Raw genomic sequence first — 281,240 nt, forward strand, 5'->3', positions numbered from 1 at the left:
GAGCGAGGAGGTTACAGAGAGGTAACCAGGGAGGCTTCTGCACCCACACTCCTTTCAGTACAGTTGAGCCAGATGTGTTCTCTGAAAAGGATGAAACCGGATTCCAATCTGGTGGTCTGTTCTTACTCTCAATAACTGATGAACGATGTTGATTTTAGTTTTTTCAGAACTGAAATACCTGCACAGCGAAACGGCTTCCACAGGAAATCTTCCAAGAAGAGTACTGCCGTGCGACCCTTCACCCCTGTTCACTCCTCCCTTACCTGCCCACAAGTGACTGTGTGAGTACTGGGCTTATATAGAAGGGAGGGAATCACATTCCTTGCATGATATATTGACGTATAATGAAAGAGGTTTGCATTGTGATATATTAACAAACATATTTCCAGCATCCCACTTGGGGTGAAGCTAAGAAATGATACACTGTTGTGCTTTACTGTTCCCCTGACCTGCGTATACTAAAAACAAAGTGAATAAGAAACTCTAAGTAGATAAAAACCCAGAATCAATACTAAAGATCGAACATCATTTTCCACAGTTGTAGATCACTATGCCTATGCTTCTTGCTTGAAGAAACAATGATGTCATCGATGCTGTCTGACGGTGCTGCTATTTAAGCATGCGGTATATTGTAAAGCTTTTTGGCTTGTACCATGCAGTCTAAATGTGTAAGTGACTGTTTGCATAACTGAGTACAATGTGCATTATTCAGTGTCTCACTGAAATGTGTTCATACTTGTAGAGATGTATTCTTCCTCAGACACACAAATGAATGTTTTATTCGAGCGCAATGAAAATAATGGTCCCCTGGTATATGAAACAAGAAAATAACAGCAATTTCAAAGGTCATTATCTGTGTTTGGATGGATTGTAATAGGAAACACTTTGCCTGCCTCGTTCGTCTGGAGTTCAGGTTGATAGATAGCCATGCTGAAATGGGAAACATCATTATTATTTGAATGTTTAAGACAGATAAAATGTGCTGAGGGTAATGGAGTGAATGTATTCACCATGAAGGAACAGAGATAGAAACAGGCATCTCACCGCCTGCTGGCATTCAGGAGGTAGAGCAATCATCTGCAGGTTTGCATTCCTTCTGAGAGGCCAAGAAGCAGCAAGATTTAATCCGAATCTTCTCATCGTAAAGCACATACTATATTTTCATTCCAAAAGTTGTCGTTTTGCTTTGCGATCTGCATTTAAAAATGTTTTGCATTCAGATATATTTATAATTGCATGTTTAATAGGAGGGTCAACCAGAATCACTGGCTAGTTATTTGTGCTGTGTTTCTAATTATATATATATACCTGCAATAACAGCATAAGGCCACATGTATCAAGCCCTGTCACAATCAACCATTCACAGTATTAAAATATAGGATTCCAGTTTCCAATACAATACAAAGTTGCCACTTTTAATTCGTTTTAGGGCAAAAACCCCAATCAATGGAGTTGTTAATGTCAGAATGGGAATGCTAAATTAATTACGTCCCCCGTTCACTTGTATTTTCCTGCTACAACTAAATTGATTGATTATTGACTTGAATATAAATCCCAGAAAGATCCTTGAGCAAAGCACTGTGTTTTTTCTTTTATTGCAGAGAAGCGGTTTTTCGGCAGCTGTGTTCTCTGAACTGACTCTTGGAGGCTTTAACTGCAGAGCCTGCAGGTAGCACAGGGCCTGTCTCTTCCTGCTGGAGTTTAAAGTAAGCACACTTTGTGCGTGCGTGCGTGCGTGCGTGCGTGCGTGCATGCTTGTATGTATTATATGAGCAAGCACAGTTAGACCAGGCTGTGTGAGTTAGGGCATGTCTTTCTTGATGTGCACAATTAAAAGCATTTGGAGCAGATTTATTCACTGTTCTGTGCAATGTGTTTGGACAGGACCTTAAAGTGCTGGGAAGTATAAAGCACAATAATTGGCTTCACGTTACATTTTGCCTGTCCTTTTAACCCTTGCATAACTACAGTCTACCCAACCGAATGCTGCTTTCACAGTAAACTTAAATTAATAAGTGCAAATGTTCATGTTACCACAAAGCCAATCTAAAGTAATGACAATTCAAACCCCAAATAATGTCTTAATACTGTGTAATGAACTTGTTGCAGAGTAAAGATATAGGTTACATTTAATTCCCTTCTGCTTGATAATGATATATACATATACATATATATATATATATATATATATATATATATATATATATATATATATATCATATATATATATAGGTAGTTCATGGCTAGCTTAAAAATTATTGTGCCAAATAGACAGATTCATACAATTCATCACACTGAGAGGAATAACACAATCTGAGCACTACAGAACAGTATATAGCGTGGAATATTAATCTTCAAAGGACTGCAATCCTTACTGCTGAAGCACCAAGCAACACAAGAGCATTCTATGAGGCCCGTATTACAGCCTGAAGCTTTTAATAAAGCACAGCCTGTGCAGTATCCAGTTTTATATTAAACCGTAAGCTTGGAGGGGAAATAACTTGATCATATTACTGGATGGGAGCTTCAGGTGTATTATAAAGGAAGTTAACCCTTTATTACAGGGCTGTAGCTCGGCTGAGGTTTTATCCTGCCACTGTTTCACTGACGTGAATTAGCATTTCTATTTTATAGTTTAGTGCCCAAACCTCACCTTACAGGCAACATAACATTCACTGTTAAAGGACAGTAGGTGTCACTTTTGTCTTATAAGTTCATTCTTTGTTTTGAATTTCTTTCTTTTTTGAATTATTACTATATATTTATTTGTTTAGAGAAGCAAGATGATAGTGAAGAGATTGAATAAAGCAAAAGCCATCGAGACAAAATGTGACCAGTTTATTACACAGCCTAAGGTATTGTCATTTTTCACTGGGATGAAAAGATCCCAGTTCAGGGATTTCTTGCAGGACAACCTGTTGTGTGGGTGTTTACCAGTCTGATGAATGGATTAGTCATTTTGTTTAATTGGCCATGTATGTATTTGATCTATATTCTGTGAATTATCAAGGCAAAATCTGTATTTTGGAAGCATTTATTTATTTTTTTTTGCACTGAATGTAGTTATGTTGAAAATGATTGGAGGTTAATGGAGCTGAACAAGACTGTGCCCAGTCATATATTTCGCATTGTATATATATATATATATATATATATATATATATATATATATATATATATATATATATATATATATATATATATATATATATATATATATATATATATATATATATATATATATATATATATATATACACTGTGTTGGTTCATTTCCAGCACAGGAATGGTCCCTCCAGGATCCTTTGCAAAGTATCACTGAGGTCCCAGAACACCTTCCATTTTTTAAATTTCTGAATCCCAAGCCCTGAAACAAAGAGGAGTTGAAAGATCAATAGCAGCACATACTGTGGGCTTCACTTATCAAACAGGTACAGTAAAGTCTACTAAACAGGTTAACATTTGTACAGAGACACATTCAGATTACAAAACATACATATGAAGAAAAAGCAACAGAATTGCAAATGACCTGAGCATTAGATAAAACACGGGTAATGCAGTAACATACACCCCTTCACATGGAAATGCAAATAACTATGAATGGCATGACTCCAAGTATTCACTGTGTCTGGCCCTTCCAAGATAACCTTCAGGGTAGCAGGTACAGCAGTGTTTGACATGACCTTGCCCACTGTTTCTGAGCTGACGGGTGCTGTCTGGAAAGGGTTCCGGTTGGCTGGAGCGGAGAATGAGAAGTATCAGCGCCCCATCTGTGTTCTCATTCCCAGTGCCAGTCGACAGGAACAACCTTGCATACACCTTAGTGCGGAGCTGGTTGTCATGGGAACATGAGGCAGTGAGAGGGAGACTTTACTCCAGCCAGCCTCTCTGAGTAGAATTAGCTGATGTGGGCACCTTTCTTGGATAATGGAAACGAATCAATTTCAACATTGGGCCTGCATCTGCATGTAATACAAATCTACAAAAGGCTGTTGCAGTTTCTACAGGATTGTACCACAGTTAAGGATTCTCAACAAATGACAAACAAGAACACATATAGGCTATTACGCAATACTTGACTATATTGACTCCAAATAGACCTCACTGTACTGGCAAAAACCCAGCATGCAGCCATATACTGCTGATCTCTTTAAACAAATAGACAAAGCAGGCTGGAGAAAGCTTTTATAAACAAATACTCTGTAAAGGTAGGCAAAAAAAACAAACACATTTTTGTTCAAAAAAAGAATCGCTTGCTTATTTAAGTTATAAAATTGCTTTTGGCGCCACCATCTGGCCGTTGTTGATATTTTAAAACAAATAAATCTTGCCGTGTTTAATTAGACGTACTACCAATCTGACGTTTTGCGAATATGTGTTGGCCACTTGAGGGAGCTGTTCTGTTAATGCTATATTTTATACAGTAGCCATAGGTCAAATTTCCAGAAATATTCACTGAATCTGAATCTGAATAAGTTTAAATGTTCTGAGTTTGCTATAATATACAAATGGTTCAGGTTACAAATTATTTTATTTGAAAGCATGTCTGTGAGTTGAGATTACGGTAGGATTAAAACTCATTACCCAACATGTACCAGCAGTGAGTTTTTTAGAAAACGACGTGCATTTAAAAAGAATTGCAGTTTTATACATTGAAATCACTGCTGTTAAACAGATTGTGTTTGTGCAACAAGACAGTTTCAGGAGAGTGGAAGTGAAGGCGTGATTGTGCACAATAGAAACTCAATTTAATAACATTGATTTCATGCCAACAATAAGCTTTGATAGCTGTGCAGATTGCTTTGGATAATGACTGTTGTTTGCATTGTTCTGCTCTACAGTCATTGAAAGGGTGTTTGTTTTTCAGGTGGACTCTCATTTAATTGTAATAGTTTTTAAGGCTGGAAGGTTTGATGCTTTTTCTTTCCTGTTTCTGCTGCATCCCGTTTCCCCACCTTATCTATGTTAGTGAGCATGTGCACTGAGGCCTGTGCCCACTCCCGCTATTGGAAGCCTCGGGCCACCAGTATATCTGCATTCCTCCCAGCACTTCAGCACACTGCAGCTGAGCACAGCGGATCTTTAAATGTCACTGGATTTATAACTCAGATCAGTAAACACAAAGGTCACACACCATTAATTGCAGTTTTATTTTTTTTGTTTCGTGGCATTTGAATCTTTTTGTAATGCCTGGGAGAACACAGATAAGCACTGGCAGCTGTCATTTCAGATGAATATTGTTGAAACTTTAAACACGTTGTGCTTTCTAGTGCAGATTATGTGTTATAGGAATGCAGAGATGTTCGCTCATTGTCTGGTTTACAGGGATGTCTGGAGTTGTATCATTGGCCTATGTTAGGCTAAAGCTCAGATACCAAGGTTAACATCCCTGCAGGTCTTTTAAAGAGTGTCATGGGATCCCTTTGGGGAATAAATATTGTAATGACTTGTGTCTGCAGACCTGCAGAAGTTGTTAGAATCTGCTCACCAGGCTGTGGACAAGGAGCTCCACGACACAGACCAGGAGAAAAAACATCCAGATCAAAGGTGTGCTTCTGTACAGTAATAATAATCTGGGGTTCAGTGATGAGGAGTAATAGAGATCACGTGGGCTACGTGGGTAAATTTCTTCATGCAAGTCAGCAGAGAGCTGTAATATCTGACAGCAATGTAATCAGCACATTCAGTGATTTCTGTTTGTTTTGTTATTCCATCTTACAATGACTGAACATGCCTATCAAATGAGAGAGAGGCAGTTCAATACAATTATTGATGTGTGATTCATTTCTGTATTGGTGTCACGTCTAGAACCAGCACAAAGGAAATGTTACTTGTGCTAATTGTTTTATTCCCTTTATATCTCATTGTTTCCATCAGCTCTTTAGAATTCAATTACATCAGTGGAAGAGGAAGTCAGGATAAGCAAGTGGGAACGGACACAAAACTATAGAGGCCTAAAAGATACACGTCAGTGTTTCTGCAAGTCTACTGTAAAACTGTCCAGAGATTAGAATACGTTTAGAAAGGAAAGTCTGCATCTGCATGAACATCTGCAAATGATTGAAAATACTGTAAATGTTGCATGAAGCTACATACAGGTTGTGGAGTTTGCCCTTTTTTAATTTGCACTGACAAAACATCTCTAAAAGATGTACTGTATACAGAACTACTCGAGTTAGGCAGCTGGATCACAATATTTAAACTTCCTGGTGCACAAGAGAAAATTCTGCTTGAATTTTTCTTAATTTTATTAAGATCCGTGAGGATGTTTAGAGCCCTTTAATTATATTACTTCAATCCTTGGCAGTATCTGATCTAGCAAATTAAATTAAACACTGGGGAATGCACTTTGATGCTATGTGTGGTATGGGGCTGTATGTTAAATGCCTATGTTATTAATGTCATAGTTTTAAATGTGTCATGGTAAAGCCTTAACTGAGATTTTTGGCAGCCATCTAAAGCAAAGACACGTGTGTGTTGCTCCCATGCATTACTCAAGCTCTTTCTTCCAGCAAAGGTCATTCAAAATGATCTAGACAAGATTCAGAACTGGGCAGACACATGGCAAATTACATTTAATAGAGAAAAGTGTAAGGTACTGCACGCAGGAAATAAAAATGTACATTATAAATATCATATGGGAGATATTGAAATTGGAGAAGGAATCTATGAAAAAGACCTAGGAGTTTTTGTTGACTCAGAAATGTCTTCATCTAGAAAATGTGGGGAAGCTATAAAAAAGGCTAACAAGATGCTCAGATACATTGACAAAAGTGTTGAATTTAAATCAAGGGAAGTAATGTTAAAACTGTACAATGCACTAGTAAGACCTCATCTTGAATATTGTGTGTAGTTCTGGTCATCTCGCTATAAAAAAGATATTGCTGCTCTAGAAAGAGTGCAAAGAAGAGTGACCAGAATTATTCCGGGCTTAAAAGGCATGTCATATGCAGACAGGCTAAAAGAATTGAATCTGTTCAGTCTTGAACAAAGAAGACTACGTGGCGACCTAATTCAAGCATTAAAAATTCTAAAAGGTATTGACAGTGTCGACCCAAGGGACTTTTTCAGCCTGAAAAAAGAAACAAGGACTATATGGAGATTAGACAAAGGGGCATTCAGAACAGAAAATAGGAGGCACTTTTTTTACACAGAGAATTGTGAGGGTCTGGAATCAACTCCCCAGTAATGTTGTTGAAGCCGACACCCTGGGATCCTTCAAGAAGCTGCTTGATGAGATTTTGGGATCAATAAGCTACTAACAACCAAACGAGCAAGATGGGCCAAATGGCCTCCTCTCGTTTGTAAACTTTCTTATATTCTTATGTTCTTATGTTCTTATGTTCTCTGTTTACACCCACACCCACAGCTCTGCCAGCAAATCTTCATTATCATCTGAGATGAGAGACAAATTCAATGAGGAGGCTGCATTGTGTCTGCAAGACACTTTGGAAAACACTGTTAAGTAAGTGTAACCCTGTCTGCAACACCCAATATAAAGTGCCTTCTTTCACAGCGTGAAACGCATGGTTAAGGATTCATTACCTTTGTATTCCCTGGGTGGAGAATGAATGCAGCAGTATGAAGCAAGTGCATCACATGAATCAGTATATCGTACTGACGTGGGAATGGGCTCCTGAGATTATGTACCGGCAATGTCCCCATGTCTTTTTGTTAGAGCTCCATGTTATTGATGTGATAATTCACATTGAAACAAACATTGCCTCACATTTCCTACATCTTCTTGTGCCAGACCTCCTAGTGACATGTATTTATGTTGGCTTTGGGATGCTATGAGGAATCTTATCTTTATTTGCAATTTGTGGGAAACATTGGGAGAACAGTAAGCGCAAGTTTCAATCTCTGGAAAACATGACAGACTTCCACCGAGACATCAGTCTAGTAAGAGCTGCAGCAAATAAATCTGACAGCAGGGATGAGAACAGTCAGCAGAGCATAACATGGTAAGAGTCTATTCTGCTGTCGTCGAGGCAACAACAGAAAAACATCACACAGGAACTGGGTTGCATCTCAAATGAGTAACGCTCTGTATATGGAACCCTGATTACTCTTGGAATTTTGTGCAGTATTTTAAACACTGGCAATTACTTACAGGATGCGTAAAATTCATGAAGGTAAGAAACCTGCAGTAAGACTGTCTGTTTAGCTACCCCTTTGATTAATCTGTGGTAGGTTTTCAGAGCTCCTGTCACATATTCCTAAAGCCATGCTGGAAAGCCACAATGTCAGGAGCATCCTGGAAAAGCTGTCCAGGCTTTGCGACAAGCAGGGCCTGAGGGTTCGGCCCAGTCACTTCCTGAAGGTTCTGAGCGGGATCCGGATGTGGGAGCTGGAGCATACTATTGAGGTATGGTTTACACATACTGCAACACACACACCTGTGTTTCACCAGTCTGATTTATTTATATCTAGAGAAAGAATGATACTGACCCAGTGCTCATGCAGTGGTCAGTGGGCTATTCCTAAGCTTTTAGGTCTCCTGAGCTCAAGTCATTTAACACATGCTAAAAATAAATAAATACATAAATCAATAAATAAAGCAAGCATGGAAAACAAGAAGATCAACAACAAATCAAAGAGGTTCCTGTGAGACTGCTGGCCTTGAACCCACAGTCCATGCATTGACACTGTGGGTCACATAATGCTTCTAGATTGTCCGGGAGCACATTGTGCAGATGTCGAAAGAAGACTATGAAGCCTGGCTCCTGCCTAGAGTAGGACTTCCCCAGAGAGTGAGGAGCGCCCCGGCAGTGAGATGAAGCCTGCCAGAGAGGAAGAGATCCTGCAGCCTCTACTCAGCAAGAGTTCCTATAGGTCTGTAACAGAAGATGTTGCACAATATTTCTGCACAGGCTGAAATCTAATTCACAATTCGTGTGCCATGAGAAAGCTACTAGTCTTCAAACAGATCATACAATTTAGTATTTATTTTTCAAGAATATTTTAGAAATGGCAATTTCCTCAGTGACATGTTAAAGGTAAAGTTTATATTTCATGTATTTTTATACCTTTGTAAAGAACAGGCACAGACTAAAATAGATATCCTCCGCCTGCTGGAAGCACAAAAAAAAAAATCTCTTTTTTATTTTGCTTTCTGACTTATACATCATAAAAAAATGAAATGCTGAAAACAGGGAATTCCTGTAATATAGGACTTACACAGGCATGTAAACATGGCCTGACGGTGAATTAACCAATGCTGAAGTTTCAGGGAGCACTACATTGTATTTTGTAAATATTCCCATCCTGGTCAAGGCTATTTGGGGTTATCTGTGTAGAACTTTTCAGGCTGCAGACCTCGTGCTGTGCGTTGAACCCCGAGGCGTCGGTGACAGGTGCGCTGAACCCCGAGGTGTCTGAGACAGGTGCGCTGAACCCAGAGGTGTCTGACAGGTGCGCTGAACCCCGAGGTGTCTGACAGGTGCGCTGAACCCCGAGGTGTCTGACAGGTGCGCTGAACCCCGAGGTGTCGGTGACAGCCTCTGATGCTGACCGTTTGCATAAGAGATAAAAACTATGACATTATCTAAGCAAATGTATTCCGAGACCATTCCTTTATGCTATTTGGCATTACTTACAAGTAATTGCCACTTTTCTTGCGAAATTGCCTGTCCTTTACAGTGATATAATCATTTTAAAAAAGCAATTTTCATGTGATAATGACATGCACGACAGGAACACTTCCAGTGTTGGAATGATGAAGTATTTTGTTTTAAAATAATCCCTTCAACATTAAAATAAATATTGATAGTGGAACTTGTCGGGTCTATTTAATTTCACAGCTATGCACTGTAGTGTAATTCAGTTTAAAATGGTCCTATACTGTAAGAAATCATTGAATTGCTTTACTCCAACAAATGAAACTGCTTCCGCTTTCCTTGCTGTAACTGTTTAAATGTTTTACTGCTTCAGCTTTACTTGCTATAACAGTTTTGTTTCACTAGGGGGTGTGATTGCATTTATGATACTTTTAATGTTTATTGGATGTACTTGTTTATTGGTTATGTATTTGAATTATTATGCATTTTAAGAATATATAATTAAAAACAATGTAAATGGTGTGCTGTTATGTGTCTTTTAAAAGCTAAATGTGTTTTTCTCCTGCCCATTCAATGTACAAGATTGATATGAGCCTCTGCGAGGAACAAATAAATGTCCCTCAGTTTCAACCTTTACTCTTGTGATTCCCTGCAATAATTACAACCCAAGGTTACAAGTCACAAAAACAAACAAGCAATCTATCTGGGGCTTGGCTCAGCTTCATCAGACACAGTCTAATCAGTACAAAGTGCAATTAGAGAGGCTCTCTTCAGATTAGATTCCATGAAAAATACAAAACAAACCCTCTCCTATCAGTGTTGCTGAGTGGAGCCCTGCACACAATTACAAACCCTCTCCTCTCAGTGTTGCTGAGTGGTGCTCTACATACCACAGACACAATTACAAACCCTCTCCTATCAGTGTTGCTGAGTGAGGCCTTACATACCACAGACACAATTACAAACCCACTCCTATCAGTGTTGCTGAGTGAGGCCCTACATACCACAGACACAATTACAAACCCACTCCTCTCAGTGTTGCTGAGTGAGGCCTTACATACCACAGACACAATTACAAACCCACTCCTCTCAGTGTTGCTGAGTGAGGCCCTACATACCACAGACACAATTACAAACCATCTCCCCTCAGTGTTGCTGAGTGAGGCCCTACATACCACAGACACAATTACAAACCCACTCCTCTCAGTGTTGCTGAGTGAGGCCTTACATACCACAGACACAATTACAAACCCTCTCCTATCAGTGTTGCTGAGTGGAGCCCTGCATACCACAGACACAATTACAAACCCTCTCCTATCAGTGTTGCTGAGTGAGGCCCTACATACCACAGACACAATTACAAACCCACTCCTCTCAGTGTTGCTGAGTGAGGCCCTACATACCACAGACACAATTACAAACCCTCTCCTATCAGTGTTGCTGAGTGAGGCCTTACATACCACAAGCTAAATTCTAAACAGCAGCTGTAGCTCAGCTCCTCCAAAGTTGCTATTTAATTTAGTATCGTACTGATTTGTTTTGTAAATGTTTGTCGCCTGCTGTTTGTGACAAGCAACACTGCCCCCACAATATCACCATTGATCACATCACACATGTAAATGGCAAATGACTAAACTTAGAAACAGGATTATAAAATAGTCAGGCAAAGCAGTATCATGTATCAATAAAATCAGCTACAAATATACAGATGCACCAAAGCAATGATTACATGCAGCTCTAAGTGCACATTGCGAGTGGGTGCAGGGCTTCACAAGCTGTTACCACAGCACAAGTGGCTGTCTCTCGTAATAAACCAGGCTAGTAATTATTAACTTGTTTCCCGTGTTGCACTCAGCCCTGTAGAGTTTGCCCATGTGTTAAGGACACCTGTTTTTTATTTTATTTTAAGGTGACATTGTCATGGTGTTCCAACCTTGACTTCTTGGTAGAACCTGTTATCGAAGTTGATAGTTAATAAAAACAAACCTTGTGTAACCAGCTTCTTATCTTTCCCTGTGACTCCAATTTGAATTGCTAGCATTTTCCAATTGGGGTTATTAAAGCCTCAAATTTGCACACAACTGAGAGTCAAATGAACCTACCGCAAATGAACTGACTAGCTACTGTATGTACAAGACACTTTTAGTATAGTAAAGCCACAACATGGGTTGCTTTATATTAACATTCAAATGACCGTTAACTATGAATGTAAAGAGGATTCCATATAATAAACTAATCAGCAGAGACAATAGCATCACAGTACTGTGCCATCATCCCCTTTGATAAACTTCCATCTCTGCCTCTTGAGCTGTGAGTGACAGAAGCACTCAATTGATTGATTGAGTTTAGATGTGCGCACCTACTATCAAATCCAATGCAAAGGGTGTCAGTGAAGTTTTATGCTGAACCTCGAACCTGTAGATTACATAGGCCTATCTAACAGCTACACGATGACATTCATAAAATAGTGTTTTGTGCTGGTAGAGTTACAATGAGCTGAATCACAGGTGCATTAACTCATGCAATGTGCTGGTAGAGTTACAATGAACTGAATCACAGGTGCACTAACTCATGCAATGTGCTGGTAGAGTTACAATGAGCTGAATCACAGGTGCATTAACTCATGCAATGTGCTGGTAGAGTTTGCCTGGGCACTGTGTGAGAGAGCTGACCTGAACGCTTGCCTGGGCACTGTGTGAGAGAGCTGACCTGAATGCTTGCCTGGGCACTGTGTGAGAGAGCTGACCTGAACGCTTGCCTGGGCACTGTGTGAGAGAGCTGACCTGAACGCTTGCCTGGGCACTATGTGAGAGAGCTGACCTGAATGCTTGCCTGGGCACTGTGTGAGAGAGCTGACCTGAACGCTTGCCTGGGCACTGTGTGAGAGAGCTGACCTGAACGCTTGCCTGGGCACTATGAGATAGCTGACCTGAACACTTGCCTGGGCACTGTGTGAGAGAGCTGACCTAGACGCTTGCCTGGGCACTGTGTGAGAGAGCTGACCTAAACGCTTGCCTGGGCACTGTGTGAGAGAGCTGACCTAAACGCTTGCCTGGGCACTGTGTGAGAGAGCTGACCTAAACGCTTGCCTGGGCACTGTGTGAGAGAGCTGACCTGAACGCTTGCCTGGACACTGTGTGAGCGGGCTGACCTGAATGCTTGCCTGGGCACTGTGTGAGAGAGCTGACCTGAACGCTTGCCTGGGCACTGTGTGAGAGTACTAACCTGAACGCTTGCCTGGGCACTGTGTGAGAGAGCTGACCTAAACGCTTGCCTGGGCACTATGAGATAGCTGACCTGAACACTTGCCTGGGCACTGTGTGAGAGAGCTGACCTGAACGCTTGCCTGGGCACTGTGTGAGAGAGCTGACCTGAACGCTTGCCTGGGCACTGTGTGAGAGAGCTGACCTGAACGCTTGCCTGGGCACTGTGTGAGAGAGCTGACCTGAACGCTTGCCTGTGCACTGTGTGAGAGAGCTGACTTGATCGCTTGGCTGGGCATTATGTGAGAGAGCTGACCTGAACGCTGGTCCGGGCACTTTGAGATAGCTGACCTGAACGCTTGCCTGGGCACTGTGTGAGAGAGCTGACCTAAACGCATGCCTGGGCACTGTGTGAGAGAGCTGACCTAAACGCTTACCTGGGCACTGTGTGAGAGAGCTGACCTAAACGCTTGCCTGGGCACTGTGTGAGAGAGCTGACCTGAACGCTTGCCTGGACACTGTGTGAGAGAGCTGACCTGAACGCTTGCCTGGACACTGTTTGAGAAAGCTGACCTGAACACTTGCCTGGGCACTGTGTGAGAGAGCTGACCTGAACACTGATAACGATGTAAGTAACAGACAGGATATAAATAACCCAATACAGGGGTCTGTGTGATGAAATCAGCAGGTGCCTTAGACCTGTATCCACAGCATGTACAATATGTAAGATTGAAACAAGCAGCTCTTAACTAGTTCCCTTCAATAGCTAACCCAGTTTGTGTCAGTAATGTAAAAACTGCATTCTCTAGGAGCAGCACTGTATGTGCAATACATTCTTGTTATAAATGTCTGTGCAAAATTCCCAAGATATTGCAATCAGAGCTCAGAATTAAGTTGGTTACTATTACTTTGACCAAGTTTCATCTCTGCTGAATCAAAGATTACAATGACACTGTTACATGCCTGCAGTGACACTGTTACATGCGTCACAATGCACATTCAGTATAATCGTTTACTAAGATCGAGTTACTTTGTGGCATCAAAAGATCTGTGAAGCCTATATTAGATACAGACAGTTAGGCGCCTCTCATGCAGCGCTATGGAACATGGAATTATAAAGTGTTCTTTTCATTTCACCCAAGTAAATAACATGGATCAGCTGCAGCTCCAGCCTCCTCTCAAGCAGAACAAGCCCTTCAGTGCAGAGTTAACCAGAGTCTAAGAGATGTCATTGAGAAAGCTCCAGTATATCGGAACATAGCCCTCAATTGAAGCTCCATGCTTTCCCAGTACATGTCTACATCTGTATCTCTGGCACTTCATCTAAAGAGCACAATAAAAACAGGTTGAAAATCAAAGTCAAAATGTCAAAACATCTTTGTTCAATTTGATCCGCCTTCCCAGGGAAGGAAAAAGAAAAACGCTGTCCCTAAGGAAGCTGTTAGCAAACAAGTAGCAGCGTTGCCTGTGCAAACCAACAGACACACATCAGACTGCTACTGTATTCATAGTATTGCTTTTCAAGGGTGCTTGTGCCATGCTTGCACTGACTGACAACTGAAATACAGAAATACATTATTGGATACATAACAGCATTGTTTCTTTTTGCACAAATGAATTGCATTGGCATTGATTTAGATGTTCGTGCAATGCAATATAGCAAGAAAGCATATTCCTAAACTATAATAAATATAGTTATTCAGAGAACTCTAGTAACATTGCCTTCTCATTTCAAACATCGCCATCTAAAGCATTGTCTCTATGGCTGTGCTTTACAGCTCTCACGGGTAGTAAAACAATCTCTCACACCCCTTTGCAAGCTCCCGCAAGATCTGATAACCAGCAAACCATTTACATTTACTAATCTGACTGTGCTTCTATTTAACTGCTATTCAAATTCTTTGTAACTTTTACCATTATATTCTCTAAATGAATACTGCTGCTCATGGGGATTTTTAATGAGGGGGGCAGGGGGCAGCTCAGTGTATTCAAATCAGCTCTTACTATCCACTGATTGCCTGTTGAGTTCTCATCAGTTCTGTGTGTTCAGGAGTGTGAGGGACAGGGAGTGAGTCCATGAACTTGGTACCAGTGCTTCCCACCTCAGCCCCTAATCACTGCACAACAGCACCAGCCCTGCGTGGGCTGGCAGTTACAATACAGAGGCTGAATAGTGGCTCCATTAACTCCTAGTTTACCCCAGCTGCATTTATTTACCTTTACCCATTTCTGGAAGTTGCAGCTTTGCTACTTGTTGCTGCAGAGTGTCCCTCTACATGTTTGATCCTGTTAGCATGTGTGGCTCCAGTATAATTCACAGCTTGGGAAGGGTTTTTAGTTGTGTCAGTTGTATTTTATGAGAATTTCCTAGACATCTCTTTTCACAGTGCCACATGTTCAGGAAGGGTAACCATGGTAACCGAGCAGAGTGTCCTGTAATTTATGCGCTGAGCTCACAGTTTGTGTTTATTCAAGATCACAACAGGAAACCAGAGGTTGTTGTGACCTGATCGAAGAGTTTCATCATGTAAAACTTTCAGTACTGCTCCAGCACTGGGGTGGCATTCTTAACAAACATACAAGCAGTGTCTTATTGCTTTATTACAAACAGCAGCACCAGCATTCCTGAGAAGCAGACTGAAGCCAAACTGTTTAAAAAGGCTGGAAGTAAAAACAATCTCTATATTAAAAGCCTCTCCTGACTCACATCCCACTCATCAGTGACTGACGCAGACACTTTCCACAACAACACACTCCAGAGAAGAAGCAGTGATAAAACAGAGAGCTTGACTCGTTACTGCTAGCAGCTAGGATGGGGGGGAGGCTTTGCTATCATTCTTCTGTTACTGTGCCACGCAATGCCTGTATCAAACAAAAGCCCCTTGGTTGCCAGTGGTAACTTCATATAGGTTAGCTTTAAATTCCATTATCATTTCATAGTGTGTTTTAACTGTGAGGACAGCATCTGCCTCAGTCAATGCTGACCAGTGTTGAGGTTGCGTGAGTCAGGAGAATGTTTTTTTAATGGTTTTTATACGTCAGATTTTAATTTTCATTCTAATTTGATTCCGTTTTGCTTCCCAGGAATGGCCAGTGCTGCTCTAAACAAAGAGGTTGTTTTTTTGTTCTTGTGTGAGTGTGTTTGTGGTTTTTCAGTCACACTGATATCTAAATTGATCTCACTTTGGCAGAAAACTGAAAAAACCCTATTTTTCTTTCCCCACTCAGCTTTTTAAAGTGTGAGTTTGTGACGTTGTGAGCTGTACATTTTTTCGGTGCACCACAAGCTCTTCTATCTTTCTTTTAAAACGATTTTGAGTTGCTGAATAATATACGTGTTAAGATCTGAACTTAGAAAACTGTACATTGAGATTGTGACAAATAGATAGCGCGTTAATACCAACAATTCAGATTGAAAAAGTTCTAGAACATTCTTTACACAGCAATAATCAATTTTATACAACTGGTATACACCAATGCTTTTTCAAATAAAAAAAATGAATGAGTTGCTTTGAATGACAGCAGATTCTATACTATTGAAGCTTGTATCTTTAAGTAGAAATAAGAAAGACATCAGGCAGTAAGTTGGACTCCAGAAGGACAATAATCTTCAGAAGATCGGCTCACATGATAAGAGGTACAGGCCTTGGGACTGGGGTCAGAGGTCAGACTCTTGTTTATTATAATTGAGGTGTCTGTGGGGGTTGTGAACAGCCTCTGTTGCACAATTGTAGTAATAGGGTAATAGTTTATATGTGGAAATGTATGGCCCTTGAATATTTCACTTGAACTAATCAATGTTCAGGCAGGCCTTGATAGAGCCATTGTGTGTGTTTGATTGCCTCACCCCTTCCCCACAAAGACCTAGACAGACACAGACCCTGCATGTGTATACATGTATCTGAACTGCTACAGGGAGGGGCTGGATTGCTTTTCACATGCATTGATCTGAACAAGCTCTTGCTTTTATAACCTGTTTTCTGAGGGAGTTCCTGAGGCATTTTCATTCCAGCGATGAATTTTGTCAAAATTAAACTATAAATTCAAATGTGTAGAAGTTTGCCATGTTCAATTCGCATGACCATTTAGCAGTTTACTAGTTCCCATTTTAATACATTGACCCTGTTATACCATACTCCTCTGTGCTCCACTGTGCTTGCCATTGCCTCACCTTATGTTTCAACTACACTGAACTACCATCATTGCAAAGCCTTTGCCATAATATAAGACAGTAAACTTGAACAAGGGCTTTAACATCCTTATCTACAAAGGATTTGATACATACAGCTATAACTAAAATGAGATCTTTAAAAAAACATTAAAAGTAATTGTAAACACTAAATAACGTACTTCTGCAGAAGGAGCCAAGGAATTCTGTCCAGGCAACAGCATTGAACTGAGGGCTGATAAATGACAAAGCAGGACGTTTCCCCAAATAGCTGTGATTAGAGCGAGTGTAACACCCATGGAAAGAGTAAGAGAGAACATTGAAATATGAGAACAATAGTGCTCTTGTCACAGAATTACAGTATTAATGCTTCTAAACTTGTCTTATGGAATGGTACAGCAGAGGTATTAACACTGCAGATTTACAGCAATCCTTCAAAGGCAGACTGCAGGCTTGTGTTACCTCTTGACATCACTTTCTAATTTAATTCGGGCTGTCGGGGCTCACATTTCTTTAAAATGAAGTGAAGTAACTGGAAACGCTATGGTAGAATGATATACCCCACTCAGTGTAGGCCTGGGTCTGGAGAGTAGTTCTGTAAGCGTGGCCTGCTTACTGTGCATGGAACTTCCCACCAAAACATCTGTCTCCTTTCAAGCTTCCTTTTGTATCTCTTATGACTGAGTGTTTGAAGCTTTGGAGGAACGGTTCTAAATGGGTTACTCTCAGCCTGCCAATGCAACTCTCTATCGAACGATGGTTCCTGCTGATAAACTGTGAACCACAATTGGGTATTGATTCCACACACCATGTTCCCTCAAAGGATGTCCCTTATTATGACGTGGTGTGAGGAAGCGCCAAGGTGATTAAAAATGAGGCAAAGCTTTTGTATTGGCAACAGAGACTGCTTGTTCTACTGGAGAAACATGTACGTGAGAGAGTCCCAAAATAAGGAAACTTGAAGATATAAAATGCTGGTCTAATGTCCTGAATAAATACTTACTTTCATTTCTCTTTTCTGAAAAAAACTTAAAAAAATGACCCACGTGCTCATGGGCTGCGTGCTGACAGCAAAGAGGAAGTGCTGACTAACACCGCCTTGTGGAAACCGAGAGGGGAGCAGAGGGGAAGAAGCAGGGCCTGGTTAACAATGCTTCACGTCACATGATAAGGAGTCGGCAAGAACAGAAAGTGGGAATTACCAGAGCAGGTTTCTGGCTCCAGTGAGGGAGTTATCTTGACGATAATGCTGGTTCTGGATAGGTATACTGTTAATCTCATGTTTGATCGGCAGTTTTTATGCATAGAATTTGAAGTAATACTGCAATACAGTATTGTAATAAAAGCCACTATGTTCAACAGTGCTATAGGAAGAATATTGTTACAGTAGATTCTAGTGTTTGTTTAGTATTATCCAAATGAATGAATGTGGCCCTGTTATCACATGAAGATAAGCACCAAGGACTGCTTTCATCATCACTGGGAACAGAGAGATTAATTGGTTGAGAAAACTATCAGCTGGGTAATGGAAGCTGGGGGAAGGCTGGGAATCTAGCACAAGGCACTGAGAGTACTCTGCACACATGTGATCATCATAAGGCACTGAGAGTACTCTGCACACATGTGATCATCATAAGGCACTGAGAGTACTCTGCACATGTGTGATCATCATAAGGCACTGAGAGTACTCTGCACATGTATGATCATCATAAGACATTGTGCACTCCCAATACTTCCAAAAAAATGAACTTGTGACCTCTTCCATCACATACTGCAGACACAACAAGAGAGATATGCCAATAGGGCTGCCTTGGGTGTGTCCGTGCGTGGGTTTGCTTCTGGGAACAAACTGAAAATAGATCATGTTCGGGCTGTTGTGGGTGTGTCCACGGGTGTGTCTGTCTCAGTGGGCAGACTGGAGCTTCTCGTCTAAGAAGTTTTTTTTAATGAATACCTGTATAACAGGTTTGTGATCGACACGGGATTATAACTCGACTACTTTGAAAAAGTATGGCTACCAAGTCAAAAAGTGAAAAGTGGTCAAATGCCACTTTATGTCAAAATGGTCCCAATTACTAGGACTAGTCAGGTGAAAACAACAGTCATACCAAGAACTACACTGTGTCCTGTTGGATTATACAGCACACTCTACATATAGATGTGTCAACAGCTCCATGAATCTTCAGCAAGCGGCAGCCCTTTAAATGGAGAGGCAATTGGGCAGCAATGCCATTGCATTGTTGTACTCAAGCAGTTATTTTTAATTGCAACTATGAAACCTGCACAGGGCACTAATAATGTGCTTACTTCTCACTGGCAGCAACAGTAGTAAAGAACACATCAAAAATATATGGTGCAGTACCGAGGCTGAACGTGTTTAGATTTGTGTTGAACTGTTGCTGTAGCATATGAGTTTCTTTTAAAAATTGTCTTTTCCAGACTTAACCCTAGATGTATTCCATAACACAAAGCCACAGGAGATGCAATGTTATTGCTTTTTTTTTTTTTTTTTTTTTTTTTTTTTTTTTTTTTTTTAATTGCACAAGCAGCTTAAATATTACATGAAGAAAGCATCCCCTGAAAACAAATCATGAGAAAACAGCATTTAGAGTAAAGTCACATGAAATTAAAACAGAGGACAAAGAGAAACATGTATGCTTCATACATGCAAAAACTAAAAATTGAATTGACAGATCAGGTTATAGTGCTGGACAGCATTAGCAACTCTAGGGGAATTACACAAAACAAAACTAATAAAATAGTTGTTTTATCCAATATAGATGTGTCCACAGGACTTATAAAAATACAGGACACTTGCTCACCTAAAAAAAAAAAAAAAAAAAAAAAAAAAAAAAAGGATTTCATGCATCTTTCCTTTTGGAATAGTAACATTAGCATCAATTTCAAGCTTTGGGAAACATTCTTACAACCTACACAGGAAGCTAGACTAACATCTGCTTTAAGGCTAAACAATGTGATCACCCCCACAAAGTGGGTTATTCTTGAATCTGCGAGAAACAAATCTGGTCTCATTTACAGTGGAATGGGGTTGGGATACCACCAGTGTCAACACCTTCACAAGTTATGAAGTTGCAGTCAACAAAAAGGCAGATCATTTTTGAAAACTAAGACTTTATACAAGACTATTCCGTTTGGGTCGGTCATCATTTCAAACACTGATTAACTGGGGAAAGAGTTCATTGGCAAACGCATCCTCCCACGAGCCATCCGAGCACAGCGGGGAGGACATGTTACTGAAGGGGGAAGGGGACCTCTCGTAGCCAGAGTCGCTGTAAGCATCCAACATGTAGCCTGATTTGTCATGATCGCTTTGGGGAGCAGGAGGAGGTGCAGAGGACAGGAAGTCATCAACTCTCATGCCAGGGATCAGAGCCACATCACTGGGCTCCTCCTTCACACAGACTGACAAGACCTCCTCCATCACTTCCTCCTCCACCTTCACTACTTTGACACTTTCTTCACCCTGCTCAGCATACACCACCTCCTCAGCCAGGGGCTTGGTATAGATGTGGTCAAAGTGGATCAGTTCATTAATGGCTTCCAGCTTAACTGGTGGGGTCCCCAGAGGCGGAGATGGGGAGGTAAATACTGAATCTCCCGCACCCCCAACTTCTGACAGCTCCTTAGGCTCGGAGTCGTGACACTTGAGAAACATTTCTGGGTCAAGGATGTCCAGAAGGCTAAACAAGAGATCAGACTGAGGAAAGAGAGAGAAGGGGCGCATTTAGTAAGCGACTACCACTTAACACTGAATGAGAAATTCACAACATTTCAAAATACACGATGTTCGGTAATCCGATAGAACAGGCAAGCAATTGCTGTGGTCAAATGATCACTACTGTATGGGCTCTCCTACAGCTTACCATGCAAACTGTACACCAACATTGATTTATTGACCCTACCCCCACGCAGAAGGCTTTGTTCAGACATCTGCCATTCTGCCCTGCTCCAAGCTGCTAATTTACATGAACTGCTCTCTACAATATTCTATGGAATTGCTGATGGTTGTAGTAGACTACAAGATATTCATGAAGCCTTGAGACCCTGCATATACCCGTGCAGTTCAGCATGTGCAAGACAATGTGTACAACAGTAGCACAGCAGAATATTGTGTCCTGTAAGCAAGCAGTAAGAGGAAAAGGCAGCTCACCTCAGGGCCTGAAGAGTCAGGAATGTCAGTACCCATGTGGACTTCTTCAGGCTTGATGATATCTGGGCCTGCACCTGCTGCAGAGGCACACGTAGCCTGAGTACTGCAGACTCAGAAGACCCGCTCACCAAACTGACATCACCCACACAGGACTGCACCCGCTGGAACTGCTCCAACTGAAGCTGCAGGGACAAGAACACACCGATCACTTCTACACATGAAAAAGGACAAAGGGCACTCCATACAGTCAATGTGCGTACAGTAAGAGAACAATCAAATACCTTTACATTGCTGATCTGTGTGAGGGAACATACTGGTGAACAGGGAAACAGAACAGATAGGTGGAGTATTTGAAACCTTCCTTCCACAATGAATAAACATTGCCTTTATCTAAACCCCATCCAGCATCTCATAGCCATTGAATTACTGAAAGAAATCAGTGTGGTTACCTTGGTCTCTTTCTCTTCTACTTGAAGGGTATCCAAACCCAGCCTTTGACGCAGTTCCTCATTCTCTGCCTGAAGACCCTCTGCCTTCTCAAGAAGAAGCTGATTTTCAATGAGAAGTTTGTCATTCTAGAAGATGGGTAGAATGCAACATTATTCGACATCTTAGGTTGCACAGCACCATTTTCTTTGTGTAAAAGCATTGCTACAGTATTGCTGGAACGGATTCTTCCATTTCAAGTGTAAATTGCATCTACTTGATAGAATAGTCATGTGATTCTGGCCAATCTGCAAGACCTGCTCTATCAGGAGAGTCAGAACTGAATGGACCATTAATAGCTAGATGCCCCCTTCCAAAGACGCAGTGAGAACAAGCTGCACGTGTGGAGGCAGCCATCATCTGTATTGTGTAGTTAAGCCAGGATTGCCAAGGGGAAAATACCACATACAAGCTTACACTAGTGTGTATTCCTGCAAACTGAACACTAACGCAAACTGCACGATGTGTGAGCAATGTCCAATTAAAACCTTTAGTTACCTTGTAAAAAACTACACTAATTTTGTTTGTATATATAGAAAAAATAGTGTGTGAAAGACCCTCCTTACCTCAATCTCCAGCTCTATAACTTGCTGTTCCAATTCACCCATTTTTGCTTTCTTTCTGTCTCTAGCAGTCTGTGCTGCTACTCTGTTTTTTAGTTTCCTATGGAGGGAAACTGACACGGATCAGGGAGGGATGCACAGGGAGAGCAGGAGAGAAACTTAATGACATGGATCGGCGAGGGATGCTCAGAGAGAGCTGCAAGGCTTCCGCGAAAGGGTTTATTAGCATGCCGGTCAGTGAGCCACTCAGTTCAGGAGATTGCGTAACCACACAGCCATCTTGCCACGCAGGCAGACCAGGATGTGAATCCTGGAGTTTATGAAAACGCAACTGTGTGGCTGCCAATCAGGGAATGCTGTTCCTACCGGCATAGCGGCTTTGCACACACGGGCAATTAAACTCACAATACAGTATGTGTTATAATATTGTTACCGCTAGCCATTACAAAAATGCATTCTTCATGTTAACTATTTCTAAATCTATTTTTGTATTCATAAAATACATGACGTTTTCTGAAGAGATGTCCACCACATTACAAAGAGAGATAAGTAGATTCCACCCGGCCTTACCTTCTAAGTGATTTCTCTTCCGGGCTCAAGTGTGTGAGCCTCTGTCGTTTGCGGAGAGGCTGTCCGGATCCATTTGAATCTGAATCCGATGAAACCTGAGAGGCCGGCGGCAGCACTACAGACATGGACCGGTTAAACCCACCCTGTGCTCCGGCTGCTGTGCCAGCCTGTTTCCCGGAGATCAAAAGCACTTTATGGGCTAAACCTGCCCCAGTACCTACGACAACCATTCTGTATACCTGTTTGGGGGAAATTATGAGAGATTATAATGTAATAGACAGCTCGCTTTAAAAAATAAAAATAAAAATTAAAAAAACAAAACCCCAACACCCGCCCTGTTGTCAATTTCTGTCTGTTCTGCTGAATTCCTGTTGCGTTCAATTTCTACCATCGTGTTCCAAAGCGATTGGCCAATGAGAGCTCTGACATCGAGGGGATCTCCGCTCCTATTGGTCACGGAGCTGATGTAATTTACGTCAGAAATGAGATCAGACGGTGTTTTCCTGAAAGACTGGGCGAGTTTGTTTAGAGTCATGGGGGGGATGGTCTGTCCGGTTAAACACAGGGTGGGGGCCAAATCCGATAGCAAAAGAACTTTCTAGTTTAATGTATTTTCTTTTGAAAGCAGCCAAGGAGAAAAATGTAATATAGAAATATGTGCATGTAAATCGCTGTTGTTAAAACATCCATGTGTATATTATTTAAAAGACAAACAGGTACATGTAGGCTACACTTCAGTACATTATATTTTCACAGGTTCCGTACATGCACCGTCTGGAATACCACTGTTATCTACTGCTTCATATTTCAAATCGAATTGTCAGGTTTTGTCGCTTTGTAATTCGGTGTCGAAGCAATAAAAAAAAAAAAAAAAAAATCTCAATTTAACTTTTTTAAACTACGCCAGTAATAACTGTCTCAAAGGCTATAATGAACATAACTGTTTATAGTATATAGCACAAACCCTTTAATATAATGACTTACTGGGCATCTTTAGAAACGGATAATGTTATATCTTGGATAAGCGGGGCTTTGAAAAACAACGTCATCTTGAGTCAACGGTGTTAATTTCCATTGAGATTGCAGGGAGTTTTTAGTTTCTGTGCGGTGGTCGGCCACTTCAGAATTCTTAAAGCTTTCGGGTATACAGCTGCTTCTTGCAGTTTCAGGGATAATTTTAAAGATTCACGGCCCCTTCTTTTGCTTAAAAATACCTTCACATGAAATCTTTGAGTTGCAGTTTCATGTTCTTTACATATCAGTTTCGGTAAATTCAGATTCTGAATGTGCACGGCAACTCAGTATAATGCAGTTAAATTCATCTCAATGCTATTAAGACACACGGTACAATGCAATGTTCGTTATCAATGCATGTTTTAAAAGATGTATTATGGGATGCCTATGTCTGTGTACCATAGTACTGATGAAAGGTAAACCGCATTGTATATAACATACTTCAAACTCGTAATTAAAACGACTCGAACAGCGTCTTGTCTCACTGTTGGGTGTTTAATCTACTCTGATGAAACTTCATGAAACCTGTCAGTTCATGCTTACCACGAGCTTATCTGGACAGCAGGCAGGGTTTCATCATCTCCTCATTAACTGCCAGTGCTAGTATCAGATAATGTGCTGTACCTCAATGAAGTGGTAAACTCTGCAGGACTGTACTGGTGCTCAGTCTCCCTGCATTACAGCACAACCGAGTTATTGCACTGACTTGTAACTTGTACAACAGAAAGCATTAGAGTCCATTATATATATATATATATATATATATATATATATATATATATATATATATATATATATATATATATAAATGTATATAATGTATTATTATTATTTTTTAAAGCAGGACCTAAATAAACACGGTATATGATTCACTAAAGGATATGCATGTATATGAGAATGTAGTGGTCTAGTAAAGTCATTTGCTATAAAAAGTCTGATGCCTGTTATTTTATGTTTTTCTGACCTAGTGTTTAGAGTTGAGGTATGAGAGACGCAAATGATACATTTCATCAGCTATAGCAATGTTTTAATGGTAATGTTGCAGTTTACCCTGCGGAACATAAGCAATATTTTACACATACTTGGACATGCTTTAACTCGCGCATTAATATCCAAGACAGCAGCCATTCCTGTTCCATTTACTGCATGACACAGTGATGAAAGACCAGGCCAGTTAAACTGTAGAATAGAAAATACTTGTGTCTGGATTTGATGAAAGTTAACAACCCAAAGAGATCCGTTCCCAGATTCCTTCACTCATTTGCAGGCTTCATCTTTTTCAGCGGCTGGTTGTGAGAGCTGATTTGTTATTCATGCCCACAGTGAATAAAACCTTTTGATGGACACGATTTAGCAGTTCCACCCACTCTCGGACGGAGCCTGTGTCCTGGTCTTCTGCGTTACTGTGGTACTTTACATTTAAGCAGATCCGCCCATATAGTAAATATTGACAAGCCTGGTTAACAGGATTTACCACAAAGCTGTTCCAGGTGGTTTGCATGTATCTCTTTGTATTTTGATTGGGAAAATGTGTTTGTTGAAAGGGGCTGCTTCCACCCCTTACACACACACTCACACCCACCCACACACGCCCACACACACTCATACCCACACATTCATACCTTACACACACACACACCCACCCACACACGCACACACACACACACACACACACACACACACACACACACACACACACACACACACACACACACACACACACACACACATACTCACACAAACACACACACACACACACACAAGCACACGCATACACACACACAAACAAAGACAAATCATTTAATCAAATGCCAACCCTTTCGAGCTCTTTCATGATTCACCTGAACTTTGTCCAGACACTGTTTAGGTCAGTATTAATACTAACCAAAGCATGTCAGCAATAACAGGTTGAGAGAATGAAATGACCCACGCAACCCCCTTCCCTTCCATTACCTCCTGCAATTAGGAGCACTCAGGCTCAAGTAATCCATATAAAAATAATTATCCAAAGCGATAGTGGCATGTCACACTATATCTGCTATGAAATGTCATTTACATCACAGTTTAGTTTTAGTACAGTAGATCAAATTATTGTTTCTCCACAGATACCATTAAGAGTGAACTGCGATTTAGCTATAAAATTAAACATAGGTACTCCCATAGGCAATTGCAGTGTTAATAAAGTATAATTATCTGACCTTTGTGCATTGTGTTATTTCAATATACAGTACAGTCATCAAGATATACATTAAAGTTAAGCATGAAGTATAGGGTGGCTTGCAAGGGACACCCAAGTAGGCAACAATACAATAAGGTGGATTACATGCTTGACTTGTATAGCAGCTGGTATGTGTTAGTATGCATAACATATTGAACCAGAGCAACCTTGGCTGTGCCCAGCAGTCAGCCTGACTCCTTTTTATCTTGAGGCACGGGACAGAGGTCAGGGTATACAAACAAAAAGCCCCTCCCTCCCTGACACGTGTGTGATAACATGCAGTCTCATGTGAAGGATCCAGGAATGGCCCAGGGTTTATGCAAACAGCAAGTCATAAAGACAGCCAGGACAACAAGCTTACAGGACACTAGGGTACTGGATTTAAAAGGAAGATTGTATAATGCAATCTTACTTTCTCATCTACACATCTTCTAGTACTCTCAGCTCCCTGGTGTAACTCAGTCAGAGACACTTTACAGGATGAGACAGGGGACATTTTAAAGAGTGTAACGCAAATAAAAACAAGTTATCAATCAAGATCCTGTAGAAAAGGAAATTAAACAGCACCCCCCCTACACACACACACGCACGCACACACACACACACAAACACTGAAACACACAAACACACACACACACACACACACACAGACATACAGAGTCGTCTTGGAATAATCTTGCCATTTCTTCTGTTGTCAGTTGAAATAGTTGATTTGAAGAGGGGTTGTTGTGTAAGAAGATGGTTGTTATCACATCATTTGCATGTTGTATTGGTTGCCTGGTGGTTTACTTTCTTCTGTTTTCTGGTTAGATGGTAGAGCTATCAATCAGCCCGACGGGGGGGGGGGGGGGGGGGGGGGGGGGGGGGGGGGGGAATCTAATTCTAGGTGAGGTTAATTTCTCAAGCATAATGCATTTTACCCAGGCTAAATGTAATGCTTATCTGAAACATAGTGTCAACGCTACACAGCTGGAAACTAGAAACAATATGCATACTGCAAAACATTTTCAATTACGAGTCATTTATAGAAATAACAGGTTAAAAAGGGACTTTATTTAAAACAAAAGCAAATAGCACAGCTTTGTGAATGCAATTATTTATTTTTCCTTTTTGTTGCGTAATTCAATCAATCTTTCAGAAATAAAAGGGCACTTTGTTAAAACAGTCCTGCTTTATGACATTATTATTGTTAATGTGTGTGTGTGTGTGTGAGTCACAGAGCACAGATACAGCCTGTCTAGGCTTTTAGTGTTGTACCAAACCCCCCCACTAGAGGGGAGGCATGCCTTGATTTAGTCTTTTCAAATAACGAAGATAGAATAACTAAAACAGAGGTCAGAGAACCACTGGCAAACTCAGACCACAACATGGTCTCATTTGAAGTGTTTTTTAAATCCTCAAAAGTAAAGACTAAAGCTAAGGTTTACAATTTTAGAAAAGCAAACTATGAAGGCATGAAACAGAGACTAACAGAAGTAGATTGGAGTAAAATAGAGAAAACACCCACAGAAGAAGGATGGTTGTTCTTCAAAAACGTAGTACTAGAGGCGCAAAACAATTATATCCCTAAAGTAGACAAATCTAAATGTAAAACTAAATTGCCAAAATGGTTTAATAGATCAATTAAAAAAAATATTCAGCGAAAAAAGGCACTTTACAGAGCATTAAAAAAGGACCAAAAAGAAAGTACACAGAAAGAGTACACAGAACTGCAAATGCAAGTCAAAAAGGAAGTTAGAAAGGCCAAGAGAGAAATAGAAATGAACATTGCTAAGGGAGCTAAAACCAATTCCAAAATGTTTTTCCAATATTACAACAGCAAGAGAACATTCAAAGAGGAGATTAAATGTTTAAGAGATATAAATGGCAAAATCGTAGAGGAAGAAAAAAAAATAGCAAATATGTTAAATGATTACTTTTCACAAGTTTTTACAAAGGAAGATACTGACAACATGCCCCACATGTCATCCAGTTCCTATCCAGTTTTAAATAACTTTAGCATAACTGAGGCAGAAGTGTTAAAGGGACTAGGAGCTCTTAAATAAACAAATCCCCTGGGCCGGATGAGATCCTCCCAGTAGTACTCAAAGAAATGAAAGAAGTAATTTACAAACCGCTAACCAAGATCATGCAGCAGTCTCTTGACACAGGGGTGGTACCGACAGACTGGAAAATTGCAAACGTAATACCGATCCACAAAAAGGGAAACAAAACTGAACCAGGTAACTACAGACCAGTAAGCCTGACTTCTATTATATGCAAACTTATGGAAACTATAATAAGATCCAAAATGGAAAATTACCTATATGGTAACAGGGTACTGGGAGACAGTCAACATGGTTTTAGGAAAGGGAGATCGTGCCTAACTAACTTGCTTGATTTTTTTGAGGATGCAACATCGATAATGGATAATTGCAAAGCATATGACATGGTTTATTTAGATTTCCAGAAAGCTTTTGACAAAGTCCCGCACAAAAGATTAATTCTCAAACTGAACGCAGTTGGGATTCAAGGAAACACATGTACATGGATTAGGGAGTGGTTAACATGTAGAAAACAGAAAGTACTGATTAGAGGAAAAACCTCAGAATGGAGTGTGGTAACCAGCGGTGTACCACAGGGATCAGTATTAGGTCCTCTGCTATTCCTAATCTACATTAATGATTTAGATTCTGGTATAGTAAGCAAACTTGTTAAATTTGCAGACGACACAAAAGTAGGAGGAGTGGCAAACACTGTTGCAGCAGCAAAGGTCATTCAAAATGATCTAGACAAGATTCAGAACTGGGCAGACACATGGCAAATGACATTTAATAGAGAAAAGTGTAAGGTACTGCACGCAGGAAATAAAAATGTACATTATAAATATCGTATGGGAGATATTGAAATTGGAGAAGGAATCTATGAAAAAGACCTAGGAGTTTTTGTTGACTCAGAAATGTCTTCATCTAGGCAATGTGGGGAAGCTATAAAAAAGGCTAACAAGATACTCGGATACATTGTGAAAAGTGTTGAATTTAAATCAAGGGAAGTAATGTTAAAACTGTACAATGCACTTGTAAGACCTCATCTTGAATATTGTGTGCAGTTCTGGTCACCTCGCTATAAAAAAGATATTGCTGCTCTAGAAAGAGTGCAAAGAAGAGCGACCAGAATTATTCCGGGCTTAAAAGGCATGTCATATGCAGACAGGCTAAAAGAATTGAATCTGTTCAGTCTTGAACAAAGAAGACTACGTGGCGACCTAATTCAAGCATTCAAAATTCTAAAAGGTATTGACAGTGTCGACGCAAGGGACTTTTTCAGCCTGAAAAAAGAAACAAGGACCAGGGGTCACAAATGGAGTTTAGAAAAAGGGGCATTCAGAACAGAAAATAGGAGACACTTTTTTACACAGAGAATTGTGAGGGTCTGGAATCAACTCCCCAGTAATGTTGTTGAAGCTGACACCCTGGGATCCTTCAAGAAGCTGCTTGATGAGATTTTGGGATCAATAAGCTACTAACAACCAAACGAGCAAGATGGGCCGAATGGCCTCCTCTCGTTTGTAAACTTTCTTATGTTCTTATGTTCTTATGAGCAGAACAGATATTCAGTAGTGATACAGTGACCCTAATGTTGGGCACAGTGTGTAGCAACTTCCAGCTCGCTATTGCACTGGGTCTCATTGCAGCTTCCAGCACGCTGTTGCACTGGGTCTCATTGCAGCTTCCAGCACGCTATTGCACTGGGTCTTGTAGCAGCTTCCAGCATGCTGTTGCACTGGGTCTCATTGCAGCTTCCAGCATGCTGTTGCACTGGGTCTCATTGCAGCTTCCAGCACGCTATTGCACTGGGTCTTGTAGCAGCTTCCAGCACGCTATTGCACTGGGTCTCATTGCAGCTTCCAGCACGCTATTGCACTGGGTCTTGTAGCAGCTTCCAGCACGCTATTGCACTGGGTCTTGTAGCAGCTTCCAGCACGCTATTGCACTGGGTCTCGTTGCAGCTTCCAGCACGCTATTGCACTGGGTCTCGTTGCAGCTTCCAGCACGCTATTGCACTGGGTCTCGTAGCAGCTTCCAGCACGCTATTGCACTGGGTCTTGTAGCAGCTTCCAGCACGCTATTGCACTGGGTCTTTTAGCAGCTTCCAGCACGCTATTGCACTGGGTCTTGTAGCAGCTTCCAGCACGCTATTGCACTGGGTCTTGTAGCAGCTTCCAGCACGCTATTGCACTGGGTCTTGTAGCAGCTTCCAGCATGCTATTGCACTGGGTCTCATTGCAGCTTCCAGCACGCTATTGCACTGGGTCTCATTGCAGCTTCCAGCACGCTATTGCACTGGGTCTTTTAGGAGCTTCCAGGAAAAGTGCAGTGACAGAAAGAACAAGTCTGCACCATTAAAGAAGCACTGTGAAATTAAACTGGGCTTTCTCTTAATGAGGGCGTGCTAAGACCGAGGCCCCGCGTATGTCATGCTGACCATGGCTAGTGGAGTGTACATATTTATTTATCCATGGAAAATTCAGTGGGCTGGTGCTTTAATTAGAAAGATAAGCGAATCAGGTGCTAAATGTCACTTGTATTAATGACAAAAGAGCATGTTTTTGTACTGCTCATTTTCAGGGCTATTTTAGACTGTAAATACTGGTAACAAAACCAAAGTTGCAACACCCATTATGGCATGCAACTCATTTATTAAAGTAAAATAATAGAAGCCAACATTCTTAAAACACAGCATAAGTATAGATAGAGTAGATCCAGCATACATACATACAATACACACACACACACACACACACACACACACACACACACACACACACACACACACACACACACACACACACACACACATACATTCACAGGGCTCCTGTTTAATCCTGTGCATTTGTTGAATTGTTTACCATTCCCTGAATAACAGACTGCTCCCCTCTTCTCATTTCTTTGTAAGATCACACAGTAATGTGTGCATTGTTCATTAAGCTGGTGTAATAAAGGCGCTGGCCAACAAGTCCAGGATCCCCTCCCCCTGTAGCTGAGGGGAGGGGTGTGAGAAAAGCAGCTGGGATTTTATCCAGCCAGCAGAGGGATTCAGGACCTGGTCCATGCTGATTCAGGGGCAAACCTCCCAGGCCCAGAGAGTGTTTACCCAGCCTGGCTCTTTCCCACCCTCTCCTTTTAGGGAGGGATTATCACAAGTACATTTACGCACAGGCTACAAAGCTGAGGTGTAACTCTCCTCAATGAGGCCATCCTGGTTTGAAAACGCTAGCCCTCTGGGTATGTTTCGAATGAGGTTCCCATTTAACACCGTGCCAGCAGTATAACCGCTCTGTACGACACTGTGAGGCCTGTGCTGAGCATATTACACAGGGCTGCTATATTTATCCTTGGGTTGTATAAGTTTGAGACCCCATTGATTCACATGCCTGGAATACCTGAAGAACAACTTTAGTGCAAAACCATTAAACAATGCAGAGCATATTTTTATATCAATAAAGAAAGCAGAGCACACGAGACTTGCACAATGCTTTATATCAATAAAGAATGCAGAGCACACGAGACTTGCAGAATACTTTATATCAATAAAGAATGCAGAGCACATGAGACTTGCTGAATGCTTTATAGCAATAAAGAATGCAGAGCACATGAGACTTGCAGAATGCTTTATAGCAATAAAGAATGCAGAGCACATGAGACTTGCTGAATGCTTTATAGCAATAAAGAATGCAGAGCACATGAGACTTGCAGAATGCTTTATAGCAATAAAGAATGCAGAGCACATGAGACTTGCTGAATGCTTTATAGCAATAAAGAATGCATAGCACATGAGACTTGCTGAATGCTTTATAGCAATAAAGAATGCAGAGCACATGAGACTTGCAGAATGCTTTATAGCAATAAAGAATGCAGAGCACATGAGACTTGCAGAATGCTTTATAGCAATAAAGAATGCAGAGCACACGAGACTTGCTGAATGCTTTATAGCAATAAAGAATGCAGAAAACACGAGACGTGCACAATGCTTTATAGCAATAAAGAATGCAGAGTACATGAGACTTGCTGAATGCTTTATAGCAATAAAGAATGCAGAGTACATGAGACTTGCAGAATGCTTTATAGCAATAAAGAATGCAGAGCACACGAGACTTGCTGAATGCTTTATAGCAATAAAGAATGCAGAGTACATGAGACGTGCAGAATGCTTTATAGCAATAAAGAATGCAGAGTACATGAGACTTGCAGAATGCTTTATATCAATAAAGAATGCAGAGCACATGAGACTTGCAGAATGCTTTATATCAATAAAGAATGCAGAGCACATGAGACTTGCAGAATGCTTTATAGCAATAAAGAATGCAGAGCACATGAGACTTGCTGAATGCTTTATATCAATAAAGAATGCAGAGCACATGAGACTTGCAGAATGCTTTATAGCAATAAAGAATGCAGAGCACATGAGACTTGCAGAATGCTTTATATCAATAAAGAATGCAGAGCACATGAGACTTGCAGAATGCTTTATAGCAATAAAGAATGCAGAGCACACGAGACTTGCAGAATGCTTTATAGCAATAAAGAATGCAGAGCACATGAGACTTGCAGAATGCTTTATAGCAATAAAGAATGCAGAGCACATGAGACTTGCTGAATGCTTTATAGCAATAAAGAATGCAGAGCACATGAGACTTGCAGAATGCTTTATAGCAATAAAGAATGCAGAGTACATGAGACTTGCAGAATGCTTTATAGCAATAAAGAATGCAGAGCACATGAGACTTGCTGAAAACTTTTCCCATTTTCCAAATCCGCCCAGGTTGACAGATAGATAGATATTTACCGTTTTCATTCAAAGAATGTGTGGTGTTGTGCAAGCTTTAACTTAAAGGGAATAGCTGTGATGGCATTAAAACAAGCCCATTTGAAGTGATATGTGAAACACAGCGGTCAGGCAGGTTAGACAAGGTGCTGTCCCCTGAAGCGCTGTCCCAGAGCAGGGAGGGGAAATAAAAACAGCTCTATTGTCCAAAAGGGCATGGTCAAATGCCCTCCCCAGTCCCATTTAATTTTGCAGAGGTTGCAGAGGTAGTGGAGGGGATGAGAAAGAGCAGCAAGAAATTACAGACAAAGGGTCAGGCTCAACCTGGGGATACACAAGGGAGTCCAATTATTATTGCTAAAGGGAGGAGCCATTGCTTCACCTGCCAGACGGAGGCAGGACTTCCAAAGACTTTCCAGCAACAATGGTGTACAAATGTTTCAGATTGACTTCTGCATATACAACAGTGCCCCCTGGTTGCCAAATGCAATAATGTCAGTTACTTTGATTGAACCCTGGGGCACAGTTGGAGCAGGTGGACAGATATTGAAAAAGCTGGAAGGTCTTTAGCAAGAAAGTCAAATCATTTTGAGGTGTTTTCGGCACTCCAAGATATTAAAGAGAGCGGAATATTTCCATCAGAATAGTACCCTCTTATGACATCACTTTACAAAGTGTAGTGTAGTGCAGGAGTCTGTGCCCTTGGGGGCTGGGCAGCCTATCAGACATTGCATTGTGTGCTCAGTGAGTGACTGTTACAGTAAGTGCTGCCTCATTTCCTGTTCTCTTTTTTAACCCCGTCCAGATTGGAATCGCAGAACAGCAGTACTTTGCAGAGAGAAAACACTGATAGGGGTCTGGCAGAAAGCCACTCTTTAAACACTGGCTACCAGTAACCTTCAACAGCTTTTAAACAGAGTCCTCTGGAACTTGTAAAGCTACACTTTCTCTGTCAAGAACGGACTGAAGCAAGACTGCCGCAGCATGGTTGTCATTAGACATCTGGTAGCCACCGCTATCTTCTTTTAACATCTACAGAAGATTGCTTGACTGTTAAGAGACATTCCTTCCCCCAGACAGACAGAGCTTGGGGTTTTAGTTCAAATTTCAATTACATTCCCTGGTTGGCTGCTGCAGCTCGCTGTGGTTTCTCTGCCAGTTCTCTTAGGAAGCTGATGCTGAACCCAGCAGACCAGTCTAACAATAATTACATGTTTCATTGTGCAGTAAACAGGGGCATGCCATGCAAACTATGGGAACTATAATGAGAGGAAGCCCTGTAAAAGCATGGTCTGTTAGTAACAGATCCTCTTACCAGTGGGTTAACAACACATAGTACAGTACAGCATGTCTCAGTGAATTTAGGCACATGCTTTTGAAGAATATACAGCTTTCATTAAGCCTAGCCACCATGACCTAAATGACAATCCCCTAATTAATATGTGCTAAGGAAAGTCAGTACCAGGTGTCAGCTCAACTGAATAAGCTGTTCTCATGGTGATCTGGCTAAAGCTGTGAGTGTAGCGTGTGCATGTACAGGCTTTGTATCAAGTTGCCTGGGATATTCATCACCAGTGGACATGCTTAGCAGCTGTCAGCATAACTGGGAGCTGAAACACAGTTTCAGTAAAAGTATAGGGTTATTTTAAAAGAGTCCTTCTTGTTATTTTTATTGGTAATCTACTGGAGTTCATTGGAGCTAGGTGGCCATGCATCGCTCCTCGTTGAAAAACTAAAACAATTGTGGGGTGAATTTGTTGACAGTCCCTCAGTGAAGTGTTGTTTACTGTAAATCTGTCTAGAATTACTGATGAAAATGCCACACACATTTACAGCTAAAAGGATTTGGCACAAAGGTGCATTCATCTAATCAGAAATAACAGCTTTGCAATCCAGCAGCCTACTCATCTCTTTCACTTCAGTCCTTTATATATATATATATATATAGATATATATATATATATATATATATATATATATATATATTAGCTCAAAGAGCCAGCTGCCCAACGTTTCGATATGTTGTACACATCTTTCTCAAGGAAGCCTGTGTTTGAATCAAAACATTGGAGGTATTTATAGGTGTTTGACAGCATGACAACTACTTGTTATTGTTTATATTCAAATAATATTTTATATATATTTCCGGTTGTATACACTAAAGGAGACTTGGGGTTTGATTCAGCAAAGTTGCTTCAAATTAGGTCTCCTGGTCTCCTGGAACCAGGTTTCAAGCCACTGGTCTTGAAAAAATGTCTTTGTGTTCCCTTAGCTTAATATGATTGAATTAATTTCACTCTTATAATGCCTATACAACTCAATATTACTGTGCACATTTACCACAGTAGACTTTGAACCCCATTAATGAGTATGTTATAATCCATCCCCAGGACTTCATGGAAACAGATAACAAATAACCTCATTAAAAAATAACATGTATTAAAAGTGAAGTACGTTAGACCAACCAGACACAGCCTCTTTTCACTAGAGCAGAGATCATGCCTGTAAATACCAGCTCTGCATGAGGAAGCCTGTAGTGGTTATAGATGGAGATCCCTGCTTATCTGATAGTTCACTAGCATAGGGGAAGCACAATGAAGTCTATGAGTAAAAGTGTTATGAAACAGGGTTGGGCGGATAGGTTGGGCTAGAGACAGAACATTAGGATGACTACATTAAAAAGATCAGGGCCAATCAAATTCAATTAGACAAAGTAATACAGGCATTAGGTAAAGGGTTCTCAGTATTTCTGAAGTAGTTCGATGCTTTTGTTTGAACATATGGCTACCCCTGGAAATCCTATTACTAGCTTGCTTGGACTGAACTCATGGATAATTGTTGGACTATCCACTGTTACAGTTACTGAATATCAATCAGTGAAGCATGGTGGCTCATTCAAAGTGTTTCCTGGCATATCCATGTGTGGGTTTAAATCCGTATTAGAATCTGCAGTGTTTTGCAATGAATAAGTATCAGAAGACAAGGTGACATGTATACAGTATATATACCCTTCCAAACGTGTCTTTAACAGCACTGCTGTATTTAGATCAGGGTTGTCTTGTTGTGCCTCTCTGAAATACAATCTTGAGGTGCTTGTGAATCTGTAACACACTGACAGCACGAGACTGAACTTCAAACCCTAATTGCAGGAAACATGAAGTTTTAATACTTTTAGATTGTAAATTAATCGGGTATTATCTCTTCTTATAAAACGCTGAGCCGATCCCAGGATTGTGAAAACTGCACTGCTACACAATTGTCTGCAATCTAATCCCTGAAAAGCCTTTGCATTGATCAGATACTGTAGTGAAGTTAGATTAATAGAGGTTTGAGACATGAGCAGACTTGAGAAGGTTGGGCAAATATATACATAGCAAATACATATCAAATCTTCTCGCTCACGGTGCTCCCACGCAGAACAGCACAGGTGAGAGTCGGCAGCAGAGCTGGTCCTGCTGGCCCTATAGATGGCATGGGTAACGTTTTCAAAGGGATTGCTTTATTATAGAGCACACGTGTTCCAATGCGTACAGTAGAGATGCCTGTGAATTTGTAGATTGCTTGTTGCTGGCCTCCTCAGCACTGCACTGTAAAGAAGAGTCTCAGCCACACTGGGGTATGAATGCCAGTCTATCTATTAACCACTGGACTCTGGGCAGCAGAGAGCTGGGTATATAAGTGCTGAGAGTGCTCCTCTGCTTTGTGCAGTTGGATAGCAGGTATAGAGAACATTCATTAATAGGCTTGGCAAAGTCTGCTTCACCCTCTGTCTTTGTCATTGTCTATCCGAAGGGCTGCAGTAGTGATCCCAAAAGTTTAGAGTCCAAGCAAACGCCTCTGTTTAAAAGATAACTCATTACAGCACCACTGAATTTATTAAATACACTGAGAAACCCCAGACCCAGACCAGGGTGGCGCATGAAATATTTAGATTGGACTGGTGATCGTCACGATCATCCAGAATCGACACCCCTGCAGGAAAGAAAGACCAGTCAAACTATTTAAAAATACAAACACAGTGTATACACGTGGGCTGCCTGATACTGTCTATTCATGTCTTCATCACAAAACAAGACAGGGAGGCATTTTTCAAGCTTTTATAACTAAGCCCATATTGCCCTCCAGTGGTCAATTTTAGGTACTGCATGAATAAACTTCATTAGGAGTTGCAATATGTCAGCCATGTTAAATTGTATACAGGATGATATTGGAGTGATTGTATATTCTGTGTTGTTTATTGCTCATACAGGATGATATTGGAGTGATTGTATATTCTGTGTTGTTTATTGCTCATACAGGATGATACTGGAGTGATTGTATATTCTGTGTTGTTTATTGCTCATACAGGATGATATTGGAGTGATTGTATATTCTGTGTTGTTTATTGCTCATACAGGATGATATTGGAGTGATTGTATATTCTGTGTTGTTTATTGCGCATACAGGATGATATTAGAGTGATTGTATATTCTGTGTTGTTTATTGCTCATACAGGATGATATTGGAGTGATTGTATATTCTGTGTTGTTTATTGCTCATACAGGATGATATTGGAGTGATTGTATATTCTGTGTTGTTTATTGCTCATACAGGATGATATTGGAGTGATTGTATATTCTGTGTTGTTTATTGCGCATACAGGATGATATTGGAGTGATTGTATATTCTGTGTTGTTTATTGCTCATACAGGATGATATTAGAGTGATTGTATATTCTGTGTTGTTTATTGCTCATACAGGATGATATTGGAGTGATTGTATATTCTGTATTGTTTATTGCGCATACAGGATGATATTGGAGTGATTGTATATTCTGTGTTGTTTATTGCTCATACAGGATGATATTGGAGTGATTGTATATTCTGTGTTGTTTATTGCTCATACAGGATGATACTGGAGTGATTGTATATTCTGTGTTGTTTATTGCTCATACAGGATGATATTGGAGTGATTGTATATTCTGTGTTGTTTATTGTGCATACAGGATGATATTAGAGTGATTGTATATTCTGTGTTGTTTATTGCGCATACAGGATGATATTGGAGTGATTGTATATTCTATGTTGTTTATTGCTCATACAGGATGATATCAGAGTGATTGTATAGTCTGTGTTGTTTATTGCGCATACAGGATGATATTGGAGTGATTGTATAGTCTGTGTTGTTTATTGCTCATACAGGATGATATTAGAGTGATTGTATATTCTGTATTGTTTATTGCGCATACAGGATGATATTGGAGTGATTGTATATTCTGTGTTGTTTATTGCGCATACAGGATGATATTGGAGTGATTGTATATTCTGTGTTGTTTATTGCTCATACAGGATGATATTGGAGTGATTGTATATTCTGTGTTGTTTATTGCGCATACAGGATGATATTGGAGTGATTGTATATTCTGTGTTGTTTATTGCGCATACAGGATGATATTGGAGTGATTGTATATTCTGTGTTGTTTATTGCGCATACAGGATGATATTGGAGTGATTGTATATTCTGTGTTGTTTATTGCGCATACAGGATGATATTGGAGTGATTGTATATTCTGTGTTGTTTATTGCGCATACAGGATGATATTGGAGTGATTGTATATTCTGTGTTGTTTATTGCTCATACAGGATGATATTGGCATGATTGTATATTCTGTGTTGTTTATTGCGCATACAGGATGATATTGGAGTGATTGTATATTCTGTGTTGTTTATTGCTCATACAGGATGATATTAGAGTGATTGTATATTCTGTGTTGTTTATTGCTCATACAGGATGATATTGGAGTGATTGTATATTCTGTATTGTTTATTGCGCATACAGGATGATATTAGAGTGATTGTATATTCTGTGTTGTTTATTGCTCATACAGGATGATATTGGAGTGATTGTATATTCTGTGTTGTTTATTGCTCATACAGGATGATATTAGAGTGATTGTATAGTCTGTGTTGTTTATTGCGCATACAGGATATTCCTGCTGTTTTTTCTCAAACCCTCTAATAGGCTGTTTTGTTAACACAGCCCACTGACAGGCAGAGAGAACAAGCCGAGATCAAATATAAAAGACTTCTTAAACTCCTAATCAACAGCTGAGGTTGATTCAGAGTGCATCGTAATTACCATCTCATGAAAATCATATTACCCAATATTCAGATACAGGATGATCACGATTCAACGTCACAAAACAAGCTTCATAGATTATAAAAGAAATATTCATCATAAAACAAGCTTCATAGATTATAAAATAAATATTCATCATAAAACAAGCTTCATAGATTATAAAGTGAATATTCATCACAAAACAAGCTTCATAGAATATAAAGTGAATATTCATCACAAAACAAGCTTCATAGATTATAAAGTGAATATTCAGATATAGGATGATCATGATTCAGCATCACAAAACAAGCTTCATAGATTATAAAAGGAATATTCATCATAAAACAAGCTTCATAGAATATAAAGTGAATATTCATCACAAAACAAGCTTCATAGAATATAAAGTGAATATTCAAATACAGGGTGATCACGATTCAGCATCACAAAACAAGCTTCATAGATTATAAAAGAAACATTCATCATAAAACAAGCTTCATAGATTATAAAAGAAACATTCATCATAAAACAAGCTTCATAGACTATAAAGTGAATATTCATCACAAAACAAGCTTCATAGATTATAAAGTGAATATTCATCACAAAACAAGCTTCATAGATTATAAAAGAAATATTCATCATAAAACAAGCTTCATAGACTATAAAGTGAATATTCATCACAAAACAAGCTTCATAGATTATAAAGTGAATATTCAGATATAGGATGATCATGATTCACCATCACAAAACAAGCTTCATAGAATATAAAAGAAATATTCATCACAAAACAAGCTTCATAGAATATAAAAGAAATATTCATCACAAAACAAGCTTCATAGAATATAAAAGAAATATTCATCACAAAACAAGCTTCATAGAATATAAAAGAAATATTCATCATAAAACAAGCTTCATGGAATATAAAGTGAATATTCAGATACAGGATGATCATGATTCAGCATCACAAAACAAGCTTCATAGATTATAAAGTGAATATTCATCACAAAACAAGCTTCATAGATTATAAAGTGAATATTCAGATACAGGATGATCATGATTCACCATCACAAAACAAGCTTCATAGATTATAAAGTGAATATTCATCACAAAACAAGCTTCATAGATTATAAAGTGAATATTCAGATACAGGATGATCATGATTCACCATCACAAAACAAGCTTCATAGATTATAAAGTGAATATTCATCACAAAACAAGCTTCATAGATTATAAAGTGAATATTCATCACAAAACAAGCTTCATAGATTATAAAGTGAATATTCATCACAAAACAAGCTTCATAGATTATAAAAGAAACATTCATCATAAAACAAGCTTCATAGAATATAAAGTGAATATTCATCACAAAACAAGCTTCATAGATTATAAAGTGAATATTCAGATACAGGATGATCATGATTCACCATCACAAAACAAGCTTCATAGATTATAAAAGAAATATTCATCATAAAACAAGCTTCATAGAATATAAAGTGAATATTCATCACAAAACAAGCTTCATAGATTATAAAGTGAATATTCATCACAAAACAAGCTTCATAGAATATGAAGTGAATATTCAGATACATGAGGATCATGATTCACCATCACAAAACAAGCTTCATAGATTAATAATGTTCAGAAAACCAGATCAAAGCTCAAGTCAAAGAATTTGACTCCACAGGAGCGGTGGCTGACTCCCAGCCAGCCACATTGTTTCCATTTCAAGATGAATAAATAAGAGCGCTGATGCTGCATTTCAATTGAACTCTTGCTTTGCTTTAGGGCCAAAAGATTTACTGGTTATGGTAAAATAAATAAATAAATCTTCACGCTTTGAGTTTGCAGTAGGACTGTATACATAATGGATTGCAGTGCAGGTACACTATGTTGCAGTGCAGGTACAGTATATTGCAGTGCTGGAACAGTATATTGCAGTGCAGGTACAGTATATTACATTGCAGGTACAGTATATTGCAGTGCTCGTACAGTATATTGCAGTGCAGGTAAAATATATTGCAGTGCAGGTACAGTATATTATATTGCAGGTACAGTATATTGCAGTGCAGATACAGTATATTACATTGCAGGTACAGTATATTACAGTGCAGGTACAGTATATTGCAGTGCAGATACAGTATATTACATTGCAGGTACAGTATATTACAGTGCAGATACAGTATATTACATTGCAGGTACAGTATATTACAGTGCAGGTACAGTATATTACATTGCAGGTACAGTATATTGCAGTGCAGGTACAGTATATTACATTCCAGGCACAGCATATTACAGTGCAGGTACAGTATATTACAGTGCTGGTACAGTATATTACAGTGCAGGTGCAGTATATTGCAGTGCTGGTACAGTATATTGCAGTGCAGGTACAGTATATTGCAGTGCAGGCAGGATATATATATATATATATATATATATATATATATATATATATATATATATATATATATATATATTTACAGTGTGCAATTCCTCTTCTCTCCACTTGATGGAGACATACTGTAATCCAACTGCAATTGTCAATCTAAGCAATGTCTCGGCCTCTTCTTAATTCAAGATCCATTCAAGTCAACACATGGCTTAACTATAAAATTAAAAAAAACACATTAAAAGCACACCGTTAAATTGCTTAATGTAAAGAAAAAAAGAAAAAACTTATATATACATATATATACATATACATATATATATATATATATATAAATAGAAGACGCACCCCTAAGATAATGTAATAACATGTACAGCCTTTCATTGGCTGCATTTAAAAAAACAAACATCTAAAGCACGTTTTATTAGAAGCTAGACCGTAAGGGCTGTGTTCTAACAAGTAATTCAAGTGTTATGCTCCCCTATCACTTCATGCATTGGCAACAGTAGGTCCTAGTCTTCATTAAAAATACCCTTAAAATGGATTCTAATTAACCGAATAATATGTCACCAGAGGAAAGCATCTGGTTCTGTCAATTACAGTTTCTATTGTTACATAGTTACAATGGGGTTTGCTGCAGACTTCAGTAAATCTCCCCAGTATGAGATTGTGAAAAGACAGCTGTTCGTCTCTGTCAGCAGGTGTACGTTTATAGAATTCAGGGTTCAAAGGGATGAAGTTTCCAAATCTGAAATAAACAATTCAGAAGTACATTTTTGGGGCTGCTGCCTTCTATCCCTGTGGATGAGGAGTTGGTCTGATTGAACAAGCATCCAAATGGAAAGGAAGTTTGTGCACACCTTTCACTGGGATCCTGAACAGCATCTCTGCAGTGAACACCAGGGCCTGAGCTGAGCTCTGAACAGCATCTCTGCAGTGAACACCAGGGTCTGAGCTGAGCTCTGAACAGCATCTCTGCAGTGAACACCAGGGTCTGAGCTGAGCTCTGAACAGCATCTCTGCAGTGAACACCAGGGCCTGAGCTGAGCTCTGAACAGCATCTCTGCAGTGAACACCAGGGTCTGAGCTGAGCTGAGCTCTGAACAGCATCTCTGCAGTGAACACCAGGGTCTGAGCTGAGCTCTGAACAGCATCTCTGCAGTGAACACTAGGGTCTGAGCTGAGCTCTGAACAGCATCTCTGCAGTGAACACCAGGGTCTGAGCTGAGATCTGAACAGCATCTCTGCATTGAACACCAGGGTCTGAGCTGAGCTCTGAACAGCATCTCTGCACCATGTGACATGTATGTAAGTGGCAAACACTGGAGCAATTATTAAGTTTGCAGGGGAATGGGTTAAAAACGTCTTTGCACAATTAGCTTTCTCCCTGTTTAGATTCTGCAGCAGTTCCAAGAACAAGTGAAAGAATTTTTCAAGTGAAGTGATGCTCCTCACTGGCAACACTACACATGGCATGCTGCTCAAAACCACCTGCCCTGTATCACGAGCCACCAGGGAATTTGAACAGAGTTTCACTTTTTCTCTTTACCTTTACTGCTCTTGGAATGTAGCTATGCAAATGTGTTTAATGATGCAGTCTGGGCGTTGCTGGGGCATGTTTAAAAGAACATCAATTTGGATTTGAAAAGAGAAAGTTAGACTGCTGCTCTCACGCATTCATCTCCAAGGGTGTTTTATCTGTTCCCAGGATAATGTATCCCCACCCCTTGCCTGGTACATTATTGAACTTTAAAGAAACATGAACAAATATTCAATGAAAAATATCCAATGTTGAAGGATTTTTTATTTTATTTAAAGCAGCACTTAAAAGGAAGGATTCTAATGTTATTTAAGCATGGTGATAGAAAGAACGCTATCTGTAATGACCCATTGCTCCTAGTAGGAGTTGCTGTAGAGGAAGGCACACATCTTTTTCACATGCCAGGCTGTTTGTCCTGCAAACCCCATTGTCCACTGATAAAGAGCTTCTCCAGCCACCACAGTAAGGACATTGTGTGCCTATAAAGGCAACAGCATGTGTTGAACTCACAGCACATAACCCTATGAAAACACAAAACTCATAGCTTTCTTAATTGAATTTCACAGCAGTAAACAGAGTTTAATGTAATAAAAGAACACTATGAGTGGGCATATTAACAATGGGCTTCAACACATTGCACATAGATGTGATGACAATGCAGCTACAATCTTTCATTATGTATTTGTTTTCCAGCACTGATGTGCAAGGACATGGCCACACACTCATTATATTCGCCCCCCCCTTATTTTGTGGAGGTGCTGAAGGGCACAGAGGTGTGGCAACTATATCTCCATTGCCAGATTACATTAGAAGCAACCAAGCCTCTTTAATATTAGAAAACTGTGGAGGTTACTGAAGTTTATCATGTGATACCAAAGAACAAAATTAATGTATCTCAGCATACAGAACCAAGGCTGGTGTGTGGAAAGAGAAGGTCTGTGGGAACAACTAGGAGAGTTTCAACATTCAGAACAAAGTCAATGGTGTTCAAATCTGGGGTGTGATGGACCTGATGGCCATTCCGATGTCATTTGAAGGTTTGTAGAACAGCAACTATTGCCATTGCTTCCTTCTACCGTCTCATACACACTGCTGGAGTCCAAACGAGGGGGGATAGGCACTCTCCCTAATAACAAGCTTCAACTGCTCCAGAACTCAAGAGTTCAAACACACTCCAGACTGCTCCAGCACTCAAGAGATCAGACACACTCCAGACTGCTCTGGAACTCAATAGTTCAGACACACTCCAGACTGCTCCAGAACTCAAGAGTTCAAACACACTCCAGACTGCTCCAGAACTCAAGAGTTCAAACACATTCCAGACTGCTCCAGCACTCAAGAGTTCAAACACACTCCAGACTGCTCCAGAACTCAAGAGTTCAAACACACTCCATATCAGTTGTGCAGTGCTTACCTGTGCACTTCTGCCTTGATTGATTTAAGATACTCCTTGCAGGCAGGGACTTTCCTACTTGTTAAGTAGGGACGAGCTGGGATCATCAATGCAGGGTTACTGGCAAAGTGCCCACATCGAAACTCCAATCAGCTGACACTGGCGGAATTTAGTTCTGTGGAAGTCTCTCACTAATGACATCAGGATTGCAATGCCTCCCTTTCACCACACAAAATCTAACCAAGCTTTTAAACTGTTGTTACCACTGTTCTTTTTATCTCATGCACAGAATCTGGGCTACCTGGGGTGAAAGATATTTTAGGAAGCATTGATTGATTGAGCTCCCCACACAGGTGCATATGGCAAGTGCAACATTGAAAATAATGGCGCTTTGAGGGGGTATTCCTATGTCTTACCACTGCATGCTGCCCTTAACTTGTATAACAGTGCATGCTGTTGTTTTGATGCAGACCACACGGGACCTCTAATCCCCACACCTCCCCACCAGCCCACAATATCCCACAGTGACTTGCTGGAAACCGAGCTGAATACAGTGCTGGCACAATGGTATGAAGACTGCACTGGGCTACACCATACCTCCCTCCCCTTCCCTACCTCTTTGCAATAGACTGCTGGATTACAGACAAACCCCTGCAAGACTACTTCCCCCTAGTTCTCAAAGGATATACAAACACTAATCTGCAGCATTATATTCTTTTGTGATGCTGCATAGAGATTTTTGGGTTAAGCTGTCAGAAATATTTGCCTGAGGTAAGACTATTGAGTACAGTCAGTCGGGAAGAGCATTAAGTTTCCTTATTCTCTGGAAATGTACCTGCCCTTGCGTGCTACAAAGTAAGACATAATCCACCCACAGTAAAGGCTTGCTCTTGTATGTCCTTATCTTTTAGATCAGGCAGTGATACTTTGGCTCCCTGGTGTATTAAAGCCCTATTAAAATAACTTTCACTACAATATGCAGTTCAAAGCCGTTAGTTCCCAAGGGTAGTGTTTGAACAAGGGTGGAGTGTATTCTGCAAAATTAGCATTTCAGGTTCCAGATCTTTAATATAATAATTATAACCCTTTTTTTATATAAACTTATAATGATATAATAATAGTGGAAAAGTTATTAGGCGAACAATCCTTTGCTTGCTGAGATTCTTGTTTTTATGCAATGCACAGGTCAGATCTGTCTGTCTGCCTGTCAAACAGCTGCCTTGGATTTCCATGAAACCTTATTTTAGACTGAAGATTTGATATAACCTTATAAACACTGCAGAGATCATGGGTCACCACTCTATAGGGCTACCAGGTTTACAGAGAGAAAAAACAGCACAATTTATTTTCTTCACTTCAACTCTGAAGTGGTTCAAATAAGTAACACAATCAGAATTTAAAAATAAAACATTGAGGGTAGATTTATAGCAAAATAGCAAAACCTGGCTGATTTAACAAGGCTGCTGTTTGTCAGCTGAAAATGGTGACAGTCCCAGTTTTAGTCACCAGTCGGGTCCTCTGGAACCCAATACAGTCACAAACAGTCTGTGCTTATCTGTAAACCTCTAGGTTTCTTTAAATATTACTGAAGACTTAAAAGAAACCACACAGATTGTCAGGAGATAAACTGGCAGCCTTACTAAGAATCCTGGGTTGAATTATGACAGAAAGTGGTCTGAACTGAAGTGCTGCTCGGACATGATGAGTGATGTTACCTGCTGGAAGACATTACAGGCATGCTTCTACTTTACCTGGTCTGCGAATAGACAAAGGGCTTTTGTTGGGTATGCTATTCATACTAAAACTTGAATAGATACCAACCAGCTAAATTCCTTTCATAACATTCGAAAATTACAGCTTACTGGAACCCTGCGCTGTTGTACAAACCACTGGAACCCTGCACTGATCAAACCACTGGAACCATGCGCTGATCAAACCACTGGAACCCTGCACTGATCAAACCACTGGAACCCTGCGCTGATCAAACCACTGGAACCCTGCACTGATCAAACCACTGGAACCATGCGCTGATCAAACCACTGGAACCCTGCACTGATCAAACCACTGGAACCCTGCACTGATCAAACCACTGGAACCCTGCACTGATCAAACCACTGGAACCCTGCGCTGTTATACAAACCACTGGAACCCTGCACTGATCAAACCACTGGAACCCTGCGCTGATATACAAACCACTGGAACCCTGCGCTGATCAAACCACTGGAACCCTGCGCTGTTCACAACCACTGGAACCCTGCACTGATCAAACCACTGGAACCATGCGCTGTTCAAACCACTGGAACCCTGCACTGATCAAACCACTGGAACCCTGCGCTGATCAAACCACTGGAACCCTGCGCTGATCAAACCACTGGAACCCTGTGCTGTTATACAAACCACTGGAACCCTGCACTGATCAAACCACTGGAACCCTGCGCTGATCAAACCACTGGAACCCTGCGCTGATCAAACCACTGGATGCGCAAACCACTGGAACCCTGCACTGATCAAACCACTGGAACCATGCGCTGTTATACAAACCACTGGAACCCTGCACTGATCAAACCACTGGAACCATGCGCTGTTGTACAAACCACTGGAACCCTGCACTGATCAGACCAATGGAACCCTGTGCTGTTATACAAACCACTGGAACCCTGCACTGATCAAACCACTGGAACCATGCGCTGTTATACAAACCACTGGAACCCTGCACTGATCAAACCACTGGAACCCTGCACTGATCAAACCACTGGAACCCTGCGCTGATCAAACCACTGGAACCCTGCGCTGTTATACAAACCACTGGAACCCTGCACTGTTATACAAACCACTGGAACCCTGAGCTGATCTATTATACAAACCAAGCAGTTAAGGGGCCCAGCCCCTAGATTGTGAATGTTTTTCCTGGGACACAATGAAAGATATCAGCTTGACTTCAGAACAAGTAAAGCTAGCTGAGGTGCACTTTTTAATTGTACATAATGTTGAATTACTGCACAGGCCTCTTTGTCATGATCTGTTACAACCAAGGCAGCATATTGAAAGAAGCGTGTGTAGGTTTTAGAAAGAATGCTCTCTTTGAAATAAAGGGATTTTTCATGGTTAAGGACTTGGGTGTGTACGCCTTTGAGGTCTGGTTTAAAAACTGTTCCTAAAGATTATGTGTAGCACAATACAGATCCCTAAGAGCACAGGATCAACAAGTGGTATTGATAATAACTGGGCTGGTGCCAGCCTCACAATGCTAGGCTGACAGCAAGGGAATGTATCCAGGGCTGGGCAGGGAGACAAGCAGCGGAGTTCAGACAGGAGGGGTGATGCCTCTTCTTAATGTCAGTAAGAAGACAAGCCATAGGCACAGAACTATAGTAACCTAACCCTGATAGCACAAAGGCATGGATCATTACCCCAGCTGGGGTGTCAGACAAACAGTCTAACAGATTCAACGTGTCACTGAGAGAAGGGGGGTTTGAGAGATTATCTGTTTAAAAAAAAGACCTGAATATAAAGATGGATTCGATGCTGCTGCCTGTCCCCCAGTCATTGCATTGAATCATTTTGGATCATAGGGTGGGCTTCACAGGCTAGCAAGAACATACATGTTCCTAGAGAAGGTTGAAGTAGGGGCTACAAAATAATGGTATTCAAATGGGCTGTGTGTATATATACAACACACTTTGATATATACTGTATGCATACAGGTCTCTAAAATCTCACATCCTTCAGGCAGACTTGATAGATTGGTGTTTCACCCGACTTCACCTGACTTTGTGGTGAGGGAGGTGTTTTACTTTAGTCTTTTATCTGATCCTCCAGTCACTTATACACGATTTTTGTATATTTATTGGCTTGTTTAGTTTCTTTCCAGTTCTCAAAAAAAACTTTTTAAAATTTTAAAATACACACAACAGAAGATAACGTAGTGCTGGTAAGTAGATGTAAACACTACTGCCACCTGATGCAAAACAACGACACTAATATAGACAGCATGAACACTTGTACTAAAATCACAAGTCTCAGTGCATTTATACAACAGACACCCCCCTGGTGTCTTTAGTTGCCTAACCAGGGCAATGGTAGAGGGGCTTGACCAGGATCTCTGTGTATGAAAGTGAAGGGTTAAAAATAGCCTGATGCATTCTTACAAACACCACTCTGCTCTCGCACACTCCAGGAAACACAAGCACCTCCAGTGTGACTTCAGTGGCACCACTGAGCGTGGCATGTGGCCGTGGCCGATTACTGATGACTGGCCAGAGCAAAGCCCTGCCTCTGCCAGAGCCTGCGTATTGCTAAATTTTATTAATCATCAAAGCACAGGAGCTGATTGCATTGACCTCAGTGTTAACTAAAGCATCTCCAGCCATTCCTCAAGCACTGCTGCCCAAAAGGACCCCCGTTATCACTGGAACCCCATCACAGCCTTTGGAATTATTGACTCTGGGAAGAGCGTTCTTGGTTGCAAGACCAACCTCAGGGCACCATATGCCTTTAACATGTTCTAAACACTCCATTGAATCTTCATTAGCACTTTCTGGTCTTCTTTCAATATATACTGACTAATATATACCGACAACATATACATTACTATACTGAGTGATGTATTGAATACCGAGGGGTATATTTTAAAAAGCATTTACTCTTGCCCTTTACAAAAACTAGAACAACTACAAAAACAACAACAACAACAATGTTGTTTTATATATAGCGCCTTATTATGTGCAGACCCGCACATCTCAAGATGATTTGCACAGTTTATATATATACATATATATATATATATATATATATATATATATATATATATATATATATATATATATATATATATATATATAAAAAAGAGAAATAAACAAACCAATCATAAAATCAGGACATAAATATAAAAACCAGATTTGGCTATAAAAGCTTCTCAAGGGCCTTAACCATGCGTGAGACGGAATAGATAAGTTGAAGAACTTTTCTAAACCTATCAACTGACTAGCAGCTCCTGATGTCAGCAGGGAGATCATTCCATAGCAGAGGAGCCAGGGGGCTAAAGGAACGACCAGCAAAGCAACCCGTTTCACATCAGGAATAACCAGCGGCCAGCCTTGAAGGAGCTAAGGGTACGAATCAGCTGGTAAGGGCAAAGTAATTCAATGAGGTAAGCAGGACCAGTACCATTGAGTGAGCCACAAGTATCTGCATGTTATTTTTGTTACTCCAGTGTTTCTGTATGTGTCTGTCTCTCTGTTTGATTATCTGTATGTTATTTTTGTTACTCCAGTGTTTCTGTATGTGTCTGTCTCTCTGTTTGATTATCTGTATGTTATTTTTGTTACTCCAGTGTTTCTGTATGTGTCTGTCTCTCTGTTTGATTATCTGTATGTTATTTTTGTTACTCCAGTGTTTCTGTATGTGTCTGTCTCTCTGTTTGATTATCTGTATGTTATTTTTGTTACTCCAGTGTTTCTGTATGTGTCTGTCTCTCTGTTTGATTATCTGTATGTTATTTTTGTTACTCCAGTGTTTCTGTATGTGTCTGTCTCTCTGTTTGATTATCTGTATGTTATTTTTGTTACTCCAGTGTTTCTGTATGTGTCTGTCTCTCTGTTTGATTATCTGTATGTTATTTTTGTTACTCCAGTGTTGCTGTATGTGTCTGTCTCTCTGTTTGATTATCTGTATGTTATTTTTGTTACTCCAGTGTTTCTGTATGTGTCTGTCTCTCTGTTTGATTATCTGTATGTTATTTTTGTTACTCCAGTGTTTCTGTATGTGTCTGTCTCTCTGTTTGATTATCTGTATGTTATTTTTGTTACTCCAGTGTTGCTGTATGTGTCTGTCTCTCTGTTTGATTATCTGTATGTTATTTTTGTTACTCCAGTGTTTCTGTATGTGTCTGTCTCTCTGTTTGATTATCTGTATGTTATTTTTGTTACTCCAGTGTTTCTGTATGTGTCTGTCTCTCTGTTTGATTATCTGTATGTTATTTTTGTTACTCCAGTGTTTCTGTATGTGTCTGTCTCTCTGTTTGATTATCTGTATGTTATTTTTGTTACTCCAGTGTTTCTGTATGTGTCTGTCTCTCTGTTTGATTATCTGTATGTTATTTTTGTTACTCCAGTGTTTCTGTATGTGTCTGTCTCTCTGTTTGATTATCTGTATGTTATTTTTGTTACTCCAGTGTTTCTGTATGTGTCTGTCTCTCTGTTTGATTATCTGTATGTTATTTTTGTTACTCCAGTGTTGCTGTATGTGTCTGTCTCTCTGTTTGATTATCTGCATGTTATTTTTGTTACTCCAGTGTTTCTGTATGTGTCTGTCTCTCTGTTTGATTATCTGTATGTTATTTTTGTTACTCCAGTGTTGCTGTATGTGTCTGTCTCTCTGTTTGATTATCTGTATGTTATTTTTGTTACTCCAGTGTTTCTGTATGTGTCTGTCTCTCTGTTTGATTATCTGTATGTTATTTTTGTTACTCCAGTGTTTCTGTATGTGTCTGTCTCTCTGTTTGATTATCTGTATGTTATTTTTGTTACTCCAGTGTTTCTGTATGTGTCTGTCTCTCTGTTTGATTTGTTATGTGATGAAAAACAGATGTGTCTGTGATTGAAAACAAAAATCCACATCAGTAACCAACAAGCTTTATTTCAGTCCGAAGCTCTGGCCGCACTTATCCCATGGGCCTGTTTTAAATGGTCTTGGCCATTGTGGCAGGCTGTCATTCATTTATTCTAAAGACATAAAAAGTGATGTATTAATGTCAGTTTTGACAGCTAATGGTAATTGTTTTTGTCTGCCTTCTTCTCCCCTAGTAATCCTAAGAGTTAAGGTGCAAGGAAACTAAACATTTTCATTATAATCTATTTGCATATGTCACGTTTATTTAAGGGAATGCAATGAGGGCCCAGTGTGACTCTGTAGGTCTTGTTATAGAGCGCCCCCAGTTGTGCTGTTTATGAATTCCCAATTACAGTCTGCCAAGTCCAATCATCTGGATGTTACTGATTCCTGTGCGTTACAGTCTCTAGAAAACGGTATCATTAGCAGTGTATTTGTGCTGTCTTTGCAGCTATGCACTGCAGCTCCCGATTCTATAACCTGTTTACTCCACACCAGTGTCAGAGCAATGAAGCAATCCCAAGTCCTTGGGGTTCATGTATTTAGGCACTGAAAATGTACTTGCAAAACTGAGTATGGTTGTTAAACAAACATGTGCAATTATTGTTGCAGTTTAAACTATCATCTTTTGCCAAGTTTGAAGAGGTAATAAACAAGAAAAGACGGTATGTTTCTTTGATGGTTGTATTTGCTAAATGCAGCATGCATCCAAGTACCAGACAGTGCCAGTAATCCCTCTAACTGCCACTAGTGGGCAAAGTGCATAGAATCCTCTATAGTCTTGACTAGTGCCATTGCTTATTTTACCGTAGGGACAGACAGTTTCTTACAGTGATTGCAGTTTTCAGTTGTGTAATAGAAGGCCACAAGGATAAGCACCCATGTCGGAATGAATGTCGACAGTTTCAGACAGCGTTTAAACATCCCCAGCATGCATTGTAGGGTTTGTAAGAACGCAGTCGTAACCCTAGGCATGACAGGGGGACATCATTGTCTCTTTATATCAAGCATTTTATTAATTAAGACTAGATTTGCCTGAAGGTAAGGAGGTCTTCAAGTTCCTAAGTCATTCATTTTATTAACAGATGATTTCTTCTCATACCTCACAGCTATACTACATCCTATTGCCATTTTATTTTCTATCAACACAATAGATTTTCACAGCAAAAATAATAATAATAATACATAATACTATATGCTATTTTACTTATGCATGGTAAAGTAGGTGTACTGAGCAGGTGTAAGAGCCCAGCTCAGTCACAGCCATGGCCTCTGCGCTCATATTGATGCTGAAGAAACCATGTGTTTTGAGTCAGGGCTCTGGGCTGAGAAGATCCCAGCTCAGTCACAGCCATGGCCTCTGCGCTCATATTTATTGGGGAGCTGCATCTCAGTCTGTGCTCTCCATCAGCTGATTAGAGGAAATGATTTATGTTAAGGTCCAATGTGTAGAGTCACAGGCACTACCATTAATGAAAATTATGTTATAATGATTTTACTATTGACTTTCAACTAGGTTAGTGTCAGAGTCAGGGCGTCCCTCGCTCATGTCTCCAGTACCACTCTGGAGAGAGTCAGTGCGTCCCCCCTCCTGTCTCCAGTACCACTCTGGGGAGTCAGTGCGTCCCCCAGACCAGGATTTATAAAGGAATGTGATGACATCATCCCAGGTGTGCCATTGTTTGGTGTGCTGCTCCACCCTGGGAGTAGGATGTGGTTCATTATTATTATTATTATTATTATTATTATTATTATTATTTATTATTATTATTATTATTATTATTATTATTATTATTATTATTCAATAAGATGCTAACGTTCTACAGATCTGACATCAGCATTGCTCCACTGTACTGTGGCAAAAAATTTAATTTAAAACTGCATCTTTTAACTCTCCCACATAAAGCTCTCAAAAGGATTAATTCCATTTTCCGAGAACAGGCTTTGAGGAATTAGCTTCATAATTTCCTCTTCATGTATACCCACATAAAATGCATCTGTATGAGTCATATGCTTTTGGTGACTTTATAAGAGGAGGCAGAGCTAGTTAAATTGTAAAAGGAAATAAAAAAGTGGTTGTTGCCCAACTGTTATGTTTTTTTTTTGCTTTATATTCAAGGCAGTTAGATGGAGGGACATGCCTGTCAATGAAACACAGACACTGTTTACATCACAGGAGCTTTGATTTCATCAAACCAATGTTGACTGTAGGACAATCATGCATTCAATCGTCTCCAGAGACTCCCAGCGCATGAAATAGTGAATAAAATGTAAATAATTGATTGTTTTAATCTGGGGGGGGGGGGCTGTAAGCTACACAATTGTAATGATTTCCAATTGATGTTTTTAACCTGCTGTCAATGTGTTTGAGACTCCAACACTCACAGGGTGGGGCTGGACCAGTTACCCCTGACAAAATAGATACATACAATACTAGAATGTCCCCTTCAGTCACTGTGTGCACAGCTGTACCATGTTACGTTTCCTATCTATGTATCTATTTTATAATGCTTCTTTAAGGTATGGCAGGGCAACTTCTCAAACTCCATAGAGTTCACACAAACTGTTTTACATTTTCTAAAAATTGAATAAAAAGTTTGTGACCGAAGGGGATATATTTTCAGTTATACAGCAGGCATTGAGATATCTAGCATCTAAAAATGTCTTCACACTCAGGGGTCCTGAGTGGATTCTTCAATTTTGATGTTCATATGTATATAGAAGGATAGCTGGTATATGTGCAAGAGGATAAGAAAACAAAGAAAAACACCACTGCTACCAAGAAGAAAGGGTTGAGTGAAGACGCATCTCTCAGCAAATCTTTCAGCAGAGGTCTGATAAAGGTGTCATTAGCTTACATTTTATCAGGACAGAGATAGAAAAGCACAGGATACAAATGCCCAGTTTTCTACAAAAAGTATGGATCAGTGGGCTCCTGAATATTCAGTCCCATTGATTTGGAATAACATCTGAACACCTCTCAGTCAGGGAATTCCTCCTGAGAGGCAGGCTGAATCAATCCCTAGCAACGGCTTTGTTTGTGCCAATCCCTGTGGTGTCCTACATCCCCCTGGGGTTTACTTCTCATCACTAAGTAAAGCAACCATTTTGACTGCATGGCTGACTGAAATGAAGAAATGTTTCTTATTTAGATCAGAATCTGTAATGATATAACAGGGACCCCCACCCAAGTATTTTAAATGAAACGACATGTACAATAGAGTCATACATAATGCAGAATGCTTTACTTTACTGCCTGCCAGCTTTAAACAAATGCAATATCTCTCTAGGAATCAGGTGCCCTGAAATAGTCATTCTCACATGCTGTAAACAGTGTGCTGTAAATGTTTCAACTCCACTAGCAGGCAATGCAAACCGTGTGGAATTGTGTGTGAAGGGACACATGGATCTGATCATGGTCCAGAACTCAATGATATCACTGAAACATGACCTGCAAATAACTGCCGTGCTGCAGGCACAAAATCCCTGCTTGAAATTCTGCATGACTTTTCTAAATGTTTTGCTTAACTTAACGTTCCCAGCAGAAACATATGGGTACTATTTGCAAACTCCTCTCCCATTTATTATTTTTTTTAAGACAATTGCATTCTTGAGCTAAATAAGACCAGATATCATCCTGTCCAAATGGGTGCAGAGTGAATCAAACTGATTCCAATTGGAGTCTCATGGATGCTGCTAAACTTTTCAAAATAGAAGAATAAAATTACAAGACGTCAAAGTGACACAATGAATATACCCTCCAATACTGCATGTGAAGAGTGGTCCTGTTCAGCACAGTATCCTGCCCTCTATAACTAGAACTATAGGGTTACTATAGTTTCTTTGAAATCTCTTGAGAAGCGGTATCTATCCACAGCCCATTCAGACTCTTTAACCCTTTGCTGTCTCCTGTGCTTTAGGGTTCATCACGTTTGCTGGACTTTGCTTCCTTCAGCATCCCAACTCATATTTCAAATCTAAACAGCTTATAACGACATTAAACAAGAACATCTCTGCATGATAAAACAGTAAACCCAATGCAGCTAATAAAAAGTACAATGTGAATCGTTAAATCTCAGACAGTGATGTGATGAAACCGTGTAACAACTAAGTGTATCAATCTCACAACAATACTGGGAACTGCGATGTATAGCAAAGGGCTGGACTTTATTAAGATATTGTGAGTACTGGTATATATAGGAGCCCAAATGATTTATCTGCATGTTGTTAACATGTAATAAAGCTCTATTACAATATGTGGCAACTCTGTGGCACTGTATGGTGCTTTTCTATGTAGTCTCACTCGTGTAGCTAGGGTACAGGTGTCCATAATAACAATTGACAACAGTGTGAGACCATATCGTGCAGTTTCTAACCATGGGTTCCCTATAGAAGGAGTGCCCCCATCTACTTCTAACCAATCAGAAAACAGAAAGAAGCAAGTCACGCGTAACTTTATTATAATATTCTCACGCAGTAACAAAACAATGCAAACACAGCAGTTTAACAGTGCGTTTCATTTTAGAGAGAACTGTTTTCTCCTCTTGTTTAGAGACAACACTTGTTTCCCTAGTCAGACATGTAACACAAATTGTGTATTATTTATTTGTTTTCTGTTATTTAAGCATTTTGTTTTATTTTTACCCTTGCTTGTTTAAGTGTAGAAACGATTCTGTATTACCGACACAATGTATCAAGAGGCGGTGCTACATTTTACGCGTTTAAGATCAAAGGCTTAATTCTGCCTTTTTGTTTGTCGGCTTCCTTAATCAGCCACACAGGGAATTTTCTTTTAAAAGAAAAAATAATAATTCTGAGGGGTGCTCATAACATTTCGTTTTCTGTGCTTTTTCTGCATGTCATGTCAATCCATTCTTGTGAAAATGACCTAAAGTTGCACTGTAATTTAGGAGACAGACAAAAAATAAAATCCATCTTAGATGTAGTTTTAAAATAGCCTTTGTCACATTGTTAACACTATATTTATGTGTTGGGGTTTTATTTATTACTCTACAAAAAAACAAACAAAAAAAAACGCACAAAATGTCATAATTGACATTTAAAATATGGTGCAAGAACACTGTTTCTTATCAAGTTCACAACAATGAATTTACCACATGAACAACAATAACACAAAGCTGGAAAATAGGAACTTGGTTGTTATTGTAATAGCTTTCTCAGTTTTAACACTCGGCTATCATTGTGCCAGTAAAATGTTAACTAGTTAAAAGTCCCTGTTATAAATGCTCTTATTTTTTTGATTGAGCAGTTATGTGTTAGAAAAGAAGGTCCAGGGTCTTCCTTATGGAACCATATTATTCCTTTGGGCTTTCTCTGGCCCTCATACTTCTCTTTCTTATAAAAGGGTTCTGGAAATGTTGAAGGAAGCATGTGGTTCGATGCCCAGGAATCATTGTTTATAATGTATTCATAGATAACTCTTGTGGTAAACCATGCATATAGCTTCTGTATATGGGTTTGGGTAAAAACACGCAGAAGTTCTGGAAAACACTTGCAGGCTTGAAGCACATGGAAAACCTTGTATAGTCCTTTCCTTCTCAGAGTGTGTACCCAGCCTGGCATGTTCCTTTCATAGTGCTGGAACTCTTCACTGCCAGGGCCAGGTGAAACGAGCCTAGCAAGAGTGCTTCTCGGAGTGTGTACCCAGCCTGGCATGTTCCTTTCATAGTGCTGGAACTCTTCACTGCCAGGGCCAGGTGAAACGAGCCTAGCAAGAGTGCTTCTCGGAGTGTGTACCCAGCCTGGCATGTTCCTTTCATAGTGCTGGAACTCTTCACTGCCAGGGCCAGGTGAAACGAGCCTAGCAAGAGTGCTTCTCGGAGTGTGTACACAGCCTGGCATGTTCCTTTCATAGTGCTGGAACTCTTCACTGCCAGGGCCAGGTGAAACGAGCCTAGCAAGAGTGCTTCTCGGAGTGTGTACCCAGCCTGGCATGTTCCTTTCATAGTGCTGGAACTCTTCACTGCCAGGGCCAGGTGAAACGAGCCTAGCAAGAGTGCTTCTCGGAGTGTGTACACAGCCTGGCATGTTCCTTTCATAGTGCTGGAACTCTTCACTGCCAGGGCATTGAAACGGCCTAGCAAGAGTGCTTCTCGGAGTCTGGCTTTCCATAGTGCTGGAACTCTTCACTGCCAGGGCCAGGTGAAACGGCCTAGCAAGAGTGCTTCTCGGAGTGTGTACACAGCCTGACATGTTCCTTTCATAGTGCTGGAACTCTTCACTGCCAGGGCCAGGTGAAACGAGCCTAGCAAGAGTGCTTCCCGTTCATTTACACTGTTTTGTTACATTAGGAATCCGATCTCTTTACAATTAACTCTATAGCCGCACTATAGGCTGTATTTCAGTAAAGCACAGGTATTTAAATCGAGTGCATACAGGAAGCGTGCATCTCACAAAATCTTACCTAGGGCCGCAAGCATTATTATTATTATTATTATTATTATTATTATTATTATTATTATTATTATTATTATTCAAAATAGAATGTTTTGGCTGCTGCATTCAACAGCGGAAATTTGTGATCGTTTCTGACCCTGTTTAACATTTGAAACTCACCTAGAAATGATTTAGTTTGGTTGCATTACCTTATCGGACTGTGAGTTTGAAATATAACTGCGTCTTTACGCGTGCTTTTAGAAAGATTCTTAAATACATTGGGGATGCTTTGAAGCTCGTTATCTATCTTGGGGCTGCACATTTAAGCTTCACGACTGTGACCGTGGTAAAGTGATATCGTTCATTAAAGACGATCTCCCTTGGAAATATTTGGCAGAGAGTTAAAAGACTCAAGCGATGCAATGCAAATCTTCGGACTGCGTTTGAAAAGTTTTGCTGGTGAAACTGACTACAGTGTTTTGTAAAGGGATACATTTAAGGTAGATCGTATCAAAACAAAAATGCACACAGCTTCCCCTCCCCGAGTTAAATAATAAAACCGTTATTACATATTTAAAAACATTCGTTTCAAATAGCTGCATATGATTTTAATAGCGCACCGCTATTATGGTTTGGTATAATTATTTATCAGAATACAAACCCAAAACATGAAATGTATCGCTAGTTAAGAAGCTCAACAACGTTAAAGAAATAATCCATTCTCGCTGGAAACAGACATTCAAGATGTAAAATACGTGTATTAAAATATCATGCGACACAGATCTGATATCTTTCTACCCGCAGATGAACTGAAACTGTACAACCCTCCTTAACAACGGAATGGCATCTGTGATCTGGGAGTGGCGAGTGAAGGGTCAGGAAGATTAGTGGGTGGGGATAACCCTGATGGAAAAAAAAAAAAAATCACGTGTTTGGAGATCAAAGGAGGTCCGCTTTGTAGCGCTGGAAAGAGAGGGAGAGAGGGACGGAGGGAGGGAGAGAGGGAGAGGAGCGCTGAGCCGAGCAGAGCCGAGCAGAGCCCAGAGCTTTGTAATTGACTAGGCTGCAATGGTGAAATAAACATGTTCAGTCAACAGTGATGAGCTCTCTCAAGGCACAACCAACAGACTAGCAAGATCCGCCAATCAACTTTATTTGTTTTTTCGTGGGAGATTTTCTTTATAAAATCAAAAGAGCTTTACCCCCCCCCCCCCCCCCCCCAAAAAAAAAAAAAAAAAAAAAAAAAAACCAAAAAAAACCAAAAAACAACAACTGGAAATTATGTTCCAATCGGCGCGGATCCAGCCGGCAAGATGATGATTTTACCAAGGAGTGGGGTAGATTGCGTAACGGATTCGGTGGTGTTGGTGGTATTCCTCGTGTCTACTTTTTTGGGGACTGCCTTGGCCAAGGATACTGCTTTTGTGGAAGTGGTGCTGTTCGAGTCCAGTCCTAATGGAGATTATACGACTTACACCACTGGTTTGCAAGGACGATTCGCAAAGGCTGGAGCCATTATCAGCGCAGAAGGCGAGATCGTGCAGGTAAGAGAGGAGGAGGGGGGGGGGGGGGGGGAAAAAGTTTGTGTAACTGAGTCTTCTTGCTGTACCTGGTCTGCTTGCTGTACCTGGTCTGCTTGCTTTGATCGTGCCCTGCAAGAACTTTGCTGGGTCGGAGTTTAAGAAGTTGTGAAGAGAGGATGGTTTATGTGATCACAAGATGGCTCCTATATAGAAGTAGTAGTGAGCAGTTGAGTGCACTTAAATTCACAGTAAAACACGCTCGTTGAAACTTTCTGTTTGCTTGTATTGCAAGTAGAGTTGGCCGCATCTTAGTTTGTTTTGTTGAAGTTTGCTATGAAACCTCTGATGTCTTGGGTCAGGTCCAGGGAGGCCAAATGTGTGAATGAAAGAGTCAGGAGCGGGAGTCTTCATTTAACTTCGAAACTTGTATTGTTATTGTCCATAATAAGTTGGTTTTAATTTCATTTGAAGTTGATCGCAGCCAGAAGGTTGTCTAGTTTAATTAGAAATCAATTACATACCGCAGGTAGAGTTGTATTTTGTGGTGCGCAAAGTTAAAAAAGATCGCTGAATTTCACAATGTAGCTTTTATTTTTCGTTTTAGAGGTCGCTTTTCTTTTGGTTTTATCAAAACACATCGAGGGCATTGCTTATGTACAGCAAAATGTGTTTCACAGTTAAGACACCCAGACAAGATGTGTGTTAATATTTAAAAATCCGTGTTAGCTGTCATGTGCCATGCTTGTTTAGAAACGTCTTCAATACTTTGACTGACAGGCTGACACTGACAGACACGTCCTCAACCAGGTGTAAAACCAACGATTACTGTATATCTGCACTGCATCATATTCTCATATAAAGTTTCACATGAAGTTTGTTTTAAGTGACAATTATTTTACAACTGTATATCGCCTATAATCAGAGTATGTACTTTATTTGTGTTCTGAAAATTTCCATCAGATAAAGATTGACCCCCCCCCCCCCCCCCCCCCCTGCAGTTTAATAATCATCTTAGTGCATTTAAAGCGGCCTTCTTGTTGTGCCTTCAAAGGGTTTGACTAAATCCGGTTTGTCTAGACGAGTTACAAAGTAACCCTAATTCAAACATCAAAGCGAAAGAGTTTTTTTTTTTTTTTCTTTTCTTTTAACTCCGTCGCTTTGCGTTGCTTTTGTGCCGGGTGTGACATGTACTTTAGTTTATAGCACCCTCACCCCCGCCCCTGATAAATGCACGTTGTGATAACATAGGAAACGCTACAATATTGCGGTTGAATCTGGGGAAAGAGGGCATGTAATGGAGGGAGGAGGGAGAGAGGGGGGATCTGTGCGTCTGGCATCATTAAAAGGAGCGACGAGAGGAGAATTCGATCACAAAAGCATTTGCCTCCAAGATAAAAGTTGAATTGTTAACTAGCAAACGTGTACTGCATGAACTGGGGGAGCTTAGTTAGGGGTTGAGGATTTTCAAGGTCAGCTTGTTATTTTAACACTAGAAAGCCGGTTTATATGTGATCTGTTGAAATAATCCGTTCGGTTTGTCTCTGATCAGGAGTTAGTGTTTGAAGTTAGCATTCAGAGATATCAGTCCTTCTCGGCTCACACAGCCGCTTTCTAACGCTCTGTTCTGACCGCCCTACACGGGACACTGTTTTTTAATTCTGCCTTTTTGTTTGTCGGCTTCCTTAATCAGCCACACAGGGAATTTTCTTTTAAAGAAAAAATAATAATTCTGAGGGGTGCTCATAACATTTCGTTTTCTGTGCTTTTTCTGCATGTCATGTCAATCCATTCTTGTGAAAATGACCTAAAGTTGCACTGTAATTTAGGAGACAGACAAAAAATAAAATCCATCTTAGATGTAGTTTTAAAATAGCCTTTGTCACATTGTTAACACTATATTTATGTGTTGGGGTTTTATTTATTACTCTACAAAAAAACAAAAACAAAAAAAAACGCACAAAATGTCATAATTGACATTTAAAATATGGTGCAAGAACACTGTTTCTTATCAAGTTCACAACAATGAATTTACCACATGAACAACAATAACACAAAGCTGGAAAATAGGAACTTGGTTGTTATTGTAATAGCTTTCTCAGTTTTAACACTCGGCTATCATTGTGCCAGTAAAATGTTAACTACTTAAAAGTCCCTGTTATAAATTCTCTTATTTTTTTGATTGAGCAGTTATGTGTTAGAAAAGAAGGTCCAGGGTCTTCCTTATGGAACCATATTATTCCTTGTGGGCTTTCTCTGGCCCTCATACTTCTCTTTCTTATAAAAGGGTTCTGGTAAGTTGAAGGAAGCATGTGGTTCGATGCCCAGGAATCATTGTTTATAATGTATTCATAGATAACTCTTGTGGTAAACCATGCATATAGCTTCTGTATATGGGTTTGGGTAAAAACACGCAGAAGTTCTGGAAAACACTTGCAGGCTTGAAGCACATGGAAAACCTGGTATAGTCCTTTCCTTCTCGGAGTGTGTACCCAGCCTGGCATGTTCCTTTCATAGTGCTGGAACTCTTCACTGCCAGGGCCAGGTGAAACGAGCCTAGCAAGAGTGCTTCTCGGAGTGTGTACACAGCCTGGCATGTTCCTTTCATAGTGCTGGAACTCTTCACTGCCAGGGCCAGGTGAAACGAGCCTAGCAAGAGTGCTTCTCGGAGTGTGTACACAGCCTGGCATGTTCTTTCTTAGTGCTGGAACTCTTCACTGCCAGGGCCAGGTGAAACAAGCCTAGCAAGAGTGCTTCTCGGAGTGTGTACACAGCCTGGCATGTTCCTTTCTTAGTGCTGGAACTCTTCACTGCCAGGGCCAGGTGAAACGAGCCTAGCAAGAGTGCTTCTCGGAGTGTGTACACAGCCTGGCATGTTCCTTTCATAGTGCTGGAACTCTTCACTGCCAGGGCCAGGTGAAACGAGCCTAGCAAGAGTGCTTCTCGGAGTGTGTACACAGCCTGGCATGTTGCTTTCATAGTGCTGGAACTCTTCACTGCCAGGGCCAGGTGAAACAAGCCTAGCAAGAGTGCTTCTTGGAGCGTGTACACAGCCTGGCATGTTCCTTTCATAGTGCTGGAACTCTTCACTGCCAGGGCCAGGTGAAATGAGCCTGAAAGTTCTCAATACATTACCATAGTAGAAGAGGGGGAAAGAAAGTCAAGCATCTGTGAAAATATCAAAGTTTGGTATTTACTGCTGATCTGGACAAAAGTCCACTGAGACAATGCAAAGCAACTTCTGTATATGTTGTTATGATCAGAGTCATTTTACCATCAAGCGGACTGGGGTACTGCAGGTGATACAGACGTCTCTGTTGAACAAAGAATAATCGACACACAGCCTGGTTTGCTGCTTTTGTATCCTCTAGCCAGTACTCCTGAAGACATCTTCAAATAAAATGTGTTTTACGTTTTGAAGAATAAAAAAGCATTTGTTTGTTTCTTGTTACATGATTTTCGTTTCATTTTGTGAACTCGCAAGCTATTAGGTTTTCTATTTCTGCTGCTTGACATTACAGTCCTTGGCTGCCGAACAGTATTCGTATCTTGTGTACTGAAAAAATCTTTACGGTATTTCGGATTGCAGTTTGAACGAGGAGAACAGCTTCGTTCCTGGGAGGACTGGTTCCTAAAATAATCTGAAAGCAGATTTGGCCTGAAATCCTGCTAATTTGAAATCAATTAGTAGCTTTATTTGTATTCTTTTACCTGCATCCAGACTGCTTTCATAGAATCTGGTACAGAGTCTAGCTTGGTTCCCTGGAAAAGGGAAGAATGAACTTTAATTTGACCCCCCCCCCCCCCTTTTTCCCCGTTTGCACACGTGTGAAAACTGAAGAGGGAAGCGGAGCCAAAATAAATAAATTAACTTCATTTTCAACTCCCTTTACATTACATGAAAGCGCAATGACTTATTTTGGCAAGTACACAAGTCTTCACTTTTTTTTTTTTTTTTTTGGCAAATCCTCTAATTGATTCTAACTGTGCTTCTTAAATGACTGGGGATATCTATTTTCTTTTAACATCACTGATGTACTTCACTGCTGTTTGCTTCAGATACACATCTCATTCCTCCCAGCACTTGTACTCAAAGTCAAAAACACTTCAGGTGTGGTGAGTTGTGTGAAATGCTATCCTGACCCAACTCCCCAGTACAGAGATGCCATGTGGCACAGCAGGTCTGTCCTCTGAAAACTCCTTGGTGCATCTGTGCAGTTTCTTTTCTTTTCTGTAGTAGTTCATGTGGGTGAGGGGATCAGTGACGACTTCTCTACTCATTCACACATTTCAAAACAAAGTTTCCTTCTTGAAAGTCCTGTTTCATCGGTGGACTTCAGAGAACACCGGAGCAGCTGTGAGCTTTTGGGACTTTCCTGGTTGCTTTAGGTATCATTTTATTCAAAAGCTGATGCTTGGTCCCCCTAGTAATAAAACATTATATTAAACACCAGCAAAGTGCTGAGCTAGTTAGTGTTCTCAAACAGCTGTTTGGAGTCTTTAGGGCATTATAAACTATTGCAGTGTCTGCTGCTCAAACTACCCTTATTCCAGCAGCACTTGCTTCTAACAAATTTTTTCTTCAGTGAATTGTATTTGGTGATTGCTAAACCAATGATGTAACTGATGCTCCCCTTTTGAAATGCAAATGACTCTGCAGATTACAAGAAATTGATTAGCAGCGCCATGTGAACATGTGAATTGTAAATTGGTACGCTAATCCCTGCGTTGCTGTCCCCATACCCTACCTAGCAAACTGGGGATGCTGCTAATCCATTTGATATGAGGGATCCATTCATTTACATTTGAATGATTGTGATTATGATGGGATTTTCCACCATAGCATAATGAAACACAGAACAGCTTTTAAAGTTGTTTGCAATAATTTTCACAGGCGGTGGAGCCAGCAGAATGGAAAGTTATATTATTACCTGGCTTCTCAAGAACGAGAAGACCCAGTGTGCCTTGAGTCAAGCTTGTTAGAAACAGGGCTTGTGCTGCTATGATGAACACCTGTGAGTGAAAGTGTGAGAATCAGTACTTTCTAGGTGTTGCTACAATCATTAGCGATTAGGAAAAGTGGGAACAATGGCATGTTAATCACCTGCCAGCTGCTCGTTTTAACAGGAAAGCTGTCAAAGTGGGAAAGTGACAGCTTGAGTCGGTCTGTTTGAGAAGTTCAGAAAACTGGGGAAAGCATTCTGTTATAAGACAAGATTTTTCTTACAATTGAGAAAGACCAAGACACTGACTGAAAACCTGAATGTTTTTCCTTTTCTTGTTTACCGTTGAAGTAACCACTAGTTCCTAAAAAACTAGTTTTTACTGTAGCTTATGCCTCTTTCCAAGCATTTACCTGTAAATTTGGCTGCAAACATGACCCATTTTAACAGAAGAGCTCAGCCACTCTGTTTTCTGTCTCATCTGACTAATAGCTCTTATTAAAAAGGAGTGCGATCGATGGCTTCTCTTTTCGCTTGTTCCTGGAAGAGCCGCATGTTGGTGTTGGAAGCACTAGAGGCTGCTTTCAGAATGTGTGACAGCGTTTTTCATTTAACAGGACAAGCGTCGATGTTTTATTGGCAGCTATTGCAGCTCCCTCCTTTCCTTTTATATATTCTTATATATATCTATCTGTGTCTGAAGTGAAGGGGCTCTCCTCATGCACATGTGAACCCAGATGAGCTCCCTTTCTCCTTGGACTTGCATTGATTTATTGTCAAACCAGATTCCAATAGTATGTGCTCATCCTGTGGGCTGGAAACACTTCCTGTAGGTCACAGCCACAGTGTTTCTCAAGGAGGAGTCATGTGGGGTCAGTTGATTTTAGGAGACCTTCGTTACACCTTGATGGATCACATTTCCTTCCGGTTGAAAATGCTCAAGAATGGCTGAGCCATTATCAAGCCGTGTCCACTCCTGTAAAACAAACGCGAACGTGTTTTAAATCAAGTTTAACTAGCTGCAGTCTGTCCTCCCAGTATAGAAGTGATGCAGTGCTCTGGCCATGTCAGTGTGTAGTGATATTTAGTGATGCTGTAACATTGATTTTATCCATAGTGTTCACTTGGGCTTGTGTTCTTATTGTAAAGCAGAACACATGCTGCAAGTGTGTGTGTGTGTGTGTGTGTGTGTGTGTGTGTGTGTGTGTGTATATATATATATATATATGTATGTATGTATGTGTATGTGTATATATATATATATATATATATATATATATATATATATATATATATATATATATATATATATATATATATATATATATATATATATATATATATAATGGAATGAATGCACGGTAAATGAAAAATTTTCCTTCAATGAAGAGTTTCCTTCAATGACTCCCAGTGCATGTTTTCTCCAGTTGTGCTCTGTGGAAGGGGTTAAGTCTGCTTTAAAGGCAGCTGGCCAGTTTACGCCTCTTCTTTACACCCATCGCCATGCTTTACAGAAATACTCCTCTTTTGAAGTGTTCAGCAGCACTGTGGCTGGAGCCAAAACACGGAGAGCTGCGGATTCTGGACTAAACAAATAGCATTGCAGAGCTGGTCCTTTCTGGTTGTTATGGCTATGCGGAGTGGCTCCTCTGCTTCGGGAAATCAAAGAAACAGCCGTTGTATGTTGTTGTTTAATCGAAGTGCATTGATGTCAAGGTTTTAATGACTTGAAGAGAGGAATACTGTAGCGGTTAACCGGAAGCTACCTGAAATTCTTGCTTCTTATTTATTTCTTAGCAGACACCCTTATCCAGGGTGACTTGCAGTTGTTACAATATCACAGCACAGATAAGAGCAGTTACAAAGTACAGTAAAAATCAGTAGAAAATAACATATTACGAAAACAACATATGTATCGACAATATACATTGAAGTATCAAGTGTTCTGTCTTCTGAGATCAATCAGCTTCTAAGAACTGGATGAGCTTAGCTGGGCCGAATGGAAAATGGTCTTCTTATGTTATTGTTATTATTGAAGTGGTTTATGAGCAGCGTTGATGGGAGGGGACTGTGCTGCTTGCAGAACAGTTCCACACAGCCCACAGAGTCTCTAATATGTTCTGCATTGATTAATTCCTTCATCGTGGTTAATTGCAGAAAGTTCTGGCATAACTCTGCTTTCCAGTCGTAGGGGCAGGGGAAGGCATGCATTGGTGTCAGTCTGGAATGTGCTGAATAACGGCACCTGCTTGTTGTTGCTGTGATGAGCAGAGTGAGGGTGAAACTAGGTGAGGCTCAACCAGGGAGGGGGCTCTGGATAACACAAGCTGGACTGGAGCCTGCTGGGTTATCTGACTATCCAGTTAGGAAGCTCTGTAAGTTCACATGTGTGCATTTTATGTGCAGTATACATACACAACCATCAGAAAAGCTCAGATATTATTTCAAGCTCGTCTGAAAAGCACAGGGGCCAGCTGACTGAGGTTTTTTTATTACCAGTCCATTTCTAAGTCTTTTTGAGAGCTGCTTCCTAATGCTTCCTAAAGGAGGCTGCAGGTAATTCTCAAGCTGCAGGATGATAAATTGCAGTATCCTTCTACTTTGCGCTTAATTCTCTCGTGATGATATAGAAATGAATAGCAGCTTCCAACACATTCGTATGCATCAGTCATCAGTTAGGGAAATGAGATCCTTTTCCTTCAGGCACTATAGTCTCCTCCTCTGTATTCCCAATGAACCAATCTCTCAATAGGTGGCTTGCATTAATCAAGAGGTGCCAGTCAGTGTTTCTGAGCGCAGTGTAAGCTCTGTGCTTAACACAAAACATTATATTGAGACTGGTATTTCTCATCTGTTTAATTTTCAGTGCAATTTCTCAGTCAAGGGAGCGTAATAATTATATGCTTCGGCAATGCACACCTTGCTGATTAATTCAGATGCGACTGATGTACTTTTCCATGAGACAAGAAATTGTTGTGATCTTTGCAACAGTATCCAGATTTACAAGTTCAGGAGCTCAGGACCTGCAGTATTTAATACTGAGAGGATCATTGCTTTGGGTGGTGTTACAATAATAGTAATACATTCAGTAAAAAGGTATGTGTTATTAGTGCTGTATCGTCAGTTTAGGAAACAGTAATGCCAATGATTTCTTACAATGCAACATGCCAGTAAGTGGGTTAGGACTCTAACCAAACTTCAGTAAATTCTTTTTTTTTTCTGCCTCTGGACATATGCAGCCAGTGAGTAGAACACATTGCTGACACTTGTTAATGTTGCGATGTTTCAAGTTAATGCCTGGGAGTTCTTCACGTGTGTTCTCTGTGCCCCACAGTGCTGAAGCTGCAGCCAAGCGGATGAGGATTTGAACTGGATTTTTGTTTTTGTTTGAGTCAATCACACATTTGATTATATTTAGCCCTCTCCCCTGTCTAAAGCTTCATGTGTATAGAATAATAGCCTGCATAAAAACTCATATCAAGCGTCTCCTTCTCCTTTAATCCCGAGCCACAGCATTATTCCAGTTTTAAACGCGCTGGCAGGGATGGGCCAGGCATGAATGGGTGCAGGAATCCTACTGCAGGGCGCCTCCCCAATGTGCACAATCACTAGATATTATCACCTGGCCCTGAGGCTCCACAATGCAGAGATCAAAGGAAAAGCACAGCCAGCGAGGCTCTTCAAAGTAACATTTGAGCACTGCATGATTGATGCAGAATGCTCCAAACTGCTGATGATATAATCATATCCTTCAAGTAACACACAGCTTAGACAAAGGCTGCTGGTGTGCATTGAGTAAGTGGAGAAAGCCTTTTTACACTATTGCTTCTTTTTCTCTTTCGCAGTATTGCCTCTTTATAATTGTGCCTCTTTTTGTGTGGGGGGATGGGGTGGTGGGGGCTGCATTTGTGTCTGCTTTTACAAATAGGGTAATAACAGTGGGTATCACCAAAGTATACACAGGTGAAGAAAGTTGACTGCCTCCTGTATAAAGTTTATACAGGCTTCTTGTTTGCACTGTAGCTCTGCTGAATGCACTGCAGATACAGGACTCAGATAAGCACTGCTCTGTACTGGCGCTTTTATGTATCCAATGTGTATCGGTGTGTATACACACTTAGCAATACAAGAACTAAATGAAATGTACCATTTCTATAAATGCCTGAACTGCCGACCTACTCTAGAGCATAGGATCCCCGAAAGCCTGCTTCGGCAAGGCTAAGCTTCGTATAAGGATTTATATTGTTTCTCAAACGCCTCTTTGTACTCTCGCAGGCTCCAGGCTGCCTCTGCATTAGTTTCAGTCTCTGTGAATGACGCCCGAGTGGCAGCTTGTCTGTATTTGAGTGCAACAAGGATGTAAAGCTCTGTGCTAGAAGCTCACGCCAAATAAATACTTGTTTTCTGTTCCTCCTTACCAATAGCTACTTTGCTTAATGTTTCCTCTGGTGAAAATTCCCAAAAGCAACGCTTTAAACGTAAACACTCAAGGTATTTGATTATTATTTCATGCTCCTCTTTGCAAACTGTTGACTTTAAAGCATGGTTCAATTGAGTCAAACGAAAGGGTATAAATTGAGAATATTTGCGTGCTTGTGAAGCAATAGTGTGAGATTTGAATAAGTCTTCATGGGGGGGGCACACACACAATGGCAACAATGAAGCAATCCACACTGTGAGAGTGATCTGCTAATGCCAGTAAATGTTTGTGATCAAATCGAGCGCCTTCCTGTATGATGACAGATTGAATCAATGTGTCTAACATTTTACAGAAGCACTGCATAGTGTTTGGTGCTGATATTGAAGTCTTGACATTGATGCTTTTTCAAGCATTTGATATTCTGACCTTTACGTTCAGTGCCAGAAGTTTAGCTGTGAGAATTCAGAGGAGTCCATATGAATTACTGTTGTGTATGCCAGGTCAAGTAAGGCACAATGAGTCGGGAACAGAATAAGGAATCTGGATTATTCTTTAGACAATGAGGAATCTGGATTATTCTTTAGAGGTTGAGGAATCTGGATTAATCTCTAGAGAATGAGGAATCTGGCTTGCCTCTGTGTGCTATGACTATAAATGTGACATGAAGATAGTTGTGACATTTTCTTACCTGGATGCCTTCTTCTCATCCCAGAGGTGAGATCTGAGCCATTGCTGATGTAAATGCACGTGCCACCCGCCTTTCTTCCTTGACAGAACTGTTATTGAGGCCATTTGGAAGAGCTGTGCACTATAGTGCAAAACGAAAAGGCAATCCGCAGAATTGTAAAGTCTGGCAGTGTTTGTGGAAAGAGGCAGTATTATACTGTAATCAGCATGGACTGTATTTAAAGTTGTGCCCTCCAGCACACATAGCTCACATATGTAGCTCACATAGTTTTGAATATATATTTAAGAACAATGCTTTGGAGGGATCCTCTGATCCAGGAGTTAAAGGGAACATAAGGACCTTTTTATTTTATTGTGTTACATGTTCCCATGTGTTACATCATCCTCTTGCTCACATGCAACTGAGATGGATTTACCAGTGAGCAGGAGGAGGATGGGAAATGTAACTCTGTGAGGTCCATGCGGGTACATGTGAAGCCATCTTGAAGCAGGGAATGCAATTTTAAAAGTTTAAAAAAATGGTCAAAATGTAAAAAAATCTAAATAAAGCAACACACACACCTTACGTAAAGAGTTGTAGCAACACATGGGAACATGTAACACAGTAAATAAAAAGGTCCTGATGTATCCTTTTAAAATTCTTGCTTGCTTGTTTTCTGGAACCCTGCACAAAGCTGGGAGGGATGAATCCGCCCAGTGTGTGCAACACACCACGAGTAATCCTTGATAGATCTTGCTTCTAACAGTCAGCATGGAGAAGTAACAGATGCAATAAGCACGGAGGGAGACTTCTGCTCAGCTCAGTGGCTGGTAGTATTATTATATTTGATTCGAAGGAACAATCAGACAAGTCAAATCCCTGCAGAGTTCTGTTATCCCTGAGAATGAGCTTCGGATTACAAAGGAAGGTGTGAAATTGGGTGATCCGGTGGCCTGATCCGACTTGAATGAAATTGTCATCCTGTATGTCGCTGTAACCTAATAATGTGACCGTGTTTGTTAAAAACTGGACATCTTTGTAAGCTGGTGGAAATGAGTTGGCTGTTCATGTTCCTGCTCAAGTTATAAAGTACATCAGTGAGGATCAGTGGCGTTTTAATGTAGGAAATAGTGCTTTTACTGATTTAGTGTCTGTCTTTCTGTAATTTAGAAGTAGACATGGCACTGCTGTACATACTGTCTTTGTGTTCATGTTTCATTGGAAAAGATTTTATTTTTGGAGGTCTTGTTATACAAGTGCCTCAGATGGGTGTGCTTCTTTCTTTCAGGTCTCCTCTCACCTCATAGTAAATCTGTTTGCATTCTGATGTTTGTATTTTAAATGCTGGGTCTGTGTTGGGGACTGGTCTTCAAGTCATCTCAGCCTCTGCTCAAGTAGTGGATCCTGTGCATCTGTTAACCGATGACATCTTCAGTAGCTACAGCAAGTCTTTACAATATGTGTTGGTGCCAAAGCGCAGCAGAAAGAGGGAGGGTGGGAAAGTCCCTCTTGGACGATGTAAAATTGGCTTTAGGTAAGGTTTTGCTTTGAAGAAAGCTGCGGTCTACCAAATTTTGAATAAGGGCCAATCCACAGCTGATTGGAGGTCAGTTTGAGTTGATGCTCTGCAGTGCTGAGCTGCAGGCGGTGCTGCTTGAGGCATGTTCTGTGTCCAAATTCTTCTTTACCCAGAAGGGACACGTCTTCTGATCAGGTAACAGAGAGCCTGCTTCAGTGTTAGCTGTGGATCCAGTCATGAATTCACTCATCAGGACCCAAAAAACAGGGCAGTCTGATCTCTGTGCAATAACAGTGTGCCCCCGGAAAGCTTAAAGTGGGGTGCTCAGCACCACAGGGAGACGCTTTGTGGGCATGCTGTGCCTCTTCACATAGTAACTTTCTCAGGGAAGCACCTCCACTCACCCAGCCCTTCATCGCTTTACCACTGCAATACAGGAATATATATACCGGTCTGTGAGTGTGAATATAATGTGACAGTGTATACTTTAGAAGAGTCATTGTTACAATGTATATACCGGTCTGTGAGTGTGAATATAATGTGACAGTGTATACTTTAGAAGAGTCATTGTTACAATGTATATACCGGTCTGTGAGTGTGAATATAATGTGACAGTGTATACTTTAGAAGAGTCATTGTTACAATGTATATACCGGTCTGTGAGTGTGAATATAATGTGACAGTGTATACTTTAGAAGAGTCATTGTTACAATGTATATACCGGTCTGTGAGTGTGAATATAATGTGACAGTGTATACTTTAGAAGAGTCATTGTTACAATGTATATACCGGTCTGTGAGTGTGAATATAATGTGACAGTGTATACTTTAGAAGAGTCATTGTTACAATGTATATACCGGTCTGTGAGTGTGAATATAATGTGACAGTGTATACTTTAGAAGAGTCATTGTTACAATGTATATACCGGTCTGTGAGTGTGAATATAATGTGACAGTGTATACTTTAGAAGAGTCATTGTTACAATGTATATACCGGTCTGTGAGTGTGAATATAATGTGACAGTGTATACTTTAGAAGAGTCATTGTTACAATGTATATACCGGTCTGTGAGTGTGAATATAATGTGACAGTGTATACTTTAGAAGAGTCATTGTTACAATGTATATACCGGTCTGTGAGTGTGAATATAATGTGACAGTGTATACTTTAGAAGAGTCATTGTTACAATGTATATACCGGTCTGTGAGTGTGAATATAATGTGACAGTGTATACTTTAGAAGAGTCATTGTTACAATGTATATACCGGTCTGTGAGTGTGAATATAATGTGACAGTGTATACTTTAGAAGAGTCATTGTTACAATGTATATACCAGTCTGTGAGTGTGAATATAATGTGACAGTGTATACTTTAGAAGAGTCATTGTTACAATGTATATACCGGTCTGTGAGTGTGAATATAATGTGACAGTGTATACTTTAGAAGAGTCATTGTTACAATGTATATACCGGTCTGTGAGTGTGAATATAATGTGACAGTGTATACTTTAGAAGAGTCATTGTTACAATGTATATACCAGTCTGTGAGTGTGAATATAATGTGACAGTGTATACTTTAGAAGAGTCATTGTTACAATGTATATACCGGTCTGTGAGTGTGAATATAATGTGACAGTGTATACTTTAGAAGAGTCATTGTTACAATGTATATACCGGTCTGTGAGTGTGAATATAATGTGACAGTGTATACTTTAGAAGAGTCATTGTTACAATGTATATACCGGTCTGTGAGTGTGAATATAATGTGACAGTGTATACTTTAGAAGAGTCATTGTTACAATGTATATACCGGTCTGTGAGTGTGAATATAATGTGACAGTGTATACTTTAGAAGAGTCATTGTCATCATTGTGAAGGGCTTCTTCAGGGTGAGCTTTTTGTTTTATTATTTTATTTGATTTTATTTGCAATGGTTTTGTGCCACTTGAGCCCTCCATTTAAAAATAAATGGTATCGCTGAATGTTTCAGTGTATAATGTATGTAATACAATCGGTATAGAAATGATATCAAAAACAGTAAAGTGGTCACGCCAGTAAAGGCTTTTCCCTGTAGTTATGAAGAGGAAGGCTGTTGATAGCAATGTTTTGTAGAGCTGCAGCTCTGTGTTAATTGTAGCTGGAGGAGTATGATTGCGTTCACATGGTTTACCAGCTAATTTCCTTTAGAGAATTGCAGAAGGCTGGCTTTTTGGTTAACCCTTTTTATGTTTACCAAATAGTTACACGATGACACAATACGGCAATCTTTTGTTTTCTTCTCCAAAGAGATGTCGCTATTTCCTATAGAACTGCATTTAATGACAAACTATACTGTCTTTTTCCTTGTTTTTTTTTTTTTTGCTGTTTGTTTTAAACATTTATGCTTTAAAAATATGTCCAGCAGATAAGCATACAATAAGTGTTCATATCTTTAGGGATGGACTAAGTTGATAGTTATAGTTATATAACTCTGCATCATGATAGTTATGGGTATATATCACTGCATCATGATAATTATGGGTATATATCACTGCATTATGATAATTATGGGTATATATCACTGCATCATTATAATTACGGGTATATATCACTGCATCATGATAATTATGGGTGTATAACATTGCATCAATTGGTTGCAATGCGTATGTATAGATAAGGCTGCATAGTTACAAGCTTATACAAAATGGCGTGTAAATCTTGAAAACATGCAGTTATCAGTCATGAAGAGCTTTTATTGTAGTGATAAGCACCTGCGGCATATAGCTCAGTCTATCATATAAATGCTGACACATTTTTTTTATATGCTTTTCTCTTCCAGTCTGCTGGTTAGCATCGTTTAGCTTCTCCGCTCAAACCTTTTAAGCTTGATCCCTTGGAGGGAGCAAACCCCTTGTCTCCCCCGGAGCAGCAGCATTAAGAATTGCTGTCTGTCAAGCTGTTGTCCTCCATCAGTTTGTATTTCCTCTTATCTGCACTTCCTTTATCAGAGCCCTGCACACATGCCCTGAGCCCTGAGACTGATGCTATCACGGGCATGGTATTTGTAACAGAGCATACAGTCTTTGGCACATCAAAGGGTCCTGTCCTCGCCCAATATTGTAAAGCAAAGAGGGACGCCAACTGCAGCCCAGTGCGCTGCCTGCGTTCTGCATGATTGGAGGCAACGGACTCGGGATTGGCTTGGTGTGGGAGAAAAACAAAGGCTGCCCCCCCACCCCCACTTATTTATAAAAAAAGTGAAGGGAATAGGCAAGGGGTGCAGTGAAGTAAAGATGTGAGATAAGCACAGACTGAGAGACAGGGAATGAGTACAAAAGCCAGAGTGATATGTCCTGCACATATCTGATTGGAGGGATGCTTTGGATAGCTTGGTATACACTCTCCTCTTTGTCCTGGGCAGTCTGAACTGAAGGTCCGGTTTGATGAGGGGGGGGTGGTGGGAGTAGAGTTGACTGGGACTGCCTTGAAATGTATTTAGAAATAGCAGGGAGCTGTGGGGGTGGTTTGTGGGGATTCCTCTACATGGATTTGTTGGGATCCCTGCCAGTCGAGTGCTTTTTGTAAAGAAAGTTTCTTTAGTGCAGCAAGGCAATAAAAAGTTAGCCTTGGGTGGAGTGTATGTGTGGCAGCAGGACATATTTTCTGCTATACCTCACATGCTTTAAATATTTAAACCTTTTCTTCTGCATATTCTAGGGGCTGTTGAGCTTCTTCAAAACTCTTTCTAGAATTCATTGTGTCTGCATGCAACATGTTTTCTTACTCTGAATTTTAGGTTGTCTTTCTTCTTCCTAACACACAATGCTGTTTAATATAGAGACCTATCCTGTAGATTAAAATGCGCACTGGCCTTTTTTTTTTCTCTATCCACAACTGAAAATGAAGTGGTGCTGCTAATATTCGACATTCTTGCAAGGTTTTCTAAGCCAGCTTGTTAAAATGTTAAGCACCTGGTAATTATGAAAGCATCTCTAGATTCTGAGCTGCAGGTTAATGAAAGCTTTTAGGTTGCTTACCAAAATGTTTTTTTTTTTTTTTCTCCTCATTACATGCAAATGGTTGTGCAAGTGTTTTGAAGTTCATTTGTCTGGTTGATATGCAAATGACTATGCAAATGCAGGCGTGTCTTCTCTTGTTATTGCGAGCTAATTGATTTGAAGTCAATATTCTTTAACGTGTGTTTTAATAATTGTCCCTGGTTTTTGTTTGGTTTGTTGAAGGGTGAAAGCAGTAAGCGAGCCCTGAGATTAAACAAAAATCTTTCCTTTAGTTCTGCAGGTGGTGAAACATTTCTCTGGCAGCATGTCGAGTGGTTCTCTATGGATTCTTCAGCTCTGTATAGATCATCTATCTGGGGTGTTACCCTTAGCTGCTGAGTCACTCCAGGTTTCAGGGCTGGCTCAGTAAGACACATCTGAGATTGTAAGCCATAAAGGGTGTCTAATTGAGTATATGGAAAAACCTGGAACGTCTCAAACTTCTCTGTTTTTGTTTTGTGCCAGAGCCTACAAGAATGTTTATTAACTGGCATGGCCATTGACTCTCATCTTATCAACAGTCCTTTCTTAATTTCACCTCTTACGATTCACTCCGTAGTGAAGTAGCTAACACCGTACCTTTATAAAGTGATTCACTTCCTAAAGACCTACACGTTGTCAGCAGCACAGAACCCTCCTTGTTACACCAGCTCTCAGACTAGTGGGCAGTGGGGCTTCTATCGAAAGAACAAATCCGTCCTTTATAGAGAACTATACACGCTAATGGAATTATTTCCAGACCAATTAAAATTTCTGTCTGGACACTACCATTCATCCATTAGTTTTGTTTGCTTAGGATCTCCAGGGTGCCATAAGGGTATTTATTAATTAGTCTTGTGTCAAATTTCATGCAAAAATACTGAATTCTGAAAGATTTTATTAGTGGCTGTGGAAATTAAGTGTGTGTTTGGTAAAAGGTAACCTTGTTCTGTCAGCTCCCAGCAATGCTATAGTTGTATAGGTCACTACAGTGACTAAAGGTTTGTGGTGTGGAGTGCTGAATAACTGATGACTGGAATACCAGCAGTCCACCTGTTGCTGCAATCCCACCTGCAAGAAGTAACACAAGATAATAAAGCTGTATCGAACCCAAGCTTTTAGTCCTGTTCTGCAGACTTGTCCTTGAAATCTGCTTGGGTTTCCGCTGACAGCAATAGATAGTGAATTAAACCCCACATTCAAGGAAGCGAAGCACAGTAAACAGTACTGTATCAGAAAACAAGAACACTGAAGCTTCAGACGGTCGGAATTTAAAATCACTTTCTTTGATTTGAAAAGTCGTTTTGAAGTTCAGTGCTTTCCAAAGCCCAGCAGCTTTTATGTTGTCGCTGTTGTACTCAGTTATTTCTTTGGCCTTCATGTGGTAGCACATTTTGGGATTCATCATAACTGCCTGCAAACAAGCTTGATGCCCCAGTGCTGCGGCTGGGCTCGGCCACTGATGAAGCCTCACATTAAAATAACCGTTTTTCATGCAGTTCAGCTAAGCTGACCCAACACAGTGGGAGGGCTTTCTCTGCTAGAACTGATTTATGGATGTTGCTAACTAAACAACAGAGACGGAGCCTTTGATTTTTTTTTCTGACTCTAATTCAGATGTATGACAACCAAACGAGGTCTGGGTGATGGAAGCTGATTTAATAAATTGACTGGAATCCTTTCAGGTCTTGTCATAAAACCTGCCTGCCTGCCTGCCTTACACTGTAGAGAGCGCTGGGCCCGAGGCTGGCCAAATGTAACATGCATCGCAAACGACCCATTAGAGAACTTTCAGAGGCTCGAAGCAGCAGGGCGAGACGCTCTGGGCAGGGTTTCATTTCTAAGTCTGATTTATTTGACACTTTTAAAAAAAAATTTTGATTCGCTTTTGTTTTCTTTTGGTTGTTTTTATTTATTCATCTTACTTTACTGTATTTTTTATTGTATTTTAATGTGTTTGTTGTTTCACTACCACTATTTAATATTAAGGGGACAATTGCATTCCATACATGGACAAGAAAGCCTTACCATCCCCCTGAAAACCAGTTTATATATATATTTATTGTTTTAGATTGCAAAGCTGTTTTTTGAAATACTTTGCCGGATTGTAAGGAAGGAGAAGCTGTATTTTGTTTGCAATTAAAAGTCTATGTTCTGTGTTCATCCTCAACAGATTCTCTTCAGGGCATTAATGCAGGTTATTAAAATATTGTTAGTGGGGCAAGATGGTACGATCAGCAACACAAAGAAACTTTCTTTCTTAATTTTTATTTTATTTTTTTCTTCAAGGATCACCTCCCCCACATTTGCATTCTCTCCGGTGACTCCAGCAAGACTGAAAACTGAACAAGCAGTACTCCTTCCCCAGCCCTGTCCCCCTGTCCCCCCAGCCAGCACCTTTCTCACTTTTATCTTCCAGTTGACAGAGCGCGGATGAATCAGGAATTGTCTCCCTCTGTTGTGCTTTGCGGTCAAACAATAGCTGCAGTCGGCTGTGTCCCAGGAACACTGTTTCTTGATTTATTTATTTTTGGTTGGGGGTTAAGGTTGTGCTACATTGAGGGAAGAGGGAGAGGGGGAGTTGGTCGCCTGTCTTCCTTCCTGCTTTTATCTCAGAATTCAAAGACTTCACGTTCTACTGGCCAGCTGCTTGCCAGCTCCTTTCATTGTCCACTTTATGACCCCAGGCGCAATGAAACTGCACCTCCACTGGGCTCTGCCAGCGGCCAGCCGCTTGAAGTGGACATTGTTGCTGCCCTGGCTCTCCCTCACCCCGGCAACCAGGCCCTTTTGTCCAGTAGCCCTGGCTGCCTGCCTGCAGCCTCTTTCTCTTCCCGCGTTATGGATGAGTTGAGTGTTTGCCTGTTGCTGGCAGGACCCGAATGGAGTTCCCAGCTTCTTATTGAGCCCAGCTCCTCGTCTTGTGTTTGATCACTGCAGGGAGATGGGTTGCAGGCTGGGCTTTGATTCACTCTGTTCCCAGCTGTTGCACTTGGACACAGCTGTGTGCTCTTTAGGAAAAGGTCATGCATTCATTAAATGTGTGCTTTTTCATTATTATTATTGAAGTAGGGAGAATATTTGGGATTATAACACAATTGTTTTGCCTTAAACTCTTACAACTATTAAGCAAAGTTTCACGTTTTGGAATATAAATGAGGAAACTAATTGACCCCAACAGGTATATCTTGGTGTTTAAGAAGCACCACAGCCACCCAAGTGTACCCCAGTGTGCAGAGACATGCCTCGTCAAAATAATTGAAGTTTCCTTTCATAGCGAAAGCTTTTAGTTTTACTCAGTATGCAATGCTGCTGTTCAGCTTTGTCTTATTTGCTACTGATGGCAGTGACAGATACACTTTGTATAGTCCACCACAGATCTCTTGTTTCTTTGGTGCAAGTTCAGTTTTGTATATTTATTATTTCATCTATTTTCGGAAGGCTTATAAAAATGAATCGGAGATGTCTCCATCAAGAAGGGAGAAGCATGGCGTGACTTGAATGCAGTTTCTGAGCATTCTGTATTATAGCAATATAAAGTCTTTGCATATTATTTGTGAGGTCAGTACCTGTGACATGCCATTTCAGATAAGCTCACATAAGCCTTGAAATAATAACAGAAGAGCATGGACCATATACTGTATAATCCTCTTTATATATTGTAATATTCTCCTCCATTGATACCTGCAGCCATCTGTTACAGACAGCAACATGTCGCTAAACAGTAATAATAATATGAATGCATTTCTATATGCCATTCATGATACTTTCTGTTTCTAACCGGAAACATAATCAGCTTGGTTGGTTCACGGGATGTCCAATCGAGAAAGAGGTACAGTTTCAGTTCCCACCGCCTCAGCATTCTTGCTATTAAAGTTTCGAGCTGCATTGCATCCAGAAATGTTGCTTACAGATGTGGAACCATTTCCTGTGACCTGGGCTGCTTTGCTGTGCTCCGCTGCTCAGCTCTCTAATTAGCTGCTGGAATATAGCCCTGCTCGGCAGTTTCCCTGAGCTCTGACGACAGTCCTGCCGGGAATAGCTGCGGTTTCACTCCTGACCTCTGGTTTGCTGGCTGTGGTTAGGGGAGGGCTGCAGGGTGCAGGGAGAAGGGAAAGGGTGAACAAGGTCAGCTGCAGATGGACCAAAGAATGTCAGCCTTACTACTGTACAGAACCACAAGTTTGTAGAAGGAATGCTGTGCTTGCTGTTTGTTTGCTTTGCTGTGCTCATCTGAATATATTGTTTGTGGGTTGAGGTGAGGCATGAGAGCTGGGAAGGGGGTAGGGGTCAGCACTTTAAACCCAGAAAATACCTGGATCAGCGTTTGCTGATATTCACATGGAACTGACATTTCCTTTGCATGATTACAAGCTCATTATTTAGTACTTTTAGCAGTTCTGGGGTTCCTGGCAATACAGCATGTCTCCTTGAAAGACTCCCTTTGCAACAGTAGCACATATTTCAGTTGGTTCAAACACCTGACCTGATGGCAGCATCGATGGTGGTGATGAAGACTCTGTTGAAATCAATACAATAATAATCCATACATTTTGTTCTGTGTTTTGGGTGGAATCTGTTATTAGTGTTTCTGAAATACTTCAGATGCATTGTACAGCGTTACAATGGGATTCAGTCTGCTGTATTTCCAGCTGTACAAGCCTCAGTCCCTGCAGATAGGAGAGTAATGGCCCACTCTATTGCTGGGCACAGCAAACTAAACTCCCGACCGGTGGGTAAACACTGGTGAGTCATGCGCTTTGTGAGATGCTGATTGCTATTCTAATCCAGGTTTTGCCCTTTTAGGAAAGAGGGCTTACTTTCTGTCTCTGCAGGGAATCGTGCCTCAGTAATTCCATCCTCCCAGATACACTGCAGGAGTGACTGCAATTCAGTGGCGTTTTCCATCAGGCTTGCCCTCGGTTAATGCAGTTTATTGGTCTGCAAGAATGAGAGTTGTGATCATCAGCAGTGCCTCAGGGTGGTTGACTGGTTCAAATCTCCGATTTTTAACCTGTTTGTAATTCCATGTCCTCTCTCTTTCTCTGTTCAGTCATGCTTAACGAAATACAATCTTGATTAGGAGGACACGCACACTATGCTAAATATTCACTAGCATTCACACAGGTCAGATTTTCTGGCTGCATTCAATACATCGGTTCAGGGTTTAAAAGAAGTGGTCACACATTTTAAACAGCTATTTTCCATCCCTGATTTTAGGGTTACTGTTTTGTCAGTGATTTTTTAAAGATTTATTGGAGGCTTAATGCTTTAAACTGTAGGTTGCTACTTTAACTAGCATTGTAATAATTTGTTCTGAAAAAGTGTGTTTTTAATGAATTAAGGATCCCATTCATATTAGATGGCCAAAGTGATTTGGCCGTAAGCTATTATCCCCTTGCTTTCCCAATAGCTTTGATTTCCTTGAGTGGACGAGAGGCAAGGATTTAAGTTTGAACTGCAAGTCATCCCATGAGCTGAATTACTCTGTAAAACAAACAAACAAAAAAAAAATACAGGATAACTGTACTGTACATTTATACAGATGGAAAAACGCAGTGTGATGCACAAGAGGAGTAGTGTAAGATTGGTGTCCAAGAATAAAGCTGTTGCGCGAGTCTTTTTATCTCTACAGTACACCCCCCCAAAATAGAGAGTTTGGAATCCAAAGTCTTATGCATGCTTTTACTGCTACCTTTTTCTTTACGTACAGATCTGGAAGTTTGATTTGTGAAAATGATGATAATTAATTTGTCTCAGTGGTTGCATAATAAAATTAATAAATACAAAAAGAATAATGTCAGTTTTGGCACCTGAATTTCCTGCACCAACACAAAAGAAACATTTAACCCTGTAGATTCCTTGCAGTCAAGATTCAGGGGCATTCTTTAGAACAAGTGGTTGCTGGGTAAGATAGGGGCTGGCGAATCCGGGAGCAGAGGACAGGCTCTGCTGGGCGCTGCAACTTAATCTGCTGGAGAGATGGGATTTTTTTTAACTTTTTAAAGAAGGTCATGGCATTGTCTTAATTCCTCAGCTTTGAAGGAAAACTCTATTACCTGCTAATCTGTGGGAGAAAAAAGGTGCAAATTGAAATCCCTGGAGAGGATTTTGCTAGTGCTGAATGTAGCCTGGACACACAGCACAGTCCAGTATATTAGCTCTCATTTCATTCATTATTAAGGGTTGCTCTGGTAAGCGGAGCAGCGTGTGTAGTCGCAGCATTATTTTTATTTGATTGTTTTCCTCTGGATCTGAATAACAGCACTTCCAGTTTTGAAGTACTTCCACACAGTTTCCGGAGTTCCTGGTGGTGTTGTCCAAGGTTCTCCCTGAAGGAATAGAACCCGTGCCCTTGATTACTCTTCCCTGCTGCCTCTGTCTGGAATTCCAGGAAATCACTTTGCTCTGTTTATCCCCATTCCCATTTCCTCTTCAATATCCTTAGTGAAATTGGAGCCCCCTGTTTTTGTGATAATGCCGTGGAGGGTTTTGTCTTGGATGAGCTGTGGAAGGAGGTTTACCCTTGCAGTGTGTTGCAGCAGGCTCTGATTAGTCTGTGGATGAATTGGGACCCCTCTGACCACCATTGCTGAGAAGCAGTATTCTCCATAAACACGACAGATCCCAGCAACACTGGAGCAGCTCTGTAGTCGGGCCAGGCTCTCCCTGTGCTCCAATCACTTCATGCTGTTTGTGTATTTTGCACATTACTGTTTAATGCTATATATTTCTGTTGTTTTATAACTGCATTCTTCTGTTCATGAAGTTTAATTTTCTGATTCCACGCTTTGTATAATATATTTGCTTGTAAACAGTGTTTCAGTTGAATTTAGGGAGGATCAGTTTTAGTCTAGATGCTCTAAATCCTCCCAAGCTAGTCAACACTTTGTAAACAACACAAGTCAAACTGGATTCCCTGCTGTAATCTTTCATTGCAAACCCTGCTTGACCTTTTAGGTTTTAACAAGGCAGTGGGGACTCAGAAATGTAGTGCAGTCCCTGCAGAGGATGATGCAGATTCTACCGACATTCAGACTTCATATTTCAAGAGTGTTACTGTAGCATCCTCTCAAAGCTGCCATGAGGATCTAGGGAGTGGAACCTCATTACACACACATTGTTCTTTACATTGAGATTTCCCCCCAGACTGCTTCTGTTTATATTGGCTTTGCATATAGTTGTATTTTATGAAATGAATGTGAGTCCATTTGGAATACTTCCCGCAGTTTACATAACACATGCGCGCACACACCTGGTCAAAATCACAAAGCATGTAGCTCTGTGCTAAAACCTAAGCAATAACTAGCAAGAAACTGTAGGAGAGCCTAAGTTATTGGTCTGAAGCGTTTTAGCTCTTTTTGGGAATAGTATGTAAATATGGCATTTCTTCTGTTTGTTGCAAGGATAGCGGTGTCTGAATATGTGAGTTTTTATTTAATACAAAAAAAGACAAATGTCAAGCACAGTTTTAATAATACTGCAGGTGGGGTGAGCCTCTGTAGCGCTGGCTCAGAGTGATGTTTATACTCTGTCAGCTGTGCTTGGATCAGCCTTGCTCTGGCACGGATACCATGTCAAAATGACAGGCGAGCAGGAGGGAGAACAGCTGGAAGGAAGCTACACGATGCATCTTCAGCAGTCAATGTGGAGCCGGGGCTGTAAAAGCCGTATGATACAAATTGCTGAAAAGTGCCGTGTAGGTTAGCTGAAGACCTGAGAACTTGTGACACTGGAAACTGTGACGATCGGCCTAGAAGGCATACTTTTTGATGTGATTTTTTTAAGCAGTTAAAAAGAAGGAACATGGTCACCTGAAAGGGTTAAAGGAAAAACAGTCAATGTTATTTTCCTGAGGAAGGAGGATTCTAAAATATGAAACTCTGAGCTTTCCTGCAGACATCGTGTGCTGTCATTGCACCTCACCACTTCTTGAAGTGCAGCGGTGTGACCTTAGTAGGGCAGACAGGAAGTGAGGCAGGTGAATGTTTCTTCCTTTGCAACACCAGCACCAGTTAGTGTTTCCTAAAGAAAACAAGCGTGGGAGCTGTGAAACCCGAGCTCTGTGGTAATCAGGCTGCCAGCTCATATTCAGCTCCAGGCAGTAGGAGGCCAGCTTTCCTTAAAGACAAAAAGGGCTCGGGCCTTGTGTTCAAAGCCTGTATCTGAGTCAGTCTTGAATGATACAGTGAAGGTGTTGTATTGGTGTCTGAGTCGGAAATCAAACCTTTTTAAATGTGTCCTGTCAGGGTATGCTGCTTCCGAATTTCTACTCTTGAAGCCTGGGAAGACAACGCTTGGCCAGGCCTACTAGTAGGCCTGAAACCCCAGCATCTGTCATAAAGGCATCATTTTATCGTTTGAGACCCATTCCATCTGATGCTGAGATGTTGGTTTGTGTTTTTTGTTAGTTCTCAGTTAGATCACTGCAATGCTTTGTTTGCAGGCCCGTACCCGATTTTACGTCCTGGTTTTGAACTGGTTCAAAATGCTGCAGCCGGAGTGCTGACTCCCACACGTTGTTCACAATGCGGTACTCCGGTTCGTAAACCACTGCCCTGGCTTACTGTTTAAGTCAGGATTCATTTTCAAATTCTGATCACCACTGTACTTCTAAGGCCCTTCATGGTTTGGGGTCATTTACCGGAGGTGTTGGCACATGCTCCTCGTCGCACCTCGAGATCAAGTGAACGCTGAACTTCTGGTAGTTCCTAGAAGCCGTCTACAATAGGGAGGAGAGAGGGCCGCTAGCTGCTCCCTGCTCGTGGAACTCCATCCCAAGTCATATCAGGAATGCTGGCACAGTCAAATCTTTATAATCAAATTAAAAAAAAAAAACATATTTGTTTGGTTTAGCTTATTGGTGAGCTGGGTTGATTGGCCAATGGATCAAAAAACCAAAAAGTTTGATTGTAAAGCGCCCTGGGATGCTCTGCATGAAGAGTCCTATATGAAAGCAAACTGTATTGTATTGTATTGTCTGATGGGTCTCAAGCCATCCTAGCTGCTCCCACTGATTTGTAACCTATGTGCTGAAACGTCTTCACGTTAGGCAGTGGGTGGGTTTCTGCTGCTGTGCAGTTACAGCTGTCATTGTGAGCTCTCAGAGGGGGAGGGTTGTCAGGGTCTTCAAACACACATTTGTCTAGGGTTGTGGTTATATTTAATAGGCAAAAGGGGGGTTCAGAACAAGCTTGGTTCAAACAATCAGTGCGTTATTGATGTACCTATGTATTCATTCAAATATTGCAAAACCCTTTTCAGGAGGAGGGGTAACGTTGTATCACTCACAATGCAGGGCTTGTGAACTTCATCAAGGTCCTGTTAATTTGTTAATTTGTAAATTTGTAAACTGAATTCAAATTCCAAGGCCATACGGGTTCCCAATTTCCCAGAACTGCCGCAATCCTCTAGGAAGTTTCAGAGGTGCTTAATGTAATCCAACTACTACATATGCTGGCCGTTTGGAAGAGACCATTTATACCTGTGCTGCGTGCAGCGACCTGTTTAAAATCCAGCGCTGGTACATCAAAGCCAGCCTGCAAACTCATGACAAATGCCAAGGATTTGTAAGTGACTTTGAAGTGAGACAGTAAGCAATATCACTCTAGATTGGCAATAACAACTGCTTTGGATTGGTTGAATATACATTCTGGTAGAGGTTTGTTTGTGTTCGATGTTCAGCATTCACAGAAAGATTGGTCTGTGCATACCTTGTGACAGCCTCTTGAGAACTAAATGACTGGTGTTATTTCTCAGGGTGAGACGCAGGGCAGAGAAAGGCTTTTGCCGTGGTCATTTGAAACCATTTGGAATTTGTAAGCTCCAGCGAGTCAGTAATGTTCCTTTCCCTTTCCTTTAATGCTGGTGCCCAGGCTTTTCATTCCTGGACCCAGAACCCCCAGTGGGACTGTGTTCTAATCGCATTCCAAACGGCTAGGCAGCAGCTTGCGCCACATTCCACAATTCTGGGGGCTTTCCAAGTGACCAAGGGATGGGTTTCTCAGAGTAGCAATGTTCAAAGGGAGGGAGACTTCAAAGGGGATTCAGAAGTGAGGTGTTGATGACTTCTATCCTCCAGGGTACCGATTTAGCTCGTTCTGGACTTCAAGTCATTTTGTAGATCCTACAGCATTACTCACACCCTATTAATGCAGACATTAGCTTTGTTTTACACTGGCCCATTAGGCGTCTTTCTTTTTGTGCTAAAAAAAGCAGCGCAGTGAAATTGCAAAGAAACTTGAGTTTGTATTTTATCAACAAGAAATGGTTTTGTAAAGCTTGACGATATGTGAGCAGGCTGCCATAAATACTGTATTAAGCTGACCGAAACTGTAGGAGCAGCTGCTATCCCTGCGTCCTGTTGTCAGCCTCTCTCACTCTTTTTAGTGACACCTGCAGGCATTCTTCCTCTCATGCAGAGAGAAGGCAAGGTTTACAATTCTAATTCACTTATCAGAGTTCAGATAATAAAATGTGTTTTAACAGACGACTTCCGTGTGTATTTAAATCGTGTTTGAATAATAAGGTAAATGGCATCCAGTCTGTGGAGGAAGGAAGTGGCTTCATTAGTTATTGTTAATTAAGTGCTTGTGGGAAGCCTTTCATGGGTAATGAGGGCGTTTTATCAGAAAGGGTTGTTTATTTGTTCATTTGCACCACTTTGAGGAAAGGAGCAGATGATCGGAAAACACAACAGGAACTTTGCAATTCCCATTTCTGCCAGACAATCTTGTTCACTGAGCAAGTTTGCTTAACAAGCTGTTAAACATTCGACAGCAAAGTTACCGTTGTGGTGGCTTAAAGCTCTGTGAAGCTGCTTTGTAGAGCAAATGCAATTCTTAATATTTACAGTAAGCACAGCCCAACCTAATGATAAACAACGGGAAGAATTGTTGTCTAATCCATTGTTTTGAGTGCCTACAAGCTGTGGTATAACCCACTCGGCTCAATTGTGTGAGCAGCGTTTTGAGTGGTTAGTGATCTTCATGACTGTTGTGCTTCCATCCCAGCTGGGTGACTTTCTGCTCCAAACTGTTCAATTCATCCAAGGTTCAAAAAAACCAACCAAACTGCAGTGCAGATGTGCATCTTAGAATGAGCTACCATGCTTTATAATAACAATATAATAGTACTGAACAAGAATCACGCATCAGCCACCTGTACCATACTGTATGTATGGGGGGAGAGGGGGTTGCACTGGCCCCACGCAGGATGTCCTGTACTTGTGTTTGAAGTGCAATATAAAACCTTGTTTAGTGTTTCCACAGCGTCCTGCCAAAGTATACATGACGGCACCCCTTGATCTAACTGAGCCCTGGCACCGGGCTCTCTCCTGATAAACCATTGCTTTGGATAATTGTCTCCCCTGCATTTCTTTTCCATAAATCATGCTTTTAGGAGTAGCAGTGAGTTTCTTATTGGCATCTATTCTCAGTCTAGCTGCATTCAGTGTCTGCATATGTATTGTGATTTCATACAAGAAATAGCCTTCCGTTGATGTAATACAGTTATTTTAAACACAAATTGACTTTTTAGAAGTTGTTTAAGGTGCCCAATAAAAGTACAAAGTGGTCTAACATTTTCAAACACGAGTGCCTATTGTTTCTATATCACTGATTGAAAATTGAAATTCTCACACCTGTAGGTTTTGATGGCGGTAGGAAAGGATATAAATGATAATTCTTGAGGTGTTCTAATAGATTTGCACTCTGCTGTATGTTGTGAGTGAGATGGAAATTTCCTATAACCCAATCCTAGCTTTCAAGAAAACCTGCGTGTAGCTCTGAAAGTGTCGACTGCAAGCCCAGCAGCATATACTGACACGTTAAGATATTAAGTGTCCATTCTAAGTGTCTGCTTGCGGTATTGAAATTGCAACATTGTTTGCTTACATGGTTACCATGAGGACAGCGTCCAGTTGTAATTTCGCTGAAGGCTGCGTCAGGGCAGCAAACCTCCAGATGACGAGTTACTTGTGAGATTATGTTAATAACACCTTGCTCCACATTTCTTGCGCTCGTCTTTGATTCCTTAATATGTCTTAATGTACGCCTGCTGTTGTGTAATTCATCACTTGTATTTTTGTAGTGGTGATTTCAAAGAATAAAATAAATAAAAAACCCCAGCAGATCTAATCCATGTTTTTCCAGGTAACCGCTGTGATCTGATGAAGACAGGTAGTGATTTTTAGACAGCCAAAGAACATCCCTGTCACTGCCAGTAGGGGGGGGTAAGTGGAGCAAAGTCACCCCTCCTGTACAGTAAATCAAACACAGTGGCTATTAAGTTCAGAAAAAGCCCCCGTTCCTACGAGCAGAAATGCTTGAATGCTTTTCACTTTTGTTCCTGTGCCATCCTATCTGTTTTGTTGCAAGGACAAAAGAGAGGAAGTTTTCTTTTTTTTTTTTTCTTTCTTTTGTTTTAATCAACGGAACCTTTCTGAGATTGTATTACAGAGTAAATGCTGCTTCCACCTGTGCGGCTCTCCCAGCTGCGTTCTGTAACAGTAGCTGTGGTCTTCAAGGACACGCGGCCCTTTTGAGCTTATTTCCAGCACTTGGGGACCAGGCAGAGAGATCCTGTGACTGGGAAAGTCCAGCTCCACCCTGCCTGCCTTTCCTTTGTGCAGTTCAAACACTACAGCGCTTCCCTTTATAGGAGACCTTTTATACCGCAGAACTAGTTATAAGGAAGCATGGTTTTGGCTCCCATTAGCCCCATAATTCCTTTTCATTCCCATTATAAGGTGGAACACAAACAGCACAGTCTGGTAACTATGGCTTCCAGCGAAAGCAACTGTAGTGTTTTGGGTTTTTTTGTGTCCCAAGCTTGATCAAGGGTGGAGAGAGAGTGATGTCCCTTCTATACAATCGGCTGTGCAATCGTCTCTCTTACGAATTTGGATTTTCGGTGAGCTCTGTTAACAAAGCAGCCTCAATTAAGAGCTCAACACGCTATCAGCCCTGGAGCTTGAGACAGACAGCTTGGGTTTGCTTGTCAGGGGGCGCTTTACTCTTTGCCTGAACATGTTCAAGCTGCTGGGCTCCCTGCTATCTGGGGGTTGTGCTTCAAGCGGTAAGGGTGCACAGTTGTTCAAATAAAATATGTATGATCAATTTGACAACGTGTCTGTTGTTAAGTTAACATAAAAGTGAATGTGTAATGAGCCATCCTAGAAACAGATATTGCTGTAGTGTGTAGTGTTGTCATCTTTCACTTTGCTGTATCAAAACTGTAAAAAAAACAAACAAACAAAACACACAAGCTGTGTAATGCACTACAACTGTGACCAAAAGCTTTGCATCACCCTACAGAATTAACAAATTGTGATTCATAGTTGAATGAAACCTGCTGAATAATGTTACGTTCACATATTGAGTTACTTATTACCTTGTACTTTTGCAAATACTTAGCGAAAAACTGACAAATTTAAAATATTTGGCATTTCGAAATCGAACATGAAATACCGCACTACTATTGTGGCTTCCTGGAAGACTTCTGCAATATCATTTTGTATTTTATTTGATTACATGCTGTTAAATAAAATATCTAAATTATGTTGTTGTTTTTGTTTTAATATAATCATTTGTTTATGTGTTTATTTATTCATTTCTATATCTGTCCTAAAATTCTAGGTGATGCAAAACATTTGGCCCCATAGACCCCATTCATTGACATGAGCACAGTTGTGAAGGGGGTGTGATGGATTATGCTGCTACAAGGCTAGTGCATTCAGTGCCACCCTCTTTGCAGCACCACTGTCCCAGTGAACCGCTTGTGGCAGTTTTTCTAGAACACAGACCCTGTTTCCCACACAGTGCTGTGTTTGCTTGTAGTTTTTTAAAGCTGCTCATGTCAAATGATTTTTTTTTATTTCCTGATTGCGCAACGGGAATGCAGATACGAGACTCCTATCATTTTCTAAGCTGCCATAATGGCTGGCATTGTGTCCCAGGGGGATTGTTTGCTCTCAGTGCTGTGCTGTTTGTTCAGTGTGTTTTTATATATATATTTTTTGTTACACAGAAGGAAGTGTTAAAATAGGTACGTTGCCTTTCAAGACTCGTAGATTCACAGCTGAACTGTGTGCAGGCGTCTCAGATTAACCCAAGCAGAGGACAGTAAATACTTGCATAAAATACCTGGGCGAACAAGGGCCAAGGGGCCAGTTTATAGTGACAAAACCTTTAAAGTAATGCTACCTCTAGGCCATTCTGTGGGAAGGCTCTCGGTGACATTGGGAAATTAGAGTTTTAGTAGACAAACTATCAGTATTGCACCTGACCTGTTTGTAGTTTAAGTTACAGGCCTTGAGTTTTTGGCCAGATCTCCAGCTGCATCAAATTCTAAGACCGTGTTGTGTAAAATGACTTGACACCAGGATGACCCCTTGGTAAAGATTTAATTCCAAATGCAATATTGTTTTAATATCAATGGGTTAGGGGTTACCTACTGTATCACTTCTCTCATCAAGCTGTGGTATAATCTGAACTGAATGCTCTGGAAACTAATCATGACAAGCTGAACGTGTTTAACTCCCCACCCCCCCCACCCCCTTTTTTTTAAAGACAGAAATGTGCTCAAGTGCTGCAGTGCATATTTCTGTATTAATGATTAGCTCCCTCAAACAAGCAAAACCCAGCTTGTTAAGTCATTCGAGGTACAAGTAGAGTTTTGGCTGATGGAAATGCAGAGGAGTTTGAAAGAGAATATAAAGTGGCTGTGGCAGCGAGCGCCAGAGTGGCAGGGGATTGTGGACGTGACAAAGAATAAGGGACTGAGTGGTGTGGCTTGCATTCTGATTCACTCCCAGAGGAAAACCCCAAAGGATCTCTACAGGCATGTTCTGAATCCCTTAGGAAGGACAATCAGGTTAATCCTTTGGGATGATGTATTTTTTTCTTTTTCTGAGGCCCAAAGGTTTGAGTTGTTCCTTCTAAGGAATCTGAAAAAATGTCGCCTCCTATGTTGTAGTCCTGATATAGCGCCAGTTTTATATTTTGTTTTACAGCTTTTGTGTGACACATTAACAACCATTCTAGTAGTTAAAACCTGGATACACACAAAGTTCCTTTTAACTTTCCCAGTGACCGACTGATAGGGTATTTTGTCCTGTTCTTTCACTAGGCGTGTTCCTCTGTTAGAAACCCAATTGCAAGCCTCCTTTTGGAACCAGTGCCAGCTGTGAGATGACAGGGATACTGGGAGAAGGGAAGGTCTCCTCTAGTGCATCAGGAATGGTCTTGAAACCCCGGGACAGGAGAGGGAGACTGCTCCTCAATCTGCAGCTTGTGGGGCCTTATTGAGAAGGGGGGGGGGGGGGGCTGTGAAAAACATTTATCAGAACAGAAGGGCTTGTGCAGCAGCAGGCAGCGGTCCCAAGCATTCCCCAATCTACAGCAGGGGATGATGATGGGCTAGTCCCCTTTATAAACACAGGGGCCAAAACACAGATCGGTGATCCAATGACCAGTGCAATAACCAGCTTCTAAAAAAAAAAAAAAAAAAAAGGGAATTCTGTGTAAGTGAAGGCAGCACAATGGGGCAGTGTGTGGAGACCACGGCGGCAGGCGGAGCTCTGTGACATTCTATTAGACACCAAGCCAGAGGTCACAGCACTGTTTACTTCCTGTCCTTCTTTCCATTGGCCAACAGGCTTCTCAGTGTTTATTTGCCCCCCCCAAACTCCCAGCCACCACCCTGCTTTTGATATTCAGACTGAAATGGGTTTAATCTTTGCCTGATACACATTAGCTCTGTTCCAATACTCATTATATAATATACTGTTCAACAGGTTCTAGAAACATTTCATTTTGTGAGTGCTGTGTAGCCTCTTGTTTAAAAATGCATTTTTTTTTTTTTTTAAATGCATAGTCAACCTTTTTAGGATGGTAAGCAAATACATTTTAGCATAGTCGGCAGAGCCATGAGGGTTATAGCAGCAAGATGGTTGTTTCATTTACCAGCACAGGGATTCCACAAGATGGCAGGGGCCTGCATCTTTTTCTAGGTTCTGGTCTATTAAAGTTAGAGACATTGCCATAGAGATGGGTGTATACTTTACTGCATGTTGGAGAAGGGCTGTTGGTACCAGCGGACCTTTGCCTTTGCATTTCAGCTCATGTTGAAGGGGGTGATGTGCCGTTGGTACTCGTGCCTGTGATCCACATTTCCTCTCCTCTATGAGGTCGACTTGAATCCTTTGCTTGTGTCTCTGAGGGGATCGGTACCTCCAGGCTTTTCTGCATTGGGGATTTATACAAGAAAAACAACACGGCAGAGAGATGGAACTGTCCTGATGAAAGCTGTTGAGATATTCTCTCTGAAATCTTTTAAAATTTGATCAATCAAGCCCAAAGCAACATAGAGGAAGATAAGCAGTTAAAGTCAATATTAAAATGGATTGCAGAAGCTTTAAAGGATCGGATCACACTTTGGTACAGTAGGAGACATTTCACTTCTGATAAAAGGCAGTGGGTCAATCACTACATTAAAGAGATATTATTATTGATATTTAATACAGTACAAATTGTACTCTTTGCAGATATTATTTTGATGCACTCGTCCCTCCCACCCCCCCCCCATTCTATACTTCAAGAGGTGACATGAATAACACTGGGACCCACTGCAAATGCAGAGTTCAAATATGTGCAAGACAGCTTTTGTTTTGAATTCTCCTGCTTGAATATACTGTTTAATTGCTGATGCACTGTTTTTAAACGTGCCACTGAAATCTGTAGCCTCCTCATTAGATCAGTAGTTCAGACAGAGCCCTGAGCACATTTGCACAGAATTCATATTCACAATGTTTTGGTTAGAAGTTTGAGATACCAGGGAGTTTCCTATGACAGTTTGATGAATAGCACTGCATGTTCATGGTTGCCATGTGCTATCACAGCTTAGTTTTTTTTTTTTTTTTTTTTTTTTAAAGATGAAAACTGTAGCTAGATCTTGGCTCTCGTATGTTTTAATATTTAAAATGGCTAGACAGGAGTTTATGAGATAATAATGAGCTCTAGTGTAACAAACTCTCAGGCAGGCTGCACTTGTTCTAGTCGGGAATGCCTGGTTTTGATGGAAGACAATCAAATACCTGAACTTGCCTTTTTGAATTGGGGATGGCTAGGATTTAAAAACTGACAGCAGAAATGTTTTAAGTTGGTTTTCAAGCTTTGGCGTCTTGCCATTAGCTCCACCCAGGACCTCGGATCCCTTGCTTGATTTGGAGTCTGATCTCATAGATATCAATACTTCAGTACCTTTTTTATTGTGTCCTCATTGTTCTGGCTTTGTATACTTTTAATACAGCCCCCCCAGTCCAACAAAGGAATGGGACAGTGAGTAAAAGAAGTCTGCCGCCAAGCTGTGTGCGTGATTCAGACCTGAGCACCACTCCCCTTCCCATTCCCACTCTTCCCAGAGACACTGCATATCTGTGGTGCTTCCTGGGATCCTTTTACACGCTCCAGAAAAGGCTGTTTTGGAAATATTTTTTGTGTTTGTTTTTGTTATCCTCTAGCTGGAGGTATGGTGTTTAATTCCCCCGTTTTTATTGAAGCGAGTGAAAATGTCTGTTTTGTTTTTTTGGGTGGAGAATTTCTTGTACCACCCTTTGTGAAGTTTTAAAGTAAAAACCTCTTCTATAAAGAAATGTAAAGTGAAATAGCTTCATTACAGTGTTCTGTTCCCCAGTCAGGAGACATTCTGGTGGCAATCTAAATGCTACACTGGTATGCACACCTGTTGCAGAACCATCAGTGGGTTTTTGCAAATCTTTAAAAGACTAATCATGGGAATGTCAAGACCGTACCATAAAGCCAAGGCTTTTACTCAGTTCCAGGATGTAACACAAACACCCCCCAACACTATGCCATGGGCAAGGAGATCATCCAGAATATCCTGTAGCTCAACAAGAGAGAAAGAGAGAGCAGGGCTCAGAAATAGAGAGGGCACCTGGGTCATCCCTGCCCTGAGGCTGCAGCCATGTGTTGGCGCCAGAGTTGCAAAGCTGGTTTATTGTAGGGGTTGGGGATTGTTTGGTCAATGGGCTAATAAGATAAGTTGGGCCAGGTCATCATCTTGGCAGGTTTCATGTAGATGTGCGGTAATGTTTTGTGGCCTTAAACCAGAGAGAAAGAAATCTGGGAACAGAAGGCAGCTTTAGCTATTTATCTGCTTTAGAATTAAGAGTATTTAATCCCATTTGTTCCATTAGTTGGATTTATTTATTTTTTTGTAGCAACTAGTAATTGGAGAATTTGTTTGTTTATTTATTTATTCATGTATTTATTTATTGAGTATGGAAGGTGTATACATTTTTCTTCTTCTCCAAGATACAGTTTTCTTAATGTCTGTGCTTGTGTAACGTCTAACAGCACCTACAATGCATGTGTTAATAATGCACACAATGTGCTGCTCCCCAGCCTGTCTGCATCACACTGGATGCTGCCCTTGAGAATATGCTAGAGCTCAGCCTTGCTTTAAATAATTTATACAAATCCTGTGTTCTTCAAAGCCACAAGTTACTGAGGAGTATCAAAGGCAGGGTCCCAATTGTTACATAGCGATGGTGTTTTTGTTTTACATTCATGACAGGGTATTGCAGTCTCCCTTTCAGTTTCGGTTCAGTGTCATTGTATCAGGTTGGTACAGGTTTGAGCTCTGGAGTAAAGTGCTGCTTCTGTAGCTGGGAATGAAGTTAGAGCGGTTCTTCTATCATCTGCATGTCCCTGATATTCAGTTTAGCACCTGTTTAACATCCTGCTAAATCTCCATTGTTTCAATGTTTCCCATGCTTAAGAAGAATTACTGAAAAAAAACATCCTCTTCAAGCCTAATTGTGGGGGAGTGTCTTTGACAGTGAACCATTGGAAGAGTCTCCTGGCCAAGAAACCATTCCCCTTCTTACTTAGTGTACTATGCAACAAAATGACAAGGAACTATATATATATGTATTTGAAGCTGTTCTCTAATTGTGTCTTTATTAAAATACGTGTGCCCACCACGAGTCTCCTCAATTCAGGTCAGTGGTCATTCTTTAGGTGTGCATGTCTGCAAGGCACCATGTCATAAACCGCCCCGGTTAGAGTCCCTCATTGAGTTTGGAGGAGTGCATTGGGTTGTACATTGTGGAAAGCCCTGGTTACAGAGGGGCGAAAAAACATTTAGTTGTTGTTGTTATTAGCAACAGTTTGCCCTGCCTAAGAGATCTGGAGAATAACAAATCAGTTGCATGACTTAACTGCATTGCAGGTCTTTCTCTAACATTTTATTTGTAAGTGGAGAGGAATATATATATATGTAATATCTTCTTCTTCTTTGGCGAATGATGGTTTTACCTTCTCAAATAGAGAAGTCAAGCCGTCATCCTTTGTCATGCCCAAAATCATTATTTTCCTTATGATTAAACCAATGTGGAAAATGACCGAGAAGGGCAGAACATGTTGATGTAACTCTTCTGCTTTGTCATTGGGCAACACTCCAAACAAGCACCACGCTACACTTTGGAGAAACGACTTGCTGTCGATAATCATTTTAAAGATGAATATTCAAAAGGATTTCAATCCATTGTAAAAGCATCTTGATATCCTTGTTTTTTAAAAGGGGTTGTTTTATATTGCTCTCTTCAACCGCACAGCATTTCCGGTCACTTTGTTTATCACGTCTGACAAAGTTGGGTTTGTATTTAATCAATCCAAGATAATCATAATGATAATGATCCCTTTATTTCAAATTGCGGTTCTGCTGTTGATTCGATGATGTTCTAAGTACCGGTGTTGCTGATTTTTTGTTTTATATATTTATTTTACCCTTTTGTAGAGCATGTTGATCTGAGGGTGGTATGGCATCCACTCCAGGTTATAAATAATATGTTTGTTTGTGACCGCACTGTGACTGCGGTGTTAACTCTGTGTGCTCTGCCTTGTTTCAGATGCATCCTCTGGGACTCTGTAACAACAACGATGAGGAGGATCTCTATGAGTACGGCTGGGTGGGCGTGGTCAAGCTGGAGCAGCCCGAGCTGGACCCCAGCTGTCTCACGGTTCTGGGGAAGGTAAGAAGCGCTGGAAACTGGGCTGGGGCTGGGCAGTAGCACACCATGGCGAGCTCAATTGAATCCCCCATGCTCACTGCTTCTCATCGGAAGTCATGGGAGGGATTATTGCAGCCTCAGGTCTCTTGTAAACACGTGTGCCTTCAGGGAAGCATGGCATGACACAGGATTGAAAACCACCCTATTTTTTACAGAATTCACTTTGGTTTTAAAGTTACAGCAAAAGTAAGTGAGGAGGAATGGAGCTGGAGAGCTGATGAAGGTACTGGAGGGATTGTTGGGGGGATTTCTAGAGGGATTCATGTTGATAGCTGCCTTTTGTAATCGGATTGGATAGTGGAGAAGATATGTCATTGTAATATGATCTACCATTTAGCATGTCATTCCTTTTGTAAAATGAACAAATACATCAAACATGCATTGCAGCTTTAAAGGGATTCTAATTAATGAAGTAATTCCAGAAATCTTTCCTGTCTTTCCATTTGCTATAACATGCTTATTTTATTTTATTTTTTTCAAACCTACATGGCGTGCAATTCTTCCATTAGCTTTAACACAGTTTAATGGAATAGTCACAAGAAATCGCGGCTTCGTGGAAGGGGAGGGGTTGTCCAGACACACAGATGGGTGTTTAAACTTGCTTGCAAGTCGGATGTGAAGAGTGAAGCTGAATATTTCCACAGCTTCTGAGAGACCACTGCCACGCAAAGGCATTTGTTTTAAGCTGTGCAGCAAAGGGACCCTGAAAAGCACAATTCCTGGAGTGCCTCAATGCACAGCTGGTATGTGCTTAATTAGTCTGTATAAATGAAAAGTGCCATTCAGTCTGAAAGAATGTGTCTGCGCAGGGTAGCTGCAGGTGGGCAGGCAGGTGGGATTTGCTTGTGTGCTCCAGGAAGCTGTTCATTCATTTCATTAATTGCCTCTTAATCTAATTGAAGTCTCCCCCTAGTTTCCTGGTAACAGATTGATGACCAAGACTTTAATGCAGGTTTTGAAGAATGATACCTTCTCAGTGTGTCGACCATATCTGTCCTGCCACAGTTTTTTTTTTCACATTGTCAGCAATTAAGATATTCTATAGATAACTCTATATAAAAAAGATGTGAATGTATTTTGAGACGGTACTCTGTTTTTAGGCTCCTCATTTTACAATATACACTGACATGGATCATACTGAATAAATATGAAATGGATGTTTTGCAAACTGTGGTAAAATACACAATCCCTGAATCAGGTATTTATCTCTCCCAAACAGTTTAATACAGTATCATTTGAAAGCAAAATAAAGTGAAGTAAAATCTTCAGACAAGTAGTTCTGCAGTCGTTCTAATCCCTGACCTGCTAAGCAGGGCCATCTTGCTGTTCCAGGGATCTTCGACTGTGAAGCATCGGAATTCCGGTTCAAGTTAATAAAGCACACTCCCTCGTTTCCTCTTGTTCTCGCTGATGTAAGGCATCTTTAGCGACCTGCTTTTAGATGTGTTTGAAAATGATCTTCATTACGCCACCAGCCCCATTAGAACAGACAAAACGGTTTCCTTTTTTAGGACGGTGCTATAATTAGAGTGGAATTCGCTGTCACATCTCGACAATCCCAGGCCAGGACCTACACAGCTGGGGGCCCTTTTCCCAGGCACACTGGGCAGATTAGGGCATCTGGCAATTCCAGACTTGAATAAAGCTCCACTACGCCAATCAAACTCGGGGGGCTACTGTAGCTAGTGCCCCTTTCCTGAACTTTAACCAGCGACTTCTAGGGGCAAACGGTGAAATAGCAGCATGTTCTAAAAGCAGAACCTGGATTTCAAGTGCAGTGAAGCAGCAAGCCAAAAGATGCCTGACTGTACAAAGCAAAGTTTCAGCATCATTGTGTCAGAATAACCGCACACCACTAGTGAATTAGCTTGCTGTGCCAGTATTGTTTTTTGGTAGCTTGCTTGTCGTCTTTTAGTCTTCTTACTGGCTTTTGCTTACATCCCAGTTTATGATCTGATGAGAAATATTAGCATATGCACAAAGGATTAGAAAGGATTGTTAAGGATTAGAAAATGAGGTACAGTTCCTGTTTTTTATGGACTTTATCATAAGGTGGGATTCTAGCATCAGTACACGTGCTAAGGAAAAATATTTTTTTATTTCCTGCTGAAAATCAAAAAAGGAATATAGCTGGGAGTTTACATTCTCTTTAGAACAGCAATGATTGGTCTACAGTACCATGGTGTTAGAATGAGAGTTGACTGTTTAATTCAGTACACCTCCCACCAGGCAAGGAGAACTAGGGAACTAAATGAGATTTTTAGCTCTGAATTGTTGGACGTATTGCAGCAAGATTTCAAACACATAAACCTTGTGCAGTGTGGACCCCTTGTGAGTGAACTTGTCCTTGTATGTATAGTAGTTATTTTACACAGAACAGCAATGGCAGTAACCCTATTCTATTTGTAGGTGAATCGGAATGGTAGTGCATCTCTTCTGCTTTCTTTGTTCATGCTGTCAGAGTGGAATGGTTTCTTCCTCTGGTTTCACTATAGTGTAACTGACACGCAAGAGGCTGAGATGTGTCCTGTACACATCTAATTACACTTGCAACTCATGATGACAGGACATATGTGTCAATATGTGGGGATGGGGTTGTTAGTGTTCATCAATGTGAGCACAGCACAGCACAGCTGCACTGGGCCCTGTCTGGCACACCATGGGCAGTGGCAGCAGCAGGGACTGGTGATCTCCGTTGTTCCCATGTGAATTTTCAGGGTTGCAGGCAGCTGTGTTAAGAATGCCTTTCGGGATGCCCTGAGGATTTCCATGCTCTCCAGAGGGGCCATCTGAGGCCATCAGAACTCTTCATCAATCACTATTAATTATAGATCATGTACTTGCCTGCTTCAGAGGGTAAGCGCCTCTGTACAGTGTGATGCATGTCACGGTGAACTCGGCGTGTCTAATGATGAGGCAAAGCAAACAGCTGCTCCTTTTCATAACCAAGTGGCTTTCAGATCGAGATTGGCACAAAAGAGCAGAGAGAGCAGTGTGATAAATAAATCCATCCATACAAAAGTAAAGGAGAGGTCTGGTACAAGCTGCAAGGAATCTGGTTGGCCGCATGTTACGTTTTAAACAATAGACTGCTTCACATCTTTATTTCACTTTGCTCTTTTCAACCAGAAGGCAGAAACTCCACTGTGGACTTTCTACTGGGTGCTGGGTTTTCAATTGTGCTGGGTTTTTAATTTCTACATTTGTTTTTTTTTTAATAATGAATGCCAGATAGCTCTAGCATGTAATCATACATTATTAGGGAGCTGTTTGGTGGACTACAGGTTGCTATGTAGGGTGTCCTCTATTCCGATCCTTCCTCACAGTATCATACTGTATATCATGTAAAGGAAGTGGTTCATCGGTACACATTGAGAAAGAACCAGTCCCTGCCTATAAGGGGTAGGAAGTTCACACCTAGAAGTGTATTTACAGTAAGCAAGGCCCTCTTCATCCACTCTGTGTTTACATCTCTGCATGATACAAGCCTCATTCTGGTCTCTACCAACCCAAGCCCTTTTAAAGTTTTCTTTCAAAATGCTTGGCTCTCCAGAACTATAATTAACCAAAGTCTATTTTCCAAATCTAATCTCTCTGCCCCCCCTCCCCCAATCCCACTCCCATCTATAAAGCCTTCTAGCCATCCATCATGACAGCCATGACTCTATAATGACTTGCTACGAAGGCCAAGTGCCGTCTTGTAAAAATAAAGAGATGCTCTTCTAATGGTGCAGAAAAGAAGAGTGTGTTCTTAAAACTTTACTGTGGGAAGCTATCGACCAATATACTCACCCTATTTCTTGGATGTCTCCCAGTCTTCCCTAACTGGGCCTGGTGGATTTATTGGGGGAACAAAACTAGTAGACTCTCAGCAATGGAGGGGAACACATGTCTGTAAATTACACAGCTTTGGGCTGGCAAGCCTGCATGTAAAATGTATAGCAGTTTTCATTAGGATTAGGTCTGTCTGTTATGTACTGCACAAGTTGAATGTTTAAGGGTTTATACGCTATAATGAGCCATTGAGCTCCATGCTGTAAATAGTATTGATTTTTAAACTGCTCAGCACCTATCTGGAGGGCAGAGGGCGTTGTTTCAATGTAGTGCTGGGTGCAGTTCAATGCAAGGGTAGTTTTTCATGGTGATGGTTCAGGTCATTTAGAGAGGGATGTCCTGCTGTTAGCTGGGATGTGGGTCCATGATTAGTGATGATGGCTGCTCTTCTCTTCTCAGTGTGCTGCATGGGATGGCTAATGGCTTCACCTCTTGTTTGTTTGTGTGTTTCTTTTATAAATTACCTTTGTACAGGTATGCAAGGTCATGTTGCTTTCGTGACTCCAGTACATCTCTGATAGGTATCCAGGGAAGTCTGGGACATAGTGACTCCAGTACAAGCTCTGATGTTTATCCAGTGAAGTCTGGGACATGGTTGGGTACAGCGAACAGTGGGCAAGCTGCTGTGAGTAGAAATCCATCTCACTGACAATCTGAAAAAGGAAAGTAGGTTAGCAGGGAATGAGCATGGGTAATTGGAAGGTCTCCTTGTTCTTACGTTTTCAAATGTTTAACTTGTTAATATCTTTTTAACCCTTTAAGATACAAGGGACATATGTGTCCCACAAATAAAAAATGATGCTACCCTTATTTTTGCAATGAGGTGCATGAAACCCGGTTTAAAATGTACTGGCGGGTTGGCTCCAGTCATCCCAATGGTCAGTTACTTGAGTCGTACTCAAATGTATTTTAAGAAGAAACCGTTTGCACAGGCGCCCGATTCCTTGTGTACATGAAGGGGATATAAACCCTGCTGCAGCCTCTTTAGGCTTCCATGGGTCTGGGAATGGAAACTCTGCCTGGGTTTCAATGGGACTTCAAAGCTGCCAGCATGTTATCATTAAAGATGGATTTATTAATATCTGTTATGTAATGCATTCCTTTGTAATGCTAATGGATGGTCTTAATGGCTGAGTCTGGAAAGATATTTCTTTAACCTTGCTGGGTTCATTGTTGGTTAAGTGGGATAATGATGACGTTAAAGGTAGATTTTTTTTTCATTTTAAAGTGTATATATTTAAAGTTTTTATATTTTTTGGTGGAAATAATCTGCTATGATTCAGGGACCTCAACCTTGCATTTATTTACAATTTGGTTTAAAATATATTTACTATGAATGTCCCAAATAGAATCATCTGAGCCTCCCATTCTTTGGGGGGTGTAGTGGTGTTAAACTAGTAATGCTTAAGATCATGTTCATCCCAGTTTGGCCTCTTTTAAAAAGGCAGATTGACCTTCAGATGTATTGATCTGATAAGCTTTTGAATAGGTCCGTGGGTATCCGGACAAAAGAGCTAGAAATCTGAAACCCCCAAAGCACAGGATCCAAGGAGGGAGTCGTGCCTCTCGGGTTTTCCTTTCACATTTGTGTGCGCCTGAACGGCGTGATATTATCTCATCGGATTTTCCTAGCAGGGAGTCGTCCATTTCTCTTCCCATAGGCCGCGTTTTGTCCATGCGGCCCTGTGTATGAAATCATGGGTTCCCAGGCTGGGAACCCACTGAGCCTGTTGCCATGGTCACTGGGAAGCTCCCAATGTCATGTGGCTCAAAGTGAGCCGCCCCCCTAGTAGAATTACTCCGCTTTCAATGGGAAACACAATGGCCATTATTATACCCCGCCGCCCGGGCCTCGGTATAAAAAGAAACCATGGGGCTTAAAAAAATAAGAGGGGGAGAGAAAAGAATAAAAAAAGAAAAAGCACAACATGCTGCTGCTGAGGTAAACTTTTTAAAGATAGTCTTGAAGTGATTGGTGCACACAGACTTATTACAGATACTTGTTTACAGAATGAGCTGAGACACACTGACACACACTCACTCACTCACGTCTTTGTTTCTTTTTTCTGGTCTTCTGAAGTGCAAAAGCAACAGGATTTTACTGAAAGATTTGCAGGAGGCTTCTAATAAAATATTTAACGCGCCTTCCTTTCTTTTAAACTCTCTGAGAAGCACATTTGCTCAGTGATCTGGTCGGCTGTCCTGGATGCACACACACTTGTAGGATGTCTCGCTGAGAGCTCGGCCGGCTGTAAATGATATCAGAGAGATGGAAAGGGCTTTGATGAAGCAGCTAGCGCATGGGTGGGGGAGTGAGATGGGGGGCAAGGCAATAAAGAGAGAAGTTTAATCAATCTTCAGTTGTCGCAGGAGATGCTTTCAGCACAGGCCGGAGCTTTGTCTTTCCCCCGGCTCCCTTGCTGTGAATCCCCGTCGCGTTGCCTCATTCATCCCGAGTCCTGCTCCATGCAAACCTGCTTCACAGGGATGGATTCCCCAGAGGAAGGGGGCCTGTTTAAGCCCCTCTTTGTGATGCAGAGGGGAGTGGGCAGGCCAGCTGTGACCTGGGAGCCTGAGCTCATGGAGAAAGAGGCGAGAACATTGAAGGATAAAGCGCAAGCACACCTGGCATAGTGGAGAAACTGGGCTTTCTTTATTTGTGGTCCCACGATGGAGGGAGGGGCCATGGTGTAGCACATCACCCTATTGTCTCTTAGGAAAGAGGGGGGGGGCATATGGTGTCTGTTTCATTAGTGTAAGGATGTGTCCAAGACTAAAACAGTACTTAAGAGGGAACTACAATTTCCTGCACAGGTTCACAGGTATCTTTGAGGTTCCATCGCCTCTGCCAGCCTTCACCCCTTTGTTTTTTTTAATCATGCTAGCCAATCCCCTGTAAAATTTGTAACACCAGACGAGGGTTAACTGTTTGTTTTCTTTGTACTCTGACCTGCTGCCTTTGTATATTCTATGTGGATTCTGCTTGAGGTAACAGTGTCTCAGGAGTATCTCCAGCAGTTCATTCCAATTGAAAGCCACAGATTCCTCACATAACTGTTTATTGTTGCTGTAATAAAGTGTTATGATGCTGGGGAGACCATAAAACCTTTGCACGCCCTCCTAGACAGAGGAACACCTGTGGTGATCTCCCAGATCATTTATCGTTGCTGTTGAAAGGTCAGGTGGAGCAGAGAACTACGGCAAGGCAACCTCAGTGGATTGCGGTAAACACCTGTGTTTGGCTTACCCGACGAATAAGTCTCCTTTGCCAAACTTTTAATTAAGAAGGTGATGCATCTGTTTGGCCCTCGTCCACCCTCACTTACATCAGCATGTTTTAAAATTATGAAAGCACTATAATGTCTATGTTGACTCAACTCGTTTTCCCACCTAGTTTTAAGAACAGTGTTGCTCCACCTATTTTATATTATTATTATTGTTATTTAATAATAATCCTTTGATCTCATTGTCTCCTTTTTATATGTTGTTGCCTCTGTGATGAACTCCTGCCAGCTGCAAAGTAGACTTGAAACAAGTTGGCTTTTTTTATAGATTTTTTTTTTTTAAAGATCTATAATGAATCCATTGAAACTGTCTGGATTGTGAAAAAACACCCCACACACAACTCCAGAACCACATTGCCCCCTCCATTGAATCGACTATTTCCATAGCGATACCTTCTATATGTTATTTAGACTCCATTCTGTGCTAGATAAACAAACAGATGTTAAGCCGATAATAGTTTGACACAAAGACAATTTTTACAGAAAAAAAGAATTGCATTTGAGCATTCAAGTTGTATAATTATAGCAGGCAATTTGGAGCCCCTAATTAAAGGGGGATACAGCCTACCTTCTTATTCTCCTAATCTTCTCCCCTGAAGCAGTCCGGGACGCTCTGTCTGTGCTTGCATGAAAGAGGCTCCATGTCCTTTGTAATGGAATCTGCTCCTGGAAGGGAGAGCTCTCCCTGGGCTCTCAGCAGCTGGCCAGGACGCTGCCTCTGGAAGTGTCCTCTTTCCTGGGAGCTGTTAACCCCTGAGGGGCTGCACACATCTCAACAAGGAACCCTTCACTTTTACAGCAGCGCAGACAAGAATCCTGTCTAAAAGAGGGTTTACTATCTGTCTCCATGGTATTCATATACATTCATACATGCCTCTCGTAGAGACATTTGCATTAGTTTCATTCTGCATGTATTCAAGGTTGCTGGGAGTCACCTGTAGTACCTGAAATTGTACCTTTAAAACACATTTACAGGTCAATTCAGTCTACTGCCGTCACTGTTTCATATATTAAATTAGGACCAAAAATAGACTTTTAGAGTTGCTGCTTTATCAAAGTTCTCCTTCTTTTGAGTCACGGCTGTACTGTGTGACGACCTGTGACCGTTTTGGATACACTGAATCTCTATCTTTTTGCATCATATTAATGGCTCATTCTTTTTGCAGTACTCTATCAGTTTAAAATACTGTATCAGAACCCTGGGCTGTTTTGTTTATAGTGTAGTTTTATGATGGCATTGCATTATAATTAAACAGTATGCAAGTGTCAGATATAGTAGGATTCACGGTGATAGGGAGAGTTCATTAAAAGCAGTGAAACTACACTGTAATGCAGCTGGACTGCACTGGCACTGCTGTCAAGAGTTACAGAAATAACAGTGCAGTCTTTGATCTGGATTAAGATCTGTATTAAAGATCTGTCTGTTATTTTATACGTTGCCTGCTGAAGAGAACTCTTGCCAGCTGTGAATTGCAGGAGTTCGGGGATTTTCTTTCAGTTGCTGGGCTTATTAATTGAAAGTTGGATTGTAATCGCAGCCTGGATCGATGTTGGCATAGTAGCTTCTGAACTGTACACTAACAGATGAAAGCCTGTGATCTGTTAATAAGTAACCTCTCCTGTTAATGTAGAGGCATTGGAGACAATGCACACCTTTACAAAGTTGCCCTTTTTAATCTGTATTTATTTTTACAATTAAAGTTGATATCATCGCCGAGGTTTCTATGCATGGTTGTTTTAGCGGGCAGGAATAAATATATGTTTTTCAAACGAGATTTTATTTCTAATAACAGGAATGATTAAAAAACATTCTTTCTTAGTTGTGCCTGTACTGGTGTAATGTTAATTGCAGTGCAAGCAATGTTCTTTTTGAACAAAAAAGGCTTTTGAAAACGCTGCTATCAAGCACATTCCAGTAGATTATGTGCTTATTTGATGTGCACATTTAATCACATCACAGGGTTTGCCCAAAAGGCATCTCTCGCAGTTCAAAGTATCGTTGCTTGCTGAACTGCACCCTGTAAGGTGATCTTTTGGTTATATGGGGACCACTAGTCCTTTGCTTAACAATTTATTGAGGTCATCTGTTTACTGGGAATTCTTTCCAGTCTGCTGTAGGCAAATGATTTTATACTGATGAGGAACTCTGTTATTGACGAGTTTTCTTATTAAAGAAATGATAAGGGCATTTATTTATTATTATTCTTTTTTGTTTCAGACGTTTCCAAGTGTATCCCACTTTTCAGGGTGTTTTAAAATCATTCCTAATCGTTCGAAGTTAGAGTATGATTCATCTGTTTTAAGGTGGAGCAGGTCTGTCCGTTATCATAAAGAAACAAACAGGAAGAGTGTTTGTTTGGTCTTTGAACACGAGGTGGAAGGGCTCGGGGGCTCGGGGGCTCGGGGGCTCGGGGGGACGGGACGGGACGGGGACAGGGCTGGAAGACGGAACTGCCAGAAACGCAAGAGGAAATTTAATTAGCAGTTGTCCATTACCGGCTGTCTAGTTTCCATCAGGCCTCATCAATTACAAGCTTAAGGTCTCTGCCCAGCCTGATTAGCAATTGTTTTGGAATCTTGGATTGGCATAGAGGGGGGTGAGGGGGTCCTGGGGCTTATTTTTATCTTATTCTTCTTGCATCCTGTTTGACCAGAGGGGGACAAAACAAGACCCCTTTACTCACTCACTTACACACACCCCCACACAGAAACACGCACACACAAGCTTCATAAACACACTGGAACCGCCTTCTCGTATGTAAATTATTTAAGAAACTGTTTACTTTTCTTGTGCTCAGTCATGTATAAGAAACACGGTTGAACTTTTAACACAGCCCACAGAGGGCACAGTGGGGGACGGCTCCCAGAGGCATTTCTTTGGCTCCAGTGTGAATTCCCCTTCCATGAAAAAGCAAAACACATTCCAACACCTTAATTAATATAGTGCTGCCTGAGCCCCAGAATGGGGCTTCATCAAGTGAGAGAATGACAGGTTTTATTTACAAAAAAACACCACCATGTGAACAGCTGATTTATCTCTCAGAAATCCCTGTTTTTAAATGGCCTTGTGCTGTCGCTGTCAATGACTGTTCTGCAAGCTTGTCTAATACGTTGGTAACTGCATATTGAGTGTAATTGTTCATTGTTCATTCCTTTTTCCTCAGTCGTGAATTGTATTATTTCCTTGTCTGTAATTGAATGTTCTTACCTTATTTATCAGTATGGAATTCTAGCGAGTGCTATTTTCATAGAGGTGGGGAGGGTAAGTTAGTCTTACAAAGATGATTGATAATAAGTTAAGGAGCACATGTGCAGTCTGTTATTGTGCAAGGTCGCCTTATTGCAACAAAGACAGAACCTGGCACATTGCCATCCACTTATATAAACAAGAAGAAACGCGGTCAGCGTACAGCTTCTCTCCAGTATGAATGTGTTCTGACTGTAAAGACTTCAGGAACGAGGTCAGCGTGCAGCTTCTCTCCAGTATGAATGTGTTCTGACTGTAAAGACTTCAGGAACAAGATCAGCGTGCAGCTTCTCTCCAGTATGAATGTGTTCTGACTGTAAAGACTTCAGGAACGAGGTCAGCATGCAGCTTCTCTCCAGTATGAATGTGTTCTGACTGTAAAGACTTCAGGAACGAGGTCAGCGTGCAGCTTCTCTCCAGTATGAATGTGTTCTGACTGTAAAGACTTCAGGAACGAGGTCAGCGTGCAGCTTCTCTCCAGTATGAATGTGTTCTGACTGTAAAGACTTCAGGAACGAGGTCAGCGTGCAGCTTCTCTCCAGTATGAGTGTGTTCTTACTGTAAAGACATACTTTGTTACTGTGTTATACCCGTACCATGTGTCTGAGAAATCTGGTAACTAGAGTCATAGCTGTTGGCTCCATTCACTTTTTTTAATGATTCTTTGCTTGCCAAGTGGCCCTCGCTGATGCCCCTACCGCACATGCAGGGTGAAATTGCAGTTGAATAGCAGCATTACATGGTGTGCTTGGGCCATGGCAGAGAGAGGAGCCATACCACCATTAAAGGCTGCATCAGAGCCCTCCTGCGGTCAGCCATGTGTCCACAGCAGCCCAGGCAGTGCCTGGGAAATGTAGGGAAAATCGCTGGGCAATGGTAAATAATTACTCCAGCATTCCGCAGATTCTTTTTCGTCCAATCTTTAAAAAAAAAAAAAAACATAATTAATTTTGTGAAACCTGCTGATTTAACAAGCCAAGTCAGGACTACAGGACGGTCTTTAAAGCCCTGAATCAGGTGTGACCGTGTCCTAGCATGTGAGGAACAAACTGGTAAACATTTAGTGCTTTTCTTTTTTCTTTTTTTAAATTTCTTTAAAACCATCATTACCTGTCACAGGTTCACTGCCCTCCTCCCCACTTGTAAATGCATTAATACATCTCCAATAAAATAAAAAGTGAAACAAAAAAAAACACTTTTGGATAAATGAGTGCCCTGTCCCCTTCTGTCCCCCCTGCAGGACTTTCCAAGCTTGTCATATCCTCCTGTCAGAGTGGAAATGTGACACTTCTAAAAGCTCCTGATATGATGAACAGCCAGCCCCTCCCCTCGGAATGCATTCATGTCTCTCCCTGTGGAGGGGGTAAAGCTGGAAGAGTCTTTCATTAATACATTCCTTGTGCTTTTGATGGCGAGCAGCATTTCCCTTCAAGCTCTTTGTTGTATTCTCAACACGTACAGTATCCCTCCCAATGCCAGGGCATTGTGACAGCTTTTTATTTAATAATATCAATCTTCAAGAGTCTGTTTAGCCATGACGGCTGGTAGCCCACGCTGGCATTAGGACTTTCTCCACAGCTCTCTGGTTAGATTCTTGGTGCTTGGCCGGTAATGATTTCTGCACTACTTCACAAGGCTTCAGCGTGATTGGCGTCTCAGTTGGACGTGTCAGCAAGTGTAATTGGCCAGCGGGATGCGCAAGATTAGAAATAACTTTTGTAAATATAATACAATGCCTCCAAGAACTACCTAAATAGGATAAGCGTCATTGTTTTGTTAGTTTGTTTTTTGTTTGTTTGTTTGTTTTATCTCCATCCTCTTTTCTTCACCTCTGTGGGGGGAAAAGGCTATAAAAAAAACTCTCCTGTCATGTTTTGTAAGCGATGTCACTCCACTGTATACATTGATAGTGACATGACTGCCCTTCACAGATAGTGTTCCCTTCTGCTGTGTTACACACATCGGGGAGAATCACTATCAAACTAGGTCACAGCATTTGCCTTTTTACAGCTTTTTAAAGAGCCAGCAGCCCCTTTTCAGCACAATGAAAGTACTGTGAATCCACAAAACAAGGGCTGGATCTTTTGCGTTTAGGAGCCATGTGTGAAATGAGCACGTCTAGCTGATTGAGCATCGCAGTCATGGAATTCTGATCACATTGGTTCAGCTGGTGGCTGTCAAAGTGATTGCTGCTCTTAATTGATTTATGGTGTTTATGATTATTCTGTATATCTCTTTGTGTGTGTGTGTGTGTGTGTGTGTGTGTGTGTGTGTGTGTGTGTGTGTGTGTGTGTGTGTGTATATATATATATATATATATATATATATATATATATATATATATATATATATAAAAATAAAAAATTTTGTTTTATTTTCTGAATGTAATTGTTGTTGTTGTGCCTTTTCATCACTCCACATTGATCTGTTTTCATTGCAGTGTGTTGAATGGACTGTTTTATAAGCTTTGGTGCAATCAGCAGTCGTAGTTCAAGTGATTTGAGTAAGTGTGTTCCCTGTAGAAATCATCATTACTTTGGCAGCTCAAAGGAGCTCTGGTGTTCCTGGCTGTGGCCCTTCAGATCAGATGTCCTCACACAAACTCCTATCACTTCTGGCACAAATCAGCTTGCTTGTCTGAGCAGGGCTGGATGAGCATGGAGACTGACCAAGTCCAGAGTCTGTACAGAGCTTGATGGTTAAAGATCCACTGCTGGAGAAATGACTGCTTTTAACCCCTTCTGATTTCCATTCTGCACACTAAACCTCACCTTCTCTCCCAGGACTCGGAAACCAACAAGAAACCATGGAACTCATTTCAAACAGCCACTATTCTGTACATCGCTTGCTGTGCTAGGCAGACGCACAGGCCTTTGCAGGGATTGGATGGGTACAGCTCAGTTCTGCACAGATGGTTGTGTCACAAGTGGTTGTAAGTTTAGAGGTTAATGGGAGCTTAGCCTCTCTGTAACCCAATTTAACATCTTAAATATTTTAACCATGGGGCCAGTAAATCTGACTTGTAAACATTTAACAAGCCATACCATGGAGGGCTACCAAACAGTCAAAGGGAACAGCCCCTCTTTTTTATTGTTAGCTTAATCTTGCTGAAACCAAGGCCACTCAAAGTCCAGATTGTTGTACTTGCTGTTGCATCAGAGAGTAAACTTATTCTGTTCTCAGTACTTCATTTTATAAACCAAACCAGAATGAAACCAATAATAGAAATGCAACTTTCGTCACGTAGAAATGAAATGTGGCTCCCTGCTCATAAAGGGATTTGTATTGTTTATCTCTTTCAGCCTTATGCTTTGCAAACTATTATACTTAAATAAATAGTTTGCGTTTCTTTTATAGAAATGTTGGGTCAGACCTGGGACTGGGACCAATTGACTAGTCCGCTGTGTTGAGCTGAGTTATTTTTAAACTGTATTCCTTTAGAAACATCTCTCTGTTTACCTGGGTGCAAGAAGCTGGAGGACTGAGAATCCTCGTTAGCAAGATTCTAAATTGAATATTCAAGTTGCATGGCCTTTTAAGTGGTATAAAAAATTGCTTACATTTTGTACAAGGTTGGGAGGGATTAAGAGAGGAAGGGAGTAAGGTGGGGAGAGTAAGTTGGGGATGTAGGAAGGTGGGGAGGGGGGACTCAATTCCATGCAACCTTAAAGTATGTCCACCCATTATGTCCTAACTGTTGATGTCTTTAACAGTACTAACCAGTGCAATGGAGTTTATTAAGCATGATTTAATAATGTCTGTACATGTGTTTGGAGCCTGAGAGGTCTGTAGTGAGCCAGCATAGTGTGTAGCAGTAGGCTGTGAAGCAGTGGCCTACTGTAGGTCCTGTGTGTGCAGCACAGCACTGACTGCACTAATCCAGGGCTCTCTTAGCTTCCATTTATTGGATTTAGAAAGGTCAGCATTTGGGGACACACTCAGATAGTGTGCAGATTAGTGTTCTTACTGGACTGGAGGGCATTCTTACATCTCTACTGCCCAACACTTTATAAAGTGCAATGACACTAAAAGGGGTTTTCTAGCAAATAAATAGTGAAGACTTAAAATCATCTTGCTCTATTTATTCTTAAACTTTTAACATGATTTAAAAATTGGTCAGCAGTCTTTTGTTTTTTTGTTTTTTAACTAAATTGTAAAAGTTTTGTGTGTCAAAAGTAAGTCTGGTTGGGCTGCTTGTCCCCATACCTAAATCTAATTAAAGTCGAGTCATACAAGAGTAACAAGTTTGAGAAACTTTTTTATTACTAAAAACTGAATGTGAAGTGTATCCAGGGAGAAAAGGGTTAATTACAACGCTGTAAGCATTGTTTATTCATAGCAGGAGAATGAAAATAATACCTTGGCACCTATATGTGTATATTTACAGTATAATATATCAAACCCTAATAGATAAGTTATAAAAGTTCACGTTCATCTTTTAATGCACAGAACAGCCAGGAGGCAATATAAAATCACAGTTTAATGCCTCCATTATACCAGCGGATAGAGAGTGAGAGAGAGCTGGATTTTAAACGCATGCTTGTGTAACTTTAAAAGTTGAGTGAGCGGGGGGGTGGGGGGGGGTGGGGTGGAAGATAACCTGGTGGAACAGCTCATTATTGTGGTGTGAAAGGAATGTGCCATATGGCACAGCCTAGCAGACTCACCCTCCCCCTTTCTGCAGGTGTGTTTATACACTGCTAGTTTTCTGTGTGCGAGATTAAAAAGCACTTCAAGTGCACAGGCTGTGGCCTGCTCAGCTTTCTGAAAGAAGGGGTGTGTGTGTTTTAAAGAGAGGGAGACGGAGGGAGTGTGCGCGCGTGCGTGTGCAGAGGGGGAGGGGCGTTGACTGCATTCTGTAGTGAGAGAGTTTGCGGCTTAACCACTTTGATGTCCTGCCAAGAAAACCTGGAAGGTCAGCCCAGGCTGGAACAAAAGCCTGGCGAGAGAGGGACACTGCCTTTGGATTCATGTCATTCTGAGCTGGGGGAGTGGAGACACAGTGTTATAAACAGGGTCCTCCAACTTCATTGTACTGGATATGAGCAGTGGTGTAGTGTTACAGCTGCTAACTTTAGAACAGGCACCCCCTATTCCCCCCCAAGAGCCCCTGCCTGCACACGCATGAACAAACATTATTATTAGTAGTAGCAGCAGTAGTAGTATTATTTTAAGAAGTCATTTTCTATACAGAGGGGTATGGCTACACCTTTGTTGCAAATATGAAGAGTAATGCAGAATCCTAAATGAATGAAACAATACACAGATTGAAGTATTTTAACTTCCTCATCAGATCATCCATTTGCCTTGAACAGGGCAGCTTGGACTTGGAACTCTGATTTTCCACTCTGCCAAAAAATATCGATTTTGCTTACAAAATGGTACCCATCCCTGAACCCTCCCCCAAGCACATCTGCACACAATCCCTCTGTTGGAAAGGTGTTGGGAGAGGAACCCAAAGAGCCAGGAAATAGCAATGGGTGGCCTGGTAGGTGCCTTAAAGGAAATTGTTGCTGTCATTCGGCAAGTTCCTGCATCAAGGGGCTGCCTGAAAGTGGATTTTCTATAAGATCTTAGCAAGAGCTAGTCATTATTAACTGCTGGGCTCCAGCAGGGTGAAGTACTGTAGAGGAGCTCTCTCCCTACTTCTTATTCATCATTACGTATGTCAAATACAATTAAAAAGAGTGGAGCAAACATTCATTCTTTATGATGATCATTTATTCAATATAACCTTTTGCGTAACTTTGAACCAATAGCATCAGTGCAGTGGTTTTTCAGAGCGGACCTTTTTAAAATGTAATCTCTTACTGATGTATTTCTATTGCTGTGTCGTCATGTCAGTCCTTGTTGGGAGGATGGGAGTCACAAAGTCTCCCCAGTACAGTTGTAGTCCCTGTAGCTCCGCCCCCTCTCCTTCACTTTGGATGTTTAATCCCTTGCTGCAGCACGCTGGGATTATTGACACATCTGACATCTTTGTGGTTATTAAGATGATGACTATTAGCAGACATTGCTACTTTTTATTGTTATCGTTCTACCAGCTAGATGCAGTCTGCTCAGTCAGAGAGTGTCAGTACCTCTGCATTATGACATTTTAAAGAATTATTCATGAAAAGCTGCATTGTACGTTACAGCATATTTCCATACTGCCTGACATTTCAGAAGCTGGGCTAAAGAACCAAACCACATGGGATAGCGAGCCACAGCCTTAAATATTAAGAACAAAACCCTACTGAACACACACAAAAATACGCCCAATTAGCATCGTAACAGTTCTGGAGTATTAGCCTGCAATTCCTTATTCAAGCAGCAAATTAAACTGCAGTCCTGGAAATCTGTACAATGTGGTTGCACGTATTACTTGTTAATTTCAAAGGCATGCTGTAACAAATTCATTATAAAATCAGCCTCCTGACACCCAAGTGATAAGAGAATGAAGGCACGTCCCTTGGAGGGCCTTTGATCTGGAAACGTTTTGTATTAAAATAAGAGGAAGCCAAAATCGAGCTGTGAACGTTGATAATGCAGGATGAACATGATCTGCATCACGACATTGCTTCCAAAGCTCTAGAAGCTAGAAGACTGGCTGCAGTCGAGGAATGGAGCCTTCTGAATGTGCACAAAACTGGGAATAGAATATATCCAGTCTGTAGATACAGTTACTATAGTGCTGATACAGATCTGTGCTTCAACTTCTGCACAAGCTTCTTTGGAAGTATAATAATATATAATAATTTTAATTTTTATATAGCGCCTTTCATAGTGGATCAGCATCACAAGGCGCTTTACATACGAGACTAGGGTGTGTGAGCTATGCATCAGCTGCAGAGTCACTTACAACAACACCTCACCTGAAAGACAAAGCAGCACATGGAATAATGCAGGTCTGTTCTTCATTATGATGAATCTGTGCTTTATAAGCCCCTGAACTATTCCGTTTCACGTTTGCATTCTGAAGTATTTCCATGTGAAACTGGGAAAGCCTGCTACAGGAACCTGCTCCATGGTTTAAAAACTCAAGTCATGGTAGAGCTAGTTTTTATTTTTTTTTGCCTGAATATTTGTCAGATCCTGTCTTTTGTTTTTAAATAAACTGAATATAAAGAGTTCAGTGTTGTGGGTGAAAGTCACCTTTGGGTGGTAATCTTAGCATTTGAATAATGACCCTGACTACAGTGTAGAGGTTTGTTAGGTCTGAGCAATGAAAATAATGGTTCAATGTTGCATTGTGTTCCTCTTGGCACTCTCTTTATTACACTTTGTGCTGAGGAGAGTGAAAGTAGAATTTAATGAACGAGTCTGGATGGAATGACTTGGTTTGAAAAAAGCAAAGAGTGACCCCTAGTGGATAGGATTGGGACGTGTTTACCTCAAAAACTTTCTGCCAAAACTTGCAGACTGTAACGCTGGTTTACTTTTTCTGCAGTCCATAAGTACAAATGGCATACAGATCTGACCTGATGCTTTGAGACCATATTAATTTGAATATTGCAAAGCAGTGCAGTTCTCACATAGCATGGTATTCAGCAGTGTATCTGCATGGCTTTGAAATGCCATCTTGAGTATATCATATAGAATGCTGACTCTGAGTCTGAATCAGTAACCTGGAAAGAGCAGCAGGAACATTTCATGTTTTAGTCTTGTTGCGCTGAACTGGACTGTGCTGTTACAGAACTGTGGGATTTACACTGTGTGCTGTAACCTTCTGTTGTAAAGACCTGCATTAACAGAGCACCATTTTTACTTCATTTTCTGCAGGCAAAAAGAGCAGTCCAAAGAGGAGCCACTGCAGTCATCTTCGATGTCTCTGAAAACCCTGATGCAATTGATCAGGTGAGTTTCTACACCGTGTGTGCGTGCCAGTCTTGGAAATTCAGCATGTCTGTTCTGACCTGTTTTTCATTAGGGTGATGCAAACGTGATGCTTGTCTCTTGGGGCGCCCTGTACAATAGGAGCACAGTGTCAAGAGGCTGGTTTAACACAGCACTATGTGGATCTGCATCATTCACAAGGGGGTATCTGGGGACTCTTAAGTAGTTTCCTTTCGTATTTTGTGATTCCTTACATTTAAATTAAAGAGTTTAGTGTGTACACACAGTAGACTGCGAGACAACAACAGCACTATTTTACAGCTTGCCTCTTGATTGACTTCTGTTTTCAAACGATCCTTCTGACAGCTGTATATTGATTGTTCTTATGTACTGTATGCTACAGAATGTGAATACGCTTGATGGGTTAAAATACACATGGAATGCACTCTAACCCCATGCAGTATGTAATTACATGTGGAGACTCTCCGTTGTTTGAGGAAATATCAGTCCAAAAAGGAAAGTATATCAGCCCTTTTTGCAGATTTGGTTCTGTTAATCCACGTTGGCTAAAGCTCAGCTGTGGGAAGGCGTAACAGATCTAGAAATGAAATGCCCTGCAATATGATGACTGAATGCCCTTGACAAGTTAGTGCTGCAGCATTGCAACACCAGTTGCTGGTACACAATCCGATTCAGCTTGCTCCACTCACACAGCTGCTTGTTTCGATGCTCCTTCTAACAGCCTGCCCTTTGCTCTGCAGTTGAACCAAGGCTCGGAGGATCCACTCAAGAGGCCTGTGGTGTATGTGAAAGGAGTGGATGCCGTGAAGCTCATGAACATTGTGAACAAGCAGAAAGTGGCGAGAGCCAGGATCCAGCACCGGCCTCCTCAGGTAAGAACTGGACTGTGCACAGTGATCACAAGCGATCCAGTACCAGCTACTGCTCCTCTATAGAGATCTGCACATTGCATAAGAACTGGACTGTGCACAGTGATCACAAGCGATCCAGTACCAGCTACTGCTCCTCTATAGAGATCTGCACATTGCATAAGAACTGGACTGTGCACAGTGATCACAAGCGATCCAGTACCAGCTACTGCTCCTCTATAGAGATCTGCACATTGCATAAGAACTGGACTGTGCACAGTGATCACAAGCGATCCAGTACCAGCTACTGCTCCTCTATAGAGATCTGCACATTGCATAAGAACTGGACTGTGCACAGTGATCACAAGCGATCCAGTACCAGCTACTGCTCCTCTATAGAGATCTGCACATTGCATAAGAACTGGACTGTGCACAGTGATCACAAGCGATCCAGTACCAGCTACTGCTGCTCTATAGAGATCTGCACATTGCATAAGAACTGAACTGTGCACAGTGATCACAAGCGATCCAGTACCAGCTACTGCTCCTCTATAGAGATCTGCACATTGCATAAGAACTGGACTGTGCACAGTGATCACAAGCGATCCAGTACCAGCTACTGCTCCTCTATAGAGATCTGCACATTGCATAAGAACTGGACTGTGCACAGTGATCACAAGCGATCCAGTACCAGCTACTGCTCCTCTATAGAGATCTGCACATTGCATAAGAACTGGACTGTGCACAGTGATCACAAGCGATCCAGTACCAGCTACTGCTCCTCTATAGAGATCTGCACATTGCATTGCTCCAAACATCCAGGAATAAAGAAAAGATTTGGGTGCCTGTTCAGGAGTTTAGAACCTAAAAAACAAAGTGCTTTTATTAGCTTCCGTTTTTAACACTGCTCACGGTTAGTCCATATTAACAATAACTTGTACAAGCACTCATGTATATAGTTGTTGAAATCTGACAGGTAGACTGGCATTGGCAGGCTTTTTGTTTCTTGTTTTGCTCTTTTAATGAGAGTTGGCTCCCTGGGAAGCAAGGGTAAGGGCGGCCTGTGGGGAGGTGTTGCCGGGGGCTATGTTCAGCTTGCAAAACAAACGAACAAACAAACAAACACGCACACACGCACACACACACACACACGCACACACACACACACAAACAGGCTCTTTGATGCTGCAGGATGGCCGCATGCTCATTTAAGTCATCTCTCAGGGTACGCTGCCTAGAAGGGGTCAGCAGTGTTTGTAAAACCAGGGAATGTGGAAAGAAAAGAAGGCAGCGGGGAGAATGAAGTTGTATAAAAATCCCAGAACTTTGAGACCAGTATTTGCCCCCTTTTGTCACAGCAAGGTTAGAATAAAATAAACGTAGGGAACAGTTAAAGCATGCTAAAACATCTTTTTTTTTTAATTGTCTAGCTTCATATAAAAATGTCTGAATGTTAATTCTGGTGGGGTTTTCCCCCTGTATTTTTATTTTATTTTTTATTTTTCAGTGATCTAGCTTTTTTTATGTATCTTTTGTGGTTTCATTTCTGAAGACCCTTTTTCATACAGACAGGATTAATCCTTTGTTTCCTGGCCAGGCTATATAAGTTGTGAAAGTTTGTTCTTTTATTAAATCCAGTCGTGTCTGGATAGATGCGGTTTTCTTTTTGCCTTGGGCTCTGTTGCCCCCTGTGATGGATTGATAAGAAGGATTGAAGATGAAAAGAATTGTTTTCAAGGTAGTGGTTTGGAACAGACAGGAATTGCCTGTGCAAGTTTTGCACGGCGCTCAGAGGGAGAACCTTGACTCTCTGAAAGGGGAGGGGCCCCCAGCGCCTCCTTTGATTGGTCTGGAACAAGCAGGAATTGGAACGCTGGCAGACGTTTGGGGCATCCGATTAGACAGGACCATGAGAGACACCACATGGGCACTTTACTAAACTGCCAGACCATCAGGCCAATTTGGAATCGCGCTTAACCCGATTTTATAGGGATTTCTCTAACATAATTTTTTTTCCTCTCCTTTAAAACCGTATGTTGTATAAGTATTGTTTCTATACGTTTAGGTGTAGGAATGTACACTGCATTTGTTGCTGTTGATCGTTGTAAAAGGGTAATGCCCTTCTCTATATAGATAGTGCAGGGCTTTGAAAGAAACAGTAAAAATAGGCAAAGATGCATATCTTGTGAGCTACAGTAACACTGATCCCACAATCCTGTTTCTCAGCTTGCAGTTGTTTCATCTCCCATGAGGTGCAAACGGGATTGCAGAGTGCATGTTATCGAGGTATAGGGTTCTGCTATTTCGTGGTGCTGTAGTGTATTGGAGACTGTGTCTTTGATGGGGGATGCATAACTTTGTGCATAAACCCAATACCCACAGCCAAGTACATACAGCAAATACAATACAGAAAACACAAGCCTTCACAGGGAGATGCAGATTAGTCTCGTTTGGCGTTGCTGATGGATTTCTGCAGTTTGCCATCTGCACTGCCATGGTCTGACCCCTAGCTATCTGAAATCATATTTACAACAGCATCACTCATGTAGTAGCAGATCTGTAGCATACAGGTTATTACATTACCCTGCAGTTAGACAGAGACAGATACACATTATCGGGAGGGCCTGGCAGCTATGTCTCACTGTTTCAGATAGTATAAAAATTCACACACACTGACAGTAGATTTATGTGGAAATTGATTTCCCACCTGGAACACCAAAATAAATGGCTGTGACAACAATTGAAGCGCAGTGATGACAGCGTGATAATCTTATGCAGGTGTCTGGTGAGGCTTAAACCTGCATTTAAAAGGCTGTTTTTATTACTTGTGCATCATTCCTGGGCCAGTGTTGGTGTTCTAGCAAGGAAAAGTATTGCTGGCGCCGCTGCTGTTCAGTTAATTTTTTTAGAAGGCTCACAGGGAGCGCATTAGCTGGATTAGCTTGACAAATCCGATTTAAGAAACTTTTTGTTTCTGAGCTACTTGCTGGCTACTGTTAATATAGAATTTATTATTGAGCCTCTAAGTCCAACAGCTTTGAATTCAACAGACAGACAGACACGCACGCACACACACGCACACACGCACACACACACGCACGCACGCACACACACACGCACGCACGCACGCACACACACACGCACACGCACACACACACACACACACACGCACACACACACACACACACAGCACACACACACGCACACACACACACAAACACACACACGCGCACACACACGCACGCACGCACGCACGCGCACACACAAACACACACACACACACACACTTCGATCCACTGTGGTTGCAGCACACACACTCAAACAGTCACGATAATAATAATAAAACCATATTAATAAGTCCTGCAATCTTTACTCCTCCCTTAATGATCTCGCTTGCCTGTTGGTGATGAGTGGATTAATGCACTTGCCTTCACCCCTGGTTTAAAATCCTGCACATTGCAGAACACACCAATCAGCACTGCGCAAGCTCTTCCAAAGCACCACACCATTCAACCTACTATACTACTCTTTGTCGTAGACTGACCAACAGACTGACCACTAGACTGAGCAGTTCCTCAGGCCCGGATTGTGCAGCAGTGGCATCAGTTCTGTGAGTGCTGCATTACTCCCCCCACTGTTTTTCTCTGATCTTGACCCTGTGTATTTTGTGAGCTCTGAGTTCATAAACACCTGACTTGAAAGACCAAAGCAGCAAATCAAGCAGTCCCCTGTTCTCTTCACCAGCAACCCACAGAGTATTTCGACATGGGGATCTTCCTGGCCTTCTTCGTGGTGGTGTCACTGGTCTGCCTGGTTCTCCTCATCAAGATCAAGTTAAAGCAGCGTCGGAATCAGGTAAGGCTTCTGAAGACCATCAAGAACATGAATGTGTGTCTTACTGAGAAGAGGTGGCCTGGGTACAAATACAGCCGCTCTTTGAGTTTAATTGTATAAAGGAACCACAGTATTGGCTTTGAAGGACGTCTGATAATCCTGATACTCATCTACACACTGTCTCTGCTGATTTTGTTTCTGTAGTTGCGCGAGTTTCTGCACAGGAGTGTGGAACATAAGCAGTATTTGTGACGAACCTTGAAAGGATGCTTAGCTTGTAATAACTATGAAATAATATTGTAATCGGATGGATTTTTTTAACCAGTGTTTTGAAGGTTTGTTTTGTTTTGTGATGCAGAGTTCCATGAACAGAATGGCTATCCAGGCACTGGAAAAGATGGAAACAAGAAAGTTTAAGTCAAAGAGCAAAGTTCATCGAGAGGGGAGCTGCAGCGCCTCGGACACACTGACCAGCAGCTCCACTGCCGACTGTGCCATCTGCCTGGAGAAATACATTGACGGAGAGGTAGGGAGGACACGTGCTATTCTGCCTGGAGAAATACATTTTACAAAATAATCCCAGCATTCATCTTTGAAATACAGCAGTTAAAGTGATAGTAACTGGTATAAGCAGTGTGTTTATGACGACGCTGACCCATAAACGGAATATCCCACGAGTCCATGCATTGGCGATGTTGACTGTTATTTTTCTTCTGTGGACCGGTTTGATGGCCAGGCAGCTGTCGTTCATAGAACTTGTGTTCTTTTTGTGGTCTGGTGTTGTCATGGTCCAAAAAAAAAAAAAAATGCAACAAAGAAAAGGAAAGCGACAGCAGAGAGGAAACATAAAAGGAACGAATCTCATCAAAGAGCTGAAAAAAGTAACAAAATTACAACAGGAAGAGTCGCTCAGCGGGTCTCTGAGCCTCTAGAAGCCACGCTGGCAAGCTCTGAAGTTGGCTCCATGTTTTCAGAAGAAAACTGCCACATCCCAAAGCGTTGCTTTTGGCTGTGCTCAATCTGTTCTTCCTTGAAAGCAGAGGAAAGGGTCCCGATCACACGTCCCATCTTTCTCATTATTTGAGGGACATGTTACACTGTCACATGCTAGTAAATAGACATGATCTCTGTCTCCCCTCCCCTTTCACATCTGCACAGCCTTCTTTTAGATTGTTTTACAGTGTAATTCTGAACAACTTTTCATACCTTTTAGTGGTAAGCTACAAGCTGTTGCTTGGGCATCCCAAACAGCATTGTTTTCCTAAATACATGCTAAAAACAGTTTATTTATTTATTTATTTATTTATTTTTACTTTTTAACTTTTTGTTATCCAGACTCTAAATTGGTTTCCATGGAAACCTGACTACATCCAAATAGATATAAAGGACCCCCCCCCCCCCCCCCCCCCACACACACACACACACACACACAACACACACATTCACAATGAAACAATTTTAGCAGCATTCGAGGGATTAAATTCACTTGTTTTTGTTAATTCACATTCAGTCTTTGGATCTTGTGAAGCACAAAAATAAAGAGCACAATGTTGCAGCTTACATATGGAAATCTGGGTTTAAACTTCTAGAGTGACGAGAGACTGACCGATCGGATTCCTGTAAATAACTAAGAGATGGACACAAACATAAACACCTCAAGGGAATGCTAACCGAGGAGCCGTGCTCTTACCTTACTTATTTCCACTAGCAATATTCATCTGAAAAGCTTTCACATACATTTCTATCCAGTGCCTCTTGTAAAATCCTGTTATTACACCATATCTGAAGTGGCACGGCTCATGGATAAACATCTATTAGTTATTATGTGGTTGGATCTCAGCACAGACCATTCTGTGATGGTTACATCTCAAAGTGCATTTCCCAAGAGACCCCTGAGCTCCAGAGTTTGTTTATTTTATGAAGTGTTCTTTGGCCTCATGCTGTGATCACTAGCCTGCAGCTTTAGAAATAATGAATGCATGAGATATAAATATGATTGAACAAAGGAAATATGAAAATAGAATGGGTGTGGTTGAAACAGCGTGCTTCAGAACGTCTGTGTAGGCTTTTGAACTTAAGTCAAATTTGGAAACACTAGTTTTTAATTCATTCTGAGCCACAGAAACGTTGTAAATACTTTCTTTTATTTGTGTTTTGTTTTTATTGTGGAATGACATTTAAAACAAAAAACAAGAAGCAGGATGAAAGGGAGAGAAAGTCGCTGTGGTGAGCTTGCGGGCTCGTCCCTTGAGCCTCATGCCAAACACTGTCTCTACCAGGGCACTGACTACAGGCGGCAGTTTGTTGACTGGTCTGTGAACCAGAATGCCAGGACTAGAGAAGCACATCTAGTGCCACTTTGAAATGAACCGAAGCCATCTGAGTGGGTAATAATAAAAAAAAGTGTTTTTAAGAACATTTAAATTAAACAGAAAGAATGTGGGGGTAGGTTTTTTCATTTGATTCAACATTTTGATAAGAAATCCAAATTTAAAAAAAACAAAAAACGTTCTTTATTTCTTAAACCCGTTTTCCTCAGTACATTGAATCAGACCCAGTGGAACTAAAAACTCTGCCCGAGGAGTTTGATTCTCTGCCTTCTAAAAGACATCCCCTGCGCTCGCACTGCTAGATTGTTTGCTACATATTTAGAATGCTATTCAGCAGTAGCATTTTGGAAAGTGTCCTGCGTGCAATACAAGGGGTCAGCTATCAAGTACCAAGTTAGTTTTTTTTTTCTGATTGGAATTGATCCACTGTGCTCCAGAAGCAATCTATAGCGGAGCACTTGGCACACAGTGGTAAAAGATCTTGTGTCATTCCCAGGAAATTTGCTAATTTAGGAAACGGCAGATGGCTTGAGAGCCTGTGATAAGCATGGTAAGCCAGAAGCATGCTCAGAAATGAGACAGGAATGCTGCAGATGGGAAAGGGGAAAGATGGGAGTGTCCCGTTTTTCATCTCGTTGCTGTTGTGTTTGACAGGAGCTCCGAGTCATCCCCTGCGCTCACAGGTTTCATAAGAAGTGTGTGGATCCATGGCTGGTGCAGCATCACACCTGCCCACACTGCAGGCACAATATCATTGGTGAGTCCACTTAGTTACACGGGCATGATTTACTGAAGAGCCGCACACATTGGCTTGGTTTGTTTGTTTTCTGGGAATCGTGTACAGCTTGTTGTTTTAGGTGATTTAATTAGCTAAAGTTAAACCAACTTCAATGTTCGATAAATCATTTTCCCATGATAAGATGTACGCGTTCTTCTATTTTATTGAATTGAGCTCTATTAATAATGTGCAGGTGTAATGCTGTGCCGTTATTAAATCTTTATGTCCATTCACAGAACAGAAAAAGGGAAACCCTGGACCCGTCTGCGTGGAGCCTGGCAATCCTCCCCACAGCCGGCAGCAGAGGGTGCTTCTTCCGGTACACTACCCCGGGCGAGTGCATAGGACCGGCCCGATCACCTACCCAACCCAGACCAGCATGGATCCCCACGGCAACCCCATCACTGTCCTGACAGTGGACCAGCACGGGGAGCAGAGCCTGTACCCGGCGCAGTCCTCCAGCTTCGTCCGGAGCTACCCGCCCATCCATCTGGACCGCTCTCTGAACCCCCGCCACTGCATCGGGGAGCACCGGCCCTCCTACCCCCAGCCCCACACCTTCAAGAGGCGCAACTTCTCTCGGCCTGCCTGCTTCTCGCAGTATGAGACCATGTACCAGCACTACTTCTTCCAGGGTCTGAGCTACCCGCAGACTGAGGGCCAACCAGGAACCGGGCCGCACGTGGGCCCCGCCCAGGCTTTCCAGCAGGGCATGCTGTTCCCCACGGTGGTGCATATGGCCCCCACCACGTCTTCCCACCTCGGGGAGAGAGGCAGTACCTCCAGCTTCAGCTGCTACCATGGGCACCGCTCGGTGTGCAGTGGCTACCTGGCGGACTGCCCCGGCAGTGACAGCAGCAGCAGCAGCTCGGGGCAGTGCCACTGCTCCTCCAGCGACTCCATGCTGGACTGCACTGAGGTGAGCAACCAGGGGGTCTATGGGAGCTGCTCCACCTTCCGTAGCTCGCTGAGCAGTGATTACGACCCCTACGTGTACCGCAGCAGGAGTCCCTGCCGGGGGGCGGCTAGCGAGGCCGGGACTGGCTGCCCACCTGCTCCCCAGGACGATCCTTCTGCCTCTTCCAGCCATGACTGCCTTCGGCCCCCGGCCAGGGCTGCATTTTTCTCAGGGGACCAGCTATCCGGCTGTAGCCTGGAGCCCAATTATAGCAGCCACTCTTCTCTGGAACCCAGGGAAACCAATACCACTACCTCAAACGGTGCCCTTGAGGGTGTTGAGCCAGAGCTCCGGGGCTGGAAGAAAGGGTCTGAGGAAGGGCAGCAGGGGCCAGCCTGTAGCTGCTGTTTCGAGATCCCGCCCACCGCTGCTGCTGCCGTCGCCTCAGAGAGCAAAGGGATGGAGGTGGGCAGGGCCTTGTTTGTAGGCGGGGCTCATTGCAGCCGGGGGGCGGAGCCCAGGACCCATTTAGGTTCCGCCCCTCAGAACTTGTACAGCGTTAACACGGACCACTTGTGCCGGGCAGAGCCGGGGAATTCCGAAGGGCTGCCTTGCTGTTTCTATGAAGAGACAAGCGTTCACCAGTACAATGGGGGCTGTTACCCTGAGGACTTTGCCTTGAGTGTCCAGTACCCATGGACTGACGTGGAGCCCGCCTCCTCACAGAGCCAGCACATACCCATCACCCCAGAGGACACGGACTGTGAGCTGGGTCAGGGGCCTGCTCAGGCAGGACAGGGCAGGACAGGGGCCCGAGGCGAGCCCAACGAACTTTACTTTCCCTTGGAGACATTCGGCAGCCGGATGTACCCCCTTGAGGAAGAGGAGAGGGCTCTTTTTCACAACAAACGTCCCAGTTTCCATGAAGCACAGGGGAATACTGCAGGTGAGAGCTGAGCCCCATGGGAACTCTTAATCGGGGGAGTGCCGCAGTTTACAGTAACCACACGGGTCTCCTGTCCTTTATGGAGGACACACTTATCAACATGTTTCCGCTTTTCAGCAAGCTAACTCCCATCCACATGATAGTCAGTCACCTTCAACACAATGAACGCCCTTAGCTATTGGCATGCTGTAGGGGAACTAGCAAGGACAACCAGTGAAACAAAACTTGCATCAAGCAGTCAATGTTATTCTATTCAACAGGACCAAGGTCAGCTCACCCACAGTAACCATTTAGCCATTAGGTTGGGAGTTTGCTCCTGCATCGATCCTTTGCTCATATACTGTACATTATGCTAGTCTGTCAAGTGATTCTTTAACAGATATGTTTTGACAGATACCAGATATATTGGTATCCCGATTAATCATGGTCTCATTTGGGGGGCTGGGTAACTGCTTTTTAACTTTCCTTTGAATTGATTGCTTTGACATTGTTTGACCACAGCACACATGCTTTGCTAAAATCCTTTTTAAAGAAAGTGCAGTTCATAAACGCTGCCACAAGGTGGTACCTTTAGAGTTTTTTTTTTTTTTTTTTTTTTTTTAACCAGACTGAACACGTTTTTTAATGTTTCATTGAGTGTTTCAAGTTCTAGTGTAAAGTGCAGCTTTAAAGCAGCGATGCATGTACTACGTAAACTGAGTGTGTTTAGCTACAGACAAGGATCATTTATCAATGTAAAGTTATGTGTTCTGTGTTGCTCTATCCTAGTACAAGGAATAACACTGTAACAAAAAATTATTATTTTTTTTGTTCCTGGGTAGTAAGTGTTATTTCCTAATTGCTTATGCCTCAAAAGTATAGAAAATGGCAGTATAAAAAAAAAAAAAGAAAACACAGTATAATTGTAAATCTTGAAAAACTACTCACTTCTAAATCTTTTGTAGTCATCTTTGTATTACTTTAGTATAAATACATGTTAATTTGGATTCATATGTTGTTTTTTTCTGACTTTATGTGAACAAAAAGACACACATTTGCCCGTTTTCCCATTGGAAATAGTGATATTTTGAAATATCACTGTCCTGGTCACAAAAGCAAAGTTTGCGGGGAATAATAGCCATTTTCTATACTTTTGAGGCATAAGCAATTGGGAAATAACACTTACTACCCAGGAACAAAAATTGTGTTACATAGTGTAATCCACTCCTGTGCATTGTGTAAGGGGTTGCAACCAATCAAAGTGTGTTAAAGGCAGACCTCACTGGAAAGATTTGAGAAAGACTAGTCTGGGAGGTGTTTTCCTCTATTCACCTCCCTTTTTCTTTGCTTTCAGGGTCATTAACATCACACCCATTGGAGGAAGAGAGCCCAGCAGCTCCCACCCTGTGACAGTGCAAGTTCACTCATACAGGAAGCTTTCATTTTTATTATTAAGACTCAAGCTCTTAGGGTTTATATTTTTGTTTTTGTTTTTTGTTTTGTTTTTTAGTTTTGAAAAAAAAAAAAAAAAAGAAACACACTAAAGTGGTAATATGGAGAATTTCCAAAATCCAACACATCTTCCTTCAGCCTGGAACTGTGCTCCCATCTGTCCTCGTTTCTGTTCTCCTTGGCTTCTAGCAGACCAAGTCGTATTGGTGTGCTCTCCTCGGTTCAACGGTAAACTGAGCTGTGAGATTAAAAACAGGACCACGCAGGACTTCAAACTTCAGGCTTTCTCCAGAGAGTCTGGGCCTTCCCATGTACACTCAGGGCTACAGCGGCCTTCATAGCTAACCAGCAATTCATATTGTACACACAGAGATGTGGAATAGTCTAGTTCTGTTACAGTGCCCTGTCCATATGTACTGAACAAGCTCACTGAGCTAGGTGCTTTCACTGGTATGATTGGGGATGGTCAATAATAATAATAATAATAATATTAATAATAATTTTAATAATAGGCTATATTTTGATATTTTCTAACCCAATTGAGTCTGCTGCCCCAATCTTCCTATTCCTTCTTTATGTATGTTTTGTGCTGTTGTAATAAATAGGAACGCAACTTTGGATCTTCGTGTGTTGGAAAAAGAGCCACAGTTAAAGAAAGAAAGATGAGAACGAACACTAGCTTGATCTAGAAAGAAGAGAATGAATGCTGGCATGATCTAGAAAGACGAGAGTGAACGCTGGCTTGATCTAGAAAAAATGAGAACAAATACTGGCTTGATCTAGAAAGAAGAGAATGAACGCTGGCTTGATCTAGAAAGACGAGAGTGAACGCTGGCTTGATCTAGAAAAATGAGAACAAATGATGGCTTGCTCCAGAAAGATGAGAACGAACGCTGGCTTGATCTAGAAAGATGAAGATGAATGCTGGCTTGATCTAGAAAGATGAGAATGAATTCTGGCTTGATCCCCAAGGTGGATTTTGAAAACAGTGTCTCTCTGAAATGCTTGTCAATGTTGATAGTGTTATCAGCATATGCCTTTCTTGTTTGTATACTGTATACTGGACTTGTATACTGTTTCTATGAAATATATCCAAACTGCAGAGACAACCAGTGAAATCCCCCTGTTTATAAGTGACCCGGAATTCACTAGTATATCGTTTGCTCCCCGGCTAAACCTGATCTGACCTGTTGCTTATCTTCCTGCTAGATAATGTACAGTTGTGCTGGGTACTTGAGGCACCATTTCATTTTGATTTCTTTACTTTTTTTGTTTGTAGCACTTAAAGGATTGTATAAAAAAAAATGGTGTACAAAAAAGTTATTTTATTTTCTCCTTCATTACCATTTTTTTATGTTTTCTGAAAGGCTAGAAAGTCAATGTGTGTATATTTCTGTATATGTATAACAGCACATTTCATTTATGGAAATATGTTCTCGGAATATTTATTTACTAATATATTTATCTTTAAGCCATGTCTTATGTTGAGAGTGTATGAGCGTTATTGAAATCATTTCTTTTATGAGAAATCACTATCATGAGACTTTGTAAATACATAATAATTGCACACAAAGATTAAATATTCTCTGACCAAAAAACTGATTTTTAAATGTTAGTACTATACAGTTTTGTAACAAAGTGTACAAAGGTCTGTAAAAATACAGTTTTATTCAAGTAAAAACAAGCGTGGACTCTTTCCTTTTGTCTTTCCTTGTATAGAGTGCAGATTACATTTTGAAGCAAAGGTTTGCTCAGTTTATCACTGAAGAACATTCTTTGAAAACTAGAAAGAAAACAACTTGGTTGCTTCTTGCTCTCCGGTTGAGTTTTCACATATCTAAGCCCGTTGGGGTTCAGATTCCGATCTCATGCTGCTTGAATCCGGGATCATTAACCTGAATGCTTTTGGTCATCGGCAGACATCTACGTGTTTGAAGTGTCAGGGACAGATACAAACTGAAATTGCTGTTACACTGACAATAGAAGCAAACATATCCTGCACTATTGAAACAATAAACTGCACGCACACACACATGTATAATTTGCATGTCGCCCTGTAAAGGGGTTTACAACTAAAGCAATAAGCTGTTTAGGGACAATTGAAAATATTGTACTACTACATGTGAACCACAAGGTGTCAGTGTTTGTACATTTGTATCTGTCAATTGAAGCATTATCCACGTTCCTTGCATTTGTTCATTTAATAAAGTAATAACCAAAAATAAATTCTCACAAATACAGAACATGCCTGACTTGATGGAACCTGCCCGATTTTAGCTTTTTTCTTTTTTTGGCAACTATCCGAGACAGTGAGCATTTCCATGGATATTATTCAATGAAATGAGACTTCAAATAAATACAGTGAAAGCATTGTGAATCAGTCTGTTATTCACACTTCACACGTCCTCTCGTTTTTTTTTTGAAAGCCAAACTGTTGGCACCCCTGACCTCTAACTTGGTTGTGTGCTGCACTGTGCTTCATTCTATGGACAGCAATGGTGATGTTTCAAACATAAAGCTTACTCTCTGGGTGCTTTGCATGTCGTGACAGATGCCTTCGAACCTGCGCCTGCCCGTGCAGCTAGGGGAGGAATAGGATCGCTCGTCTTGATTTGATTTCAGTGTGTTCTATCTTGCGATGCTCCTGAAGGGTCGCTGTACAGTGCTGTGATGAGAAGGACTAGATCCAAAGAGACCAGCTGTGATAGAGACCCGATCGGCTTGTAATGCACAGGCAGTTTTTCTGGTTCACCTCTTCATCCAAGTTAACAGCTGGACAATTAGGGTTATATTTGCAATTCTATTCACGCTGAAACATACATTCTGCATCCTTAGATGCCTGATATTTCTAGGCAAATGTGTGCCTGGCTTTGACCTTGGCAATATATTTGTGGGAATGGTTTTATTGCTATAGCACCATCACCCACTATATTCAATGCGTGCTTGATGGTAAAGCACCTACAAATTAATTTAATGTCGTTTTAATGTAGTTTTAACAGTGTTACAAATGTCCTTCCATAATCAGCTGCAGTCACCGTTTATTTTGTTAAGTTCTGCTCGTTCATGTTTTAATTCTGTTTTGTGTGTATTTTAATCCAATACTGTAAGGCCAATACAGTTTGACTTTTATTATAAAATAACCCTGTCAACATCTCCTTTGTGCTCACACTTTACATGAGGACTTGTGTTTTGTGCCTGATTCGTTGCTCATTAAGTCATTTGTAAGATTTACTTGTTTGTCTTGGTGGTTAATTATATTTCTTAATCATGGACATTGTTACCACAAAGAAAACAAATGCTCCCTCTGTCATGATTAATTGCTGCCAGAATACATACCTTGAAATGCTATGCCTCACTGAGCTGGTGTTGTATTGAAGGTAATCAAACGGATGTTGTTAACATTCGAGTAACTCCTGCAAAGCCAAGACATCCAGGTTCTTGTCCTGCTTTGCTCCCCAGCACCCGAGTGCTTGCTGGTAATGCTGAGGCATGTTGACCCCTGAACAGCAGCGCTAGCTTTGCCTGTTGAGGAAGGATTGGCGCTCCTGTTGTTTCATCAGTAATAATGAATTAGTGGAGACAGTACAATAGTATGGGATTTATTTCATAAGAGTGACAAGAAAAATATCCAGCATTTATTGTTTCGGCACTAACAAACTTTGCACAAAGTCAACCAGCTAGAAGTGCTGCACAGCTTATATATAAGACACTCATAGCATTGACCCTGTGTGTGTTTCATAATCCCTCCTCTCTTCAGTGGTATGAAACTCTGCAATTGTACAATAAGACACAGGATTCTCAACTCCAGCAGTGTGCAATCTCTGACAAGAAAAATGACTCTCATATACAGGTTAGACTGGCAGACTGTCACAAGGAGACTGGTGCGGTGAGCTAGTTCACTAACATACTGTGCTAATCTTCCTTGGGGGACTGGGTTCAGATTAGTTCGTGTGAAACACAGCTTTCCTGTGGGAGCTGGTGGCGCACTAGACTGACCCTGTGACCACCTCTCCCTGAAGGCGGTGGTTAGAGTCCTACTCCTGGAGGGAAGTTCCTGAGGTAAGTAATGATGTTGGTTGTGTTTCCACATATAGAGGAGGTGAAGATGTGCCCTGTGGAGGGTGGAGAGGATAGAAAGGGGGGGTGTGCCCCCCCCCTGGCCAGGGAGGAAAGTAGAAGGGTTAGGTAGGCAGGAGATGAAGAGGGAGGAGAGGATTAAGAGTGGGGGATCTGGTCTCCCCGCCAGGGAGGAGAGTGGAAGATTGGGGTATTGCTGCCTGAGAGAAGAGGAAGGTGGCAAACTGTATGTTTCCCCCACTTGCAATTCTCATTTTAATATAATTCTTATGTGCCTTTAATAATATAATCCCTCCTTTTGAAGTGTATATTGCTGAATGCACATAAGAAGAATCTGCATGGAAATACTGCCGGGGGCGCCTTCGTTTCATTTGGACTTGAACTAGATTCAAAGCCAAAACGTATCAGTCTATACGATACATTAAACAATATGTTTGAAAATCGGACAAAGCTGCTTAACTCCCTTGTAAAATACTAACTAGTACTTGAATTAATTCTTTGTATCATATGTAGGGGCAGATTGAGACTGGATAGTAGTTTTAACACACTAGCCAAGGCCTGAACCACAACTATGGTGTTTATTTATCAATTTCTTGATAAAGCAGAGAGAATCAGTTGTGCGGAGCCTTTGTGTTGTTCTGGTTGCCTGTATTTGTTCCGATTCCTTCCTGTCTATTTGCTTCCAGAACTTGACACTTTTCAGTGCAGAAGACGTTCTATTGCTGTCCACTAGGTGTTGCTCATTCACAGTTTTATATTCCCCTCCATAAAGTACTGCTCTTCTAAATTGCAAACCCAGAGGCAAGTACTTTAACCTGCAGAGCTGTGCTCTTGAAGAAGCATAGTGCACAGAGGCAAGTGCTTTAACCTGCAGAGCTGTGCTCTTGAGGAAGCATAGTGCACAGAGGCAAGTGCTTTAACCTGCAGAGCTGTGCTCTTGAGGAAGCATAGTGCACAGAGGCAAGTGCTTTAACCTGCAGAGCTGTGCTCTTGAGGAAGCATAGTGCACAGAGGCAAGTGCTTTAACCTGCAGAGCTGTGCTCTTGAGGAAGCATAGTGCACAGAGGCAAGTGCTTTAACCTGCAGAGCTGTGCTCTTGAGGAAGCATAGTGCACAGAGGCAAGTGCTTTAACCTGCAGAGCTGTGCTCTTGAGGAAGCATAGTGCACAGAGGCAAGTGCTTTAACCTGCAGAGCTGTGCTCTTGAGAGCTGTGCTCTTGAAGAAGCATAGTGCACAGAGGCAAGTGCTTTAACCTGCAGAGCTGTGCTCTTGAGCTGTGCTCTTGAGAGAAGCATAGTGCACAGAGGCAAGTGCTTTAACCTGCAGAGCTGTGCTCTTGAGGAAGCATAGTGCACAGAGGCAAGTGCTTTAACCTGCAGAGCTGTGCTCTTGAAGAAGCATAGTACACAGAGGCAAGTGCTTTAACCTGCAGAGCTGTGCTCTTTAGGAAGCATAGTGCACTCAAAGCTAAGCAAGCTCTCCGCCATTTGGGCACACCATATGCAATTCCTTGCTCTCCTACAACACTTTGTTTGGCAATGTGGCGGATGTTTACCTTGTATAACCCCAGCCACGTCCATAAAGTTATTAGAAAAAACAAACCAAGTATTATTATAAACAACATTTTCAGTACATTCCTACATAAAACCGGTTTCTCCACTAGGGTGTACATTGAGTACATCCTGTCAATATTGTGTGAAAGCATTCCCCTCCGAGGTCCACTTTACAAAAAATTCAAAGAAAAATAGGAGACTATACTGTGGCTTTAGAATACTTCGAGACATTCAGGAACCCTTTGAATTCCTAGAACTGACTATCAATTCCTGCTTTGGACTTCAATCCACAAAGCTCATGGAATTAGCTATATTGTTGCAACTGCAGAGACTTTGTCAGGTACACCGTCCTTGAAGCGCAATGTTTAGTTGATACTACAGAGCTCCAATTAGGTTCCATTTCCAAGCACAGAAAAGGGGTCTGACTGCATGCTCTGAAGTCCTCATCGCCTCGGCACGATCCGGCAGCCTTTGTTCCCCGCTGTGATGTGATTGGCTGCCCTCAGACTCCCATGTTGACACTAGAAACCAGGTGTATTGTGGAGTTAATCACGTTGCTTTTTTTTCCAGCACAGAGACCTGTGCTCAGAGCCTTGAGAATCTTGGGTTTCTCTGCAGAAGACAGAAGGATGATTGATCATTGCTGTCCCCGGGGAGGGATATTGTACCCGCTGCCCTTGGTGGGGGAAACAAATGTCCCACAGTTCTCAGAGTTCCAGGTATTCATGATGGCAGGCCGAAGGGCTCGGGTTACAGGCTTGGTGCCCGGCTGCTTTCACCTCTGTTGCAGGAATATCACCTTTGGACATAGTGTGGGAATTAGAGAGCAGGGCTTGTGCTCATTTCTCTGAGGGTCTGATTGTTCATAATTGAAGGGGTGCTTGAGAAAATGCAGCAGATGCTGCAGTATAGAATGGCAGATAGGATTCAGGCTCTGAGGGTCTTATTTTTCAGGCTATAACATCAAAGTCAAGTTTCAGGAGTCCACGTCTCTTTCATCTTATCAAAGGTAGACAGGCTTACTGAAAACCAATTTAAACCCATGTAATCAGGATAAGATGCTTGCATGCTTTCTTGACTCAAATGTAGATCTTGTGGGAAGTTGTTTTAATGATTTTCAGTTTATATTGATATAAAAAAATATATATAAATCAAGTAAATGTGTTGAATGAGATGTTAAATGTGAAGTCAGATTCAGATCCCCCCGGCATGTATTATCATTCCCACCTGCGTACCTGCACAGGTAGAGACAGGTAAAGAGGTGGGACACCAGCACTTAGCCTTCCACCCCCCCAGCAGGTGCTGAGGTGTGGCATGGCGAGGATCTCTTTGGATTAACAGGGCCCTGCGGGGGATATTATTCACCCTTCTCCCACTACCTAGAAAAGTAATCTGATTAAAAATAATACAGAAATAACCACTGGCTAAAAGCCTGCATCTATTTCTATAGGAGGGGGAGCAGCTGCTGGAGCAAGGTATTCAAACTCAGAAATGTGTTCATGAGATTCACATGCCTGTAAGAGGCAGTCAGGGATACATATCTAATTGATCAATTTCCATGTCCAAGTGTTTCAGTTTAAAGCACATGCCTCCAGTTGTTTTGGAATTCAGGTCTGCACCATATGGGACACTCCTGGGCACCCTGGGGCTGCAAAATATTGTGCATTTCAGCTCCCTGCAGTGACCATATGGATACTGACATTTCTAAACTTCAGAAGCCTTTGGTGTTATTTTTGCTTGGCCGAGATATCAAGTTCAAACTATATATATATATATATATATATATATATATATATATATATATATATATATATATATATATATATATATATATATTACAACAGCACAGGAGAACTGAAGGTCAGCGGGCGTCCCCTGATCCAAAGACCAAGTCAATTGCGTCTTTAAAAACACATGGAAAAATGCAGTCATTATAAAACATGCATGTTTATTTTACAGTCAATAAAAACATGCATGTATTTTACAGTCATACATATCTAATTGATCAATTTCCATGTCCAAGTGTTTCAGTTTAAAGCACATGCCTCCAGTTGTTTTGGAATTCAGGTCTGCACCATATGGGACACTCCTGGGCACCCTGGGGCTGCAAAATATTGTGCATTTCAGCTCCCTGCAGTGACCATATGGATACTGACATTTCTAAACTTCAGAAGCCTTTGGTGTTATTTCTGCTTGGGCTCTATAGTTCCGATAATCAAGGTTTTTGAATTATATATATATATATATATTAATATAAATTTTTTAAATGTGTGTCATCCCCCCTCCCCTCCCCACTTTTCTCCCTGTTTTAGAAAGTCCAGTTACAACAGCACAGGAGAACTGAAGGTCAGCGGGCGTCCCCTGATCCAAAGACCAAGTCAATTGCGTCTTTAAAAACACATGGAAAAATGCAGTCATTATAAAACATGCATGTTTATTTTACAGTCACATTAAATAAATCTACATTTTAACTTAACTCTTATAAAATGTATCCCATTCACATCCAAAATAACTGAATAATTTACTGTATAAATTAAAATTCTCACTATAATTCTATATATACAATTCGGTCCAAAAAAAAAAAAAAAAAAAGAGTAGACGCTTTATAAACTCAAATTTCTACATTTGTTGCACGCAAAATATGTATCTCTAATGACACCTGAAGTTGGTATGAAAGAGCAGGACTACTGTTTAACCATTATCAAAAGCACAGGGGGCCTCCTGTTGAAGTGTAACCCTATGTGAACTGAGGGGAGGGCTTGGATCAGACTGCTTTGTATGCATACATAACGGTCCAGATGAAGAACTGGCTGACAAACGGTCAAAAGACAGGGTTTAATTTGACAAGCAAGCACTATGCTCAACTTCTGGACAGTGCTAACAGATATAAGTGACTAGTAAGCGCATATGTATTGCTATATTCATGTTTTACATGCACAGTATCGGTAGAAGTACTACAATGGGGGCAAGGTTTCCGCAGCTGTCATGCTGTGGGGAGAATGCTTTCACTCTGTTCACTGATCTTTTTTCGTTTTTCAAACTTTCATTTATGGAGGAACGTGCTGTTGCTGACTTGGAATGATGCCTTCTCAATTTAATGTCCAAAAAGATTTGAATGAAAACGATAACTGGCTATATCAAACTGAAAAGACTAAACCTACAGTGTCCTCTACAGATGACGAAACTAGTCAGAAAGTGGCCCCTATCTAAAGTGATTAAGCCCCAGGATTTGGGGAATGCTCTTCATGATTTGCAGCATATACAAATGGGTTCAAGAAGACAGCGGACTAACCCGTCACTACATGCTCAGAGAAGCGGTTGCACATTTCAAGTGTCCTTGAAAGTGTGTCCTGTTCAGAATCCATCTGTAATAAATCTTTCTTCTATTGCTGCAGTAGCTGTTGGAAATTCACATAAATGGCGAGCACAGGGTCAAATGAACGTCGTCTTCTATCCTCTTTTGTGGGTTAATTGAACTAGTAGCACCCTCTGTTGCACCCGCTCTAAGTTACTTGATGGGACTCTCAAAAGCTGCTACACAAAAACCAAGAAGCATTTTCAAAAGTATTTGCATTCTTGTCTCGTCATGTTGGGTATTACTCCCGGGAAATACCTTGGCGTTTATAGTCACACCAGTGACCACAATGAATTAGCAGTGCACCAGATACTGTGAATATAAAACTAGCACGACACTGCTTTCAGGAGCAGCAATTCAATTACTGTTCTTGCTCGCTTTATAGTGTTCAAATTATTTTCTTTCAGAAAATGTACAGTTTCTTGAAAATAGGACCCATTGGTGTTTCTTTGCTTGAAAACAGGTCTTGATAACGCAATTATGTGCCAACTGCAGGTTTTATCAGCCTTTAAAGCTTAGCATGGGTTTCTGAGATTTTACAGATGTAATCCGAGTCTGAAATTCTCCTCTTTTCATAGCTTGTGGCTGGATCTCATTACTGAAGGCATCAGTGAGATCTACACGGTTTCAGCATGTCGTAAACACTGTGCTTTTCTGCTCTGCAGAATTCTGAAATTGTGATCCATCTACTTTTTTGCCACAGCTATCAACATTCTGAAATTGTGAACCATCTACTTTTTTGCCATAGCTATCCACATTCTGAAATTGTGAACCATCTACTTTTTTGCCATAGCTATCCACATTCTGAAATTGTGAACCATCTACTTTTTTGCAAGATTTCCTACATTGCATTGAATGATGCTAACTGCTGTGCATGTAGTGTTTTCTCTTGATAGTATTTGTGCTTAAACAATATCCTACAAGGTGTTATGAACAATAAGGTTGTACACCCATATCCCTACGGCACTCTGATATCCAAGAAGCTCATACAGTTTGGCAGGGTGAACTGTTTGACTAGTTTAGCAATCATTTTCAAGTCATCACTGAAGTCAGCTGAAAGCCTCCTGGTTTGTACCAGGAATAAGAAATTGTTTGTCCTAAATGAGATCCTGATAGACTATCCTTGTTGTTTTACCCTTTCCAGGGCAGTAATATTACCCTTGGGAACAATGACATATTATATCGTCCTGTTTGATTTGTCAATGCAATTCAGCACCTTGTTGACTTTCTCCAGCTATTTACAAAAAAAAAAAAAAAAATCAACAATTTAGTATTGCAAAATAAAACTGCAGACTATTGGACTGTGTTTAAAATGCAGTCCTTGTGATGTCACAGTGTAGATAAAATATAATTCAAGTGCTGTAAAAGAGTTACTGTGTGTGAATAAAATATCAGCGTGATTTTCACTACAGTATTCGCCTTGTTTAGATTCACTGTATAATTTTCAGTCATCACATCCCCTGTAGCCTCAGTGTGCCTCTCGGAATTAAGTCTAACCTTCAAGAACCCCTGGAGTGTGACCTCTAACCCCCTGTGACACTCTAGTGGATGTAAGAAGTACTACACAAGCCTGACCCGCACGGAACTAAAGATCAGTTTATAAACAGGTGGCCTTGGAATTCAGACATCGGTGAGATGTAGTCCTGTGCGAATCGCCCATTTCTTTTTATCCCCGATAATTTTCTCAGAGGTCCTGTCTTTATAGTCCAGTGCCAATCGACCGTGTCAGTGTCATGTTAGAATTGAGATCAGCATTTCCAGGGTATTCGCCTCAAAGCAATACCAGCCTTTACAATAATAAACCATAATAGAATATTCTACTGGCACGATCTGTCCTGAGATTCTAGAGTTCAGTAAAATGCTACGATTGGGCATAACCAAATTGGGGATGGCCGGAAATACAAACCATAATTGGTGAAAAAAATTGATTCTTTGAATGAATCATTTGAAGGTACACATGGAAATACATCCCAGTCAACGGATGACATGGTTATTTGCCATTGTCAAGGCGCCATGGCCTTTAGAAAAGAAGGTACAGCGAAATAAAAAGTCACTCTGTTGATATGATTTGTTCTTCCTCCATTCCTCGAATCATGCTACAGATGCACTACATAATTGTATTTTTCTTACATCCACTAGAGTCGTTCTCTTAATTTAAATGCATTTTGCAGATCAACTGCATTTGATTTTTCACTGACGTGATGACCAAGTTTTGCAGTCCTTGGCTTTTGCGAAGCAAATTAAAGGGCAGCTCCCTAAAATCCCACGTCTATTATTGTTGAAGCCATTTCCTCTCTGGTACCATCTGCTTTATTATTATCCTCAAGGCACTTGAAGTAGTTTAAGCAAAATGCTTACACTTCCCAGCAGTTACAAAGAAATAATGAAATGTGTCTAGATAAGATCTAAGGTTGTTCTAAATGTCAGTCTCTTAAACAAAGACAAGAACAACCATGGTCACATACACTGCCTGTAGTTCCAGAGAGGGGAAAAGCTTGTTATTTGTTGAGAATTCTCTAATTGTATCCATTTGGCACTACAGTCTGTGCCCAGCTGAGATGAAAGGCATTTGCTGCTGCTAAACTACTGGACCTATAACACATAAGAACAAACCAAACACAGACCATCTGACAACTGGCAAATCCCAACTGGATGTTTGGGTAAGAACAATGGCAATGACCCTTGTGTTGTCCACTGATCCCAACTTGCTGTTGTTAAGTATGCTGTTTTAATGGATTCCAGCTCTTTCTATTTTCTTGTTTCCTGGAGTGCTGCATGCTACTGGCTGTATGATGAACCATGAGAAGTTCTGTAGCTATGGGAAGAGTTCTCTCTTAACTGCTCTGTTCAAATCCATCAGCCTCTGGTGTATTGTGGTAAGTGCTCCGTTTGACCCTGGGAAACCATGCATGTCCCTCAAGAGTTTAAGGCACATAAATTCAAAGGCAACTGTAATAAAGGAAGCATGACGTCTAGCAGCGATACCACCACTGTAACAAATGCCTTTGTTCTAGAAAACATGATTGAGCACCGATTCCCACATGCCTGACCAAAGATTGTTCAGTCATTCAGTTGATTGGGTGTACGGTTGATGCTGATGGCTACCAGTCTGGTAGATATGTCCTCTATTCTGCCGTGCTGTTTCTGTCCTTGTGGAGAGCATTCCTCCAGGTTTCTCCAGCGCTTAGTTGCCGACGAGGGGACTGAGATCTCCATGATGGTCCTTTAGCTTTTTCTTGAAGAAGGAGATGGTGGAAGGCCTGTAAAAGATGATCCAGGGTTCGGATGATGTATTTTGGTTGCAGTCTTCGGAGCTGGTGATTGGTGGTGATCTGAAACACAGAAGCCCAATTGTTAAATAAGAGTGGCAAGGAAAAATTTAACACAGATTTGTACATTATAAATGAAGAACTGAATCAATTAAACGTGAGCATGCAGACCAGATGGTACAGCTAATGGATATAGTTTATGAGGGACTAGTTACCTAAAAAATTCTCATTACCATTGGGTTGAAACAGAAACACAATTTCTTGCCTTCTCTCATATGGGGATAGGTTACCTCTTTATAATAAAAAAAAAGTATGTATGTAATATTCTATACACCATTTTAAGCCAAGCAACTGAATACCCTGCACTTTAAAAAAAAAAAAAAAAAAAAAAACTAAACTCTTCATTGTAGAAATGTGTGTTTAGTTGCCATAGCTATCCACTTGGAAACGTATCTGGCAGTGTCAATACTTACCTAACAGTTACATGTAGAAGCATCTTTGCAACCATCGCTATGGCAGTCAGGATTAGAAGTGTAGCCAAGGCATAGATAGTCCACACTGCAGCAACAATAAAACAAAAAATATAACTCATAATACCTCTATTAGAATGTAAGTAATGTATCAGCAAACAATGACAAAGAGATGCTGAATCTTGCACCTGTCTTATCCGACTTACTTCATGCTTCCCTTTAATGATTGCAGCAAACACCCAGCAAGTATGGAACAAGGTATTGCTGCCCGTGGTGGCCAGGAACCGGTATGTTTAACCCTGCATAAAACGTGTAAAACAAACCCCCCTGTGAGCACAGCTGGCAGGAGCAGCGACTGACCTGGCATGGGGTGATCCTGTTTGCTGGGGCTGGAAGTAATGACATAAAAGATCTGTGAGGATCTTCCAGAATTCAAACTCAGATTGGAGCCCTCAGTTATCACTTCCGACTCAGTGTGATTGATCCTCTCCTCGATCACTTTCGGTGCCTGAGCCTTCATAGCTGTCAACACAAGACGAGGTTTGAAGTACAATACAAACTAAACTGGGCTCTGTCTATGACAGTATGGTCAACAGAGAGGACAATTGTCCATCACTTTCATTGACTTATCAACTTATCAACTCTCGATTGTACCTATTTTTAAACTGTTGAATAAGAAACTCTATTTTCAACCAGAATCCATGGACATTTGTGAAAGGTAAACTCTGAATTCAGCTGAAGAGTGATGATTTAGAAGACTGAACCAAAATCTCAAACCTACACAAGGACAACTTAAAACATCCACTAGCACTTGTGTGATGGCAACGCCTCAGATCCGACTATGACACCCACATGCAAGGATACACCCTACTAGTGCTTTCCTCCCTCAGTTCATTGTAGTCAACAATTATTTTTAGCGTTCATAAGAAGTAGGTTAAAGCAAACCTTTTTTTGAGAATAAGTCTTTACTTAACAGAGTTGAAACGAATCTGAAAATAATTTGATATAATGGTTGATTACATTCCCATGGTTCTCCACCATCTGTATGCACTGCCCTGTAACACAAAAACATGTGCTTTCTCTAAATCCTAATTAGAAGGGTGCAATTAGTGTAATTGAAATGCAAGTTCTGACATTCCATTAAAAGAAGTAAACGCATGTTAAATATTTAGCTTAATTACACAGATACACTGACTTGTTTTATCAGTGATCGCTGCTGGCAGGCATATGCCAGATCTTCAAAGTTGGTATTTATACTTTTCAAACATTTATTTGAACTAGGAATTCAATCCACAGCACTTTAACTAGAAAGAACCTAGACAATTTAGAAGCCAATATGTATCATGAGATTATAAATGACTGATTTCTATCCAAATCATATTATTCCCTAAAAGCCTGATAAATCTTTTCAAGTGGGTTCATTTCTTTATGCTTCAGTGAATGGGCTTTCCATTATCCTTTACAATGACAAGAGTTATCCTCATTAACGTAAACAGTCCCACATTCATAATTAACAATACTCTGCTAATCTATACTAATTCTTGTATACATTACAGAGTTTGTATTCACTGTTATTTTAACCGGGGGGGGGGGGGGGGGGGGGGGGGGGGGGTAGTACAGCTCTGGCTAAAGGTTTTGCATCACCTAGAATTTCAGGATTGAGACCTAATGGTCTTATTGTTGTGTGCTATTATAACTATCATAAGTACAACATATTAGACATGACAAACAGCCTGTACTCAAGAGATGGTGATATTTTCCTGTAGACTATTGGATTGAGCTATACCAAAGTAGCTTATAACCTTAGTACACAAAGGTGCCCATATTAAACATCTAAACAGTGACTCTATTTACATCTGCCTCCATTGATGTGAATTGAATAAACCCTTGTGTGATTGTGTTGCTGATTGAATGCTTGAATGCAGATTAATTCAGAAATGATTAATCCCTCATAAAGACAGTATGATTGTAAAAACAGGATTCCTGTTCACTTTGGATTCAACTATCCTTTTTTTAAATTTTCAGAGCTCTTTACTACCGTACCTTCAGTGGCACTCAAAGATTACACTCACACTAGCACTTCTCTCTCTGGGGTTAGACATCTTGATCCCAGAGATTGCTATTCAAGTCACATTTTTTTTGCAAATTGTAAGGCTTACCTTGGTATAACATTGCAAATCCTTGGGCATGGTTGGTCCGATCAGAGTAAAAGTACAAGATGACGAAGTCGGATGAAACATTGACAGCACGCTGTGGGGGGTTGCTGCCATCGAACCGAGCCTCCACCTGATTGGTGTGCCCATCCAGCAGCTCCACCATGTCCGAGGGGTCCCTGACATCGAAGAACGTGAAGTTGAAGAGGATCAGCGATGAACCTGGAACCTGGATGGTCCAGTAGCACACCCGACTGTTCCCATACTTATCTGGGAAATCCGGGGAGTAAATCACTCCCGTCTGGCTGCTATAGTTTCCTCCACAAGCCCCTACCAGTGCTGAGAAACAAGCAGACAGAGATAATACGATCTTTTTTAAAACCCTGACTACCAGTGAACATTTCACACTTGAGAAGGGCAACCGATTACACATTTAATAGATCAACTAACAACACTACAATGCCTGAACATTTTTTTATTAAAGAACAGCTCATTCAGTTTGTAAAATGCATGTCAGCAGGTACGTGTGAAAGTATATTCCTGCACCGTTGTAATGTTTTATGAATGAGGAGTCGAGGGTGTCGGTGTTTGAGACTCACTGTCGAAGATGATGACTCTCCCATCTCCTCCGCAGGGCTGGGTATGGTCCCCGAAGCACACGTGGTTGCACTCTGTGCTGGCAGCCTCCCCTTGTCGCCGGTAGTCTGGATCGTTCCCACAGAAACAGGCATAGCCGGACTCCATCCCTGCAAGCTGCAGGGAGTCACATTTACATCACCACCACCAGGTGGAAACAACTGTACAGCGAACACAGTAAGTAACTGTTCTATAAAATAAACTATATTAACAAAATGCTGTGATTTGTACCATTACGGAGGCGCTAAGTAAGTAAAATATTATTTACTTAGAACAGCTGGACACTTGCATTCTTCTAGGTGTCTGTAGAGGTTCAGGGACATTTTCAAATTGACTAGTGACTGAAGTCTACCCACATAGTGAGTATTGTGCAGTTCATTTCTCTCAGCTTAATCACTAGGTTACAGTGAACGTCTGGATACCATATGCTTGTTTTTTTTCCAAGAAAAGTTAAAGCTCTTACAGTGGGAGGTCTGTGAAGGTTAATGGTTACATTGTTTTGTTTAAAAAAAAAATACACTCAGTTTGGCTGACTGGTAGATCCAACAGAATTCTATTTACCTTGTATCTTTTGCTTCTGCAGAAACTGATGCAGTTCTGAATGGTTAGTTTGTTCGAAGTCTCGCTGCTGCCTGTCAGTGCAGGAGGGTCCCCACTGTCCTTGAAGCAGCCCAGGTTTCCTGGCACTAAGGAAAGAAGTGGAAAGGAAGGGGTTATTATTATTGTTGTTGTTGTTGTTGTTGTCGCATGATATATTTTTGAAATGCTACTAAAGGGCCACTCTAGTGTGCTGTAAGTCTGTTGTTAATTAGTATTATTATTAGTCCTATTTAAATATCTGTATTAGAGACTACTCCAGCTGTCAAGTGACCCTGTGTCTCCTTGTTATATTTTCAAGGGAGCTGCATTATCTGCAGGCACCTGTGCCCATCTTTTTGGGGGCTGTGTAGGTTTTTTTTTTGTTTTGTTATAATAATAAATACAAAACAAAAAGTCAGACAACCCACCCGCACTGCAACAATCACAAGCACAGGACTGCACACAAAACAAGACAACCCACCCGCACTGCAAAAATCACCAGCGCAGGACTGCACACAAAACAAGACAACCCACCCACAATGCAAAAATCACCAGCGCAGGACTGCACATAAAACAAGACAACCCACCCGCACTGCAAAAATCACCAGCGCAGGACTGCACACAAAACAAGACAACCCACCCGCACTGCAAAAATCACCAGCGCAGGACTGCACACAAAACAAGACAACCCACCCGCACTGCAAAAATCACCAGCGCAGGACTGCACACAAAACAAGACAAACCACCCGCACTGCAAAAATCACCAGCGCAGGACTGCACACAAAACAAGACAAACCACCCGCAATGCAAAAATCACCAGCGCAGGACTGCACACAAAACAAGACAACCCACCCGCAATGCAAAAATCACCAGCGCAGGACTGTGGACAAAACAAGACAACCCACCCGCACTGCAAAAATCACCAGCGCAGGACTGCACACAAAACAAGACAACCCACCCGCACTGCAAAAATCACCAGCGCAGGACTGCACACAAAACAAGACAACCCACCCGCACTGCAAAAATCACCAGCGCAGGACTGCACACAAAACAAGACAAACCACCCGCACTGCAAAAATCACCAGCGCAGGACTGCACACAAAACAAGACAACCCACCCGCACTGCAAAAATCACCAGCGCAGGACTGCACACAAAACAAGACAACCCACCCGCACTGCAAAAATCACCAGCGCAGGACTGCACACAAAACAAGACAAACCACCTGCAATGCAAACATCACTAGAGAAAGAAAATAAATATGCATTCTTTATTTATTTTTCTCTTTTAAACAAATGTGATAAAAAGCAGAGAGAAAAAAAACAACAGCAAAAAACAAACAAAAAATAAAAAGGGCAGAACAACAAAGAGAACGTGCACTCTCACTCCTCAAACTGCACGAAAGCACACAGCCTGTTTTTAATTGCCTGCCCCTCCCCAACTCTGCACAAGGTTTAAACTAATTCAATTTTTCCAAGTAAAAGGAAGAAAAACAAAATACAAATGTCTTTAAAGTAAAAATAAATTATAATGAAACAAAGTGTGTTTAAAAAGAGAAACAAATAAAATAAACACAGAGAACAAAGAAATGTCCCTCCTGCGCTTGAAAACAAGCAGGGAGAGAACAAAAGAAAATGACAAAAACTAACTAAATAAAATATTTTTTGACAAAAAAAAAAGGTGCACTACTACTTTAGAGAACAGAATATACCAAAAGATTTTAAAAATAAAAAAGTTTCTTTTTTTGGTTCACTGGCTGGGGAGCACCAAAAACATCTGACCTTCCAGTAGTATTATTTGATCATTTTGAAGAAAGCACATGTATTAAATAATATGGCTTTTGAACCGGAGTCTATGCTGACAAAGTAAGGAAAGCTTTCCCTTGCATATGCAGTCAGATGGACACAAGAAGCCACCAGATGGACTCACAGACAGAATGCATGGACTGCCAAGCAGCACCCCAGCCCTGGCGTTGCTGCCTGAAGCAAGACAAATATTGATGAGCTTTGAGTGATGCTGAGCACAGCTCTGCTGGCTGGCTCTTCTCAAGGACAGACGTGTGACGCACAGAGAAGCCCAGCACTCATACCAGATCAGGGATTACTAACTAACACAGAGAAATATTCACAATACAATGCACAAAATAACACACAGTAACTACTTGAGACTTCAAAGCTTGGTAAAGCACAACCTCACATTGCATATACATTGAGGAAAACACAAAAAGGCCAGAATCTATGTGATGACCACCAAGCCATATTCAGCCATGCTTCATGCATGTTTGGATAGAGAAAAAGCAAATGGGTGAATCCACAATCTTCACACCAATTTATTAACAAACAAACCAGAGTTTTGACCTTTCAGTTAAGTGTGATTGCAAAATAGCAGTGATTATATTTAGATGTAAAAAAAAAAAACATTTCCAGGTAGAAACCACTGACAAAGAACATGCTGTTTATTGTAACAGTGTTATTCACACTCTCAGAATATGCAAACCCAGTACCGAGTGTGTAAACGCCAGCCTTCCCCACAGTGTGGCATTGGGTTCTGTCAATCACCCTCCACTGCATGTGAAACATATTACTTGTTTCTCTTAGAGTGTTTACAGTATGTTCCTGTGAAGGCCTCACATGTGCGAATTGCCACTTGCCAATGTAAACTATTGGCTTCTACAATGTATCCTTTAAGTAAATAATACAGACTGGAGTCCATTTGCTTGTGTAAGATGTGTAATGGTCAGAGGAGTGCATTGTTGGTAGCAGACTGGATGTGGTGTGCTTACCTGGTTTACGAGGAAGCCAGTCTAAGACAGCTACTTTCAGAGAATCGCATTGATATGCATCTATTGAACCACTTAACTATGAACCTTCAGGCATTGGCAAGGCTACAGATGACTGCAGTCTGGTTAGCAAGCCCAGCCCAGAGAAATGATTCGCTACCAGAGTAGAATGGTATCACGCGAGGGGACTGAACACCAGGAAAATAAGGACCAGCCACAAGACTAGACCTGGAACATTCTTAAAAACAAAAAAACACTAAGAAAGCACCAGCCAGAAAACAAACACGACAACATCAGAAAGGGCCGGCTTGGCAAGCACGCTGGTGCTTTTGGCAGCATTACTGGTCTAATATGTCTGCAGTCAGCCTTCTCTATATTATTTTAAAAAAAGGTAATTACAGACATAAATTCTGATGACATCTGGAGAGAGTTTTGTGGAAGGCTGTAGCGTTTCTTTTTTAAAATATATTTCGCTAAGCAGACAGCTTCTCAAGAGTCACACCCAGGCTGGGCTGAACAAAACATCAGCAGTGAATTAGTATGCTGGTCTGCACTGTGAATGTGTAGTGTATCTACTGTGCTGTAGGCTCATCTCTTTACATGTTATATTTACTGCCAATGTTATGTCCTATCTTGACCAACTTTGAAGAGGAATAAGCCAGGTCAGGTGGTGAGTGCAGAGGTTCAGTGCCAGTTTGAATAACATAACAAATGCATGAGAGTCAAAACTTTATAGATAATCCAGTTGAGGATTTCTCAGTTTTTTTGTTTACATTGTGCAAAAAGTCGTTGTGTTTTCAAATTTCAGTCTGTTACAGTGATACTAGTCTTGTCTCAAATAAGACAAAAGAAATGTAAAAGACTGCAATGTAAAGGGTTGGGTGGAGCAGTCGCCTCACTCTCCTTATTGTTTCTGTATATGACAGTAGCTGGGATCTAATAAGTGTTGTGAAACAACATGCATGTCGAGGGTGGCAGGCAGGCAGATCCACATTTTAAATGGATTCATCACATTCATATTGTCCTAACAGCATTAATAAACTCTGCAGAGGTACCTAGCTGCCATTACAGGTAATGATCTATCCAGAATACCTTACCATTGTATCAGAGAGAGCAGTGTCCTGCTTAAATCACTTTCTAAACACTGACTCATTGTTGTGATGTGTTCAATTCACATAATGCAGGGTAACACAGAGAAGAATGCTCTTATTTTATATAACTCAACTCAGTCAGGTCATGTTGTCAGATTATTTTCCTTGCTCCGGGGGATTCCATCAATGACTAAGCGTTTAATTTGAAAAGGAATTATTAGACAAAGCGACAGAGCAAGGGACTCGAAACTGTAGTCTCCCGATTTATGTCAGAGGAATTTAAGTCTGATCTGCTAAGGATCAGCTGCTCCTTTTTCTCAACAAAAGGGATTCACTCTCTGTTTCATAATGACTTTTCAATCCCTTCCACCTGCTTTCGGGACATGTCACAATGTGATGTGTTTAAGATCTCTGCTGCAGGACAGACAGACACCTCTGAGGCATCAACACGTTGCTTTAAAGAGGTTCTCTGTCTCAGAGAAGGTACTGCCAGGAAGACAAAACAGTCACCTTTATATCATCAATAGAAAAACCAGTTCAGCTTTTACAAATCAGCAAATAAACTAGAACTACCATTTTCTCCAAAAGATTTATTTTTCATTTTTTCTTTTAGCTTTTGACATCATATGATATTGAACTCAGTACTGTTGCACTTTGTAAATTCAAACAAGTGCAGTAAGTGGTCAAACATGGGCCTATTTTCACATTGTAGTGCAGCAGCTGTTCAAAGTGACTGCATCAAATGAACCCAATTCAACCAGCACTACAAACACTCTAACCCTAATCTCAGTCTGCCACAGCAATCTCTGTACTGGAGAAAAAAAAATCTACACAGAGGTCAGAAGAGAGAATCCAGTCTGGCTAAAGGAGACAACCTGCTGCTTTCTATTCCTTAGTTATCCCATCGTCGTGGCTAATCCGTATAAAACAGCTCTTCACATTACAACACAAACCCTTTTCAAGAGTTTTAACCACAAGATTCACTTTAATGCCACATCTACCCAATTTCTGTGACCATTGTTAACGTCGCTGTCTAGATTATATCCTGCCCTTCCCATAGGCAAATAACAAAGGAGGCACAAAAACATAAACATCACAGCACAACAGACTAACAACCGTTGGGTCATTTCTCATTTCAACAATGAGTCTCTTTGATCAGGGAGACTTGTGGCATGTCTGTGCACTTACTGGTGTCACGTCTTCATAGACGAGCCTGGACTCAACCTGCCCATTGTCTTCTTGGGAATACTTAACCACACAAATGGGATCAGCCCTTCACTGCTCTGCACTGCGTTTCCATGCAACCCATCCCTGTATCTGTGTTTCTTATTACAAAAATAAACCAAAATGGTACTCACGGATCCCTACTTTCTAGGATCATTTTAAGACCAAATCCTTTTCTTTATTGCTTTATATGAGTGTAACTAAACATGTTACAGCTAAGCCGCCCCCTCCCCCCCCTCGCCATTCCCTTCACAAAATAAGCCTTCCTTTGTATCAGTACGTAAGCAGTCAGCGGCACTTCAGTGCTAGCTCTGTAGTTTAGGTTATGAGCTTCTGTTCGAAACTGGTCAATCCCTACATGCACCATCCACCTAGTTCTCCTAGCCTCCATGCAAATGCAAATGTCCTCGACATCCCAGAAGGGTGCAGATGGATGTGTACTTACTTCTGAACTAGCAAAGAGAACCCTTGTGAATGTGGCACGTTCCGAAAATGATCTATTGAGAAAAATGTGATACGCAGTAGCTGCACTGAATCTCATGTTACAATACATTAGTATAAATATTTAGAATGTATAACATGCATGCTAGTATATTGAATGCCAAAACAATAAAGTGGAAGCCACTAAAGGTTAATGCAGTTTGTGTAATGGAGAATTGTTTGACTTCAGGCCAGAGAATTTCAACAGTGTGGGAAAAACAACACCATTTCAACAGCAACTCAGTGAGGACTTTAGAACTGAATTAGTGACCTTTAAAAACTTTCACTTATCTGTCTTTTACAATTATATTAGTCCCAAATACAACTTCTGCCTTTTCCAGTCTAGTCTATACAGTACTGTGACAAAGACAGAAAGAAAAGGCTCCTTAGTTAACACAGAGTCTTGTTTTGTTCAAAGTAAGGTGGGGGAAACCAGATTTATTTTTATTTTTATTCTCCACAGATTTCACCTCCTTCTGTTTTACAGACAGTGAAACAAAACAAAAAAAACCCCGAAGGGTCCATTCATTACATTCCTGGTTCTTTTCTTGCTGATCCTGTTGTCTCTTGTTGTTGTTTCATTAGTCTGCTCATACTTGCAGAGTCCTCCAGTACCTGAGGCAAGGAACCTGATCTCACACGAACTGTTCACTGCCAGTGACACCGTGCTAGCTAATGATTCCTTTCAAGAAGAGGCAGAGAATGTATTCAATAAGGCTGGCTTTTTTATGAATGAAGATTCATGAAAGGAAGTGAGGAGCTAAAGAGTGCAAGCTGGTAGGTAGGTTTTAAAACACCAGAAGCCAGGAAACCCATTACATAAACTAAGAACGAAGACGGTCTAACTGTTAGATCACAGTGGTATACCAAACAAGGAAGGAGAAGCTATGACTCCAAAGTGAAGGACAGTCCAAGCTGCGGAACAGATTCAATTCCTAAGCAGCTACAGTTGCAATGGACCTCTAATTAGAGAGGCTGTCTCATAGATTGAAGGGAGTCGTACAGCAGTATATTAGGGAATGAAACCTGCAGATGGATTTTAACTGACGGTCCAGGCTGTCAGAAGAGAGTCATGGGATGGCTGCAGCTCAGGACAATAGGAGCACTTGAGTTTGTTAAATTGCAAAGAGGATATTAAAAAGTAAATGAGAGACCATAAAAACAGATGACCTTGGTAGAACATGCAGGGGTGTATCATTTCTAACAGTGGCCTTCACTTGTCGAGACAAGACTTGAATTACAAAGACAGTTTATGATACCCGTGATGTACAATTGAAGGTTGATATAGCCACAGAAGAGTCTCTGGTGGGGCTGTGGCATGAGAAGAAGCCACAATTAAACAGCAACACTGAAGGAACCAGGGATAGCCTCCTGCACTTCAAACTGCGATCCAGACACGCAAGATCTGCAAGAGATACCTCCAGAACAGAACCGGGGAATACCAGAGGAAGCATGGCTATGAATCTGAGGACAGACCACAGACAATGGGACTGGTTTCTACAAAAAACGTGACGGCTGCAGAAATATCACCCTGCTATATCTCCTGCATGGGGCTAATCTCAAAGTTTCAACAAACATCGGGATCTGATAACCAAAAATGAAAAAAGGGCCCTTGCATGTGCGAAGTAGGTCAATTGTAACTTTAATTAAAAATGAAAAATTGACCCCAATACATTTGAAATCCTCATTGATGATTGTGCGGCTGCACAGCTGCCAGCTGGTGCAGTGCTGTGCAGCAGAAGATAACAACAGCAATGCGATCGCTGTCCAGTTCAGATCACTGAGTCTGCCACAGTGCCTTCCTTAGCAAAGAGATGGCACAGATTCCTCTTGGAATGAAAAGAAGGCAATGCTGACAGCAGACAAAGAGTGGGACCCCCAGCTTTACAAACCCTCAACAACGGGGCCCTTTTTTAAGTGTGATGTGGCTGTCCAGGGATAATACTGTATTTTTCCACTAAGGGTGTATGGGTGATTGGGACGTTAGTTTGAAGTTAATTGGTTTTTTGCAAACTTGAAGTGAGGATTCAAGTTCACACACAGCATTCAATGGGGTCATGGTTACAACACATCACTGCCCAAACAATAGTTTATTCTTATTAAGGGTTACAGTTAATCCACCACACTTTGTGATAGAACAGTTTGAGAGGATAAGTGTGCACATTTTGTTAAAACAGCTCCACGGAGCGCTATCCTCCTTGAAAATAATCAGGCGGGGGTTGAAATAAAGGGATGCTCAGGCACTTACTCTGGCATGTGGGAATGTCACAGTACTTCCAGTAAACACTGTCCTCGTGATCAGCGACGTAACACCAGGGCCTGACATCACCATCTGGGTTTCTGGAAATGGAGAAATTAAAAACAGTTAACAAAAAGAAAAAGAAAATTCTTTATCTATCGGAATCCCCCGTTTTTTTGTTTTGGGTTTTTGTTTCCTTTTCTCCTGGACGGTCCTCTTCTCTTCCTCTTTAAAACCCTCTCCTCCCAGCTCTTAGGTGCCCAGTCATCCGTGTCCACTCCAGAAAGGACAGCCCAGAGAAAAGACCGCCACAGCCAGCTGGGAGCGTCTTTGTCAAAGGCATCAGCGGAGGCGAGGAATTACAATCGGAGCGTCAAAGGGGCCTTTGAATTTTCCAGTATCCTTAACCCATCTGTTGCTAATCTTGAACCCTTCTCTGCTCAGTCCTAGTTTCAAATCTGGACTATTCATGACCTATAGTCTGTAGCTTGGGGTACATCTTTGATCAGCAAATCCTTCACTTTTGTCCTGAGCTACTGAACCCAAGGCTGCAAGGTGAAAGGCTACTACTAGAATGTGCTGCTTTACAGTGTGGATCTTTTATAGTGCAAGCATGAGCAGGTAGACAGTAGACTAGGAAAGCTGTTCATGCCCCTGGACTGGGAGAAGCAGTTTCAATGACAGTAGGGCAAAGCTCAGGTAAGCTCCTCTGATTCACTTAGTGCATGAATACAAAACACTGCTGCCATCTACCTTAATCCCTCAATAAAGGAAGACAACCAGGTTCTAGGTTGAGTTTAGAGGAGGGATTATGTAATCCCTGGAGGTATGTTTAAAGAAGGAGGTAATGGACCTGGACAGAGGCTTGCCAGGTTTCTACTTCTTTAAAGGATGGTGTCTGTTTCCCAGGAATTCATTCAGCAGGATTTAGGATGTTTGGTAACCTCAGTCTAATCAGGTTCCATCTACTTTGCCATGTGGATCAAAACATGACTTAAAACCCGGAGAACCAGAAACCAGCTGCTTTGTATCAGTTTCTCAACAGCAACTTCCATATAGATGTATTTGTTTTATTTTGTAGTTATCCCCACTTTTTGTTCCCTTGAATGCTGTAGCATTTACAGACTTTTAATTTTCAAAATGTAATTGAACATGTAACAGTTCTGTTGTTAATAATGTCTGGAGATTGGCCACACATAGCCTCTTATTGCGTAGCTAACCTGAAATGTCTCTAAAGGTTCAGCACACATTCATCCTTGGAGTCATTACTCTTTCAATAGTCAGCTCAACAAAGTGTTGTTTTTTTTGCTAGTGGCATTTTGGGAATTTAAAATCAAACCGATGCTGTTTGTATAACGCCGGTGTCATGCACACACCCATGCTAATGGAATGACACAAAACGATGGCGACCACATTCATATGCTGGGACTCATCTGCTGTTTTCTCAGTCCAATTTCCCAGTGCTTTTTTGGCTTTAGGTATTTTATGACATACAATAAAAATAAACTATAAACTATTAGTGTTTTTCTTTCAAGTCAAACAGCTTGAGGCAAGCCAACAATAGCACTGTGATCTCAACACTCCCCCAGGAGATTTTCAGTCGTATTCTTGCAATAAACACCAAGGCTAGCTCCTGCCTCTGCAGATTTACACCTGCCAAGGAATCTCGGGTTTTGTGCTGCCTTTAATTAAATAGTATTGTTGGGACTTCATTCGGGGCTCAACAGCTGTACTCCCATTCTTACAGAACATATTATTTAAAGCAACTTTGAAAGCTATAAAAGCTATGTTATATTGCTCTATTTGTCAGTTTGAAAGCTATTTGCACAATTGCAACATTGCTGTACTGCAAATTAATTGCTTAGGGTTAAAAAATGAATAAAAGGATGATTAACCCACAATACAGAAAGTTTTAAAACGAATGATTAAAACACGCACTACAGAACGTGTTGAATCATGTGCTGAGATATATTACCTGATTCACTGTATTTTTTCTGTATAAACTTGTCTCATCTCCCAGGAGAGTATTATTAATACCCTCCTTTTAAAAAGGGTGGATGCACAGTGGGAAGGCTCTGCCTTTGTCAGCTGTGGTTTGATACAGGGCTGTGATGCAGAGCGAGGGCCTCAGCTCATGTCCTCCAGTGCTGAGCCCCCACAGCGACTCATCTCATTGTCCGTCCACCATTCGGACTCTTTCATTTCCATCATATTCACTCTGTGCTATTTCCTCTAAATCTAAGCCTGTGAAAACACCAGGGTGCCACCTTCCCATTTAAAGTTATGGAAACAAGAAGAACCAATGATTAATAAAAAAACAAACTCTCCATCTGGGCCCCAGCTTCACATTCATCAGACAACATTTTTTTTATTATTTTTTTGGCTTACATGTTGACTAGTCATAAACTGAACAGCTGTGTTGCTAAAAGAAATCCTCCAACAGTCACTTGCTGTGCTGAATACTGCTTCCTGTTGGGAGGAGCTTGTTTTAATGTTAATTGTTTTGCGGCAGGTATAAAATCAATAAGAAAAAGCATTGCTGCCAAGCAGGACAGCGGTTGGCGGTGTTGGAAGGAAACAGCCTCTTTTAATCTAAGCTTGAACACAGATTCACACAAAATCTAATTTCCTATTGAAATGTTACCGCTTGTATTCAGAAACCCGTAACCCTAATCTTAGTTTACCAGAATCGGGACAGTTTATTTCAATGCCTTTTACAGCATCCTTAAAGGGCCTGTGTGAGCTGCTGTAGGTTTGAGTGGTCTCTCGTAGACAGACCGTCATCCAGTCTCAAATAAACAACTTGGCAGCTTCTCCAGATAAATGTCTACAAATGGTGTTTAGAAGTTTTACACAGAGCAGATACAAATCATATTTCTCTCCAATATTATCCACTGAAGTTCACTAAATCAGCTAATGTGTGTGCCCTTCAGGTCTGGAAGCCTGTCTGGTTAACACAGGTTATAAACTTAATGAACTTAATTAGCTTTGGGCTAAACCGAGCTCTGTTTATCTTTGACAGTTCTGGTCATCAGTCAAGAGGCCTGTTCTTGTATTTTTTGCTCAAGACTTTCTTTCCAATGAAAGTCGATACAGCAGGGAGCATAACTATAAATCCACCTGCCTAGGTGTATATTGTGAACAGAGATATGCTGTTGACTATTCCAGAACTGTGAATTTGTGCATTAGATGCTATTATTTATCAGATTTGTATTAACAGCCAGTTATTAAGTAATACAAGCCCTAAAGCTTTGCATCATGATGAGTTAAAACTTCGGCAAGTCCTATAAAGTAGCTAGTTTCAATGCTTGTGGGTCTGTCTAAATGAGCTCCAATGTTTCACACCTTACTGGATATTCTGAATTTGCACTCTGCACTCTTCAGAACACCATATGGACGATCCGAAGAGAACACATGGGTAACCCAAAACCACTGGGCTCAGCTTCCTGCTGCGTGTGCAGTTTACTGAAATCCTGTTATGTACTGAATAGACCCAGGATCAAATTACCAGAAAAAATGCAAATATTTACAAAACAGGAAGACATTTTTACTATCTAATTCACTCATATTCGCAAGCCCTGGAACATGACACACTTTTCCTCTGGACCGGGTTTCTGTGCAAAAACACCTAACCCTTTCCAGGCAATGAAACGTGTGTCGTACATATACAGTAGAGATTGCTTATTCATATGAATTCCCTTTCGTGAGACATGGAATAGGTCTGAATTGCACTGAATTACCTGCAGTAGTTGTGCTTCCCAAGCCCCCCCTCTCCGTTGGGGTATTTCATTGTGTTGTAGGGGTGTTGGAAGGTCTCGTTCCAGTACAGACAGGGCTTCCCTCCGTGAAGACAGGTCTGGTTCTGCTTGCCTCTGTAATCTTCTCCATTCGCCGTGTAGCACTCTGCAGAACAAGGTGCATGCAGCACAGGTCATTAACCTACCATGCAATGAAAATGCAAAGTGTAGAAAGGTGTGGGTCGGGGATCAGTTAAAGCAAACATGGAAACACTGGGATTGCAAAGCCAAAAGACTCAGAGAACCACATGTTACCAGACACATGTCTGTATGTTAAGCTGTCTGTACTGTAGCGATACATATACAGGTTCATAGATTATAACGTAGAACACCAAATACATTTACTTAAAGAGATTTATTTTAAAATGTAGATGTACATTCATATATGGCTGCTGATATATATATATATATATATATATATATATATATATATATATATATATATATATATATATATATATATATATATATTTTTTTTTTTTTACCTTTTCACCCACAATGCAATTTATTCATTCATCTCCCCCACATTAGTTTCCACCATAACCGAGCAAAACAAAAGAAAAAGAAAACATACAAAATGAAAGCAGCATGTAATGCAAGACTGAATTCTTCAAAAGAATAGAACTACAAACATATGGGAACTTGACAGCGCTTCAATCCACTCCACCCAGTACCGGGTTTAAAATGAGATCCACTGCAAAGCAAGAAGCCAGTCAAGCTCATAAAATACACACTGCAAAACACTAATCACACACAAACAGTGTTTGAAGACAGTTCACTGCGCTTGGTGCTTTAAAAGAACTGTGTAGGAGTTTGTTACAGACCAAGGCATGAGAAACCTCTTGTGCTGTAACAGACTCACTGTGGCAGAAAACAACAGAAGTTTCTTCTTATGTCAAAAAGTCTGACTTAGATCTTTGAAAATCAGATCAGAAAACGATATCTCCAAGCTGCTGAGCTGCATTTCCTTTGAAGGCTGAAGAAGTTAATCAGTAAAGGACAGGCTTCAGGGTTTTTTGGCTATGCGATTATTTTACAGATTGCAAAGAAACATATTTTCTACTAAATCAAAAACAGTTTGCCTCCCCGCTCAATCCAATAATCTGCTCATGGTATTACTCAGAATTCCACAAACATGTGCTCCACCACACAAACTAATTGCTTACTATCATATGAAGTTTACATGTCTGTAGTTCAAGAGCTTCTTTGCAAATGTATTATTTTTGTTGAGTGCCAGTTTAGAGAGAGTGGGATGGCACTGTCATCAGCACAAAGCAAGGAGATGAACCAGGACAGGACCATCATCAGCACAGAGCAAGGAGACGAGCCAGGACAGGACCGTCATCAACACAAAGCAAGGAGACGAACCAGGACAGGACCATCATCAGCACAAAGCAAGGAGACGAACTAGGACAGAACCATCATCAGCACAAAGCAAGGAGACGAACCAGGACAGGACCATCATCAGCACAAAGCAAGCAGACAAACCAGGACTCAGACCTAAGAACTTCCGGCTCTGGATCAGTTGTTTACACTGATCATTTAAGATAATTTTATACTAAAACTAATACTGCACTTGCACTAGAAAAACAAAATGACCTCCATGGTTTGAGGATTCCGGTAGCATGACTCACAAATCCTTCAAGAAGCCACAGGTTCAGGACTCGTACCTAGAGGGTATTTACAGCTTTCCTGAAGAGTTCAGAATCGAGATGGTCTGGCAGCCAACACACATCAATCCTCTGTCATTCTTCGAGCCAAAGCCTTTTTTATTCCTCCAAGCTTTGCTTTCTGTGTGCAGATTGCCTGAGGAAGAATTTGTTAGTTGCCTTGCCACCCCCTCTGAAAGAGCAAGCAGGACTGCTTGTTTGAAGTCCTATCACAGGTTAACCCTTTGAGTTTGATAATGATTTAAACATGGGTCTCTACCTCCAAGCAAAAGTTAGGGAAGTGAGAAATATGATCAAAGGGTCTGAGGTCATTACCCCAGTTCATCTTCATTATAGAATTCTTGAGAAGGCTCCATCCTATTTGGGTGCGTTATTTAAAGGACAATAGCTCTTTCAGCTGTGCATGTGCTGCTAATTACATTCAAGGGAAATTAGAATACCTGATGGCTCTTCTACAACGTCTATAATCACAGCTGCCAATTCATACAAGTTCAAATGAATTACTATAAGGATGTTTACATGCATGTAAAATCAAGCCAATGTGTGTGTGTGTGTGTGTATATATATATATATATATATATATATATATATATATATATATATATATATATATATATATATATATATATATATATATATATATACACACATGCATAAAGCCAATAAATGCATAATTAATTCAATGTGAATAGCATTGTGTTGAATTCATTATGCAAAAAAAGAATGCAGTCTAAGAACTTATATAAAAAAGTAAAACTGTTATACACATTTAGATGACATAAACTTTCATTACCATTTAATATGAACACATAATGCCACTCATATATGATGTCACTCTTCTCGAGACACCATGCAGAAAGCTGCCTACTGAACCTTTGACATCTCGTCACTGCAAGAGCTCAGAGCCCTAATTAAAGTACCAGTGGTTTAGTCTCTTCACAGTCATGACTCTCAGCTCCTGACAGGTACTTCTCTGCAATCCATCACCAATGCAAAGATATTAAGTTTCAATAATTGCAGTCTGTTAACATCAAACAAACCGTCACCCTCCTCTGACAATTTACAGTCTCCTCTAAAAACAACAGCTTATTTTGCCTGACATGTTTTATTAGGGCTCCAGGCCTGCATCTGCTCTCTCTCCCAACTGTCTATTCAAAGTGTTTACTATTTACTCGTGGCTCGGATAGTTCCGTCTATGAGTTCAGAAGACTTGTACATGGAGCTGAAGCTGGAGTTCAACCCTCATGTGTCCTCTCTTGTCAGAATGCTCACAGTACTGCCATAGTGAACCATTACTTTATGCATTATTATACAAATGAATGATGGCCATTACATCTTCTGCATGGTAAGAGATGAACAGTATTAATCTTATAGGTGCTGAGCATGCTGAGTGTTAATGGTCTGGATCTAATGGTGCCAATCCAAAGGTCATTTGCTTGTTTGTTTGCTACAGCAGGGGTTGACACAGTACATGCCATGTCTTGCCTTGATCTGGGGACAGTGCAGGCCCAAGTGGTTACATGAAGCCATCTCATTGCGGTGAAGGACAGTCAGCAAAAAAAAAAACCCAAAAAAAACAGAAAACCATGTAGGCATTTTAAGTTTGCAAAACGTCTTCAAAACAGCAACCACTTGGAATAAGTATTTAGCCTCCCAATCCATAAGGTGTTTTTTTTTTTTGGACTCTGTTTGTAATAACTCTGCCTCTGATTATTCCCTTCTATCATGAGGCAAAGGCTTTATTGTGGTTTGATCAGAGGCCTTGATTGAAAACAGAACCACCATTGCGTGAAGGGCAAAATCCCTCGGAAGCAGAAGCAAAGATCAAAGATGAAGCACCAGATATCTACAGCCATGTCTGGGTTCTTCCTTTGCATCTAATCTCCTGCAATTATTTTCTTGGGATTACAGCTAATTATTGCCATATTATAGTGTTGTTTTTAAGTTGGTTTTTGATTTGGGGGGGGGGGGGGGGGGGGGGGGGGGTGTGTTGTTGCTGTCCTTGTCAGGTTCCTGCAAGATGAAAGAAGCAAACTAAATAAAAGCTCTTGCCTGCAGCTAATTGAAGAATACTGTATACTGAATACAAAGGAACCAGAAGCCTCTCCTTAGTCTTCAGCAGGATGCCAACTGAAGGAATGCAAGTAGTCCCAAGTTGCCAGATTGTGCCAGTAAGGAGGTCCCGCTACTGGCTTTTGACGGTGGTCTTTAATGTCAATGAATTAATTAATTCACTCACTGTTGAGCATTGCTGGTACTGCGTAAGGAATATGCAATTGTTTTGTTGTCAAACACAATTATTGTGGTATCACTGATGATCACAAGTTTGTTCTAAGTATTTAGAATTTAGAACACTGCTCCCCGGCCAAACCACCAAACTGCAGTTTGAGAAGGATGTGCAATGAACATAAACCATTAATTTCCAACTGCAGCAAAAACAAGATCATCAACTTTTATTTTTTTATAAATAAACATCCCTGATCAGAGTCGATTGCCAACGACGGCACATTTTAATTTCCGTTTCTTTTTGCAAAGGAGAAAACAAATCAAAATAAATAACATTCTGTGAAAGCTGATAAAAAGGAACTTCAAACAAGTCTGAGGAGGTGAGCATGACGGCTGACTTCAGCTTTTTAAACCCCATTTGGGAAAGCCTTTGTAGTAAAGCTCTTAGAAAGCACTTTTAAAATGGCGCTGGTGGCTGTAGCAGCAGTCAGGTTATTACAGCGGTTAATGGGCATATGGGTGCAGTGGCAGAAGATATGGGTGTAATGTGGCTAATGGGTGCTAATGCAGTGGATGTGGGTGCTGCAATGAGGGCCCTGCAGTGATTAAGCAAATGGTCTATGAGACAAAAGATACAGATGGCAGCAAAATTGAAATTCTCTGGCTAGACCCCTGTCGTTTATATATCGATGTCTATAGTATCCATTCATTGTGGTGTAAAGTTTCACTGCAATTAATAACATACCGTGTTGCCCTTGGTATGCAGTGTTCCAGACCTTTATAACAAGTTGGACTGCGTGTGTTCTCCCTGAAGCTGAGCTTTGTCAGCTGAAGAGGCAGTTCACATACATTTTTCATGTGTTTCTTTGTTTTATGTCATGATCTTGACCTTCGTACTGTATGTAGCATCTTCATTCTCCCTGCAGCACATTGAAAGAGTGTGGTATGGAGGACGAAAAACAATGCCTGGTTTCATAATAAATGCATTGCATGACAGAGGCTTGCTTTTTATAAACCCCAAGACAGTTTTGGTTTAGTGTCAGTAATTCTAATATAATTCTGTACAAACTAACATGTCTCCTATTCGTAAAGTCTGGGTAAGTTCGACTGGTGATATTTTAAAATGTACGCTTATCAGTCATGAATTAATGTTAGCATTAGGGTCCTGTATGAAGTGTGGTTTACTTCATTTGAATCCAATAGTAAAGATTATGCTGAGACCTCTTTGTGTGGTAAGCAACAACACAACCCTCTTCACCTGAAGCAAGAATGCAATATCCAGGGCATTCTGCTCACACCTGGTTTCAATATTTTCAACAGTACTTTGACGTGGTAGGAATTCTACCTGACCATGGCTTCAGGCTACTCAGGAGGCAATGTTTTAGTAGCTGACAGGCCCTCTAATTGTAATGAAGGAGGGCCCTCCAGTTAGGGTGATAGTTTTTAGGTCTACTGGCAGGGCTTTGTGCAGTGTGATCTGCGGACAAACAGATGGTTTCGGTCAATAGGGCTGTCATCCTATTACCTTTCATGAGGACTGCATCAATTAGAAAGATGCAATGAATAGAAATGTATTCTGTTACACGTAGTCATGGGCATGTTCCCATCCTCATTCAGTATCAGTTCAAAACATGACCATTTTGCAAAGCACATTCTCCACAAATGACAGCGAGATCTTGATATTATCAGATCTACTGGAGAAAAGAAACCCTGAAAATGTGTGTATGAGTGTGGTCAGGTCAGATAATTAGGAAGCACTGTGCTTGCTGTTGATATAGCCAGCATAAATCCCTCTGCATTGCCCTGCTCAATACAGCGTGCTCACTACATGCATTCCAGCTTTGTAAAGACATGCAAATTCATCATTATTCACCAGTGTCTTATCAGTTCACAGTGAAATGCCTACAAAGCAAGTCCTTTCTCAACAAATGAACTCATCCTGTTTGTTTTGTCTATTTCTATAAACTACGTATAAAGACAGCTATCACTGGACTGAGCTATCTACAAACCAATGAGAATTCCTCGCTGCCATCAGATTGCACCCAGCTATCATCTTAAAAAAAGTATTTTCTTAATACCGAAAAAATGAGTGTTTATCTCATGTGATGTGTAGCATTTATTGTGATAGCCCTGAATGCTGATTGCATGGCAGTGTATTGATGGAAAGAGCACTGATACGCTGAAGGCTGATTGCAGGGCAGTGTATTGATGGAAAGTTCACTTATATGCTGAAGGCTGATTGCACGGCAGTGTACTGATGGAAAGTGCACTGATATGCTGAAGGCTGATTGCAGGGCAGTGTACTGATGGAAAGTGCACTGATACGCTGAAGGCTGATTGCAGGGCAGTGTATTGATGGAAAGTGCACTGATATGCTGAAGGCTGATTGCAGGGCAGTGTATTGATGGAAAGTGCACTGATATGCTTCCACCAGCCTTGAGGAGTCTTTTCCGAAGCATCCGCTAGGAAGCATGGCAAATAATGATCTCAGCAGAAACAACAATAGAGAATCAAACACAGCATTTAGAATAGGATATTAAACAGGGGAGACTATTAGGATACTAGGAAACTGTACACATCTAACATTTTGGATACTGTATACATACATACATACATACATAAATACATACATATATATTTATGTTGGTATTGTAACCCTTTTATAGTGACCGATACATGTGGATACAAAATATTTTCAATAGGAATACTGCTGCATCCCACACTGTCATAGAAATCATGATATTAAAAAAATATATTGACTTTGAAAGGCTTCCAAAGATTTCAAGTGGTTTGCAACAGCATGAAACTCAGCTTTCAACACGTTTCTTTGGGTTGCTAATATTTTTTAATGTCAATTAGCAGCATTTATTAAAGCTACAATTTCTGTGTTTCTGAAAATGACTGAAGCATACCCAGCCCCTTCAGATCAGACAGTTTCCACAGCTTATATGGGATTCTCTGAAGTGATTCACCTGCATGCTAACCAACAGTACAGCCTATATTCTGACAGCATAGCATAGTGACTTTGTGAACTCAGCAACTTCTGTACATCTATTCCGAAACAAAAATGCACTCATTGTAGCTTTGTTATTTATCTCCAAGTTTTAGGTTAATAGTTAGTGAACAAATACTAATGGAAAGTGTAACCCTGCCAGACTAGACATGTCACTTGCTATATTCTAACAGATCCTGAAACTGCATAATCTTATGTACAGTATGATGTAGGTTTAGTACATTGTGAATGATGTAACCATGAATTAAAACCAGACTGTTCCATCCAGCAGGCTAATTCTGTCTCATAAATACTCATTACATTTGGGAAGCAGGGTAAGAGATTGTCAATTCCCATGTACTAAACAAATGATGACGACTTCTTTAATGTTAGTCTCGTGTAAAATGTAAACTGTCATACCTTCTAGAGTAAACTAAGAACCACATGGATGTTTGTTTTGTAGGTACTAATATTCACTGGCATGCACTAAACATTCATGCTCGTCTCATACGCAGCGCAGCAGAGAAGCGGTTCTGATTGCCAGCCAGCACTGCTTTGACAGCAGGTGGGGGTAACTCTATCAGTTCAGACTGGGGGGACTTAAAAGTGATGAAAACCAATCACTCTACACTAACAGGGGTGTAGTGTTTGACCACACAGTACTGGGATTCTTCTTCGCAGTACTCCAATATTACCAAGCTCCGAGGTCTAGCTGGCAAGGTGGAGCAGCATGGATAAGCCTTCCCAATCATGGTTAGGTCTCAAGTGAATTGAGGGGAGTGATCCCGATTTGGCCCTCAGTGGTTAGCCCGTAATATAAAACCATCTGAAAAGGGAAGCTGGACTGAAAAGAGGGTGGATAATACGCAGAGCAGCGCTTACATCTAAACTTCACATATCGCTATGGGATATATACATTCATTTAGATTTTCCTAATATGAAATTTGTTACTTGCGTAACCTCACAACTTTAACAACATCTGGTTACTATCTATTCTGGATTCCTGAAAAGTCTTCTGAATGCTGTGGAAGCCTGTGCAGCACTGATCTGCCTGCCTGACAGAAAACACAGCATTGAGGAGTCTTTTCAGAAGCAGACTTTGCCAGGTATGACCACAGCAGAAACAACAGTAGAGAATCGTAGGGAACACTGGATTTCAAACATGAAACTCAACATCCGGAAACAGCATCTGTAAAGGATCAGCTTTCCGAGACAATTTTAGGGAAAGCTTGTTTCTCACAATGAATAATAGAGAGCACTTCTGCTTCCAGTGCTGCTAATCCAGAACCTTTTTAACTGAGACTCAAAATCCAACTCTAAAAGCCCTGACACAGATGTGACTCCAGAAACACCAGCACATGAGAGAGAAGACAGGCACACATGAGCAGAAGACCCTCTCGTTCCTCTGAGATCTCTGCCCTGTCTCCACTGGAAGCAGTCCTTCCTTGCCCTGAATCTTTACTCTACAATATGTGCACACATTCATGTGAAATGACCTGTGATTATCTTCCATAGGTCTGTCGTCTCCGAAACAAAGATGTCTCTGTTTCTATTAACCGGAATCTGCAGGAGGACATCTGTAAATAAAACAGGCTTGTAACTTAAAACAGAGAGATCTATAATCGAAGACAGACTTGGTGGATTAAACGCGGAGCAGCATATAAATCTAAACGGCCAACGGTCCTGACACTCAATTGTGTTGGGTAAATGCACTTAGTGTATGGTGTGTACAAGGTGGCCTCCTTCGTAGGTGCATGTAAGGGTGTTTTTGTGAAGATACTGGATACTGTCACGGCTTAGCTCTCTGATCCCTGATTAGCAAGCAGGATTTCGCAATTTTCTTAGCACATTAGAAGAGGAAATAACGTGGGTCATAAGTGTTGTATATTGGGACTGAATCCATCGCCTCCAGGCGCACAACCTGTTGCTTACCTCCCTAGATGAAGACAGAATCCCAGTGTGGCAGAGCACAGTTCTGCTCTTTAGAAATTGCCAGGGATGGGGTTAAATTCCCCTACCTGCCTTGGTTCATTGTGTTCAGGTGGCTGGGGTTGATTAGATGATTAGTTTAATTAACGATCAATCAGTGCCCAGCCACCTGACATAAAAGGAGGCCTCTGCTTTTCATTTGGGGGGGATGGAGCTGAGGAAGCAGGTTGGTGGGTTTTTGGTGTGTGATTTTTTTTTGAACTTTGATAAATCCAGTGAAGGCATTGCCCAGCCTGGACATTATTATTTTTGTTAGTTTTGCTTTTTGTCTTTCTTTTTGTGTTAAATTGCTTTGTTTTGGCCCTTGTGCCCTTTTTTTTTGTGTATTTATAATAAAATAATTATTTTTTTGAACTACAGACTGTCTCTGGGCCTCTATGTGGCGCTATCCCACACTGCCACCAAATGTGGCAGGCTGGCGAGTGGATAGAGGTTGATCTTTAGATTGATTTGAGCAGGAACATTGCCCTGCAAACGAGAAGCAATCACTTTGTCTCTAACGAGTCACATGACTGAAGCAAGTGGCAAGCTGCACAGATTCACAGAGTTGTTGATTTTTAAGGACTTTCTGCTCATACAAACTATCACTTTGAAATGTTTCTATTATGATGAAAAAAATAAACAAACATGGTGAATGGCAACACATTCAACACAAGATTTGCTGAACTATTTTTTTATTTTATTTTAGTCCAGTAAACCACAGCTTGTGTTATTTGTTTAGTTTTTCCTTTCCAAAATGTTGCATACCTCTTGAGACTTGGTCCACTGGTTAGATACAATGCTTTGTTTCTTGTGATTGTGGGCTTTAAGTAATTAAAATAACATCTGGAAGAGCATTTACTAAAAAAAAAAAAATTGGCCCTCTTGAAACAAACATGATATTTAAACCACATTGATTATTTTTGCTTGTTTTTTTCTTATTTTTCAAATGAAAAGCGAGCATTCAAGGACACCTCTGTGAACGGGTTTTTTTTATAAGAATCGTTCGTGGGACTCTTCATGGAGAATTTACTGCAAAGCTGCCTTAGTCATAAATTACAGTCAATGCTAATGCTCTGAAAAGGAAAGCCTCTTCTAAATAACTCTCACACGTTACGTTTTCAGACAGTTTCAGCGCTGGCAAACAAAAATTTAAATGAAACCTGTAGGGAAACTGAGAATAGTATTCAAATCTGTCAAATCTAAATGTAGGTCACTTTTTGGTTCTTTTGCTTTATTATGAGTTGTGCACATTCTCATGTACATTACCCTCCACCAGGACTGGGTGGGGCCAGGTGTTTTAGAGCTCTCTGTAATGGATATTGTAACCTTTGCATTAGATAACTGTACACCAGTTACAATACAGATTTCTGTTAAACTTTGCAATGGTGACTGTCAAGATCAGGATGACATTGTTCGTCCTTTATTTGTGTTGGTAACTACAGTCATCTTTACGGGTATCACAAATAGGAACAGCTTAAAAACACCCTCAGAGCTTCAAGCATGTCGTTTGAATCTATATTTAATATAATAATAAAAATAAACACTTCATCAGGATTCTCTATCTACAAGTTAAAGTACAGTGAGTGTGCTGATGCTGCCCCCACATATGAGTATGTGCACGACCCTTCACTTCTTCTGGAGCACCAGTCATTGTATCAACAGCCTTGTCCCAACACCCTTTTCATACTGAAAAAGTTACAGTTCAAAATCTGCCACTGGTGCCATCTTAAGACCTAACTGTGCAGTTCCAGAATCAAATGCATGTTTTAATGGTGACTTCATAACTATTACAGCAAGCCAAATGTTACTGGTTGTAAAACTAATCTGTAAACCTACACAGTATGTCGTGCGTGCATGCGTGTTTGTGTGTTCGTGTGTGCATGCGTGCGTGCATGCGTGTTTGCTCAAGTCTACAGTAATACTTTTCACCACCCCAGTTGTGTTTTGCTTTGTAATGATATGCTTCAGAACTCAACTACAATGCGTCTGCATCATATCGTCCTTCTGTAATTAACTGGGTTTCTTTGTATACTGGTGGAGAGTAGATTCCGTTCAAGACTCTCCCAGATTTTCAAGTTTCAACACCCCACAAGGAATATGAATTGCATTCCTTTAAAAGAAGCTCGGCTGAGCTGTGTTAAAATTAAACAAATCTTTTCTTTCTGCTATGATTCTTGTATTAAAACTTTTTATCCTAAGCAGTCTGTTTCATTTACCAAAGCCTGCTCTATTCGTTATGAACCTCAAATAACTACAATACATAGCAGACAGTAGCCAACAACAAACACGTTGACTCCAGAAAACACTGCTGACATGTAGGTGCAGATGGCAGCACTCGCTGCCCAGATGGTGAAGTCTCTCATTTAAATCAAAGGATATATAATTAAGTAACAAAATAATTAAACAGCATAGCAAAGGGATTTGGGTTTTAAACATGAAACACAATGTAAGCTACAGCAAGAGAACGTTGGTTAATGTGGTCTTTTTTTATTTTTCCAGAGCACGTATTTATTTCGCCTTTCTATATATATAATTCAGTAGCATGTGTGTAATTCAGAAAAGCTATCCCAGAGAGGTATGCTCGTGCAGTATGACTGAACGAAAGATGAAAGGTGATATCTGGACTGACGGATTGACTCAGCAAGGAGTAAACAGGGGCTATGCAGTATATGGGCATTGCAGTTCTTAACAAACCTTCAGTCCTGTTATTGATTGGTTTTGACAGCTGTGATCTTGTAACAGGCCTGGTTATTACTTGTGTTTGATGCAGAATTAACAAACTTTCCAGACTGAAGCTATAAACTGCATGAAGATTTAAAAACACAAATAAAAAGCCAGCAATCCATGCAGGCAAGTCTTCATTTGTAATCATTTTCCACTTCCAGCTCTAATTGTGTGTCTGGGGTACCAAACTGAAACCAAGAAGTGGGTCATTTACTTATCTTTTTATACTGTATATAAATCTGATTTCTTCTTCTTCTTCTTCTTCTTCTTCTTCTTCTATTATTATTATTATTATTATTACTGTGTTTCAACATGACATGCATAATCTTCAGAATTAAGAAAAATCCATGATTTACAGTATGAGCTAAACGGAACAGTGTACAGTAGATGCAGACATGTAAAATTAATGGGGATTCCACTGCATACATGTGTGTCAAATAACAATAATCATCTAATATAGCTTTATATTAATATAGCTAATAGCTTATTTCACATATTCGTCAATAATAACATCGCATTTCAACGGATATGCAAACTGCAGATATGTATCAATTGTGTAGCTTGTGTAGCCAACATGTAGCGCTGCTGTCATAAAAAGTTGCAGTCTGCCTATGTCTAGTTACTGTACTAAGCGTTGTATAGCATGATAATGCACACGCTAGAATAGCCAATGCAGTGTCCTGTCTGCAGTGCATTCTATTGAAACCCGTTCACGTGAAATGGGTCAATGCTGTGACATGCGATACACGCTTCTGTAAAAACCAGAAAGAAGTGTATTAACTTACCCGTTTCAAACTGTGCAGAAGAGAGTGCGAGCATAAATCCAGCTACAATGAGGACGGAAACAGTGAAAGAATCCATCTCCAAATCTCCCAAACTGCAGGCTATGAAGACACCCACAGCTTGATCTTCTTAATGTTTTTTGAACAGGAAGAGTCGCAGGTGACTTCTTTTTATAGACGCAGCGCTTCCCTGATCTGAAAAATCAAGTTGCGAGCGATTCAAGTTAAAGCTACCTCTAAACACATCTGGTCTCTTAACTCACTGCTGATCGGAATCATACAGACACGAGAGATAGCAGAAAGCAAGGATCCTATTACCAACCATGTGACAGGAAATCGGGGCAAGTTCTTCAACCTGCAAGACTGGGCATGGAACATGGTGCGCTCGCAGTACTACGCGCCGCTGGTGCCGGTTTGGAGAGCGCTGGCAGCGTGCACTCGGATTTACTGTAGTGAAGTACAGTCGCCTTCTTTAATTAGCTCTGTGGACCTGCGTTGTTCAGCTGTACAGTCTTTAAGAAAAAAAAAAAACAATTTCGTTAACGACACAGCTTTAGATTACAATTACATGGCTAGCTTGTTTATGTTTCTGGTGTTTCGTTTTAAAAATATCCGTTTATTTAAATAAACATGACCAAAAGAAAACAAAAATGCCAACATTCATTGACACCCATATAAAAAAAAAGGCTGTAAATAATGAATTGCCATTAAAAATAAATACATTAATAATAATAATAATAATAATAATAATAATAATGATGATGTTAATCTGTTCACGATGCAGAACCTATTGACTGTTTTTTTGTTTATTAACTTTGTTTGACTTTTTTGTTCCCGACGAATTTGCTGCAGTTTTTATGAACCCATCATAGGGGTAAGTGTTCCAAGTTGTAGGCGACTGAATGTCGTTTATATAGCGGGGTTGTATCTACAGGGCATGCACTAACATGTAAGGAACTCCAGACAATATCAAACTACCCGACTCCATTGCAAATGCTCAGACTGCTTGAGTGCTTTTTGCTGTGGTGTTGCTGTTTTGATTTTAGACAGATAAAACAGTTATGACCCTTACATTTTGCACGAAATGTGTATAGCTTCTATCTGATGCATGATGAAGTGTGCCGACATCACCTTCCAGGGAGCGAGTCTCGAAGTACCCGGGGCTAGGTGAGCGGCTGTCAATTAGAGGCGACTGCTTCTTAGAACCGCTGCACTTCTCCGATTTCAAAGGGCTTATTATACTGTGCAATTATGTTTGGAGCAGGAATGGGAAGATTCTTTCAGCTGCAGAGGAGTTAATAAGTAAAAAAGATACAGTAAAACCCAGTGTGTTTAAATAGAACAAGCTACTGTATGTATTGATGAATGCTGTACATTAGCTAATGTTAATCAAACTAATAATAACTCATGTAAGGGGGTTCACCTTACCCTTTTGTGCTTGTTAACACCTTCTGATTGTGAAACATGTATAATGTTTAGTTTAGAGTAAATGGATCCTTTCACTAAAGGAATACAACACTGTTCAGTAACCCTACAATAATCCCAGTCATATTCAGCCATTTGCAGGGTTGCGTTTGGTACCCCAGTAGGTTTTAATGAAAGTTGACAAACACTGTCCACTGCTTTAAGTCTCCTCTGGAAACAAAGGGTTTTGTTTTTTTTCAATACGGATCATTAAGTCAATGTGTGTTTTCTCTTTTGTCAATTTGATCAATGTTAACCAGCTATTACACATGTTGATTAGATAGCTATACATGAAGCCCTTGCCTCTGTTTACTTCAGTCAATGCTGCAGAATGGCACCCTTGTGTTCGTGTTTATGTTATCCAAAAGCCTTGCTGAAGAACAGCAGCATCTAAGAAGTTTAAGAGCCCAAGTGAACTGTTGTAAGAATGAATGTTATTGTAAGCACCTAACAGACAGGGGTAATACTCCCAGACAATGAAGCATTACCTCATAACATAGAGTAAGGAAGTCTTGAAAACAAAAATGAAAAAAACATTTGTTTACAGCACAGCACAGCTAGTGTGAGACCTCCCTCAGCAGGTATGGGTTATTTAGTAAGAGAGATGGAATATTTATAGCAAAGAGCAGTAAAAGCCTGGTAAATCTTAAGCAGGCATGGTAAAGCATTATAAAAGATGCTAAACTGCAAAATATGGCATTTCAGGGTTCAGTTGAAAGCAGAAAATAGTCCGAGCAAAAGTACTTTTAAAGGCATCTGAAAATGCAATTACACTGAATAAAATACGTCTAAGTATTCCCAATGCACTTTGACAAAGCAGCTCTGAAAATAAATACATGCAAAGTTCAGTTCCACACGACTTTACATGGAAGAGATTTCAGAGGAGCTTCGGAGGTACTGGAGAGAGCTTCACAAAGAGGCTGGTGGCTGGACCTGAACCGGTGCTGAATTATAACAGTTACATAAACAGTGTAGAAGGGAAGAGAAGCTTGCACACTCAGGAGATGTAAAATGCTTAGGGTTTTTTTTTTTTTTGTCCAGTAATTAATTACAGTATAATGTCTCAGAACTGGTATCCTCCCATGGAAGGGCAGTCCAGCATTTTCCAGTGGAAACACGACATGCCCATTTCAGAACCACACTTTCTGTTCCATAGTCAGGCTTCTCCTTCAGCGGTGTCTGATTGCACCGCAAGCCGCGTCGTTCCATTTTGACCCGCTTCCTGAATGTGTGGATTTTGATTTCCTTAAACCATCTGGTCTGGTCTGCACCCCTTCATTTACTCAAGGGCAAAATGTCACAAGAAATTACAGAAGATGTCTGCTTGCAAAAGAGCTACAGGCAACACGGCTTGGCAAACAAGGGGGACAATAACTGTTTACAGACAGTGTAAGGTGAAGTTTGCCAGCAGTGTCATTCACAATGACAACCGATTGTAACGTCCCTACTGCACCAAAAACTGAGCATTTTTATAATGCATTACAAAGAGTGCAGGTTTAGCTGCAGCAGCAGTGTTTAGATGGCACAATATTATGCATTGGTGTCATCTTCCTCCTTTCCTATTTACTGACATGGAGCAGAGCACATCATACCTGTAACAGAAGAATCAGCCAAAGGGGCTGCAGGAGATATCATTTTTTAGAAACTTGTTAAAAGGTCATTAAAAAGGCTGGCTGATGCATGTTCAAAGCCAAAGGGCTGGACTTTGTAACATTAAAAACATTTGGGGCTGTGCTTTCATTGGCATGTGTTCCTTGTGTGTAGCTGGACTCTGTTCTGAAAATGAAATATGCCCTTAGATTTATTTAAACATTTCCGCTCCGCTTTTCCGCTTAGGTGGCCTTGGCAACTCTCTGTGTTTATATGACCTGCTCTCTGTAATAATACACCAGCATGTCAAACTCAATTCATTTACACATCTTTCTTTAATGCAAGCACAAGCTATTAAAGGGCCAGCAAGGTAGACTCCTGTGTTTACTTGAACAGAAAGACATGCCTCCAGGGAGCATTGCTCTGCTAAACCAGTTATAGCAGAGAAGGGTGTGGGTCACTTCACTCGGACTCTGGCAGCTGCTGGAGTGCTAAAGTTCTTAATGAATGTGTTTATTTGGCTGCATCACCTGCACATAAACCAAGATGAATTAAAGAGCTGGCAGTGGATAATGCCAGCGTTAGCTCATTCATGCTCTAAGTTTCTACTTGGTTTTTCTTCCAGGATATCAGGATGAAAGTATAAAATAGTGAAGGCTCTCTCCTTTCCATTACGCTGGCTCAGCAGATAAAGGAAGCTCATGCTGGGGTGGACTAGTCATCCATCAGAGAGCGAAGCGCTCACATCATCTCATCCTATTTAACAAACCCTGGCAGCTTATGCATTATCATCTCTACTGAAATCCCCTGCTTATGCAAAACTCACAGCATGGTGTGCTACAGACAGCATCTTATATTTAAAGAGAGACCTTGAAGCAATAGATTACGATTCACACTTAAGAAGGATTTATGCAAAAGTCCACAAGCTTGCAGAGGCAATTAAATGTTTTTTTTTTTTCTTTTAAAAATTAAAATCTATTGGGGGGAGAGGACTCCTACTCTAAGATATCATTGATGACCTTAAAGCTCTTTAACATTAATCAGTAATTTACTGTGCCCAATTGTTCAATTATTATGTTCTTTTTTTTCATACTATATTATGATTTTGATTCACAATTAAAGTGGTGGGTCAGACTGTTTCAAGGTCATCAACATTTCTCGCCAAATGTCATGCGCATTTCAGCCCAGTCACCTGTCTTCTAATATGTCATATTTAATCATAAGTTGTCCATCCAGCAGGGTTCTCTGTAGCGCCATGAGGAAAAGCAGTTCCTAATGGGAGCGCCAGAGCCAATGCAACGTTCCTTTCAGAATCCCCAGCGAAGACTAATGACTTCGCACAGCCAGGCACCGGCACTCCCCTGACTGCCTGACTCACCCTGCACACCCCGTGCTGTGCATTTACCAGGAGATCCACTCGGGGAAGCCTGACACACCCTGCACACCCTGCGCTGTGCATTTACCAGGGGAGCCTGACTCACCCTGCACACCCCGTGCTGTGCATTTACCAGGGGATCCACTCGGGGAAGCCTGACTCACCCTGCACACCCCGTGCTGTGCATTTACCAGGGGATCCACTCGGGGAAGCCTGACTCACCCTGCACACCCCGCGCTGTGCATTTACCAGGGGATCCACTCGGGGAAGCCTGACTCACCCTGCACACCCCGTGCTGTGCATTTACCAGGGGATCCACTCCTTTTTTATTTTTCAATGGAATTTAACCCCTAGGTATGTTAATAGCTCTTTCAGTACAGCTGGTTGAGATTTTCCTACAGTATTCCACAGAATTGTTAAGGACAAAATGCTAAACTGTCCGTGCATATGTTTCACATTTACAGTTTCATTGTGCAGTCCATGCAGCTCTTAATTATATCTTGTCTGGATTGTGTTTGTTGCATTTCTGAAGAGTCCATCACTGTGCTCTTTAATTTCATTTCCATAGACTTGGTTTGCTCCTGTGGAGAGTCCGGATGATATGGATTAAAATAGTCACACTGCTGCCTGAGCACAAGTGAACGTCTGTGCATGAGGGCTGTTTCCAACATGCTGTTCTGCATGTTTAATAAGACTGTGTGTTGTGGTGCTGGGATTCGCTCACTTGATTTAAAAGTAAATGTCACAAATACAACTATTCTCATGTTTAAAATTGAAAAGCTTGAAATTATCATTTCAAAGCACACGGAACTCAGTGGTTACCATATTAAGAATGATAATAGTTGTATATGTATATATTATATATATATATATAATAAATAGTCATCTTATATAACATATATATATATATATATATATATATATATATATATATATATATATATATATATATATATAGTTATATAGTATATGAACGTTATGAAAGAACATTTTAAAAAGATTCCCTGTTTTATGTGGAAATCCCCCCTGTAAAGACAGGTTGTTGCTACAAGCTAGGCAGCTGAGCATTAGCAAGAGGTAGAAGAGAAGCCCTGTAATTATAGAGCTGGCAGCTTAGCATGAAGTAAACACTGCAATGCGCTGCCAATACAATGTTCAGGCTGCGTTTCCAATACAAAACACTTTTCTGTATGTCTTTCACTTTGGGAGGTCTGTACAGGCAAGCCTCCAGTTGTACACGATACACACTACTGCCCAGCCAGCATCGTGGCACCAGGTAAAGCCAAGGCTGGTTATTCTTGACAGCATACTTCAGCAGCAGCACCAGCAATGTCACAACATAGTATCATAAGTTGTATAGTTTCCTATGATATAGTATAATATGTACAGTATACTGTTTATATATTTAAACAGGCTTGTACTATAAAAAAAAAAGGAGAATCTCAGCGATGCATTTCAGAGCGAGGCACAACCCCCCCACCCACCCCCCCAAAAACAACATCGGCTTTAGGTTTTGCTTCAGTGCAAAAACCACAGGATTTATTTAAAAATTAAACTTAAAAGGCAATTAGTCAAATAAAACAGATTCTTTTTTGTGAGCAAGCTTTGCACTGAAGCCAACGTTTAATGAATCTGTCCCTCTGTTCTATTAGCGGTTCATTTTCTACAGTCTGTTTTCTCTTTCCAAAGCAATGTATATCCATGCTCATTCTCCCAAGACCATCAACCAATGTCGTGGTCCAGACAGACTGCTGTCCCATAGAATTTCCAGTTCTTGACCTCACAAAGGAAATGCATTCCAGGAAATGTTCTGTAAATGATGGAATTCCATCCCCATTGAATTCTTCTCCCACGCTGCTCCTTCTAGTTTCCATGAAGGCTACACGGTACACTGCTGCAGTAGTTATCTGAATAGCACAAGCATGGATGAATATTAATGATATACTGCAAGTGTAGAAAAACAGCTTATTGTTTCTGTGGCAGTTTGCTAAAGAATTGTGTAATGCATTACAGACATTGAGAAAGGATAAGGTAAATAAAAAGAAGGCATAGCGCTGTGCAGTTATCCAGCTGCAGGGAGGGATAAAGCAATATCTGGCTTTATGTTCCAAATGCATTGGTAAAAGACAAAAAAAAAAAAACACAACAGTAGTTTTGTTCTGGTAGTGGACGGATGAGTACCATACAAGTGTGACTTTGTTCTCCCGGTTACTGGAAACAACATTCTTAGCAAGGTGTCATTTTAGAGAGAGCAGCTGGGAATGGGGGATTGCATTAATTCATTTGAATTGTATTGTTGTCTTTGAAATAACGAGCAACATGCAACTCATAATAAAATAATAAAATGTGCCCTATAGAATACTACCTTGCACCCTATTATAGTGTAGCCACATAGACTCACACTCTTCTCATGACTGAAGGTCTGTATGCTTGGACAATTGTATGGCTGTTTTCAAAGCTTTTTACTGCTATTAAAAATAATAATATAATAATAATAATAATAATAATAATAATAATAATAATAATAAAATAATAAAGAAGCAACCCAGAGTTACTTAAAATTGGAATTTCATAAAACCATGAACACAATATGAAACATCTCTATAGATTTTATTGTTATTATAAATACTGATCAGGTTAAAAATACATTTTGCAAACACCATTCATTGACAGCTGCATTCACACTCCTTCAGGTTTCAAAACTATTTGAATGAGAGAGCCAGCTGTTTGAAATGAGAAGGGTAAAGAGAGCTTCAATGACAGGTAAAGCCAGCTTCACACGCCAGTCTGTTCTGTATGTATCACGAATGCCAGGTAAAGCCAGCTTCACACGCCAGTGTGTTCTGTATGTATCATGAATGCCAGGTAAAGCCAGCTTCACACACCAGTGTGTTCTGTATGTATCATGAATGCCAGGTAAAGCCAGCTTCACACACCAGTGTGTTCTGTATGTATCATGAATGCCAGGTAAAGCCAGCTTCACACGCCAGTGTGTTCTGTATGTATCATGAATGCCAGGTAAAGCCAGCTTCACACGCCACTGTGTTCTGTATGTATCATGAATGCCAGGTAAAGCCAGCTTCACACGGCACTGTGTTCTGTATGTATCATGAATGCCAGGTAAAGCCAGCTTCACACGGCACTGTGTTCTGTATGTATCATGAATGCCAGGTAAAGCCAGCTTCACATGGCACTGTGTTCTGTATGTATCATGAATGCCAGGTAAAGCCAGCTTCACACGCCACTGTGTTCTGTATGTATCATGCTTGCTGCTTCTCATGAAGATATTTGCACACTATTCCTTATATTCATGTGCATAAAAAAATTTAAAAAGTTCACAAAAAGGCAGCAGTATTTTGAAAGCAGCTAGTTAGATCTTTAAAAAGAAATTTTCTGTATGGCATCAAACAAAAGTGATTTCATTCGAAACAGCCTCATGCTTCCACAGTAAATCAGCACTCATCACCCCATCTATTGACATGCACTTAATGCCTTCCCTTGTTCACGTGAGTGGATTGATTCAAAATCCTCCTTTCACTTGCAGGGACTGGAGCAAGGGCACTCATCCAGGTGGGGGTTCTGGATAGAGCAACCTAAATACTGATTGTATTATTGTAACGTACAATGAACCAAAACACAATTAAGAGCAATTAACCCATTTTCTCCGAACAGCTTCCAAATGGAAACAGCAGATGTGTGCAGCTGTATAATAGCAACGATCCATAAGGAGCCATTCATATTGTACCAGCTGCCAGGCTGTGCTTTAAATCAGCATTGATGTACTGCTTACACACAGTCATCATGATTAAGTTTCATTGACATGTGAGGTTTCACATTGTGTCATACATGGACAATACCATTATTACAACTTCAGTCAAGTTCATAGTCTGGGCTGCAAACAATTTGATGATAATGTACTGCATAGGCCAACATTAGGCCATTATTAGGCAAAGGCTACTACAGTAGTGTCCTCGTATAGGAACACCTCCTAAGAGAACACTTCGCCTAAGGGAACACCCTTGTGGTATAATGGATTTTTCCCATTGTAAATGCTCCAGCTAAAGAACCAGGAGATTTGCTTAAAAGAACACCTAGCGATTCGTTCACAATAGATACAGTACTGGTTTGTAAAAAAGTGACTTGTCATTGTGAGAGTGTCTTGAGGGACAGTGATTGGTTTATCTTTCCAGAAATTCCATCATATCACTGAATTATTTTGTATTTTGATTTCCACGAGGGCACTTCATCGCTACAAATTGGCATGTAAACAAACGGCAAAATGCGCCGCTGTTTCTCTTGCTAGACAAAGTTGGAAATTGTTTGAGCTCTTCAAAAAAACTTGAATCAAACACAAGCCGCCGAGCAATTTGGTGTTTCCCGTTCTGGCGAGTTGCTTCATTATTCTGTTAAATACTGTGCATGTCTTGGATATTGCTGCTGCATTTTGTAGTGTGTGTAGGGGTGCTGTGTTAATTTACTTTGACAGTAATTAACATTAACGTAACCCTAGGTAACGCCCATTATTTTTGCCTCTATCATTGTGATAGACCGAAACACACCCGCCAGCTAATTTCATAGTACATGGCGAGTGAAGCTTTTTCACCGTGTTGTTTTGCTTTAGTATTATTAACATTAGTTTGTCTTTATTATTATAGTTTATTAACATACACTTTCCTATTTTTTGCTTTTACTTATTCAGTTCATTTCATATGCTGATGCGTGTGTGACAGGTAATACATATGTATTGATTTATTGATTGATTAATATTGTGTCTGGTGCCTAACTCCGTCTTAGAGAACACTTTGGCTATAAGAGCACTTTGCTTGCTTCCCGAGGGGTGTTCTCTTAGCCGGAGACCAGGTAATTAATTGGGTTTTCTTTGTTTTTCATCAAGTTGTACCGCAGTCTTCAGACTGAAGATTTTCAGCTGCATGGCGGAAGGGGTTTGATTTGATTCATTCAACTGACTTTGAAAGTAAGCTTCTGGGGTTTATAAACCACTCTCTCTGGGATTCCTAAAAGAAGAAAAAAAAACAGATAAATAAATACTAATTCTTTTGATCCCCTTTGCTGAAGAAACAGTATTCCTGTCTTTCAGCCAGCAAGTTCTCTCTGTCTCCGGTGTCAGGACAGCATGTTTTTTTCTGCACATGTTAATGTAGAATCTATAGCCTCAGTGTGCAGAGCAATTTAAGCCAGGCATGAATCTGCACGCACTCTGGAAAGTCCCTTAAAACCATTATTTTACTGTGCACTTTGTAGTGTCATGAAAAAGGTGACAAAGAGGCAGATTTACTGCTCTAGAACAAAATGGCTCCCTTACCCATCAATAATGTCTTTATTAGGTTGTTTTTTTTTTTTTTTTTTTTTTTTTTGTCAACCAAGAAATACAATTTTATGTGTATCCCTGGGGCAAAAGGTTGATAAATATATCTCAAACGGATCTCAGGCATTCCAACAGCAATGCAGTTTTAATACAATGTTATACAGCAACCCGACACAGCGCTCACATTTCTATTTTCTACGAAGGTGAGTAATAATAGAACGACAAATAAAGCATTGCTATATTTAAAAAAAAATACATATGTTTAATATACATGCATGCTTTTAAACTAGAGACACACAGCGCCAATTAAAGGGAACATTTAAACCCTGTATGTAAACTATCTTCACTAAAATGAAGGTACCTGGATAATCCCAAATGGTGAGTCTACAGAATAAGGAGTATAATTGCAGATCGCTTCTAGAGACCTGTATATAAAAAGGACACACGTGACTAATGACTGCTTTCAGGATGAGAGTATTGGGCAGTCTGGTCTCATGGTTAGAGATCCTACTGTCAAATGCACCTGCAATACATATTAATTCTACCTGGGTTATGGTGGTGCACAGTGATGGGCACGTCACACTTAAGGGTACGTTTGTTTGTTTTTATTTCTTCAACCATGGATGCACCACCAGTCAATCTGGTTTATCTGCACATACAATGCATCAGTCATTTCCCACTATGCACTCAGGCATACATGCTGGTCCTGTCTAGCATTGTTGCTACATAATACTAGATTGAAACAATACCATTTATCAACTGCTGTAAACCATGAGGGCTCAGGTGAGCCTGGCTCCCTGTTTGATCTTCAGTGTGTTTCCCAGGAGAGACACAATAACATCACACATAGTATAAAGGTAATGCCTTGCTCCCCTGTGGCAGGCAGCAGCAATGCCTGCTTGTACAGGCAGGTGCAGAAACCCAAGAGCTTTACAACACTGCTAGTGTTAGGTGCCCCAGAGTGACATCATCAGTGTACAAGAGAAAGCCCATTTCCACTGGGGGTCTGTTCAGCTGATCTAAACATTGAGATGGGTTTGAATACCACCATTTTAGACAAAAATCAGTGACATGTGTTCCATATTGTTACAAACAGAGATACTCTAAAAAGGACCCTCATGCACCGTCTACTGAGTGGAACTAAAAGGTCTGAAATCAGGGACTGAAAATCCACTGCAATGGCGCGCTGCATTGTTCACTTAGGGATACTGATACAGGTGCTGCTTCTCTTCAATCAGGTTTTAACCCCAAAGGAAGTCTTCTGGTGAAGTTGGTGTAGTAAAGCAGAGCTGTGTTGGAAAGCCCTCAGTCTGCACTGTACTGATGTTTCCCAAGCTACTGATCTACCTGCAGATTAACAGGACTTAGTCACTAGTTCTATCAGTTCATCGCTATTGACAAGTGCTAAAAACCTGTGAATCTTTCAGTAGCAGAGTATTGTGCAATTACCCATAAACCGAGTTGAACATTGCAGTGCTGCCTCCTGAAACACAGTAAGGGGACAGTAAGGGGACAGTAAGGTGCAATGACAAGCTGCAGTGCCATCGCTGCTCATACTCACCTCTTATTGCTGTTTTCTGCTGTGCCGGTAAATCATGAATATCATGATGATCAGTGCAAGGGCCCCGCCCACACTTCCCAACACGATCCCAAGGATGTTATCTAGGAAATGATTGCATGAGAAAGACAAGAGTATGAGAGAGACAAGTACATGTATGTCTAGGTACCTGTACTTCCCTTGTCTCTCACATGATGGCAGCACTGTGCATTACCCTAGATAATAGTTTACACTCATCACAGAAACCAGGACTGGGGCACACGGTTGGAAATAACGTGGTGACAGACGCAGGACAGAGGGCAGGAGGCACTTCATTTTATACAGAACACGTTGATGCTGAATTATTGCAAAGTTTTGGGATCTATGAGCTACTAGGATCCGTACAGCTACTGACAGACCACATGGCCTCTTTTTGTTTGTAAATCCTTCTCTCAAAGTCTAGTTTTCAAATCTTTCTGGACACTGCCTGCTCAACAAGGATCTCAAAGTGTTAAACTCGATATAAAATGATGCACTGTGGTTTGCATTCCTGTTTACACGCTCCCTGGCAACGCTCTATGGTGCAGATAGGTCATAGGTCACTTACCTAGCGATGTGTGCAATGTCAAGAGATTAGTTGACTTTGACAAGTTTAAATGAAGTATTTAAATCTCCGGGTGCTTTCTGATAATGTCATTAAAAAAAGAACATCTAAAATGTCAATCAAGACTCAAGCCACGGTTTCTTCTATACAATAGGTCCCTACCTCTCTTTCTTTGAGTTAACGGGAGCTACGATTCTACAAAGAGCTCTCTCTCTCCTCGGTGTGCAGTCTGTCTGTGCACGTCCTCTCAGGCTGATGTCGGAGTCAGACTGACTTCTATATATGCATATATTCATATTTGCAGTTCACTCTAAGCCTTGTTATCTGGGTCCACACTCGACAGCAGGGTGTCCTGGTTTTCAGTGGCCATGCACTATCTCTCTATATAGGTCTATGGATTACATAGATATTTGATGACTTCTCTACAGGTCTATGGATTACATAGATCTTTGATGACTTCTCTATAGTTCTATGGACTACATAGATCTTCGATGACTTCTTTATAGGTCTGTGGATTACATTGATCTTTGATAGCTGCAGTGCTGACTATCAAACCTTAGCTTGGGATGGGTCGCTCTCATCACAAAGACCTGTTTTACTCAGAATTCCCAGGATGCAGGAAGTTTCACAATCCCACAGGCCACAGGGCTTTTCTACACAAAAGCTGAACGTGAAGCTCAAAAGTATCACATAACCGTTTTAAATGCTTCGAACTTTTGATGGAGTTTTTGTTGTAACCCATCTTAACCGTAGTCAGTTTGCTGCCTGTAACCCCCCAGGACATCACGAAGGCAGCATGCTTTCATCCTCAATGAGCTCTTGTAGAACACTGACTCTTTTATTTTTAATAGATATATTGTTTTCTAGTTTTTTTGTGTAGTCTCAGTCACACTTTTATAGTTTCAGTGTTTGAAATCATAGCTTAAATGATGTAATGGTCTGGGAGCATTCCTAGATGTTTTCTTGTACGGATGGAAGCTTAAATTCACCTTGGAGGAGCAACATAATTTGCAATGCGGAAACAAACGGTGTATGAGAATAACCATTGCCAGAGCACACTGGTGTGATTTGCTGTGGCAGGCAAACACCCATTGGGCATTGCTGCAATCACCTTCACCACTGACCAAAGCAATTAAACTGGGTGTGACTGCTGATTATAAACTTGTGATGCTGTGAAACTAATACAGGTTCTGCTATATTCTCATGAATCTGAGCCAACCTCGCCTGTTTGTGATACACATGTTCCTGCCTGAAAACATTCAAACTAATTATACAGCAACAACTTGGGCATCGTAAAACTGAATTAGCATTCACAGACACGCAGAACAAACACATGCCAACAATAATAAAGGGAATAGTGATTATCTATTTTCCACTGTAGTCATGACAACAAACATGCAGTGTAGGTAAATTATATATGTGTCAAACTTTACTTTCCTCAGAATCCCTAATGTACTACAAGTTCAGAATAGAGGACATTCACTTAAAAAAAAAAACAACTATGAACTGGCAGCTGGAACTGTACTTGACAGTGCTTGGTGTCTAAAAACAGCCTGATGTCTTAGAAGCGAGTTGTTTATACTCACATTACAAAGACCCTTAGAAGTCATTGTTCCTACTAAAAAAACATATTTTTCAAGGTATAATGTGGAAAGATTTAACAAACCTTGCATAATGCTGTTTAAAATACACTGGATCTATTCATTGAAACACAAAATAGAATTTCCACGGAAGTCTCTAATAACCAAGGTTTTAAAAAAATACTTTGTTTCTTCTCATTAGCATAACAACTTCCTTGAAAGTCCCTTTTATTTTTTTCTGTAAATTACTATTTTCAACTCCCACCTCACTCCAGATTCACTTCCTGCGCAACAGGTATTAGAACCCCAAATGTGAACATCAGGTGGTATCAGGTGGGCCTACCAAGGAATGCCAATGAGAGGCAAGAAAGAAATGTCCTTTAATGTAATCTGTGGAGGACTGAGACGCTTTCTGCAGGACCTGGTTTGCTTGACTGCCACCCATCCAAATACGCTTCAGGTCCAATCTTAATCTTAATAGGCTGCGTGATCTCGCAAGAGCAGGATCCAAGGTGGTATGATTGCCAGTACTTAAACAAGAGAACGAACTCACCGTGAATGCTATCAGTAAAGATAATAAATAAAACCAGCAACATGTCTCCAACAGAGCAAACCAATGCAATGAAGAGCAAGAAATCAGAAATCCAAAGCCTTTGTGGACCAGGAGCTTTAGACACGGGAGGCTGAAGCTGGCACAGCAGACAGGCAAGCTCTCAGGACTGCACTTATGCTCATGAAAACCACAGCAAACAGTGTGCTCGTATCCAGCTGCACTGCAGAACCCTTTACAAGAGAGTGGATGAGATCTAAATCAGACAGACCACAGCAAACAGTGTGCTCGTATTCACCCAGCTGCACTGCAGAACCCTTTACAAGAGAGTGGATGAGATCTAAATCAGACAGACCACAGCAAACAGTGTGCTCGTATTCACCCAGCTGCACTGCAGAACCCTTTACAAGAGGGTGGATGAGATCTAAATCAGACAGACCACAGCAAACAGTATGCTCGTATCCACCCAGCTACACTGCAGAACCCTTTACAAGAGGGTGGATGAGATCTAAATCAGACAGACCACAGCAAACAGTATGCTCGTATTCACCCAGCTACACTGCAGAACCCTTTACAAGAGGGTGGATGAGATCTAAATCAGACAGACCACAGCAAACAGTATGCTCGTATCCACCCAGCTGCACTGCAGAACCCTTTACAAGAGGGTGGATGAGATCTAAATCAGACAGACCACAGCAAACAGTATGCTCGTATTCACCCAGCTGCACTGCAGAACCCTTTACAAGAGGGTGGATGAGATCTAAATCAGACAGACCACAGCAAACAGTATGCTCGTATCCAGCTGCACTGCAGAACCCTTTACAAGAGGGTGGATGAGATCTAAATCAGACAGACCACAGCAAACAGTATGCTCGTATTCACCCAGCTGCACTGCAGAACCCTTTACAAGAGGGTGGATGAGATCTAAATCAGACAGACCACAGCAAACAGTATGCTCGTATTCACCCAGCTACACTGCAGAACACTTTACAAGAGGGTGGATGAGATCTAAATCAGACAGACCATAGCAAACAGTATGCTCGTATCCAGCTGCACTGCAGAACCCTTTACAAGAGGGTGGATGAGATCTAAATCAGACAGACCACAGCAAACAGTATGCTCGTATTCACCCAGCTGCACTGCAGAACCCTTTACAAGAGGGTGGATGAGATCTAAATCAGATGGGGCCTGAAATGTAGATTTTTATCAAAAGGAAGTTTCTGGCTGAAAAGTAATACAATATAATTAAAATACAAGCACTCATCTGCAGGGCAGATCAGATGGGGGAATGAGTTGCAATCTTGAGCAGTGTGGTGAGCAGCTGGTTCAAACAAGTACAGCTCTCCATTTCCACTAATTACACTGGTTAGGTTCCCTGTGAAACACCTCCATCTGCTGGCATAGGAGGCACAGCAGCTTGGCAGCTACACAGCTTTGAGTGGCTCCAGAAACTGCAACTTTCCATTCATAAGAAAGCAGGCAGACTGCTGGCAAGGTAGACTAAAGCTTTAGTTTTAAAAGTCTGGTAGGCAGAGAGAAACACAGATCCAGCTTTTGATCCAGTGCAGTTTACATGTGTTCTTATAAGTAAAGAATAAAAAAGGAACAGTGAGGAGAGAATTGAACATTACTGACACTTACAGTACAGATCTGTAGTTTTACCATGATTTACTGATGCTGGTTATGCTATCCTTAAGGGTCTACCTAAATCGTGATTTCACAGAAATCATAAAATTGAGGGGTCATCGCGAAATTTACCTCTTTTAGGGGACAATGCTTTTGATTTCGGTTGCTAAAATCTAGTTTTCAGCAGTAAAATACCAATGGACAACAAAGCAAAACAAGCAAAGTATATCTCGGCTGAGGATCGTGTCAAGATATTTCCCAAACAATGTACATGCAGGTGGAGGTAATTGTTTTGCACATCTTGTAATGTGCCTTTGGAGAAAATACGATTGATCGCTATTTAGCTTCAGAATCACACATTAAACGAAAGGCTACCGCAGAGGCTGCTTAACAGAACGTAAAATAAACAGCTTTCAGAAAACAAACTGGAATGTGAACGCAGACAAAAAGTATTCCTGTCGGTTGTAGCCAAGTTAAATCAGTACAGATCTCGCACAGCCACCTCGCTTCAAACAACCTGCTGCTTACTTTTTAAACACAGTTAGAATTTTAGACCCAAATAGGCACATTTTCTTTGTTTTGACTCAGTATAGAATAAATTATTGGATGGGACAAATAACATGACAACGAAAGTGGTGCTGCACATGTTGCCTTTATTAAAGTATGCCAGATGTTCTTGGGTAACCGAGTTTTGTGGCTGTTTTTTATCGATTTCCACATCTGTATAACTTGGCAAAGCTTTGCCTTACACTTCCAACCAATTCAGTGGATGCAGACGTGCCGTCTCAATGTATGGACAAGTCCACACCAGACAGAGAATGTCAGCAGCAACTGCGGGGGGATGCAGCATGCTTGCCTTTAACAAATGACAGCTCTCTGTTTTAGTAAAGAAGCAAGTACCACTATGTTTAGGCTGTATAGTGTTCTGAAATACTGTCTGCTTAGGTTTTTTTAATGGGTCGCGAAATGTCAGCAAAATCCCAATTTTATTTCACAACCTACCTGCCAAAAATATGTAAATTTACCGTGATTTAAGTAGACCCCTTGTTATACTACCCCACACTGCATGGTTGGTGTAATGACATTTAAAAAAAAAACCCTGTTTCAGTTTTTTAAAAACTTTTGCAGTAAAATAAGCAGATATGCAATTTTCTTTTAACTATGCAAGAGAGTACAGCCAAATTACTCAAGCGTTGAAAAAAAGGGAGAATAAGGGTGCTGGAAAAGTCCCTCGACATGCTGAACTGTACCTGAGACACAGTGGGGGGCGTCGCCCGACCACATGCCAGTGGACAGGCAGGTTCGCTCGGCAGACCCGGTGAGGACGTAGCCTTTGTTGCAGGTAAACTTCACGGTTGATCCAGCCAGGTATGTCGTGCCCTCCTTCTTCCCCTTCGTAGGAGGAGCAAGCCAGCCACAGGATAACACTAAAGAAACAGCAACCAGTGTAAAACTACACAGCAATCTTACATGCATCTTGAAGCTATTTGAAATTCTGATATTTTTGATATTTTGATATACTGTCCCATGACACCTAATTTTGATCTACTGTCCCATGACACCTCATTTGAAATTATTTTGAAAATTAATGCCACTTATCCAATTTTAAATGCACTATTCATTGCACTTTCTTATCTGAGTTGCCCAGCCTCCCACAGTGCAGTGTAATCTGCGCTCCTCTTTCTGAAGGGCCAGACATTCCAGCTGCTCCTCACCTGGTTCTAGATCCTTCACCAAGGACACGTGGCTCTGGAAGGAGATTTTGGTTGCGTTCCCCATGGCGAGATTCTTCGTGGTCATTGTGTCAAACTTGCAGAATGGGTCCTGACCACAGAGTTTGGACATCTCCCCATACAAGGGGTCGTCTGTGTTTTCAATCACAGAATAAACAGGAACAAAGGCAGGGTCGTGCTTTTCGGCATAGAAGTATGTATTCAGCAGGTCAGTGGTGTCGTAGGTGAAGAGGGACGTTTCATTAGAGATAGCCCCTAAACAAAAAAAGCATAATTAAAACTACTCCACAGTACAGTGAGGTATACATTGCCCCACTATTCCTTCCAGATACTTACAGTCTGCCCCAAAAACAAACAGATCCTCCGGGCTGGAATCCCCAAACAGGACACTTCCGTTTTTGAACACGAAATCATCTTGGGGATTGTTGTTCATAGAGCCGAGGAGGCCGGAGGTGTGATTCAGGAACTCCTCCGGGAGTACAACGCTCACTGTCATCAGCCCTCCCCTCCCTCGCACTTCCACCCCCGCTCCTGACGGGAACATCACTGAGACATTCCCCCGGACAGAGGAGTACAGGAACGCTCCTGCAGAACCACAATCAGGACTGAGGGGGCTGCAGTTACACAATTAGAAAATCTCTCCTCTTAAAATAAACACAGCCACAAACACGGCTGGCTGATCTCATCGAATCTTACCTGATCTTATCCTATCTCTACGGCTGAAATGACGTACCTCTCAGGTCCATCCAGCTCTGCTCAGAGAAGCTGAGAACTTGCTGGTTTCTCAACACCTCCAAATGGTCAGGGAGACTGGTCGTGCGCACCTCTATCACGTCAGAGTCGCTCTCTTGCATGGCCACTGCTGACAGCCTGGTGGCCTTGGCTAAACTCCCTGCAAGTTGAAAATATGAAAATATAAGGTAAATAACTGTGCAGTGACTTTGTTTTTTTTTTGTCTGAAATAATGTTGCTTTTTATTTTTTTGGTGACTACTGACCTGTTTGGAGTTACTTTGATTTCAGAGTAGTTAAGAAAATAATGCTGACCAGCTTAGAGAATAAAGCTGAAATCAAACCAAAGACCCCAGAGAATAAAAGTGAATTAGTCTACAGTGGCTTCCCTGTGCAATAGATACTCACCATTCTCCAATGACACAGGCTCAGTCCTTACTTGAACAGTCAGGGCTTTGTAGGTTGTATTCAGGAGGTAGTACTCGCCTTTCCCATTGAAGGTATAAGTAGAGCCATCCAATGTTATGAAATGGGGGTCTCCAAATACCACGCCTGTAAACGGAAAAACACAACAGCACTGGAGATTGAGAAACAGGTTCAAACTGGAGTGTGCATTGCTGTGGATGTGTCGAGACCAGTAGGGTTTAAATACCAGCCACTCATTCTTCAACCATTCTTGCTGATCTCACACAACCCCTTACAGTGTCAGCTGACAAGCCCTTGATCCGTTATCTGTATCAAGAGATGACACCACTCAGATCTAACAGCTCACCGACTCTGGGGGGCCTGTAGGTCCTGCAGTCGCTGGATGGCCGGTGGGTGAAGTAGTAGTGACAGTTGTCAGACCAGAGGCAGCAGTAGTAGAACGTGATGACGTCGTACAGCCAGTGGGACACCTCAGGAACTCGGGGGGGCTTTCTGTACGGAGGGGAACCCCAGTCGTGTCCTCTGTCTGGAGTACTTCCTCCAATGGAGTCTGCTGTCAATATCTGGGCCCCTGTGTGGTCATAGCAACACTGCTGCCCTGCTCCATACTTAGGACTAGAAACCAGAAAAGAAATGCAAAGATGACGTTACGTGCAGTGACACCAGCAATCTACTACAGGGGTAATGCTGCCCTCGGTCACCCTCTGTCCCTGTACCTCACCTGGCCTGGATTGCCCTCACACAGTGCACAGCTCCAGGGTGGTATGTACACACACTTCCCTTCTCAATATCACACCCATAGTCTGTCTGGAATGGAAAACAAGACTTGCATTAACTCAACCCAGGTAGAGCAGAATGCAAAGTACAAACAAAAGCAGAGCCATGTAACCCTATCGGGCTTGATGGGTGTCTCGCAGATGTCCTTACATGAAACCTGCCCGTGTCAGCTCTGGACTGGGCCAGGGTACATGGGCAGTCGGCTATCTCGGACAGAAAGTCAGGCAGCTTCTGCTCAGTTTCATGCCAGCTGATGCACTTGTCATACGCCCAGGAGGCTGAGTCTTTCCTGAACTTCTCCTCCAGGTGCCAGGCCAGCGCATGTACTCCAGTCCACAGAGCTGCAACATCCCTGGGTAAAAAAAGAAAACAGTACAGAAAGCAGGCAGAAACGTAAAACAGTATTATGCAAAGGAGCTAAACCACATCACATGTCACAAGAAGCACTGCGCAGCACAAAAGGCAGAGAGCACCTAGCTGTCTGTTAGATGGTTGCTAAATAGTTAGAACCAGAGGCTTAGTGTATCAGTTCAAAAGCAGGAGAACAGTGGTCGCCCAACTACCCTGAGCATCTGCAACTGCGGCTATGAAACCAAGGACCTCAGTGACAGGCTTCTTCAAGCAGTGTCAATCAATCACTGTTCAGCACATGTGTCGTGTGGAAGGATGCCAGCAATGCACAAGAATAACCAGAGCATTGCTTTCTATTGGTTTTCAAATTGTCCTGCTACTATAGACAAACAGCACTGTTATTCTTGTTTTTACTTTGAAATCCTGAAAATGACGGCTCTTGAAATGATCCCGAGGCTTACAGCAGAGTGAACATTGCTTACCGGGCCCCCTCATCGTTCATACTGGAGCTGACTCTTAATGCTCCGATTTCCCAGTCCGAGAAGGGTTTCTCAGCACAGTGGGGGACAAAGGTAAAGGAGCCATTGTTGGGAACAGCTTTTCCCAGGGAGTATAAAAATCTCAGTTCTGGGTTCCAGGAGTCTGAATAGGCCTCACCTTAGGACAGAAGGAAGCGCTCATGTTATTGTGGTAACATTTTACTATGCTCCTTCGACAATTCAGGAATTCAGGAATTTAGTTAAATCTCGGATAGGCTAATGCCACACGCACTGCATTTCACTGTGTAAGAACACTTTACAAACTCAATACTCAGTATTTCACAATTCTGTGTTAGGTATAGCAGGATGCAATGCATTTTAAGTGACATCAAAAGTCTTTTGCAACACTGCACTGTTTCAAAGACATTCTTGTAGGTTTGTTTGCTTCTCATTCTTGTAGATTCTCGCTCTCACTGTAAATACATGCTGCTCAGTTACAGGCAGTAGTAATCGTTTCTAATGTACCTGTTTCTCTGTAACCCCAGAGCTCAACATTGACAGTCACAGCTGTCAGCAATGAGGCATCCCAGCTCATGGTCAGGGACCCTCCAGTATTGGGTGTCCCATAGTACTGCCACTCTGTTGCATTGTGAAGAGTGATTTGAAATTCCGTGCTCACTTTGCTGTGATGGACTAATGAAAGAGAACATAGTTAAGAAAAACAGACATGGCTACTGAGTTTATATAACATATGTGTTTATTGATGTGTGCCATTTCAATGAAACGATTCCTTCAGAAGCAATAATAAAAACAGTAAATAAAATTAATCCATAAATCAGTGAATACCTGCTAGCCATGTGCCATGCCGGTTAAATGTTGTTCCATTATCTGATGACACTACAAAGGGAATCCAGCCACTTTCATACAGTAATGGTGAAACACAATGACCTCTGTTTCCATTGTCAACATATCCCTTTGTGTCGATCTCAGAATTAAACCTGACAAAGCAAGTATGTCACTGCATGTTATCGTATAGTTTCACATCTTTATCTCAGAAAAACACAGCTTTAAAATTGCAAATCTAGTTTCAAAGGGCATAGTGTTATTACTGCATTGTAAAATACACAGCTCCACCGGTCCTAGCGTCTTATAGAGCAGCCAATAGTGTTTAAGTCATGTGACTTTCTAGAGTGAAGGTTTTTAACCCATTCAGTGCCATTGTCCTCATTTCAGGACAGGCTACTCTGTAATTGATTGGAGCATTGTTAACTGGCATCTACCTGTTATTTATTTTTATTTTTTCTTGTTGTTGTGATAACTTTTATTGTGTTAAGTCTAAATGTAATGTAATATATCAAATTACATACAGCTTGTGTTGTAATTTTTTCAAAGAAAGAATCATTTGGTACTTAATGGGTTAAGTCAGCACAATAACATTTAATAAATCATACCTTGGCACCGTCAGCCTACTCTTTACTGTGCACTAACCTGCAGACAAGTTCAGAGGCAGGATCAAACGTTGTGTTCAAGATGATAAAATCAGCCCCACCCAGGAGAGTGCCAGAGTGTGGGGAGATCTGCAGGCAGAACTGTCGATAATCTGCACAGCACTCCTTCAGAGACTCACAGGTAGGCTGGCAAGAGCAATCCCCTGAGAGCTGGCCACAGTGACTTTCACAAGAGTTCTGAGCAGCTGCAAAGGGGTTTCACAATATATTGAGATCTTAACAGCTCCGCTTCATACAAAGCTTCTCTTGGTGTAATATTTGCTGTATGTTTTATTTATTTTTTTAATATACAGAAAACATTTACAAGCCTAGTTGTGTTTCTTTGTGTGGGTAGGGGTTGTATTTAAATAAACATGTGAGAGACACAGTTCATTTTCAATATAAAGAAAATATTTACAGGCATCTTTGTGTGCAGGGGGGGGTGCATTTAAATAAACATGTGACAGATGTTAAGTAAACTTACTGATATGCTATTCTGTTTTTTTTTTTGTCTCTACAGAACAGACTTTTACAATTCAGCAAGGACATATTTTGTTATCTTTCGATAGGCAATAAATCTTCAGGGCTGAAGCACAAGATCCTGTGTGTCTGGAACACACAGGCCCTCACTGTGGCTGGTAAACAAGCACCTGACCCTTAAAGCATCTGTACCCAAGATTCATCACTGCTTATCAGCAGGAGCATGGCCACCTCTTTCTTCTGGTAAAAGATTCGTTGGCTCTTTGCTTGTTTTTGCAAGATGCAGATATTTCATCGATAATGCTACACTTAAAAGGTTAAACTCCTAGTGTAAAGTTAACTTTGCCTTGTGGTGTGTTATGATCAAACTGCCCTCATAAAACACAATTGATCTGTAACGCAGATTGATCAGATTGTCATTGCAGCAGTTTCCAAGAGGAATGTATGCTGGGACAAGTGCACACACATACAGAGGGACTGCAGCATGTAGGCTAAATATTTATAAAATGTATATTACAACAACACTATAATAATGCAACCTGCAGACTCAATGTGAGGCTAGGATTATTAATATCTGAGGCTCTTATCATGTTCACAATGTGGAGTGCGACAGACAGAGCATAAGGTGGGTCCACAATGTCAATGAGTCCCACAGGAGCAATGAGTACAGGGGTGCTAGTGGCTCCCCCAGGGGAATACTCTGCTTGTTGCACAGAATGCAATTAGGAAACCTGACACCAACCATCCAACAGGACACACCCACTGCCCTCTTACTAGCTGTGTGTGTGTGTGTGTGTGTGTGTGTGTGTGTGTGTGTGTGTGTGTGTGTGTGTGTGTGTGTGTGTGTGTGTGTGTGTGTGTGTGTGTGTGTGTGTGTGTGTGTGTGTGTGTGTGTGTGTGTGTGTGTGTGTGTGTGTGTGTGTGAGTGTGTGTGTGTGTGTGTGAGTGTGTGTGTGTGTGTGTGTGTGTGAGTGTGTGTGTGTGTGTGTGTGTGTGTGTGTGTGTGTGTGTGTGTGTGTGTGAGTGAGTGAGTGAGTGTACCTCTCCTAGTTTGGTGTACTACACAACAGTTTGACACGTGAGCTTGAGCTAGCCTCGCCAAAACGGTACAGTTCTGGCTATCTATAGCATGCACAAGTTCACATACAGGGTACTGCCACTGGTTTGCAATATACCACGCGAACAATTTCTATTAAATAATCATACAGTAAAGCATAGTGGCTTCTATGAATAGACTGTATTATAAACATACCTGATAGCTGTGAAAACCATACAATCAAGACAATAGCAACCACAGGCGAGCACCCCTCCAAAACCGCCTTCCCCTTCATAGCTACAACGGCAGCAGACTTTCCAAAGCTTTACAGTATAACAAACAAACAAATAAACAAATAAATAACTAAACCTCTAGCTTCAATTCAGGTAACTTTCGTTTGATTTATTAGTCAGGAAATCTTAAATCCATTGCTGTATGTAACTAACGCTTCCAATGTAAAGAACAGCCGATCTCTGCGTCTGGCTTCACTCAGCAAGGAATAGCTAATGATGAAATATGAAGTGAGATCTGCACTGACCCTGCGAGGATGGAGTGTTGCAATGGTATCAAAGATCACACTGTGATAAACCACACATGTCACTTTACTTGCATTGCTTATGACAGCTAAGATTTATAAGATATGTGGATACAATACTTTATGACATGCACGTCATAAAATAAACACACTCTCATAACCTTAAACTGCTTGCGTGGGTCGTACGTGCCGATGAAATAAATGCATATTATTCTGCAACGACTGTCTCTCATTGTAATCACGTTGTTTTTCTGGTCTCGCGTACTCATCATTGTACACGCTCAGATTTCTTGTTGCGCTTGCGTACTAGATTGAACCGTGCACTGTACGGGCTTGCTGGTACTTGGTTCAATACGTTATGCATGGCCGGTGGTGGTAGTTTCAGGAAAAGTGCAAATCATACGGCTTGCACAGTATAGCCGTAGCCCGTAATAGTCGTTTGAATTACTGTCGCCTGTGTTTAACAGCAGTATTGTGAAATGTATGTTCTGGGCACAGTGGTTGCATGCTTGGTTTGTTTTCTGCTTTTGAAATGGACGAAGAGGAGACGATTCTGCCTCGATACAAAAAGACTACATGGCAAGACAGTGCTTATCACAGGTAGGCAGCTGCTTTTATTAAAATATGTACTTGGAAACCCGACTGTTCAATTGCATGTTGGAAATAGGAGTTTAGGTACTCGGGTACAGTGTAGGAGAAGGACGTGACGACTGTAAATAGTAGTGTATATATTTATTACACAAATAAACGTTATTTCACTAAAGCGGTCAAGTAGTTTACATGGATACTAAACAAAACACTATGAACAAGGTTCTCTCTGTAAGATCTTGACACAACCCGAACTTTAGCTAAAATATAATACGAGGGCCTGCTGCCCTCCCAAATTATTTGGTTGCGTGCTGTACAGTATATGTATCCTACTGCAAGCTTGTTTAAACTAGTTCGTTGTGTTTATCAGTCATGTGATGGAAAGCACAGATTTTAGGGTGACCGGACGTTCGGGTTTAGCCGGGACTGGCCTCGTTTGCCATCAAAGGTCCCGGTGTCCCGACATTTTGCTCAAAATCTTTAAAAAGTCCGGGTTTTCAGCCACTTATTGTAGCGCGAAATCAACCTAAACAACAGCTTTTAGTTTATGGCACCTGCAGTGAAAACAACAGTAAAAAACAAGGCACTAGGGTAATCTAGAACATTATTTTTATAAAGTGATTAACACAGACGTACGTGCTTATTCTATCCTATATTTGAATGGTTTAATTAGTCTTATCAGTTATTTATTTTGCTATATCCCGGTTTTGAGCTGTGGAAATCTGGTAACCCTACCAGATTTACATAAGTCTGTCACCTCAGTCCCTACACTGCCAGTATCCCTAAGTGCATCACACAACACTGCCGCACATTTGAATAAACTTTTTCACTTGTCTACCCCCAGGGGGACATTGTGGGATTGGGAAGGAGACAGCGATCGCTCTGGCTCAGCGAGGAGCCCGGGTGATTATTGCCTGTCGAGACTCTGGGAAAGCCGAAGAGGCAGTGAGGGAGATTAGGAGAGCGAGCTGCAGCATGAATGTGCAGCACATGAAACTGAACCTGGCGAACCTGCAGTCCATCCGAGACTTCAGTGAGGCACTGCTGAAGAGAGAGAAGCGGCTGGACGTGTTGATCAATAATGCTGGTGAGAGACTGCCGCTCAGGTGTATTGAATTTCCCGTAGCCCATGGCTATCATCTTATAGAACGTATAGTGTAAATAAGGGTGGCATGGCTTTCGGATGACTCTGGATGACCAGAGCTAATTTGGTGTTAAATTCGGATATATAGTAAAACGGAGAGAAAAGCAAAGCAGCCTCCCTCTGTAAATTCTGCAGCATTCACTTTTGTTGCTTCTTGCTAGCTTTTTGTCTGTTTGATTTCATTTTGCTTCACAGATAAATGGTGCAAACTTGTTTTGTGAATATATCCCATATACGTTAGAGTAAATATATTGAAATACGTACTGTAGAGATAGACGCTTCCCCCTGTACCCTCATGCAGGAATGCCGTGTGTCCTGGACTGGACAGACGATGGCTTCAGCATGTGCTTTGGCGTCAATCACCTGGGTCACTTTCTGCTCACCAATCTCCTGCTTGGCCGCTTGAAGGAGTCGTCCCCGAGCCGTGTCATCAGCCTCACCTCCTCTATGTACAAGTACCAGAAACTGGACTTCCAGGATCTGAACTACAACATCGTGCCTTTCTTCACCTACTGCCGGAGCAAGCTGGCCAACATCTACTTCACTCAGGAACTGGCCAGGATGATGGAAGGGAAAGGAGTGACTGCATATTCTGTACACCCAGGTTTGTTTGTTTGTTAATTAAGAAGTTTGTTAAAAAAATAAGACAATTTGTTGTCCATTCCATGACATCGTCATTGCAGTGAAATGTGTCGTTTTAATAGATGGTACTTCTCAAAACAATTGCTCAGTTAAAGAATTAAGATCAGGGAGAAAAACACAAATCAGATTTGCAGATATGCAGCCCTTAGATTAAGAATCTTAAAGCAGTAAGACCCTGTGTACTTCATGCTTGTTGAAAACATGCTTTTTTTTTTTGAACCGCAGGGTTTGTTCACAGTGACTGGACGTCCCACTTCTCCTCAGTGTTTCGCATGCTGCTGTGGTTTGTCATGGTCTTGGTTTCCGTGCCCTGTGAAGTTGCTGCTCAGACCGTCGTTCACTGTGCTGTAGCAGATGAAGTCCTACAGCACAATGGGAAGGTTTTTTTCGACTGCCAGCCCGCCAAACTCCACCCCTTCGCGGAGGATGAGGGGGCGGCTAAAAAGCTGTGGGAAGCAAGTGAGAGGATGGTAAACCTCATCTGACAGAACCCTGTTCTGATTTGGTGACTGCGATGATTGATTCCAGATTGGAGGTCAAACCACTGAAGTCAATGGGACGGGGTCTCAAATGAATAACTAACTGTGTTTCATTTCCATCAGTGGTTTACACTCACACGGGAAACATTTTTTGGCACAGGTTGGAATGCTTCATTCTGTTAAAACAGTTTAAATTTACTTGCATGTTCCTGTGCTGACGCAGATCAAAGTGCAAATGAATGCACTGAGTTTGCTGTAGAGGAGTTCAGGCTCGTAGTCTGCGTTTCTTATTGATTCTCAGCCTGGATGAATGAGGAGGAGTACAGGCTCGTAGTCTGCATTTCTTATTGATTCTCAGGCTGGATGAATGAGGAGGAGTACAGGCTCGTAGTCTGCATTTCTTATTGATTCTCAGCCTGGATGAATGAGGAGGAGTACAGGCTCGTAGTCTGCATTTCTTATTGATTCTCAGCCTGGATGAATGAGGAGGAGTTCAGGCTCGTAGTCTGCGTTTCTTATTGATTCTCAGCCTGGATGAATGTAGAGGAGTTCAGGCTCGTAGTCTGCATTTCTTATTGATTCTCAGCCTGGATGAATGAGGAGGAGTACAGGCTCGTAGTCTGCGTTTCTTATTGATTCTCAGCCTGGATGAATGAGGAGGAGTACAGGCTCGTAGTCTGCATTTCTTATTGATTCTCAGCCTGGATGAATGAGGAGGAGTACAGGCTCGTAGTCTGCATTTCTTATTGATTCTCAGCCTGGATGAATGAGGAGGAGTACAGGCTCGTAGTCTGCGTTTCTTATTGATTCTCAGCCTGGATGAATGAGGAGGAGTACAGGCTCGTAGTCTGCGTTTCTTATTGATTCTCAGCCTGGATGAATGAGGAGGAGTACAGGCTCGTAGTCTGCGTTTCTTATTGATTCTCAGCCTGGATGAATGTAGAGGAGTACAGGCTCGTAGTCTGCATTTCTTATTGATTCTCAGCCTGGATGAATGAGGAGGAGTACAGGCTCGTAGTCTGCGTTTCTTATTGATTCTCAGCCTGGGTGAATGTAGAGGAGTACAGGCTCGTAGTCTGCATTTCTTATTGATTCTCAGGCTGGATGAATGTAGAGGAGTTCAGGCTCGTAGTGTGCATTTCTTATTGATTCTCAGCCTGGATGAATGAGGAGGAGTACAGGCTCGTAGTCTGCATTTCTTATTGATTCTCAGCCTGGATGAATGTAGAGGAGTACAGGCTCGTAGTCTGCATTTCTTATTGATTCTCAGGCTGTAAAGTTCTTGTTCTTTACCCTAAAATGCAGTGGAATGATCCCAACCTGTAGCAATACTGTGTACTGTATTTATTGACTGTCATGCTGTATAGCAGTACCAGAGTGAATTTTTGGCGCGGGTACAGTGTGATACATTACTGTAGGAGGGGGTCCTGCACCACAATAAGACATTCTAAGACTTTGTTCAAGTTATTTCCAACCCACCAGAAGGTACTGTAATTTAATCTGTATTGCAGTATGACCTCTCTGCACTTCATGATAATGTCAGTGGCTGTTCTGCTACAGTATTCCTTGCTTGAATGATTACGTTAGCTTTACAGTTTTACAGTTAGTGCCGTATCTGCAATGCAAATCCAGTGTCTCAGATATAGCACGACTTTGGATTTCGTTACAGGTAAACTACTGAAAAAGTCACAAATTGCTAACTACAACTGCAGTGGGATCCAAATATAATGTACATTCGAATGCATGTGAAGTGAAAACGTTTTAAAATGCTAGTATACGATGTCAGTTATGCATCACTGTCTTTTTATTTTTGTTATTTTATATAATTCTGTGTATATGCGCACACAATATGACTTGTATGAAATAAAAATATATATTTCTCAGGTTTAAAACTGATACTGTACGTCATCTACTGTATATACAAGTTATGTATGTGGGGCTTTTAACCTGGTATCAGCAGCAGTTGTTTCTCACGTCTATCTGTACATACATATCCTTTACAATAATATGTATGTATCTATTAAATCAGAAATAGAGTATCAGACTTTAAGAGGAACTATGTGTTGAGTGAGAGAGAGAGGGAGGATATTCTACCCACTCTATTGTGCTGCAACAGCAATCATTTGTTCATAAACAGCTCTGTTAAGGCAATACGATAAGCTCTCCGTCAGTGTAAATGCTGAGTGTTTCCATGCCTAGTGCCAGCAGTGTGTGTGTGACAGATGGTGCTGAGTTGCATATGAGTCTCCTCATTCCAGGAGGCACCTGCAGATATCGTCTTGTCTTTAACATTATCTGAATGTTTTCAGTAAACAGATCACGAGGATCACAAAGACGGACTGCATGGCCGCAGCTTGTACCTGAGCTGTAGAGAAAGTGATACCTGGGCGTGCCGACGCTGTGTTGAGAGGGGCACCGGCAGTCCTCCAGTTGTGTCTGCAATGATTACTTGGCACAGACTCAGGGTTGTGTCGTGTCATTTCACAACATGTTGTCTCCGAGTGACTTTATCAAGCTTCTCAAGGTTTAAAGTGATTGGGTTTCTTTCCCCTTGCGAAACGGCTGTCTCGTGCTGTGTGTAATTTAAAGCTGTGGTGTTGCCTTCAGCTGCTGAATTCCAGTGCTCTGCATGGAGCGCTGCTTCCACAACAGTGTTACAAAGTAGCATCCTGGGGTCTGTTTGAATGATCTGAACAGTAGTGAGGTTTAAAGCCCACTTATTAACATTACTACTATAATAAAAATAGAAGGAAACGTCGGCCTTAGAAAATCAGGATTATAAATCCGAATGAGGACTTGCCCCTGATTAGATCATCACATGAGACTCCACTGGCTTTGCACTTGCCTATATGCTTGAGTCCTGCACAGCTTCCACTGTACACACTGCTTTAATAAGCCAGCCTTCAGTTGTAATTAAAGCTTGCCTGAACTATTAAGACTGCGTAGAGGTTGAAGGTGTGCTTCGTAGCATCTAGCCTCACCTGTCAGTGTAATCAGCCACAGTCTAGATCTCGGAGCAGCTGCAGTTTTACAGGTCAAGGTTACACAAATGTGCTTAAGATCCAAATAATGCACATGAAAGGTCAGATAAAAAGAAGTCATTTCAAACAGTGTGCAGACCCCCCCCCCCCCCCCCCCCCCCCCCCCCAGCGTCTCAGCTGAAAGGAGAGAGCGTTTGTCAGATTTGGTACTGAGCCGATCCCAAGGCTATTGAAAGAGATTGCAGATTCTCTTTTGCCTTGCAGCTTTAGTAAAACAGCGATGGGTCCTTCCTGGCTTGGGTTCCAAGTCAGAGGAGGATCTGAGTAAGCAGTGACTCCAGGCTCAGGCTCGTCCCAGTATTTGCTTTTCAGTGAGGGTCAGTTTAAACAAGTGACTTCAACATCTCTACATCACAATGGCTTGATGGGACATATATCTATGGGAATACAGATTAGAACCCTTTTAACCAGACTCTGCATAAACACAGAAGCTTCCTGGAGATGGATGCAATTCACTCCAAGCAATGTGTTTGATTTTCATCAAATATTTAAGTTGCATGATGGGCTTTTTGTTCAGACACAGACCTGCCTGCCAACTTCACCTCTCTGAAAATCAATTCTATCACACATCTACGGAAGAAATCAAATTGGATTTCAGTTTATGTTTGCATACTGGGTCACTGTCGCTGCAGCACCACAGGAAATACTTTGCAATTACAGCAAGCTCAGTCTTTCTGTAGTGAGATTGTGGTGCTCTGAAAAGTTATCAGCGAGGGTAAAACATTCTGCACACAAACCATATATATATATATATATATATATATATATATATATATATATATATATATATATATATGTATGAGATTGCGTGATTGATGGAAACAGGTCTGGTGCATTAAAAGAGTTGCATATCAGCAACTGTTGTCTGTTGGTGTCTAGTCCCATTGGCAAGCCAATCTGCTCTTTACTCAATGGCCAGTAGAGGCCGCTACTACAGTCCCCGTGCACAGCCAGGAGCGAATCTGCTGCGCTCCCCTGAGTGTCTGACTCACCCTCTACAGCACACACACACACACAAAACACATTTTAGTATAACATTAAAACGATGGCACACTGCAGCTTTAAGCTAAAAGTAGTGGCATGCATGAAGGCCCAGTCTCAGGCCAGCTGCAAAGCCTCAGATCTGGATTGACTGATCCTCCTCAAGGGGCTGACGACTGCTTCTCTCCCAGGATGCGATCTGAGATCTGGATTGACTGATCCTCCTCAAGGGGCTGACGACTGCTTCTCTCCCAGGATGCGATCTGAGATCTGGATTGACTGAACCTCCTCAAGGAGCTGACGACTGCTTCTCTCCCAGGATGCGATCTCAGATCTGGAGTGACTGATCCTCCTCAAGGGGCTGACGACTGCTTCTCTCCCAGGATGCGATCTGAGATCTGGATTGACTGATCCTCCTCAAGGGGCTGACGACTGCTTCTCTCCCAGGATGCGATCTGAGATCTGGATTGACTGATCCTCCTCAAGGGGCTGACGACTGCTTCTCTCCCAGGATGCGATCTGAGATCTGGATTGACTGATCCTCCTCAAGGGGCTGACGACTGCTTCTCTCCCAGGATGCGATCTGAGATCTGGAGTGACTGATCCTCCTCAAGGAGCTGACGACTGCTTCTCTCCCAGGATGCGATCTGAGATCTGGATTGACTGATCCTCCTCAAGGGGCTGACGACTGCTTCTCTCCCAGGATGCGATCTGAGATCTGGATTGACTGATCCTCCTCAAGGGGCTGACGACTGCTTCTCTCCCAGGATGCGATCTGAGATCTGGATTGACTGATCCTCCTCAAGGGGCTGACGACTGCTTCTCTCCCAGGATGCGATCTGAGATCTGGATTGACTGATCCTCCTCAAGGGGCTGACGACTGCTTCTCTCCCAGGATGCGATCTGAGATCTGGATTGACTGATCCTCCTCAAGGGGCTGACGACTGCTTCTCTCCCAGGATGCGATCTGAGATCTGGATTGACTGATCCTCCTCAAGGGGCTGACGACTGCTTCTCTCCCAGGATGCGATCTGAGAGCTGGAGTGACTGATCCTCCTCAAGGGGCTGACGACTGCTTCTCTCCCAGGATGCGAGCTGAGATCTGGAGTGACTGAACCTCCTCAAGGGGCTGACGACTGCTTCTCTCCCAGGATGCGATCTGAGATCTGGATTGACTGATCCTCCTCAAGGGGCTGACGACTGCTTCTCTCCCAGGATGCGATCTCAGATCTGGAGTGACTGAACCTCCTCAAGGAGCTGACGACTCCCAGGATGTGATAGCATCTACATACAAGGGATGTGTCCAAGCAGAATTGCCTCTAGCACACAATATCCATGTTATTCATTTGAATCACTTTATTTAAGAACATTCTGTGATATTCCCAGCCTTTCAGAGCTGCAGAAGACTTTTAAAGCACTGTAAAGCTGACAGCCAGATGTGTCATCTGTTTAACATTACTCAAGGAAATCCATTTATTCTGCATTTATCTCTAAATGTTATTTTATATTATGTCCTGTCCTTAGGAATCAGTTGAATCTAATGAAAGCAGACAGGTAGAAATGTAATTTAGTGATTAAAAAAAAAAAAAAAAAAAAAAAACAGTCTTGCTGCTGTCTCCAGACTCATCAGGGCCACTCATTGTTTTTATACTTCAAACTGCATTCCATGATGAGGTCATGCATTCCATACACATTGTTTTTTGTTGTTGATGTCGCTCATAGTTTGATGCTGAGTTGCCTGTTTAATAAGAAAATGGGTTCGGGTTTAGCCTGCATCAGAGAAGAGAACAAAAATAGACAGAATGTATTAAAATACAAATGACTGGCAAAAGTAACAGAAATAACATTGGAAGCAGGGACTGTTGGCCCCTGTATCCTTGCAGGTGAGTGCTCTCCTAGCTACCCACTAGAAGCAAAGACTGCTGGGTCTTGTATCCCAGCAGAACACCGTGCAGGTGAGTGCCCTCCTGGCTACCCACTGGAAGCAGAGACTTGGCCCCTGTATCCTAGCATAACAGTGTGCAGTTCAGTGCTCTCCTGCCTACTCATAGGGGTCCTGCTTCTATACATCAGCTGAAGGAAGCATGTTCAGCAATACTGCGCTTAATTTCTTTCAGACCAATGTGGTTTCTTTGATAAAAGCGCAACTCTCTCACAGCCTTGTCTGGTGACATACAGATTCGCAGTCTTGTATATTTGGTCCCAAAACGTTGTTCTCCCGAGCCCAAACATTCATTTTCCTGAGGGAATAAAAACACATTTCTTTTCACTGAGCCTGAGAGTTGAGTCATGTTGTTTCTGTATTCGGAGAAGCAGCTCAGCTCCTTGGGGGAATGCTAACTGTGGCTGCAGAAGGATATTCTTTCATTGCAGAGTCTGTCTGCAAGGGAAAGAAACGACAGCAAAATGCGTATTGAAGGGGAGGCGTAAGCAGCTTTGAAAAGTCAGTAATTGCCTTGGTAATTGGTTCTTCCTGGGTGGTTTTCATTCCACACTGTGTGCATTCCTATAGCGATTGTAGCTGTGAATCTCAGATTCTGGCTTTTCTAGCAGCTCCACTTTCTTTTTTTTTTTTCTAGCAGAAATCCACACTGACGTTTCAGCATCCAGCATCATTATAGAGTACTCAAGGCCCAATCTACTGTAATTCAGAATCTTGAAAAATGTCATGTTTGTGAAAAGTGTTCCTGGCCTGAAATACGATACAGTAATACCATCAAAGGAGTCGTATGATAATAATTTTCTTTAGAGACGCCTGGATTTTATATTCAGTTGATGTAACATAGGGGTTTTGAAACACATTCAATATACAAGTTACTGTTTAATGTTATTATCGAGTCCACATGTGGTTAAATGCACAGGGTTACCTGGATAATCCCAGTTGTAAACTGCTTCTGACTTTAACAATACAATATGTCCAAAATATTTACAAAACTGCTGTTGGTGTTATTATTACAATTGGGAATAAAGTGAAGTTGGTGCTGGTACTTAGAAATGTGATCAGTGCATGTGGATTCATTTTTACAGGTTATAGTCTTTAGAAATGTGATCAGTGCATTTGGATTCATTTTTACAGGTTATTGTCTTTAGAAATGCGATCAGTGCATGTGGATTCATTTTTACAGGTTATAGTCTTTGAAAATGCATCAGTGAATTAGGCATGACTGGAAGCATAATATATCTACTAGGTGCAAACAAAGGAAATCCTAGAAGAACGGTGCAAATCCATTAAATCCATCGATTTTCACTGGGATTATTGGAATGAGGATGCGGCAGTCTGCTGTGCTACAGCAACTGGAATTAGAGTGGGATGCCACTTCGGAACACTGGAGGGCAGTAACGCACTTGCTTCAATGTCAGAGCAAGTCATTTTTGTTAGCAATGAAAATAGTGTATTTTAGATAGCACAGTGATTGCCTTATGTTCACCTGTAATTCATTTCTCCCTTCAAGCACAGTAAAATAATTAAAACTTGTCACTGCTTATGCTTCTGCTCTTAGAAGCGACACTGTGTTTTTTTTCTTCTTCTTTAAAAGACATGTTATTACCCAGCATCCCCAGCCGCTTGCCTGCATTTGATCCTGTTGTGCTCTGAATGTCATATTGTTGTGTGTGCATGTTTGCCTGCATTGGATCCTGTTGTGCTCTGGATGTCACATTGTTGTGTGTGCATGTTTGCCTGCATTGGATCCTGTTGTGCTCTGAATGTCACATTGTTGTGTGCGCATGTTTGCCTGCATTGGATCCTGTTGTGCTCTGAATGTCACATTGTTGTGTGTGCATGTTTGCCTGCATTGGATCCTGTTGTGCTCTGAATGTCACATTGTTGTGTGTGCATGTTTGCCTGCATTGGATCCTGTTGTGCTCTGAATGTCACATTGTTGTGTGCGCATGTTTGCATTACAGTTTTTCTACTAATCAGGGAATAGAAAGCTGCAGGAAAATGGCATGTTAGAATGCAGCAAGCCCAAGTGTAGCAAACCAGCATGGGGGCTGTATTGTGGCATGCTTGTTCACCCATTAAACATATTTATTTTAAATGCAGCACAACTGTCAGATTGGTACAGTATACAGGCCACACATCTCCCAGGGTAATCGCCTATCTACATCACAGTAGTAGAATATCATTTCCATTTGGATTCCAGCACAACATAGACTTCATAAGAACTGGCAACTATTGGAAAGTTCCTACAATAGTGTGGCAAGACTCCCTCTTTGTAAAGCTAATTTCCTAGGCTTATAACCGACACTGGTTCTGAAGTGATGAGTTGTATCCAGTGCTAGCTCTCCAGGGGATAGGGTTTAGGATTAGGGCTTCTGTATCCCAACAGCAAATAAACTGGATGCAGACCAAGCCGCTATGCCTTGGATGTTATCGTCAGTGCACCTGGAATGAAGCTCGAATGGAGACACCATAGGCTAGCGTAATAGCCAACAAACAGATAAGTATAAATTGAGCTGTCAAACACATGTCTGAAAACCTGGGGCCCGTTTCGTAAAAGTCCTGCGATTGCGATGAGGTCTTCACTGTGTGTGTTTCGTAAAGCACTTTGCAAGTGTCGTCGCTTGAGATCACTCATTTGTGAGCCACGATAAGTGAAATCAATAACGCTGTAATTAATTTTAAGGCACAATGACCGATTAGGTAAATACACAAAGGCAGGGTTGCAAACGAAAGCAATTTTTTTTAAAAGAAAACAAATGGCTGATCAACACAAATCCGTTCTATTCGGCAAGATTTCTGGAAGTTTAAGTCAGGAAGAGAAAAAAAGCTGCAGATGAGCACTGATGTTGGGGATGAGCAAACAGCAACCGAAATAAGAAAGAAATGGATAGATCTAGTGAGCAGAACATTAAAATCGGAGTCTGTGTGGGCCAGTGTTTAAAGACAAGGGCTTGTAACCACAAGGTCTCTGGTTCAAATCCCAGTTCAACCACTGACTCACTGTGTGACCCTGAGCAAGTCACTGAACCTCCTTGTGCTCTGTCTTTCAGGTGAGATGTTGTTGTAAGTGACTCTGCAGCTGATGCATAGTTCATGCACCCTAGTCTCTCTCAGTCGCCTTGGATAAAGTCAACTGCTAAATAAAAAAATAACAATCTGTATTGTCATGGTCTCAGATAACACATTTTAAACACCGGGCCCACATGCAAAAAGAAAACAGCCCTTTACATTTAAACAAAAATGTTTAATCCTTTTATTTTAAAATACCCGCGTCTGCATAACTCCTTTTTGTATATTCTGAAGGTTATCTTAGTGTAATTAAAGAAGGTCCTGGGCATTTGCAGTACAACAGGAGATTCCTGTTTCTATCAGTGTTCATAAGAGACTATCAATCTCAAAGCAAGAATGAGTTGCACCCGAGGGAAACGGATTGAAATCTAAATGCAAACTCCTTGCCCTTTTCAAATTGCAGTAACGTCAATGAATATTAATGAAATCATTTTGCCGTGTAGGAATCTGTTTTTTTTTTTTTTTTCTGATGGCTGTCCAAATAAAATGGGTTCATGAATGTTTGTTTATTTTAAACCAGCCTTTCAGCCTTTTTTTTAAAAAAAAAAAACATTAATACATTCATTTTGTTTCAAAACGCAATATACTGTGCTGGACTTTAGTGGTCACTAAAAAAAACATGAAGTACATTGTAACTATGCATAGCAGCATTGTAATTATGTGTAAGTACACATGCATTTACTAAGTAACTACTATCTAAATACACAGTCATTAGAGGCACTTAGGGGATGTTTACCCTGTAATATCTGCTGTTACACAGTGCAAGTGAAAGTTACAATCCAAGTACTCAATATAAAAAATATATTGCTGCTCTAGAAAGAGTGCAAAGAAGAGTGACCAGAATTATTCCAGGCTTAAAAGGCATGTCATATGCAGACAGGCTAAAAGAATTGAATCTGTTCAGTCTTGAACAAAGAAGACTACGTGGCGACCTAATTCAAGCATTCAAAATTCTAAAAGGTATTGACAGTGTCGACCCAAGGGACTTTTTCAGCCTGAAAAAAGAAACAAGGACCAGGGGTCACAAATGGAGTTTAGACAAAGGGGCATTCAGAACAGAAAATAGGAGACACTTTTTTACACAGAGAATTGTGAGGGTCTGGAATCAACTCCCCAGTAATGTTGTTGAAGCTGACACCCTGGGATCCTTCAAGAAGCTGCTTGATGAGATTTTGGGGATCAATAAGCTACTAACAACCAAACGAGCAAGATGGGCCGAATGGCCTCCTCTCGTTTGTAAACTTTCTTATGTTCTTATGTTCTTATATGCAACGATTCAGATAAAGCTGAGACCTTGTGTTCTCTTTTGGAACTGCGTTCAGTATGACAATGTTCCATTCTAATGGAATGTTAAAGATACTGTATTTCATCTACCAATATTTCTTACCTGATTCTGAAGCTGAGTTTCTGAACTGAGCTGTTCTTTCTGTCACTTTTAATGCAGAGCTTGTCCATTTAGGAGGCAATAGTTTCTTCTACAGCTATGCTGCTCAGTCTCCTCATTGTTCTGCTGCAAGTGCAGTCATCAGCACTACTGGTGCTCTGATCAGAATGTGGTGTTGTCAAAGCACAAGGGCAAAATCTACCCATACAATCTGTTTTTAATGGAATTCAGATTAACTACTGCTGCAATGGACATCTGAAGCAAACCTTCGTCAAAACTTCAAACGAGAAATCAATTTTAGCTGAGAAACAAAATATATTAATAAATTCAATTAAAAAAAAAACAAACAAAAAAAACTTTTGAAGCCCTTTAATGATTTTCCTCCGCTAATCAATCAGGCAGGCAGGCTGTCTTTGTGGGTGACAAGCTGTAAAAAATGACATCTGATGCAATGAGTTTCAACAGTTTGTTCAACAAAGACGCGGCTGATGAAATATACACACTGTGACAAGAAGGTAACCAACACTGTCACGTAATCTCAAGTTCGTTCTGCTAATATATACATCAAGAGCAGGAATGCTGTCTCGGCAGTTCAAGGGGAAAGTCTGTCAGGCTTTAGAAAGGCTGAAGTATGTATGCTCTGTGCTGGATGAAGAGCACAGATCAGAGGGACAATGGCACGCTCTTCATCCTGTCAGAGCCATTCTCGTGATTAGCAGGCAAAACATTGTTCTTTTTTTACTGTAGACATTTTACATTTTAACTGGGTTTTGTGTTTAGTTAATGAATCTTCAGAGACTCTCTTTTTTTGGAATCCACGTGTCAGACTATTCAATGTCACATTTAATGACTGGGGTCATCCTGTAAGAGACTTTTACTGTCACATCAAGTGCCTGTTCAGGTCATCAGCATCAGCATACATTATTTTGCCATTACGAACGACCTGTAAGATCCACTAGACTTCTGCTGCATAAACCCTGAATGACAGGCACTAATTCCATTTGATCCAAGAACTTATAAAGCTCCAGCCATTTCTCTGCAGCAAAAACATTATTTACAAAAGCCTGTAAGTCCGTAAAACGTGTGCTCCTGCTTTGTGATTTTTCAATTGTTTATTTATAATGAATACAGATATATAGACAAACATATGTTTGAATGATGGGACAGCGTTATTATGTTCCAATAACTATTCATCCCCTTGAGATCTCACACATGCAAGACATAAGACTCGGCATTCTAATATCTGTCTGTTGGGAACTGGGTGCAGGATCAGCCTGGTGTCTCTTTCTCACTCGCTAGCTTCAGAGGACTGGTTTCAATGCAGTGTTCATAGAAAAAGTTTTCATGCCTGATTCGGTATCATTGGAAATTCAGGTTTAGGTTTCATAAAATGCTACTTTAGAACAAAAACGATATATTCCTTTAAAAGTGTAACGAATCCCTTCTGAATAGAGCCTTGTACATTAGTCACAGCTGTAGAACAGAAAATGATTCAGTAAACGAGTAATATTCATATTTGTATTGGGAGTTCGTTCCCGTGGAGTCTCTGTATTCATCACAGAAATATTATCATTCCGTTTATCCTTTGAGCAACAGATTATTACAACTGAGTGGCACTTATTTAATTAAACGTCCCAAAGCTTTGCTTACGGCTTCGTAATTTCCATTTTTTGTTTTTGTAAGTATATTAGAAAGTCGTCATGTATCATTATCAAATGCATTCCCCGGTCCCCAGTCCCTGGTCCCCGGTCCCTAGTCCCCAGTCCCCAGTCCCCAAAAATACACATATACTTACACAATTACAATGTTATTATGCATAGTTACAATGTACTTAATGTGTACATTTGTTTGCATGATATAACCCTAATCCTAACCCTTTTATTATACAATTGCGTACTTACATATATTGTGCAGAAAGATTTACATGTTAAGTGCATTATTAACTATGCATAATAACATTGTAATTATGTGTAGTTACACATGCATTTGCTAACAGGATTGTATTTCAGAAGCAACCTCATTCTCTAGAAACCATAACTCAGCCAGTGCATGAGAATTACATGAAGTGAAAAACTAGTTCAATTTTGAAGGATTGCTTTTAATTACAGTTATGTTTCCAGATGACTGGAGCAGAATACTTGTAAACACATTTGGTGCAATGGCCTGTAAGATATGAAGTTAGCAATGGACTGATATTAAAGTATCATACATTTAAACCCTTATAAGCAAGATGATCCTCAGACAAAAGCCAAGCATGAACCATGGAGACAACTCAAAACACTTCATTGTACAGAGATGACATTGCTATGAAGACAGGTACTTGGTGATGTTTAGACGTTAACGATAGATATTTTTGTGCTTGTAAATGAAGCACAAGACTTAGTTCCCTAAGGCAGTGCAGGGATTAAGAGAAATAGCTGTTAACCAAACTACATTATATGTACTGTAACTAAGATTACATTGATGAATGTATTAAACGGCTGTTCTTGTGCTCATGAATAATGATGTACCCTACATGGTAATTACTAAATGTTAGTGATATTTCCACACACGTTACGGGAATACATTCATCTTAATGGTAACGGAGTTTCTTCCTCGCGTTGTTCTAACATGCTGTTGACAAATGTGGTACTTTGTAAGCTAATGTAACTTGTTTTTAAAGAAACTAATTGCTTGCAATTGCTGTAGTTATAAACTCGTACAGAGGCAGAAATCTAGTCACTTAAACAAAGAGATGGCGTCTTGTAAATGGATAACTTTGTACATCTTGCCTTAAATATTATGCCAAATAGTCAGCAGTGATGACCACAAGGCTTAAAGGGGATGTGAGCAGCTAGCGTGTGAGCTGTGTTGTAAACTTTACAATAGAGGCATTAATAATTCCAATAATAATAAAGATCATCTGCAGATTACTAAAAGCAACTGGACCACATCAGTGCGTGAAAATGAGGCAAACCGAGTTCATTCACAGTCGATTTTGAATGTAATTAATGACAGTGATAAATTAGCATAAACTGTATACAATGAGAAGTGAACTGCTTGAATACATTAACACCTGCAAAACCATACCTGAGTTCATCAGCATGCCTGAATGCAGCAGCTCATGAAGGTGATCAAACCATTTCTATCATTTGCATTTATAGAGGAGGTTAACGCAGGTCAAGTTACTGCAGGCTTTCCAGATTGATGCATGCTATTATTTATCCACTAATATTTCATGTTCTGGTGTTTTACCACACGAGTCACGGTACAATCGTCTGAGGAGTAAATTATACTGTCACTTATTATAGTGTCAGGTCTCTGTGTCCGTTTATCAGATGTGCACTGTTCAATGTGTGTAAAAATCATTAAAGAAATCAAATAAACAAGAACGACTTGCAAGCCAGTCTTTTAAGGGATAGCTACATTATTATTATCATGGCATCAGTAATCATGTGGCAGGCTTCAATAAACATGGGGGTGAGCAATTGGATTTGAGGATTGGGTTTTGATGTAGTAAATATAACATTTGACGTTACAGTGCATTGACTTTAGTATAACAACAGATCAGCAATTACATTAATGGATTTGGACAGAGGAGACAGAAGATGAGACGCTTTGTCATTATAGGAGTCTTTACATGTGCATTCACAGAGTTTATAAACAAACTACTTTCAGCTCTCTGTTGCAGAACATTTCACTATACACAGCATAAGTCACAGCTCCATTAGAGTGGACTAGTTACAACTCCACACTCCAAGATGAATGCCTGGAAGCATTTTGCATATTAAGCCTTCTATAGAGACAGCTTAAAAAATGCTAATTCACTTTATTTTTTATTCAAAATCCAAAGAGAACTAATTAGATTTTGACTACATGGATTGAATAATGAAAACTGAACTGTTTATATAATTTTGTCTACATAACGGAAGTCAAAAACCTTCCAAACTGGCCTCCATCTTTTTGACCTTGACTTTACTGGGCTTGATTTTGATAGCAGAACTTTTACTTATATAAACGGCTGTTCTTCCACTGGCTCTGTCTTAGCTTTTGCTTATCTGTGTGTTATCCTTTTAACTTGCTCTTAGTGTTTAAAACAATATTTGCCATGCCGCGAAGGCAAGGTTAATGCAGTGCTGATGTTTGGTGGAGAGGGATGATTTTCCATTGCTTTTCACCTCTGAAGAGTTGCAGTGTTCGCATTGAGCTAATGATCAGCATGTTCAATCTCTGGAGGGCTGAAAGGATTTACACAACAGCCCCCATGTTAATGTTCTTATATTTGCTTGTATTAATCTTTACAAAGCTGTGGCATGTTTGTCTTGCAGTGCTTTTCATTGTGGTAAACAGCGTGGTCCACTTTGACACTTTGACTGGTCTGGACTTACTCTATTCAGAGCGGGCTATGTTTTCTGTCTGGTAATGCTGCTTTAATAAAAGCCAGTACAAGGTAAGGTAAACCAGCGTCACTGAAGCATAATAAAATAAAATAAAAAATATTTGAATGTGTACAATACCAATAATTTTATTTATTTATTTATTTTAGCAAATATTATTAAGCTCTTGTAAATGTATAATTTACAGCCCCAGGAAATACACAGCATTAATTCAGCCGGCTTCGATTATATAGTTCTCTTCGGGATTAAAATCACGCATTCTAATGCCGGTGTACCTGCTTTCCTGAGCATAAATTTAGCGAGGATTAATTATCCTCCAATTCTCCCAGTGGTGATATACCTGCCAGAGAACTGATAGTGTGAGTGACACTGCGTCATTTATTCTCTTGCTCCCAAGAGAAAGAGAGACATACAGAATTTATTTGGTAAAAAAATTATTTAGTAAAACACAGATTTAATTAGATCTTCAAATTCTTTAGCTTGAAGTTTTATAGTTACACCTCCTGGCACACATTATCCTCTATTAATGCTGAAAGTAATATACAGAACTATATAATCTCAATAATATCCTGAAGCAGCAGAGAAGAGCAGCAACTGGCTGTGGTTGAGACGGAAAGATTCTGGCTGGGGATCTCATGCACAATAGAAAGAAAGCAACGCTGATGTACGGGTAAGTAAGCTGAGCTGAGTAGGGGATGGTGGGGAGTGATGCTGGGATGCCAGAATCACTGTCGAGCCCTCTTGAGGTGTTGTGGGATAGTCGACAAAACACCAAGGACGGAAGGTGCCCACTTCAAGACCCCAGAGATCTACCCTACTTAGCTCAATCCAGGCGGTTGTCATGCTGATGCGCTGGGGAGACCGCATTGTGTTTGATCCCCGGAGCCAGCATTGCAGCTGTTGTGTGTGTTGATGCGCTGGGGAGGCAAAATAAGCTGATCCCTGGAGCCAGCATTACACTTCAGCCATCAAGAGCAGGCAGAAGGATATCTACATCAGATGGAAAGAAATGCAAATGAATGGAGATGCAGATGGATCACATTAGTTTACTGTAAAGCTACGTCTTAGCTGGTGCTTATCTTGGAGAGAGCCGAGTTCAAACCAGCATGAAGTTTTCAAATCTACTCTCATGTAATGGAAATCTGAAATTCCTTCAATCCATGCAGCTCTACCCTTATTATGGCTTGCGCTGTTTTGCCATGACTCTGTTTTATCTACAAACTTAATGGGAAGATACTAAGTTTAGGTAATAAAGTTGAGAGGCGAAGGCGTTCCAAATTGTGTAATTAGTTATGATCTAACCCATGTTTTATTTCAGCAGTCACGAATTCATGAGATGCACTCCACTGTGTATGAACCATGAGCCTTATTCTTGTTCCAGACCTGATTCACTTATCATGCATTTACTGTGTTTTGTTCTCTTTGATCCATAAACAAATGCCCATTTCCTCAAATGCCTCTTCTGCATTAAACTCCTCTGTTTTTACTACCTGACCTTGACATTGTTGAGCTGCTACTTGGGGGAACCTGGAAGGCGGTCTTGTCTTTGGATCGTTATCCCTTCAACAGAGCGTGCCTTTCCCATTCCGAGCTACCTGCTATTGCAGTGCTGCTTGCGGCCACGTGGAGCAAACATGGGACGCCCACCTAGGGAGAGCGGAAGACCACCTGAGAGCAGGCTCGCTCCGACAATGATTGCCACGAGACACATCAATCGGTCAGCTGTCTGGGAGTTTTGAAGGCTGCAGTGAAATCTATACACTATAATGGGCAGCCATCCCATTTTAGAGATAATGAAAGTGAATGGCAATCGCTTGGTTTCAATGCTTGCTGATGGCGTAATGTTTAGGTAGCATGAGTAGGGTGTTAGAACGAACTGATCAAGAGGTTCACAATGAAACTGTGCTGCATAAGGAACAGAGGAGCAACCTGGCATGTCTGAAGGCTAGATTCATGTTGGGATCTCCCTGATCTGATTAGCCGCTACAGGAATCAATCCAGGCTTTCACCTTAATGAATGTTGCTGATCAATACATATGCACGGCAGCTAACACTGGAGACTGGCTTTGTGCCACAGCATCAACATCAGGTATGCTGGCTCGGTCACTATTGTTAGGAGAAACACATTTTTGAAGGCATTAATGTTAAAGTCTTCTAGTATTAAGGATTATCGCTTTTTTTCAGTACACCTTATCGGGTGGGATTTTGTGGTATAACTAGTTGAAATACATGAATTGGTGTTCCTTCTTAAACCACATGTCTCAGGTTCATTTTGGAAAGATCTTCTTTGTTCAGAGTGTTTTCTTCCTCCTGGGTGGCACACTGCTGTGGAGCATGCATGCAATGTTCAGCTGCCATACCCAAAGGCATTGTAAAAAGTTGGCTGCAAAAGAAAACACAAATAGCACGCAAGTGTTATGGATTCTGTTGAAACCGAGGTCAACACTTTGTCGATATGTGTGGCTGACTGTTGACACACACACTTTCCAAATCATTAAACCCTCAGTTTAAATGAGTTCACTTTGTACACCAAGTCGAACGGATTGATTTTTCAACCAGTAAAATCAATCTTGGCTCCTTTTCTTCATTAAGAATATTTGAGCATACAGAACTTGCTTCATATGTATGCTGCCTCTCTACTTTACTAGCAATAGCTATTTCAGTTTCTCCGCCATGCACAATCAGTGCTGTTTCTATATTGCCGAGTGAAATTTTTGACAAAAAGTAAAATCACACATTCCTAACTTCTAAAACAGATCCATGTCTCTCGTGGATTCTCGAAAATCCAATAATTACATATTTGTTCAAAGTTTAGTCTTGCAAAAATGTGCATCGTTAATTCAAGACCAACTTTCTTTTTTCGCCCTGTATTGATATGTGTTCCTTAAATAAAAGGAACTTTGTGTTCTTTATCTGACAGGCAGGCTGTCTTTCTGCATTGGTGGCTCACTGTGGGAATTCAGATTAGACCCTTTTATTAGATCTGATAAGGACTTAGTAATGGGCTTGTGGAGGCTATGGGGATAGACATTATTTATACTGCCATGTTTTCAACCAATATTTAAGTGGATATGTCTTTAAAAATAGGAATTAAAAGTCTCTTTGAGAGTTAAAGTAGTCTTTTGCCAGCATTTTGAGGAGGAATTGAATAAATTATTGCACATAGAAATATCAGAAAACGATAAAGCAGTACTCTATGACTGAACACAATCTGATATTTGATATTCTGATATTTCTGTGAACAATAATTTATTAACATTGGGGTTTAAAACAAACATCTTCTTAACTTCTTAAGTTACTGTTAATTTCACATTAGAACATAACTCAGGTGTAACTTGTTCAACAACGCATTGTGTTTCAATAGACTGTGCTGAAGCACTTCTCTCTTTTTTAATGTCTGTCGATTTGCACGCTGTGTAGTTTCTTCAGATTCCTAAGTTGTTTCTCTGGCATCCATCTGCAAACTGAAAGCAAACTCCTGGACTCCACTATTAGCATGCTAATCACTAAGTGGAAATGATTCTCTTATGCTAGGTAAAGAGAGTGTCAATGAAGATATATCCTCTCAGGTATACACATGCAGGAAATGGATCCTCTCAGGTATACACAGTGCACACATGCAGGAAATGGATCCTCTCAGGAATACACAGTGCACACATGCAGGAAATGGATCCTCTCGGGTATACACAGTGCACACATGGAGGAAATGGATCCTCTCAGGAATACACAGTGCACACATGCAGGAAATGGATCCTCTCGGGTATACACAGCGCATACATGGAGGAAATGGATCCTCTCAGGAATACACAGTGCACACATGCAGGAAATTGATCCTCTCCGGTATACACAGTGCACACATGCAGGAAATGGATCCTCTCAGGAATACACAGTGCACACATGCAGGAAATGGATCTTCTCAGGTATACACAGTGCACACATGCACGAAATGGATCCTCACAGGTATACACAGTGCACACATGCAGGAAATGGATCCTCTCAGGTATACACAGTGCACACATGCAGGAAATGGATCCTCTCAGGTATACACAGTGCACACATGCAGGAAATCGATCCTCTCAGGTATACACAGTGCACACATGCAGGAAACGGATCCTCTCAGGTATACACAGTGCACACATGCAGGAAACTGATCCTCTCCTGACCATCTCCATACCAGGCCAACAGCTGTGCTACTTTAGCTACACTTTAATAGCCACAAGCATCTGAAAATGTATTTGCAGACCATCAGTATTCACTCAGTGCTCCCAGTTTAACACATTTATTACAATGATACCCCACTGAGTTCTTGGGACTGTTCTGTAAGGTTTTGCTTTTAGATTCTGAAGGATTGTCCCCTTGTGCCTTTGCTTCCATTTATATACATTACCTATACAATGTATACAGATTACACCCCTACAGTAAGTGTCTCTTAATTGCAGTGTAATAACACAGTAATTACACAGAAGCTTGTGTACCCGAGTCCAAATACAACTGATCACAGGGTGGAGATTTTCAGCAGTTTATATATTTACCAAGTGACCGTGTGTGTAATTGCAGTGTACTGGCTGTGTGTTTAGAGACACTTGTGCTTCTGACGTTCATGAGCGCAAGGTTTGTGTAGGTTTGCATAGGTCTCAATATAATATTCCTTCCACACACATTGTCTCAGGCCTCTAGATAATCTGTCTTCTCTTTCACTGTTAGGAGCCATGCTCACTCACCAGCACTCTAATTCAGGCAGGCATATCAACCTCTATCTCAGGAGGGGAATAAAGAACAAGGGACAGAGCGATGATAGAAAAGAGTCCTTTCAGACAGCCCAGGATATATTATAACACAGTTTATTATCCTACACACACACACACACACACACACACACACACACACACACGCGCACACACACACACACACACACACACACACACACACACACACACACACACACACACACAGCTCAGGTCTAGTTGGCGTGAAACCCAATTTCCCAGAATAATCCCTACAATATATAGCATGATTTATTGTATCGATATCACAGCAGTGCCCTGACAACCCAAGCCTTGCATTGATTTCCCTAGTGCCATGCCTCAAGAGGATCTTAGGATGCCACCAGGAGTGCTTGTAAATATGCTGCACAAGCGAGAACCTACTGAAGTATGAAGGTGCTTGGCCTGTTCTCTTAGTTGATGGGAGCCTCCCATTCATCACAGTGACAGCTGACCTCGAGGAAGGCAGCTCACAGATCATTTGGAGCCAATAACTTGATCTGGGTGCCGAGCCGAGAGGGACCAATAAAAGGTGAGATGAATCGCAATGACAGCATGAGGGGAAACAGTGAAAAGTGGCACCCAGCATTTCATATTGCAAATACCAAGCACTGCTGTCTGTTCTGTTCCCAGCATTTCATATTGCAAATACCAAGCACTGCTGTCTGTTCTGATGCCAGCATTTCATATTGCAAATACCAAGCACTGCTGTCTGTTCTGATCCCAGCATTTCATATTGCAAATACCAAGCACTGCTGTCTGTTCTGATGCCAGCATTTCATATTGCAAATACCAAGCACTGCTGTCTGTTCTGATGCCAGCATTTCATATTGCAAATACCAAGCACTGCTGTCTGTTCTGATCCCAGCATTTCATATTGCAAATACCAAGCACTGCTGTCTGTTCTGATGCCAGCATTTCATACTCCAAATACCAAGCACTGCTGTCTGTTCTGATCCCAGCATTTCATATGGCAAATACCAAGCACTGCTGTCTGTTCTGATGCCAGCATTTCATATTGCAAATACCAAGCACTGCTGTCTATTCTGATCCCAGCATTTCATATTGCAAATACCAAGCACTGCTGTCTGTTCTGATGCCAGCATTTCATATTGCAAATACCAAGCACTGCTGTCTGTTCTGTTCCCAGCATTTCATATTGCAAATACCAAGCACTGCTGTCTGTTCTGATGCCAGCATTTCATATTGCAAATACCAAGCACTGCTGTCTGTTCTGATCCCAGCATTTCATATTGCAAATACCAAGCACTGCTGTCTGTTCTGTTCCCAGCATTTCATATTGCAAATACCAAGCACTGCTGTCTGTTCTGATCCCAGCATTTCATATTGCAAATACCAAGCACTGCTGTCTGTTCTGATCCCAGCATTTCATATTGCAAATACCAAGCACTGCTGTCTGTTCTGATCCCAGCATTTCATATTGCAAATACCAAGCACTGCTGTCTGTTCTGATGCCAGCATTTCATATTGCAAATACCAAGCACTGCTGTCTGTTCTGCTTTTGTTTTTTGTTTTAGCTGAGGAATTACGATGGGAAGGGGGAGGGTCAATGCAATGTCATTGTGTATTATCAACAATAAGAAATTAAACTTGCTCTTTAGCACCTGTCCACTAGATGGCACTGGCTCTTACACTTGCAGTATACTGATACTATACTACACAAATTAAAATGTGTATTGTGCACTCTGGAGCCAGGTTACTGTGGCACACATCCAGATTGAATGCCTATTGGACAGATTGACTCTCTGGGTGTGATATGGATTTGCGTCCTTTTTTTTTAAGTGTTAACAAGAATCCACTAAAAGAAACTGAGTGTTTTTCTGTGTTTGTATATAAAACTAAGACTTACATCTTGTTTTTAAATTTCAGGCCTGAGCTGGTCTTCCCTTTGCAGTGTATTCAATAACCCTTAGCTACAGTCACTGGGCTCAAATAATTCAATGTGAATGGCAATATTTATCACAGAGCTCTTAATCCTAATCCTAACCACAATTGTGTACTTACATACATTGTGCAAAATGATTTGCACATTAAGCACATTGCAACTATGCATAATAACACTGTAATTGTGTGTAAGCACACACGCATTTATTAGGTAACTACTATGGAAATGCACCGTAGTTAGAGACACTTCATGTAAAGTGTTACCCCTCTTTTTTAATAACAGTCCAACAGAGGGTGTCTTTCTACTTCCCTTTAAAAAGATCAGAGTGTAAAGTCCAGTGCAGCATCAGATAGAGTGTCTTCCCTCATCTGTGATATGTTATCAGGGCATTCCAGCTTCTCCATTCCCACGGTGTGAACTGAATAACGTCCTGTGCTCTGGGATTCAGACCAGTGTGTTTGGGATTCAAAGCATATAACCTGTGTGCCTTTTTCCTTTGCTGCTGGATTCAATGCACTTATCAGCACCCTTGTTGCACCTCATTTTAACTATGACACTGAGACTAAAATCCCATAGATAAATACATGAGACTATACTGCTGGCTTTTTCATAATGTAACTCAATTGTAAACAGCAGCACGAAGTGAAACGGTACAGATATCCCATCATCCCTATTCTCTCAGCTGTGGCTACAGGGTCAGCAGTCCTTTACTCTACAGACAGATATCCCATCATCCCTATTCTCTCAGCTGTGGCTCTAGGGTCAGCGGTCCTTTACTCTACAGACAGATATCCCATCATCCCTATTCTCTCAGCTGTGGCTCTAGGGTCAGCGGTCCTTTACTCTACAGACAGATATCCCATCATCCCTATTCTCTCAGCTGTGGCTCTAAGGTCAGCGGTCCTTTACAGAGCAGAGCCACTCACTTAATCATCAAGGGAAGTGATCCATGTGAAGGTAAATAAAACAGATCCATGTGAAGATTATTAAAACAGATCCATGTGAAGGTAATTGACCATCAGGTTCAATAGAACAAGAAAAGGAATGCAAATTTTTCGGTTTCTGTGCGTTAGATCTCTTTATTTGGCCAGAGAGAAACTGGTTTATTGCCGTGTTTAAAATGAAATTCATTGTTTCTATTTTGTTTTTTTATAGCAGGTGTTCAATGACAGTCGGGTTTTCTACTTCGTTAAACAAAAATGAAATAAAAACCAGAATGCTTTCATTTCTTGTTCTAGTGTCACAGCTGGCTGGATATCAATTAGATCCTTGCAGCGGATTTTAATTAAACCAGGAAATCAGAAACAACGTGATTCAAGATATTGAACCCCTCTGATTTATTGCAGCACAGCTGGAATACAAAGACAGGGCTCCCAGCAGTGTGAATTAATGATAGGAACAGCGGTCTCTCTTATTACTGCCATAGCACACATGCCTCATCCAGGGTGGACCTCCTTCCACGATGTGCTTGAAAGCTGTCCTTGAAAGCTTAAAAGCAGTTCTACAGAACAGCTGAACTCAATCCACTGAAGAAAGCATTGCAACTGGATGTCAGGATGTTCCAGTGACTGTGTGCTTCAATTCCCTTCCAGGACTGTAACGAACACGTCTCGTTTACACAACCTGAACAGGGAGAAGAATGGTACAGAGGGGCACCATGTGCTCAAATTGCATGTGGCTACACAGGGAGTTTGCACGTGTGCGTGTGTGTGTGTGTGTGTGTGTGTGTGTGTGTGTGTGTGTGTGTGTGTGCGCACAAAGAAGTGAGAATGCGACCTGTCTCTTTGAAATAAAAAGAAAATATACATCCACAGCCTTAACAACAGTCTTAGCAGAGTCTCAGCTGAGTCTTAGCAGAGAGCTGGTGTAGGGTTCTTCCACCAGGACTGGTGAAACTCAGGAATCGAGGCCTCAGGAAGGGCAGCTTGGCAGGTGAGGGGCTTGGAGCTCACATTGTGTGTGATGTCTACTTTGAAGAAGAGGCTGTGATCTCTGTGCTCAGTTAAACAGCTCCTGATCTCTTCACCCAGCGCTGTAACAGCGGTACAGCCGGCTCAGATTTACAGCACCCAATAAAATCCTTCCACAATATTTAACTGGCCATTAAAGGTTATCATTCAAGGGTTGTTAAAAAATAATAATTGAAAGCACATGGCGATGGCTGCGGATGAGATCTATCTGTGGATACGGGATGAGGTATTTTTTATTTTTTATTTAACAAGGAGCATTCTAGAGATTTTCTTTTTTTTTAACAAAGCAAGAGTGATAAAATGTGTTTTTATTTAGTTGCTGTTTTTAGAAATGTCTCACTATGGTAAACTATGCAAATTTTTACAAATTAGGTGGGCACCAAATGATGGGCAATGTAGCATGACTGCTGCCGTAGGTCATAGAGGGTCCAGAAGCTGGAATAGAGATGTAATCAACTTAATATAGGTGATCAAAGAGTCCATCATCAGGAAAGCATGCTTTTCTTACAGGGAGGAGGTCTGTCTTACCGGTTCGGTAAATCCCCAGTATTTCAGGGAATTCTGCAAGAATCCCATACACTTTTTTGCAGAATATTTTTATGCTGACAGTACGGGGAAGTTTGTTTCATTTCATCTTTGAAACAGTTTTAAAAGAGCTGAATGAGATGATTTTTTTTTTTTTTTTTCCAGAACTCTGTCACCTGTCTAAACAGTTCCACGTCAATTTGGGTACCCTGTCAGTCTGGAGTTCGTCAAATTCTGGAGTCCCATCAGGGTTCGGAGTTCTCTATGTAACACACAGCACATCAACTGGAAGCTGATATGATTTCTCAAGGCTCCCTGTCGTATCATGAAATGCATGAGCACTAGGCTGCCAGGCTTACAGGAGTGTTCCCTCATTTGACCCTTCACATGATGTTCTCTAAAGTACGCTCCCCTCTCTTGAGTACACAGACAGCATTTTCACAAGGAAATAGCTCTCAGAATGTGCCTGAATGTGGGGTAAGTTTGTGATGTGGGTTCATATCCGCAGTATTCATTTTAACCAGGACCCCACAGGAGGGTCGTGTAATCAATTGTTCTTCTAGACAAAATGGATTTGGAAAGATCCTCAAAACACATATTTCATGTTTATCCTGTTAGAGAACATCTTTACATGAATATGCTTCTTCACTAACATATGTATATGTATGTACCTATGTATCAATATTTATATCCACAGATATAATGATAGATAGGGAAAACACCCAACCTTGTTCCTATAGAAACCTTGTCTATTTTAGAATTTTTTTTATCATTTAGTGTTGCTTGATTTAGAAAGACGATTGCTAGTGTAACCCAATAGGAGTCCCAATCAATGTATTCACAAGTGTAATTAAACACATGGTTTAGTTCATGTAGCTGTAAAAGACACCAGTGCTTAGCAGACAGACTATATTTTACAGAGCAATCATTTTACAATAAATTACAGAGCACTCTGAAATATAACAGGGTTGTATTCTTTCAGTTTTAGGTTATAGAAAGCATTGGCAATTGAGGAGTTTAAGTGCATCGATATCAAATTCATTGACTTGCAGCAAAATGACTTGTGCTTTGGAGTCGTTCTGTTTGAAGGGCAGAGAATTGGAGAGAAAGCTGTCCATGTACCAGACCACTGAATGAACAAAGGAGACCATATGGAGCTGATCATTAATACAGGTAGAGTCTGGAAAGAACCCGAGAGCATTGGCCTTTCACTGGTATTGATAGAGAACATGATCAGACCTGATAAATCACTGACCACTGCCACAAGAAATCATTGACCCACTCAGCTGATTAGATTCATCCTAATACTATGCAATTAGATATGATAATATCATCATATCCTAAATGATACTGTGCAATTAGATGTGATTATATCATCATGTCCTAAATGATACTGTGTTATTAGATATGATAATATCATCATATCCTAAATGATACTGTGCAATTAGATGTGATTATATCATCATGTCCTAAATGATACTGTGTTATTAGATATGATAATATCATCATATCCTAAATGATACTGTGCAATTAGATGTGTTTATATCATCATATCCTAAATGATACTGTGCAATTAGATATGATAATATCATCATATCCTAAATGATACTGTGCAATTAGATGTGATTATATCATCATATCCTAAATGATACTGTGCAATTAGATATGATAATATCATCATATCCTAAATGATACTGTGCAATTAGATGTGATAATATCATCATATCCTAAATGATACTGTGCAATTAGATGTGATAATATCATCATATCCTAAATGATACTGTGCAATTAGATGTGATAATACCATCATATCCTAAATGATACTGTGCAATTAGATGTGATAATATCATCATATCCTAAATGATACTGTGCAATTAGATGTGATTATATCATCATATCCTAAATGATACTGTGCAATTAGATATGATAATATCATCATATCCTAAATGATACTGTGCAATTAGATGTGATAATACCATCATATCCTAAATGATACTGTGCAATTAGATGTGATAATATTATCATATCCTAAATGATACTGTGCAATTAGATGTGATAATATTATCATATCCTAAATGATACTGTGTAATTAGATGTGATAATATTATCATATTGTAAATGTCACTGTGTAATTAGATGTGATAATATTATCATATTGTAAATGTCACTGTGTAATTAGATGTGATAATATTATCATATTGTAAATGTCACTGTGTAATTAGATGTGATAATATTATCATATTGTAAATGACACTGTGTAATTAGATGTGATAATATTATCATATTGTAAATGTCACTGTGTAATTAGATGTGATAATATTATCATATTGTAAATGTTACTGTGCAATTAGATGTGATAATATTATCATATTGTAAATGTCACTGTGTAATTAGATGTGATAATATTATCATATTGTAAATGTCACTGTGTAATTAGATGTGATAATATTATCATATTGTAAATGTCACTGTGTAATTAGATGTGATAATATTATCATATTGTAAATGTCACTGTGTAATTAGATGTGATAATATTATCATATTGTAAATGTCACTGTGTAATTAGATGTGATAATATTATCATATTGTAAATGTCACTGTGTAATTAGATGTGATAATATTATCATATTGTAAATGTCACTGTGTAATTAGATGTTAGTGCAGTGATAATATTATCGTATGTTCTTGGTATTTTGAGTGTTAAACAATTAAAATAAAGTGTGGCATGACTGATTGAGGGCAAGATATGCTGCATGCTTACAGAAAATGTTCATCCAGATGTTGGTCCCACAAGCATGTTTAATTGTATATCTATGATCTGATAATATGTTATCCCAGAGTGTAAATTACCTTCTCATTACCGTGACATTGTAGCAACACTTTATTGTAGCTGGCATTAATTCCATTGTGACTGCAGGTACTGGCAAAGTAATCATACGACTGTGTGTGTAACTGAGTAACAATCCACAATATTGTAGTGACTGCCAGTGTTATTTGCGCTAAAGTCACTCCACAAAATACTAAATGTTGAGTAACGGTCCAACGCTTTTTTTCCAGGATGCTGTGTATTAGCACCGTGACCTTTTAATCCCTTGAAGATCTCTCTGTCGCACTACAGATTGTGGCATTAAGCCGTGTGTTAAGGGGGCTTGCTGGCTCCAGCCTGCTTGCTATCCAAACCCATGTCTCATCAGGAGAACACTTCTGCTTGCAGACAAGGGATCCTGTGCCACCATCTGCGTCTGCAGTCCCTCGGACCTAAAAACAAACAAACACAAAGTGTCAAAAGAAATCAGATCCAATCTGGCACTTTATTCATTTCTTAATTAAAGTGATTTCATGTCGGGAATGTTAAGACAATCAGTAGGATGCAAGGAGACAATCTGGTAAGGGCTCCATTCACGTAATCCCTTCGCTAACACAGGAATCTGTTTACCCAGTGAAGTCACGACAGCGGCGCTGCAGATTAAGTAATGCTCTAGTAAATGAAAAGCCAATAGCGCTTACATGTTCTCTTCTAATACCCGAAGTCTAATTGCTTGTATAAGTGCCAGTTACCATTGATGAATGGACTGTGTTTACAAGCAGGGCTGTCAAGAAATATTGCATTTAAAATAACACGATACAGTATTTGCACCCAGTGGTTTGCCTTGGTTGTGGTGTGGGAACATGCAGTATAATCAACACATAGATAGTCATGTCCAGTGATCATGTTGCATAAGCTCCAGGGGATTGGATTATGCAAGGTTATCAAAAAGTGCTTTGTGTTACATACAAATCCTGCAGGGAGGACACGAGGTGCTAGAATTCACAGAACACACGTTAGGGTTCAGTTTCTCACATTTCGTTTATTTGTTATAAAAAATGTTTTGTGCAGGTGACTTATGTAAATCAAGTTGTGTTTTTGTTTTCTACTCTGTCAAATTACATTTTTAATGAGCAGTAATCATGTTTCCACGGGGCTGTGGGAATAATAATATTTGCTAACAATCCTACAGCTGTGGGTGATTTGAATCAATGGTACTTTTATTGCAGTTACCCGTTTGCATATTTGTTAGGAGTGTTTCTCTGGGGAACAGGCAAATGAGCAGATTCAGTGCCTCCAAATAAATTCATAACAGTATACTCTGTGAGGAAAGAGATGGGGGGAGTTTAGATAAAGTAAAAACGTTTTTTCAGACTCATTAGTGTTCAATACCTAATACTTTTTTTATTTATTTATTTTTTGTCAGCCCAAGGGAAAAACATACTGACATTTGTACAAAGTGATAACAAAAGAGGAGTCTTTTCAGTTCTTAAGTAATACCCTGATCCTCTGTCACATGTTTCATAGCGTTTCTTGTTTAATTGTCTTTAGACAAGATGTCTATCTTATCTGCCACTGCACTTTTGCTTTGCTTTTTTTTTGGCACATTTCAGATGTTTCTTTTTTCACTGCAGCATCCTGCCCTGGCCTGTCCCAGGTGCCTTGAGTGTTAAACGCTTAATACTGATCTCCCTTCCAAATCAAAATAAATGCCCCTGCTTAGGTCAGTTCAATTGTGCACCATGAAAGGAGCCTGTCTCCCAGTGCACTTTGGTGCTCTGGTTTATTGTAAGTGTGCTAAGCAATAGGAATGGAATATTATTACAACAGTGGAGTTATTGAGACAGCCGTGTCGTTAAATTCACTGAGCAGCAGAGCCCGCTGTATTTTTCTTCCTCGAATTTATCAACATTTATCAACATCTTTATAAAACTGCTGTGTTAGCGGTAGAGGCTTGGAGTGAGATTGTTACAAAGACGTCAATCTGTGTAAACATATCATTTCCCTCTTTTTCTCAGAAACGGTAAAGGCTTTATGGTAAGTTATTCAACTTTAAATGATTTTAGTGACAAATGCGCAGTGCAAGAAAATCTCTCTTTGTTGATTGGAGAGTACTAGAGGAACTGCAGGTAAGATGAAATCCAGCAGGGGAGCCTCTCTGTTTGAAGAATTCTTCATGGTAAAAATGGAAATGTGACTCTTTATAAAGCATGCAGCAGTACAGGCTCAGATAAACACAATATACTCCAGGGGACTCAAACCCAAAACAGAAAGCAGGCCCAGCTTGTTTGTTAGATTCTTGTTTTTATTACAGCTGTGTTTTTATTCTGAATGTGTGGATAAAGTACCGTGGCCTAAACAACCAACTTCCAAGAGTTCTGTTTCTGAGGTCTGTTGTCCTGAAGTCAGACTGTTTCAACAGTACGTGTTTTCAAAGAGCTAGAAATGCACTTTATCACCTTGGCAATAACCAAAAGGAAACTCTCTGTAGTTTCTTGTCCTGTATTTCTTATGTGCAGGAGAGTTATACAGATACAACTCATAAGCAATCCATGTCTATGGTCTCCAGACAGCCCTTGCACAGCGTGATACTGGTGATGTTATTAAATCATTTCACAGCAAATTACTCAATAATAGCTCCATCTCACACAGTTATGAAAGCTTCTGACCTTTTGTACTAAATAAATAACTCCTTGTATTCTACTTCAAAAAGAGTATTATACAGAAAAGCAATGCCCTGCAGAGATTTTGGAAGTTCAAAGCATCAGAGAACAAACATATTTCAAATTTGTAATATATATATATATATATATATATATATATATATATATATATATATATATATATACACACACAGCCTGTACAGATCTGCATGACTCATCCTACTGCTTTGAAACATTATTAAAAAAATATGTTTTTATTTTCACCAGCAGGTGGAGACCTCAACCCTTTGTAGTTAAAAAAAAAAAAAAAAACATGGAAAAATAAAACACAGTTCTATACTTTTACGGGAATCCTAACCCCAATCCTAACTCTAAAACTAACCCAAACCTCCCTAACCTTAACCATAACCCTAACCATGACCACCTAACCCTAACGCTAACCCTAACCCTAACCCTAACCCTGACCCCCCTAACCCTAACCTAACCCTAACCCTAACCCCCTAACCCTAACCCTAACCCTAACCCTAACCCTAACCCTAACCCTAACCCTAACCCTAACCCTAACCCTAACCCTAACCCTAACCCTAACCCTAACCCTAACCCTAACCCTAACCCTAACCCTAACCCTAACCCTAACCCTAACCCTAACCCTAACCCTAACCCTAACCCTAACCTCCCTAACCCTAACCCTAACCCTAACCCTAACCCTAACCCTAACCCTAACCCTAACCCTAACCCTAACCCTAACCCTAACCCTAACCCTAACCCTAACCCTAACCCTAACCCTAACCCTAACCCCAACCCTAACCCTAACCCTAACCCTAACCCTAACCCTAACCCTAACCCTAACCCTAAACCTAACCCTAACCTCCCTAACCCTAACCCTAACCCTAACCCTAACCCTAACCCTAACCCTAACCCTAACCCTAACCCTAACCCTAACCCTAACCCTAACCCTAACCCTAACCCTAACCCTAACCCTAACCCTAACCCTCTTCCGATACAATTGTGTACTTACATAAATCGTGCAAAAATATTTACACATCAAGTGCATTGCACCTGTGCATGATGACATTGTAATGATGTGTAAGTAAGTGCACATGCATTTTCTATGTAACTACACTGTAAACACACAGTAATTAGAGACACAATGTAACGTGTTATCTTTAAACATGCAATATGAGATATAGGGTTACGTTAATCAAGACAGCATTTTCTTTCAATTTTTTTTTTAAGTCACTATGCAGCATGTTAAACATTTTCAGTTAAGTCTGCAAAATGTTTTGTTTCTGCATACTGATTTACAGTCTAATTATTTAGAATTTATATTAATGAATGATAGATAGGGATTAAGAAATTTAATTTATCAAATAATTTGTCTAATCTCTGCAAGCATTTATAAAGTAAACAATGGGGAAATAACAGAAGCAATGTAAAACACTTTGCTCAGGGACTGGGATTTATTCTTCATGAGAAGTGCTGTCTGTAGTTTAGAAATCTCATTACTAAACCAGAAATGTTAAAATAAAGGTCTATTTGGGAATGGTAATCTTTTTGTTAAGTTCCCTTGGCACCACTGCAGCAATAGAGCTTGTCAGTCTAAATAACATAAAATAAAACATCTTTACAGCAAATATTAGGTTGCAGCCTCTTATACAAGGGTTGGGTCTGTGGGTAAGAAAGCTTCGTCACAAAATACAGCACTTTTCATTTTCCATGATGCTATTTAGACAAAAACTGCCTCCTTGTGACTTTAAGTTTAACTTGAACATAAAACAGGGGAGAAACAAAGAAGAAGCTATGGGCTTGTGTTTAGTGGAAAGAATACAACTTTCCTCTTACTGAGATATAAATCAGTAGAAACTGGAGATAAAATACAAAGTAACTACTATGCAAAGTCATTGTAATTAGAGACACTTAATGGAAAGTGGTACCATTAAATCAATCACTGGCACCAAATTACTGACAGAAGCTACTACAATGCTGTCTTTGCAATGTTAGTGCTATAATTGACCTGGGAAGCAAAGTGTATTCAGACTTAGGCAAATACATGTTTGAAAGCACACACATGCACTATTGCTTCCTCGTTGGTAACACATTTGTCATTTACTGACGTGTTGTTCTTCCATTAGATGAAGGATGTTTTTCTGTGTTCTGGCTGCTGAAAGAAGCTCTTGTGAGAGTATGAGAGAGAGAGAGAAGCAAAATAACAAAGTTACTGCTTCCACTGGCAACATCAATCTTGTAAACTACCTGTCTAAACCACTGAGACTAGCAAAGATAACTTTTGATTTCAGCTATTCACGTTATGGACGGAACTATTGGAGAGATAAAGCATGTGCAGAAATGTATGTGACAGGAAAATATGGTAAACTGTTAACCATGGTGACCTTGTAAAAGAGAGTAGTTTGTGGTTGGTTGCACTTGAATGGAGTAACAGCTGAATACAGTAGACCCTCGTTAATCTGTGCAGATTATCCGGAACTGAGTTTACTGTTTGAGAAATCCCTGTGTTATTAATTAATAATCTTCCGCACAGATACTCTGATTTCTGCACTAATAAAGTGTGCAAATATCCACTTCCGCACAGATCAGATGATTTCTGCGCTAACGCATTGTGATAATGTATTAAAATGCACGGATTATCGAAACGCCCATTATTGAAACACAGATTAACGGGACTCTCCTTTAACTCATTTCTATTGATAATTAGTAACGAAAGCCAACTATAGTCATGTATGTTCTGAACTTACAATATTATAAATAGCAGGCATAGAGGCAACACAGACAGAGAAGTCTCTAATACCACCAGGATCATCATGGACCATCGGTGTATCAGTCTGAAGGCTCTCTCCAGGGGTTCAGATAATCTGATCAATTGCCTATCTCTGTTAATACTAGTGGCACGTATTGTATCTAGACAATAACGTTCAAAGTAGAATGTAATATGGGTATTTGGGACTAATTAATGGTTAAAATGTGAAACATGATCTTCTCTCATCCTTATATCATAAGAGAATAGTTAATTATGTTTACCTCAATCCATAAACCTGACAATGTAAATACATCCCTTTGTGAATCATTGCAGACTCATTGCAGCTCATCAATCACATCCAGGCAGGATCAGAATACAAAAATTGAAAGACAGTCAGCATTTCCAGATGAGCATTGATCTCCTTGAATACTCATTTCCACAGACCACAGAAATATATTTCCATCAAACCCAACACTGAGAGTCTGAGGCTTGTTGTAAAGTGGCATTAAGTAAACAGGATTGTGTTTCACACTCTGAATCAGATTCATGAAACATCCCAATTGAGCAAAAGCACGTACCGTTCACTGGCATGGTAACGTTCCCAGGATGGGAAGACATCAGCCATAGCAATAGCTGAAGTGTCCATTTCAATGTGGCTTTCGCTAGTGTTGGCCACTGTAGTGTGGATTCAAATTGACCCCTTTGGAGTTCTGAGAACAGCTGCTTTCAATTTCTAATATATTAGTTTGACTTGAGTGCAGGATTGCTTTAAATACCACACACACAAAAATGCAGAAATGTTGTTGTGTGCTTATTTATTCTTGTCACGTTGCAACCAGTAGTGCATTGGAAATACTGTTAGACAATATCCCTCGATGGTTACCAATGGAAACTCATTTTTCGAGCCCATATATACAGTGCTCGCAGGTTTCATTTTTCTAATCAAAGGGTTGTTTATGAAATACAAACAGGACGCTGGGATTGTGCCACAGAACGGCTTGCGGTAAATTAATACAGAACCACAGAGCTTCATTAAATGCACACAGGGAATGATACTTAACAAGTCACAAAGAAAAGAATCAATCAGTAAGCAGCTGTCATCTCTGACCCAGCTTCCAAATAGATGCAATCATTTTCAGTGCCCACTGCTTTGTGTTATGTGACAACACCTTCCACAGAAAGGTTGTTTTTCATGTGTAGTTTCTGGGCTCTCTGTCAGCACTCGCAGGCAGAGATGCCTCCGGCTGCTTCTTCTGCTTTCTTTTATGTTTTTCAGATGCAAAAATATACAGTGTGCTGTAAACTCTTGCTATTCTGAGAGCTGGAACTGTTCACAATATTGAATTGTTCAGAGTGCTGATCATAATCTCTACCCTACTGGAAAAAAAAACAACAAAAAAAACACACAGTCTAGACTATGTTTTATGTTTCTGACCCAATTAATAAATAGTTAATTTAAAAAAATTAATCATAAAACTGTCTCTTCTCGTGCAAAAGGGAGTTTGCTTTGACTTGCTATCTTTCGGTAAATGCTGCATCAGTCATCCAAACTCCTATCTCCCTTTTCTAACTTACAGCATTCAGCCCGGCAAAAACAAAGCTGACAGCCCTTTAGTCTGAGGATCAGTTTATAAACCATCTACTCTGTGTGTGTGTGTGTGTGTGTGTGTGTGTGTGTGTGTCTATATATATATATATATATATATATATATATATATATATATATATATATATATATATATATATATATATACATATCATGTAAAAGGTTTCTTGTAAGTTATTATTAGTAACAGCTGACTAATACTGTTCATAACATCCTTTATAATACTTTTATAACACAGATGCATCTTTAAGTGTTACTTGGTTTTTGGAGACTAGACCTACACTTAACATTGGCCCTAGAGGAGCTAATGTAGAGACTGGGATGCAAGCTGCTGTAAACTATGGCTACAGATGGAGACACGAACCATGCCTGGAAAAGTACTGCGGTATCAGTCAAGAATAAATATTTGATGGTTCATCTTTAAATATTAAAATATTGATTCAAGAATGTGCTGGAAAAGGATCTATAGTCAGATGGCTTTGTTCAAGAAGTTAGGCTGTCAAATTGCTTAGCTGGGTTATTTATAACAGCACTGAAAATTAAATAATGACCATAATGAATGTCATTTAAGGTGAAGTCTTACCATTTTATTTTGTAGATTTTTTTTAAATGATTGTGATATAATGTCAAATGTACAGCGACTGGCAATTGTATGATGTGGTCTAAAAAAAATTCAAATAGTTTACAATAAATAAAGTGAACATAACAGCCATTATGAAACCAGTGAACTCATGACAAATAGCCATTCCTCTTAATAAAAGACCAGTTTGCACAAGATTAATGCACAGAACAATTTCAAATGTTAAAGGTGACCCTAATAATTAACCCTGCAGTGGCATTTGTTATTCAGCATTTAAGGAATCTGGTGCTGTTGTTCATTATTCTTACTGTTCCTTTCTCTCTGCTTTATTTGGTTGGATAAAAGGCTATTTAAATACAATTAAAGTCCAATTATGTAAGCGTGTTGTTTAAAAGAACTGACGTCTGTACAATTTAACCAAATGACACTCTCCATTTGTCTCTGCAGCCCTTGCATTGCCTCTAAGGAAGTCTGTCTTTACTGTACCTGATCCTGAGGAAACAGCACCTCTCAGAAAACACACTGAACAGCCTAATTATAATTCCTACATATAACTTCAACACAGATCAATAGCAATTTGCTTTTAGAATCACATAGATAAAAAGGCCATTTTCTGTTTAAAAAAAGGAGGTTCAGAGGTGCACAATTAACTGAAAACTGAAAAACAAATCCATAAATGTGTTATACAACGTACTGGAAAGAAAACTCCAGACAAGACTATGAAAGCTACACACACTCCCCATTAGTGTGATACATGCAGTATCCAGTTAGAGAGAATGGATCGTTCCTAATCAGAAATATCTGGGAAGCGGAGGCAGTAAATAAAAGGATCATGTTTTTCTTTTCTTTTAAAGCAATCATGGTTTATGCACCGCATTGCCATAGTGGAGAGTGTTTGCTCTGTGCTCTCTTGGTCGTGTTCAGTATAACGCAGTGTATTCTGTAATCAGTTTACCGATGTTAGAGCAGGAATTGGAAAATGACAGCTTTCATGAAATTGTTAAGTTAATCTGCCTAAGAGAATGTCTGACTTCAGAGCTGACAGTGATAAATAGCCAGATAAATTGAAGTGGATGGAATGAGTTGAGACAGTTAAGACGGAAAGCGAGAGAGCAGATTAAGTTTATGTCTCGTGATGGGTTAAGATAACAAGTATTCTTCAATCAGCTATTTTAAAAAAATGAATTGAGTTCAAGGTCCTTACAGGGAAATAAAAATTAAATAAAATAAAAAATAAAAAAACACATGTAGGTGTTCCTTTTGTGAAGCAGAGACTAATTTGAAAATGCAGCTGTCATGAAAGATAATCATCTATTCTGTTTCTGAGACTCACTCACTAGAGCACTACGGAAGACTTTTGAACAGTCTGGGACTCCAATTACAATAATTATTGGGTAACACTTTACACTGTGTCTCTAATTATTATGTATTTGCATAGTAGTTACTTTGTAAATACCTGCGTACTTACATATAATTACTATGTTATCGTGCACAGTTACAATGTACTTGTTGTGTAATTTTTTTTGCATGATCTAACCCTATCCCTTTTCTGATACAATTGTGTACTTGCAAAAAGATTGACACATTAATAGCCAACATTGTAATTGTGTGTAAGTACATATGTATTTACTAAGTAACTACTATGTAAACATACAGTAATTAGAGACACTTAATGTTAAATGTTACCAATTATTGCAAGAGATGTCATGCATGTAAACACATTTCAGAATTCTATTCCCAACATTCAAATTCCATTTTAGAATTCCCCTGCCAAATAAATCCAATCTATCATTCAGGACTGGGTGGAGGGGAAGCGACTTCCATAGCTCTTCCAACTATCCCAAAGAATCCCCAAAGAATTTCTTCAGATTGTTCCTTGCTTCCCAACTGATCCCAGTGCCCCCGAACCCGTGCTCATACATTGCACAAGAAGGGGTGGCTTTAGATCTATCTGCAGTGATCTGTGAAGACATGAGCTCGTTTTAAATGCCATCCTAGTCTCAAAGGGAAAAGGCAAATACACAAACTAAAGGTCATTACACCTTCTGCACCTCCCTCTCCAAGCAAATTCATTTCATTGACTAGCTAAAGTCCTTTGTTGATTTTCCTGTAGCTTCAGTACATAGTTGAGAGAATTAATGAAAGTTTAATACAATTTAGTATATTTAATACTTTATTTAGCTTTAAAAAATTGTATTTTTTTTTAATCAATTCTGACTGCCTGCTATCTCTGTCATTCTACACAGTGTTATGTTGTAATGTTGTTGCAGTGTGGTTCAGTCAATAATATATTTTTCTTTCCCCTTCTGTTCCTAGTGCTTCACGCTCTGTTGATTGGCACTGGGATTGCTTTTCTAGCAAATTACATACAGTGCAGCCTTGGTTTGAAAAAAAAAAAACCCTTGCTGGAAACCATGTTGATATGTCAATTAAGTTTTTAAAAGCAAATACGTGTAATTGCAATACTGTGGTACAGCACTTAGTTTTAATATTATAAATCAAGATTTGATTCACTACATGTAAACACAGCCTGAAGAGCGTGATGTGATGCTGGCCGGTAGAATCTAATTTAGAAAATCAAGCAAGCAAAAACACACTGCATTTCTGATGGAAAGATTAAAAACAGAGATTTGTCAAGTGTATGCAAATTACTTCCTAAATCTTTTCCAATTAAAATTCACAAGCAAGGGAGAAAGGGTTTATTTCTCTGATTTCCTCAGTGATATCTTCTCAGCACATTGGATGACAGCATTGTATCTCATTTCTGTCTAGAAATGTGCTCGTTCTGTGACGTTATCAGAAACTAACAAGTGAAGTTTATATTTGAAAAAGCAATAACTTATTATGCTGTTGAATTGTAAAATCAGCAGCATTGTGCAGCTTAAATTTGAGTGCAATTGCAATTGCAATTGCTCAGAAGTATGGCTAGTTCGATTATGCAGACCTCTAATGGGAAAAAATAAAAGAGAACATGCTGCTGGTCTATAGTATATTCAACCTTCCCAAAACCTTACTTCCCAAGGTGAAACAGTCACTTAACATTAGGCAGGAAATGCAGCTGCAGTATGTAATGAATCTGACTGCTCCCTTAAGGAACCTAGTTGTTTGGAGTAATGGGCTACTTTTGAGTCACTGCATGTAAAATATGGGCAGTCTGTGCTACAAGTGAAGTAGAAACCACAATATTATTAATTTCCTATCAATGCTGAATGATTGATAGGGACATCAGTCCTCGATTTTACTCCTCTTTCCACACTGGTGACTGCCAGGACTGGTGCAAAATTCATTAAGAAATGATTAATGAACTTGATTCTGATTGCATTTCACTGCAGTGTGCATCACTACCATTACTCACTGTTTGTAAGTTGAGAAGTTTGCATGTATAATTTGACTATCTAATGCAAGTCATACGGTGCTACAAAGAATTGAAATGAAGTGTATTTGCATATTAGAGTGTCAGTGTAATTGCAATTCTGAAGAGCGCTGATCATAGTTAACTGACATGCTTACTGGAAAAGGGCATGCTTAGTTCCTTTAGCCCCTGTTAGTCTCTTTAAAGTCTCTACTGCCTGATGAAGCAGCCTGGAAGTGCTCTGAATCGTGTACCTGAGACGGCTCTGCATCGCTTCTGCTAAGCGACGGACGCTTATTTCACTGGGGTTAATTGTGTTGCTTGTTGGATGTGCATGTTAATGTCAAGGTCCTATATTGTAATCATCTCAAGGATTTCGGTTCACACAGCACAAGCCACCTGGACCTAAATCATTTAGAGAGAGCTGCAAAAGATAATCGAGATGTGCTGTTTGGCTGACAGAAGGGTGAGTTTCAATTTAATCTAATAAAGTACAGTTCTATTCAATGAAACTTCAAGACACTTTGAGGCAACTGGAAAAAATATGTGTATATATATCGTTTTTATATCTCTATACTAAAATCTTAATGACTTTCCTCAAATGATACAGCTCTATAGACTATTCAGACTTGGAGGCATATTTTTTGACAAATTCCTTCAAGAAATAAAAGGCTTTAATCATTTAGGAATGGAATCATGTATAATGCATGTGAATGGGTGGAATGGTCACAACTGAGAGCCATCCCTCATTCTGCATTTAGAATATCTTAAAAGCCAAGTCGATTCACATATTTTCATTTGTGAGAGACCAGGGAGAGATTTCCAATTCCTGTGAAGGCAATACAAATTCCTTTTCCTAATCTATTGCCAATCTTGATAAAAGTATTATCTTCACTTTGTCTTTGAAGGCAAACAGATTTACAAATCTTATTTTAGATTTGTTATGGAATTAAGTGCACATACACATCGAGACACAGAGGTGTACGATGACAAAGAGGCACAAAACTACTCTTCTGGGAAACAAACCTAGAATAATTAGTTGCTGTTAGTTTTAAATGATACAATTGAAACTGTCCAGATTTAAGGACTCCGTCCCCAAGCCTCCATTAATCAAATAGAGAGGAATTCGCTTCAAAGGACTTTTCCAACCCTGTGTAAACCCATTCTGAGAAATGGAGATGCTCTGCAAACTGACATTGAAACGTGCTCCTCCAGAAACAGATAGAGGGCATTATGGGATGTTTGGTCCCAGAAGACACTGCAGGTGGATCATCAAGAAGCACCTGGGAAAGAGAGATGCATATGGATCACAGAGAGAGAGGCTTGGATTTGATGCAGAGCACGTCCTTTAATGTTCTACAAGTGCATTGCATGCATCTGTAATACACTCTTTGATGCGTTGTTCTGGAAAACCTTTTACACTATTTTTTCTTTTTCTTTATCTGGGGGTTTTCATTGCAGACTATTTATAATGATATTTCCTTTGCGTGTTGCCAGTTTTCCAAATAAAGAGATGTGCAGCTGTTCTATCCCAGGCCCCAGATGGTCATCATATAAACAGAAGCAATGCAGAACAGAACAGTGTCACCTCACTTCTCCTTACCTCTCCTCTCCTCACTTCTCCTCACCCTGAAATGGCTTGAACAAGTAATGACTTTAATGTGGCCTCAGGATTGCTGGCTCACTTGCACACAAACCTGGTTAGTTTCATTCCCCATTACTGTTACAAAACAAGACCAAAAACCTTACAAAGGTCTCAAATGTGCAGCTTGCAACGAAACCCACGTTGCAACAAAATGAAAATACATGTGCAATAAAAACAGTGCTTTCTTTCCAAGACTGCCCATTTGAGACCAAGTTCAGCTGAAGCGCACAACAGGCAAGGTGTACTGTATGAACTTATATCTGCACAGCCACTTTTACAGGGAAGACAAGTGCTTTAATGGGATAGGCTGCATATGAAGGGAATCTGTTTAGGGTTTTATCAAAGACAACTGGAAACAGAAATGTGAAAAACTACTTGTAATAAAGCAGTTCATATTGCATTGAGAGAAAACTGGTCATAACAACAAGCATGGAGGAATGAGGGGACAGCATGGCAACCACTGCTGCATGCTGCTTTGATAATGATGATATTTAGAGTTGTTTAAAATATAGGGAGTGTGTCCTGTGAATAGCTTTAAAAGACAATGGCATGTACATAATACATCAGGCTGATCTTTTAACTGATACAAAAAACACTTGAAAAATGATCCGAAGAAGCTCAGGGTTCTAATTAGCCATTGTTGGGTAATATGCTCGTTTTATTTGCCCGGTGCACTTATTATACTATTTGGAATGAATCACCCACTCAATAATGGTGCTATATGTAATCATGAAAAGTCTCTCAATGTCTTCAATTGTGAAAGAAAGGCTTACAGTACTGCACAGTCCACAGTTTTTCATTTCATCCACCAGTGAAGACATTGGGAAAGTAGAAATGGTTGGTTATTTCCACTATATGGCATCAATGTGTAATACATTTTATATTTTCAGTACATTGAAAGGAAAGAACACAGTGATCTTGCCCATAAAGCTTCCCTCCTGTGTTCCCAGCATCACTGTGATCATTGAACCAGTGTGGTAAAAAGCACCACAGCGATACCTGGGAACTTTCATCTCCTACAGCATTTATTAAACTGCCTCTAGTTTGCTGCAAGATCAGTTGGGATGCCTATAGGTGTTTATTACCATTAATCATTAACCGTAATTAATGACAATTAATAATGACGGTCCATTGTCCTCTTTGTCTTTTATTAGTTGCTCTGATGTGATGATTTATTCCTATAGTTAGCACTTTCATTATTTTTCCTAATTACCTGCACCGCTTCTCCCATCAAAGTGAATACCGTCCACTTGTAACACATAATTGCTTCTGCCATAAATCTGGTTTTGTCAGTAATGCTCATGCACTCTCAATAGTTTCACTCCATCAGTATAAACACCTTGCAATGCAGGGTGCTGTGTTGCTGTTGATACATGTCCTCATTAATTCTGATTTCATAGCTGGCTTGTTCTTGTGATGTCTGTGTCCCAAGTTATTACTCGCAGCTTTTCGTAGTTAAACTGCTACGGTTAGCGTTCTTTCTGTTTTTGTAGTCTTCTGTTAACAGATATCCCGTTGCTCTTGGTTTCCAGAGCCCACGGCTCAGTGTTTTAAAATGCAAGCTCTGATTTATGGTGGCAGCATGCAGGGAAATCAAACACTGCATTCTGAAGCCCTGCAGAGCGGAACTCACAAAAGCTACAATTCAACAAGGGCAGACCAAGTTAAACACCAGTCTGAGTTTCAAAGGCAGAAAATTTCTTGTATGTGAGTTGCAGTGTGCAGTGTTCCACTAATAGGTGCAGCAGATCCATTACACATAGGTTCAGCTCTGGAGCACAATATCAAGGGATACATGTTCCAGTGGTACATATTACATACAATATGACCCCCGGGGCATTGAACCAAACCATTTTTATGTGTTTATTTTTTTCACAGAAAAACGATGTTCTAGTTATGTGCTTCGTAAGGCACAGTAAGTTAAAAGCAGGATTCTTCTGTCACTTAAGTTCTTTTTCTATTTAAATGTTTTTTTTGGATTTTAAATTGAAAAATCCCAAGCCTAAGTGGTCTCTGCAAATGGGGAGCAAAAACAAAATCAGACAAATGTTGCTTCCTTGAAAAGCCAATTTATATTTTTGGATTTAAAATGGAAACTCCTTGGTTTAAATGCTCAAAGTGATCACTCCTAATGGGGTGCAAAATACAACCCGACATGATGCTTTGGGGGAGGAAGGGTCTTCACGATGCTTCCTCAGAAGACATTGGCAGCCAAATTCCTGCTACAGTATTACTCTGTACTGATGCATTACAGAGACATGTTCCGGAGACCACTGACACATAAACGCTGAAACACTGTAAACCAGCACATGGGTAATTATACCCCTACAAGTAAAATAATGTTGCTGCTTGACGTCAGCTCCAAGAACAATGAAAGAGCATGAGAAGTGATGGCAGAGTTCAGTCTATAACAGCCATTTCATGAAGCCTTCATTGTCTTATCTCTGGTGCCTTTCCATTTCAATATATTGAGATGCGCTCTTTCCTACGACAGACAATTCCCATTGTGTGACTCTTGGTAACCTTTTGTCAAACTCAAAGACGCCCTATTCGTCAAGGGAGTGTGTTATTTGCACATTACCAGCCTAATAACCCAAGCATAATTGGATGTCACAGGTGCTGCCAAATGGAGGTCATTTTATATGTTAACAAGATCCTTTAACAAGGCCTTCAGGAAAAATTCATGCTGGGAAACAAACAAACAAGTGGGTGAAGCTCCAGTATAACTTTGAGCGCTCCAGTATAATCCTCTGGGCATGCCATCAACTGACTGACAATGGCAATTAGAAATGTTCATAATAAACTGAAAATAGATGCCTTTCAAAATAAAGTGTATTTTTTATAAACAAGAAAGCTATGACATTGAGTTATTGCTGATGGAAATTGATGGATAATTGGATACATATGGCACTCAATTGAGAACACACAAATCATCTTGCAACTGTATCACTGTCTCAGCTCATACTCACCCTGAGAAAGAGGGTTTTCCTTCTCTGCAATAATTTATAACAAAATGCATGTACAGTAAAACTCTCTTCAGGACAGGCAATGATGCAGTAAAACTAAACATGATGTTAGCTACGGAAGCCGAAATGTGCACTTGGTCATGGAAGTTTTACAACAACCACCACGATATTATTTTACAACAACAGTAAACACACACTCATGACATATTCAGAAGCTTTAGAAATACAGTTCCGGTTTCTTTTTAGTACATCTGCTTTGTTTTTGCTACTTTTGTATTGTGTTTTATGCTGCTTGCTGTGGTGTTATGAGCCTCTGCCAGGTCGTCATTGTAAATGAGAATTTGTTCTCAATTGACGAATCTGGTTTTAACTGATGGATAATACTCACACACTTTTTTTCAGATAGCAGCATGACCTTTTTATCAGCTCAACCTTAAAATATGAATTTACAATTGACATTCTAGTGAGTGGGCAAACCAATTCAAATTGATTTTATTGATCGCGCTGTCCTTGGACCTAGCGTTATTTTTCTTCTTTTTTGTGTACAAGTTAAGTTAATAGCTTGTGGGTGTGGAAACACATTGGGAAGTCTTTGGGCTAGTTAGGCAGTGTAATAATCTAAACAAGTCAGATCAGCCGATTGTTCAGCCACTGGATAGCTAAGATTACAGGGAAGGGAGCCGTCCTTGCTCAGCCACTGGATAGCTAAGATTACAGGGAAGGGAGCCGTCCTTGCTCAGCCACTGGATAGCTAAGATTACAGGGAAGGGAGCCGTCCTTGCTCAGCCACTGGATAGCTAAGATTACAGGGGAGGGAGCCGTCCTTGCTCAGCCACTGGATAGCTAAGATTACAGGGAAGGGAGCCGTCCTTGCTCAGCCACTGGATAGCTAAGATTACAGGGAAGGGAGCCGTCCTTGCTCAGCCACTGGATAGCTAAGATTACAGGGAAGGGAGCCGTCCTTGCTCAGCCACTGGATAGCTAAGATTACAGGGAAGGGAGCTGTCCTTGCTCAGCCACTGGATAGCTAAGATTACAGGGAAGGGAGCTGTCCTTGCTCAGCCACTGGATAGCTAAGATTACAGGGAAGGGAGCCGTCCTTGCTCAGCCACTGGATAGCTAAGATTACAGGGAAGGGAGCCGTCCTTGCTCAGCCACTGGATAGCTAAGATTACAGGGAAGGGAGCCGTCCTTGCTCAGCCACTGGATAGCTAAGATTACAGGGAAGGGAGCCGTCCTTGCTCAGCCACTGGATAGCTAAGATTACAGGGAAGGGAGCCGTCCTTGCTCAGCCACTGGATAGCTAAGATTACAGGGAAGGGAGCCGTCCTTGCTCAGCCACTGGATAGCTAAGATTACAGGGGAGGGAGCCGTCCTTGCTCAGCCACTGGATAGCTAAGATTACAGGGAAGGGAGCCGTCCTTGCTCAGCCACTGGATAGCTAAGATTACAGGGAAGGGAGCAGTCCTTGCTCAGCCACTGGATAGCTAAGATTACAGGGAAGGGAGCCGTCCTTGCTCAGCCACTGGATAGCTAAGATTACAGGGAAGGGAGCCGTCCTTGCTCAGCCACTGGATAGCTAAGATTACAGGGAAGGGAGCCGTCCTTGCTCAGCCACTGGATAGCTAAGATTACAGGGAAGGGAGCCGTCCTTGCTCAGCCACTGGATAGCTAAGATTACAGGGAAGGGAGCCGTCCTTGCTCAGCCACTGGATAGCTAAGATTACAGGGAAGGGAGCCGTCCTTGCTCAGCCACTGGATAGCTAAGATTACAGGGAAGGGAGCCGTCCTTGCTCAGCCACTGGATAGCTAAGATTACAGGGGAGGGGGCAGTCCTTGCTCAGCCACTGGATAGCTAAGATTACAGGGAAGGGAGCCGTCCTTGCTCAGCCACTGGATAGCTAAGATTACAGGGAAGGGAGCCGTCCTTGCTCAGCCACTGGATAGCTAAGATTACAGGGAAGGGAGCCGTCCTTGCTCAGCCACTGGATAGCTAAGATTACAGGGAAGGGAGCCGTCCTTGCTCAGCCACTGGATAGCTAAGATTACAGGGAAGGGAGCCGTCCTTGCTCAGCCACTGGATAGCTAAGATTACAGGGAAGGGAGCCGTCCTTGCTCAGCCACTGGATAGCTAAGATTACAGGGAAGGGAGCCGTCCTTGCTCAGCCACTGGATAGCTAAGATTACAGGGAAGGGAGCCGTCCTTGCTCAGCCACTGGATAGCTAAGATTACAGGGAAGGGAGCCGTCCTTGCTCAGCCACTGGATAGCTAAGATTACAGGGGAGGGGGCGGTCCTTGCTCAGCCACTGGATAGCTAAGATTACAGGGGAGGGGGCTGTCCTTGCTCAGCCACTGGATAGCTAAGATCACAGGGGAGAGGGTAGTCCTTGTTCATCTGTCTCCTGATGTCAGATCTGTGCCCCAGTGGCATGGAAGTGGAAGCCCAGAGGCAGCCAATGTAATATTTATCAACAGATGTTTGCATCTCTAAAACCGTTTTGGAACAAAGAATGAATATCTTTCTGGAGGGATGCCATACTAATTGCAGGCAGGAGGAAACACTTTTATAATGGTCACTTGTGGGTAACTGAGGTTTTCTTCCATTTCAAGCCATTAGCAATCCTCTGAAAAAACAGTCAAGAGTGACTGGGTGGAAATATAAAAGAAACAACACATAACTGAGTGTAGATTATTATTATTATTATTATTATTATTATTATTATTATTATTATTATTATTATTATTATTATTATTATTATTTTCAATACATATGCTATTATGCACTATCTCAGCATGTAAGTATTTCTTATCAATCATGCACTATAATGAATGTATGATCCAGGAAGTGCACACTGTTTGCCAATATTGTATATCAATGTATATTCCATAGAAGGGTTGCAAGAAAATGTCCATCAGCCTACAAACCAAACCATACATCACACAGCCACCTTAAGCAGACCTAACTAGACGCAGCTGACCAGCAGTCCAGGCTGTGCGTGTTACTCTGTCTGCTTAATGAGCAGTGTGTGGATTGGGTCAACCTACTATTTTAGTGTTTGTCTCCTCTTTGTGCTTTGTACAAAATAAGAATTGTATTATTATTATTATTATTATTATTATTATTATTATTATTATTATTATTATTATTATTATTATTATTATATTTTAGTGAGAGGGCATTTAGCAGTCGTTGTACACTATCTAGTTGTATATCACTGTTAGGATGTTTTCCTATTTAGAATCCTTACGAGCACGGTAAATGGACTCAGAATAAAAGGCCCTTGAATATTTATGAATGTGCTTCTGTAAACGTCACCACGCAGCAATGCTTAGATGCTAGTGACTGGAAGAGGCGGAGAGAGAGAGAGAGAGAGAGAGAGAGAGAGAGAGAGAGAGAGAGAGAGAGAGAGAGAGAGAGAGAGAGAGCTCGGGTTGAAGCATCATGCAATCAGCAGGCAGCAGCAGCATCAACACATCACAGCATCCGAGCACAGACCTGCTTCAACTTTCTGCAGCCAGAAATGAACAAAACAAGTGCCTCTGTTGACGTCCAGTTGCACACCCCGTGTGCTAGGAGTTAGAGGCAAAAAAAAAAAAAAAAAAAATAGGCTGCAAAAAATAAATAATCAAAGGATCCTGTTGAAATCGTAAGCAGTGTGCAAATGATCGTGTGATTAAAACGCCTCTCTGAGCCATAGGACTGACAGGGTTTGATTGTAATGCAACTGATCTTTTATTTTTTATTTTTTTAAAGCTGAATCGGATAACAATCGCCCAATATTTAAACCTCCGTCGGTCCGACTGTTCTCTATGATTTGTACGGCTGTAGAAATACAGAGAGCGGCACCCTTTGTCACAGTGCAAAAAAAAAAACATACTGTGTGCAGGCAAGGGTGTGTTGGCGATACGGAATTTGAATTTGAAGTGTTTCAATAAGCAAACTCGTTCATCGTGAAGTTACGTTTTAATTAAGCCGAAGAAATACGATATTTTGACAACATAGTTTTCCCAACCTTTAGCCTTTAAGCGTGCAGCGCGGAAGCTCTCTGGACGGCGTGGTGCTGAAAGGATAGCGCACGCTGTATGTAGACAACCGGACGGACTGCTGCTGCTTTCATCTCAAGCCTTTCCTGGCATATCAGCTGTACATTAGCTACACATTATTCATCTGAATTGATCGGATTCTTCTTTGTTAGTTTGTTTGCGTCTTTGTTTTCTTCCTGCAGCTTCTTAGGCTGAGTACGCCCTTTGGTTGAATGTTTGCCGGGTTTCATGGCTGTGGCACGGAAGATCAAAACTTTGCTGACTGTTAACATTTTGGTTTTTGTGGGGATTATATTGTTTTCGGTGTACTGCAGGATCCAGGACCGCTCAGAGGAGCTCGTTCAGGTCGGAAGGAGCTCCGATCAAAGGATCCGAAGCCGGAACGCCAAGGTCGGCAACTTTGTGGACAAAAAGTCCATCCTTGAAAGACTGGAGCACCTGGAGGACGTGGTCTACAACCAACTAAATGGTACGGGATTAAAGACTATTATAATGAAATAGTATCATTTAAATATCGAGGTTAGTTATTAGCGGTAATTATAACAAGCTGGTGCACTCTACCAGGCAGGCTTGTACACCTTTTTTTCCTCCAGTTTGAGGAGACTGGTGTATAAAAATAGTAATAAATGAATAAGTAAATAAATAAATGAATCCAAATAATTTAAAGAAATTAAAACATCTGTAGGCTGACTCATGGTCAGTGATGTTAGTATGCTCATACCAAATACATACTTTTGTGATTTTTGCAAGTGTAGTTTAACACACAAATACATTAAATAACTATTATACTAGTGTGTCTTTGCTATTGGAGTTTGGTGTTAGACCTTTGGTAGATTCGGGCTGAAGAACATGTTGTCCAGTGTAAAATGCCACAGTGTTTAATAAGTATATTTATCTAACTGTAGTTACAGTCAAATATTAAGTATAACATATATAAAAGGAAATATAATTAAGTGCCATAGGATCATTAATGTCTCCAGAATAGAGGACCTTGGTTTAATGTTCCTACAACTGAGTGCCCCTTCTATATCACTATACCACCAAACCCCACTCACCGGGTACAAGTTTGGTTCGGCTAATGTTGACTTTTCATCATTAGAGCATGACATTGTGATCAGCCTTGTGTTGGGATGCAGCCATCATAATGCTTTGCCATTCCATAAAACACATTTACTGGAAAGCTATAAAAGTGCTCAAGCTCTAGTGATTGAATGCATGTGAACATTACAGCTACACTAGGGGAACGATGTGATGAAGTGTGCATCCAATCAAATGAGCCTGCGGCTTAAAATTCCTGCTCCCATTAAACTGACCCTGTGCTTAATGTAAAACCTTGCTCTCTCTCTCTCTCTCTCTCTCTCTCTCTCTCTCTCTCTCTCTCTCTCTCTCTCTCTCTCTCTCTCTCGCTCCTTCTTTTCCAAGTGTTGTCCATTATTTATATCTTTTGAATGGGGAGTCTTGTTTACGTCATGCCATTTCCAGCACTTCTATGCTGTTAAATGATTATTTTTTCGCCTCTGGAAAAGAGGGTCCGGTATGCAGTTATGAGAGTGCACAGCGCAGTGGGGAAGGCAGGTTCAAGTTCACAGCAATGCACTTTGTTGTTATTTCCTTTTCGTACAGTGATTGACATCGGTGTCTGAAGGACATCGCTCAGATTATCTCTACATTTAGAATGAGCTCAATTTAACAAAACAAAACCAAGCAAGTTGAAAAAAACGGGCCATGTATCGAAGAGCAGAACATTGTAAAACAAACAACAAATGCAATATCCCATTTGTTATTTCCCCTTTTTCTGGGAGATCTGACAAATGCTGCACATTCCCTTAACAACGCTCTATTAGTTTTGTTTCGTTGGACTCTGTGTGGACTGAGAGCTGTTTGCTGTAGTTGCCCTACTTTCCCTTGTCTCTGCCCTGCTACTCCTAGCAGCCAATGCAAGGTATAATTAGATTGCACTCAATTGCAGCAGGTTTGAGAACAGAAAGTTATACTGAGTTGCCTGTTGAATAGTGTTCTACATATACTATATTCCACCCCTTAGTAACATTTGCTTCCCATTTTGACTGGGATTAGTGCTTGTATTTGTTGTGGCACTGACTTCGCAAAGCTCTGCTAGCTGCTAGTGCCAGACTACCTTCTTTGTGGTGTTGATGATCAGTCTATGACATACTTGACATTCGGTATCTTCTTAATGGAATTAGATTTTTCAGATAATTTGGAAATTCTAGAACTAACAGTCATGCTCATCAAAGCCTCTGGTTGTTTGTATTTCATCTCCGAAGAGCCCACCCCCACTACCCCTGTATATAGAAATAGTGCATTTATGAGTCTAGTCAGCAACTCTTATCACATGACTATCCGGTATGGTTAACCAATTATCTAATTCAAGATCTCCTTCCTGAAAGGTGAAAGCTTCATTCGTTTGACTGCATTGTATTTGCACAGTGTTGAAGAACCCTTTGCGAATGCTCAGAGCTCCGGAGAAGATGTTTTCACTGCTGGATGATTTTTCAAAGCTGATCTGGCAGGGAACCCTCTTCCATGTGTGCAATAGAGAATCAGAGTATATGTATATCAGGCTGTGCCTGGAATGCTCTGTCTTGTAACTTCATTGTATTATTGTGTAATCGATTGACTCATAATACTGATGCAGGTTAAAGAAGATGCTTTATGTTCAGTCCATGACATCCAATGCTTGGCTGGTCCATTCATTTCCTATCTTTGTCTTCCATATAAATTCACTTAACTGTTTTCTCTGTCAAAGCAGATGGATTCATTTTATCTCTCTTCATAAATTCTCCTCTGTATAGTGCTAGCTAGATAGCCATTGTTACAGCTAGAGTAAATCAGAATTTATGACATTACAATTATGACCAAGTAATGAAACTAACCACTTATAATAAAAGCTCAGTCAAAGTGTGTGTCAACTCACATTTGGATTCTAGATTATGCTGTCCTGCCATAAGAGGACACAGTGCAGTTTGATAAGCAAATGTCACACAAGCTCCCATTGATTCACAGCACAGCCTGCTGTTGAACAGCTGATTCAGTTGAAGACACATAAAGGCTGTAACCAGTGCACTTGGTGACCACCCTTATATTCTTCTTGACAAGGGAAGCGTTCAGGGTCTGGGTGGGTGAGACTGGAGGAAGCTGTCATAAACAATCCGCACTGCAGGTTTCAAGAGGGAGGTATGCCTGGATCTCCGCTTTCTAAATCAGGACTGCAGACAAAGAAACGCTAGAGGTGGTCATTATTAACAGGTGGCTATTAACACGAATTGAACTACAGGTGGGGAATCGTGAGCCTGATGACCTGTTCTCATTGGTTATTGCTCTGCTGAGCAATAAACCAATTCTTAATTAAGCCATTTTACTGCCATGAATGCTTTATGGATTGGTCACATTTTAGCCACTAAAGAATTCTTAAGAGAGTCATAATTTACGCTCTTAAACAAACAGATTGCCCTGAGCACATTCGTTTCATAAATATTTGTCATCTCAGAACGTCAGGTTTGGATGCACAGATTTATGTTAGCATTGAATCATTCACAGCGAGGTATATTCTACAAGTCTCATCTAGAGTACAGCGTGTCCTACAAATAGCGAATGCATCCCTCACTGTGCCCCCTCGGGGGAAGCTAGTCTTTTTTAATATTGCCAACACCTTGATAGTTGGATTCTGTACAGAATATGAGTACACAAGCCTTGCTGTTAATAATACAATGCTGTCGCAATCCCAACTTCACAGAGCTCCCTGCATGCAGCAGCCTGTGCTCCTTATCTAATGGTCACACTTGTAAGTAAACAGCAGTTCAAATATCATTGCATATGCACGACTTTGTCTTTGCCGAGCAAGTTTGCAATACAGAGTAGTACAGGATGGGAGCAAAGCATTCTAACTTTCTGGATCATATTTCAAAGCAAAGCAGAGGAAAAGCAAAATCATGTTGAGTTCAGGTGTGTTCCGTTGTTTCTGTACTTTTACACTGTAAAATGATTGTATCCAATTTGCCGTTGACGGTGCACTTGCTTCAAGAATATGTCTATGATTATTAAACCTGCCTAGGAATTCTAATTGTTATTGGGTTAAGGGCAGGTGGAAGAACTACGACCCAGAGCTCTGAACTCAGATCTCAGCTCTGACCAATAAAACTCTGATTAACTGATTCAATCAGAGCCTGGCTGCGGGCGCATTGAAAGCAGCAATAAATTCTGTTATCTAATTTGAAGCGCCACTTCATCTAGCAGTACTGTTTTGGCATCACAGAAGGAGCGGGCATGATCACATCATTGCAAGCCTACACCCTGTGCTTCATCTTATGTATGATTCAGTTGTTGTTGTTTGTTGAATTTTTTGTGCTAACCTGAAACACCACACTAGAGAGCATGCAACGCCAATGCATTTGAAATAATGACTCGCATGTTTCACATAAATAAGCACTTACTGTAAAGTGGCAGCCGTCTTTCAAATCCCAAGCTGTGTCTTTGTTTCCCCCCTTGATTGTGATTGCGTGTGTTAAACACCTTAAAGAACAGAAGAATGGTCTCTGTCGCTCAGTTTATTGAGGCTTCAGGAAGTTTTACTGTGCATGTTTTAATATCTTCCCCAAATCAATCGTAGTTTACAATGTATAATCCTGAGCAGAAGCTCTGCAGAGCAGTGAGCTGGGCTAGCATGACCTTCAGCCTGTGCAAAGCCTGCTTGTCTGCTTAGGCTGATACAGAGCCACCTACTGAAGCAGGAACTTTGCAGAACTCAATCATGTACAGTGAGAGGGTCACTCTTCATGATGCAAGCTGTGGCGTTTACCTTCCAGGATCTGGGAACAATATATTTGGTATCTATTTTTCACTGTCAGCTGTATGGCTAAGGTCTTACTGCTGACTAAGAAATTACCCCCAAGGGGAGAGATATAAATGACCTTTTCCTAGCTCCGATAGCCCTTCGAGCAGCTACGCCTTGATTGTGATCTGGAGATTTACCAAAGCTTGGAGAGGGGAAGGATTGTACATTATGGGCAATTGTCAGTCAGTGATTGCCATACGTCATTTCCCATAAAACAAAAACAGGACTAAGAGGAATATCAACATGATGGTGAACAACGTGTGTTCTTGTGTTCCTTATTGTAAACCTAGTTAACTGACTGGCTTGCCATTAACACCAGTTATTTCCCCTCTAATTAGTTCAGAGCTGTGTTAAAACTAAGTGAACCTCCTGAGGGTAAATGTAATTATAGGCAGTATATTGCAAATAACTCAATTGTCTTTAACCATGCCAAAAAGACCAAAGATTGATATTGACAGACCGAAGACTAAAGCTCAGTTTTGTATCTATTTGATATGTAAAAAAGCACAATACCTGTATATGCAATTTTTTTCTGCCTGCCATGTTAATTGCAGTACACAACAATACATCTATAGGATTTTTCTGACTGCAGCAATTCTTCAAAAGTAATGATCAATGCATTTCACTGCCATTGACATTGTCTCAGGAATGCTTTGACATTCAGCTTGTGTGCTTTAACAGCGCTGTGTTAATTGAAGTGGGGAGGCTCTGCTGGGACACAACACTGAAGCGAGTCGTTGATTTACAGTGTCAAGAAACATCAAGGGAGACATGTGGTGCCGTGGTAACAGACCGTGTGTGGGATTCTGAACCCTGCAGGTCAGATGAGGTAATAAGCGCTATAGCTGTACAGTGGTTGTCGTATTTCCAAGCAAGTCCAAAGGCATTGAAAGGAAGGGGTTGGTGAAATCAGTGTGCAAGAGCAGGGAGTCATATCAATTAATTGTTGGACAAAGTCTCTCTGTTTTTTGGTTTTTTTTTTTAATCAGAAAAGATATCTTTTGAGATATCAGTTGCAGCAACTGGAAAAAAAGCCAAGTGCCCCATGTTCGTAAACATTGCACCTCAAAGGCTGTCTAAACTTGTACCATCTACAGCAAACAGTCACCATCTGTACCATCTGATCAAACTGTCACGCTCAGCTGAGGAGAGCTCACTTTGTCAAGAGGCAGTTCATCAGGATAGGGACTGAGTCAAACAACCACACTTTGGATGTGCTGTCAAAACCAAGGACTATAGAGTAGAACACCCCTCCCGGGCCAGGCCAATGTGCAGGAGTGAGCGTCAGCACTCTGTGAAGAGCTACTGCACTAATTACCTGATTAACAATCAACTGGAGAGTTTGGAGATGCCCTTTAAATCCAGGAGTTGTTACGGCTGTTGTCTGCTATTGTCTTTTATTAACAGCATTCATGAAACTAAATATTTGGAACCCGACACTAAATCTAGTTAATGTGACCCCTGAAAAATAAAATAAAAATAAATAAATGATAACAATGTGCATTGGGTCATTTCTAAAGACATGCTGTTGATACAGTTTACAGCTCGCTCTGCCTTATTAATCAATATATAGGATCTGAATGAAGTTTCTGGGGATGTCATAGATTTATCTGCCACAGTAACTGATTTAGTATCACATCTATAATCAGAGGTAGCAGTGATTAGTTGATCCTGTCTTTAGGGATTCGTTAATCATGTTTATTTTACCTCTGATAAATCTGCTTATCATCTGTTGCTGCTAAATCAACATATTGCATATTCATTTATGCGTTCATTAATATGCTGACTGGATAGATCCACTGAGATATAAAAGTGCTGATACCAGCAGAAGACTACATGCAATAGCATAGTACTGTAGATAAACATGCACACAAGACAATACAAGGACAGCCTTTAAAACAAAAAGGCAAGATAATTCCTTGAGTACCTCTTCCAGCAGACTGTGTTTAAGTGACTGATTGCTGTTTTAAATCTCATATGCCACCCCAATAAATTCACCCTTGGTTATAAAGAATAGCAGTGACTGATGTGCCAGCAGCGTTGGCACTTGTTTTTATGTACTGATTGAGTGCCAGTACACACACAGTGACCCTTTGGAGTTGTACAGCGGGCATCAAGAGAATCACACAGAATATGCGTTGAACAGCACAGAAATGCCAACCGGAACTTGTTTGGATGCATATCAATAGCAATGCTTGCTGTAGCTCCCAGTGAAGATACCTGATGTTTAAAGCTTGTTTGTGATGTTGGATAGCTGGCCTGTAATTTTGATTGAAGTGTTCTAGTTGTATACAGATTGTACTCATTGTGCTCTAGTCACAGAACTAGGAGGACTCTTTTAAGGAATGTGTCTTGCAGATCACGAAGCTCTTTCATAGTGTTTATTCCTATTTTTCAAAGTTTTAAAACAGCCCTTCATGTGTTGTCTATGTGGCCTGTTATTTCACTGTATTCATTCAAATAACCCTCCAAAAGGTACTTAGTTCATAAGAGTGTTTGATGAGTGAGACTAAAGTAACAGCTCACCATGCATTCAGTCAATAGAAATCTGTCCTTCTCTAACAATCTTGGTACAGTTTGTAATGTCATTCACGCTTTTAAATATATTTTACATCATTTCAATTTGAAAAACAAAGATGAGGAAGCTACTTTGATGAATACCTAATGGAACTGAACCTCAGATATAAAGACACTGATCTCATTAAGTTACTTATTGTGATTAATTTGTTAAAGTAAAATTCAGTTCATGCATTATACATTCATATATTACTCATCCCATGTGATTTGTAAAGCATTGTATGTCTTATTGTGGGTATTGACGGTAATTGTATTCAGATTGTGTTCAGCTATTGCCAAGAATAATAATTGCCACAGACTTCTACCATGTTGACAGGGTCCATCTTGAAGACCCAGTGTGGGAGTCCCAATCTGCTAAATCAAGCTCAAAATCGGACACATCCTTAAAACATCCTCTGTTTCAAATTCTCAAAGAACAGAAACAAATGCAAGAACACTGTTACTGGAATGAAGACCCACGTGGCAAGCTCCACTCTGACCCAAATTTCTAGATTTGTATAAACATGTTCAGTCCTGGTTTACAATCATGTACCATGGTGAACTTTTTCCAGACCATACTTGGTGCACAGTGTGGCAGCACAGGCAAGCCTTGTTCAAAATGCATTTTCATTATCAGACCAAGGAGTTTCAGAACATGGTGGTACAGTACAGTACAGAAGATCACAACCAATGATTGCCCACAATGGTGCCATGGTTAACGTTGAGTAACGTAAGGCAGAGAATGTACTCTGGCTTCAGGTAGATTTCACGATGCATCTTTTCTCTCCTAAAGGTCTTGCCAAACCAATGGGATTAGTGGAAGGACCTGGTGGTTTGGGGCAAGGAGGAGTCGCTGCCACCCTGAGGGATGACAGCCATGAATCGGAGAGCAAGTATGAAGAATACGGCTACAACGCCCAACTGAGCGATAGGATCTCGCTGGACAGATCCATTCCTGACTACAGACCAAAGAAGTAAGTCAATCAATCAGTCATAGGCACAGTAATGTTTATTCAAATATTAATAGACTTTTTTGGCAGTTGGTTAATGGCAGATGACTTCAACAGTGCTATAAGTATTGATGTAGGCAACACTGGGCAGAACACATACAAGCTCCTTTTCATTCATTTCAGTTTGTGAAACAAAGCTAGCACATTACAGACCTTGCGCTCCAGTGCTTGGTTTGAAGTTAATTGCACAGGAGCTATTGAGCAGTGCCCTTCGATGACTAGGGTGTTTAATAGAGGCTCTCCACATGTTGCCCATCAGATATGATATTGATTTCTCTTGTGTACAGATGCTAGGGGCCTTTCCTAACCTGCTATTCATTTCAATTAAAGTCTCTATCAGCTGATGAGCAGAGACGGCCAGAAACATTTATCATGTCATTACCAAAAGCCATCCAGCGTGGATACATGCTGTATCTAAGAAGACCGCATAACATAATAACAACAATAATAATTACATAACAATACACTTTACATCCCTTTTTATAGATGGTATTCAAGGAACAAATTGTATTATTCAATCTATAACAATCTAATATCCAGCTTGGGGTCCAGGCTTGGCTTTGTGTGTAGAATGTGGTTTACAGTCTAAAGCACAGAATCACCACAGTATTTTCATATTGTTTTCAAAATGGATGACACTCAACACTTTGATTATGTTATTTTTTTATAATACACAACAGCAACATGGAAAAAATAGTGATCCGGCTACTTCTCTCAATATCTCACTTCTGAGAGTCAGTTGAGAAGAGTGCAGCCTAATCTAGGCTTTCTCAAACTGAAATTGTGTATATATATATATATATATATATATATATATATATATATATATATATATATATATATATATATATATATATATATATATATCTGTCTGTGATGGATAAAAACCTCATCATAGGAGGAAGAATAGATTTAACTGTTTTGGGAACTTGCAGATTGGATATAGACTATATATATATTATATATATATATATAATATATATATATATATAATATATACATATATATATATATCTATATGGGGGTTCTCTCTCTTCTCTCTCTCTCTCTCTCTCTCTCTCTCTCTCTCTCTCTCTCTCTCTCTCTCTCTCTATCTATATATATATATATATATATATATATATACACACATGCCCAGGCTATGTGAGTGGAGTGTATCGTATAGTGCATGACCAGGCTATGTGGGTGGAGTGTATCGTATAGTGCATGCCCAGGCTATGTGGGTGGAGTGTATCGTATAGTGCATGCCCAGGCTATGTGGGTGGAGTGTATCGTATAGTGCATGCCCAGGCTATGTGGGTGGAGTGTATCGTATAGTGCATGCCCAGGCTATGTGGGTGGAGTGTATCGTATAGTGCATGCCCAGGCTATGTGGGTGGAGTGTATCGTATAGTGCATGCCCAGGCTATGTGGGTGGAGTGTATCGTATAGTGCATGCCCAGGCTATGTGGGTGGAGTGTATCGTATATCATGTTGCATGACAGGTAGTGTTTGGAATGTAAGGGGCCCCTATTGCTGTGTCTACAGCCCTTCCTGCTGAGCCAGTCTGGTGGGATAGGATTATGATTGCTTGTTGTTGCACAGGTTGAGTTTCATCATCACATAGATAAGCCGCTCTCTAGTTCTCTTTTCATTCTGTAAATGCACAAGCCCTAAAACCCCCTCCAGGACTGGTATGGTTTGCTTTTTAAAGTTTTCACATTAGCTGGTTAACCGTGTTTATTTGCAAGATAAAGGGACATGAGCTCACTAGTTAACGTCATGCAGGTTTTGCTTCTGCAATGTGACTCATCAAGCTTCTGAATATGGTTTGCTGGACCCACATGTGCCTGAGGGCAGTTTCATATTGTAATGCATGCTGCATACTGTAGCTGCAAATACAATGTGATGTACCCAGGGGGTCCATTTTATTGATCTTTTTGTCTATTTGTATTGTATAGTGTGTCAATAGATGACATTATAGGACATCCTCAGCTGTACTGAGAACCACCACTGCATATATATTAAAATAGACCTCCTTATGTAATAAAATAAAAAAATAAAATCCTCAGCTGTATTGAGAACCACCACTGCATATATATTAAAATAGACCTCCTTATGTAATAAAATAAAACAAAAAACAAAACATTCCAGTTCGACTGCTTGACATGGCAAGGTGAGGAGTAACACACAGAAACTGCAGAGGAGTGAATGAATGTAACTTTATATAACAGTGGACAATATTCATAGGGACTATGAGAATACAATATTACAATGACAACAGTGGTGTAATCCTAAAATACTGATTTTATCAAACAATGATTATTATACAAATTCCCATTTTATTGGTATACTGAAACACGTACAGTAGGTAATGCATTGATCTTAGTTCTACAAGTATTTCCACTCGCCTGAAATTGTTCCAGCTCACCTACATCACCGCTGCCTATAGAATATATAGTACCAGAACGATGTTCCAGCTCACCTACATCACCTCTGCCTATAGAATATATAGTACCAGAACAATGTTCCAGCCTGCCTACATCACCTCTGCCTATATAATATATAGTACCAGAACGATGTTCCAGCTCACCTACATGACATCTGCCTATAGAATATATAGTACCAGAATGATGTTCCAGCCCGCCTACATCACCTCTGCCTATAGAATATATAGTACCAGAACAATGTTCCAGCTCACCTACATCACCGCTGCCTATAGAATATATAGTACCAGAATGATGTTCCAGCTCACCTACATCACCTCTGCCTATAGAATATATAGTACCAGAACGATGTTCCAGCTCACCTACATGACCGCTGCCTATAGAATATATAGTACCAGAACGATGTTCCAGCCCGCCTACATCACCTCTGCCTATAGAATATATAGTACCAGAACGATGTTCCAGCCCGCCTACATCACCTCTGCCTATAGAATATATAGTACCAGAACGATGTTCCAGCTCACCTACATCACCTCTGCCTATAGAATATATAGTACCAGAACGATGTTCCAGCTCACCTACATCACCTCTGCCTATAGAATATATAGTACCAGAACGATGTTCCAGCCCGCCTACATCACCTCTGCCTATAGAATATACAGTACCAGAACGATGTTCCAGCCCGCCTACATCACCTCTGCCTATAGAATATACAGTACCAGAACGATGTTCCAGCTCACCTACATCACCTCTGCCTATAGAATATATAGTACCAGAACGATGTTCCAGCTCACCTACATCACCTCTGCCTATAGAATATATAGTACCAGAACGATGTTCCAGCCACCTACATCACCTCTGCCTATAGAATATATAGTACCAGAACGATGTTCCAGCTCACCTACATCACCTCTGCCTATAGAATATACAGTACCAGAACGATGTTCCAGCCCGCCTACATCACCTCTGCCTATAGAATATTTCCAGCTCGACTTCACCACTGAAATATCCATGCGGGATGCTGCAGGCCTCATATCATTTTTGAATGCTCAGTGCTGTAAATCAATTTGTTCATCAGATTTTTAATAAGACCCTGAGATTATTTCACAAATGTACAAAAAACAGGAAACGCTTGTTAAAGAATCACTCTTTAAAAAGAAGAGAATTTAAAAATAATTGTATTTTCAAGCACTCAGCTGGCAGGCAACCTTTCAAGGGTATATGAAACGCAATGATTACAAAAAACTGTATGTGAAAGAGAAGGTGAATTGCCGCTTATTTACTCTCTGTTCACCATCGGTTTAACAAAACAAGCTGCATCTGAATTGCCCAGCTCCGAATGTTCCATAATTATATATATTTATTTATAGCCCCTCAGATCCACCCCCACCTGCTTTTATCTGAAAAGCAGGGGTATTCACAAGACATCCACTGTAAAGCTCAATGCATGTGCTGGCTAAACTGCTACTGTATTGGGTAAACCTTAACCCTAACCCTAATGCAGCACAACTGTAAAACTCTAAAGCCTAACTCCAATCTCCAAAAAATTCAAGGAACTTTGTAGGCCAGTACCCCAACAAGCACCCGGGCAACATGCTTCCATTCGTCATTCAAGGTGAAATAACCTGCACTGGCCATGTGGTCATTCAAAATACAACTTCATAACATACAGAATCTGCAGACAAATACATGCACAGCACTGTAAGGCATTGGTTGTGCGGTATACAAATTCTTTAAGAATAATTCCTGGATTCCCACAGATATAGGCTTGTTTGCTTGGGTAATTTACTACATTTTTTCCCAGCATCACACACATTAATCAATATTTTGCTTGTGTAGGCACACACAAGCTGCAACATGGTGAACATCCAATTTTTTGGGGGTTGTATGCATGCAATTATTTGAAATCCAAGCCATTATTCCACAATTTGAGAAACTCTTCAAGCACTGAAACGTGACGATCCCGCCCGGGTCCCGTGTGGTTCTGGCTCATATTGTGACAGGCTGCGTCACAGAATATCGTGACAGATCCGTGTTATTGTCATTAACTGTGTGTATGCTAAAGATGAGCACCCTTGACACATGACAGGCGTCTATTGCAGTGCAATCCTCACACAGCAAAAACAAAGAGATAACCACGGCTCAAGGACATGGACTCAGACTCAAACTCCAAGCATCAAACTCCACTGCGTTTGGTTGATCTTTTTTTTCATACTGATTAGTATATCCCTAATGAAGGCACTTCTGATTATAATTACAATACAATCACAACACTGTATTGTAAACACCAGAAATAGAAAAAACACAGAGAAGAAATGCACACAGGCAGGCCACCAGGGGCTGATAAAACAACAGCAGTGTTCGACACATGGAAGCTTGAACCACTGAGGTTTTACTGGACTATGGATTTTTAGCAGCCATGTCAACGTGCATTGTGTAACCCAGTCTAGTCAGCCACACAAATGTGTTGTAAGTTTTATTTTGTTCAAAATCATGTCCAATTTGTCGAGTGCATAACATGCTACCCAGTTTAAATGCAGCCATCATAGCAGGCTGCTGCAAGGTCAAATCCTAACAGGCTGTTTTGCTTGCTGTAAATTACTTCTAAAAGCAATTACTTAGACTAGCAACAAAACCACCCTACAGTGTGAAATATGAATAGACCTGATATATATCAACACTGCAGCATTAATATGCCTTATCACTTAAGCACCAGCAGAGTCATGCACTGGCTCAGGAAGGACTAGTGGAGTTTTCCCATTCTGTAAACAAGCTGTTGATAAATGATTAGTTAGGTGGCATTTCAATGTGGATTACAGTACATTAAGCCCACTGAAAAGTAATGAGCTGTTGGCAGTAGAAAAACTTTAAAAAAAAAATCTTAAGTCTTATTGCAATATCAAGGATATTCGGTAGACAGCAACTGGAATGAACAAGTGCCACTTGTTTCATGTTATGTCGCTCAAAAAACAAGAATTTCAGAAGCAAACAATAAATGTGAGAGAGCAATTTGCTTTCTTCAGTGCTTAGCAGCATCAGCATCATTTAACATGCAGTGGAAGAGGACCTTGGAGAGGATGATTTACTTTCTCCAAAGCTTTTAGAGAAGGAATGCAGCCATTTCTCATAATGCCTTTAAACAATGGCTGAGGCTATTGGACCCCTGTGCAGTCGCTAATGGGAACAATTTGAGACAGAGTATACATGGCAGTGGTGGGGGCGATAGTCACAACTGAGTCTAATTGGTTCACACCACTAAGCTGAGGGCTACAGTAATGCTTTCCTTATTGGCACACAGTAAAGTATTGTATAGACTGCTTGAATATTGTATTATTTACTTTTGTTTTGCATTGTAGATGTGCTGTTCACATCTATTTCCCTGTTAAGATGGAACATGTTTCTTTTTCTGGGAGCTGAGCTGGGCTACAATGAAGGAAAAGAACACAGTCATGTGACACAGATATACTCAGCTGGGCTGAAACACACTGCCCAAATGTTGTCAAAGTAACTAAACATGCAGCCGTGTGTTTTGTTAGCACTGAGTGCTTCTGTTCACACAGTCCAAAGAGGTGTGCAATTATACTGAGAGCTGTGCAAAGAACATGTGTTTGCAATTCCCCTTTCAATATTACCGACTGTTTCTTTATTTGTTTTTTTTTCCTCCGTCTAATCTCTAGGTGGCCTTGTTTTTGTGTGTTACTCCAAGGACAACATAATTACCAAATAAAATAAATTGCCTATGTAGCCTATAAAAATGAGCACACTTTGGTTTGTAAAGGACTGACCCTGTGCCTTGTGTTTTTACATGGATCAAAAACAACAATCAAGCAGGATTGATTGATCGTGAATACAACCTATCCCTTTTAATAGTCAGCAGCATATTTAATAACCACAGTGACTGAAGCTGGAGCTGCTTATATAACCCAACAGCTGGTCAGGGTTGCTATTTCAGTGGAACAACATGGAAGCAGTCCCAGCCAGTAAGCCTACTATACAGTGTGATCTTCCCTTGTATGGTATGTGCACCTGGACCTGACCAATTAGCAAGTGTGGGTTTTGCTCCCATTTCACCCTTGACCCAGTGGAGGGAATTTGCTTTGTGTTTCTTTCACAGCAGTGCGGCACACCCACGCATCTACTGCAAGCAAAGCTTACATTATTCCATTTAAAAGCGATTGAGGTTCTTGGAGTCCACTGTGTATTCGTCAAATGGAATTTATTCACTTAGTCATCTGTTTATTTGTTTATTGGTTTGTTTATCGATTTATTGATGTATTTATTTCATTGGTTATTTATGTATTTTCTGCTGTCCTCACAGGTGCAAGCAGATGACCTACCCAAGTGCCCTCCCTCAGATGGCCGTGGTCTTCATCTTTGTGAACGAGGCTCTGTCAGTGATCCTGCGGTCTGTGCACAGCGTTGTCAACCACACTCCACCACAGCTCCTCAAGGAGATCATTCTGGTGGATGACAACAGTGACAGCGGTAAGACCAGTTCACCATTGGGTCAAACCCCAATTCATCCCCAGCTCCTCAATCAGCACTGGCATTAGTATTGGTCAATCCTAGGGTCCTTATTGATATCTGTTAGGGTTGAAATCGGCTGTGAATCATTCCTCAAGTTCATTAAGGTCTTTCCTCCAAAGTGCAGTACACATTTCTGAAAGCAGACCTAAGCAGCTTTGATAGAGGGGGGGTCGTTCAGATGGGTTGCTATTAATGTGATCACTTTAATCAAACTGGCAACAGGATCTGAACATAACTGAGCCCATGAGGACTACACTTAGACATGCTTTAGGGCTTATAAAAAAATGATAGCTGAAGTGTGCTGATGAAGCTCTGCTGAGTCAAAGAGTCTCAGGCAGAACCCAATGGATCTGGCATAGTAAAGGCAGTCCCTAATTCCCTGAGACTGCTCTGATTTTATAACTGGGAAGCGATGAGGGGATGCTTGGCAATCAATTAGTTAGAATGTACTATTTGTGGTAAGCCAGGCTTGCTGGAAGGCATTATTATAAATAATGTGTTTAAAGAGGGAATAAGCTGAGTCTGTGTTGGTTCATTAAAGCGTTCCCAATACAGGAGCTGTTGTAAATGAGTTGCCTTTCGTCTTATTAAATATTGATTAAATACAGAAGTACTAGTGGCCAGTTTTTACTTTAAAATCATGGAGTTTTTTCAAGATGTATTTATTTATTTTTTGTTAAGATTTAAAATGGTCTCTAACTTCATTGCAATTACAGTATGAATTAGAACATAAGAACATAAGAAAGTTTACAAACGAGAGGAGGCCATTCGGCCCATCTTGCTCGTTTGGTTGTTAGTAGCTTATTGATCCCAAAATCTCATTAAGCAGCTTCTTGAAGGATCCCTGGGTGTCAGCTTCAACAACATTACTGGGGAGTTGATTCCAGACCCTCACAATTCTCTGTGTAAAAAAGTGCCTCCTATTTTCTGTTCTGAATGCCCCTTTGTCTAATCTCCATTTGTGACCCCTGGTCCTTGTTTCTTTTTTCAGGCTGAAAAAGTCCCTTGGGTCGACATTGTACAGTTTTAACATTACTTCCCTTGATTTAAATTCGACACTTTTCACAATGTATCCGAGCATCTTGTTAGCCTTTTTTTATAGCTTCCCCACATTGTCTAGATGAAGACATTTCTGAGTCAACAAAAACTCCTAGGTCTTTTTCATAGATTCCTTCTCCAATTTCAGTATCTCCCATATGATATTTATAATGTACATTTTTATTTCCTGTGTGCAGTACCTTACATTTTTCTCTATTAAATGTCATTTGCCATGTGTCTGCCCAGTTCTGAATCTTGTCTAGATCATTTTGAATGACCTTTGCTGCTGCAACAGTGTTTGCCACTCCTCCTACTTTTGTGTCGTCTGCAAATTTAACAAGTTTGCTTACTATACCAGAATCTAAATCATTAATGTAGATTAGGAATAGCAGAGGACCTAATACTGATCCCTGTGGTACACCACTGGTTACCACACTCCATTCTGAGGTTTTTCCTCTAATAAGTACTTTCTGTTTTCTACATGTTAACCACTCCCTAATCCATGTACATGTGTTTCCTTGAATCCCAACTGCGTTCAGTTTGAGAATTAATCTTTTGTGCGGGACTTTGTCAAAAGCTTTCTGGAAATCTAAATAAACCATGTCATATGCTTTGCAATTATCCATTATCGATGTTGCATCCTCAAAAAAATCAAGCAAGTTAGTTAGGCACGATCTCCCTTTCCTAAAACCATGTTGACTGTCTCCCAGGACCCTGTTACCATATAGGTAATTTTCCATTTTGGATCTTATTATAGTTTCCATAAGTTTGCATATAATAGAAGTCAGACTTACTGGTCTGTAGTTACCTGGTTCAGTTTTGTTTCCCTTTTTGTGGATCGGTATTACGTTTGCAATTTTCCAGTCTGTCGGTACCACTCCTGTGTCAAGAGACTGCTGCATGATCTTGGTTAGCGGTTTGTAAATTACTTCTTTCATTTCTTTGAGTACTACTGGGAGGATCTCATCCGGCCCAGGGGATTTGTTTCTTTTAAGAGCTCCTAGTCCCTTTAACACTTCTGCCTCAGTTATGCTAAAGTTATTTAAAACTGGATAGGAACTGGATGACATGTGGGGCATGTATCTTCAGTATCGTCTTTTTATTGTCTTTGTCCAGGTTTAACACCTGGGCTTCAAGACTGTTTCTTTTGTATAGCGCTACCCCTCCTCCTCTTCTGTCCTGCCTGTCTTTCCTATACAGTGTATACCCACAAATATTATATTCGTCCCCATCACTCTCAGACAACCACGTTTCTGTAACACCTATCACATCATAGTTACCTGTTAGTGCAGTAGCTTCAAGTTCTAGAATTTTGTTTCTGATACTTCTAGCATTTAGATAAATACATTTAATGGTTGTCTTACCTGAGTTGTTGTTCTTGTTTTGATGCAGTCTCCCTTCTGTTTTTTTGTTGATTTCTCCCCCCTTCCTTTCTAGTTTAAATGCTTCTGAACCTGCTAACATTTATTTAATAATTGCACTTTAATAAACAAAAAACATTTGCCAACGTTTGTCATTTAGTTGTCCCATAATTGCACAATTACGACAATTAAAGACGGTTAATTTAAAACAGAATGTGTCCTCTTTTTTTAAACAAACCAGGGGAAATCTTGCTGTATTCAAATCATTGCATGTATTTAATTAAGCTGTAATTATTAAAGTCGAGATTGTTGGCAGACAGCCAAGATAAATTAATGTTGTACTCCTGAATTAGTATTATTATTATATTTGCCTTACTTTGCTATGCATTTTCTGTGTTCTATTGCTCCAGTATTTATTATTAGAGTTATTGTACTATATATTTTTTCCTCAATTTGTCTTTTCCTGAATGTAAACCTGGGCACTGATCAAACATGCCATTGAAATAATGAACTAATTTAACCCTTGACACTGCTGCCCTCTGACCTCCCCTACACATATTCATAGAGAGAGAAGCACCCTTTGTGATAACAAGCATGTGACTGTCTGGGAGTCTCTTTGGGTTATTTAGAGTTTCTTAAATAAACTCTTGTGTGCCATTAGTAAACTGCCTGGGTTGTTCATATTTTCATTGAACAGCCATTTCACCCGCGTTTCAACTGAATCTCCCCCCCCCCCCCCCCCCCATCTCTTAAACATTAATAAATGATTGTAGACTTTGAAACTGGCAGCTACACTATATGGCAGGGAAGCAAAGTGACAGAAACTCACTTCCCTACCTTGAATTATATTACTGAGCTGAACGGAGACGATTTCAGGGACCTGCTGGGAATATTTCTAGCACTGATCAGTGTTTTGCATCTGCAGAGTTTGTTCCAAGCAGGTAACAGCTGTAAAGATAGACCATGTATAGGACCAGCTAGCGTTATTATGATGCAGAGCAGACGTATTGGTTTGCCAGCGATACAGTTTGTTGGAAACTGCTCATCCAATTGTGATCATACAGGAGTGTCATTTTGTATGTGATTATAGTGAAAAAAATGTAAAGTGAATTAAATAATCCATGGCTTATTAAAGCACAGTGAAAAATGCAGTATGGCGCTTAAAAGGAACAACAAACAGTTGGCCATGTGATTGATTTTGAACGCGCTTCTCACAGAAAGTCAAGTTGCCAGGGTGATTCATTTTACGTCTGCAGCTTCTTTGTCACTGTCTCTGCTGCAGTGGAGCTGAAATTCAACCTGGACCAGTATGTGAACAAGAGGTACCCGGGGCTCGTGAAAATTGTGCGCAACAACAAGAGGGAAGGATTGATCCGAGCCAGGATTCACGGGTGGAAGGCGGCCACGGCTCCTGTCGTGGGCTTCTTTGATGCCCACGTGGAGTTCAACATCGGTTGGTAAGTCAAGTTTTCTTAATGTGGTGTAAATATACTCTGGGTCTATGAAAGGGGGGCAGTGTATACAAGGTGGCCCACATTGGGGTTTTACAGTTAAAAATAAAGGTCTGTTTGACAGTAAGAAAGAGAAAGGGAGTCATAACAGGTAGTGCTATGGGATGCACAAAAAAGAAAGAAAGAAAGAAAGAAAGAAAGAAAGAAAGAAAGAAAGAAAGAAAGAAAGAAAGAAAGAAAGAAAGAAAGAAAGAAAGAAAGAAAGAAAGAAAAAGAAAGTGAAATGAGAGGTTTTCAACTGTCAAGGGCACTGCTTGGTTTTGTGTACCTCTGGGGCCCAGCTTAAGGAGCTTAATGAAATAACTTCAGAGGGTCTCAACCCAATTTCCAGTTGACATCAACGCTTATCACAAAACAAGCAACACAACCAGCCTTAATTGGCACCTAGTTTGAGACTGTCAGCTCAGAGAGCCCTGAAGACAGTGTGTGGTTGAGGCTGGACACTGAAGAAATTCATGACCTTGGGGGAAGATCATTTTCAGGTTGCCAGTACTGACACATTTAAAGAGCCCTCAAATGCTTTTCTATGCGAACAATGCAGGAAAAAACAAAGGCACTTATTGTTTGCATTTCTATTTACTAACATGTGTGATGCAGGCAGAGAGCAAACCAAAGAAGTCAGCAGCAGTAATAAATATCTCATATCCTAACAGATGTATTAGAACATAAGAAGAAGAACATAAGAAAGATCTCTAACAATAGGAGACCATTCAGCCCATCTTGCTCGTTAGGTTGTTAGTAGCTTATTGATCCCAGAATCTCACCAAGCAGCTTCTTGAAGAATCCCAGGGTGTCAGCTTCAACAACATTACTGGGGAGTTGGTTCCAGTATCCCACAATTCTCCTATTTTCTGTTCTGCATGCCCCTTTATTTAATCTCCATTTGTGACTCCTGGACCTTCTTTCTTTTTTCAGGTCAAAAAAGTCCCCTGGGTTGACATTGTCAATACCTTTTAGAATTTTTAATACATGAATTAGATCGCTGCATGGTCTTCTTTGTTTAAGAGATGATAACAGATTCAATTCTTTTAGCCTGTCTGCGTATGACATGCCTTTTAAACCAGGAATAATTCTGGTCGCTCTTCTTGGCACTCTTTCTTCTTTGTATTCATTTCGTCTTGAATTAAAACAAAGTGACTTGCATGACTCAGGAATCAGTCACACGCAGGTAGACAAATAGATTGCCTCGTTAGGCTGGTGTTTAAATAAGTGTCTTGGGGTTGATCAGCACTTTCATTTCCCAAGCTCTTTATTGCCGTGGCTTCTTCTTGAACTCTTTGTCTTTCATATGTGCTGTTGCCCCTGCCGCCTTCTTTTAAAGACACCCCTGGTTCATATATTATGTGGTTTTGTTTCAGTGTGTGTGTCTGTCTGTTAGATCCAGACCGTTTTTGCAATATATCAATATAGCTGTGCAATGATCAGCTTCTCCATCTTGATCAGGTGAATACGGCTGCCTTCAGGGGAAGCTCATGGCTGGCTGCTGATAACAACAGGGACTTGGCAGGCATTGGCAGTAAAAGTGCCTCTGGATACCTTAACCCTGTCGGCTCTTGATGTGCTCGGCTGGAGCAGGACTTGGGTTGCTTTGAAGGGACGAGACATTTCAGGCATCAACGCGTCTCCTTATGTGATTCCCTCAGCAAAACGTGATGCTATATTAATAATGCTGTGGCAATGCTCTGTATGAAAGCCCAAGCCTTATCACTCAGACTTCAAAATATTTCATTTGAATCTACCACAAGGTGTCATATAGGTAACTCTGTGTTTTGTGTGTGTGTGTGTGTGTGTGTGTGTGTGTGTGTGTGTGTGTGTGTGTGTGACTGCATTTAATGCATTTTAAAGTCCCCACTGGGGAAGCTGTGTGCGTTTCTGCATTACACAGTTCAGTGGTTTTGATTAGAAGGTTTTAACTCTCACGAATATAAGTGTTATCTTTTGTTTCTCAGTTTATTCTGGACACCAAAATGCTTTTTAAGGTTATTTTTTGCTGGGATTGTTAGTTAGTAAGCAAAGGGCATGTTGATCTACAGGTAAACAGAAACAACAATAGAGAATCCTCATACAGAGCAGGTTATTAAACAGGTGATCAAAATAAATATGAAGCATCTGGAGATGATACAATGTACCAGTGTAGGTTTAGTTTCTGTGATCACTAAATACAGGACTGCAATCATAGAGTGCTCTTGAAAATCTCTCATCTAAATAGAATGTATATCAATATGCATTCATCCTCAAGATAGTGAAAGCATTTTGCAGAATTCTCTGTCTTTTCTTTTCATATTTTTTTAATGTAGCCAATTGAAATTACAGAGCGTTAATGGTAGTTGCGAAGGGTCAGTAGAGGCAGTTTATAAAGCACACTAATGAAATCCAAGTCCCACAAACTGCAGATAACCTTATTAAAAAAAATCCTTCTTATAATTATTCATTATTCCTTTTTGGTGTGGCATGCACATTTCCCTAGTGTTATAAAAAAGCCTATTTAAACTATAACCCTGCAGGACTCCTCCAGTGTGCATGGTCGAAACACACGCTTTTGGACGTGCTCAGGTTATCTACATTCAATAATATGCGTTACACAATGTTCACTTTCCAAAGAGTGGATTACTCTTCTTGCAGATGCTGTAAAGAGTTCTTCAGACCCACAGGTTCACTGGTGAACTCGCATCACGTTGGCAGGGCTTTCCTTTGTGAGTGATTCCGTGCTGTAATGAAGAGATGTGACTTGTTAAGGTGCCACTCGTATTTCTTGTTTAATAAAAGGTGGTGCTGGCTTTCTCATATCCTTTAATTTCCCGAATGCATTGTGCTAAGCTCTATTGGCAGGTGTGTCTGTTTCTTTCCTAGGCTCTGGCAATCTGTTGAGAGACCTACAGAACTGCATCAGTTCTCTGGATAAACTGAGCTTCTGCTGGCACGTCAGGTGCAGTCGAGCAGCACAATCAAATACAACCCCTCCTGATGTCCTGCTGTCCTTGCTGGGAGTGAGCATTTTATATTGTGACATGTGTCAGGCTAATGGGAGCAAATTGTGCTTTAAAGCGTGAGAGAGGCAAGCAGAAATACACTCCCAGCTGGATTACAGCTGGCAGGATGTCTCGGGGGTTTGCTGTTGTAGAAGATGGGTTTAGTCAGCACACTTGCTACATGAAAGACCCTAACCCTAACCCTAACCCTTTTCTGATACAATTGTATACTTACATATATCATGCAAAAAGATGTACACACACAAGTTACATTGTAACTATGCATAATAACATGGTAAGTATGTGTAAGCACACATGTTACTAAGTAATTACTATGTAAATACTCAGTAATTAGAGACACTATGTAAAGTGTTACCAAATTTGAATTCACGGGCCACCCAACCATCTTTGATACCGTAGGATTTTCTTCATTTTCCGTACATTTTTACTTGCTTCTTACTTATAAAGCCCTTCATGAATCTGGGCCTTTGTATCTGCAGGATGTGATTGCATCTCATACTCCCAGTCGCACTCTATGCTCAGCAGGTGCTGATCTTTCGTCATCCCTCGCAATCACTTAAAATCTGGAGGAGGAAGAGCTTTCAGTTGCGCGCCTCGTCTCTGGAACTCTATTCCAAGTGATATCAGAGGTGCAGCTACAATGTAATCTTTTAAGTCGGGTTAAAAGACGTGTCTGTTTTCACATGCTTACGGTTAAGCTGGGTTGTTAGCCAGTTGTTTCCGGGTCTTGCTGTAAAGCGCCCAGGGATGCTTCGCATGAGGAGCGCGATATAAGAGCAAATTGTATTGTATTGTATTCTGCCTATCATGCAAGCTATGTTCCTCAAATAAAGAGTTGTAAAACCTTCTGCTTTAATGTCTGTGAAAGTAGTTTATTATCTACAACATTTATTTTTAGCTGAAGGCTGTGTTTGTGATTTTACGTGTACTGTATCGATTCAGGATTCGGCTCAGTGAGCTAGATTCTCAAAGCTTGTTACCAAACCGTGTTTGAATTTTAAAATAGGACTTTTCACAAAGACCCCTTTGTATTTAGATACCTGAATGTTAGTTGAATAAACGCAACTATAGGATGCATTCTCAATGCTCTTTACTTCAAATCGTCAGGAGCAATTTTCAAAAAGGACACATGCAAACCCCAAAAAATTACCAAACCAGAAAAAAACAAAACCAAAAAACTGAGACAGTTGATTTAGGGGAGCAATGCAAATAGTGCTGAGCAATGTGCTCTTCGATTTAGAATTGGAATTGGTGTTTGGAGACCCTACACTGCACGTTGATCTATTGAACAATGACTAGCATTCAGTACAGTAAGTCATGTACACAAGCTCCCAAGGACAGTGTAGGAGAGACAGAGGATTACATTAAACAAGCCTATTTGAAGGAGACTGCAATCCAGCGTCCACTCCCAGCAAGGGCACTGCTCATGATAGATCTGTATCCTTCCCCATAGGGTAGTTCTGCTGAGCAATTTGTTCTGTGCATACAGATTCATCCTTTCAGCTGCACTCACAGATGTGTATTGAATGTGTTGTATAGGTTATTGCTTTCACTGGGACTGGCATTGTGAGTTCACCTGTCTGCTTCCTTAAGATTGATGTCACTGAAATCACCTCCTGAAATCATGAGAAGTGTTGCAGCAGCTAGTAGCAGAATGACATTGGCAGCGATTAATAGGACATGAACACAGTGTATTATTATTATTATTATTATTACAAATTATTGAATTGAGAACACAGTCTTTATAGTTTGTTTTGGTCAATAAATAAAATGTCAACATGATTCATTGTACCACTCGTTAGGTCTTTAAACCCAAGATGAAAAGAAAATCCTCACCCTTCGTGTTGAGGGCACTTGACTGCTCTGGATCTTCGCCGTGTGTGATCCAGAGGTTCTGGAGTGTTCACACATTCTCACTGCCTAAAACCGATTTTCAGACTCTTGGCTTCCACTGAAACAGCATCTCTGTTACTTTACTGAAACCAGCAGTATACAGTAAGAATTAAAGCATGATGAATCTCCCAGTGGCAAAAATGGTTTCCGCTGTGAAGTAAACTGCTCTGACTCCTGTATGATTTTTCTTATTTCCTTCAACCACTACAGCTTTGCACCTTGTTTCCATAGAAACTAGCTGACAGGGAAGATAACGGTGCATCCGAAATGTAAATATAATATCTGTAGTATTCCCTCCATGTAACTGTCTCTGGATAGGCTTTTAATATGACTTTGAGGGCCTGAGTGAGATCCCCAAAATGCTAAGGAGCTTAATAAGGAGCTTAATGAATTGCTTGTTGTTAGTAAAGCTCTGATACAGTTGTAGTAGGGACTGAAGTGAGAAGCCTGTACAGTGCAGCACAGCTGGGTGAGTGATACAGAAAACAACAAGAAAGTGTCAAACACATGCAGCTGTCTTTTATATGAATGCCATCGTATTCAGCATCAGCTCAACATGCCTGTGCTGCATGGCTAATGCAGTGAGGTATTTCAAAGGTGGCAGTGCCACTGATGAGGCATGGTAATAATGAGGTGAAAACGAGACATGCGTTTAGCCTACCTGGCAATCAGCAACAGTGTTGTGTGAGAGCAGAGCCTGCAAACCCCTGAGAAATCTCCCTGCCAACTTTAATACTGGATTCAGGAAAATAATCTTTCAAAGCCCATTCACTTAAAGGCCAGTTAGTAAATATTTTCCATCTGAAATTGTAAAAAAAAAAAAATAATACAAAAATGATATATATATTATATAATTTTTATATATTATATATATATATATATATATATATATATATATATATATAGATATATATATATATATATATATATATATATATATATATATATATATATATATATAGACTTAACCACTGCGCTGTCGTGTTTCATTATTTTAAGAGCCCTCTCAAGCCTCCATTGTTAAAACAATAATGTTCTCTTTGGTTATTTATATCTATTTGAAGGAAATTGAAATGTAAGCTGTTCCTAACCTCCGTGTTTAGTTTTTAGTTAGCTAAGGAACATGCATGGATAAAGCATGAATCTGCAATGTCTGTGTTTGAAGGAGAGCAACATGGTACAATGGGGTTATATCTGTTTATATCTGCACTGAAATTGTTTCTTACTGCATTTGAATTACGCCAGAACATAAAACACACACAAGACATCTTTAAAGAGCCCAGATGATATTTTGAACAGCATCAAGAAATGACACTAGCAGATGGCTAAGGTTCCTGACAGAGGTCTTCTTTATTGTCGATTTAGACTGTAGGTATTCTGCTGGACCCGCATTTAAAGCTGTGATAGGTGTTGGTGTTATTTTCCCTTGCAGGCTGTTGCACAGTGCAGTGCAGTCTATCTAGAGAAAGGTGGTGTCTGTTCACGAATGACTTTGTTCACATACTGCTATGTTTGCGCTGCAGGGGTTTTGTTAATAAAGTCCATGTTGCATCCCACATGTAAGGTGTTGAGAATGCAGAACCAGTGCTGCAGATCATTATTGATCCATCGCCTGTGGTTTTTTGACCAGCTTTTTGGACTTTTTTTTAAAACTCATATTATTTTTGTCCCCATCAATATCATCACTGCCTTGAGGCACAGCATTGACCTTCACAGTCATTAGGATTCAGTGGAAGACGGTCCTGTGGATCATTTCAGCAACCGCTGAACCTTACAGTGCAGACAGTTTTTTTAAGGTTAAGTTGATTGTAATTGTGTCTAAGTACACATGTATTCACTCGGTGACTGCTATGTAAATATACAGTAATTAGAGACACTTAATGTAAAGAAATGATTGCAGTTACATACTTGCAATAACAGCCAGTGCAAGCCTGGCTGACAGTAAACTACACTGTGCAGAGCTTCCTAAAGAACTCCATATGGACACTTCTGTCAGCAGTTTCCCTCCCCTTCCCTCTTCCTCCGTCCCACACAGATTTGTAACGCTCTGGTCAGCGGCAGCAGTTTTTAAGAGCCGAGACCATTGGGCCCAAATGCGACAGTGAGAAAATAAAACCTTGAGAGCGCGCCAAGGCAGTTATTCTTCATGTTTCGGGGCCAAATGTCTCGGGAGCTGCCTTTGCTGAGGTCGTAAATTGAATTTGTATACCTCCAGATCCTCTCGGACCACATTTGTAATGGCCTGGTGACTTGTGGATAATCAATTTTCCTGCCGTTAACTAGGATGCTTTATAGAGGGATGCTCTGGTGATGATGGGTGATGTCACATCTGAGAGGTTTACTCTGTGTGCGACCCTCCTGTTCATACTTTAGAGCAGAGCTGTCCAGCCTTTGTGGCTAAAGGAGCCTTACAAATGACCAAGACGTTCTTTAAGAGACTTGCATCTACAGAAAAAAGCAACTGATCATCTAGCCTTCACCTTAAAATAACCCATTTAAAAGCCCATTCTCTTAATGTAATATAGCTGCAAATTAAAAGTGTTTTTCTTCAAAACTCAACATGAGTTTGTAATAAAATGTATACTGTACATATATGGTGGTCTACTTATTTATTTGCTGGTTGCCTTTAACCTTGATGTTTGTTTTTTTTTAATCACAGGGTGCAAAGACACTTCAAGCCAGTCTTTTGTTTTAATCAAAAGCACACATTGTGCATTGACTTGTGAAATTGTAGCACATCCGGTGGGATATACCTGAACGGCACATTCCCTTAATGCAGCTGGGAATCTCCAGCATGACTGCACTGTAACAGCTTGATACTAAGTGCAAATCCGCTCTGGTTTCTCTGTCTCACGGTCTCGTTTACACAGCATTATCTATCTTGATCAAAGTTAGATGTGACGGTAGGGATGTGCACGTTTCCGGTTCTGAAATCAGGGCAACAGCGTCAGTAATTATATCAGCAACTGGCTTGGGTATCTGTAGGACTAATGAGGCATCCTCGTTAATCGTAAAAACCATACATGGGTTTTGAGTGAAATTGCACAGTTCTCTTAATTACAGTGACACAACTGGTAAACCATTGTCTAGAGCTCTTTCTCCTATGTGTTTGCATTAATAGCCCTGTTGTTTATTCTGAAATCGATATACTGTGCCCTAACTTAGTGAGGGAGCAGCACACATAACCTTCACACATAATGCTTTTAATTTCACATGAGAAAAAAACTAGCTAGTGCCATTCAATACAACACTATATAGCATTACAAGAAGAAGCAATGTGTCCTCTAGCACCACAACAATGTGTCCTCTAGCACCACAGCAATGTGTTCTCTAGCACCACAACAATGTGTCCGCTATCACCACAGCAATGTGTCCTCTATCACCACAGCGATATGTGTCCTCTATCACCACAGCGATATGTGTCCTCTATCACCACAGTGATATGTCCTCTAGCACCACAGCAATGTGTCCTCTATCACCACAGCAATATGTCCTCTAGCACCACAGCAATGTGTCCTCTAGCACCACAACAATGTGTCCTCTAACACCACAGCAATGTGTCCTCTAGCACCACAACAATGTGTCCTCTATCACCACAGCAATGTGTCCTCTATCACCACAGCAATGTGTCCTCTATCACCACAGCAATGTGTCCTCTAACACCACAGCAATGTGTCCTCTAGCACCACAGCAATGTGTCCTCTATCACCACCTGTCCTTGGTGAAGCACGGATTGCAAGGAGCGTTGCCTCCCCTCTTGACAAGCTGCAATGTTCTCTGTCCTTTCTTTCCAGGGCTGAACCGATTCTGAGCAGAGTTAGGGAGGACCGCACCCGTATCCTGCTCCCGGCCATTGACAACATCAAGTACAACACGTTCGAGGTGCAGCAGTACGCCAATGCAGCCCACGGCTATAACTGGGGGCTGTGGTGCATGTACATCATCCCGCCCCAGGACTGGCTGGACAAGGGAGACGAGACAGCTCCCATTAGGTAGGGAGAAAGAGGCCCTTCACAAAAACAATGAGCTTGCTAAAGTTTTACAAGCCAAGGCTATTTAAAAGCCCATTACATTATAGCATGTGATTTATTATTATTATTATTATTGTTTGAATCGCCATGGCAACTGATCAGCTCTCTTACAGTCCGACAGTCCTTCATACTCATCACGGTTGCAGTGTAGGAAGCCATCAATTCTGCCCGTTTGCAACTTCATTTTTAATTTGGATTGGCTGAGAGTTAGTGATCTGCAAGTTAATAAATGATATGGCATCTCAGGGGTCAACACGGCAGAGAAGGCAGAGGGTTAAATCTGAGTGGACCATGGATTTGCTTCACCTCCTGTTCCTGTAACCCTTTGTTGATCTGCCAATGATATGCCAGCACTAGGTCATGTGCATTGCTGATTGAACTGGCTAATCACAAAACAGGTGCGCCGTGTTCAAATTCACAAGGGTTTGGAGCCTCCCCCCAAAAACCTATAGACAAACTCCAGAGTATAGGACTGCGATAAAACGTTATTAACATGATATATATATATATATATGATATATATATATATATATATATATATATATATATATATATATATATATATATAAGAATTTGTTCACAGTAACGTGTCATCGTGTAACAATATTAATTGTGTGTAAGTAAGTACACGTGTATTTACTAGGTAACTACTATGTAAAGTCATAGCAACTAGAAATGCAATGTAAAGTGTTAAAACAACATGTATTGACATTCTACTGTTCCCTCGTTACAGTATTTTAATGACTGTTTTACACAAAATATTTATGGTGATGCATTATTGAGTTGTCCTTACACAGCAAAAGTGTACTAATTACTGCCGTCTACTGCACATGTGTAAATGATTGAATCATAATAGGGGAGTGTAGAATAATAGATCCATTAATAAATAATAGCAAACTGCAATACCAGTAAAGTGGACACAGAGTACCTACAGTACTAAGCTGTGTGGCTGAATTGTTCTGCATTAAGCAATGAGAAGCATTCTTTCAGAAACAAGCATCTCAGACCTGGTATTTAGGTTTCTACAAGCTGCTTAAAAACATTTTTTTTTTAAATTGCTGTTCACGTAAATTTGAAATGTCCTCGAAATAGCTTCATCTGCAGCTTGTTCATGCTTTTCCCGAATTCGAATGATCAACCGTTTGCACAAACAAGAATCATGGCAATTCACAGTGACACCCAGAATGCACCACACTCAATCTCCATAATGGGGTTTGTATAGATTTTTCTTTTTCCATTCATCTAGCGGTACAGATCCTGCGCGTTGTAATTTCGGTGGATGTATTGGCTAGGGGTCCCAGTCTAGTGCCAGTAAGATCTGGTTTTGAAATGTATTATTTTATTTAATGTGGTTGTTATGGCAATGGTGCATTTCAGCAGCGCATGTGTTTTGTTGATTGCCTAATCCAGCTGTGATTGCAACTAGAAGAACGCTGTCAGTGTAAATAAATGAGATACATGCAATTAGTATGCTGTCAACGTGCAGTCCTTTCAAGCGCAGAGTACTTTGTTGTCCAAGGTTGGGTTCAACAAGCACCATGGAATCAATTTATAATTCCCTTCATGTTTTCTTTAAATGGCATCTTTCACAATGCAGCTGATATTTTCAAGTTCCGGTTGAGCAGTCGCATTAATATGGATTTTTAATTAAATCAATGTTTTCCACAACTGCGGCTTGTCTCCCATCAGAAGCCATTAAACAATAACAGTTGCTTCCGTGCTGTTGAGCAAGAATTGTACGTTGTTTTGAGCTTCAGTGACTGTGAAGAGTTACTGACTTCACAGTGGAAAGAAGAGAACTGCTTTCAGGGTGCATGTGGGCTCTAGGGGTTTGTCTAGAAAATGAAAACCGTAACAGCAGGAAAATATGGCAGTCAGATTTTACAAATACTTTTTTTTTCCACCCTCGGCTCAGTTAAAGTTATTTGTCAGCCTGTCAAATAAAAGGCCTAGCTGTTATAAACAGCACTTTAGATCACAAATGGAGACTTGAGAATTCAGCGTTCCAATTTCTTACTGTCTTGTGCTCCGTGTAGCTGAGAGTAACTGTCCCAAAAGTATTATGAATTCACAAAGGAAAGTCAATGGTGTAAGCGATTTCTTTAAAGAGTAATTCGATTGAAATAGAGTCTTCAAAGCAAGAGCCTCTACTCTTCATGCATGGCATACATTTGAATTGTCTGTTCGTCAGCTACAGTACTTGTTCATTTTCTTTTGCAGTTTGTTATTCTAGTGGCAGTGAATGATTTATGATGGGGGCTGGTCCTGTATATTGACTAAAAAGTTAAAAACCCTTATTGGACAATGCTTAGGTATATTGCCAATTGTAATACGGCATCAAGCACTAATGTAACTCACTCGACTCCAGAGATTCCTAGAATAGGATTTATCATTCAAAGTGAGCTATCTGCTGTATGTATCTTTTTTGCTATTTTGTTGATGCAGCATTACTGTACTGCAAGAACCTTGACAGGAATCTGTTATAAAATGAATAGGCTTCAACCATTCCACTTTCTATTAATAATAATATCTGTATATAGCTCCTTTAATAGTGGACCACCATCACAAAGCGCTTTACAGAGGTTGGCTGTGAACTGTGCTTTATATGCAGAGTCACTTACAGTAGGACATTGATTTAACATCTCATCTGCAGGATGGAGCACAAGGAGGTGAAGTGACTTGCTCAGGGTCACACAGTGAGTCAGTCAATGGCAGAGGTGGGATTTGAAGTGGTGACCTTCTGGTTATGAGCCCTGGACTTCAACCACTGGACCACACTGCCTCTTTAGGCCAGTGGGTTTCCCTTATTCTGAAGATACAGTGGCCTCCTTTGAATTGAACCTGCTCAGATATACTCGTTACACAGCCCAGAACCAGAGGAATAATTACAACACAACCCGGCACATTTGAAATATATACTGTGCCTGACTTTAAACTCAAAACATACAATTAGCCCCTTTGCATGAACTGTCTCTAATTACTGTGTATTTACATAGTAGTTACTTAGTAAAATGCATGTGCACTTACATATCATAACAATGTTATTGTGCATAGTTATAATGTACAAATTAATTAACAGTGTGCTTATTACATATAAACCAGATCCATCATTTGCGCTGAAGCCCATCCCTAAAACATACCGAATTTGGGTATATTCTGCTCTTCTTTTATGACACATACAGCACATAATAAACCTTTACTAGGGCACTCCTACTAGAATGAATATACAACATTCTAGAATTTGCAAAGTGGCTATCTGATTGGAATGTAACAAAGAAGGAAGAACAGAATTAGAATTACTGGGATGGAACCAGGGACAGCCTTGTACTCTTTAAGCTGCTGCTGCTCGTGTCCCATGAGGGAGAGTAAGGCAATAGAGCATGTGATGCGGCACTGCAGGTCAGCGCTGCCGACACAAGCACTGTGCAGAGCTGGGCTGGAGCACATTGGACAATGCTTAACCTCACATCTGAACACCAAATACAAATACTTTGAATTTAACAAGAAATAAAGGAATACATCATATGTTCTGTTCCACTTCTTCTTCTTCTTCTTCTTCTTCTTCTTCTTCTTCTTCTTCTTCTTCTTCTTCTTCTTCTTCAAGACCATGTCTGTCAGCCTACAGAGAAAGTGCATATTTGGCATTATAAAATCATTAAATGTCAGCCTTTTTTTTCTAGGACACCAGCAATGATTGGCTGTTCGTTTGTGGTGGACCGCAGCTACTTTGGAGAAATTGGTCTCCTGGATCCAGGAATGGAGGTTTACGGAGGGGAAAACATAGAACTAGGCATGAGGGTAAGTGACAAGAAGAAAATCAATTTCCATATAAGACAAAACACCTGCCCTAACGGTGGGATCCATCCCTGATATGTTTAGCAAAGAGTTAACGTTGTAAAAAGTAAATGCATCCATACATAGGAATCAAAATGTCTATAACAGTAGACTGGCACAATAAGTAACATGGCTTGTCAGTGTATTCAGGGTAGAATAAAGCATAGCTACACCTCTTCGTCCAATGCAGTCAATCCAATCTGTTTGTCTTTTTTTAATAGATGGAAAGCATTTAAGCAGTTTGAAAGAATGCATTTTTCTCACTTGTGTTTATGAGAAGACCTGGCTTCCCCTGAACTTGTGAATGGAAGTGATTGAACTCTTGGGTTCACTTTAGCGCTCACAGTCTCAGAAGCTCAGCTCTTTCAGAATGGCTGGGCTTGATTTACTACCCGCAAGTAGTAAACTGGCTTCGTTAACGGCTGTTAGATCTGGCAAGACTGAAAGAAACCGGTCTTTTTTTTTTTGTATAATCTCATTTGCCAACAATCTCATTTGGAACATCAGAGCGACATGGCATTTAATTGATTGCTTTTTCCCAGCACCAGCATTTTTTTTAGGAGCAGAATGTGTTTTTATCAGTTAATGGGACTAAGAACATATTTTCTAAAAACGTTTTCACTTAAGGAAAGACAGTTTGCATCATCCTTAACAGAAACATTGTAATTATATATGCAATAAAAAGTGATATGAATAGATTAACATGAACAAATATATAGAAATGCTGATACAATTCCTCGCTGAATTGTAAAGTTGTGCATTGTATACCTGACAAGAACAAATAGCTTTGTCAGTGCAATACAGAAACCTCCAGTCTTGGGATGTGACTAGATTAATCAGACACAATGAAGCACTTTGAGAACATGCAGTCTGAGTAGGTCTCTGCAGTTTTGTTTTTTACAGTATTCATAAAAGACCATCTGGTATCGAGCCACCATTTCTCTTTCTCAATTCATAAATTATTTGGAAAGCAGGAATCGATTCCTTCACTTGATTATTTACTTCTTGGTTTATTAAGGTATTAAAGTCAATGCCACATCTAATAGTGTGCGTAGCTGGGATAGTACATGTTGAATTTACACATGCTGCGTTGTGTAATATAATGACACATGCAGTTACCATGTAATTACAGTCTAGTTAGAGACACTCAATATAAAATGTTACCAACTAACAAGTTTATTAAGTTTATATTTGAATTGAAAGAAAGTGCTGCATAGTCTGTTTAAATCTTTGCCTTACAGCATGTGTTAAACAGCCGATTTATCTCTTGTGGTTTAACAAACTAGTTTTGCTGTCAGAAGACCCTGTTCACTTGGTCGGTCTATTTATAACTGTAAAAACCTTCATGAGACACACCAAACATTGTCTAAAATAACAGCATTGAATGAATGGCTAATGGCACTGGGCTAATATGGGCACAACCCATACACCACTGTGCTGTAAAGCCTTTTCTAAAAAATGTATTACCTTTCATTTAACATTAACATTGGGAAATGTCAAATGACTAATTGCTTCCGTTTCAAGCGTACTGTAAAATGAAATTGACAAGTCTTCAAGAAAAATCTATGGGAGGAAACAGGTCATGTTAAAGCCCTTGTGCTCTCTTCAAGGGGTGCAGCCCTTCATTTCTTTCACCTTGTAACGTTTTATAATTAGGTTTTACACTTGGATTGTGGTGGAACCTATTACTTTTATTTTAAATATTAAATCTTAATTTAAATAAATATTAATTTCCTAAAGCGCCTCCTGCTCTAAATGGAAGACTGTGTGCCAGTTAAATGTCTTGCTTAAAAATGAACATTAAAAACACTGAATTAATTCATAAGAATTGAATGAACTTCAAAAAGACCGTCATATAAACTGTCTGTCACTTTTAGAGATCCACTAACGATTCACTCTACTCTGCAGTGTAATGCAATACATTTTTATTCACATTTTGATGACTTTTTTTTTAAAAGCTGTTAGCAAAAAAAAAAAAATGAGTGCAGTATGAAAAGCTTTTGTGCCAAAGTGTGAAAAGAGCTAATTGTGAAAGCTTGTAGCAGAGAAAAACAAGAACATACAGTCCTGGTGTACAGATTACCTGTATAAAAATACCTTTCTAACCCACACCGTGCCCCCTGGAGACTGGGAACAGCTTTTTATTCTCACACATTCAAATGTCTAGATTTTTGAATGCTCCTCATTGAATTCAAATTGGATGTCAAATAAAATACAATAGTATGCAGGACAGAGGAATAAGCACACAATGCTACAAAGTACAGTCCAAAGCAAATAATCCAGAACTTCATTCTTCTTGGTAACGAGTTTCCTCGTTGACAGATAAAGATCGGGTTCAGCCCTCAGTGCTGATTGTGAAACAAGGCCAGCAGCTTGCTTTATTGGAAATGTGTTGATAATTTATTTCAATCCTGTCCCAGCCTAAGGTAACTGATGATGTGCAGTGAACAGTCCCAGTTGTTGGAGGTCAGAGAGTCAGAAAAAAGTATAAGAGATGTTGACATTTTTGAAAAGGGTTTCCGAGTAGCTGGTTAGCACTTTGTTGATAGCTACGCTTTTTGTATATATTTTTTTAAAATGTCTGGGGTCATTAACAGGTCAACACACTGTTAGTTTTACGTGGAACTGACTTCTCTGTCCCGACTCATTACATTATGTGTTGAGCGAGGATGAGGGGAATGTGACTTGAGTGCTGACACTCACTCAGCCAGGGAAAGGGAATGGGAATTGAGTGCTGACACTCCACTGAAACTGGCTGCGAGTGAAGGTCATCTAACACTTGTTAGGAGCTTCAGTGGAGAGACCACTGCTTTCTTCTGATAGACAGATGAAACCCCGTCTCCATCAGTGAGCTAGCGGCCCTACACTGACAATAACCCAGGACAGCAGCTCGAATCATTGTGCTCCTATTGAACAGGACAGAGACCCACACCACAGGGGGAAGAACAGTACAGAGCAGTCTTTCTAGTGCCCCTGTCCACAGCTCATCTGGAACCACAGTGAAACCTCACGCTTTCTCTCTTACAGTATCAAACTTCACTGTGTCACACCGTGGGAGTCCTGAGGAATATTAGCAGTGATCCAATTCTATTAAATGACATGAAAAGCTTGATCTAAAGATTGCTGTGAAATTCAGCTGCGTGTGGGAGTGTGGAGCAAGCAATTGGACTGAGGAAGCTAAACATACTGCTTCCACTAAGGTTTCAAGAGGTAGTCAGTACTGGTAATCTACTCTAGCTTGAATTAACAGACTCAATATTTGCAAGCTGTGCTGGAAGCTCACTATATTGTTTAATACACAGCATTGCTTAGATGTTACAGAAGATGTTACCTCAGCTCCTAATTGAGCAGCCAATGTTTATAGGTGAGAGGCCTGGCCAAGGGATCCCTGATCTATTTCTAATCAGTTAGTGTTTCTCGTGTTACAGTTTGCTGTGTGTCTTTCGCTGTCCCTGGGGTGTTGCTTCTATTCATTCAGTGTTGCTTCTATTCATTCAGTTCCACAAGGGAACTAAGACACTGGATTCAAACAAAGAGACAAATTATCCTCAGCATGGTACATTTATCAGAGAATAACCATGAAGGATGCATTGTGTTAAGAAACAGCTCTGCGGTTGTTTTTTGTTGCTTGTTTGCTTGTTTTTAGATTATGAATAACCCCCCCCCCTTTAATTAAAAGTACACGGACGGACTGGGGTTTTAACATTTTGTTTCTTCCTAAAACAATTCGTACTTGGAATTAAAGATTGAACCCTTCCACCCTGCTCATAGAAAGTCTAAACAGACAAGCCTGTGTGTTCACCTGGCTGCACAAGGCTGTTAATTCCTTTAATGCCTCATTATTCTTAAGAAGCTTTTAATGCTTTGGAACTTAATCCTTTGGCAACTGTTTTTTTTTTTTTTTTAAACACATTCGTTTATTGTTCCTAGTTTACAGCAAGCCTCACTGTAGCCCTAAAGCTGCTGGTTTGAATTGCTTTGGAGCATTCTTTGTGGTTTTGGTTTTCGTGGCATGCAGCATCCTGTAGGATTGAATTGCTGTTAGGGGATCTGTCTGCTGCAGTGACTACAAACAATATAAATTGAGGGTGTATCTGCTATCTTTAGCGGCTCTGTGTTATTTATCATTTTCACATTGTTGCTTGACTTCAAACACCTTTTGTTCTTAAACTTAATTTTCAATTTAAAAGCAATAAACAGCAGCTCTTGGAACGACTCTTAACAGATGGGCCTGTGTGAGCAAGGTATATAACCACTATTTCTAATCGCCCAGTATGTTCTTTAAATGCACTGTAAACTTAATTTAAAAGCTGTAACAAGTTCAAACTAATTATTGGAGATGCTATAAAAGGGTTGTTTTATTTTGCTTCCACACAGGAATTTCAAGTGCCCGCAGATCAGCACCAGTTGTGCCTCGTTTAACTCTTTGTTATCAATACCACCTTGCTAATAGCAAACAGAAACAGTTGACTGGTTATTGACACTGAAGTCATTGGCGCTGCTAAGCTGCTATTGCATCATGAATGTACTGAGAACCCGATCACACTAAATGAGATAGGAGTCCAACCCATCCACACCGGAGCTACTTGAAACGCTGGTTTTCTTATTAAAAAAAAATAAAACAAATGGCAGATTGAACGTTCCCTTTCCATCAATAACAGATGTGACTGTGCTGAGATGTGTGCATTGATAAGTTTGCTAAGCTGGCAAAGCTATCAGTGCAATTCAGATACAGTCGTATTCCAGTCTCTGCATTAATCACAGTATACTTCAATACCGTAAGGAATGCTTTTTATAATGCCTGCAGAGTAGAGACTTTGTATATTTGGATTCGTTTATCAAACAGATTCTAATATGAAAGGTCATGAGTGAATGGCACAGACCCCTTCCATTGTGTGTTGTCCCTCTTTATTAGATCACAGGTGCTCTGCCATTCAGTGGGAACTTCTTTCCAATATACAGTGGCATGCTAATTTCCTTTTAAAATCTCCTGCCCCGAAACCTTGTACCCTTTTACTCTTGCTGTAATTTGATTTGACCTCTTTTCTTTGATTGCGTACCAGCGACCTTTCCCTGATGAGAAACTGCAATTCCCTACCAAGAATGGAATCCGTGACCCCAGAGGTCTGGCAGCACAGTACATCTTTGGCTTGAACATGCATGTTAGCGCTATACACTGCCTGACAAATAAAGAGAAGCCTGTACCTTACAGTGTTGCTTATTGTTTTGCCAATGCGCTGTTCAAGCACTCCAGTGAATTGAATGTGAGTCTGTGCTACATTGCCACTGCATAGTTGTGTTTAATGTCATTCCCATATAAGTAAGCCCCTATATGCACACAAAACCCTTTCAGCCAGGACAATCTTGCATTAATTAACCACCTTTATTAGAATACAGATCTCATAGGTATCCAAAAACACTGACCCAACAATAGCTGAAGAGTAATAAGTAGAATAAAAATAGTTGCAGCACAGCTTCATCCTTCTGAGAGTCCCGGTGCTGCCTTCTTAAAAAAACAAACAATAAAATAAGAATGTGTTCATCCTGGTGAACAAAAATATTAGGCTGAGGAGCATCGTCTACTCCCCCCTCCCCTTGGATGAGGCTGGGAGTGAAGTGGTGGTGGTGGTTGTGGAGTGAAGTGGTAATTCAAAAGCACGGCAAAAATAGGTTAATAAGCACGTTAATAAGCACGTTAATAAGCACGTTTGCGAAATAGGTTAATATACCTTACAGGTTATTGGGAACGTGCCGGTAATCCGCTTGCAGATTAACCAATGAATGTATTAGGTGTTTGTACTATAGATTTTCCGCCTGAAAATCTTGCAAGCTTTATATTAGCCCCTTGTTTAAAGCTGGAGCTGACACTGCCCCGCTGGGAGACAGGCTGCTGTTCTTCATCTCCTCAGATAATATTACTCAGAATGTGACAAGCCTGCCGTAACGGAACCATGGAAAGAGCGTACTTAGAGACAACAGAACCGACAAGTGGATTGAGCTCCATGCTACTCACAGCGGGGTTATGGAATGCACTGCCTGGTGCAGCACAGTGCCTCTCGGTAATCACTCCCATAGTGATTCAGGGAATATATAGAGCTGTTGACTGATACGGGACGTTTTCCACAGTATTGCCAGCCATCACATACAAGTGCATAGCTGATGTTTGTTTTTTCTATGTCTTTTCCAAGTACTCACTCACACAAGCATGAAGCACTCTAAAACGGTACGCTTGATGCATCGTGGTCCATTCTAAACAGCAACACAATCCCATTGCAAGCAGACAGTGCTGGGGCTTGGCCCAGTGTCAGGACCATTGTAGCACAGTGAAGCAGCATTGTAAACCACGCTGTTGCTATATCTTTATATAAACTATCTAATACAGTATATAGGTAGCAACCAGTTCTCTGCTTTCAGGGTTTATGATATATGCCCCACACACACGCACGCATGCACGCACAGACACACACGCTCACACGCATGCACACACGTGCACACACACAAAGCATGTTTAATATACATACCACAGCAAGTTGGGTTGCAGTAATATTTGTGTGGCTTTAAAATTGTAAACAAACTTACAATGGAAGCTGTAATTATTATTATTATTATTATTATTATTATTATTATTATTATTATTATTATTATTATTATTATTATTATTTATATTTTTTTAATTAAAACACTTTCAAAGCACAAATGCATCTGCAGCATTGACTTCATTATAGAGTTAGCTCAAGTAAGAACCTGCTGCTACCGCTGGAATTATAGCGAGCTATCTGTCTATATGATGCATATGGTATGGACAGCTGTGAAGGTATTTCTGACAACAGTACAAACACAAAGTAATGCTCCTGCATATTCTCTATTACTATATAAATGCAACTCGTTGTATATGTCCTTGAAAAAGCATGGCACTGATTTCTTCTCTCTATAGCACACGAATCTAACGTATGAATTCTCCTGAAAGCAATGCCTGAGTGCTTTGGATACAACACCTGAGGATCTGGTGCCCTTGTTCAGAGCCCTGCGTGAGGGCTTGCTGTTAATCATCCTCGCAGAGTCATGACATCCATCACATATGGATGACAACAAGAGTCAGAATATGTGCAGAATAGCTTGAATGCACACAGATGGGCTCCTCACATAACTGTGTCAAAGTACACTGAGATAATAAAAGTCTGCACGACACAGTGGACATCAAAGCATCCTTTGGCATTGTTAACAGAGCTGAAAACCTTGCAGCATAATGAATGGACTTGGACAGGTTTTTTGTAATTTGCAATTTCAACATGACAGCTGGAACACTCATATTCTGTCAATTTGTGAATTTCTGAACTTCAGCAATAAAAACTGCAAACTAATTGCTGCAACAGCAGTTTCTTTGTGTCAACACTGCAAGTAATACTCTGTCAAAAACAGAGCAGCATGCACCAAATAACAACAGACATATAAGAAAGCTGTATGTGAACATGTGCACCATCCAGTCCATATACTGTGTTATATTACATAATCTGGACCAAAGATTAGTAGCTGTGCACAAAAGTTCCATTTCTGTTTTTTTTTTCTTTTTTTCTGGAATAACAGCAGTTATTGAATCTGTACATGTATGTCACACAGAAAACAACTAAGTTTCAATAATAACATACCATTGAAAGTCTGGAAGAAAACTGTTCATTGGATTCCTGCCTTTTAGACTAAGTCAGGGGTTTTGAATCCCTGCTGAAAAGATAACAGTGTTTGTGTATTTGTTTTCCATTGAAGTGCAGTTCTATTAAATCTTTTGGGATCTAATCTGGTTGTCAATTTCTCATATAACTGGTCTCACATACCCTGATTAGCACAGATCATGGACTGGAGGTTGAACATTAAAGCACTCAAAACTTTTACCAACTTTTAAGTGTTCTGCAGCTCCTTGAAATGTTAAAAAAAAAAAAAAGAAAAAGTTTGTGTTAGGACTGCTAAAAGCACTTTGTGGTGTAACATCTGCTGAGATTGCTGCGTCAAGCAATTCATAAAACGCGCTTCTTATTTTATAACAATGCCAAGGCAACGCACGGAGACACTTGCATACAATCTACTACCATGTGTCCTTATAGTAAAACAAAACCACATGGAGACTCGTATACAATCTATTACCATGTGTCCTTATAGTAAAACAAAACCACATGGAGACCCTTGTATACAGTCTATTACTGTCCCACCTGTTGCCTATACGCTCCTGATCCAAAGCTGTGTGCTCAGATATTGGCATTCCAAACACAGAGCCCAGTTTCCTTGTCATGCATCAATGCTAGAAGTGGGCACTCATCTCTCTTTGGATCACGCAGTGTCACTTCACACACTAGACAAACACAGCCAGCTCTTCAAGTTGCACATGATGCCCCTGGACCTCAAGCCATCTGCTGCTCTTTGTCTCTTCTGTGTTTGATATAATTGGCCTCTTTTAACTCTAAGAATTTGCTAGCAATCTGTGCGTGAAACTTGTCGTTGCACCCAGTTGACAGTGTTGTATTTGTGTGTAGGTGTGGCAGTGTGGAGGCAGTATGGAGGTCCTGCCTTGCTCCAGGGTGGCTCACATCGAACGCACTAAGAAGCCGTACAATAACGACATTGATTACTATGCAAAGCGCAACGCTCTCAGAGCTGCCGAGGTGTGGATGGACGAGTTCAAGTCACATGTTTACATGGCATGGAACATACCAATGAACGTGAGTATAGGGGGGCTCCAGTCTTTTTGTACAGTCAAAAGAAGTATGTATAATTCAGCAACACAGTGTGGATTACAGAAGGGTCTGTGTGAAAATCTTTATTTATCTCTTGAAATGCAATTCCCTCTTCTTCTTCTTCTTCTTCTTCTTCTTCTTCTTCTTCTTCTTCTTCTTCTTCTTCTTCTTCTTCTTCTTCTTCTTCTTCTTCTTCTTCATGTTATTGTCACAATTTCAGTTTTGGTTCTTGTTTGTTTTGTAATTCTTCTTTGCCCACCTCCCAGTTTTTTTGTTTGCCCTTTCCCACATCACTGGACCCATCACCCATCACTGCTAAGCAGTGACACCTGAATGTGACACTAAAGCAGCAGCCAGCTTGCATGCAGGATCTATGTGTCAGGTTCTGATTCTGGCTGACTGACTTTCACAGGCTTAATCAGGTCAGGATATCTCAAATCCCCAGCGGGCGAAGGAGCTCTGCAGTGAAATGGTGTGTGTCTTTAAACCTCATCCATATGACATTAGGATGCTGTCTGTATAAAAAAAGCTCAGAGAGAAATTTAAAATGTTTTTAAACAGACACGTACTGTACCTGCATGGAATATCTAATATTCAGGTAAGCAATACATCTTTTATATGGTTTATTTTATATCTTGTTCGAATGTGGCAGGTGGAAATGGTGCTAACACATTATAAAAGCATTGGTTAAAGATGTGAAAATCAAAATTTGTTTACATGTCAATAAGTTTCCACACTAATTAAATGGTCAGATCATTGTATCATTGGAGGGACAATACAAATCCATTACAGCCATTAAAATCCACAACTCTTCATGAATCCATTGATCTTCTCAAGGCAAATCCAGTTTTAGTTACCAGGTATAATTATACTTATAATTAAGCGCTTTATTCAAATTTGCAAAGCACAACATTGGAACTGGAACAGTCACTGTTAAGCTGAGGGAACACACAGCCGCTTTATCAGGACAGTGACTTGAAACCTTGTCCCAAGAGACCGGGAGACCTAGTTTGATGCAAAAAATGTTTGCATGATATAACCCTAACCCTAACCCTAACCCTAACCCTGAAACTAATTTTAAAGCTAATTTTAAACCTAACCCCCCCTCACCCTAACCCTTTTCTGATACAATTGTGCACTTCCATATATCGTGCAATAAGATTTACACACAAACTACATTGTTACTGTGAATAATACCATTGTAATGATGTGTAAGTACGCATGTATTTACTAAGTAACTACTCTGTAAATACACATTCACTAGAGATACTTCATGCAAAGTGGTGCCTTGATTTCTTTCCTGCAACAGAACCCTGGGGTGGATTTTGGGGATGTGTCCGAACGGATCTCACTACGGAAAAGGCTACAGTGCCATGGTTTCCGATGGTACCTGGAGAACGTCTACTCCGAGATGCGGATTTATAACAACACCATCACCTATGGGGAGGTAAGGGTTAAAACAAAAGGGTAGACCCTCTTATAGTATCATTAGTACCTTTATTGTCCTGACTTAAATTCCTGCCCGGAAAATATTCTGCATCTTCACTGTATCTACCATTGGGAACAAGCCAACATGTAACTAACAACCAATGCTTAGCGAAGGAGCGCTTTGCTTAATAAGGATTTTAAATTCATTACAGATAGTTTTATTCTTGAAGGCATGTTACTGTTATTGAGATGCGAAGAGAACATGCTTTGCTTCTTTTTTAATTTCTTGCACAGGTCAGAGAGAGAGAGAGAGAGAGAGAGTGATTGTCAATTCAATTTCACAGTTCAGCTGCGGCTCAATCCATATTCTGGAGAAATTAACATGGCAGGCGTTGTAATTTGTCCTACACACTTTAGTTTAAATGAAATCAAAATAAAGAAGAAAAGATCAAATAAACAGGGAAAATAAAATAAATCAATCAATAATTAAAGCTATTTAGCGATGGACAACAATTTTTTGTTTTTTTGTTAATGATTTAATAAAACTACATGGTACACCATTATTGTCTTCAAATGTCACTGATGAATCACATAACAGACCTTTTGTTAAGCAGCTAACAGTTTGTTTTTTTTTAATGTCAAAAAAAGTCGAAAGAATTTTACAAAACAACTTCCTCATGTCCGTCTTGTGTGCTGGTTGTTAGGTGAGGAACAGCAAGGCCAGTGGATACTGCCTAGACCAAGGAGCGGAAGATGATGATAAAGCCATTCTCTACCCGTGTCATGGGATGTCTTCTCAGGTAGGTGCCCTTGTTACGATCACTCAGCTGTGACTGGCTGAGGCAGGTGCCTATGAGCCACCAGTGTATAAATCCAATTCAATTGCAGTCTTCTGCGGCTCATTTTCTTAGTAACACGTTCACGTTTATAATATATGAAGGGTTAGCAGACTGTAGGACCCAGACAAATAAAGGAACCCAAATATTCGGGCACACCCCATTAAACCAATCTACTCAAGATACCAAGCAATCAGTAGCCAGCAGGTCATCATTGTATGTCATTATCATTCTCCAAACTATTACATTAGTTATTCTAGGAATAGTAAATGCATTGTCATTTATTGTAAAACATGTATATAGAGTTTTAAAAAAAAAATACATCCTCTTAAAATATCCCCTTTTTTCCTTTCTAAACACAACCAAATTATTTCTAGTACATACAGGCTGAAAATCTCTTTTTGATGACGATAGAAAAAGGGAATGTTCTTTCTCATCAGCTCTTCTGGGAATGAGTTCCAATACTGGGAAAGGAAAACGATAGTTTTTCTTAGAATGCTGTTTTGGGTTTGGAGGGCGACTGTATTTATTCCGATGTGAATGGAAATTAGAATCCACTTGGTGTACAATAATTTGTGTAAACCCAGTTATCTCAAAGTGAACTCTCTGACACTATCTAATGGGAAGCTGATTATGATTTTACAAAGCTGTGCTACATTATTTTGCACCTCAGGTTACAAATGAATAGGCATGAAGAACGGCAGAGCTGATAAAGTCATTCAAGGAAAGACACTGAGGACAAGGTTTTAACTCTTTATGTAGAGACTTGTTTCTGAAAGGGGGGTCTCTCAGTCATGCTGAAACCTGTATAAACCTACAAGTGTAAAGCCATTGCAGCAGGGTAGCACACAAATCTGCCATTTCCAATCGTAATCCTGAGATCTTGTGTTTTTCCTTCCTGGGTGGTTGGCTGTAATACCCGGCATTGTGGCATGCTTCCTAATCACAGTATAGATCGGCCTCTGAAAGGCTGAAAGCCAGGGACAAAAGCTCACAGGTTCTGCCTGTTCCTGCAGAATTATTGACGAATCCACAGACAGGAATCTTAATCCCTGCAGTAGGAGCAACACAATTAGAAGCTTGAGGGGAGTACAGGAAAGATCAATCAAGTACGTTGGAACTTTTCAATTAGCTTTCTTTGTAGCACATTGTTTTAAATTACGTTTAAGGAAATAGTATTTTTTATTTATTTTTTTTGCAGTAGGCTGTTGCTACAATAGGCAACTAATTGCGTTATACTTTTGAAGAGAAACCTGAACATGCCGTGCTGCTTTAATCAATGAGTTTATGATTGAAATGCAATTGTAAGGCACTCGTGCAAAGGGTGGATGACTCATACAGATTAAACATACAGATTTACCCAAGTGACATGCACTGTATTAGACTTCTAAACAAAACATTCATAACGTCTTATAAAGATTTCAATGTTCCCTTTCATAAGGAAGCAATTACTGTAGCTTGTAATTTTGTTGCTGTGTGGGTAATTCAATAGATTTGTTTCACATCTCACTTACATTTCTATGCTGTTTCAATCAGTGGATCTTACTGGAATTACTGGGATTTTTTAGTTCTAGTTGCCTGCCATAAACACACAGGCTCAATCAGCCAAACTTTCTGTGCC

General features: G+C 40.7%; 7 protein-coding genes across 11 annotated transcripts; 4 read left to right on the forward strand and 3 right to left on the reverse strand.

The window, feature by feature from the left end:
- Positions 1–7,861: 7,861 nt before the first annotated feature.
- On the forward strand, positions 7,862–10,147 carry LOC121297566 (coiled-coil domain-containing protein 60-like). Its single transcript, XM_041223929.1, has 3 exons — positions 7,862–7,964; positions 8,194–8,368; positions 8,673–10,147. Exons 1-3 carry the CDS (start codon positions 7,873–7,875, stop codon positions 8,778–8,780), a joined length of 375 nt encoding a protein of 124 aa, XP_041079863.1. The 5' UTR covers positions 7,862–7,872; the 3' UTR covers positions 8,781–10,147.
- Positions 10,148–19,693: 9,546 nt separating this feature from the next.
- LOC121297317 lies at positions 19,694–23,098 on the reverse strand. The gene is made up of 6 exons (XM_041223566.1): positions 22,722–23,098; positions 22,155–22,251; positions 21,530–21,677; positions 21,271–21,284; positions 21,103–21,198; positions 19,694–20,649 (listed from the first exon to the last, which is right to left on the reverse strand). The coding sequence occupies exons 1-6, from the start codon at positions 22,949–22,951 to the stop codon at positions 20,101–20,103; spliced, it is 1,134 nt and encodes a 377-aa protein (XP_041079500.1). The 5' UTR covers positions 22,952–23,098; the 3' UTR covers positions 19,694–20,100.
- A 35,180-nt stretch (positions 23,099–58,278) lies between these two features.
- LOC121297236 (E3 ubiquitin-protein ligase znrf3-like) lies at positions 58,279–125,293 on the forward strand. 2 transcript variants are annotated; one of them, XM_041223405.1, is made up of 9 exons: positions 58,279–58,718; positions 94,192–94,314; positions 112,480–112,554; positions 113,295–113,426; positions 117,147–117,257; positions 117,595–117,762; positions 120,221–120,323; positions 120,581–122,188; positions 123,522–125,292. In XM_041223405.1, the coding sequence occupies exons 1-9, from the start codon at positions 58,488–58,490 to the stop codon at positions 123,575–123,577; spliced, it is 2,607 nt and encodes an 868-aa protein (XP_041079339.1). In that variant the 5' UTR covers positions 58,279–58,487; the 3' UTR covers positions 123,578–125,292. The 2 variants fall into 2 exon arrangements, with proteins under 2 accessions (XP_041079339.1, XP_041079338.1); XM_041223404.1 differs by lacking the exons at positions 117,147–117,257; positions 117,595–117,762 and having other exon boundaries at positions 58,395–58,718; positions 123,522–125,293.
- A 6,278-nt stretch (positions 125,294–131,571) lies between these two features.
- On the reverse strand, positions 131,572–164,172 carry LOC121297406 (kremen protein 1-like). 2 transcript variants are annotated; one of them, XM_041223722.1, is made up of 9 exons: positions 163,689–164,172; positions 151,264–151,426; positions 147,533–147,624; positions 139,695–139,819; positions 139,097–139,250; positions 138,504–138,836; positions 136,705–136,866; positions 136,348–136,432; positions 131,572–135,937 (listed from the first exon to the last, which is right to left on the reverse strand). In XM_041223722.1, exons 1-9 carry the CDS (start codon positions 163,762–163,764, stop codon positions 135,790–135,792), a joined length of 1,338 nt encoding a protein of 445 aa, XP_041079656.1. In that variant the 5' UTR covers positions 163,765–164,172; the 3' UTR covers positions 131,572–135,789. The 2 variants fall into 2 exon arrangements, with proteins under 2 accessions (XP_041079656.1, XP_041079657.1); XM_041223723.1 differs by lacking the exon at positions 163,689–164,172 and adding an exon at positions 152,991–153,520.
- An 8,755-nt stretch (positions 164,173–172,927) lies between these two features.
- Positions 172,928–187,324, reverse strand: LOC121296844 (sushi domain-containing protein 2-like). Of its 2 annotated transcripts, XM_041222694.1 has the most exons (15): positions 187,054–187,324; positions 185,323–185,527; positions 184,681–184,832; positions 184,360–184,527; positions 183,838–184,012; positions 183,155–183,356; positions 182,949–183,034; positions 182,574–182,842; positions 182,210–182,353; positions 181,804–181,962; positions 181,407–181,655; positions 181,053–181,325; positions 180,588–180,764; positions 175,002–175,102; positions 172,928–173,129 (listed from the first exon to the last, which is right to left on the reverse strand). In XM_041222694.1, the coding sequence occupies exons 1-14, from the start codon at positions 187,130–187,132 to the stop codon at positions 175,005–175,007; spliced, it is 2,436 nt and encodes an 811-aa protein (XP_041078628.1). In that variant the 5' UTR covers positions 187,133–187,324; the 3' UTR covers positions 172,928–173,129; positions 175,002–175,004. The 2 variants fall into 2 exon arrangements, with proteins under 2 accessions (XP_041078628.1, XP_041078629.1); XM_041222695.1 differs by lacking the exon at positions 181,407–181,655.
- Positions 187,325–187,696: 372 nt separating this feature from the next.
- On the forward strand, positions 187,697–192,181 carry LOC121297565 (retinol dehydrogenase 14-like). The gene is made up of 4 exons (XM_041223928.1): positions 187,697–187,972; positions 188,805–189,047; positions 189,406–189,708; positions 189,972–192,181. The coding sequence occupies exons 1-4, from the start codon at positions 187,852–187,854 to the stop codon at positions 190,229–190,231; spliced, it is 927 nt and encodes a 308-aa protein (XP_041079862.1). The 5' UTR covers positions 187,697–187,851; the 3' UTR covers positions 190,232–192,181.
- Positions 192,182–236,002: 43,821 nt separating this feature from the next.
- LOC121296806 (polypeptide N-acetylgalactosaminyltransferase 9-like) lies at positions 236,003–279,889 on the forward strand. 2 transcript variants are annotated; one of them, XM_041222625.1, is made up of 9 exons: positions 236,005–237,072; positions 244,805–244,985; positions 251,766–251,932; positions 255,656–255,830; positions 264,562–264,759; positions 268,479–268,596; positions 277,155–277,340; positions 278,665–278,802; positions 279,488–279,889. In XM_041222625.1, exons 1-9 carry the CDS (start codon positions 236,832–236,834, stop codon positions 279,614–279,616), a joined length of 1,533 nt encoding a protein of 510 aa, XP_041078559.1. In that variant the 5' UTR covers positions 236,005–236,831; the 3' UTR covers positions 279,617–279,889. The 2 variants fall into 2 exon arrangements, with proteins under 2 accessions (XP_041078560.1, XP_041078559.1); XM_041222626.1 differs by lacking the exons at positions 277,155–277,340; positions 278,665–278,802; positions 279,488–279,889 and adding an exon at positions 273,696–275,133 and having other exon boundaries at positions 236,003–237,072.
- The last annotated feature ends 1,351 nt before the right edge of the window (positions 279,890–281,240 follow it).

The sequence above is a fragment of the Polyodon spathula genome, chromosome 22 (assembly GCF_017654505.1).
Source record: "Polyodon spathula isolate WHYD16114869_AA chromosome 22, ASM1765450v1, whole genome shotgun sequence".
Taxonomy (NCBI): domain Eukaryota; kingdom Metazoa; phylum Chordata; class Actinopteri; order Acipenseriformes; family Polyodontidae; genus Polyodon; species Polyodon spathula.

Coding starts and splice junctions, on each gene's coding strand:
- LOC121297566 (XM_041223929.1), top strand. CDS start 7,873: ATGACAGACTTCCACCGAGACATCAGTCTAGTAAGAGCTGCAGCAAAT. Junction 7,965..8,193: donor AGTCAGCAGAGCATAACATG/GTAAGAGTCTAT, acceptor AATCTGTGGTAG/GTTTTCAGAGCTCCTGTCAC. Junction 8,369..8,672: donor AGCTGGAGCATACTATTGAG/GTATGGTTTACA, acceptor TAATGCTTCTAG/ATTGTCCGGGAGCACATTGT.
- LOC121297317 (XM_041223566.1), bottom strand. CDS start 22,951: ATGGTTGTCGTAGGTACTGGGGCAGGTTTAGCCCATAAAGTGCTTTTG. Junction 21,678..22,154: donor TTATAGAGCTGGAGATTGAG/GTAAGGAGGGTC, acceptor CCCATCTTCTAG/AATGACAAACTTCTCATTGA. Junction 20,650..21,102: donor CTGACTCTTCAGGCCCTGAG/GTGAGCTGCCTT, acceptor CTCTTTCCTCAG/TCTGATCTCTTGTTTAGCCT.
- LOC121297236 (XM_041223405.1), top strand. CDS start 58,488: ATGATGATTTTACCAAGGAGTGGGGTAGATTGCGTAACGGATTCGGTG. Junction 112,555..113,294: donor ACCCTGATGCAATTGATCAG/GTGAGTTTCTAC, acceptor TTTGCTCTGCAG/TTGAACCAAGGCTCGGAGGA. Junction 120,324..120,580: donor CTGCAGGCACAATATCATTG/GTGAGTCCACTT, acceptor GTCCATTCACAG/AACAGAAAAAGGGAAACCCT.
- LOC121297406 (XM_041223722.1), bottom strand. CDS start 163,764: ATGGATTCTTTCACTGTTTCCGTCCTCATTGTAGCTGGATTTATGCTC. Junction 147,625..151,263: donor GGGAAGCACAACTACTGCAG/GTAATTCAGTGC, acceptor CTCCATTTCCAG/AAACCCAGATGGTGATGTCA. Junction 136,433..136,704: donor ACAGGATCACCCCATGCCAG/GTCAGTCGCTGC, acceptor TTGTTGCTGCAG/TGTGGACTATCTATGCCTTG.
- LOC121296844 (XM_041222694.1), bottom strand. CDS start 187,132: ATGAAGGGGAAGGCGGTTTTGGAGGGGTGCTCGCCTGTGGTTGCTATT. Junction 185,528..187,053: donor ATGGTTTTCACAGCTATCAG/GTATGTTTATAA, acceptor ACCCCTTTGCAG/CTGCTCAGAACTCTTGTGAA. Junction 183,357..183,837: donor ATGAACGATGAGGGGGCCCG/GTAAGCAATGTT, acceptor TTTTTTACCCAG/GGATGTTGCAGCTCTGTGGA.
- LOC121297565 (XM_041223928.1), top strand. CDS start 187,852: ATGTATGTTCTGGGCACAGTGGTTGCATGCTTGGTTTGTTTTCTGCTT. Junction 189,048..189,405: donor CGTGTTGATCAATAATGCTG/GTGAGAGACTGC, acceptor ACCCTCATGCAG/GAATGCCGTGTGTCCTGGAC. Junction 189,709..189,971: donor TGCATATTCTGTACACCCAG/GTTTGTTTGTTT, acceptor TTTGAACCGCAG/GGTTTGTTCACAGTGACTGG.
- LOC121296806 (XM_041222625.1), top strand. CDS start 236,832: ATGGCTGTGGCACGGAAGATCAAAACTTTGCTGACTGTTAACATTTTG. Junction 244,986..251,765: donor CCTGACTACAGACCAAAGAA/GTAAGTCAATCA, acceptor CTGTCCTCACAG/GTGCAAGCAGATGACCTACC. Junction 264,760..268,478: donor GACGAGACAGCTCCCATTAG/GTAGGGAGAAAG, acceptor TTTTTTTTCTAG/GACACCAGCAATGATTGGCT.